General features: G+C 46.0%; 1 protein-coding gene and 3 long non-coding RNA genes across 8 annotated transcripts; 3 read left to right on the top strand and 1 right to left on the bottom strand.

Moving 5' to 3' along the window:
• Positions 1–46,250: 46,250 nt before the first annotated feature.
• Positions 46,251–166,409, bottom strand: ST3GAL1 (ST3 beta-galactoside alpha-2,3-sialyltransferase 1). 5 transcript variants are annotated; one of them, XM_081012764.1, is made up of 9 exons: positions 165,948–166,409; positions 118,002–118,076; positions 94,556–94,750; positions 69,219–70,127; positions 64,738–64,934; positions 62,543–62,722; positions 56,441–56,486; positions 53,656–53,775; positions 46,251–51,418 (listed from the first exon to the last, which is right to left on the bottom strand). In XM_081012764.1, exons 4-9 carry the CDS (start codon positions 69,531–69,533, stop codon positions 51,245–51,247), a joined length of 1,032 nt encoding a protein of 343 aa, XP_080868890.1. In that variant the 5' UTR covers positions 69,534–70,127; positions 94,556–94,750; positions 118,002–118,076; positions 165,948–166,409; the 3' UTR covers positions 46,251–51,244. The 5 variants fall into 5 exon arrangements, with proteins under 5 accessions (XP_080868890.1, XP_080868892.1, XP_080868891.1 ...); XM_081012766.1 differs by lacking the exon at positions 165,948–166,409 and adding an exon at positions 165,859–165,879; XM_081012765.1 differs by lacking the exon at positions 165,948–166,409 and adding an exon at positions 123,398–123,557.
• LOC308480982 lies at positions 84,459–89,676 on the top strand. The gene is made up of 2 exons (XR_013988384.1): positions 84,459–85,732; positions 88,853–89,676. It is a non-coding gene; the product is annotated as an uncharacterized lncRNA (long non-coding RNA).
• Positions 109,736–135,170, top strand: LOC308480974. The gene is made up of 3 exons (XR_013988375.1): positions 109,736–109,808; positions 129,264–129,355; positions 134,856–135,170. It is a non-coding gene; the product is annotated as an uncharacterized lncRNA (long non-coding RNA).
• On the top strand, positions 118,738–121,641 carry LOC308480983. Its single transcript, XR_013988385.1, has 2 exons — positions 118,738–119,041; positions 119,449–121,641. It is a non-coding gene; the product is annotated as an uncharacterized lncRNA (long non-coding RNA).
• Positions 166,410–272,463: the final 106,054 nt, after the last annotated feature.

The raw sequence follows: 272,463 nt of genomic DNA, 5'->3' as shown, positions 1-272,463 counted from the left end.
TTCCTTCTTTGGACCACTTCCCACTCTCCATTTTTGAGCAAACAAAATCCAAGCGGCTGTAGTGGCATACATAAATAAGTTCTTCTGACCCTTGGGAACCTCTGTCTCCACTATTCCTTGGAGGAATTCCCCCACAGATTTTCTTTTTGGGGGGGGAGGTGAATGTTCTTTTAAATAATTCCCCCCCCCATCTCATTAGAAATCATCTCTCAACAATCCTTTGCATGTCTACCACATACAGTAACACGTTCCTTCTTTTTTATTTCATTTTAATTTTTTTAAACAAAGAATAAATAAATAAATAAATGTGCACTCCACCCCCAAGAACAAGCATAGGCAAACTTGGCCGTCCAGATGTTTTGGGACTACAACTCCCATCATCCCTAGCTAACAGGACCAGTGGTCAGGGATGATGGGAATTGCAGTCCCAAAACATCTGGAGGGCCAAGTTTGCCTTTGCCTGCCCGAGACCATTCCATCGTAACTATCCAACCTCCCAAAATTTCAACGCCTCTTGCGATGGTTTGACCCCTTTCCGTTTTAACAGCACAAATTCTACAAATACCTCCCATATCGCCTCAAAATCATTTGTCCTGTGTATTCGCCGTCTTACCTTAATAGCACATGCTAATTGATCATTAATAGCTATATCCCACAGTCCTTCTACTTCTTTGCATTTCCAACATACAGTGGTACCTCGGGTTACATAAGCTTCAGGTTACATACGCTTCAGGTTACAGACTCCGCTAACCCAGAAATAGTGCTTCAGGTTAAGAACTTTGCTTCAGGATGAGAACAGAAATCGTGCTCTGGCGGCGTGGCAGCAGCAGGAGGCCCCATTAGCTAAAGTGGTGCTTCAGGTTAAGAACAGTTTCGGGTTAAGAACGGACCTCTGGAACGAATTAAGTACTTAACCCGAGGTACCACTGTATACCAGATTCGGATTTGCACATCTTTGCTAACTTACTCAGTCAGGTACCATCTGACAGGTGTATATTTGGGGGTGGCTGTTCCACATACGCATTATTATTTTTTTGCAGCACTCACACAACATGGTTGGCATCAAAATACCAGCCTGTATCAGTCATTCAAGAGCTTTTTATACTGCCCTTTAATAAAACCCTGTGGGCTCTACATTAAAAAATAAAATACAAATAAGACAGACCCAACCAACACTAAAAACACAACAAGCACTAAAATAACTTGAAAGCCAGAAAGACTAAAACATACACATAATACGTACTTACTTCTAGTTAGTTCTACAGAAGGTGTCCCATCAGCATATTACTGATTCATACCCTGAGAAGTTGGAGTGTTTGTGGCCATTCCATCGCACCTCATCAACTTTGCTTTCACAAGAGGAACACAATGCAGACAGAAGGCAAAGGATCTCCCTTACCATTACAGAATATAACATGAACATTTGATTCTGAATTGGCCCGGATATTGCAACTATCAATTGGACCCAATTCAAAAGGTTCCCCCCCTGCATTTAGGGTTGCCACCTGCCTTCTTCTGGCCCAGCTCCTCTGTCTTTCTTTAAGAAGCAGTCTGGCGCAAAGAAATTCATTTGAGCGGAGAGTTTCACATTTCTGCAGAGGAAACAGCTTCACCTGTTGAACTTCAGCACATTGGACCCAGCAACTGGGCTGGGAAAGAGAGGTGGCAATCATCTTTGCACAAGACGAGGAGGAAGACAGGCAGCAGCCTGCAGGCTTTGGTTAGAACTTTTGGTTAGAAGAGAACAGTCATTATTAAGCCTGTGATGCAATTGCCAAAATTAGTCAGTAAAGGCATGTGAGCTGGGTTTTTTGGGAGAGCTTTTTCCTGGCTGCCAGGAGACGTGCAGAGGGTCACACAAAGCATTTTATGCGCGCACACACTCACACACCCCAAAAGCCAGTCTTCCCAGTCACCGCAGGGCCGTGACTCATGTTTGCACTTCCTTTTAAAAGGGAAGATAGAGAAAGCAAACAGAAGGAACCGAATCTTTGTGGCGGTTGCAAAGCAGAAGGGAAGGTTGGAATGAGGGAGGGCAAAGGTGGAGCAGCTTGCCGTTTGCTCAGAGGTCGTGAAAAGGCCACATTGGTGGTCACCAATGCATCCTATAGGGCCTAGGACCCTCGTACCTACGGGACCGCCTCTCCTGGTATGCCCCACAGAGAAACTTATGGTCTTCAAATAAAAACATCTTGAAGGTCCCAGGCCACAGAGAAGTTAGGCTGGCCTCAACTAGAGCCAGGGCTTTTTCGGCCGTGGCTCCGATCTGGTGGAACACTCTGTCACAAGAGACCAGGGCCCTGCGGGACTTGACATCTTTCCGCAGGGCCTGCAAGACAGAGCTGTTCCACCAGGCCTTTGGCCAGGGCACAGCCTGACTCCCTCCCTCGGCAATCTTCGCGGAGCTCTGGCCCGTTGGTTGCCAGTGGCTTGAATTAATAATTTTATAATGAATGATTTTAGAGTGTTGTTTGTGCTGTACTTTTGTACTGTTTTATTGTTGTTAGCCGCCCTGAGCCCGGCTTCGGCTGGGGAGGGCGGGATATAAATAAAATTTATTATTATTATTATTATTCACCAGAATACAGCTGTAAAAAACAAACAAAGAGCGTCTTCCCTCATCTCATCTGGATACAAAATGTTTCCATTTTCAGGGGAGGCAATGTGGTGGCTGTGAGATGTTTGGGATCAGCCACAGCCAGCAGGGGCAAAAGTCAGGGATGATGGAAGAAGACCGCAGAGGACCTTAAGGTCCATGAATAACCATAGTTTAGAGGTCCTGGGCCCTAAGGAAGTCAGACTATCCTCCACCAGGGCCAGGGCCTTCTCAGTGATGGCTCCGACCTGGTGGAATGCTCTGTCCCATGAGACTAGGGCCCTTCAGGATTTAACTTCCTTCCGTCGAGCCTGTAAGACAGAGCTATTCTGCCTGGCCTTTAATTTGAATTCAGCCTCATCTTTTATTTCCCTTCTCTTCCCTCCCCTTCCCCTTTTATGAAGATCACCTGCTCTGGGATCCCACAGCTAATTCTCCTCTGGTCTCCTCGCTGGCCCAAGTAGGACCAATTCAGCCAGCTAGCCCTGGGGATTATCTAATGCTTATTTCCCCTAAATTGATTTTTGTTTTTTATTGTTATTCATGTTTTTATACTGTATTTTATGCTGCTTTTATAATTAAGTGTTTTAAATTTGTTGTTAGCTGCCCTGAGCCCGGTTTTTGAACCAGGAAGGGCGGGGTATAAATAAAAATTATTATTATTATTATTATTATTATTATTATTATTATTATTATTGATTCATAGAATCGTAGAATTGCAGAGTTGGAAGAGACTCTGAGAGTCATCTAGTCTAACCCCATTTTCAGGTTGCGCTCCGCGGTGACCCGGAAGTAACAGAGTGTGTTACTTCCGGGTTTTGCCACTCCTGCAGACACTCAAAATGACATCTTGCGCATGCGCGGAAGCGGCGAATCGCGGCCCGCGCATACGCAGATGCGCAGACACGGGTTGTGTTCGCTTCAGGATGCGAACGGGGCCCTGGAATGGATCCCGTTCACATCCAGAGGCCTCGGGTTAAGAACTTAATTCATTCTGGAGGTCCGTTCTTAACCTGAAACTCTTCTTAACCTTTAGCACCACTTTAGCTAATGGGGCCTCCTGCTGCCGCCGCACTGCGACTGCGCGATTTCTGTTCTCATCCTGAAGCAAAGTTCTTAACCCGAGGTAATATTTCTGGGTTAGCAGAGTCTGTAACCTGAAGCATCTGTAACCCGAGGTACCACTGTATCCAGATCAAGGGAAGTAATAGTACCACTCCCGCTATGAGAACGGGATGCTGGACAGGGTGAGCCCTTATCTTGATTCAGTAGATCTCTTCATATGCTCTCACAGAATAGTCAAATCATAGAACTGTAGAGTTGGAAGGGACCCCGAGAGTCATCTAGTCCAACCCCCTGCAATGCAGGAATCTCAACTAAAGCATCCATGACAGATGGCCATCCAGCCTTTGATTACAAACCTCCAAGGAGAGACCATCAGCTCTTGTGGGAGTCCATTCCACTGTGAAACAGCTCTTACCATTGGAAAGTTCTTCCTGATGTTAAGTCGGAATCTCCTTTCTTGCAACTTGAAGCCATGGGTTCGACTCCTAACCTGCAGAGCAGGAGAAAACAAACTTGTTCTCTCTTCCATGTGACAACCTTTGAGATATTTGAAGATGGCTATCATATCTCCCCTCAGTCTCCTCTTATCCAGGCTGAACATAGCCAGCTCCTTCAACTGTTCCTCATCAGGCTTGGTTTCCAGACTCGTGATCATCTTGGTTGCCCTCCTCTTCACAGCTTGTTCCTTCTTCCTTACAACAGCTCTTGAGATCTTTGAAGATGGCTTTCCTATCTCTTCTCATCTCCTCACCACCCCAAGAGGAAATGCAACACCATAAAAACTAAGCACGGGTATTTGCATAAATTTCACATGTGCCAATTTATATGTAATAATAATAATAATAATTTATTATTTATACCCTGCCCATCTGGCTGGGCTTCCCCAGCCACTCTGGGCGGCTTCCAAAAAATACTAAAATACAGTAATGCATCAAACATTAAAAGCTTCCCTAAACAGGGCTGCTTTCAGATGTCTTCTAAAAATCTAGTAGTTGTTTTTCTCTTTGACATCTGTTGGGAGGGTGTTCCACAGGGTGGGTGCCACCACCGAGAAGGCCCTCTGCCTGGTTCCCTGTAGCTTGGCTTTTCACAGTGAGGGAACCGCCAGAAGGCCCTCGGTGCTGGACCTCAGTGTCCGGGCAGAACGATGGGGGTGGAGACGCTCCTCCAGGCATACTGGGCCGAGGCCGTTTAGGGCTTTAAAGGTCAGCACCAGTCTAGCTGCCATATTTTGGATTAGTTGTAGTTTCTGGGTCACCTTCATTTTTTTTTTTTTTTAAAGATATTTATTAAAGTTTCACAAAAATACATGAAAATACAGAATAAAGAAAAAGTATAAAGTTTTAAGATATAACAAAAACAGTAAAAAATAAGGAGAGAAAAAAACGTACAAAATAAAACAGTTAAAAACACAATAATGTTCCATAACCTATCTTCCTTACTCTTATTTCCCCGGACCTCCTCATACCTCCCTTCTTTGTATTCCAATTCAATTTGTTGGTTCAGCAAATCCTTACCATTAATCTTTTACCCAATTGTTAACCTTTTTTTTCCGTGTCTCTTAAAGCATTACAGCTAAAAACCTCTTAGTTTCTATCCAACATCCTTCTAAAGTTCCTTAATTTTGCAATATTTCTGTAAATAGTCCTTAAATTTCTTCCAGTCTTCTTTCACCAACTCTTCTCCCTGGTCTCGGATTCTGCCAGTCATTTCCGCCAGTTCCATGTAGTCAATCACCTTCATCTGCCATTCTTCCAAAGTGGGTAGATCTTGTGTCTTCCAATACTTTGCGATAAGTATTCTTGCTGCTGTTGTAGCATACATAAAAAAGGTTCTGTCCTTCTTTGGCACCAGTTGGCCGACAATGCCCAAGAGAAAGGCCTCTAGTTTCTTCAGAAAGGTATATTTAAATACCTTTTTCAGTTCATTATATATCATTTCCCAGAAAGCCTTAATCTTTGGGCACGTCCACCAAAGGTGAAAGAATGTACCTTCAGTTTCTTTACATTTCCAACATTTATTATCGGGCAAATGATAAATTTTTGCAAGCTTGACTGGGGTCATGTACCACCTGTATATCATTTTCATAATATTCTCTCTTAAGGCATTACATGCCGTAAACTTCATACCTGTGGTCCATAACTGTTCCCAGTCAGCAAACATAATATTATGGCCAACATCTTGTGCCCATTTAATCATAGCAGATTTCACCGTTTCATCCTGAGTATTCCATTTCAACAGCAAATTATACATTCTTGACAAATTTTTAGTTTTGGGTTCTAACAATTCTGTTTCTAATTTTGACTTTTCCACTTGGAAGCCTATTTTCTTATCCAAATTATATGCCTCCATTATCTGATAGTAGTGGAGCCAATCTCTCACTTTATTTTTTAATTTTTCAAAACTCTGCAATCTCAATTTATCTCCTTCTTGCTCCAAAATTTCCCAATATGTCGGCCATTTGGCCTCCATATTGAGCCTTTTCAGAGCTTTTGCTTCCATTGGTGACAGCCACCTTGGGGTTTTATTTTCCAATAAGTCTTTGTATCTTATCCAGACATTAAACAATGCTTTCCTAACAATATGATTTTTGAATGCTTTGTGTGCTTTGACCTTATCATACCATAAATATGCATGCCATCCAAATACATTGTTAAAACCTTCTAAATCCAAAATGTCTGTGTTTTCAAGAAGTAGCCATTCTTTCAGCCAGCAAAAAGCTGCTGATTCATAATAAAGTTTAAGGTCTGGCAGGGCAAATCCACCTCTTTCCTTGGCGTCAGTTAATATCTTAAATTTTATTCTGGGCTTCTTGCCCTGCCAGACAAATCTAGAAATATCTCTCTGCCACTTCTTGAAACAGTCCATCTTATCTACAATTTGTAATGTCTGAAACAAAAACAACATTCTAGGCAATACATTCATCTTTATCACAGCAATACGGCCCAGCAACGAGAGTTTCAACTGGGTCACCTTCAAAGGTAGCCCCACATAGAGCGCATTGCAGTAGTCCAACCAAGGGGTAACCAGAAATGCAAAACATCTCACCACAATGGGAGAGACCAACCAAATGACTGCAACCAAATGACTTTTGTGGCTGCTCAATCCTGATGTTAACTGCGGAGGGTCAACTTCAAGGTTCCTCATTATCCCCCTTTCCGGAGTTTTGTTATCTCGAAACCAGACTTGGGTTGGGTTTCTGGGCTGCAAAATAGAGGGCTCTTTCAAAAAGAGGGCTGCCCTCTGTAAAATGGGGCACACACGGCCACTCTAACTCTCTGTCTCTCCAGGTTTCGAGTGCATTTTGACCCCCGTGCTACAAAACGACGACAAAAGACTGTGGGGGGAAAATGCTCACTGGATAATTCCAGGGAAATGGTTTTCAGCATTCTGCTCATAGGAGGCAAATAATGCTAATCTTGGCATTCAGCTAGCTTGGAGATATCTCTTGCCCCAAATGTGCCCACCCCCCACCTTAAAACTCACCTTTTGGGATTTGTTGATTTGCCTTCCTGAGGGGGAGGCTGGGGAAAAACCACGCAGACCGGCTATGGAAAATGGGAGCGGCTTATTTATCCATTTGCCCTTCCCTGCTGGTCTGCAGATAATGAATGAATATAAGAACACAAAATGGCTATTGATAGGGCCGCCACATTTTCTCCTGTCATAGCGCCTGTGCCTTTAACGTCACCAAAACTAAACAGGTGAAGATTTCCCTGCTACAGAGTTACAGTCACAGAAGGGGGGGAAATTGCCTGTTTAATTTTAGGGTTTTCCACCTGTTTTCCTGCACAAGTGCCTGTGCCTTTAAACAAGTCACTCCTGCCGCAGATATTGTCACAGAGAAAGCTTTGCCTGTTGAATTTGAGCCTGTCATAGAGCTCCATTGTCCGACACCGCAGGAGCTATGATTTTATTTTTTTTAATTCACTTGTATTTAAAAGAGACCCTTCTCAAGTCTCGCTGTCCAAAACAGTATGCAGAATGAAACACAGCCATCCTTTGAACTCCACACCTCTCTGAATTTTGCAGCTCAGTTCTCCAGCTATGGAAAGGTAAAGGTGAAGGGACCCCTGACCTTTAGGTCCAGTCTCGGACGACTCTGGGGTTGCGGCGCTCATCTCACTTTATTGGCCGAGGGGGCCGGCGTACAGCTTCCGGGTCATGTGGCCAGCATGACTAAGCCGCTTCTTGCGAACCAGAGCAGTGCACGGAAACACCGTTTACCTTCCTGCCGGAGTGGTACCTATTTATCTACTTGCACTTTGATGTGCTTTCAAACTGCTAGGTTGGCAGGAGCAGGGACCGAATAAAGGGAGCTCACCCCGTCGTGGGGATTCGAACCGCCGACCTTCTGATCGGCAAGCCCTAGGCTCTGTGGTTTAACCCACAGCACCACCCGCATCCCTTTTCCAGCTATGTAGCATGTATAAAAATGCACATATTAGGGTACACAGGTATATATTGATGAAAAGGCCATACACAACTGTATTATATTTGGGGATTCTAATTATTCTTTAGCAAAAAAAAATGTGTACATTTGGCAAAATTGCATGCAAACATAATGTATCTGAGGAGAAATTAGCACTAAAATACAATTAATTATCCTGAGGAATTTTTTTTGCAATTGCAAACTTTATGTGGAAATGCAAACTGAGCTTAAGACTGGAGAGAGCCAATGTGGAGAAGTGGTTAGAGTGTTGGACTATGACCTGGGAGATCAGGGTTTGAATCCCACTTGAGCCATGATACTCACAGGGTGACCTTGAGCCAGTCAATGCCTCTCAGCCTAACCTACCTCACAGGGTTGTTGTAAGGACAAAATGGAGGAGGGACGGACCATGTACCCTGCTTGGAGCACCTTAGAGGAAAGGGTGTGTGTCTAATAAATAAATGCGAGAAACTTGGAGGATCCAAAATTGTCGGCTTTCCCCCCAACCCTTTGCCCAAGAGACAGTGCGTCACCCGTAGCCTCCTGTTCATTTAATAGATGTCTGTGGCAGTTAGAAATATGTACGGTCAATGAATGAAAAGGGATTTTAAGGAAGCAGAGGCAGCAGAACTGCTATTGTGAAAGCTGCTTTCCTGCCAACATATCAGCTTTGTTTCTCGAAGTCACTTTGCAGACGGGAACTCTGTCCTGGAGAGTGTAATAAATTACAGATCTTATGATGCAGAAGGAATGTGAAATCGAGGGTCAAGGAGGACTGTGTCTCCATCAGGATGCATAGATCTTTGGACACAGCTTTAAAAAAAAAATACAAAATAATAATAATATACATGTGACTTGTAAGGTTGCCAGCTTTTTTTTAGTGGCCCTGCTCCTGTTCCGTTAACACCAGCTTGACTGGTAAAAGTTAAGTGAGATGCACTTTCCCTGTTTTGGAAATGTGGAACTGGAAAAGCCCTCCCTGCGCAATTTCAGACTGTTAAAAGCACAGCAGCGTGGCATTTTTTTGGGGGGGGGGGTTGTTTATTTAAAAAAAGCAAAGGGAGAGGATGTGATGGAGAGTCACGGGCTAAAATTAGGCAGGCTGTGCAGAAAGTGGTTAGAGAGAGGTTTCCTGCCCTCTCTACAATGGCGGAGGAAGGGGGTGCGATGCGCCCCGGGCGTCATCACTGAGGGTGGGGGGGTGACAAAATGAATTTATTTGTTTTTGGGGCAGCTAGACTGGTGACTCGGGGCAGCTGGTCCTGAAAGACCTACACTGGCTCCCAGTATGTTTCCAAGCACAATTCAGAGTGTTGGTGTTGACCTTTAAAGCCCTAAACGACCTCGGCCCTGCATACCTGAAGGAGCACCTCTACCCCCATCATTCAGCCCGGACACTGAGGTCCAGTGCCGAGGGCCTTCTGGCGGTTCCCTCATTGCTAGAAGCAAAGCTACAGGGAAGCAGGCAGAGGGCCTTCTTGGTAGTGGCGCCCACCCTGTGAACGCCCTCCCATCAGATGTCAAAGAGATTTACAACTACCTGACATTCAGAAGACATCTGAAGGCAGCCCTGTTCAGGGAAATTTTTAATGTGTGACATCTTAGTGTATTTTTGGTCTTTGTTGGAAGCCGCCCAGAGTGGCTGGGAAAGCCAGATGGGCGGGGTACAAATAATAAATTATTATTATTATTATTATTATTATTATTATTATTATTATTACTATTGCCGTCCTGTCTTCTCTGAAGGCTTCCCATATAGGCCATTGTGGGGAACAGGTTTCTGGGTTAAATAGGACTTTGGTTTGATCCAGCACAGCAATGTTTCCCTGTTCATGGCAGCCAGCGAAACCCCTTTCCTATCCATTCCCAAAAGCAGCTGAAACGGACTCGCCAGGAAGACGAAAACACAAAAGTCTGCCAGGCTGAGTCAGCCTTCAGCCTTCCACCAAACTCATAATTCTTTCCTCCAAGAAAGCTTTGGCAGGCGCCTCTGAAGATTTTGGAAGAGGAGGAGAGCCATCGTAGGCCCCTCATCTATCAAGACCACACAGGGTTCTGTTTCTGTGCTGGAGATGAGCATGTGTTTGCCTGCCTTGGTCAGAAGGAATGGGCCTCTCGCTGTGGGTTTGGCTGGCAAACTCGGGGGCCTAACAAAAGGGACGAGCCATTTTTAACGGCTCCAGCCTTTGGAATGTGACAGCCGTCAGAGATTGGGAGAGGGACAAAGTAAGCTAGAGGGATGTTTGGGATGTGCGTGTTTACAGTTTGAATTTGGACAGAGGCTTTGGCTCAAGTCTGATGCTGAATTTGCCCTGTGCCAAGACCTTTCTTCTGCTTGAAGCATAGCCCAAATGCACACCCCATTCCCTCTGCTGCACTGCAGGACCAGCCCTGCTTTTCCTGATCTCTAAATGATGGCTCAGATATTTTGAGGGTATTGCTGTGGACTCATAAGCTCCCTCTTCCCTTCTCTTCTCATCTGTGGATTTTATCTCCTTGGTTTCCTCCTTTTCTCTAACCACAGGGCCATCTTAACCATTGGCGCTGGGGTGCATGGCACCCAGGTGCCGGGCTCTTAGGGGCACCAGGTCGAGAGTCCGGGGCTGAGCACTGAAGTCCGAGGAAGAGCTGCTGGCAGCCAAGCGAAGCAGAGCCTGTCGGAGTGCCGTGGGCTCTTCTACTGTGAGAGGCTCTTCCTCGGACTCCAATGCTTGCCCCTGAACTTGTGCCAAGCTGCCCGCAGCAGAAGAACCCATGGCGCTCCAACGGACTCTGCTCCGCTCGGCTGTCGGCTCTCACCTCAACTGCATGGCGGCTAACTGTTTTGGCACTGCACCCGGAGCACTGTATAATATTGTGTGCGCTGTGCAACGCATCCTGTTGCATGCGCCGAGCTGTGGGTTCCTTTGCTGGTGTTTTCGCTGTCGGCGCATGCTCCCAGTGCTGCCCAACATGGGGTGTCAGTGCAGAACGACGGGGAATGCAAGTGGCAGTGGATGAAACATCTCTGGATGGGATCCGCCGTGTGCCGACAGTGCCGGCGGCAGCAAGAAAACCCGACGAATAGGGACTTCCGGGGTGGCGCCATCGGCAATGGTGGACTCCCTCTGAACAGGAGGGACTAGCTCCGCGGGAAGCGGGTCTTTTCCGCTACGGCAAAGCGGGGACCCTTTTAAAAATCACAGGCATATGAAGCCTGTGACCATGGGACTCGGCGGGCACCTTTAGCGCCCCCCCAACTCGCTAAGGAACCCACTAACGGGCTCCGAAGTGAAGAGGGGGAAGTGGCGCGGTGCTGTGAGTCAACTGCTATTTCCGTGGAGCGAAGCCGCACAGCCGTTGCCGGAGAGCACTGCCTTTTTCCTGGGACAATTCGGACTCTAAAATAAGCACCCGTGAGTACTTAGACTCTGAACAACTGGACATTAGATAAGGACTTGCGAGCAGAAAGGAATTGGATTTTAAAAACCTATTTAAATTTGGTACGGAACGGGAAGGTTTAAACAGGAAGTCAGCCTTCCGTTCTTCTGTAGACAGAATAAAGCAAAGACAACGTAAACTAGAGCTTAGAAAATCGCCTTTAAAGGATTGGATTTCATCATTTAAAATTGTGGACCCCCCTTCGACAGCAGGAGAAGGAGGGGGATCTTTTCCGGACTGTTTAAAGTGAGTTTAAAGTAAAGTAACTTTCCTCCGTCCTGATCCTGGAGCGGGGTGTCAGGACTGACGTTTGAAGTTCATTGACCAGAGACAAGCGTTTTTGACAGATAGCTAAAAGAAGAGAAACATAGCGATTCCACTGCTTCCCTTCGCATCTTTAAGCAACAAATATTGACAAAGTATCTCAAAAAGGGAAACTTTGTTGCAAGAACAAATAGAAGTTTTCCCCCTAGAGGGAGACTGTGCAACTGTAACCAACTCCAGGGAGCCGGCAGCTGTTACAGATAACAATCCTGGGAACAGGCATTTGACCTTGCAGGACAATGTATTCAGAAGCTTTGTTGTGTGCTTTCTATAAAACAAATGCCCTACTGGAACAATTACATGAAAAGGTGAATTGGATGGCGATTTCGACTAGAAATTTTGAACAGGCAGTGGGAAATTTTGAACAGGCAGTGGGAAATTTTGAACAGACAGTGGGAAAATATGTGGAGCCCACTCAGGAATTAAATCAGGAGTGTGTCCTGACAGAACAGGCCCAACAGGAATATGAGTTTTCGGATTTGACAAATGAACTTGGAAAAAGTCAGATTTGGAAAGAAAAAGTTTGGTTTGGCTTGGAAATGGGGGGCTGGATTGACCCCCCTATGCTGGGATGTTTGGACTTTTCAAATCTGGCAATGGGCCGTGAGATGTTTGGGATTGTGGGGGCTCTTAATTTTGGAGGGTCTTTGAAACATGCTTTTAAATACCATATGGAATTCAGTGCTGAATATGGAAAAGGGGCTCACCTGTCGAGAAGGGTTAAAAATATTGCCAAGCTGGAGTTACCACGAGCAGGAGATAAGGGAAAATACAGTTACAAATATGAAGAAGAGCTGCGGAAGGGACATGGAAGAGACTTGAGGGCCTCGGATATAAGGCTGCCAGGTTAATGGGCTAGATCGACGGGATAATAAGGACTGACAAAACCTGGAACCAGGAGGAAGGGACGTTGGATGAAGATTGGATTTGTTTGTATTTCTTTTTTCTACCATTAGAACTGTTTTATAAAATTGATGAATGTTAGAAAAATGTTGGAATGAAATTACTTGGCTTTAGTAAAGATGTTTAAAGAATTATGAAAGAAAATTATGGTTATGAGAAGTTGGTAAGGATAAGATTTAATAACTAGGATACAAAGAAAGGGAGGAGGAGGAGGTCAAAGAAAGAAGGTAATGACAGTTGAGGATTTGAGAATAATGAATTTGTTTTTAAATGTGTGTTAATTGTGTGTGATGTATTTCTGTATTTTCTTTTTTTTTTTGGTCACTTTTTCTTATCTTTGAATTTGTATTCATACGGTTGGAAGGGGTTTGTTTTTTTTTTCTTTTTCTACTTTGTTAATTATTTTTATTTTGTATTTTCTACTGCTTTTATTTTATTTGGTAACACTTTGAAAATTTCAATAAATATCTTATAAAAAAAAAGAAAACCCAACGAATAGGAGTGCACGGATCCTGTCCGGAGATCTTTCCTCCCCTGCCGCTTGCATTCCCCGTCGTTCTGAGCTGACACCTCACATTGAGCGGTGCACAGACACACATATAAGACAATGATTTCACTCCCTAATAGAAAACGCACAGAGAAACGCAAGAAAACTTGGATGCAATTATCTAAGACGCATGTCGAAATAGAAACATAAAAGAACTAAATGATACAGACTTCCAACAGATTTATAGTCGTCAAAAAACCGAGCTGAAGAAGGCGTGTACTCCGAAACAGGGCCCTGTCCTGGTTACCACCACTGAACCGTACATCTGATTCACACTCCGGATACTCCTTTTTGGCCCCATTTGATCCTTCATTCTTTATTCTTTATTCTAATTTTATATAATGTGGACTCGTTTTGACTGCTATTGAGACTTGTATAAAACAATTGTTGTGCACTGGTATTTCATGTACCTTTGTACTATATCATTGTATATTTGAAACGACATTATTTCTGCACTTAAACGTTGTATCCAAACTTACCATTACTTTAAAACTATCATACTTATACGTTGTGTTTAAATCTACTACTAGCTTCAAACTGTTATTCTTAGCAGAATACACACGTTTTTCATTTCAACTCTTGAGTAGGAATTATCCTTATATTGAAACTTTTGGCCAGAGTTCTTGATATATCCTTTTCAGTGTAGTTTCAACAAGAACTCCAATTTCTTTAACGACAGCAGAAAGCCAGCAAAGGAGCCCGCAGCTTGGCGCACGCAACAGGATGCATTGCACAGTGCCCACAACATTACACAGTGCTCTGGGAACCGCGCGTTCAGCCGAAACAGTTAGCCGGGGGGGGCAAGCAGCAGGTGGACAGCATGGCGACTGTGCTGCCTGACATTTTGTCCCACCCCAGCATGGAAACCGCACCCACCTTCATACACCCCTGAGCGAGGGGTGCTGGCACCCCCATTGGTTGGCGCTGTGAGTCCCTGCGTCCTGCAACCGTTCCAAAGGTAAACAACTATTTCCTTAGAAAAAGTTTGACAACTCCGAGCAACCTAGGGGCGCTGGGTGGATTTTTGCATCCCGGCCCTGCATATGGTTAAGACGGCCCTGTCTAACCATATGAAACCATACCCTCCAACACGTTCAGGCCAAAAACCGGGACACATGTCACATGACGCACACAAGATCGCAGCCCTGAAAAAAAGCACTTGGCGGGCAAGATTGCGGTACCCAAAATGGCTGCCGTGGTCTTGCATGAAAAGAAACGGCATGTCCTGGTTTTCCCCAGACAGTTGAGGGGTATTCTTTAAGCACAGCATGCAAAGGGACAAACTATGCTTAGCTCAAAGACGGGAAGGCCTCTAGATGTTGTGCTGAAGGGAGTTGGGGTCCAATATCGGGAGAGCTCCCCCCCATCTTTGAACCAAGCATGGGTTTGCAAACTGTGGCTCAGAGGCAAGGGACTAACCATAGCTTGGCCGTTCCTTTCTCCTCCAACATTACAAGACTAGAAAGGAACTATAGATCAAAAGCAAAAATGTGAATGGGTTCTGTATTGTGGCTTGGGAGTCAGAGATGGGACTTGGGTCTGGACCAGTTGACGACCTCTGCAGTAAAGGATCTCTGGTGTTTGCGCATGCACGGGAGTGCAGGTATGCATAAAATGGGATGAGCAGGTGAGATATTTGATTCACTTCTCATTTAAAGGCTAACCTCCCAAATTTGTACTTTCCAAAACAATACCATAAACCACAAGACAGGCATTCTCTGAATTTTGCAATGCAGCTCTCAAGCCAGGTAATGAGTTCAAAAATGTATATACCAGGGTAAACTGTGGGTCAAAATGCACCTATATGTGAAAATAATATTAAAAATGAGGTCTATTAGGAAAAAAATGCTTTGCAAAACTGTGTGTTTCAGGGAAAATGGCGTACAAACATATGCATGTTAGGAGAGATTTGCAGCTGAATTTTCAGGAGGCTGTTTTAAATAAAGAAATTTGCAGACGGATGAGGAAATGATTAAAACTGAGCTTCAGGTGGTTAAAAATGAAAAAAACAAAAATTGACAAATTTACCCATCCCTAGAGATGAGTCGAGAAGAATGTGCTTGCAGGGGAGATCTGTGAGCACAAACCCCAGCGCTTCCACTTCCAGCTGCAGTTGATGGGCAGCTAGTGGATATCCTCCCAGCTGCCTCTCTTCTTTCCAGCAGTGGGAAAACAAGCTTTTGCAGGAACAAGCTATTACATCTCATTACGCCCTGATGGCTTGGGGCGTGCATTTTTACATATAACCGACATGCAGCCTTAAGCAAAAAATAGAAGTTTACATCCCACGTTGTGGCCACCCTAAGCGAGCCCACATGGTCTTTTCTCGAAGAGAGAGGGAAGGAGGTCTTGACCCAGAACAAATAAGGGTTTCCAAGGGCTTGTTTTGAAACAGCTGTTGGACTTTCCACTCAATGGCTTTCTTAGTTAGCTTGGAAATAATTAACAACCGGAGAGGAGGATGTTTTTATCCCGTGTTCCTCGGGGGGTGGGGAGCACAACAGCCTTGTTGTTAACCACCCGGTCTCAAATCACCTCTATCAATATTCTGCAGCCATTATAGTGGGCTAATTTTAACCAAAATAGGCCCCTTTGAAGCACAGAAGAACAGGAAAAGTCGTTGTGCACAGGCCTCAATGTAAACCAGGAAACAGACTGGAGTTTTGGTGGAGAAGGTTGCTGAGTATTCCTCATCACCTGGCAGAAACAACTCATTCGAACCAATCAAAGCTGTGGGATAGCTCAGTTGGTAGAGCATGAGTCTCCTAAACCCAGGGTTCTGGGTTTGAGTTCCATGTCTGACAAGAAGATTCCTGAACTGCAGGGAGTTGGACCTTCCAACTCTACAAATCTATGATTCTATAGCTCTGTAAGCGCTTGTTTTCCACCTGCTCAACAGGTATACTTGTAAATGAGCCAAGTATTACAAAAAGCCACTAAAACGCCCCAGAGCTTTCTCTCATAGAGAATTTTGTAATTATTGCCAGGGTTGATGGCAGAGCAAGGGAATGACTGTGTATACAACTGTGATATATAAAGCTTCTTGACTCAGATTAAACAGGCTCAACCATTTTGGAAGAAAGGACGTATTTGGAAATCTAAGAAATGACTGTAAAGGTAAAGGTAAAGGGACCCCTGACCATAAGGTCCAGTCGTGACCGACTCTGGGGTTGTGGCACTCATCTCGCTTTATTGGCCAAGGGAGCCGGCATACAGCTTCCGGGTCATGTGGCCAGCATGACTAAGCCGCTTCTGGCGAACCAGAGCAGCGCACGGAAACGCCGTTTACCTTCCCGCCGGAGCGGTACCTATTTAACTACTTGCACTTTGACGTGCTTTCGAACTGCTAGGTGGGCAGGAGCAGGGACCAAACAACGGGAGCTCACCTCACCCCGTCGCGGGGATTCGAACCACCGACCTTCTGATCAGCAAGTCCTAGGCTCTGTGGTTTAACCCACAGCGCCACAAAATCCCTGTTTCACAGAAGAAAAACTGGCAGGGTTTAGAAACCCACATGTGAGCAGGGAAAACACCAACAATGCCCCCCCCCCCAAAGTAGGAAGCACCCTCCAAATGCAGGTATTCCCACCAACCAACCAACTCCCCATATCTTAATTTAAAATCATCTTGGCCATTGCCAGGGAGAGGGTCTAAGGCTTTCATAATTTTGTATTTTAGATATTCTTAAATGGCTGGTCTATGACTGTAATAATAAACTGATTGAAGGCCACCGCAGTGCCCATGGGCCCCTCTGCCTGTGAGCTGAAGATACTAACAGTTGGGCCCCTCGGATTTGAGCAATCGCCCTGTGTTTCAGGGATGGCTCAAGACATTTTGCTGCCTGAGGCAAAGGGAAAGATGGCACCCTTCCCCAAGAAAGGTACAGAAGCCAATCTGAATCTTCCTCCAATCTTGTTGAAAGGATGGAGTCTTTCACTGCAGCCATCTAGTATAGGGGTTATAGGGTAGGACACCAGGCTGTACCTCCCCGAACCTCAACATCTGCCACCTAAGGCAGCTGTCTCACCCTGCCTCATTGCAGGGCCGGTCCAGCTGTGTGTCTTCTGCTGTGCTAGATCTTGGCCAGTGTCTTGGTGGCAGCTGTCCAAGATCTCAAGGCAAGGGTTACCACCCCCCAGTGAATTCCAAGATAAGAAACCACAAGGAAAAAAAGGCATCTACCTGTGCCAGAAGATTCCTTTTATGGCATGTAATGTCTTGAATGTGTACACTGGCTTCAATCTACTGCCAGATCCAGCACGAGTTCCTCGTCCTCCATGCCCTTTCCTTCATATCTCCTTGCTTTTATGCCCTGATAACATCCCCTGTCATCTCCACCACCATCAACCATCCAAAGGTCCTCCCTTTCTCCTTCAGAGATAAGGAGACAGGAGGCTGTCTTACACGGCCTCAGACCACAGGTCCACGTGGATCAGTATTGTCTCCACAAGGAGTTCCCCAACGGCTGCTCGTGGAGAACCTGTGGTCTGTGAGCTTCACTCAGGTGGTCCATGGCATGTCTGTGAAGAACACCTACAATTTGAACTCTGTGAATAAGAATAAAACACAGTGAATTGAAGTGGCAGTAAAAATGCAATGATAAACCACACAGCATCTAGCATGGTGCATTGAAGTTACTACAAGCAAGAAAATCAGGAAGGAAGTCTATGGTGGTCAACTCTTCTTGGTTGGAGGCTTTCTAACAGAGGCTGAATGGCCAGTCATCATGGATGCTTTGGTTGAGATGCCTGCATTGCAAAGGGTTGGAAGAGATGACCCACAAGGTCTATTCTATGATGCTACGATACCCTCAGTGTTTTTCAAGTGGTCTGGGGAGAGGGTGGGAGTTTGGGAATTGCTGGTCTACACTTAGTGGCAGAAGCTCTCCAGGATTTCAGGCAAGGGAGCCCCACCTGCAGATGCCAGGTGTTAAGTTGTGGGTGAACATATCAGACAACACAGCGATTCTTCAAACAGCTCTTGTTTATTCACAGGCCAGAACAGAACTGAACTGAAGGGTTCAGCCAGCCTGCTTATATAGAGCTCCAGTACAACGCAACAGTAACCACTTTCTGTAACTATCCAATGAAGGTCACTTTCAATTCCTTATTTGCATATGTGGACCTGAGTGAAAACTATCTACAGTATCCCCCTGCTGGCCCAGGGTGAGAACTTCAATACATAACACCAGGAATCAAACCTTTGACATTCTGCATGCTAAGCGGATACTCTACCTCTGAGCTATAGCTCTTCTGAGACCTCACCTTCTCCCCCTTGCTACCCCATATATCCAGAACTATGTTTCACAACACCTGAGTGGTGCCATCCCTTGCTATCCATCTTTCTCCAGCTCCAGACATTCCTTTCCCAGTGCAGTCCTGGTTGCATGATGGAACTGTGGTTTGCTTTAACCAATATACTGAAATTCCATTCACACCAGTGGGCATTGCGTGACACAACAGCAAACATCATGGGACAACAGGCGTACTTCTGTGTGCAAGGTCAGGAAAGAACCTTATGCAGGTATGCCAGGCCAAATTGCTCACTTTCCACCTGCAATTTTCTGGGTTAATGGGATTGCAAATGGATTCCCCCTCCCCCCTAGAAGTCGTTCACATGGAAATGAGCGCTAAACTTTCCCCATATTCCGCTAGATTTCCAGAGGTGACTCTTCTAAGTAATGGAAATGTCAGGGAAATGGAACAAATGGCTGTGGGAATGCATCCGTCTGTCAATGCCATTTTGCAGAACACACCCTTAAAAAACACCAGAAGCCACCAGTCTGGAAGTGGCCTCAGAGAGGTGGGACCACAAAGCCCCGAAATCATGTGCAGATACTTCAGAAACCAAAACAGCAGATGCTGAATTCTCCATGAGCATGCAAAAGAAAAAAAATATCTGTGGATTAAAGACCTTGTTTCCCTATCTTTAAAGCTTTCGTGTCACATATTAATCTTCCTAGTAAACAAACCTCACCATCACATTCGCGGCTCTGCTCTCCGGGTCAATAAAAAGACTTAGGAATGTACACACCCGCACAGCATGTGATGCCTTCTGCAAGAGCCAACAATGGCATCCGAGAGTGGGCGTGCATTCACCATTTATGGAGTCAGGGAGGGAAAAAGGCCTTTCTAGAAAGAGCTTGCAAAACACTTAAGGAAGGTTGAACTTCCACCCTTTCTTGCTGCTTAGTGGTGCCAGGTATAGTATAACAATTGTAAGGTCCCAAATATAGAATGAATGTTGATAATTGCACAAGGTAAACACACATACGTAAGTATATAAACCACATGTCTCAAATAGTACAGGAGAGCAATGCAAAAGCCATCTTGGCTCTCCTAAAGGCTCTAAATATTTCCTCTGCCCCCTTAATCCCCCTTGCCAGAGAACACAGTTCCTGAAGGGATTCCTCTCCTATATCTATGAACCTCCTTTGTAATTATTTGTCACTGTTTGCCCAGATGCTCTGCCTTAAGGGAAATCTGACGGGGGACTATGTAAAACTTGGTAAATTCTCAGGAATATCACACCTTGGCCTGCCTGAGCCACAGTCACCCCACCTTAAGTGTGATGCAATTTCTGACTGTTTGTAGAGGGGATGTCCTTCTTCTCTATGCCAAAATGAAAACCCTTAAAAGAGATGTTTCTTCTTGGTTCTGGGTCTCTCTTGCCTCCTTGCTAGGAGGGAAGGGAACTCTCTTTCAGTGTATCTGAAGAAGTGTGCATGCACACTGTTAAGTTGTGGGTGAACATATCAGACGACACAGCAATTCTTCAAACAGCTCTTGTTTATTCACAGGCCAGGACAGAACTGAACTGAAGGGTTCAGTCAGCCTGCTTATATAGAGCTCCAGTACAATGTAACTGTAACAATTTTCTAAAACTATCCAATCACTGAACGTCACTTTCGATCCCTTATTTGCATAACTATCTACAGTATCCCCCTGCTGGCCCAGGGTGAGAACTTCAGTACATAACACACACAAAAACTCATACCTATAACAAACTCAATTGGACTCTAAGGTGCTACTGGAAGGAATTCTTTTATTTTGTTCTGACTACAATAGACCAACACAGCTACCTACCTGCAACTAGAAAAATAAAGATCTGCTTTGCTTTCACTGCATCCTGCCTCCATCCATTCATCTCTGACCAATCATCGACTTAGGGGACTCAGTCCCTTGAGGAGTCAGGCAGCAAAAGCCAAACACCCCTATTTTTCTATATCACAGGGTAGGCAACCTTTCCAGTACTGAGAATCACATGGCAGAACAACATGGGCTGGAAAAGAGTCAGTCCAGGGCTGCCCAGATGTGGTCCAAAAGAAAGCAGGGCATTACATTTGGCACCAGCTTGGACGCAGGAGTTGCCGGAAGGAGGTGTACAAGGTGCCATCCAACCGCCTTGGGGCCTCCACTCTGGATTTGTGCAGGCTTTGCTCCTTAGCCTTTTCTTTTCCCAAAGATATTCTGCAAGGCAGCAGAGGTTTAGGAACAGAGTTTTCCTTCTGCTAGATGGGCTACCTTCTCAGGTTGATGAGCCCCATCTGCCCCTCACTAGATAGATGATGATAGATGCTAGCTAGCTAGCTAGCTAGATGAGAGAGAGAGAGAGAGAGAGAGAGAGAGAGAGAGAGAGAGAGAGAGAGAGATGATGATAGATAGATAGATGATAGATAGATAGATAGATGATAGATAGATAGATAGATAGATAGATGATAGATAGATAGATGATAGATAGATAGATAGATAGATAGATAGATAGATGATAGATGATAGATAGAGATAGATGATAGATAGATAGATAGATGATAGATAGATAGATAGATAGATAGATAGATAGATAGATGATAGATAGATGATAGATAGATGAGAGAGAGAGAGAGAGAGAGAGAGAGAGAGAGAGAGAGAGATGATAGATGATAGATAGGTAGGTAGGTAGGTAGGTAGGCAGATAGATAGGAGAGAGAGATATGATAGGTAGATAGGTAGATAGGTAGATAGGTAGATAGAGAGAGTGCTTTTTTCTGGGGGTACGCAGGGGTACGCATACCCCTAAACATTTTGTGAATCTAAGTTTGGCCTCATTGAGGGGCAGTATTTCAATATGAGTAGGAAAATGAGAGTACCCCTAAACTCTTTTTTTAATAGAAAAAAAGCACTAGATAGATAGATAGATAGATAGATAGATAGATAGATAGATACTGCCAGGTTTGGGGGCAGGCATGCAGGGGTACCTCAAGTCAGGGTGGGAAAACTCCTCAAAACCTAGAGAGTTTGAAATGCCTGCTCTGGAAGAAGGACGGAAGTTTAAACATCTCAGGCTGCTTTGCACGTCCAAGAAACTTTCCGAGCGAATGTTGGCAAAGGAGGGTGTGTGTGTGTGTGTGTGTGTGTGTGTGTGTGTGTGTGTGTGGCAGCATTTGACTTCCTTATCACAGAGGCTTTACTGTACGGTACATCTGTCAGCCCATGAAAAATCCAAAGCGAGATGGTAACATACACAGAACCCAAATGTTTACTCTCCTCTCTAAATGCACGGCCTGCTCTTAAGCTTAAGTAGACACACAGGAGATTGCAACGCACTAGAAAGGCCTTTGCGTCGATCATAGGGAAGATCAAAACTTGCCCGCTTGAAGCAGTTTGCACCTTTATCGGTTCCTAAAAATAAATAAATCTCTTCCCCATTTAGAACTTAGTGAAATTATTTTTTTAAAAAAATACGTTTTGCTTTGTTTTTAAGGAGGAAGAGAGAAATAAGCATGCCCAGCACTGCCAGTCAGGAAATGGCAACAGTAGGCTTCTGTTGGCAATTGTGTGTGTGCCTAAGTGCATACCCTCCAACACTTCTCCAATGAAAATAGGGACATCCTATTCCATAATAATAATAATAATAATAATAATAATAATAATTTTATTATATATACCCCGCCCATCTGACTGGGTTTCCACTCTGCCACTTCCGACATATATAAATGTTGACATATATAAATGTTTATATATGTCGGGCAGCTTCCAACATATATAAAAACATAACAATACATTAAAAAAACTTCCCTATACAGGGCTGCCTTCAGATGTCTTCTAAAGATCTCCTTGGTTCAGGGGGTCACACAACTCCATACCCTCCAACATCTCTCTGATGAAAATAAGAATGTCCTAGGGAAAAGTGGGACATTTTGGGATCAAATAAGAAACTGGGATGGCTTTTGTGAATCAGGGCCTGTCCCTGGAAAATAGGAACCCCCTTAGAGGGCCTGTAAGTGCTTGCTTTGAAGTAGAGAGGGAGAAAAGGGAGACCTGGAACTTATCTGTTGCAATTTATCGAGAGTGGCAGTTAGGAGAAACAGAAAAGGCAAAGTAGGAATGAGAAATATGTACTGAAGTTCTCACCCTGGGCCAGCAGGGGGATTCTGTAGATAGTTTTCACTCAGGTCCACATATGCAAATAAGGAATTGAAAGTGACGTTCAGTGATTGGATAGTTACAGAAAGTTGTTACTGTTGCGTTGTAGTGGAGCTCTATATAAGCAGGCTGACTGAACCCTTCAGTCCAGTTCTGTTCTGGGCCTGTGAATAAAGAGCTGTTTGAAGAATCACTGTGTCGTCTGATATGTTCACCCACAACTTAACAAAATAGACTAATCCCAGGACACCCAATATCATAATAAGACCTTACTGGAACAGGCCAGTGGCTCACTCAGTGGCATCCTGTTTTTACAGATGTCAACCAGGTTAGGAAGTCTGCCAGCAGGACCTCACTGCCACCTCACTCCTGAGGTTTCCAGGAACAGTTATTCAGAAACATACTGCTTCGGACTGTGCAGGTATTTTCTGGTGAGCTCTATTCACATACTGTTAAATTCTGGTTGTGTAATTGAAGGGGATTTGGTGTTCTGGCACAACAAACCTGCTTCCTCCCTGAATCAGACTTTTTGCACGAAATAATTTTTATAAAAAAACACACACACCAGAAGCTTTTCTTTTGGGAATTATATGGGCAGAACTACTTAAATTGCATAGAAATTTATGTACGCCACTACAGCAGCAGGAATGCTATTTGCCCCAAAGTGGAAAGAAGCAGAAGTCCCAGCATAGGTAGAATGGATCCAAAAACTTATGGAACATGCAGAAATGGCAAAACTTACCAGAAGAATAAGAAATCAAGATAACAAACTTTTTATAAAAGAATGGAAACGGTTTATTGAATATTTACAGATAAATTGCAAACAGATAAAAACATTAGCAGGATTATTGTAATAACTTGCAGTTTCATAAGAGTATATATTTGAAGCAGATGATTAAATGAGCAAATTAAATGAATTAGGATATGCAGAAGATATTTTAAAAAATAATAATTAAGGAACTGCAGAAAGAGGGGGAAGGAAGTCAAATTTTGAAATGTTAAATTGATTGTAAAACTAATGAGATGTATAAACTTGAAAAGTATTTTTAAAAACTTTTTTAAAAAGAGTTTTGGCAACAAGGTAACAGTCAGGGGAAATGGGATAAACATTGGGAAATGAGGGATAAGCATCTGTTTGACGCAGAATTGTGTAACCTCCCCACAAACAAATGGGACGTGGTGCTCAATAAATAGTCAAAGATGTCAAACCTCCTCACAAACCGAGCCAGAAGGAATGCTTGATAAACAGGTGATCTGGAAGGTGGCACTAAAATGCTGATGAATTTTCATGGAGACTTTAAAAAATAAAATAAAATTGCAAACTGATGTGGAGAACTGAGCTCAAGCGTGGTAGAATGAGAAGCTGAAATTGGCATGTCCATCCTATTTCAGTCCTAGTCAGCTGCCCTTTGCAATCCCTCTCCTTCTGCATTGTTTTGATATTAGGATCAAGGAAGACAGCGGGGAAAGCTACAGAATCTGCCAAGGCGGAAATCCTCGATGCTGAGAGGATTGGTGGAGCATTTTCCTTACGAAGAATAAAGACGCCATTTCACTGGGAGATTAAAAAGACCCGAGATATCAGCCAGGACTTGAATACTCAAGTCTTTTCTCCTCCTTTTCTTTAAGGGTGTCAGAATATTCTTGGCTCCCGGCAGCATAGGTTTTAAGTTCAACCTTACAAGAACAGATAGAAGAGGCGATTAATTTTTATGAAAATGACAGGCCTCTTGTTACGCTTCACGCAGAGGAGTTTTTCCACTGTACCATTTAGTAAGCTCCTTGTGCCCTAGATTTTTTTAAAAAATGGAATCACAGAGTGCTTGCTCTGAAAAACATCAAAGTGAAATGAACTTTGATTTCGCATACACTGCTCTGAGCTCAAACACTATCCTTCTTTGTAGGGTACTTGTCTGAAATAACCCCAAAAATCCTACTCCTCCCCAACACTTTCCCAGCTGTCCTTTGTCAACGACAAATTGTTGCTGTTTTTTGTGTTGAATATATGCTGTATGGTGATTTATGGACCTAATAGGTATCTAAAGCCATTTGCCCATGTTGCCTTGCAACCGTCCATGCAGAATGTAGCTACCATATATATAGAAATGAGCAAACCAGTGATACTTTAGGGAGCAGGCTAGCAGGCAGGGCCCATTACTTACATCATACGAGCCTATACAACACAAAACACTGTTGCTCTATGTAGTCAAAATATATATAAAAAATATAAAAATGTCCAGTAGCACCTTAGAGACCAACTAAGTTTGTTCTTGGTGTAAGCTTTAGTGTGCATGCACACTTCTTCAAATACCTGTATGTAGGTTTTATTTTATTTGTTTTTTGACTTATATTTTGGAAATGTACATCCAGTTTTTTATCCTTTAATTTATTGGGGGGGGGGGGCAAGAGACTGGGCCCCTAGACTTTAGCTTGTTTAGCTTATATGTAAATCAAGCACCAGTCTAGGTCCACCCATAGTCTAATCTCTGTGTAAGCAAATCAAGATGAATGTTCAACTAAATAGGTGGCCCCTCTGAGCCCTCTCTCTACAATAAGTGAAAGGTTTTGATGTGATGGAACTATGTCAGCTGCTTTGCTCCTAAATCTCAAGGTGCAAAAGGCATGATAGCCAAAGCTGGCCTTCCCATTCAGCAGGCGCCAGAGGCCTGTTTCAAGCAGCAACATGATGGCGGGAGATGTCCTACATTCACCAGCCAGCGTCAGTTTTCAGTCTCAAGGGAAGCCCCATGCTGAGTGCACTGTGGTAGTCTAGGCGCAAGGTCAACCAGTGCACGAATCACATTAAAAGGAGCATGCAATCCGCAGGATGTTTCTCTGGGACATTATTGTTTGGGGCAGCCTGTTTCTATTCCTGAAACACATTGTTTTGCTCTTCTGCGGTTAGGAAAGAGCCCCTTCTTGCTCACAACTCAAGGTTAAAATAACTGGGCTGCTTCAGCCTCCAGTATTCAGAGAGAGCAAATGTGCGCCGGAACATAAACACTGCAATCGTGTACTAATAACACTAGGATAATGCTCCGTAATCCCCCGCAAGGTAATGCTTTGGTGCTGAGCCAGATGATCTTAATATAGCGAGCAAAGGAGTGATTGTTTGACTGGGAGCTGAATGAATTGCTGGCCGAGGGTTGCCAGATGTTCAGGATTGGGCTAGAGGGCACTCTGGCATCGACTGCAACGTCAAACGACCTTCATCCCTGATCTATCATCCACAGGACGAAAATAGCAGATTATCTGCAAGACACGAGTCCAAAATAGCATGCAAAGGTCCTGGATCTAAAATATACTGGACAAAAATATGAAGATGAGTGCATTCAGACACGGGAATGATTGCATTAGTTTCCCTGGTTATAGAGCAAGAACTTCTGTCCTGATTTTTTAGCATTCCTTTTGCATTACATTACCTGTTGCATTGTGGAAACGTGGCTTTTGGATTGATTTACTGCCATGTTGCATTAAATTTCATGCACATCAGTGGGTATGGTGTGGATATAATTGAACATCTTGCCAACCGGCCTTGCCCTTGACATTGGGCTTCTGTTCCTCCATGTTTTCCCCATGAAAGCAGCAGCAATTAACTGTATTATTCATCCATTCATGCATTTATAAGAGTGTCATTTATGTACATGGCTCTGTACAGAATTAAAATAGGAAATTCTACCTGGTGGAGGGGGGCGGGCGTACAATCTAAAACGATATAAACAATAGGATCAAAATTAAGGAATATAAACAATACGATCAAAATTAACAGTTTACCGTAAGTAATTCAGAAGACATTCCACCAGATATAATAAATAAGTGTGCTGGGATGCCACTTCAATTTTCATCCTGCAATTTTTCAAGTTAAAAGGGTTGCAAATGGATCAGACACCCCCCCCCCCCCGGAATTAATTAACACAGAACGGAATGCTAAACTTCTGCTAGATCCAAAGATAGCTCCCCCCCCCCCCGTAAAGCATGGAAAATATCAGGCCAGGAAACATTGGGAAAATGGCATAAAGTGTTTTCCTGTATGTAACCTACAGAAATTCAGCAACGCAGAACTCACCACGCCTCCAAAATGTAACAACAATAAATGAAAACAACAACAACAATCTGTATGTTTCCAATAAAATGTGAGGAAGGTCCAGATTACCTAAATAATATAAAGGCCTGGATGAACGTCAAAACGTTCATCTGGTGCCAAAAGAAGACAAGCTGTATATGAATTTCTAGATTCCCAGATCATCCAAGTGTCCCTATTTTCCAGGGATAGCCCCAGATTTACAGAAGCTATCCTGGTTTCTGATTTGATCTCAGAATGTCCCGCTTTTCCTTAGGATATCCCTATTTTCATCAGAGAAATGTTGGGGGGTATGGAATAGGGCGTCCCTATGTTCACCGGAGAGATGTTGGTGGTTATGCATTCCCTGCTGCCATGGAATTATGGCTAGCTTATTGCCCTGTTCATGTGTCATATTTCTGAAAACCTGGAGAGCTGGGTGACTAGGTTGGTCGCCAAACTGCTCTGCTGTGCATCACTGACACAGCTAACTTGGTGTGCTTTTCCTTTGCTCTGCTTGTGCAGAGATCCACTGCAAGTCAAAATATTGTTCCTTCTATCCTTCCAGTGTGGTGTAGTGGTTAAGAGCGGTAGTCTCGTAATCTGGGGAACCGGGTTCACGTCTCCGCTCCTCCACATGCAGCTGCTGGGTGACCTTGGGCCAGTCATACTTCTTTGAAGTCTCTCAGCCCCAACTTACCTCACAGAGTGTTTGTTGTGGGGGAGGAAGGGAAAAGGAGATTGTTAGCCGCTTTGAGACTCCTTAAAGGGAGTGAAAGGTGGGATATCAAATCCAAACTCTTCTTCTTCTTCTGAGTGTGTAAATCAAGCACAACACTTCGATTCAGGTCACATGCCTTTCTTTCTCTTCATTCTGGTCATAAGCCTGACCAAAGAGCAATCCCAGGTTCAGGTGGCAGCAAAGGGGAAGCCAATTGCTGATTATATTCTTGCAACGAATGACTAACTGAGAGAGAGAGAGAGAGAGAGAGAGAGAGAGAGAGAGAGAGAGGGTGCTCAGCATGGCAACGTTTTCTCTATCCATTTTTGTAATTGGAAGAATCTTTGAGGAAACGATATGGTTGGGCAAATGTGGCCATCTGAGATTTGATTTCCCCCTCCCTTTAGTATTAAATTCTCTTTTAGGCGCATGCTGGTTTGTTCATTAATCAAAAGAGCCTGCGGTGGAATTAGGAAAAAGGTGAACATTAAACTATAGCCAACGACTAGGGCTTGATTGCAAAGCACACTGGAGCTGTCACATATCCTCCAACTGTCCTGATTTTCCAGGGTTGGTCCCAGAATTACAGAAGCCATTCCTGTTTCGGATTTGATCCCAGAATGTCCAGGTCTTCCTTTTCCCTCCCCTCCACATCTCAGAAAACTATTAAAAGTGGTGAAGAGATCAGATCAGAAACCTCCCATGCTTTTTGGAAATAGCAGCCTTTGCTGTGTGTTTGTGTAGCTGCAAAAACCTGTTTATACTGAAAATAAAATATCTGCACCAAATGAAGGAAATGGTGATGCCGAGGTACAAAACCCTTCCTATAATTTTGAATTCACTTTAAATTCTTTAATTGCAATGCTTCAGCAGCCAACAATTTTTTAAGACACGCATGGAGGGTATATTCCTTTCTTGTAAACTGAGCCTTTCACTGCAAGCCTTTGCATGTCTACTCAGAAGTAAGTCCCATTGTATTCAATGGAGCCTACTTCCAGGTAACTGGGTAAAGAGTGTGCAGCCCTACACTGCAATTCTAAGCCTTTTTACTCAGAGGTAAGTCCCACTGAGTTCAATAGAATTTAAGGACTGATATTCTCACAGATTTCATCATCATCATCATCATTATTTTTATTATTTTCCTGTCTTTTCCACAGGGACTTAAGGCAGCTTACAGCTAAAATTGTATTTCATTCCATTTATCTGTGGAAGGTTTGTACATGATTTTTCTTTACAACAATCCTGTGAGGTAGGTTCGGTGGAGAGGTTGCAACTGGCTCAAGGTAACCGATGTTGGTGTGTTTATGACATCTATGTGTGTGGTGAGATCAAATGCGGGAGAAGCTGATGTAGAATAGAGTGTCCTTATTTTCATCTGAGAAACGTCAGAGGGTATGCTATCAGGTCCCACACGACACGCTGCTTGACCTCACATGCAAAGGGGAAATGCACCGGAAAGTGTGGAATAAAAGTTTGCTTGACGCAGCATCATCTAACCTCCCCACAAACGAGCTGGAACAAATGCTCAATAAAAAACACCGTCTAAGCTCCCTGCAAGCTTTGGGCAAACGAATCAGAAGCGATGCTCAATAAACAAGTTGGCTGGAAGCAGCCCCAGTTCCTCCACAGGGCACAAGGGTTATGTTCTGCCCAGGGCCGTCTTACCAATAGGCGCTAGGGGTGCGGGGCACCTGGGCGTTGCGCTCTCAGGGGCATCAGGCCAAGAGTCTGGGACCCGAGAGTTGAGTCTGGCGAAGAGCCTGCCCATTGGTCGGAGCGCTGTGGCAAGCTCTTCTGTGCTGTGAGTTCGGGGTTGACCGAGCCAGCGAGACGCTGAGGCAACCAGCCGGCTCTGCCCTCCTGCACACCTGGGACTGGGCAACCGGGGTGGGGGGGGCGGGGTGGATCTTTGCACCCCAGTGCCACATATGCTTAAGACAGCCCTGGTTGTGCCTCCAGTGTCAGAGACAGTATTCATCGAAAAATCAGAACTCCTATTAGAATAAACAAGTTTCGTTTCAAATACTGAAATTCTAAATAAGATGGATAACAATGTGTAATAGAAAAAGAATTATGAAATTAGGTTAAAGGTGTGTGAAAGAAAGTAATAGAAGTGGAAAGAAATTGCAATTGAGTAGATTGGAAGTCTAACACAAAGGTGGGGTGAGGGGTGGTGGATGGTGGTGGGAAAAGGAATTATCTGTGGGATTGAGTGTAGGTATGTTGTATGAAATGTATGTTTGTATGCTTGTATATTTGTAATATATGTGTATTAATGTTGAATTATTTTAACAATAAAAATAACAATAAAATAAAACAAATAAAACAATAAAATAACAATAAAAATAAAAAACTTAAAAAAAATTTTTTAAAAAAGAGACAGTCTGACTGCCAGATGTTATGAATCAGAAGTATGGAGAGTGCTCTTGAGCTCTGCCTCTGTTTGCAGAGGTATCTGGTTAGCCAGAGTGGAAACAAGATGCCGAACTACTAGACGGGTCCTTGGCCTGATCCAGCAAAGCTTTCCTTTTCCATGATTGCTTTTATTTTCGTTTTCTGAATCACAATAAGCAATAATAACAACAGTAAAGAAGAGAAGAGTTCCACGCATGGAAGAAAAAGGAATCAGGGAGGAAGGAACGGAAGTGTGCCAAAACCAGCGTTATATCTCCAGACAATTGTCCTTCGGAAGCAAATTATCCAAGAATGTTTTTCCAAAGGAAACTGTGACCATGAGGCTCTGTTTACAATTTTTCAGACAGCAGAAAACAAGCCCAGACTGCGCTTCTGCTGCTTCCAAACCTTTTGAATTCCAGACCAGTTTTCCAGTTCATTTGGGCATTGTTTGTCTTCTTCTTTTTTCCCAACATAACCTAGCAATGGTGCTCATTTTCTTCGTGAGCTCTGTAGCGGCAGACAAAAGCATTCTTGTAATTAGAAATCCCTCTGAAATGCCTTGCGGTGGGAGTTTTCTAAAGCAGGCATCCCCAAACTCGGCCCTCCAACTGTTTTGGGACTACAACTCCCATCACCCCTATCTAACAGGACCAGTGGTCAGGGATGATGGGACTTGTAGTCCCAAAACAGCTGGAGGGCCGAGTTTGGGGATGCCTGCTCTAGAGGAAGGGAGAGAGAAAGCAAGGCCAGCCTCAGCTAAAAGGAAGTTTTACTTCCCTCCATGTTATTTTTAACAGGACACAATACCTATTGTTGGGTCTGGGGAGTGTGTGTGGGCAAAACCAAGTCACAAGCTTGGCTGATTTGCCTGGTGGTTTGAATGCTTCTTTTGATAGAAGTCAAGCGAAGGCAGAGAAGCACACAAGCGATTGTTATCCTTCGGGGCGATTTGAATCTGCTTTGTTGCAGAGTTGTTGCTGGGCGTGTTGCTGTTTTTTTCTGCGGAAATGGTTGGGAAAGATCTGTATATATTCCTTTAAAGAGCCCACAGATCTGCCACATTTGAAACCACCCCTTCTTCCGTTCGGCACATCAGCCCATTTGTCTAGCTGCTGCTACCAAATGAGACTCAAAAAGAGATCTTAATGGGGAGGCAGAGCAAAAAGACACTCAGGTTGTGAAGCCTTCCTTTTAGGAATTCCAGGTGCAAAAATCCCAAAGGAGCAGAAAGGACTATGTATATCCGGCAGCACGGATGTTACTGGTCCAGAGACAGAAAGAAGATTAAGTCCCTACCAGAGAAGAATGGCAGATCAAGTTGATGGACTATGTCAGGCATCCCCAAACTTGGCCCTCCAGCTGTTTTGGGACTACAACTCCCATCATCCCTAGCTAACAGGACCAGTGGTCAGGGATGATGGGAATTGTACTCCCAAAACATCTGGAGGGCCGAGTCTGGGGATGCCTGGACTATGCTGAAATGGCTAAAATGACCGGAAGAGTAAAAAATCAGGAACACCAAAATTTAAATAAGGAATGGGAGGAAATTATAACTTATCTTAAAGACCACTGTAAACAGTGAAAATCATTAGTAGGATTGGAATATCACTTGGAGTTTAAGGTTGATTCTGGACATAATGGAAGAAGTATAGGGTTTGGATTTTCATAAAAGCTGCGAGAGGAACTGATTAATAATAGGACCCACAAGGGGAGGATGGAAGTCCAGGATTCCTTGGAATCTTGTTTTTATGATTTACTGTATTTTTCGCTCTATAAGACACACCAGACCACAAGACGCACCTAGTTTTTGGAGGAGGAAAACAAGAAAAAAAATATTCTGAATCTCAGAAGCTAGAACAGCAAGAGGGATCACTGCACAGTGAAAGCAGCAATCCCTCTTGCTGTTCTGGCTTCTGGGATAGCTGCGCAGCCTGCATTCGCACACACATTTCCCCTTACTTTTTAGGAGGGAAAAAGTGAGTCTTATAGAGCAAAAAATACGGTATGTTTGATATATCTCTGTAAAAGTTTAAGCTGAAAAATCAATTTATTTTTTTAAAAAAAACCACTTAGGCTACTACCCCCCACCTGCCCCGATTAAAAAAGTTATTGGTTTATTAGTCAAATACATTTCTTTTCCATAAAAAATTATTGATCTAAACACACACAAAATACAGTAAAAGTAATGTGTACAACCAAGACAAATGCATGCAGAAACAGCAAAATTAAAACGAAGATACTCTTGGGGAGGAAAACCAAAAAGCAACTAAAAATCCAATACAACATTCAATTATCTGCCTTGGTAGCTCAGTTGGTAGAGCATGAGGCTCTTAATCTCAGGGTTGTGGGTTCAAGTCCCATGTTCCTGAACTCCAGGGGGTTGGTCTAGATGACCCTCATGGTCCCTTCCAACTCTACAATTCTATGACTCTCTATATTTTTTTTGGGGGGGGGAGGGGGTGAGTCAATTCAGTTCTCAATAAAACGTCTTGGCATGCTTATCTGCAGAACATGGGGTTTAGTGGGTTGTTTGATCGAGTTAAAACGGGAGAAAAACTTATACCATCTCAAATAAAGAAGATTGGTTTTTAATGAATAATAATAAGAATACCTTTATTGTCAATGTACAACCTGTGTACAATGAAATTAACCGAGCCTCCCTCCCGCAAACACTCAATCTCATTGCACTCTGCGTGCTTGTCGCACAACACACCAACCCCAAAATTCAGTTGCACTATATTGTTTTCCGTTCAGCAGCCTAACAGCCCATGGATAGAAACTGTTTTTTAGCCTGTTGGTACGACTGACTATACTTCTATATCTTCTGCCCTCGGGTAGAAGATTAAAGAGGTGCTGGCCAGGGTGTGAATCGTCCCTGATAATTTTTCTCGCTCTCCTAAGGCATCTATCCCTTGCGATGTCATCTAGCGGGCTCAGGGGACAGCCCATGATATCATGCGCTGTGTTCACCAGCCTCTGTAAAGACTTTCTGTCCGTGGCTGTCAAGCCAACGTACCACACTGTGATACAATATGAGAGGACACTTTCTATTGTGGACCGGTAGAAGGAGGTCATCAATTGTTGTTTAACATTGTTCTTTCGCAAGACCCTGAGGAAACGGAGTCTCTGTTGGGCCTTCCTAACCACCTGAGTTATATTGTTTTTCCAAGTGAGCTCTTCACTATTAAGGACTCTCCGTTTATGGGTCAGATGTTCTGACAGTGCAATGAAAGCCACAGCTCCCGGGAAGGAGTAGATTTGGACTTCCAATGGGAGGCCACTGACAACCTGGCAGCAGCAAGAAGCATTTAAAAAACCCCTCTCCAGGGTTTCCCCTAAGCAATCAGAGACTGCGCCTGAGTGAAGCTAACTGCTCTCTTCATGCCTCTCCTGGTTCCGGGAGACCAGTGGAGAGGGGAACCTGTTGCAACAGGAGGGAGAGACACCCTTGCCTCTTCACCAGCTGGACTCATCTCTGCCTCTTGGCCTCTCCTGCTTCAGCTTCTGCCTCCAATTCTGGACTGCTCTCTGCCACAGACTTTCCCTGCTCACCAAACACTGTTACAACCTGCATCCAACCAGTCTGTGACACTGCCTTCTGCCCCCTGCCCCGGCCCAAAGGTCACCAGCCACCATTGCCTGAAGCCTCCTCATCGCTGCTTGAAGTCATGGCACTTTACGGGAGATTTGTAAATAGCCTCTTCTTGGTTCACCCACGGCATCAACCGAGGCCTTCCTTGGATGACCTCTGAGGATTTTGAGGTTAAAAATGCAATTGATTGGGAAACTCTGTACCTTTGCTTCTTATCAGCCTCTGGCTCAGAGGAGCAGGATGTTCTCGATAAGGCACCAGGAAGAACGGTGCATGTAGCAGAGTGGTAAATTGGAATAATCTGTCACATTTTTCTTTTTTCTTTTTAATTAAGTTTGCTTGACAACATTACATTGTTTTACAGTGGATGCTCAGGTTGCGAACGTGATCCGTGTGGGATGCACGTTTGCAACTCGCAGCCTTCGCAACCTGCGTCTGCGCATCTGCACACACGCGGGTTGCAATTCTGCGCATGCGCAAAGCGTGATTTAGCACTTCTGCGCATGTGCGACAGCCGAAACCTGGAAGTAACCAGTTCTAGTGCTTCCAGGTTTTGGCAGTCCGTAACCTGAAAAAACGCAACCTGAAGTGTCTGTAACCCAAGGTATGACTGTATATGGTATTATGAAAAAAGAAAAAGAATACAAATCAGAGACAATTCTATACAATACATTCTTTCGTATGTACATAAGACTTCCAGCCACCCCCAATGTATTTACCTTTTCTATTTTCCAGCTGTATACATGGCTGTTACTTTAAACTAATTATGTAATCTTAAAATTTATTACGAAACCTTTTGCTTTAGTTTTATCTGTCATATATACAGAAATTATTCAAACACTGTCAGAGACGCCACACCGCTATTGTATTTCATTAAATATTTCTTAAACGTATCCCACTTTTGAATTTATGATTTATATTGCCTCTCAGCCTATTCGGAGGCTAAATCTGTCACATTTTTTAAAAGCCGTGTCTCCTTGCAGGGCTGTGCTATTCATAGCTGGGATTGTAGAAAGCCACCCAGTTCTTAAATCTTGGTAGTGGTTCCTGCAATCTCCACTGGCAAGGCGCTTAGTGAACTACTTTCACCTTGCAGTCTCTAAACCCACCAAATTAAGAAACTGCACTGGAAGATGCAGCTGGGGGAAAGAAGGCAAAGGCTTGACATGAGCCAACAGTGTGACGTGGCAGCTAAAAAAGCCAATGCAATTCTGGGCTGCATCAATAGGAGTATAGCATCTAGATCAAGGGAAGTAATAGTGCCACTGTATTCTGCTCTGGTCAGACCTCACCTGGAGTACTGTGTCCAGTTCTGGGCACCACAGTTCAAGAAGGACACTGACAAACTGGAACGTGTCCAGAGGAGGGCAACCAAAATGGTCAAAGGCCTGGAAACGATGCCTTATGAGGAACGGCTAAGGAAGCTGGGCATGTTTAGCCTGGAGAAGAGGAGGTTAAGGGGTGATATGATAGCCATGTTCAAATATATAAAAGGATGTCACATAGAGGAGGGAGAAAGGTTGTTTTCTGCTGCTCCAGAGAAGCGGACACGGAGCAATGGATCCAAACTACAAGAAAGAAGATTCCACCTAAACATTAGGAAGAACTTCCTGACAGTAAGAGCTGTTCGACAGTGGAATTTGCTGCCAAGGAGTGTGGTGGAGTCTCCTTCTTTGGAGGTCTTTACGCAGAGGCTTGACAACCATATGTCAGGAGTGCTCTGATGGTGTTTCCTGCTTGGCAGGGGGTTGGACTCGATGGCCCTTGTGGTCTCTTCCAACTCTATGATTCTATGATTCTCTATGATTCTATGGAGATCAGAGCTCCCGAAATAGAATTGAGCCAAAGGTTCCCTGCAGAGCTTATTTTGCTCAAAAGTGAGACGGCGGGGGAACGTTTCCTATATCTGCCCATGGGTGGGCAGTGATCCTGCTTCTAGCTGCTGCCAGTACCCTTCACCGACTCTCAATGTGTCATTATGGTAAAGCCAAACCAGAGTGAAGGCCACAAGAAGCATTGCCCTCACTCGGATTTGGCTTAATGACGATGGCACAGAATCCCATGGTGTCTTTGTGATGCAGACGGTGTGAGGGGAATCCCTCTTCTCCTCACACTGTCTCTTTACATAAGAGAACCCTGCTGGCTCAGACCAAAGGTCCATTTGGTCTACCCCCACCCTACCCTTGGTCACTGAGCAAATTCCCCTCCAAATTCCACAATCAGGATGGACTGAGTCTTTCGAGCGAAAGAAAAATAGCACCTACACAAAGGAACTGGCTTGGTGCCCTGGTCTGTTTTCTGGAATTTAGACTGTGTTTGTAGGGTGGTATGTGTTATAAATATGATGATAATAGCAAATGGGGCACATTTCAAATTATTATTATTATTATTATTATTATTATTATTATTATTATTACCCTGCCCACTCTGGGCGGCTCCCAACAGAATATTTAAAACACCATAAAACATCAAACATTAAAAACTTTCCTAAACAGGGCTGCCTTCAGGTGTCTTCTAAAAGTCAGATAGTTGTTTATTTCCTTGGCATCTGATAGGAGGGCGTTTCACAGGGCGGGTGCCACCACCGAGAAGGCCCTCTGCCTGGTTCCCTGTAACCTCACTTCTCGCAGTGAGGCAACCGCCAGAAGGCCCTCAGAGCTGGACCTCAGTGTCCGGGCTGAACGATGGGGATGGAGACGCTCCTTCAGGTATACTGGGCCGAGGCCGTTTAGGTCTTTAAAGGTCAGCACCAACACTTTGAATTGTGCTCAGAAACGTGCTGGGACCAGTGTTATATGGTCTCGGTGGCCACTCCCAGTCACCAGCCTAGCTGCCGCATTCTGGATTAATCGTAGTTTCCCGGCCATCTTCAAATGTAGATCGCATTGCAGTAGTCCAAGTGGGAGATAATAAAGCAGGACATTGGATGGTTTAATAGGGAGATGTAATAGGTGTGATGTGAGGAAAATACCCAACACCCTTCTGGGTGTTTTTCACTTGCAACTGCTCCTCCTGCCCCGTTTCCCAACGCCTGGCTGATGCAACTCCCCATGCCAGGTTACAACCTTTCGTTCCCATGTTGCATTCTTGCACATGGAGGCATGCGCACCAGGTACGACGCCAAGGATGGGGTCGTGCTCCCGTGATCCTATGACACATGCCTTAAGATCATTCTGCAATCTGATGCAATCTGCAGAAACAGCGGCTGTCTTCCTGCTTGTACAAGTTTTAACCTTCAATGAATCCTTTAATTGCATATGATCCCCACGTAGCTGTGTACATTTCTGGGTGTGTTTCTGCAGCTCATCTCGTCTCTGGACCTTCTTGCTAATGCCCTCAGAAGCCTCCTTTTGCAAACCGTCACATGTTGGCTTGTTGAACCCGGTTGACTCAGAAATATGTCTGAGGCATTTTCAGCAAGAACTCATTCGGCCCTCGCATCCTCCAGCGGGGCATATTAGCCAACTCACAAATTTTTGTGAGTGAGTGAGGTTCCCTAAAAAGGAGGATCAGCAATAAAGATGACAGGATATGCAGAGTTAGCAGGTCTAACAAGTAAAAATAAGAGAGCAAGAAGACCAAGAATATAAAGAAGAGTGGGGGAATTGTGGAGTATCTGGAAAATAACTGTAAACAAGCGAAAAAGCTAGCAGGGTTAAGGTAAATTGAACCGTATAATATATCATAAAGGGAGAATAAGAGGAGAAAGTGATCTAAATGGACATATAAGGTATATGCAGGAATGGTGGAGAAATTAAAATAATCAGGGAAGGGCGATAAGGGAAGCCGTTGAATGTTTTTATTAAAAGAAAGATATAATAATAATAATAATAATAATAATAATAATAATAATAATAATATTTATACCCCCACTCATCTGGCTGGGTTTCCCCAGCCACTCTGGGCGGCTCCCAGCAGAATAGTAAAAGCACAATAAAGCAATTGAAAGCACAATAAAACATTAACGGTGGAAATGTATATTGAACGTGAATGTGATTTTGGAAATGTTAATAATGGAAATTACACACACACAGACGAGATTGTTGAGTTAGAAAGGATGGCGAGGGTCATCGAGCCCAGTCCAAATAGCACCATTCACAGCTTTAGGGGAATCTTAAAATTTGCAAAAGTAAACTAAGGGGGAAAGAAGGCAAAGTCCCTGCCAGAGAGGAAGGGCAAACCAAGCTGTTGGACTACACCGAAATGGCAAACCTGACCAGAAAGCCCAGGAACCAAGAAAACAAAAACTTCAAGAAAGAATGGGGGAAATTATAATTTGTTTAGGAGGCCACTGCAAGCAGATGAAAACATTAGCAGGGTTTTAATCTCACTTGTAATGTAACAAACACCATGGACAATATGGAGAGATACAAAAAAAACAGAATATGAAATAATACGCAGTTGAAAATGTTGACAAGAGGGGATTGGGGGAAGTCTGGAGATTCAGAGAAATCTCTAAATATGATTATGTATTTGGTATTGTTATAACTTTACACTTGTAAAATCAAATAATTTAAAAAAGAAAAACGATTAAAAAAATAGACGGGGGGGGGGGGAGCTTTTGGGGGGAAACTCCAAGAGTGTGTGTGGGGGGGGGAATGTTGCTCCTTGAGGAATTGTGCATGCAGGTTGACTGAGGGAGGGGCAGAAAACTGGAGGAGGGGGAACAGAATTGGAGTGTCCTAGAAGAAGCATGACTGGCACGCCAAACAGCAGCACTCCACACGCAGTGTTTTGTGCACACCTCTCACTTAAGGTAAAGGTAAAAGGACCCCTGACCGTTAGGTCCAGTCGCGGACGACCCTGGGGTTGCAGCGCTCATCTCGCTTTATTGGCCGAGGGAGCCGGCGTCCAGCTTCCGGGTCATGTGGCCAGCATGACTAAGCCGCTTCTGGCGAAGCAGAGCAGCGCACAGAAAAGCCGTTTACCTTCCCTATTTATCTACTTGCACTTTGACGTGCTTTCGAACTGCTAGGTTGGCAGGAGCAGGGACTGAGCAACGGGAGCTCATCCCGTTGCAGGGATTCGAACCGCTGACCTTCTGATCGGCAAGCCCTAGGCTCTGTGGTTTAACCCACAGCGCCACCCGCGTCCCTCGCCTTTACTTAGGACATCCCTATTTTCATCAGAGAAATGATGAAGGGTATGGAATAGGGAGTCCCTATGTTCACCGGAGAGATGTTGGAGGTTTTGTATTCCCAGCTGCCATGGTTTTATGGCTATCTTATTGCCCTGCTCATGTGTCATGTTTCTGAAAACCTGGAGAGCTGGGTGACTAGGTTGGTCACCAAACTGCTCTGCTGTGCATCACTGACACAGCTAACTTGGTGTGCTTTTCCTTTGCCCTGCTTGAGCAAAGGCCCACTGCAAGTCCAAATATTGTTCCTTCCATCCCGTCGCAGGGATTCGAACCACTGACCTTCTGATCGGCAAGCCCTAGGCTCTGTGGTTTAACCCACAGTGCCACCCGCATCCACCTCTCACTTAGTCTCGTTATAAAGGAGATGGAAAGGCAGGTGATATGGATCTCAGTGTCAGTACGTCTTCATCGCAAAAGTGATGCCAGCTGGGAGCACGTGGCGAAAGCAGACAACTGAAGACACTGACAAGCCAATGGACAGGAAACCAAGGAAAAGAACAAGCTACATAGAGAGATTCCTCTTGGATGTTATCCCCAGTTTAACAGGGTTCCTCTGGGCTCCTTACAAGGCCTTTTTTACCTCCTTTGGCCTTTTATCTGCATCCTTCAGCTCAGGTACGCGCTGAGTCTCCCAGTCTGCAGAAGGTATTTTCCTAAGGCAGGGATGGGCAAACTGCGCTCTTCCAGTTTTGCGAACTCCCATCAGCCCCTGCCAGCCTGGCCAGTGGTTGAGAATGATGGGATTTGTAGCCCTATGACATCTGGAAGGTTGTGGGTTCTCCATCCTTTTCCTAATGCACACATCTGAGACAATAAACTTGTGTCTGAGCTGTAGTGCTTCAGACTGCAAGTGGGGTTCATGGGACCGACTGTCCCCCTCTATACGGGAAAATAAAAATCACTGCATGTAGAAAGCTAGCCTGTCAAGGAGATAGGATTAGGTATAATCCTCTCCCTGACATGCTAATTTTCTTAGTTAAGGGTTCCGTTATTTATTCATTTATTTTGGGGTATTGAAGAGCATCATGCTAGTCTCTGCCTCTAGTATGAAGTGGTACACAATGCAGCCTAAAAGTCTTCAGTTTTTGTGTGTGGAATCATTTTATTGGAAATCAAAGAGTTCGCTAAGCTGGTGCATCTAGGCCTCTGACCTGGCAGAAAATGAGCTCATTCCCTGCGGAATAGATTCAGCAAATGAAAAATGAAAAATGGAGGGTTGCTTGTGCTTTGCAACAACAGGTGTATTTATTCTCTTAGGGTGGTGGTTACTTATTAAAAAAAGATAAAGAAAAAACTGCCCAGCTCCGCAAGATAGGACTAAACGGCCAAGAGAGGCTGATAAGCATCTGAGTTACCGATTAACTCGTTTGCGAGATCCTGAAACTCTAAGATGATTAATCTGAAATGGAGACCAAAACATCAGGCTGTGCCAAAAGGGTTCAAAAGTTTACAAGACAAAGTTATGTTTCATAGATTCTTCAGAGGGTGTAGCACTGCAGCTTATTGAAGTGAACAGCGCCACTGCCCTCCATGGGCAAAAATTCGCAGTGGCTAATATTTGCTACCACAGAGCTGAAGGTTGGGCAGCATATTTTGAGCAGGGATGAAAGACCTGTAGCTCTCCCAGTCCTTCCTGGGCTTCAGCTCCCATCCATTGCTGCCATTATGGCCAATGGCCAGGGATAATGGAACAGGGAGTCCAGGAACATCTGGAGAACCTGGGGTTCCCCAACCCTGATACAGTGGAGTGGTAAAAAGCAGACACGTGGGGAGAAATCTGCCCCAAGAACAGCTGCCAGTTCATCCACCCTTCTGGCATGGGATGGGCAGAGCTCACATCATAGAATTGTCGAGTTGGAATGGACCCCCTTGCAAGTCTGCGCTTTAACCTGCCTGAACTTCAGCAAGCAACTGTTGGCTCCTGTCGGGAGCGGGTGGCGCTGTGGTCTAAACCACTCAGCCTCTTGGGCTTGCCAGTCAGGTGGTTGGCAGTTCGAATCCCCACGACAGGGTGAGCTCACATTGCTCGGTCCCAGCTCCTGCCAACCTAGCAGTTTGAAAGCACACCAGCGGAAGTAGATAAATAGGTACTGCTGTGGCAGGAAGGTAAACAGTGTTTCCATGTGCTCTGGTTTCTGTCACAGTGTCCTGTTGCGCCAGAAGCAGTTTAGTCCTGCTGGCCACATGACCTGGAAAGCTGTCTGTGGACAAACACTGGCTCCCTTGGCCTGAAAGTGAGATGAGCGCTGCTACCCCATAGTTGCCTTTGACTGGACTTAACCGTCATGGGGTCCTTTACTGGTGTGTACTCCTCCTTTGTGACTCCCCCTTTCTTCCATTTCTTATACATGCCTTTCTTAACTCTCAGCTCTTCTGTAAGTTCCTTGTGCAGCCACACCAGTTTCCTTAGAGGCCTCCCACTTTTCTTCCTTGTTGGAACTGTCTGCATTTGGGCCTTCAATATTTCACCCTTAAGAAACTCTCACCCATCTGCGACTCCCTTCTCTTTGAGTATTTCCAACCTTGGGATCTCACCTTTGGATAATAGTAATTTATTTATACCCCACCCATCTGGCTGGGTTTCCCCAGCCACTCTAGGCGGCTTCCGACTGAATATTAAAAACAATACAGCATCAGACATTAAAAACTTCCCTAAACAGAGCTGCCTTCAGTTGTCTTTTTAAAAGTAAAATAGTTGTTTATTTCCTTGACATCTGCTGGGAGGGCGTTCCACAGGGCAGGCACCACTACCGAGAAGGCCCTCTGCCTGCTTCCCTGTAACCTCATTTCTCGCAGCGAGGGAACTGCCAGAAGGCCTTCAGTGTTGGACCTCAGTGTCTGGGCCGAATGATGGGGTGGAGATGCTCCTTCAGGTATACAGGACCGAGGCTGTTTAGGGCTTTAAAGCTCAGCACCAACACTCAGCTTTCCCTTGCCTCTGTATTGTGAAACGCAGGAGCACACAATCAATACTTCCCAAGTTTTCAAGAACTTCCACTTCATCGATCAGTACTTCCCTGTTGGTGAGGAGCAAGTCTGAGTTAGACGATCCCCTTCTTGTTTCTTCCACCATCTGGAAAATGAAATTGTCAAGAGAGGCAAAGGAGGAATTATTGGCAGAATTTGAGTTCCAACAAATATCAGTATAGGATCTCTTAATATGAGGAAATTCAAAGGGTGGGTACCACTCCTGAGAAAGCCCCTTGCCTGGTTCCCAGCTTTAAATGAACAATAAATGAAAAGGGTTCCTGAGAAAATGTATATGGACTACTTCAAACACTTTTTAAGTGTTCTATAAATGCTTATTATCATGATCATCGTCATGCAAGTTGGTTGATATAATTGGCGGATGAGCAGGCAAGATTGATTTGAACGCAAAGACTCGCTTATACCCTGCCTCATTTTTTCCCCCTGGATGACCTTCTCGGACTTCTGTTACAATAAGGTCCTCTGATTAATTGGCATCATTGTCGGTGACATCAAGGCAAAAACAGGAAAAAGAAGAGAGGGGAAAATATTTGCATGTCCTGGAATCCATCCTGTTGTTGCAGGTGTGTCGGAAAGAAGCGATTCAGTTCTTCTCATGAGACGGACATCTAGATGAACGGCGATGCTCGTCTTGTTGTGCAAACAGATAACAAATGTTCCTCACTCAAGAGATTAACCAAAAGATTTTCCCTAACCAAAGCAGGAAATTTGCTGTTTAAGCATTCCTGACAGGTGGCTGTTTGGCCTCTAGTCAAAGACCACTACAGAAGGAGAGGTCAACAGCTTCCCAGCCGATCCTAGCACTGAGCAGTTTGGGAGACCAGAGCTCTGCCCTGGGATGAGGAAAGGCCAAACAACAACAACTTATTTATACCCCGCCTATCTGGCTCTGTTTCCCCAGCCACTTTGGGCGGCTCCCAACTGAATATTAAAAACACAATACAGCACTAAACATTAAAAACTTCCCTAAACAGCGCTGCCTTCAGATGTCTTTTAAAAGTAAGGCAGTTGCTTATTGCCTTGACATCTGCTATGAGTGCTAAGAGGCATTAGGAGACCCCTAGAAGTTTATCGGGACACAGGTGGTGCTGTGGGTTAAACCACAGAGCCTAGGGCTTGCCGATCAGAAGGTTGGCGGTTCAAATCCCCGTGACAGGGTGAGCTCCCGTTGCTTGGTCCCTGCTCCTGCCAACCTAGCAGTTCGAAAGCACGTCAAAGTACAAGTAGATAAATAGGTACCACTCAGGCGGGAAGGTAAACGGCATTTCTGTGCACTGCTCTGGTTCACCAGAAGCGGTTTAGTCATGCTGGCCGCATGACCTGGAAGCTGTATGCCACATCCCTCGGCCATTAAAGTGAGATGAGCTCCGCAACCCCAGAGTCGTCCGCAACTGGACCTAATGGTCAGGAGTCCCTTTACCTTTTAGAGGTTTATCAGTCCATCCATCTTCACTGGGGAGACTCTAGGAACTGTAGTTCTGTAAGGGGAATAGGCCTTTCCTAACATCTCGCAGCACTCTAAACAAGCTGCAGCCCCTAGAATTCTTTGGGTGTTTGAAGTGCTATCATACCGCATGGCACCAATGTGACCTGAAGTCTTCTTTGCAAAGCTCTGGTTGAAAAGGAAAGATCCCCATTCTCGTTTCTGAACATGTTTCAGATCATAAACTTTTTTTTGAGGGTGTGTGTGTTAGACAGTGGTGGCGAGGGTGAGGAAGGGGGTGGGAATTGGGTTCCTTTCAATAACTCCGACAGAAATAGATTGCAATTGGTTAAATCGTTTGGTGTATCCTAGGTTTTGTTCTCACAAACAGTGAAGCAGGTGAAAATCCTGGGTCTCCACTTCAGAAATGTAGTGTGTGTGTGAGGCGGAAGAGGACTCCAATGGGCGAATGCCCTGCCATAACAAATCAATCAACCCATCAATCAATTTTGCAGCTTTTCTTTCAAGGCAGGAGTCAGCCGTGATCAAAGGAGCACAGCGCACTCTAGTGGACACAGCAAAATATGACAACTAGCTTTCCTTTATAGAGTGGACAGTACTGCCCCCTGTCACGGTTAACTGTTTGCTTAATTAATTGCAAGCCATTAAGGTGGTTATCAACTGATCCTAGCTGGCTCCTTGATCTGACCATATGCTGAGTGGGGGTTTCTTTGTGTGCAGGAAGGGGAAGCAGAACTCAGCCAACAGCTGTGAACCTTGGCAAAACTGAGGCCAGGAGTTTGCAGCAATAAAACTGCAGGCACCTTTGCAAAGCTAAGCAGGGTCCAGTATGGTTTCAAATTGGATGGGTGACGGCGTGTGCAGAATCCTGCATTGCAGTGGGTTGGACAAGATGACCCTCATAGTTCCTTCTCATTCTATCACTCTATGAAGTCACAGTTACTGTAACATGCTCTGCGTTTTGAACATAGGAATATAGTTCGCTGCTTTATATGGAGTCATACTGTTCATTTATTATCTGCACTGACAGCAGCTCCTTCAGGATTTGAGGTAGGGGATGTTTCCAGCCCTACCTAGAGAAGCTGGGGATTGAATTTGGGACCTTCTGCATACAAAGCAAGAAACTGATGATTCTTGGTGCCAACAGCTGTCGGGTAGGAGTCACCCCTGCCTTTTTTAAAAACAAAACTGTACAGTTCAGAAAGGCCTTTGGATAGTGTGTTTTTACAAACCAGTTTGATTTTAGTACATCATTATGTCTATTTCTATCCTTCCTTTTCCCCAGGCCGGCACTCAAGCCAGAATCAATAACGTCAATAAGGAAAAACTCGGTTTGTCCTCTCCCTCTGCCTTATCAATAATAATAATAATAATAATAATAATAATAATAATAATAATAATTTATTTGTACCCCGCCCATGTGGATGGGTTTCTCCAGCCACTCTGGGCGGCTTCAAACAAAGATTAAAAATACATTAAAATGTCACACATTAAAAACTTCCCTGAACAGGGCTGCCTTCAGATGTCTTCTAAATGTTAGGTAGTTGTTTATCTCTTTGACATCTGATGGGAGGGCGTTCCACAGGGCGGGCGCCACTACCGAGGATTTGGTTAATTCAATAAGAAACAATATTATTTTAATATTCATCTCACCCAAAACAGTAATGGGCTTCATTTTATCCTATGCTTAAAATCATACTCAGCCAATTTTTATTGTACCTACTTGGTGTGTGGTGTGTGTGTGACACACACACATGTATATATGTAAAGGTAAAGGACCCCTGGACGGTTGAGTCCAGTCAAAGGCTGGGGTTGCGGCGCTCATCTTTCTTTCAGGCCAAGGGAGCCGGTGTTTGTCCACAGCTAGCTATCCAGGTCATGTGGCCAGCAGGACTAAATCGCTTCTGGTGCAACGGGACACAGTGACGGAAACCAGAGTGCACGGAAACACTGTTTACCGTCCCGCCGCAGCAGTACCTATTTATCTACTTGCATTGGCATGCTTTCGAACTGCTAGGTTGGCAGGAGCTGGGACAGAGCAACGGGAGCGCACCCCGTCACGGGGATTTGAACCGCTGACCTTCTGATCGGCAAGCCCGAGGCTCGGTGGTTTAGACCACAGCGCCACCCGTGTCCACACACACACACGCACATGTGTGTGTGTTTACCACATGGTGCCTTCTCTTTAATTTGCTTTTATTTTTAATTTTTTAAAAACACCACCTTTATGGATATGCTATTGCCGTTTTTAACCCAGGTTTCTGTTGCATTGTGTGTCACACTGCCTTGGTGTACTGTTATTAATCGAAAGCGCAGTTTATATGTAAGTAAATCAGAAAGATGTGTTCCTAGTTTATGGAATTTTCTTCCAAGCCAGTTTAGACTCCTTTAAGCAAAGATTAGACAAACTCCAAGATTAGGCCTATCCCAACCATGATAATACAACTGTACCATTCAGAGGAGGTGTATGATACAAGTATTGTTTCTTTCCTCTCGCTCCCCTTGCATATGTGAGAGGGAGAAATCAGTTTAAAAAACAACATATGGCATGATTTTATTTCTTTCACAGGTATTGAGGCACATAGTCACTTTGTGCCATCTGTATCTGCAAATGTCTGGCACATTTAAGACTATATAGAACTGTGAGGAGCAGGTTAGCAATAAATCACACAGCGCCAGTGAAGGCAACTTTTTATTCAAGGAAACAGGGATGGCTCTGGAAGGCACAGCATTTTGTCCTGGTGGATCTTGCCCCTGTTCTCTAAGTCTCCTACTTCCCTGGGTCCTTCTCAAGCAATCTGAGACTTTGTAGTCTTGTCTGTTTCTGCTCCTTGCTCTTCAGACCGCTACTGGTCCTGGGAGACCAGCAGGGAGGGGAAATGGTTGCAGGATGGGACACCTCTTGACACCCCCTCCTCTCCAGCCTGCTTCTGATTTCTCTCTGCCACATACACCCCCAGCTCACTAACCCCTGTTCATCGCCCTACCAATCCCCAAATACAGTCGTACCGTAGATTAGTATAACAGCATCACTATATTGGCAGTTTTATTTTCAGTTCCTTTCCTAACAACCCATAGCACGGAATCTGATTCTTCACAGCTGCCACACACTCAATGAACAATTTAACCAATTAACTGACCGCAAGCTCCTGCGGCCACCGAGCACAATTTATTTAATCAGACGCCGAGTCTAATAAAGAGGCCTTCGAGAGGGACGGGTGATTACAATACAAAAATTTATTTGAAGTCATTTGCATCGTACTGAAAATGTCAACAATAAATAAGATGTCGCCAAATAAAACAAAGTGATCCTTCATTTGGAGAGAGAAAAGTGATCATATAAAGAGTAGTATAAGAAAGAAAGATAGATAGAAAGAAGACTTTGACGACAACCCTGGAGACAAGTGTCAAAGAAATTTGGCTTTGCTCAAAACACCCACACCTACAAATAAATACTTTAAAAAGATAATTTAGCAGGGACACTTCAGCGCTATTGGGCAACACCAGTAATTGAACCAGGTATTTCTGTATGCAAAGCTCTACTTTTGAGCTACAGTTCTTTCCTCAAAAGGGGAGCTTGCAGGGTCTGGCACCTGACCCTTGCCCCCACCAACATTTCTGTGATTAAGGTCACCAACTGATCAGGAAACCTATCTAGGCCTGCTCCTCCGCCTTTAACACCCGCTCCACCTTCAAAATAATTGGTGGGTAAAAGCTTCTGCGCAGAATGGAAAGTTGAAGCCAACAACTCAGGCAGACCCTGTTGAAATGGATTTAAATTAGGCAATTGAGTTCAGCGCATCTGCCCATTGCCTCCAGTTCAAGTTGTTGTTAAAGGCACAAGAGCACAAGTAGGTGTATAAAGTTGGTAACCCTCGCTGCGATCATAGCAGGAAGACAGCTATAGAGTGTTACTGGTTACTAGAGTTTTGCTGGAAAATGAGAAAACCCTTGTCATTTTGACTGTCATATTAGCTTCCATTTTTAATCAATAAATCACTGATCACCTGGTATCAGAAAAGTGAGAAATGCTGGCTTTGCCGCCTAGAGGTAAACAGAGACACAGTCTCCTTCTTCTCAGCCAAGGGGAGAACATGCACTTTCTGAATGCTTACGAAAGCTACTGGACATAGAATCTCACCCATTAAAGCAGGGCTGGTCTGTGACCACTGGACCTGCTTGCTGGGAGCCCATTTCCAAACAATGCCCAAAGCCCTGCCTGCTTTTTAAAGGCTCAAATATCGAAGCAAGGGATTTTTGGGTACGTGCGCCGGAGCTGCTTGGGAACTTGCAGCCTTGCCAAATCAGACGCCAGAAGTAGAAGCAGAATGCAGAAGAGAATTCTGCAAAAAGCAGCAACACGACCCAATAGGGAAGGGAGAAGGGCGAGAAATTACACCCACCCAACAAACACACCTTGATTTAAAAACGATAAGTCAACAAGTTTCTTAAGAGTGATTTCTTTCCTTAAAAAAAAACAATACCACAGGTTCCGGAAGAAGAAGAAAACATTATGGAGGATAGCCAAATAAGCAGCTGTTTGAGAACGTTTTCTTTATGTTCTTACGCTCCAAGCTCTGCTGAGGTGGGCTGGTGAATAGTTTGATTGGGCTAAGGGTGGCAGTTTGTCTCCGCTTTCCGGCAGGGATTCTTGTGCCAGGACAGGCAGAAATCCAACCGGGGAAGCTGCTTCTCATCACAACATTTGGGAGCTTAGGGAAAGCTTTCCCAGTTGGACGTCTCCTTGGCTTGTGGGAAACAAAGACATCAATCTGACCTCTCACTGAGACTGAGTGAGGACAGTGCAGTCTCTGCCCCTGTCTAGAGAGCAGGGGTTGCTAACACATACAAACACACAACCTGCAGCCCTCATGGCTAAGTGAGAAAACCCATAACAGTTTCTGCCTGCTCGGATATTTACAGGGACGTTCTGTGATCGGGACATCTGTCTGCTCAAAGGAGATCTCCTCCTTCCTACGAACTTCCACTTTCTATCCTTCCTTCATTACTGCCTTCCATATATTTTCATTCTCCCTACCAACCTAGAACTTTTTATCTTTCTTTTTTAAAGAAACGCAATACATATATTCACAAACTTGATTAAAAAAACCCCCTCAAAATACTGGAACAAGGAATAAGGTAAAGGTAAAGGACCCCTGACCATTAGGTCTAGTCGTGACCGACTCTAGGGTTGCGGCGCTCATCTCGCTTTATTGGCCGAGGGAGCTGGAGTACAACTTCCGGGTCATGTGGCCAGCATGACTAAGCCACTTCTGGCAAACCAGAGCAGCGGATGGAAACGCCGTTTACCTTCCTGCCGGAGCGGTACCTATTTATCTACTTGCACTTTGACGTGCTTTCGAACTGCTAGGTTGGCAGGAGAAGGGAAAGAGCAACAGGAGCTCACCCCGTTGCGGGGATTCGAACCGCCGACCTTCTGATCGGCAAGTCCTAGGCTCTGTGGTTTAACCCACAGCACCACCCGGAATAAATTAAGCCAATTTCACAATTCTGACCCAGTCCCAGATTGTGCTCAGGGTAAGTGCACCACCCAAAGCCAAGCCATGTGTCTCAGTTCTTTCTGTCCTCGCAGGGAAGGAGGTTTTTCCAGATCTCATGCAATGATGAACCAGAGTTCCTTTTAAAGGGGGGGTGGGACGGGACATCAGGAACTGAAACTAGAATCTTTCACATGAATATCAAGTGCCTCTGTGCTCAGTCCTCCTTGGGTGCTAACTACAAATTGATTTATTCAGATGTTGTTCCGACGCTATAAGCTCAGAGTACGATGTTGAAAAAACAACATTATTTCCAGTCTGTGGGTTGCCAATTAATTGGGGCAGTCTGGCCTGCTCTTGTGCATTTTGAGCAGCGACCCTGATCAGCAGGCGATGATTCCCACAATGTGGAGATAACCGCTTGCGGATCATGTTGCTGTGAAAGGCACAGGCGCAGAGGCGGGCAAAAGGAACTGGCAACCCTACCAGGGAATCAAAACGATTCTGGGGCAGACAATAATATCCTTGCTGCGGCACCCGTTTCGAACAGGATTCGAACTACACCTGCGCCGCGAAATTAACGACGGCAACCCACTGGGGCTAAGGGTCAAATGGCAAGTTTTCAAAAGGCGTCCTTAAATCTGGCCGCTCTTGTTTTGAGGAAAAAGCAACCATCCTGATCCCCACGTCGTCCCCTTCCTGCTGAAATACAGCTGGTTTATGCATTCTTATTTATTTAAAAATAATAATTGTGTTTATCCTCAGATGTCGGTTGCCCGTGAGAACTAAAAAGCCTTGCACGAGATCTTTCGGAGAGTTTTTCAGAAAGGGTTTCTCTCTGTTTTTTATAGCGACAATTAAAATAGATACGCACTATTTTTATTTCTTTAAAAAGGAAATAAGAAGGTAGCATAACCGCCTGGATTTTCAGGACAAATGGAGGTGAAGAATCACTGTGCCCCCCCCCACTAATGTCCCCTCAAAAGGTCCCACGACCAGCACCACGAGGCGACTTTAACGTGGATCTGCTCATCACCATTTTCTTGAAACCGCCACACGGCCGTCTTCCTAACAATCTCACAATTAGTTCCTGTGGCAAATGCTTCGTTAAGGACGGCTTCCCCTCTCTTCATTCTCCGGAAGAGGATGCTTTCTACAAAGTTCCAGCCCAATCTCTTCCCGTCACCTTCGCTTAAGGTCCTTGTCAACTGTGGAGATCATCCCTTCCTCTTTTCATTCTTTATAAGGTCCCTGATGGTGCGATCCTAGGCTTGCCTGCGCAGAAGTAAGCTGTATGGAGTTCGCTGGGGACTGACTCCCAAGTAATCCCATTCCCCGGCCATGGATCTCACATCTTGATTCTGCTCACTCCTCCGATGTAGCCCTTGAACAATATCCTCCTGAGGTGGAGACAATTTCCTTCCACTTCAGGACAATTTCACACAGGAGCCACCTACCACAGCAGTAAAAAATAGAAGCCAAAAAAAATCTTCTTTTTTAAATAAAAAAACCCACATTCTTTTAAAATAAGGCAAAAACGTTTCTCTCTCTCAAAAACAAAACTGAAACCTGACTGTTGCTCGTGAACCTTTCAAGTAGACTGAAGAAAGCTGTCGATTAAAAAAAACGATGACGGTAAGTAGCGTTGAACTTTGGTCAGTTATTTCCCTATATATATATATATGTAAAAAAGGTTTAATCGAGGGATTTCAGTATCGGTGAGAGCCAAACAAGACAAAACGACTCTCCCTTTTATATTCTTGATATTTCAGAAAGGCACATGTCAATGACAAAAATTTATAGAGATATAAAAATAACTTCATTTCTCTGATTGGTAGCAGAGTCGAAAGCTCAGAAGCGGCGAGAAAGACATTTTTAAAAGGTAAACAATAGTGACTAGTTTACTCCAGCTTTTTATATCTTCATTTTCAACCCCCCCCCCAATCTTTTCCCTCCTTAATTATGGCTATGAAGAAGAGCAAATACATTTCACATGGGGGGGGGGAATCCACAGTAATAACTGGAAAGTGTTTCATTCAAAATTCCCAGCTCTTGGCAAATGGAATAATGGAATCATAATATTTTAGAGTTGAAAGGTACCCACAAGGGCCATCTAGTCCAACCCCCTGCAATGCAGGAATCTCAGCTAAAGCTGGTGCCAATTTTTGCCGGCTGGTGACAAATGCACACTTGATCATAATGCAGTATGGGAGCTCGGAGGTCTTGCAAGGACGCTGCTCCTGGGAGAAGATAAAAAACAGAATTAGCTCCTTTTTGAGGTAATTTGTGAACGGAGAGGGTGTTTCACATCCACTGTTGTCAGGAATGAAATCCAGCATCTCTTTCGCTGTGTTTTCGGTCCCAGAGAAAATGAAAGCTCAAGGTATGCGTTCTCAGAAAGACGAAAGGGGGTTAGGGGTCGGGATCTAACTTTTGCTTCCTTTAACTTGCACAAGGCAAGATTTACAGAGTGGAAATGTCTCACGAAAGGGAGAGTGACGAAGCAGGAAGAGGAATCCTCCCACATCCTTCAAACGTTGGTAAAGAAATCTCGGGAACCCAGCAATGCCGCTTGCAATCTGCAACCCGGTGGTCGTTCCTGGCTTTTTCGGCTAAGGCGTGAGATACAGTCAACTCCAAGACCCCTTTTGTTTCGGCAAAAGTCTCTGTATTCCCCGTAAGTCAGAAATCACAGCGCTCCCCGTGACCGGGGTCATCTGCCCTTGAAAAAGCGTACTTTGTCGACCGAGGCAAGAGTCAACGTTACGTTGGATTCAAAATCCCCGTCGTGGACGCCCGTCTGGCGGAAAGCCCCGGCTGATGGGTTGTTTTCCCAATAGTGGTGCCAGTTCCCTTTGCTGTCGGCCCCGAAGCCGTAAAGGTCCACCTGCAAGGAAAAAGAGAAAAGAACTCTAAAGAAGTCTCGGCCTTCAATGTAGCAAGTGCTCTGCTTTAAAGCTCTAAACAGCTTCGGCCCAGTATACCTGAAGGAACGTCTCCACCCCCATCGTTCTGCCCGGACGCTGAGGTCCAGCGCCAAGGGCCTTCTGGAGGTTCCCTCGCTGCGAGAAGCCAAGTTACAGGGAACCAGGCAGAGGGTCTTCTTGGTGGTGGTGCCCGCCCTGTGGAACGCCCTCCCACCAGATGTCAAAGAGATAAACAACTACCTGACATTTAGAAGATATCTGAAGGCAGCCCTGTTCAGGGAAGTTTTTAATGTGTGACATTTTAATGTACAGTGGTACCTTGGGTTAGGTACTTAATTCATTCCAGAGGTCTGTACTTAACCTGAAACTGTTCTTAACCTGAAGCAGCACTTTAGCTAATGGGGCCTCTTGCTGCCACTGTGCCGCCAGAGCACAATTTCTGTTCTCATCCTGAAGCAAAGTTCTTAACTATTTTTGGGTTAGCGGAGTCTGTAACCTGAAGCGTATGTAACCCGAGGTACCACTGTATTTTTAATCTTTATTGGAAGCCGCTCAGAGTGGCTAGGGAAACCCAGCCAGATGGGTGGGGTACAAATAATAAATTATTATTATTATTATTATCAGGCTAGAGGCTCATCTAAGTCCAGCATCCTGTTCTCAAAGTGGTCAACCAGATGAGTCTAAGGGAAGCTCGCAAGCCGAACTGAGCACAGGAGCCCCTCACCACTTCCCAGAAACTAATTTTCTGAGGTATTGGTAGCTCTGTCCTCCACAAATTTGTCCTCTTTTAAAGCCATCCAAATTGGTGACAACGTGTATCTCATGTAGTATTCAATCTCTTTCACCATTTCCATGGACGGAAGTCCTCTGCAAGCTCATGTGATTCAACGAGATTCCTGGCCCTTCCATCTCCTTCCCATCCCCAGCTTCATCACCTTCCCCAAGCAGAGAAGGAGCCCTACTGCAGAGATTCACCTTCCCAATATATCTCCAATTTCCCTGCCACACGATAGAAATTGTGCATGTGGGAGAAGAATGAATGAATCTGGTTTAAGTCATGTACAGTGGTACCTCGGGTTACAGACACTTCAGGTTACAGACTCCGCTAACCCAGAAATAGTACCTCGGGTTAAGAACTTTGCTTCAGGATGAGAACAGAAATTGCGTGGTGGCAGCTAAAGTGGTACCTCAGGTTCAGAACAGTTTCAGGTTAAGAACGGATCTCCAGAACAAATTAAGTTCTTAACCCGAGGTACCACTGTGCCTGAACAAGTTAAAGGACCCCTGGATGGTTAAGTCCAGTCAAAGGCAATTAAGGGGTTGTGGCACTCATCTCGCTTTCAGGCCGAGGGAGCCAGCGTTTGTCCACAGACAGCTTTCCGGGTCATGTGGCCAGCATGACTAAACCGCTTCTGGTGCAACGGGACACCGTGATGGAAACCAGAGCACATGGAAATGCCATTTACCTTCCCGCCACAGCAGTACCTATTTATCTACTTGCACTGGCGTGCTTTCAAACTGATGGGTTGGCAGGAGCTGCGACAGAGCAATGGGAGCTCACCCCGTCGAAGGGATTCGATCCGCCAACCTTCTGATCGGCAAGCCCAAGAGGCTCAGTGGTTTGCACCACAGCGCCACCTGCATCCCCGTGTACCTGAATAACCCAGAACTGACATTCGGCATCTATTTTTTCCCTCACCGCAGGGGTTGTGAGGAACAGGTCTGCTCCGGTAGTTTACTATTTGGTCCCTCTTCTCTCTCATTTTCTTTTCCATGCCAAAGGAGGAGTTTGAAAGCCTCTGCTTTTGATTTAAATCTAACCACAGTTCCTGAATCCGGCAACTGTGGTTTGTTTAAATGAACTGCGTGAGCCTTGTTCACTCCCATCTGCTCTGTGAGGAGGAGGCTAGAAGCTTTCATTTTTGTTTGGTTATCTGAACTTGGTTACATCTGAACTTGGAGAATTAGCCCATATTCACATCTCACTGAGAATGTGAATTATGTGCTGAATAAAGTGGCACTATTACTTCTCATGAATTGGAAGCGGTGGTTCTATGATGTCTGCAATGCTCACAAGCACTCCAGGGATCTGGGCTTGGTTTAGAAAGTGGAAGCTTTTGTTCTCCCTCTTGAGAGGGCATAGTGGCAAACCACAGTTTCCCATGATGTCTACACCGAGCCCTAGCATTGCACGTACCTCATCGCAGATGTGAAGAGCAAATATAACTGACAGGAAGCCTGTTGAGGGGTATCTCCCATGATGATGCAGCCAGTTATCATAAACGTATTTTATGAAGAAGGGGTGATAAATCAGGATCTGCACAGAATGAATCAACAGGCCTTGTTAGTTTGGTTGCAGATACAACACGGATGCAAAAAAGGTCGCTAAGACGAGATAAGAAATTGGGCAAGGTTAGAAGTCGCTGACTTCAAGTGCAAATTTGCAGTAAAAGGTGGGGTTTCAAAATCAGAATTTATGCATTTATTCACCTGCCTTATCATGTAAAAACCAGGATGGGTCAGAACCTTTAGAACATGAGTGGCCCTTCGAATGCGATTGGACTCTGCCTCAAACTCCTATCAGCCCCAGGCAATACAGTGGCACCTCGGGTTACATATGCTTCAGGTTACATACGCTTCAGGTTACAGACTCCGCTAACCCAGAAATAGTACCTCGGGTTAAGAACTTTGCTTCAGGATGAGAACAGAAATCATGCGGAGGCGCAGCAGCAGCAGGAGGCCCCATTAGCTAAAGTGGTGCTTCAGGTTAAGAACAGTTTCAGGTTAAGAACGGACCTCCGGAACGAATAAAGTACTTAACCCGAGGTACCACTGTAAACCAGAGCTTTCCAAACTTTTCATGTTGGGGGACACACTTTTTAGACATGCATCATTTCGCGACACAGTAATTCAGTTTTACTAGCAAACCGAAGGTTCAACTGACCCCATTCCAGGAGCGTTCGTGTGACACACCTACACACTAACGTGTCGTGACACACAGTTTGGAAAGCTCCGCAATAAACGAACAGTTCAAGGAAATGCTAGGTGTGCAGTTCCCATCACCACCAGTAAGTGGAGATGCAGCCACGCCACTGAACTGCTAGCTTGGTTCCTGCTTCTTCTTACGGTTACAGGGTGGGAATTTTGAACAGCATCACTTTGCAAGCCGCCTTTGAAACTTTGGCTCATTCCCCCCCCCCCCCATGATATGGGGTTTGTAGTAAGGGTGGAGGGATCTGTAAATTTTTGTTCCGTTTTTTCCCCCTTTTACATGTGTTCATTCATAAATCAATTTCACCACATTTCTACAGTCACCTGAGAGAGTAAAAAAATAAAATCCTGTACAAAAATCTTCCTATAAAATGTGTATTGCTAAATGTTTCATTGCAAAGTAGGTACTGGGGCTGTGGCTCAGTGGTACAGCATCTGCTTTGTTCGAAGAATGCCCCGAGTTCAATTCTAAGCATCCCTACGTAGAGCTGGGAATGTCCCTTTTAAGAAAAGAAAAAACAAAACCACGGAGAGCAGCTGCCAGTCAGTGTAGACAATACTGAGCTATATGGGCCAATAGTCTCGACTCAGTATAAGGCAACTAAACATGCTACAGTGGTACTTCAGGTTACATATGCTTCAGGTTACAAACGCTTCAGGTTACAGACTCCGCTAACCCAGAAATAGTACCTTGGGTTAAGAACTCTGCTTCAGGATGAGAACAGAAATCTTGCGGTGGCAGCACGGCAGCAGTGGGAGGCCCCATTAGCTAAAGTGATGGCTCAGGTTAAGAACAGTTTCAGGTTAAGAACGAACCTCCAGAACGAATTAAGTTCTTAACTCAAGGTACCACTGTATTGCAAAATATGTATTTTATCTCAGTGTACAGACCCCTGGTAATGGACTTGACTGGCCAGCTAAACCAGGCAAGTGTACCTGATGGGTCTCAAACCCTCAGTGAGTTAGGGACTTCCCCGCATGTGAAGATAGGCTTCAGTGGATACAGAGGACGTGACCAATAGTGTGCTAACGCAGCAGTGTGAACTTCACCCCTGGAGGTGCACTCCATTGCCCCTCAAGACAGATGGATGCCAGCGACACACTTCCAGATCAACTTTATCCTAAAACACACATTTTCTGTATGCTTTTGGGTACAAGATACCTAAAAGATCGTCTGACCCCTTGTACACCCTACTGATCACTGCAGATACCATCTGTTCCCTTCTTCCTTCTGTTGTTGAAATCGGACCTTTGGTGGGATGGCATCTGTCCTGTGGAATTTCTTCCCGCTGCATATCAGATAAGCACCACTGCTGTTGAAAAGCTTCCTTTTTTAACAAGCCTTTAAACCGGAGCTTTTAATCCCACTTTGTATCCATATTGGATTTGAAATCGTTTTGATATAAGAAATTATTCTATATAAGTTTCCTACTGCTGATACTTTTATTGCTCAGTTGCTTCAAGGTGTTTCCCTGGAAGTGATGCATAAATGGAACTAACTTTGTGTGTTGTGTTGTGTTGTGTTGTGTTGTGACAATTTAGAATATTCATTTAAACATCCTTAAAATATCAATGACTTCCCTTCCTCTCCTTCCATGGTTCATTCTGCATAACATAAATCCCTCCATTTTTTATATAAACCAAACCCTTCAGCATTCCACTTTTGGATCCATCAAAACTTATTTATACTGCTGGATTTATCTTAATGCTGCCAACATTTTCAAGTGTACACAAAATGGAACTAACTTTGTAAGCGAGCACTGCAAATCTTAGAGAAGTTCCATCTATGGTTAGTCAGCTGGACAGCTCAGTTGGTAGAGCACGAGAGTCTTATCTCAGGTCGTGGGTTCGAGTCTCATGCTGGGCAAAAAATCCTGCATTGAAGGGCTGGTCCTTTCTAATTCTACAATTCTACGATTTGAAGGATCATCTGAATGTAGCCCATGCTTACGTATGGAAGACATTGTGGCCAGATCAGAGCAATAACTCACCTTGCCTTTGTTGACTTTGATTTTGCGTGGCACTGGAATATATGTGCTGTCAAAGAAAAGATATATGTGAGTCAAGGTACACCCTGTGCAGCATGCAGTAAAAAATAATAATAATAAAAAGTAAAACATCCACCCTTACTTCTAAATCCAAAGTCTTGGCATATATGTCATTTATGAAAGAAACACTAAATTAAAATGTAGGTTTGCAAAATTCAGATCGCTATTTTGTCACAGTGCATTTCTGCTTGGAAGATGGAGCAAACTCCCATCAGGGCGTGTTGAATTTGTCAACTTTCAAATTCCAAAAAAATGAGGGGATGCTAAAAAGTGTGACTTGGGAATTCGAAAGATATTTTGGTTCAATTAATGTGATTTAGTTTGGCCTGGTAAGTAAAATGTGTGTAAAATGGCACAGAAATCATTAAAAATGCTTGCCAAGTACCTGTAGTTACATTATATATCAATATTGTATTTATTTATTTATTTATTTATTATTATTATTATTTAGCACTACCTGACATTTTCAGAAGGTAAAATTAAAATTCTTTGGTTTTCCTAAAGCAGTGCTTCTTCATCAAACGTAGACTTACCAAGCTATACGTTGTCCAATCACAAAAATAATAGCAGATTTGATTTCCTCGCACCAAAAAACACACATATTTTTAAGACTCCTCACTGAATAAATTTGCAAAAGTTAAGTTTAATTCCCTAAAATGGCACACCCTACTCCCCCATGTGCTGTCCTGGGGTCCTCTTGACCCCTCGCCCCACCAGAGCTGATCTGGGGCACATGGGTGCAGGACATACGAAAAAGCCCCACTTGTGCTAGCAGGACTTCTGCTAGCTCAACTGTTTTATTTCCCTCCAGCCCATAGTCAATTTGCCAAAAGTTAAACACAGAAAGGGCATTAAACCTTAGGCGAGCAAAGACTGGCAGCTCCATGTCTCTCCACATGCCCTGTTCCTGAATGGCTAAGCTACTGTGATGTCATGGAATGTTCACTCCCTCCCTCTACGCCTCACAGCTGTCAGTCAACAGAATGCCCTCCTTTTCCCCAACCAATGTTCTGTCTGTCCTGTCTCCACGGCAGAACACTCAGGTTTGCCGTGGATCAAGGAAAAAGCTCTTTCATCCCCAGAAAAAGTCAACAGCTGCTGTGAAACCCCCTCCCCTTTTTTAAAGACACATACATTTATTTTTATTTTTTTTACAGAAAAGAATTCCCTGCCATATATGTGGCATTCTGGTTTGGATGAAGCCGTTGCTAAAATCCATTTCTTTACCAAAGGGAGACTAATCCATTCCCTTAAACTCGGCTAATAAGAACAGAGGCTTTTGTCAATTCCCAAACAAAACCCTGGAACGTGAAACCTTTGATGAACGCTTCGGTTTGTGCTTATCCTGTCCAGGAAGTTTGCTTTGATTCTGTTACACTGTAAGCTGCCTAAATTTCTTTAGCCTTTGCTCCATCGCATTACATGCAGACATTCACGTTGCCTTGCTTCCTGCTGCTTGCTTTTCACGGACAGCGAGATCAAAGGAAGGAACCCTGACCCCTTCTCCTCCACCCCCCCCAAAAATAAATAAGGTACAATAGAGAGGGGGGGGAATAGAGGAAGTGCCACGCGGCACATTGTATCTCAGTATGCAAAACCACAACTTTGCATATCCGTTTCTATTTAACGATTTTCCTCTCTCATTTCCTAGTTCTGTTTAGCAAAAGGAGGCACCATTACTATGATGAAATCTGTGTGTATTGGGAGAGAACATCTACATTGCAAGGGGGATCTGGTGCGTTATTCTTATCCTGGCTAGTAAGCTGTGGACGGCTTACTAATGGTACATGTGAACAGGATCTAGGGGTCTTGGCTGACCACATGTTTAACATGAGTCAACAACAGCAAAAAAAAAAGGTGAATGGTATTCTAGGCTGTATTAACAAAAGTCTAGTGTCCAGATCAAGGGAAAAAATAGAGCCAATTCTATTCTTCCTTGGTCACACCACACCTGCAGTACTGTGTCCAGTTCTGGGTGTCATAATTTAAGAAGGATGTTGACAAGCCGGAATCATGTGCAGAGGAGGGTGACCAAGATGATCATGGGTCTAGAAACCAAGCCTTATGAGGAACAGTTGAAGGAGCTGGGTATGTTCAACCTGGAAAAGAGGAGACTTAGAGGAGATATGATTTGTTGTTGTTGTTTTTTAGTCATTTAGTCGTGTCCGACTCTTCGTGACCCCATGGACCAGAGCACGCCAGGCACTCCTGTCTTCCACTGCCTCCTGCAGTTTGGTCAAACTCATGTTAGTGGAGTTATGATAGCCATCTTCAAATATCTCAAGGGCTGTCACGTGGAAGAGGGAGCATGCTTGTTTTATCCCGCTCTGGAGGGTAGGATGTGAACCAATGGCTTCAAGTGACAAGAAAGGAGATTCCAACTAAACACACAGAAAAGCTTTCTGACAGTTAAGGGCAGTTCGACAGTGGAATAGACCCCCACGAGAGGTGGTGGAATCTCCTTCCTTGGAGGTTTTTAAGCAGAGGTTGGGTGGCCATCTGTCATGGATGCTTTAGCTGAGATTCCAGAAGAGCATTAGCTTTTTTTGCTGCTGCATTTCTGGTCCTGCTTGCTGGTTTTCCACAGCTGTCATGGTCCGGTTCACGGGCGATCGAAGTCCCGGCAGGGGATGTCAGGACTGGGGGCAAGATGGCGGGGTGGGAGCAGGAACAGGAGTCCAGAAGCCAGGAGTCAGAAAGCCAAGGGTCCGAAGGTCAGGAAGCAAGGAGTCAAGGGTCCGTGGATCAAGAAGCAGGGAGTCAAGAAGTCAAGGGTCCAAGGATCAAGAAGCAAGGAGTCAAGAAGCCGAGGTTCAAGGACCAGGAAGCAAGAAGCCAAACGCAGCAAGGCAGGATCGTGTTTCTGTGGCAAAGAGCCGAAGGGAAATGCTGACCTTATATCGCTTCCCAGCTCTTGCCACCAGGTGCTGTGAGTTACCAATTGGCCTCACCTGTGAGGCCATGCCTTGCCTCTTCAGAACAAACTTAGGAAGGCCCCTGTCCTGCAGAGTCCTATTGGTCACAGGGCCTGGCTCCTGCACGCACACCTGACAAAAGGAATCTGGCTGGCCACTGTGAGAACAGGATGCTGGACTAGATGGGCCATTGGCCTGATCCAGCAGCCTCTCCTTATGTTCAGTGGGACAGGTCTCAAATCCCCACTCACGTATGACGCCCCCTGGGTGACCTTGGGCCAGTCACTGCCTCGCAGGGTTGTTGTGGGGATTAAATGAGATGGGGGAAGGATCACACAGTATGCCAACGTTGAGCTCTTTGGAGAAAAAGGTGAGATATAAATGCAATAAATAAAAATAATGTTCTTACTGCCAACAACAATGGCTGGATGAGGCCAAAGGCTCGTCCAATTCCGCATTCATTCTGTTCTCCCAACAGCCAGCCAGGTTCCTATGGGGTCATGCCCGCTTGCTTCCCCCATATATCGTCGGTCTCAGTTGAGGCTCAAAATTGAGCTGCGCCTACTTTGGCTCTCTATGGCCCATTGCAGGGGAAAAGTGCTCTCACTTCATAAAAAAAAGTCCCTGTCCATTAATCACAAGCCCATCTTCTTCCTGCTTGCCAGAGGCCTGCTCTCTACATTGTGTGCTCCTCGTGTTTTTAATTTCCTGGCTGGAACTCGGTGGGCTGCCGTGGCTTATAATAATAACCATCATCCAGAAACTAACTTCAGGAACCTGCCTGATCTGATCGGCGGCAACTTCCAGATGCAATAAATGGAACAGGAAGGAGGCACGTAAGAATAAATATCAGGTGTGTTGGAGGGCGAGATTGAACACCTTCTAATAGCCTGCATTTGCCAACAAAGGTCCGTATAGTAAACGCTATGGTTTTCTCAGTAGTGATGTATGGAAGTGAGAGCTGAACCATAAAGAAGGCTGATCGCCGAAGAATTGATGCTTTTGAATTATGGCGGGGGAGGAGACTCTTGAGAGTCCCATGGACTGCAAGAAGATCAAACCTCTCCATTCTGAAGGAAATCAGCCCTGAGTGTTCACTGGAGGGACAGATCGTGAAGCTGAGGCTCCAATACTTTGGCCACCTCATGAGAAGAGAAGACTCCCTGGAAAAGACCCTGATGTTGGGAAAGATGGAGGGCACAAGGAGAAGGGGACAACAGAGGACAAGATGGCTGGACAGTGTTCTCGAAGCTACTAACATGAGTTTGACCAAACTGCGGGGGGCAGAGGAAGACAGAAGTGCCTGGCGTGCTCTGGTCCAGGGGGTCACGAAGAGTCGGACACTACTAAATACTAAACAACAACAACAACAGCCTGCATCAGCCAGATATAGAATAATAGAATTGTAGAGTTGGGAAGAATTGAAGAGTTGGTTAGCCCAACCTGTTGCAATGCAGGAATCGCAATGGAAGAATCTCTGACCACAAGCTTAACATAAGTCAACGTTGTGATGCAGCAGCAAAAACAGCTAATGCTACTTTAGGCTGGATTGACAGAAGTCTAGTGTTCAGATCAAGGGAAGTAATGGTCTCACTCTTATTCTGCCTTGGTCAGACCACACCTGGAGTCCTGTGTCCAGTTCTCAGCACCACAATTTAGGATGCTGACAAGCTGGAACGTGTGCAGAGGAGGGCAAGCAAGAGGATAAAGGGTCTGGAAGCCATAGTCCATTAATTTCGTCTGCCATTCTTCTTTCGTCAGAATTTCTTCTTGTTTCCATTTCTGGGCTAACAGTACTATTGCCGCAGTTGTTGCATATAAAAACAATTTAACATCTTGCCTATTAATGTCCTGACCTATAATACCAAGTAAAAACGCTTCTGGTTTTTTTTTTTTAAAAAAAGTATAATGGACTATGTATAATGTATTAAAGAACTATGCAGAATTGGACAAAATGACAGGAAGGATTCGAAACCTGCGGGACCAGAGATTTACAGAAGATTGGAAGAAGTATATGAATTATTTGAAGAGCAGCTGTAATCAACAAATTACGCTAGTAGGACTACAAGAAGTTTTATAAGGAGAAATATACAAAGTGTTACAAAGTAGGAAAAGATAGAGATACTGGTTATGAGTTTGAAATGTACAGTGGTACCTCGGGTTACTTATTCTTCAGGTTACATACACTTCAGGTTACAGACACCGCTAACCCAGAAATAGTACCTCGGGTTAAGAACTTTGCTTCAGGATGAGAACAGAAATCGTGCTCCGGTGACAAGGCAGCAGCGGGAGGCCCCATTAGCTAAAGTGGTGCTTCAGGTTAAGAACAGTTTCAGGTTAAGAACGGATCTCTGGAACGAATTAAGTACGTAACCAGAGGTACCACTGTAATAGGGAAAATAAGAAATGCATACTAAGAGATTAGATTGGAAAATTTTCAGACAGGATTGATGGAAGTCTAAAAAATTGAATAAGATGTAAAAGTATGCTTAATTACTGTTGAAAATGATATGTTAAAAAACATATATATATATATGGGTCTGGAAACCAAACCTCAGGAGACTGAGAGGAGATACAATAGCCATCTTCAAATATGTCAAGGGCTGTCGCATGAAGGATGAAGCAAGCTTATTTTCTCATGCTCTGGAGGGTAGGACTCGAACCAATGGCTTCAAGTGACAAGAAAGGGGATTCTGACTAAACATCAGGAAGAACTTTCTGAAAGTAAGAGCTGCTCGACAGTGAAATGGACTCCCTCAGTTGATGGGCTTTCCTTGGAGGTTTGTAAGTAGAGGTTGGACGGCCATCTGTCATGGATGAGTTAGTTGAGATTCCTGCATTGCACAGGGTTAGACTAGAGTTCTTGCTTCCCTCTACAGTTCTATGATTCTACTATTCTGTGAGATCATATGAAGAGATCTGCTGGATCAAGTTGTGGGCTCACTATTATGCCCCTTGATCTAGATACTATACTTCTGTTGGTGCAGCCTAGAACAGCATTTGCTTTTTTTGCTGCTGCATCGCACTGTTGGCCCAACGTGAGTGGTCCACAAAGACTCCTAGATCTCGTCCAGCAGAACTCGCCCAACTTCTCATGGCCTCCTAGAACAGAGCAGACACGGCCACTTACTGGTTGATGGTCCCTGTGGTGAGAGCGCTGATGACCCAGCGAAGGTCCAGGGTCTTGAACGGGATGACTATCATGCTGACGTTCTCGCCCAGTTCCTTGTAGCTCTCAGGGTAGACAAAGTGGTGGGTCGTCTTGCTGCCGACATCAGACTCATAGCCGGCTGTGGGGGCTTTGTTCATTCTGTGTGGTCCAAGAGAAGAGGGGTGAGGGAAAAAGCAGGCAACGCCAGGAGGAGGTACATGGGGCAGGTAGGCATCATCTTGCCACAGGTGGCAACGGCCGCTATTGATGGGCACATTTGCAGGCTGGAGAATAAATATCTCCCCTTCCCACCTCGTAAGTCTCATGGCCAGTCCCTGCACCCTGAATGGACTTCAGAAAATTCTTCTGTTGGCTAAGGAAGGGTTCCTCTCAAGCACAGAAGTGCAATTGGTTCGACAGCTGCAACCATTCCCGGATTGGGAAAGACTGACCATGGTAGTTCATGCATTGGCTAGATTACTGCAATGTGCCCTTTGTGGGGCTTCCCTTGTGCTTGACCAGGAAGCTGAGGTTAGTGCAAAACGCTGAAACACAGTTACTGACAGGAGCGAAACCTTGTCAGTATAGAACACTTGCCCAGAGAACTGTGCTGGTTCCTGATCTGCTCCCAGGTCAAGTTCAAGGTGTTACTGTTAGTATATAAAGCCATTAACAACCTGGGACCAGTTTACCTGCAAGATGTTGTGAACTGCCCTGAATCCTGTATACAGTATACAGAAATTACAGTATACGGCATATAGGGCAGTATACAAAATTAATTAATTAATAATACCACCCCACTCGACTGCTTCAATCGGCGGAACTGGGACTGTTAAAGGCTCCATATAACACCTGTTCTATATTTATGAGAAATCAGTCTTTTAGTGTGGCAGAACCAACACTTTGGAACTCCCTGCCTATTGACACCAGGCAGAGAAACCTTTGCTGTATTCAATTTTGGCGCCTGCTAAAAACATTTCCCCTTTAGTCGAGCCTAACCAGACCTGGAGAAGGTTGAAGTATGTTTTAATCTGTTTTTAGTTTGTTGCCAATTTTATTTTTTTGAACGTTTTAAAGAGCTGGGTTTTTTGGGGTTTTTTTGGTTTTTTACTGATAATACTACAGTGGTACCTTGGGTTAAGTACTTAATTCATTCCGGAGGTCCGTTCTTAACCTGAACTGTTCTTAACCTGAAGCACCACTTTAGTTAATGGGGCCTCCTGCTGCTGCTCCGCCGCCGGAGCTCAATTTCTAGCAGTTCGAAAGCATATCTAGATGGACTAGATAGGCTGGTCTCACCTTAAAAAAGGTAAAGGGACCCCTGACCATTAGGTCCAGTCGCGGACGACTCTGGGGTTGTGGCGCTCATCTCACTTTATTGGCAGAGGGAGCCGGCATACAGCTTCCGGGTCATGTGGCCAGCATGACTAAGCCGCTTCTGGCGAACCAGAGCAGCACATGGAAACGCCGTTTACCTTCCCGCCGGAGCGGTACCTATTTATCTACTTGCACTTTGATGTGCTGGCCACATGACCCGGAAGCTGCTGTTCAGTATTTCAGACTGGTCTCTCTCTCCCCACCAGCCAGTGGTGTAGCTTTTTTGAGGGGGGCACAGGGGGCACAGCTTCTGTCGCTGGGCTCCGTTGGAAACGGCTTCTCCATGCGGACCAGGAAGCGACCTCTCTGGACAATGGAATGACTTTCCTTTTCTTATCTCGGTGGCTGCAATCTCCTGGGTGATGTGGATGCCGTGAGGCAGTTGAATGTGCACCCATATTTTGTCCGTTTCAAACGTCCCTCCATGTGGCTCTGGCAACCCATGCTACACCACTGCTCCCAGCCTTACATGGAGATGCTGGGGACTGAAGTTGTGGCGTTCTGCACAAAAACCCGGTGTTCTACTGCTGAGCTGCAGCCTTTTTCCTATGGAGTCAGTTCCCCCATTTGGTTGCAAATATCGAATTATCAGGTGAGGGGGAGGTGAATGCGAATCACGAGTCTGCAGCAGCAATGGGCTGAAAATTGGTAAATGGGATCTTTGGTGAGGCTCAGCTCCAGACGTCACCTATTTAAGCCTCACCGTGAAGACAATGGCTTTTTTCTTTTCTTTTCGTTACTTTCAGTGGCAGAGAGCGGTCAGGCTAAGATCGCTAAACCTTGCAACAGGGACTCACCTGAACACAAAGTCATGGCTGTCGATCTCCTGGCCGTACTGCGACTGCTTGAGGTTACCCGAGTTCCCCACCACGGCACACCGCCTGCATCGCGAACCGCTTCTCTCCAGGAGCTGGTCCGCGTCTCCAGGGATGAGCTCAAACAGCTCCTGGATGGTCTCATTTAAACCCTTGGGGTTCTTTTCCCCTTGCAGCTTCTGTAAAGAAGAACACACAAGTCACTGCGCGGCTTTCGAGGGGCTGTGGAAAAAGGATTCCAGGCACAATTCAAAGTGTTGGTGCTGACCCCTAAATGGCCTCGGTCCAGTATACCCAAAGGAGCATCTCCACCCCCATCATTCAGTCTGGACACTGAGGTCCAGCTCCAAGGGCCTTCTGGCGGTTCCCTCCAAAGCAAGAAGTGAGGTTACAGGGAAACAGGCAGAGGGCCTTCTTGGTAGTGGCGCCCACCCTGTGGAACACCCTCCCATAAGATGTCTAAGAAATAAACAACTACCTGACTTTTAGAAGACATCTGAAGGCAGCCCAGTTTAGGAAAGCTTTTTATGTTGATGTTTTATGTGTTTAATATTTTGTTGGTAGCTGCCCAGAGTGGCTGGGGAGGCCTGGACAGATGGTCGCAGTATAAGTAATAAATTGTTGCTGTTGTTGTTTGTTGTTGTTACAGCAGTGTCTTGGCTTAGGAATCAATAGGCTGGAGCAGGTTAGGTGACACAAGAGGCATTCAAACGTGGTAGATATCACATTCGTTTCCTTGATTAAAGCTCTTGGAGAAACCGCCTTCTTGAGCGTCAGACCCACTTCTTGAGTGTCAGAGGTCCTATGGCTGGGTTGGGATGGCATGGGGATGAGGGACCAACTCCCTTCTCTTGCGGGGGCCCAATTAGTGCCATTGCCTTCCGTTAAGAGTTTGGGTGTAATCCTTGACGCCTCCCTTTCCATGGAGGCGCAAGTTACAGCAACAGCCAAGGCGACATTTTTCCACCTTTGCCGCATCAAGCAGTTGGTCCCTTACCTTTCCCGCCCCGACCTGGCCACAGTGATCCATGCGACGGTCACCTCCAGGCTTGACTATTGTAATTCGCTCTATGCAGGACTGCCCTTGAAGCTGTCCCAGAAATTCCAGCGGGTGCAGAATGCTGCAGCGAGGCTCCTCACGGGGTCCCTGCCATGGGAGCATATGCACCCAGTGCTTTTCCAGCTGCACTGCCTCCCAGTGGAGTACAGGGTCAGATTTAAGGTGCTGGTTTTGACCTTTAAAGCCGTTCATGGCCTAGGACCCTCGTACCTACGGGACCGCCTCTCCTGGTATGCCCCACGGAGAGCCTCAAGGTCCATAAATAACAACACCCTAGTGGTCCCAGGCCCTAAGGAAGTTAGATTGGCTTCAACCAGAGCCAGGGCCTTCTCAACACTGGCTCCGGCCTGGTGGAACGCTCTGCCTCATGAGACCAGGGCCCTGCAGGATCTGATTTCTTTCCGCAGGGCCTGTAAGACAGAGTTGTTCCGCCTGGCCTTTGGCTTGGAGCCAATTTGATTCCCTCCCTCCCTCTCTTTCTTTTTTCTTTTCCTTCTCCTCCTGCGATGAGGCTACATTTTAATATTTTAATGTTCCATTATTTTAATGTTGTATTTTATTTTTGTTTTTAAGTTGTAATCATTCATCTTGTTTTTATTATTGCTTGTAAGCTGCTCTGAGCCCGGCCTTGGCTGGGGAGGGCGGGGTATAAATAAAAAATTATTATTATTATTATTATTATTATTATTATTATTATTAATGGTCTCAATCTGCTGAGCCTGTCTTCACATGCAGGGGAAATCCTTAATTCACCGAGGGTTTGAGACCCATCAGCTACCCTCAAGGGGTTTAGCCAGTCAGTCAAAGCCATTCCCAGGGTGTGGCCGCTGTTGCATGCTGACTGCTTCTAAGAGCCACATGTGAGATCGGAGTGCAGGCTGGGGACCAAAGGTGAACAAACTACCCCAGAAGGAGCATGGTGTGTCCCCCACCGGGGGGGGAAAAGATCCCTGCATTCCCATGCACCCTATTTTATCCTCCTAACAACGCTTTGAGGTAGGTTAGGCTGAGAGGCCCAAGGTCAGCCGGTGAGCTTCGTGGCAGAATGGGGATTCAACCCCTGGTCTCCCAGTTTCTAGTCCGACACTCTAACCTCTACACCACATTGGTATCCCTACCTAGACTTGCAATTTCCATAATATGGTGCTTTTATTTCCTTACGGGCAAATGTGAACATCTATTCTGCAGCTGTTTCCTACCCCCGCCCAAACCCAATTATAATGTGAAGTAAGAAATGAGCCAGCTGGCGGGACCATAGGCAACAGAAATCCGGTCATTGCCTCTAATGATATTGATTTTGGGGAGGATTGGCAGGTGTCCCCCCCCCCCTGCTGTCAGCACAGATTTAACGGGCCTCTCAGATATCGGGAAAGCCACCCACGACAGAAATTTCTGATGGACAGCTTGCCACAGAAACCAGATACCATGCAGAACAAACCGTTTCTCAGATTGGTCACTAAAGCTGCCTCCAGGCTGTCAGTAATTTGCAGGAGGGATCCAAGAGCATGCTGGAAATTTAGGTTTGTGCAACTGCAGTGTTCTTACAAAAGGCAACTTCTTTGCAGATTTGTTGAGAGCCAGTGGTGGTTTGGTGGTTAGAGTGTTGGACTAGGACTTGGGAGAGATCAGGGTTCGAATCCCCACCTGAGCCAGGAAGCTCGCTGGTTGACCTTGAGTCAGACACTCACTCTCAAGACTACCTTGCAGAGTTGCTCTGAGGATAATATGGGGGAAAGGGACAGCCATGCAAGTCACTTTTGAGTTCTTTGGAGAAACGGGTGGGATAGAAATGTAACAAGCAAACAAAATGATAGCTACGAAAATGACTGGGAAACACACTGAGGGGATGAATGAATAACACAAAGGTTCAATGCCTATTGTTGACCACATCTGTGGCCCTCCAGATGCTTGCAAGGATCTATCGGGCCCTGCCCTGATGGCCAATGCTCAGGGATGATGATAATAATAATAATAATAGTAATAATTTATTATTTATATCCTGCCCATCTGGCTGGGTTTCTCCAGCCACTCTGGGCGGCTTCCAACAAAGTATTAAAATACAGTAGTCTGTTAAACATTAAAAGCTTCCCTAAACAGGGCTGCCTTCAGATGTCTTCTAAAAATCTGGTAGTTGTTTTTCTCTTTGACATCTGGTGGGAGGGCGTTCCACAGGGCGGGTGCCACTACTGAGAAGGCCTCTGCCTGGTTCCCTGTAACTTGGCTTCTCGCAGCGAGGGAACCGCCAGAAGGCCCTCGGTGCTGGACCTCAGTGTCCAGGCAGAACGATGGAGGTGGAGATGCTTCTTCAGGTATACTGGACCGAGGCCGTTTAGGGCTTTAAAGATCAGCACCAATACTTTGAATTGTGCTCGGAAACGTACTGGGAGCCTCCAGCCAGAGAACCCTCTAGGGAAGCCTCACCAGAGGAAGACTCTGACTAAATATCAGGAAAAACTTTCTGGCAGTAAAAGCTGTTTGACAGTGGAATGGTCTCCCTCAGGAGGTGGTGGACTTTCCTTCCTTGGAGGTTTTTAAGCAGAGGTTTGTTTGGCTATATGTCAGGGACGCTTTAGCTGAGATTCCTGCATTGAAGGGTTGGACTAGATGCAGCTCTCAGATCCTTTGATTCAATTTGCCAATAGCTGGGAATTTTGAATGAAACTCTTCCTACGATTTTATGATCCTTACAAATTTGGCCACGCAAGGCTCCAACCAACCGAGGTGCACAACAATGCACGTACGAGGGTAAAGGAAAATGCACCACGTTTGTGAAAAACAACACCAAAAGATTTACATCGCATTAGGGGGAAATTGCTTGAAAAGGTGTTTCGTCTTGGTCAAAAGTGCATACAGAAATGTGCCTGTTTCTGGAGAATCCTGCACTAAAATGCTGGTGGTTCACGCATAGGTAAAGGTACCCCTGACCATTAGGTCCAGTCGCGGACGACTCTGGGGTTGTGGTGCTCATCTCGCTCTATAGGCCAAGGAAGCTGGCATTTGTCCGCAGACAGCTTCCGGGTCATGTGGCCAGCATGACTAAGCCACTTCTGGCGAACCAGAGCAGCACACGGAAACACCGTTTACCTTCCCGCCGGAGTGGTACCTATTTATCTACTTGCACTTGACATGCTTTCGAACTGCTAGGTGGGCAGGGGCAAGGACCGAGCAACGGGAGCTCACCCCATCACAGGGATTTGAACCACCGACCTTCTGATCGGCAAGCCCTAGGCTCAGTGGTTTAGACCACAGCGCCGCCCGCGTCCCTCTTGGTTCACACATACACACCAATTAAAAATGGCTAGGGAAAATTTGGATGACTGAAGGCTGGGGGAAAAAACAACACAAGAAAGTGGGGAGACCCCAAGGCAAACAGGTCTCTCTCCTCCACAGCTAAGCTACTCACCAGCCACCACTTGTAGCTGTCTTCGGGCATGAAGGCATTCTGTGTGGTCAGGAAGGGTTGCATAGTTTGGTTGAACCTGTCGTCGAACCAGAGCGAGACCCCCTCTTCAGAAATGCACGTGCGGCAGCTGCAAGGCCTCCGGGAATATTTCATCAGTCTCCGAAACTGCTCCGAAAACTGGTAGATGAGCTGTTTGGGGTCCCAGGCGACCATGACCGTGTTGTGGCTGTAGTTCAGCAAGAACGACGTGATGGTGATGACAAACAATAAGGCAAGAGTATACATCTTGAAGCCCCTCTTCCTGATGGCCAGCATCTTGACCCGCTGCAGCCGCCGCCTCCTTCTTAGCCCGGATGCTCGAGTGAAATGCCAGTGGCTGAGGCAAGCAAAAGCGGAGGTTTCCTTCCAGGGCTCTGTTTAGGCTGCAAACCGTAGCTTAATTGCCTTTATTGTCCAAAAGGAACAGCCCACATTACTATGTCCTGGAGCGACTGAAACAGGACCGAATCCCTGATCATCTTTTATCTCCTTTTATGAGAAAAATAAAAGGCTCCATCCACCTTCAGAACTCTTTTTTCCTTCAGCTCTCCTCCAGCAGCTGCTAATTCCTCCAAAGGTTTAGTGAAAGCAAACAACTGCAATTTTCTGTTTCTTTTTTTGCCACCCCGGCAGTTTGAGGGAGGAAATTATTAACAATGTCAAGGAACACTCCCCCACCCACCTCTTTGCTGTGTGGGAAGAGAGACCTTAAATGAAAAAAAGGATTTAAGTAAGGGCGAAAAAATCACTTTTCCTCTGGAAATTATTTCATTAGGGCCGCTGATTAGCTCATTCAAAGGTTGTTGTTCCAGGCAGCTGGCAGTCAAAAGCCTCGTCCACGTTACGATGCTGAAACTCCTTTTTTTCTACCTGGAAAACACAAGAGAGAAGGAGAAACTTCAACAGTGAGTTTCAGGGATCTTTCCATTTAATGGGAGGGCGCGGGTTTCATTTCCCAACCCCTCCCCCCCACAGCTTCAAATCAATGGAAATTAAACGTTTCTGCTGCTCCCAACATGGGATTCATGTGTTGAGAAATTTCCAAAGAGGCCTTTTCAACATAATAAAGCCTACGCTCTCTTGCAGGCTGAGCCACCGGTCGGCTGGGTTTTCTGCAACATATTCAGGATATAATCTGTGTTTTTGAAATTATAGTTTGCCTGCATTTCGTGAAATCTACCCGTTACATTAAGGCACAATTGGTAGCACTTACCAACAGAAGAGTATTCATAACAAGCAGAAGTGGAACTCTGGAATAAATGGAGGGGAGCAGCCACAGCAAGGCTCCCGCACAAAAACAGATGGATGTACAAGGCTGTAGTTTGTTCATCTAGCTCAGGCTATGCTGTCTACTGGGATAGCTCAGTAGGTAGAGCATGATAATGTCAGGGTTGTGTGATTGAACCCCACATTCGGCAAAAGATTCCTGCATCGCAGGGGGCTGAATTATGTGGCCGAGGCCTCATCAGATGCTTTGCAATTTGCAGCAAGGGCCATGGCAGCAGATGTAGGAGTGCGCAGGCAGCTCTGGTTTAAACAGTGGCAGTCAGAAGCCAAAGCCAAGACCAGCCTGGCCAGCGAGCACTTCAAGGGGGGGGCAAGCTATTTCAGATGCACTGGTAGAGACCAGGGACAAAAAGAAGGCACTGCAATGCGCTCTACGTGAGGCTACCTTTGAAGGTGACACGGAAACTACAACTAATCCAGAATGCGGCAGCTAGACTGGTGACGGCCGCCGAGACCACATAACACTGGTCTTGAAAGACCTACATTGGCTCCCAGTACGTTTCCGAGCACAATTCAAAGTGTTGGTGCTGACCTTTAAAGCCCTGAACGGCCTCTGTCCAGTATACCTGAAGGAGCGTCTCCACCCCCATCGTTCTGCCCGGCCACTGAGGTCCAGCGCCAAGGGCCTTCTGGCGGTTCCCTCACTGCGAGAAGCCATGCTACAGGGAACCAGGCAGAGGGCCTTCTCGGCAGTGGCACCCGCCCTGTGGAACGCCCTCCCACCAGATGTCAAAGAGAAGAACAACTACCAGACTTTTAGAAGACATCTGAAGGCAGCCCTCTTTAGGGAAGCTTTTAATGTTTAACAGACTACTGTATTTTAACACTTTGTTGGATGCCACCCAGAGTGGCTGTGGAATAAATAATAAATAATTATTATTATTATTAGAGAGAGAGTCACAAGGAAAACTATTCTTCCTTTTGTCCCTACAGGGGCTCATCCAATGCTAGAGACCCCAAGAAACACCACCTGATGCTTTAAGCAATCCAGCATCTGCTGGAGATCAGCACAATAGAGCCTGTGCCACAACCACAGCAATGCTTTGGCCGCTACTCTATTCTCTTTATGGTCCCAAAAAAATCAGGGAAATGGAGGGCCATTCTGGATCCCAAGAGAGTCCACCAATCTCTGAGCCACATCAAGGATCCCAATTCTCCCTACAGAGAAGTCACTTAACATGGTAAGAACCAACATTTGCTATTGTTAGATCCAAAAATTAAGAATCTGTCAAGAATGTATAACTTGCTGTTGATATGGAATATTCAGGATGAAATGGTGAAATCAGCTATGATTAAATGGGCACAAGATGTTGGATATAACATAATGATGGCTGACTGGGAACAGTTATGGACCACAGGTATAAAATTCATGGCATGTAATGTCCTAAGAGAAAATTTAATGAAAATGATTTGTAGGTGGTATATGACACCAGTCAAGCTTGCAAAAATTTATCATTTGCCCGACAATAAATGTTGGAAATGTAATGAGACTGAAGGTACATTCTTTCACCTTTGGTGGACATGCCCAAGGATTAAGACATTCTGGGAGATGATCTATAACAAAATGAAAAAGGTATTTAAATATACCTTTCGGAAGAAACCAGAGGCCTTTCTCCTGGGCATGGTTGGCCAATTGGTGTCAAAGAAGGATGGAACTTTTTTTATGTATGCAACAACAGCAGCAAGAATACTCATCGCGAAGTATTGGAAGACACAAGATTTACCCACTCGGGAAGAATGGCAGATGAAGTTGATGGACTATATGGAATTGGCGGAAATGACTGGCAGAATCCGAGACCAGGGAGAAGAGTTGGTGGAAGAAGACTGGGAAAAGTTTAAAGACTATTTACAGAAATATTGTAAAATTAATGAATGTTAGAAAAATGTTGGAATGAAGTTATATGGCTTTAGTAGAAATGTTATAAGGAATTAAGTATAAATAGATTAATAGAGTATTAAAAGGAAAAATAAGGCTAGAATCTGTTAAGATAATTAAAGGATAGAAAGAAGAGGAAGATGGAAAGGAATTGCTGAAACAATCAACAGAAGTGGAATACAAAAAGGGAGGTGTGAGGCGGCCACGGAAATAAGTGAATGAAAGATAAGATATTAAAATTGTTTGATTTTTTTTAAACTGTTTTTGTTTTGTTTTGTTAGTTTAATGTGTTATGTAGTGTTTTTGTACTGCATTGTATTGTTCTTTTTTCTTTTTTTTATGTGTTTAAATTGTTGGAAAAGTAATAAATATTATTTTTTTAAAAAAAGAACCAACATTTGCTCACCATACCTGGAATGAGAGATGTACACAGCAGCAGCTGCCATCAGCAACAACAGGTAAGGTGGGGGAAGTCAAAACTTTGCCCACAGTTCCCCTGTTCCTGCAACACATACAGGACTTGGATATTGCCCAGCAGCCCTCTGCCCTCTCTCAAAGTCGATTCTGCTCACGACTTTGGATGAAAGTGTGGACCAGTGGGGCGCAGCAAGTCCAATCCTGCTTCTCCCCCAATTCACAACTTCACTCATATTCCATGACCAAGGCTGGTGCTTAAAGCTATTCCCAGGCAGCACTGTTGGAAACCATGCAACTTTCCATTTCTCTAATTTCCTTAGTAACTCGCAGACATACTGGAAAGAGCTTGATTTAATCCAGGTGTGCAAAGAGCTTTCTCTCCCCGCTCCCCATCCCTTTTAAATGGCCCTCGCAAGACAAATCACCACTGGGCTTGAGCCTAAACTTGAAAAATGTGGCTGCGAAAGGAATTTCACCAGGCCAAGCCAAATAACATCTGGAAGATGTGGGAAGGCCACTCCTCTTGAGTCTGTGCGTCACTGTGTTTCGTGAGAGAGGACCAGAGGTGGCCACAGTCCATAAATCACAGGTGCACAGCCTGTTCTGCCTGCCCAATCCCACCCCACTCCGGTCCTGTGCATACCCAGCCAAGGAAGGCAAACAGCAGACAGTTAATTCTTTATTGACAAAAGCACACACTTAACAGCAGCTCCTAAGGTACACCGGATGCACACCCACAGAATCACAAAATTGTAGACAGAGATGGAAAGGACCGCGAGGCTCATCTAGTCCAACCTCCTGAAATGCAAGAATCTTTTGCCCAAAGTGGGGCTTTAACCCAAGACTCTCAAGCTCTAGCAACTGAGCTATCCAGGGTTTCTGGAATCTACATGGCTGCTTTCCAGTTTCATGCCCAGCGCAGCCATCAAGAAATCTGTGGGACCACACACTCCTAGGCTTATGTGCAGTGGTACCTCAGGTGGTGCTGTGGTCTAAACCACAGAGCCTAGGGCTTGCAGATCGGAAGGTTGGCGGTTCGAATCCCCGTGACGGGGTGAGCTCCCATTGTTCGGTCCCAGCTCCTGCCAACCTAGCCGTTCGAAAGAACGTCAAAGTGCAAGTAGATAAATAGGTACCGCTCCGGCGGGAAGGTAAACGGCATTTCTGTGCGCTGCTCTGGTTTGCCAGAAGCGGCTTAGTCATGCTGGACACATGACCCGGAAGCTGTACGCCGGCTCCCTCGGCCAATAAAGTGAGATGAGCGCCACAACCCCAGAGTCGGTCATGACTGGACCTAACTGTCAGGGGTCCCTTTACCTTTACCTCGGGTTACAGATGCTTCAGGTTACAGATTCCACTAACCCAGAAATAGTACCCCGGGTTAAGAACTTTGCTTCAGGATGAGAACAGAAATCGCGCGGTGGCGGCGGGAGGCCCCATTAGCTAAAGTGGTGCTTCAGGTTAAGAACAGACCTCCGGAACGAATTAAGTATTTAACCCAAGGTACCACTGTACACTCATCTGATGGAGTATGAATATACCACATGAGACTTCTCCTGCATGGAAGTTGCCCCTCCTGGTTCTGGGAGACAGTGAGGCTGGAGATGCCGAGGGTTTGACTGGCCTGCCCCTTGCCTGCACAGCCTCTTCCTCTGCCTCCCATCCTTTCTGTGCCCTCATGTCCATCTCTGACTGCTCAGACCCTTCCCTTGGCTTCTGGATTTGCGTGTGGCGCAAAACCCCATAAATCGCCGCCCCCCTCTCCTCTGTCACACACTCGCCAGAGCCCTGCCAGTCTTTCTCTCCCTCCCCACACTTTTCTTGTTACTCCACACAGAGCTGAAACCTGCGCAATTGGGTTTGGCTCAGAATTCCCCGGAATCCATTCAGCCGGGTAAAGAAAGGGCTTCTAAATCAAGAATGTCAGCCCTTGACATTTGCTCAGGTGAAACACAGCCGCTGCCGATTGCTCTCCCACGGAAAAGGAGGGAGACGGCTGCCTGCAGGGTTTTCTTCCTGGGAAAGCTCTGAAAAATGCAAGTTTGACTGTCATAAGCAAACATTCCGTTACACTCGAGTGTGACCAAGAAGCAAAACTCGAGGGAAGGGCTACACAGGTTAAAACTGATAGAACTGTGCAGCCAAGCCTAGGGTTGATTCTTAATAGCTGTGATAACTGAGGACCACCAGGGAAGAAGTAGCAATTTGAAACACCTCTCCAATGGCATTCCTGATTGCATCTTCTTTGCTTAACTTTCTCCCACAGAAGTGAATAAGGCCGTATCTCAAGTAACCTGCTCCTGAGCTGCAGAAGGCCTTATGTATTAGTACCGTAACCTTGAACTTGGCCCAGTCGCAGATTGGCTGCCGGCGCAAATCCCACTAACAAGGAGTTGCATGCCGGCGGTATTTTGCGCCCACAAGCCGCCTAAGAGATTACATATCATGAGACCTGTCTAAACTTAACTTCCTTACATGAAGACTATTGTTGCATGTATTGTGACTTGGTGAGTCACGAGCATGTGATTTCAACTCAAGAGAGTATTTTAAAACAGGCAAATTAATTGCTCTTGCCTTTAAGCTGCATTCTCTGCTATGTTCCTTTCTTCGCCAACAAAGGCTGGCAAACAGGCTTTGCTTCGTTATTTGGGATGACAGCCCCTCACTGCCTTGTCCCTTGAATCAAACTTTGCGTGTGTGTGTGTGCGCACACACACACACACACACACACACACACAGAGAGAGAGACCTTCTTTGCATCCTTATCCCCAAAGTTTTGTGGAACATTCTGATATCAGATGAGGCCAGCACTGAGGAAACAGCAAAACAAGGGAAAAAAGCAGCTTCCTCTTGCTTCTGCCTAAATTCCACATGCAATGCTGTCAGCTGCTGCATTGGTTGGATGGACATAAATGCTTTAGCTGAGATTCCTGCATTGCAGGGGGTTGGACTAGATGATCCTCAGGGTCCCTTCCAACTCTATAATTCTAAGGAATATGAGCATTCCCCAACCTGGCACACTGCAGGTATTTAGGACTACAACTCCCATTAACTCCAGGCAACATAGCCGTGCATTTAGAGTGCATTGGGTTGGCCTAGACCGGCATGGTGCATCTGTGACAATTTGCCATGGTCTATGATTGGACGCAGGTGGTGCTGTGGGTTAAACCACAGAGCCTAGGACTTGCCGATCAGAAGGTCAGCGGTTCGAGTCCCCGCGACTGGGTGAGCTCCCGTTGCTCAGTCCTTGCTCCTGCCAACCTAGCAGTTCGAAAGCACGTCAAAGTACAAGTAGATAAATAGGTACCACTCCGGTGGGGAGGTAAACAGCATTTCCGTGCGCTGCTCTGGTTCGCCAGAAATGGCTTAGTCATGCTGGCCACATGACCCAGAAGCTGTATGCCGGCTCCCTCGGCCAGTGAAGCGAGATGAGCGCCGCAACCCCAGAGTCGCCCACGACTGGACCTAATGGTCAGGGGTCCCTTTACCTTTACCTATGATTGACACTGGGAGATCGGTCCAGTGCAAGACAAAAGGTCAGCTCCAACTGACCCACAACTAGCATGCTCAGACCTTTGTGTGCGGCAAGATGTACAGGGTGTACATATTAAGGGATGCAACATGCCCAAACCCTGGTCTCTGAGGCATGTTCTAACACTGCCCTCCGCCCGCCCAGCATTTGAGTAAGAACCAGCCCACGGCATAAAGCAAGGCAATGCAGCGTTATTAATAGCTAAAGCAGGCATGTTGTGGGCAAATGTAACAGGGCAGTGCTGCCAACAAGCCTGGCTGTGAGCTGTCGCTCCAAAGGCTGAAAAAAATAAATAAATACAGGACACCTGATAGCCCTGCTAATGCTGAATGGCAGTCCTGCAAGAAGATCAGATGTGATATCCTCTGCTTCTTTGGGTTGTGTTTTAGACAAGCTTTGGGATTTGACCAGGAGACTCCATAGACTGAAGATCGGGACAATATTTCTTAAGAATGTATTAATGCTGGTGCCCTTGTCTGGACCAGTTGTGCAAAAGCTTTTTGCATGAAGGTCTCTACCCCCTCCAGCAAACTAAAAACATGCCATCTCACCCATCAATTCATTCTTAAGACAGCTAAATTCAAATTCTTTTGCATACTACAAAAATGTTTTTAGAGGCATCTTTCGGGAACACAGAGGAAGTTTCCACACTGGAACTTAGGGCCACCCAGTGAAGTGGAAGGTCTGAAGCAGTGTTAGAACCTCAGATATATAAGCTAGGCAGCAAATACCGGTAGCTCCTTAAACCAAGGTTACAGTTGCCAAAACAAGAATGCCTAGTTACCATTTAGGGGTTGTTGTTGTTGTTGTTTAGTTGTTTAGTCGTGTCCGACTCTTCGTGACCCCGTGGACCAGAGCACGCCAAGCACTCCTGTCTTCCACTGCCTCCCGCAGTTTGGTCAGACTCATGTTTGTAGCTTCGAGAACACTGTCCAACCATCTCGTCCTCTGTCGTCCTCTTCTCCTTGTGCCCTCCATCTTTCCCAGCATCAGGGTCTTTTCCAGGGAGTCTTCTCTTCTCATGAGGTGGCCAAAGTATTGGAGCCTCAGCTTCATGATCTGTCCTTCCAGTGAGCACTCAGGGCTGATTTCCTTAAGAATGGAGAGGTTTGATCTTCTTGCAGTCCATGGGACTCTCAAGAGTCTCCTCCAGCACCATAATTCAAAAGCATCCATTCTTCGGCAATCAGCCTTCTTTATGGTCCAGCTCTCACTTCCATACATCACTACTGGGAAAGTCATAGCTTTGACTATAGGAACATAGGAAGCCGAAGATACAGAGTTAGAACATGAGTCCATCTAGGCCAGTATTGTCGGCACTGACTGGCAACAGCTCTCTGGGGTTCTGGGCAGGTTTCTCTTCCAGCTCTAGTGAAGAGTCCAGGCAGGTTTTTGCATGCAAGGCATTCACTATGTCATTGAGCTACAGACCTTCTGCACTGTATGGATCATGCAGCAGCCAAGCAACTCCAAATAATAATAATAATAATAATAATAATAATAATAATAATAATTTGTACCCCACCCATCTGACTGGGTTGCCCCAGCCACTCTGGGCAGGTCCATGCCCAGATGGGATGCCCTACAAATGAGCACTCAGGGCTGATTTCCTTAAGAATGGATACGTTTGATCTTCTTGCAGTCCATGGGACTCTCAAGAGTCTCCTCCAGTACCAGAATTCAAAAGCATCAATTCTTCGGCGATCAGCCTTCTTTATGGTCCAGCTCTCACTTCCATACATCACTACTGGGAAAACCATAGCTTTTACTATACGGACCTTTGTTGGCAAGGTGATGTCTCTGCTTTTTAAGATGCTGTCTAGGTTTGTCACTGCTTTTCTCCCAAGAAGCAGGCGTCTTTTAATTTCGTGGCTGCTGTCACCATCTGCAGTGATCATGGAGCCCAAGAAAGTAAAATCTCTCACTGCCTCCATTTCTTTCCCTTCTATTTGCCAGGAGGTGATAGGCCCAGTGCCCATGATCTTCGTTTTTTTGGTGACATATAATGTAGGGATATTCTTCACAACTGTGAGCAGGGCAGCTGGGTGGGGTAAATGAAGACAAGTGACAACAATGAACTAGAACGTTGTTCCATTCTCCTGCTCAGGCATGCAAATATCCATGAATCTGTTCAACCCTCTTTCAGAGCCTTTTGTGTAGGTGGCAACTACGACCTCTTGTGAGAGCAAATTCCATCTTTTAACTATGCAATGTGTGACTAAGTACTTTCTTTTGTCTGTCTTGAACCTTCAAAACGGTGTTCGAAATTAGCCCTAGGCGCCAAGATAATTGCCCGAGATAGAATAAAACGGATAGAATTCTACAGGATGTGGTATTAGTGTGTACAAACAGTCAAGATGCAATGATCCCCAGGCAAGTATCTCCAGATGGTGGAGATATCAGGAGCCATCTTGGTGCCTAGGCATCTTCACTTGGTCACAGGCAGCCAATAGTCAGATGCAAACTGCGCTTGACGCCTGGCTAATTTTGAACACCGTTTTTGTTAAGTTGTGGGTGAACATATCAGATGACACAGCGATTCTTCAGACAGCTCTTGTTTGTTCACAGGCCAGAACAGAACTGAGCTGAAGGGTTCAGCCAACCTGCTTATCTAGAGCTCAACTACAACGCAACAGTAACCACTTTCTGTAACTATCCAATCACTGAACGTCACTTTCAATTCCTTATCTGGACCTGAGTGAAAACTATCTACAGTATCCCCCTGCTGGCCCAGGGTGAGAATTTCAGTACATAACAGTTTTGAAGGTCCAAGACAGACAAAAGAAAGTACTTAGTTACCGTATTTTTCGCTCTATAACACGCACCAGACCATAACACGCACCATAGTTTTTAGAGGAGGAAAACAAGAAAAACAATATTCTAAACGAAATAGTGGATATATGATTTTTGTGGTTCATGCTGTGGCCACAGACATGTGATGTGACAGTGAGTTTGGAGTAGCCCAGTGCAAAAATCCTGAGGATCCATGCGGATCCATGCTTTGTAACCACGGAGGAGGGAAGGAAGGGGAACCATGGATCCTCTGCTCATGACTGCAGCAGATCCCCCCTGCCACCCGCAGGCATTCGCTCCATAACACGCACAGACATTTCCCCTTACTTTCTAGGAGGAAAAAAGTGAGTGTTATGGTGCAAAAAATATGGTACATACTGCATAGTTAAATGAGGGAATTTGCTCCCACAAGAGGTCGTAGTTGCCACCTACATGAAAAGCTTTGAAAGAGGGTGAAACAGATTTATGGATGATAAACGCTCTCAATGGCTACCAGGCCTACGTTGGAGGCAATATGCTTCTGAATATCAGTTTCTGGAATTGCAAGCATGGAGAGTGCTGCTGCAGCACTCGGGTCCTGGTTCTTCAGGCTTCCCATAGGAATCTCATAGAAACATGGAGTTGGAAGGGACCCTGAGGATCATAGCTGTCAACTTACAGATTTGAAAATAAGGGACCAGCAGCCTTGAAAATAAGGGATCAACAGCCAAAATAAGGGACCTGCAGCCTCACCTGTTCCAGACACTCCAGTCTTCCTGTCCTCCTGGAGTCTGGTCAAACTCATGCTGGTAGCTTCGAAAACACTGTCCAACCAACTTTGTAACCAGAGGTTCAACTGAATAGAATCTGAATCACATGCACCACAAGGCCTATGCAGCCTCAACTTAAGATGGCTCCCCAGCCTGGCTTTGCACTGCAAAATTTGCAGCAGCACGTGCAACAAAATGGCATCCAGCATTCAAAAAACCCCTCAGCTTGCATTAACTAGCCACACACAAAGCATGCATGCTCCAACCCCCAGTCGTTCTTAGACTTCTTATTGGGTGAGCAACACAGCCAAGCAACACAGTTGGAGTCTCCCTCCTCCCTGGCCAGCAGGGAGGGAGGGAGAGGAGCTGCTTCCTTTGAAATTTAAGGGACATTTAAGGGACATCCATCAATAAGGGACAGCAGTGGGACATGGAGCTGGAATAAGGGACTGTCCCTTCAAATAAGGGACACTTGACAGCTATGCTGAGGATCATCTAGTCCAACCCCCTGCAATGGAGGAACATGCAGCTGTCCCTTATCAGGATTGAACCTGCAACCTTGGCATTGTGAGCACCACAGTATAACCAGCGCAGCTATCTGAGCTAGTCTGGCAGCTGTGGGAACAGGATCCTGCACTTGATGAGACTCTGGCCTGCTCTAGTAAGGATCTTAAAGTTGTGGGTTTTTTATTTTTAAGTTATATTTGCAAAAAGGAAATCTAAAATTGAACAGAAGGAGAAGGGAAAGAAACTTTGGCATCTGACACTAACAGTAACATTTTGTTCATCTTGAGGCCCTGCTTAAAAGATTTCCTAGATAATAACAAAAAGTCGCGTGCAGGTTACAAAACTTGGTGTCTTCCTCGAAGGGTTGTCAGTACGCAGTCTTAACATGACGCCTGCAGTTCATTTTCTGTGCCTTTGCGTCAACGGAAGACAATGGTCACCATGTTGCTTGGCAACGCAGTTATTTTCAAGTTGACAGCTTAATTAAAACCAATGAAGAATTTTGTTTGCAACAGCTGAGTTCCTTGGCCCCTCCCGGATACTCTGCTTCCTCCCAAGTCTTTCCTTTGACAGGAGAGAAGACAAGAGGCAGACCTGCCCCCTACGCATACAAACACCCATCGCCCCCAGTCACACAGCTGCAATTGTGTGGTCCAGCCTTTGTTTTCTCCCTGCAGAAAAGGCGCTTGGAGTAAGTCTGCTTCCTCTCCTATCTCTTCCATTCTCCCATTGTCATGCATGGTCCAGATCATCTTCCAGAGGTCTAACTTGCTACTTTCTAAAAGTCCCATAATTTTGCCAGATTTGGTGGCTGGAAGGTTTGGTGTAGGCTGGCACTTTACCTAAGTGTCGTAAGATGCGGAAGGGTCTTCTGCTGACATGAAAGGAGCCACGCACAACACTGCCGATACATATCAAGGCATGAATCCTGTCCCGTAAGTTCATTCCTATTAAAACAAAATCCGACCGGACGCTTTTGTCCTTTGCTTCAGAAACTCCTTCCTTTAATTAGGCTGCAATAAGAGACTACGGTGCCCACTGGAAGGATAGATCCTGAAGCTGAGGCTCCGATATTTTGGCCTCAGCCAAAGGGGTGATATGATAGCCATGTTCAAATATATAAAAGGATGTCACATAGAGGAGGGAGAAAGGTTGTTTTCTGCTGCTCCAGAGAAGCGGACACGGAGCAATGGATCCAAACTACAAGAAAGAAGATTCCACCTAAACATTAGGAAGAACTTCCTGACAGTAAGAGCTGTTCGACAATGGAATTTGCTGCCAAGGAGTGTGGTGGAGTCTCCTTCTTTGGAGGTCTTTAAGCAGAGGCTTGACAACCATATGTCAGGAGTGCTCTGATGGTGTTTCCTGCTTGGCAGGGGGTTGGACTCGATGGCCCTTGTGGTCTCTTCCAACTCTATGATTCTATGATTCTATGATTCTCATGAGAAGACTCCCTGGAAAATACCCTGATGTTGGGAAAGATAGAGGGCACAAGGAGAAGGAGACGACAGAGGATGAGATGGTTGGACAGTGTTCTCAAAGCTACCAGCAGGAGTTTGACCAAACTGCAGGAGGCAGTGGAAGACAGGAGTGCCTGGCGTGCTCTGGTCCATGGGGTCACGAAGAGTTGGACACGACTAAACAACTAAACAACAACAAAGAGACTAGGGATTCACTAGCTTCTGTGGCCCCAGATTATGCTCTTAAGACGCATGTGGCCACCCCCCCCCCCAATGTGGCTTAGCACATCTTGGCCTGGTCAAAGCCTGGACGCATGACACTTGGGAACTACATGTACCCTGCCCTGGGTTCCATGTCGGAAGAAAGCTGGGCTATAAAGGGCAGCAAATGATTTTTTAAATCAAGGACACCCCACAGTACCTCAAGGATCATCATCTGAGGCCCTTCTTGGTGTGCCTTCTCTATGAGAGGTCCAGAGGGTGACAGCACAAGAACGGGCCTCCATGTTTATGTGATGCTCTCCCCAGATAAGACTCTCTGGCACCTTCATTACATATCTTTATGCGCCAGCTTTTAATGTTTAACAGACTACTATATTTAAATACTTTATTGGAAGCTGCCCAGAGTGGCTGGGGAAACCCAGCCAGATGGGTGGGGTATAAATAAATAAATAAATAAATTATTATTATTATTATTATTATTATTATTATTATTATTATTAGTTCCTCTTCTCCCAAACCTTTGGCTGTTTAAACAATCTAAGGCCTTTTAAACTGTGCATAGGATGGATGAGCTCTTGTTTTGTTTGCTATTATGTTATGTATTTTTATACTGTAAACTGCCCTATGATGAAGGGTGGTATAATAACAATAATATATCCAAATATTTTTTACAGGTGTATCTAACTGATTTATCACTTATATGTTTGCTGCCTGATAGATGGAGGGGAACCCCCCCCCCCCCATGTCTCCTGGTAAACAACGTGAAAAACAGCCGTGCTAAGCGGTACCTCGGAGCCAACTCCGTTTTGCTTCTCCTGCTCCAGAATAAAAATAAATTCCCTGGCAAGTCTTTTCTGCTGTTGGTTTTGACCTGGAACAACGTATCGGGGCCAGGAACTGGCAGAGCCTCATTCATCACAATGAAGAGGATTGAAAGGCTTTTAGAATTATGCGCCGAGCATCCGAGATGTTAACCGTTTGAGTAAATCAATGGTTATCGCATCTTATCAGTGTACAGGCTCCTCGTAACAGGCTTAGACCAGCTAGCTGGATAAAAGGCTCTTTTCCCGCCGGTAATTTAAGCCGAACATGGGAGAGCTGGCATGCCCTTATTCTTCATGAGCTCAGCGGGTCTGTTGCTGTCAGATGAAATAAATGGCCACCCTCTCTTCCCTCTAACGCTCCGAGAAGGATTCTGGAGAAATTTAAATGGAAAGCAGACATTCTGCACCCTCAGGACACAGCAGCAAAACCGCCCCCTTCTCTTTCGCAGTTTTATCTGTAAACGAAACCAGTTTGCAGCAGGCAATCGAGGCTTGGGGCCCCCTATACGTACAGCAACATCTGCCACTCTGCATGAGTCTGTCTATCTTCTGGGTTGCCAATCAGGGCATCTAGGCAATACCAGGCAAAATGGACCAGTTGTCCGACTCTGTCTCAAGCAGTTTCACGTATCTATGGAATTCACTTTCCTCAGGAAGTAGTGGCGGCTGCCAACCGGGAATGTCTTTAGAGGGGAATTAGACACATTCTTGGATGATAAGGCCACCAACCAAGATGCCTAGGTTCAACTTCCACGCTGCTAGGAATTGTAGGCGGTGGGAAGGCTGTTGTACTCAGGTTCTGCTTGTGAGCTTCCTAGGAGCATCTGGTCAGGATCCTAGAATAGATGGGCCCTTGGCCTGATCCAGAAGAATATTCCTTATCTTCTTACGTTAACTGCAAGGAATGGGATTGACATATCCTTCCCCCACAGGCCCATTTCAATGTTTGGGGCTACAGTCCAGTGTTATAAACTTAGATATATAAGCTGGGCACTGAATGGCTCCTTAAACCAAGATTACAGTTGCCAAAACAGTTGCCATTTGGGGCAAGACAGCTCTAAATTCTCATTTTTCAAATGATGGGCTGACTGTGATTGATCCTCAGTTAAACAACTGGCTAGTTCAGAGGACAACCTTGAGGTAGGTGAAGAGCTTTGAAAACTTCAAGAAGAAACATCACTTGATCCAGGGTGTGTCCACATATATAATGGCCTATTCCGACCTCTTCTGCTTAATGGTGACACAGGCCATTCATAACTTAGGAATATTCTTCACGACTGTGAGCAGGGCAGCTGGGTAGGGCAAATCAAGACAAGCTAAATCAATTAACTATAATGTTGTTCATCGTTCCTGCTCAAGCTGCACAGAAAGAGCATCCTGGTTCCTGAAATTCAATTCGATTGTGCAGATAAAATATAACGGAGAGAATTCTACAGGATATGGTATCAGTGTGTGAAAATAGTCAAGATCCAATGATCCCTAGGCACGCACCTCCAGGTGGTGGCAATGTCAGGCGCCATCTTGGCACCTTCACTTGGTCGTGAGTGGCCGACAGCCAGGTGCAAAATGTGCCTGGCCCCTGGCTAATTTTGAACACTGCTACAGTCACTTGATGGAGATGGCTGGAGGTTATAGCTTCTTAGAGACATAAACACATGTGGCATTTAACACAGGGGAAATGGCTCCAAGTGGCTATGTTTGACCTCAGTGTTGGAGGCATTGTGTCCGCGTATTGTGCGGGGAATTCCAATTGGAGAGACGGTTGTTGTACTCTGGGTTTTGCCTATGGGGTTCCCAAAGGTTTCCGGCTGGCCACTGTGAGACTCCCAGACCAGATGGGCCTTTGGCCTGATCCTGGTTCTTATATCTAAATGATGCCTCTTTTTGCCAGTCCCACAGCTTCAAGCTTCTTTCACAAGAAGGCTTCTCCTTCCTAACACACAATGGGGGAAATCTCGTTGCAATCAGCCCTCGGGAAACCAGCCAATTATGTTGAGAGGGCGAAAAAGCCACACAGAAGTGACTTTGGCATCTGTTTGGTCCATGAACTGGGCGTCACCCACCTTGACTCCTTTATCCTTTCCAGCTCTTCACTTCCATTTTCATGCAGTGCCAGCCTGGGTTGGCACGAGAGAAAACTTACTAACACCTGGCAATTAACCAAAGACCTCCAGAGCAAACCTCGCCAGCTGAGTCTTTGCTCCGATTTGGGGCATTAATGTTTTTTTTTAAAAAACACCACTTTCCTGCAGGGCGTGTTGGCCCAACTTTGACGGAAGGCCATCTGCACGCCAGGCTGCCGATATCTACTAAGCCAGCCCTAATGCTGCGCGTCATCTGTTCCTCCGTCTCCCTTGCACCCATGAGATAAAAGGACAAAGCCAACGCATTAGCACAAGCCCTGGGAGAAGCACCACATTTGGCAGCCTGCTGCGTACACCCATTCGGCGGGCACAGCGCCTTGGCAGCAAAAGGACTTTGGATGCTCTCACATTCGGAACAGCAGGGGGAAAAGAGACTAATCTGGTCCAGTGTGTGCCATGTACACCTACTAAGCTGGTCTGCTTAGGCCTGGCAGCAGGAATGGCTGTTGGAGGTCAAATGTAGGATCACAGGAAACTGCCTTATATATAATCAGACCACTTGCTCATTGAACTCAGTGCTGTCGACACTGACTGGAAGAAGCTCTCCAGGGTTTCTTGCAGGGAGTCTCTCCCAATCCTGCCAGGAGGTGCTGAGGAGTGAACTCAGGAGCTTCTGCTTTCAAGGCACAGATGCGCTCCCACTGAGCTACCGTCCTTCCCAAAGGTCTGGGGCAGAGACATTTCCTTGCCACTTGAAAACTCAGCTTTCCAACTGACGAAAAGTTAAAGGTCGGGCTTGGAGGGAAATTTGGGGAAAGTTACATCCTGCAGAGGGGTAGAAACTACTCTGGACTGTGTTAGACATCTTGAATAATTGTTATTACAGATCATGTTTAGCTATTTTTCTATTCTTTTATATTACAGTGGTACCTTAGTTCTCAAACACCTTGGTACTCAAACAACTTGGAACCCCAACACTGCAAATCCGGAAGTGTTCTGGTTTGCGAACTTTTTTCAGAAGCCGAATGTGCTCTGTTTTGAGTGCCACGCTTCCGTTTGGAGTGCCACACTTCCGTTTTGAGTGTTATGCTGAGGTCTGTCTGTTTTTGCTATTTATTTTGCGGTTTTGTGGCTCTTTTTGTGTGTGACTGTGTAGAACCCAGTTCAGCTACTGACTGTTTGACTGTGTGACTGCAGTACACTGTTAATTGCTTTCATTTCATGGATGAATGGTCTCGTTAGACAGTAAAAATCATGTTAAATTGCTGTTTTAGGGGTTGCTTTTAAAAGTCTGGAACGGATTAATCCATTTTGCATTCCTTTCTATGGGAAAGTGTGCCTTGGTTTTGGAATGCTTTGGTTTTGGAATGGACTTCCGGAACGGATTGCCGTATTTTTCGCACCATAGGACGCACCGGACAATAGGACGCACTTTGTTTTAGAGGGGGGAGAACAAGAAAAAAAATTTCTCTCCCTCTCTGCCCAGCGCCCCTTCAGCGAAGTGGCAGGAGGCGCTGCGCAGAGAGGGGGAGAACTTTCCCCCTCTTGTTTTCCGCTCTAAAACAAGGTGCCGTTTAAGGTGCGTTCAGGCGGCTACCTTGGAAGCCTGGAGAGCGAGAGGGGGCGGTGTGCACTGACCCCTCTCGCTCTCCAGGCTTCAGGTTCATTTCCACCTGCTCTTTGGGGCTGGCGGGGGGAAGCCCACCACCAGCCCCAAAGAGCAGGTCAGGGAGCAGCGGAAAGGCGCAGCAGAGAGGCTCCTGCCATAGCCGCCCGTCACCTCTCCAGCCGGGAGAGCGCGCGCGGGGCTAAAGCAGCCCCCTGCGACCCTCTCCTGGCTGGAGAGGTGACGGGCGGCTATTGAGGCTCTTGCCATAGCCGCCCGTCACCTCTCCAGCCGGGAGAGCGCGCGCGGGGCTAAAGCAGCCCCCCGCGACCCTCTCCCGGCTGGAGAGGTGACGGGCGGCTATGGCAGGAGCTTCTATAGCCGCCCGTCACCTCTCCAGCAGCCCCACGCGCGCTCTCCCGGCTGGAGAGGTGACGTGCGGCTATGGCAGGAGCTTCTATAGCCGCCCGTCACCTCTCCAGCAGCCCCACGCGCGCTCTCCCGGCTGGAGAGGTGACGGGCGGCTATGGCAGGAGCTTCTATAGCCGCCCGTCACCTCTCCAGCAGCCCCACGCGCGCTCTCCCGGCTGGAGAGGTGACGGGCGGCTATGGCAGGAGCTTCTATAGCCGCCGGTCACCTCTCCAGCAGCCCCACGCGCGCTCTCCCGGCTGGAGAGGTGACGGGCGGCTATGGCAGGAGCTTCTATAGCCGCCGGTCACCTCTCCAGCAGCCCCGCGCGCGCTCTCCCGGCTGGAGAGGTGACGGGCGGCTATGGCAAGAGCCTCAATAGCCGCCCGTCACCTCTCCAGCCGGGAGAGGGTCGCGGGGTGCCCGCGCGCGCTCTCCCGGCTGGAGAGGTGACCGGCGGCTATAGAAGCTCCTGCCATAGCCGCCCGTCACCTCTCCAGCCGGGAGAGCACGCGCAGGGCTAAAGCAGCCCCCCGCGACCCTCTCCTGGCTGGAGAGGTGACGGGCGGCTATTGAGGCTCTTGCCATAGCCGCCCGTCACCTCTCCAGCCGGGAGAGCGCGCGCGGGGCTAAAGCAGCCCCCCGCGACCCTCTCCCGGCTGGAGAGGTGACGGGCGGCTATGGCAGGAGCTTCTATAGCCGCCCGTCACCTCTCCAGCAGCCCCACGCGCGCTCTCCCGGCTGGAGAGGTGACGGGCGGCTATGGCAGGAGCTTCTATAGCCGCCCGTCACCTCTCCAGCAGCCCCACGCGCGCTCTCCCGGCTGGAGAGGTGACGGGCGGCTATGGCAGGAGCTTCTATAGCCGCCGGTCACCTCTCCAGCAGCCCCGCGCGCGCTCTCCCGGCTGGAGAGGTGACGGGCGGCTATGGCAAGAGCCTCAATAGCCGCCCGTCACCTCTCCAGCCGGGAGAGGGTCGCGGGGTGCCCGCGCGCGCTCTCCCGGCTGGAGAGGTGACCGGCGGCTATAGAAGCTCCTGCCATAGCCGCCCGTCACCTCTCCAGCCGGGAGAGCACGCGCAGGGCTAAAGCAGCCCCCCGCGACCCTCTCCTGGCTGGAGAGGTGACGGGCGGCTATTGAGGCTCTTGCCATAGCCGCCCGTGACCTCTCTAGCCGGGAGAGCGCGCGCGGGGCTAAAGCAGCCCCCCACGACCCTCTCCCGGCTGGAGAGGTGACGGGCGGCTATGGCAGGAGCTTCTATAGCCGCCCATCACCTCTCCAGCAGCCCTGCGACCCTCTCCCGGCTGGAGAGGTGACGGGCGGCTATGGCAAGAGCCTCAATAGCCGCCCGTCACCTCTCCAGCCGCCCGTCACCTCTCCAGCCGGGAGAGCGCGCGCAGGGCTAAAGCAGCCCCCCGCGACCCTCTCCCGGCTGGAGAGGTGACGGGCGGCTATTGAGGCTCTTGCCATAGCCGCCCGTCACCTCTCCAGCCGGGAGAGCGTGCGCGGGGCTAAAGCAGCCCCCCACGACCATCTCCCGGCTGGAGAGGTGACGGGCGGCTATTGAGGCTCTTGCCATAGCCGCCCGTCACCTCTCCAGCCGGGAGAGGGTCGCGGGGCTATGGCGTCTTCGCTCCATAGGACGCACACACATTTTCCCTTCATTTTTGAAGGGAAAAAAGTGCGTCCTATAGAGCGAAAAATACGGTAAGTTTGAGAACCAAGATAGCACTGTATATGATGTAAATGAGATAAAGGGTTTCTTTTTCTTTTTTTTAGTTATTTCTTATCTGTTCTTTTTCTTTATATATATATACTTGTGTTTTGCAGTACAGTGGTACCCCAGGTTAAGTACTTAATTCGTTCCGGAGGTCCGTTCTTAACCTGAAACTGTTCTTAACCTGAAGCACCACTTTAGCTAATGGGGCCTCCCGCTGTCGCTGCACTGCCGGAGCACAATTTCTGTCCTCATCCTGAAGCAAAGTTCTTAACCTGAGGTACTATTTCTGGGTTAGCAGAGTCTGTAACCTGAAGCGTCTGTAACTTGAAGTGTATGTAACCCGAGGTACCACTGTATTCTATTTTATATTTTCTTTTCCTTTATTATCATTCGTCTTTTAGGATATATTGCTTTTTATAAATGTGTTTGGATTTTAGGACTTAATATGTTAAAAACCTTCAATAAAATTGCTTTTTTTAAATAATAAAAAAATTACAGTTTTAAATGGAGATGCTGGGGAAAGATGTGCATGAAAATAAGGCCGTTCCCCCTATCCTTCTTCGTAAACAGTCCCATCTACCACCGCAGTGCAGAAGATTGATGGGAAGTTCTACTAGAATGTTCAGTTCACATTGAGTTCATGAAACATCATACCCTGACCTGTTCTTAACGCATTGTTGACCACATCTACGGAATGCGATTGTTATGTTCTTTTAAGTCATGCAATATCAATCACTAGTAATAGTTTAATAAGGAGGTTTTCACACCTGTCTAACCATGTGTTCCCTTTCCCAACCTTTGATCTATTGATGATTAATGCCCTTGCATTGTATTTGTGTTAACCAATCAGCAACAAGCACATATGTGGCAATGCTGTAATATTCAATAAAAGGGACTCGCCGAGACATGCTCGGTAGATGCCTCCCATATGACACTTGTCACTCGTCTGTCGTTTATTTCAACCCAACAGAAGATGTCACGATCCGAACCCACATCTCCAACCTGCCCTTTCCAGATATGCTGTGCTTAATCTCCCGAGCCGTACTTCTGCAGACCAAATCTAGGGACACACATGCTTCTTCCAAGCGAGCTTGTTATTAACTTCCAAACTCAAGTTGCCCATCAGTTATGGGACAGATAACTGAGTGAGGCAGAGGCCAAAGATGCAAGGAAGCGCTGGATGTTATGTAAGCAGAGCATCAGAGACAGAAAGTGCTTATCTAAGCTTCCAGCTAGCTTGTTTTACTCCTCTCCATCTCCCCTTTTGTTACAAGAGACTCTTATCTGATCTCTCCTCGTATTTATTGGGTTCTCTAACCCTTTCCTTGCCCTCTTGTGCTCTAAAGTTCCACTGAAAAGCTCTCCAACAGCTCGCTACTTGGAAACCGAAATATTATGCTGCTAAACTGGGACAAGAGTTACAACCTAATCCTTAGGAGGGGGCGGGGAAGAAATAAACGAAATACCCCGGAAAACAGGAACATAGCAAGCTGCCTTATGCTGAATCACACTTATTGGTCAATCTAGCTCAGGGGTCTGCAAACTTTTTCAGCAAGGGGCCGCTCCATTATCCCACAGACCTTGTGGGGGACTGGACTATATTTTGGAAAGAAAAAAAAATGAACGAATTCCTATGCCCCACAAATAACCCAGAGATGCATTTTAAATAAAAGCACACGTTCTACTCATGTAAAAACACAGTGATTCCCAGACCATCTGCGGGCTGGATTTAGAAGGCGATTGGGCCGGATCCGGCCCACGGACCTTAGTTTGCCTACCCATGATCTAGCTCAACTATGCCTACATTGGCTGGCCAGAGATGGTGGTGGTAGCTGTCATTTGCCAACTCCCAAAGCATCACAGGTTCCCCACACCAGCCCTAAATTATTCCCACCACATATTATGATGTCCTGTTCTGGACCGACAGCCTATCAATGGTATTTAGGTAAAGGTACCCCTGACCGTTAGAGACGTGGGTGGCACTGTGGTCTAAACCACAGAGCCTAGGACTTGCCGATCAGAAGGTCAGCGGTTTGAATCCCCGCGACGGGGTGAGCTCCCGTTGCTCGGTCCCTGCTCCTGCCAACCTAGCAGTTCGAAAGCATGTCAAAGTGCAAGTAGATAAATAGGTACCGCTCCGGCGGGAAGGCAAACGGCGTTTCCGTGCGCTGCTCTGGTTTCGCCAGAAGCGGCTTAGTCATGCTGGCCACATGACCCGGAAGCTGTACGCCGGCTCCCTCAGCCAATAAAGCGAGATGAGTGCCGCAACCCCAGAGTCATCCACAACTGGACCTAATGGTCAGGGGTCCCTTTACCTTCACCCCTGACCGTTATTAGGTCCAGTCGCGGACGACTCTGGGGTTGTGGTGCTCATCTCGCTCTATAGGCCGAGGGAGCCAGCGTTTGTCCGCAGACAGCTTCTGGGTCATGTGGCCAGCATGACTAAGCTGCTTCTGGAGAACCACATTAGCGCACGGAAACGTGATATTTGAATGGCCCCAAATTTCAGCATTTTGAAAGAGGGAGAACAAAAGACTCTCTGTCCCATTTCTGCACTGCACACATAATTGAATCAATATATATATATATAAATAAAATTTTGGTATGCACACATATTTGGTGTGTGTATTTGGGGTACCATAGGAAGGAGGGGCTCTCTCATGATTTAATTCTGCAAAGATTTTATTGGGTGGGTGGGAAGATCATTTCCCTAAGGCCGCCACTCGCTGATCCCCCTGCTACTACGATTTTTGCTCACCACGTGGGAGGTATTCTAAAGAAACCAGATTAGCATACATTAGAGAAGCAGTAGGCATGGCATTATCGGAAATGGGGAAATACATTTGAGAGTCACATTCAAAGGGGATTTGCACATCACAAAGCCCCCAGTGTGGCTTCCTGGCTGCGAATCCCAAAGCATATTAAAAATGTTAATGCTGAATTAGGTAGATGGCGATAACTTTGTTGTTGGTGAGGGATCTCAGGGAAGGGAAAATGTGTGGACATTAAAATAAAAGGAATATATAAAAAAATGGGTCCTGGCTAAAGTATTGGGAAATTTTGGAACAAGATGGAGATAAATTGAAGTTACAGAGCTATGAGAAATTGAAACCCAAGGTTCGAGATTGGCTCCATTATTATCAAATAATGGAGGTACATAAACAAGACAGGAAAATTGGATTCCAGGTGGAGAAATCAAAATTAGAAATTGAACTGTTAGAATCCAATACTAAGAATTTGTCAAAAATGTATAATTTGCTGCTGAAATGGAATACACAAGATGAAATAGTTAAATCAGCTATGATTAAGTGGGCACAGGACATTGGTCATAACATTATGTTTGCTGACTGGGAATGGTTGTGGAACACTGGTATAAAATTTACGGCATGTAATGCCTTAAAGGAAAATATTATGAAAATGATCTATAGGTGGTACATGACCCCAGTCAAGCTAGCAAAAATTTATCATTTGCCTGATAATAAGTGTTGGAAGTGTAAAGAAACGGAAGGTACTTTTTATCATCTTTGGTGGACGTGCCCGAAGATTAAGGCTTTCTGGGAAATGATATATAATGAAATGAAAAAGGTACTTAAATGTACTTTTCCTAAGAAACCGGAGGCCTTTCTCTTGGGCATTGTCGGCCAATTGGTGTCAAAGAAAGATAGAAATTTCTTTATGTATGCTACGACAGCAGCAAGAATACTCATCGCAAAGTATTGGAAGACAGAAGAATTACCCACCTTGGAAGAGTGGCAGATGAAGGTAATAGACTATATGACACTGGCTGAGATGACTGGCAGAATCCGTGAGCAGGGGAAAGAGACGGCGGAAGAAGAGTGGAAGAAATTTAAAATTTATCTTAAGAACTATTATAAAATTGAAGAATGTTAAAATGTCGAGGTTTGGAGAAAGAAAAGGAGATTACAGTGACATAAGATTAAGTTGAAGAAAAGAATAAGAAAAAATATATTTGATAAAATCAATTAGAATTTGCTGAAATAAATTTTGGAAATTGGGATGTAGGAAGGGGAGGTTTGGGGGAGTCCGAGAAGAGAGGGACATGAAAAAAAGGTTATGAAATTTTACATGTTTGTATGTCTTTTTTTATTTGTTTGTATTGTTTAAAATTATTCTGTAAAACCAATAAAAATTCTTACAAAAAAAAAAAAATATAAAAAAATGGGTCCTTTTGCCTGCTGTGATAGATGCCAATTTTTGTTTTCTTTCAAAGCATGAAGGTAAAGTGTGCCATCTCTGTTTTGACAGGAAAAGTCCCTGCCCCTCCCCCCACACACCAGCCCAGTCAAAGATTTCCAAGGACCTTGTGTTCATACAGGCACAGATTAGCAGAGAAAGACTTTAATTGAAATGCCGCACACAAGGATTTTATTTTTTTAAAAAAAATGTGTTGATGAATGTTTGCAGGAGCACTGGAGAAAAGGCTGCCTGCAACTGAGTCCTACTCATCAGGAGACTCGCCGAAATTAATGACCATACGTTAGCCGTGTCCATTAACTTCAATGGTTCTGCTCTGAGTAGGGCTAGCATGGAATACCATTCCCCCAAATGGGAAGCTCAAGTCCAAGTGAGAGACGTCCACAGCAGAAAGGGAAATCTCGTTGGGTGCTAAATTTTATATGTCTCATTGTGTATTAATAATAATAATACTAATAATAAAATTTGTATTCCAACCTTTCTCAAAAGATCCCAATGTGTTGTACAACATTATAAAAACACATTACAGAACATCAATGATAAAAACATAATAAAAAACATAATGACACACAGCCTAATAGCAAAATCTTCATCCTAACAGTCCTTACACAGACCATAGATTATTTAATAGCCATAGGCCTGGGTAAAGAGGAATGCTTTTGCCTGGCACTTAAAGAAATGCAGTGACGGTGCCAGGAAAGCCTCTCTGGGGAGGGCATTCCACAATCGGGGAGCCACCACAGAAAATTCTTCCTATATGGGAGCCAGTTGACAACAGACACACTGTATAATGTTGAAGAAAAATGACTTAAGGATCCCTGGGATCAGGAACTATGCTAGTGGCTACAGGGAAAGCTAAGAAAGTAAGGAGAGCCCTGTTGGATCAAACCAAAGGCTGCATCCAACTAAGTTCTACTCACAAGTAGACCCATTCAAACCAACGGGTCCCAAGTTAATCATGGCCACTTCTTTCAATGCTAAGTGCAACTAGTATTGGATATAACCCCCCAAAGGCTCATCTGGCTCAGGCTTCCCCAACCTGGTGCCCTCCAGCTCCCACCAGCAGGCTGGTCCACCATCCTGTCTCCCCTACAGAGGCCTCCAGGGAGCCTGAAGTGGTCACAAGATACTGACTTGTGTTTGTGTGTGGACAAAAAAAATGAGATTGATGGCTCTGGGAAAGGGCAATGTGGCTAGCTAGAATCCTGAACAGGAGAATGACTTCATGCTGCAACATTTTGTTGCAGGCACCACTTGAGTAAGATAGATGGTGAATTCTCCTCGAATCAGTTTCCCCCACCCCTGCCCCCAATTTTGAAGCAATGGGTCCTAGGAAGGGGGCGGACTGAGCTCTGGAGTTAGAAGCGGCAGAAGTGGACTGGCTTTGGAGAGGTTGTTTTGCTAAAGCTAAACTCTTCTTCTTTGCTACTTTCCTTTTGGCCATTTTGCAATCTCTGCCCGGGGAAGGACTGCTCCTTTAACGTTCAACAGCTCTTTGCCCCTCCCTCCCTTTCCACATGGCAGATTCCAGAACGGAGGCTCGCTTGCCGAACCTGCATCCAACTCGGCATTGTGAGAACACAAAGGGTCCCATTTACCTTGCCAGCCTCTTTCACTTGGCTGCTTTTCCGAACACTGGGCGCACTGTTGATGGATTTTCTCCTGCCACAGCAGGTCACCGCTTCTTCCCCTTGTTTTTGCCAAAGCCGCTCTCCAATTTCGCTCTATTCTCCGGTGAATATGTGGTTCTGCAGCAGAGGTGATGTGGGCGCAGACTGGGGGTCTTCGTAGATCTGCAGGGGTGGAGAGCAGGGAATTTAGCACTGCATGCAAAGATCAAAACATGTATCAGGAGCAAGTATCTAGTCTCTGTTGACTATGAAAATAACCTTCGAAATCTATAGGCCTGGTGAAATTTCAGAAGGCACCTGTAGAAGGGAGATCTAAATAAGATTTCCTATGGAGAGAAGAAGCAAAGTAAATTCACAGGTTGTGTGCAACTACTTTTTTTACAACCTTATGTTCCTGTAGCTTAGTTAGATGAACGTTTGCCAAAAAAACAAAGAAATGAACTGCCATTTTCAAATCTCTTGAAAATAGGTCACCCCGAAATCAATAAATCTATTTTTGTATATGTAACTGTATAATGTAATTTGTAATATGTAGTGCTTTTTTTCTAGAAAAATAGGTGCTGGTACTCAACATTGTTGCAGTAAGTGCCACATTTTTTAAAAACCTCATAAAAGAGATGTCAATACTGAGTACCCCTTGGAAAAAACACTGGGCGTATGCATACCATGTACAGGAAAAATGGAGCTTGCAAATTTTCTGATACTTGTACATAGTTTTGTACATTGTACAAAATCAGTGTTTTGTACATTGTAAATCACTTCTTATTGCTTAGAATAAATCGAGGTTCTTGTGTGATATTGTATATTGCCACTGAAAAAAGTATTAAAAATTAAGAAGTTTAGTTGTGTGCCCACAAGGCTTTCTATATAGACAAATTTTCGGTTTCTACTAGAACATTCTAAACAGCTTTAGGACGCTCCAGGCACTATATGAAGTTCTTAAAAGTTCCATAAAGTTTTTTAAAGTGCTAATACTCATGAGGAGTAGCGTCACATATGCGGTGATTGCAACTTTTCATTTCGGGGTGACCTTTTACACAACTGAGAAGAATTAGTTCCTTTTTTCAGTGTTTCTAAGCGAAGGTTCATCCCTTTATGATTCAGGAAATCATTTTTTTAAAAAAAGTCAAGAAGTTAAAACCCTAGCATGCACATTTAGCAGAACTTAGATGGGTCATCTTTCATCGGAAAAGAATTTGGCACTGCTGTTTGGCACACAGACTCGTACGTGTATTTTCTGTGCTGCCACAGAATCGTGGCCTGCTCACAGTCCTGGTGCTCGAATTTCAGAGCTCAGGTTTTGGGGACTTTCCCTTGCACCTTAATAAGGAATTGGCTTAGTTCCAGCTACCTTATAACCTTGGCAGGCGATGGGACTTGTCTCAGGGGTTTTGACAGTGGTTGATGGTCACAACTGCTAGCCCGCCAGTGCAACCTGATCCTAATACTACACACTCCCCCCTCCACCTGCAGCCAAGATGGTGCAGCTGAGTTGTGTAACAATTGCTATGTCGTGAAGCCAGAGGAGGGGAAAGGCACAGCCTCCACTCTGATCTCTGGAGGCTGGCACAGCGCTGCCAACCCAAACAAGGCCCAGAGCAGACTGAAGATTTATCTCTAGCCCACCATCCTGATTCACAAAGTGGCAGAACCAAACACGTTGAGGAGACCCACAAGCGGAAGGGCACAAAAGGCAATAGCTCTCTCCTGGTTTTCATCTCCATCACCTCGTATCCTAAGGTACACTGTCCCTCTCATTTAGAATGATAGAATCCTACAGTTGGAAGGGACCCCATGGGTCACCTAGTCCAGGCATGTCCAACAGGTAGATCGCGATCTACTGGTAGATCGTGGGGTGTTCCTGGTAGATCCTGGTGTTGAGATTTCCATTCCACCTTAAGGAGCAGACGTGCGGAACTGTTGCGTGTCACATGTCTGTTTACATTCCTGCACAGTTTGCTGGGAACTTCCGTTGTGTATAGCTTTTGCTTTTCCCGTTCTCTCTGAGAAGACAAGAGAGGCGACATGTTTCTTTGTCCTGATTTATGATTAATAAATCTGTAGTTGTAGTATGCTTCCACAAGCCTCACGCCTATTCTGTGTACACAGTTCGCTCTGCTGATTGTGTGCCCTGGCTCTGAAGCCCGGGTTGCTGATTTACGTCAGAGCAGAGGCTGATGGTCTTCTCAGTGGGACGGCTGGAAGGGACTGGCCCAGCTGGGGCTTGCCAGCTGGCCTCCCGGCCCTCTGCATGTCGACACCTGGTTGATCTCTGGCCCTTCAGTAATCTCCTTACAAAATAGCAAAAAACCCCAACTTTGGCTTCCTAAAAAAAAGCTCCACAACTTTGGGTAGATCACTGCCAGTTTTTTTTATACTGTGAGTAGATCACAGTCTATTGGGAGTTGGACACCCCTGATCTAGTCCAACCCCCTACAATGCAGGAATGTGCAAGGTAAAAAAGATAAAGGTGAAGTCCAGTCAAAGGCTACTATGGGCGTGCGGTGCTCATCTCACTTTCAGGCCAAGGGAGCCAGCATTTGTCCACAGACAGCTTGCTGGGTCATGTGGCCAACAGGACTAAACCACTTCAGGCACAATGATCTTCCCGCCGCAGCGGTACCTATTTATCTACTTACACTGGCGTGCTTTCGAATTGCTAGGTTGGAGGGGCTGGGGCAGAGCAATGGGAGCTCACCCTGTCGCGGGATTCGATCCGCCGACCTTCTGATCGGCAAGTCCTAGGCTCTGTGGTTTAGACCACAGCTCCACCCGCATCCCACCTGCAGGAATTTGTACCCATATGGGGATCAAACCCGTGAAGCTTGGCGTCATCAGCACCATGCTCTAACCAACTGGGCTAACCAGCAAGGCTAAACAAGGCAGAACACAGACATTCCACTTGGTGTCATGACTCACAGTGTGTTCTCTATTATACCACTATGCATTTGGAAAAAGAGAGCAGTTTGCAATATAAAACTGTACCATAAAAAGCCATATAAAAAGTTTAAATAGCCCTGTTTTTAATTTTTTGACAATGCTGTCTAACCTGGTTATCACCTCCGGCTGCCCATCCTGTGGCAATGGGTTGAATCGAAAGCTAATTCTGCTCAGAGTAGACCCACTGAAACTAATGGACATGACTGAGTGCTGTAAGAACATAAGGTGAGCCTGATGGATGAGGTTAATGGCCCATCAAGTCCAGCAGGACATGAATTCGTAAAGTGTGGCGTAATGGCTTGGAGTGTTGGACTAAGGGCAGGGAGAGCAGAATTCGACTCCCTCTCAAGTCAGCCGGGAAGCTCTCTGGGTGACCTTGAGCCAGTCACCATCACTTAACCTAACCTACCTCACAGGGTTGTTGTGAAGATGACATGGGGAGAATGCCATGTAGACTACCTTGAGATCCTTAGAAGATAAAGCAAGTGTGATAAAGAAATAAATAAGGCAGAGGGCCTTCTTGGCAGTGGTGCTCTCCCTGTGGAACACCCTCCCAATAGAGGTCAAGTAGATAAATAGCTACACACTTTTAGAAGACATCTGCTGGCAGCCCTGTACAGGGAAGGTTTTTTATTGGTTTATGTTTTATTGTGTTTTGGATATTTTGGAAGGAGCAGCTCAGGGTGGCTGAGGCAACCCAGTCAGATGGGTGGGGTACCAATAAAATAAAATAATAATGATAATAAAGATGGTAGCCATCATTAATTGGATGCAACCCAACAAGCCTCACACAGCAGTGACATACAAAGAACTGGAGTTTAAGGAAACAGAAATTCATGTGTTCAGGGTAAAACACCCCTACAGGAAATGTATACTTTCCCCATCAGAAAGACACCATCTTCATTGTATTTTCAGCATCTGCTGAAGACATTACTCTTTAAAGAAGCCTTCTTAAGTGGAGATTTGTGTATCAGTCAGTATCCATATTGGAGAACTATCTATACACACACACACTGTATATATACATATATACATATACATATACATATACATATACATATACATATACATATATACATATACAGTGGACACTCGGGTTGTAAACATGATCCGTGCGGGATGCACATTCGCAACCCACAGTGTTTGCAACCCACGTCTGCGCATGCGCATGTTGCGATTCGGCACTTCTGCGCAAAGCGCGATTTAGCGCTTCTGCACATGTGTGGCCGCCGAAACCCAGAAATAACCCGTTCCGATACTTCTGGGTTTCGGCGGGTCCATAACCCAAAAAAATGCAACCTGACGCGTCTGTAACCCGAGGTATGACTGTACACACACACACACACGCACAATTGCTTTAGGGAATAATAGAGTGGCCCTGACCTGCTGCTCCATCTCCAGTTCCTAATCAGACACAGACACAGACACAGACACAGACACAGACACACACACACACACACACACACACACACAGCATCTGACTTGCTCTTTTGATCCCCTCCCTTTTGGTCTTGCTTAAAATCATTCCCTTCACAACCCCTCTGGGGGATTTAAAAGGCAGCAGCAGCAATTTCTTCCAAAGACGTTAACATGGCATTCTCAGATGTCTCCCATGCATAAGCCGGTTCTCTTCCCTCCTTTATTTACTGCTGGAAGGCTCTTATGTTTTGAGCCTCAGCAGCCAGAGGAACAGAATCCCCAGCATGTGCGGTTGGTGGGATGTTTGTCTGGCAACGGGGGGGAAGGCTGCCGAGTTGCCCTTTTGCCAAGTCTCTTGTGTCTCCTTTGGCACCGTCGCCAGGCATGGCATGAAAGCAGGCAGGGGAGACCTGCTAAAAAGCAAGCGCGGTGGCGAGATCTGAATAGACAATTGTCCAGACACTCGATGAACAAGATGGTTGGCAAATAGGAGAGGGGCCAGCTCGGATCAGGTTCTGTATGCATTACTTCGCTCTTCTGGCACACAGGTCAATGGGAACCTATATAATTTCATTGCACTTATTTTTAGACTCCAAAGTCATTACCGCAGCTATCTTCACAATGGGTTGCATGCAACTAAATTACCACACAGACAGAATGACTTCTGCCGGGTGCAAGGGAGCTTTGGCTTCCTTCTGCGCCCTGCTAAATCCACTCTGGGGGATCCCCTGACCCTCTGGAGAGGATTTTTAGGCGGTGGCAGGGAAAGGAGGAAGAAGAGGAAGTTCCATTGTGTTTGTGGAATACAACCCAACGGTCTTGTAAAAAAGACCAGCCTTTATCATCCCAGTGTCATCAGCATCACCAACTAGATTTGCATGCCACTTTTCCAAATTATGCTGAAAGGGGATCACAAGAACAGCAAACAAATAATCAGTGCAGAGATACAATGGAAACGACAACATTTGCCTATAACTATCACTACACAATGCAGAAGTTGCAAGCTGACGAAACACTGCAAGCAAAATATCCCTAACTCTGATGAAAGGAATGCCATAGGGTAGCTCATTGGTGAAGCATCTGCATTGCATAGAGAAAGTCCCTGTTTCAATCCCGAACATCCTTCTGAAGCCCAGCAGAGCTTCTGCCGGTCAGTGTAGACAATACTGAGTGAGATGAACCAAAGGTAGAAAACAGCTTCGTGTCCCAATCATGCACACACACAAATCCACCCTAACTTGCAAAGGTATCAGCGGCGGGAGATACATGCAGATAGAAAGATGCAGCCATTTGATCCTAACAATTCAGTCCAAAGTCTATCACAGCAACAGAATTACAGTAAGGCAGCGGAAAGAGCTGGAGGCTTATTGATCTCAATCAGCCTAAGAGCAGCAGAAAACATGCTCACATTTTCAATCCGCAGAGCCACTCATGAAGCTTGCAGACACTCACAAACAATGGCTAAGCAGGCTGCCTTTCGCGTGGACAAGCTTGCCTCTTTGCTCCCACCTGGGGCATCGCAGAAACTCCTCTTTCTCTAAAGTTTCCCTGAAAGCAAGATCCCAACACACATGCATGCACACTAAGCCGAGTGACACAGGAGCAGCTTTTGTAGGCAGTGTAAGTCAGGGCCCCGCCTCCCAGGCCACGTGGAAATGAGCTATGTAGAAGCAAGGCCCACGTCTTACAGGGCTCATGTTACAGAGACAATGGTTTGCCTGTACAGTGGTACCTCGGGTTAAGAACTTAAATCGTTGCGGAGGTCCGTTCTTAACCTGAAACTGTTCTTAACCTGAAGCACCACTTTAGCTAATGGGGCCTCCCGCTGCCGCACGATTTCTGTTCTCATCCTGAAGCAAAGTTCTTAACCCGAGGTACTATTTCTGGGTTGGCGGAGTCTGTAACCTGAAGCGTCTGTAACCCGAGGTACCACTGTAATTCTCCACACACCCCACTATAGGACTGATAGGGGCCTCAGGTGTTGGCGATCAGTGTTAGAAACTCAGATATATAACCTAAGCGCCAAATGGCTCCTTAAACCAGAGTTACAGTCGCCAAAACAGAATGCCTGGTTGCCATTTTTGAGCCAGGCGGCTTGAAAGTTGTATTTTTCAGCATGACTTTGGGGGTACCTAAAATTCATTCTGATTGTGCAGATAAAATGTAACGGGTAAGAATTCTACAGGATGTGTTGCCAGTGTGTGAACACAGTCCAGATCCAAGGATCTCCAGGCATGCACCTCCAGATGACATCAGGTGCCATCCTGGCACCCGGGTATCTTCACTTATTCACAAGTGGCCGATTGCATTTTGCACCTGGCAGATTTCGAATGCCGGTGGGCATGTATATCTGGAAAAGGCACATTGTATGGGTGCTTCTCCAGCAGCAGTCTGGAAGCACCCAAAATATATCCAGAAATTGCCCATCCGAGATAGGCTTCAGCTGTTTGGAGCATCGTGCTTATGCCAGCTAGCAGAGCAGAGCATGTCCATGCAATCCTTTAGCACACATTCAGTGTGCAACTTAAGTCGCAGAAATAGCTTACGGATAGCAGGCGCCCCCGAAACAGAAACCAACACCGGCCTTAGCAATATTATTGGGCAGCAATTGGATATTGTTAGCAATGTTACTGGGCAGCAACTGGAGATCCCTCTTTTCTCCTGTTGCAAATGCCAATCAGTCCTTAACAAACCAACCAACAAACAAGCTCCTCTCTTTTTCTCTCTCCAGTTTTTTAACAGCACTTGAATTGGCTTTGTGCTGTTGGGGAAATCACTGCAAAAACAAACAAACAAACAAACAAACCATCTCTCCGTCGCCTTTAAAGAAAATCAGTAATTGGCATTACGATGGAAGGTCCCCGGCATTAATTATAAATAAATCTTAGATTGGCTATAATAATAGTCTGGATTTACAGCCCCATCTTGTACGCCGATGCTTAAACCAGAGAGGTTGTCAACTTGATGCATGTCAGAGGCCCAGAAAGTGTGGGTACTGCAGTTTGTGGCCTATTAAAATGAATGTGTAAGTAGCAATAAAGCAAACAATTACTTAGCAGAAAAACAAACTCTCCAGCCTTTATAAACTGATGACACTGGGCTGTGTTTTTAGTTGCATACGACTGAGCCACCTGCTCTGGTTTAAGCGGAAGCACCCGTGTTTTCTCAGGCAGTGTTTTCCAAGGCTCTTTGCCAGGTTGACTTGTCAGCTCTAGAAATCGAAAATACATGGATCTGGGCAGGGCCCGGGGAGCGGAGGAAAGAAGAGGTTTGGTGATGGAGTCAGAAAGCTTTTGGTGGAACCAGAAACGGAAGAAAAATCTATCCATCTACTGTTCGTTTTAAAGCACAGTTTGTGTATGAGGTTTATTATTATTCTTATTAATGTTTATTCTTTAAATTTCCCCTAACTGGCAGCTTCTTCCTCTCCGTCTCTTTTCTGACATTGTAGTATCACGAAGTTTAGCTGGCAATATATTACGATGTTGGAAAGCAATCCCTAGTTGTTTTACTGCATTATACACATTGTAAATTGCATTAAGGCTTTCCCCCCTGTAGTATAAAACGACATACAAGTCGAATAAATCACATCAGGTAGGGTCAGGCTCAAGTCTGGAATCAGCTTTCTTTGCAATTCAGGAAAGTTCTCCTGAACTGCAAAGAATTGATTTGAAATACTCCAATACAGGAGTATTGGAACTCAGCTACATTAGTAAAGAAACAGAAATCCGAATGCGCTATAAACATGCAACAGTAGATGGCGCAAGAGAGCAGGAAATTTGAAAACATTGTTTTCCATAGAGATTTTTTCCTTTTGTTATAACCATCTAGGTAAAGGTAAAGGTACCCCTGCCCGTACGGGCCAGTCGTGTCCGACTCTAGGGTTGTGAGCCCATCTCACTTAAGAGGCCGGGGGCCAGTGCTGTCCGGAGACACTTCCGGGTCACGTGGCCAGCGTGACGAAGCTGCTCTGGCAAGCCGGCACCAGCGCAGCACATGGAAACGCTGTTTACCTTCCCGCTATAAAGCGGTACCTAATTATCTACTTGCACTTAAGGGTGCTTTCGAACTGCTAGGTGGGCAGGAGCTGGGACCGAAAGACGGGAGCTCACCCCGCCGCGGGGATTCGAACCGCCGACCATGCTATCGGCAAGCCTTAGGCGCTGAGGTTCTACCCACAGCGCCACCCGCGTCCCTATAACCATCTAATTTCTGACTAATTGATAAGCGGGTTTTTTCCTGTGTCTAGATCCACCCTTGGCATCTGCTCTGTTCACTGAGACACATCACTGCAATATACAAGCTCGTCCTCCACACACACATTTATCATAATTATTAGCATTTTGCCAGGATTACACAAGCAAGGCATGTGTTAAGTGGCCAGCAATGTAAGGGTACTTCTTCACTGCCAATAATGTAAGGGTACTTCTTCACTGCCAGTAATGTAAGGGTACTTCTTCACTGCCAGTAATGTAAGGGTACTTCTTCACTGCCAGTAATGTAAGGGTACTTCTTCACTGCTTAAACATTGCTTGGTTCAGATCTTGGAACAGGAGCCCAATTAAAGGCTGAGTCAACATTCTTAAAAGCTGGAAGCAAGTGTTTGAAAATGCCAATCAAGGGAAATGTTAGTTTCAAATGCTTCTCGACTCTCTCCCTTGCTCAATTTCATCTTCACATCAAATGGCAGCTGTGGTGAAACACAAGTCCGGGAAATTCTGCTGGTTCTTATCTCTGAGTGGAGTTTGAAAAACATGGGATGACCTCATATCCCCTTTCCTGCCTCTTTCAACCACCCAGAAAGGGAAAAATCCCAAAATACATCAACCTGTCTAAGCTGTTATTGTAAGAGCATAAAAAAGTCATGCCAAATCAGGACAAAGACCCATCTAGAGCACTGTCCTGTTCTCATAGTGGAGGTGGAATACAGCCATTGTGGCTAGCAGCTACTGCCAGCGCTCTCCTCCATGACTTCGTCTAATCCTCTTTTAAAGCCATCCAAATCGGTAGCCATCATTATCACTTTAGATTTTCCCCAGAAAAGGAGATGTGACAGCTGGGCTTTTATCCCACCATATTTCCCACTCAATCAATCAATCAATCAATCAATGAAATGTCTGAATGCCACAGAGTCCGTAATTGATTGCATTTCCAAGGAGGAAGAAAAATGCAATTTCTTCCACCCTGCCTAGAAAAGCAAGCAAACAAATGGGAGACTGCACTTCTGTTGATGCAGCCTAGGATAGCATTAGCTTTCTGTTGCTGCTGCATCACACTGTTGGCTCACGTTAAGCTTGTGTTCCACTATGACCCCTAGATCCTTTGCACATGATGGGAGTTGTGGTCCAATAACAGGACTGGCAGGCATCCTAAAAGAAGCAGTGGGGTCATTATCATCTCACCCACTGGGTGCTCCTGTCCCATATCCAACCCTCACCTCCTCCAAGTGCTACACATAACATCTGCAAAGCATCTAGCCATAGATGTCAACTTTCAGATTTGAAAATAAGCGATCAGCAGCCTCGAAAATAAGGGATCAGCAGCCTCACCTGTCCCGGGGACAGTCTACGGGATACCTAACAATCCGGGATAGCAGTGGGAAGCAGCAGGAAACGGCGCTGGAATAAGGGAATTTCCCGCAAAAAAAGGGAAGGTTGACAGCTATGCATCTAGCAGGGAGAAGGCCCATTGGCCAAGAACCACATGACCAGATTGCCTTGTGGGCTCTTGCGGCATGATTTGGACTTCTGTTTATTGGGCTTAATTTGCGCAGCACCAACATACTCTTCGTACGTCTTATACAAATGTGAAACAGGTCTTGCAACCCCAAAGTCTCCCGAGGCTCAGACCTGAGACAAAACGTTTCTGTCACCTAAGGCACAGTAATAATAATAATAATAATAATAATAATAATAATAATAATAATTTATTATTTGTACCCCGCCCATCTGGCTGGGTTTCCCAGTGCTCTTTTAATTTCTGATGGCGTATTTACACATGCTGAGGTTAAGGAAGGAATAAAGTGCATGTATAAACACACGCCAGGCTTATCACGCCAGGCATATTGCTAATATATTTATTTTAAAAAAATAAAACGCCATTGGTTTTCAAACAAACACAAATACAATAACCTTTAAACACTTATCCAGCAGTACATCTAATGGTGCTTGTTTATCCATTGTCTCTAGACAGACGCTCACACATTCAACCATATTACTTAACATAACCTCTCGACTGAGAATATTGAGCGGTTGGTATAAGAAGGTTTTGATTTTGGCCATTAACATAGTTAAATAAAGGGGTCCATGTTTCTTGGAAGGTGTCTCTATTTGTTATGTCTTTAATTGCCCTCTTGTGCCTGGTGAGATGCCTGGATATTGCTGTATCCCATATATTATTTCCCCATATATTCAGGAGTATTTCAGTCTCGGTCTTCCATTATTGAGCTATGGCTAATTGTGATGTGGTCACTAAGAAGCCTACTAGTTCGCTGGGGTGCAGGGTTGAGCCTAAGTCCATGTCAGAAGATAGCAGGGCTAAAGCAGGATTTGGAGAAAGGGGGAGAATTGCAAGTATAATGGATAATGCTCTATTCCAAAAGTTTTTAAGGCAAGCGCATTCCCACCAAACATGAATGAACCAAGCTTTCCCCTGCCATTCCAACATAAAGGGGAAAGGGAAGGATTAATTTTTGCTGGCCTGACTGGCATCTAGTGCCATCGGAGGATGACCTTGATCGAGGGCCTCCTGTAAGTGAGCAGAGATGGTTTTGAGTGGGGTCCAGATACCCTTCCATCTGTGATCTTCAATTGGGAGGCATAAATCTGATTCTGGTACAATTTGAAGGCCTCTAGCACACACATGCACACACGCACACCCCCCCCCCCCCGCTTCATGATCTAATAGATTCCTGTATATTAGAGAAGCAGTACCCTTCAGGTCATATGTTGACCTGCTGCATAAGCATTCAAACAAGGTAGGTGTGAGTAGGCCATTTCCCCCGCACTCCAAATTAAGTGCAAAAGAAAAACCTGAGCTACCTGAAATCAGGTAGTATGAATGCCTTCTAATGTACCTTGCAGTTCCTCTTTAGATGCTAAGATCTTGTTAGTGAGGTTCAGCATGTTTAAGGTCAGGGAATGTCGCCCAAAATTGGTGTTTCATTTTTACCCATAGTGACAAGGATCCACTTTAAAGGAAGGAAGTGATGGGGTGAACTGGGGTGGTGAACACCAACCATTCAGAATTAAAACTGGCTAATATATCAACCAGAAGGGATGCGGGTGGCGCTGTGGTCTAAACCACAGAGCCTAGGACTTGCCGATCAGGTCAGCGGTTCCAATCCCCGTGACGGGGTGAGCTCCCGTTGCTCGGTCCCTGCTCCTGACAACCTAGCAGTTCGAAAGCACGAAGCACAAGTAGATAAATAGGTACCGCTCCGGCAGGAAGGTAAACGGCGTTTCCGTGCGCTGCTCTGGTTCGCCAGAAGCGGCTTAGTCATGCTGGCCACATGACCCGGAAGCTGAACGCCGGCTCCCTCGGCCAATAAAGCGAGATGAGCACTGCAACCCCAGAGTTGGTCACGACTGGACCTAATGGTCAGAGGTCCCTTTACCTTTACCTAATATATCAACCATCATCAGTGAATGCATAGCTTTTTACTTATTTCTCACGGTGGCCCACCAAGTCCATCATAAATGCAGGGGAAAATAGTTGTTAAGGCAGTACGAGAAAAGCAAGTAAAAGATGGGTTTGAAAACAATGCAAAATTAATACCGAAGACAAACATGTTTTCATCCAGCTGGAAAAAGCACGTCAAAACGAAAAGGTCTTTGTTTCCGGAAAGTGCAGAGTGCCTGACACATCTCAACACAGAACAAGGGCAGTCCTACTCCCAGTTACTGTGGAGCATGTGCCTGATGTCTTAGCATCTTGTTGGTCACACTAGAGCGTGATGGAATGTTGCAATCAGATATATCTTTCCTGTGGTCCGATGCAGAGGTTGGATAGCCATCTGTTATGGATACTTTAGTTGAGGTGCCTGCATTGCAGGGGGCTGGAATAGATGACCCTTGGGGTTCCCTTCCAACTCTACAATTCTTCATCCTTTTCCTTGCTCAGTTTCTGCCTCTTCATGCACCATCCCTGAGGGATGTAGGCTCTGCCAGAGTCGCTTAAAAATGACAACACCCGGCCTCATTCATTACAAAAAGCTGGATTTCGCTAAAAAAAAAAAAAAAAAAAACCAGGCAGGAAAATTCTGCCCTCGCTAAAGAGATGCACAGTGAAATAGATTTTAATCAATTCGGCGCTACCTCAACCTTGACAAGATGATCCATCACCTCGGCTCAGGAGTGAGAGTGTGTGGAAAGAATAAGCCCAGCAGAAGATTAGAGAACAATTAATCATCAAAAATTAATCAGGGTATTAATTAAGCACTGTATCCTATTTAAGTACAGGCCGGTATGAGGTTTCCAGTCCCCACTGCCGATGACATCAAAACAGCAAGCGAAAGCATAATGCAAAAAAAAGGGGAGGGAACAGTAAGGACAGGAACCAAGTGGAACACAGCAAAAAGAGACAGCGCAAGGTTATTTTGCTTGCACAACTGGTAGAATCAGGCATTAAACAAAGGCATTTGCTTACAAAAGTCATGGTCACTTAGGTGGGCTTTAAACGGGGTTTATATAAATTCAAGGAGAGTAAGCTTAAGACATCACATGAACCTCGTGTTGCATTAGGTTCATGTTGCGTCTTTTCGGCCTGCGAACGCGGCAAACCCGGAATTGTATACTTCCAGGTTCAGACGTGTGCGCATGCGCAGAAGCGTTCTGCGCACTTCACACATGTGCAGAAGCGCTCTATCGCGTTCTGCGCAGAAAAGCCGCTCTAGCTGCGGATTTTTCGGGGTGCCGTTTGCACCCAGAACAGATCGTGTCTGCAACAAGAGGTACCACTGTATATCACCAGCTAAATGTCATGATATATCACAATGTCTGAAATAACAGTGGAGCTATGTAAAAGCACTGTTTTTCCCACATTGTGATTGTTGCATAGCGTGAGCTCACGCACACCCAATGACTTGAGATATATCGCCAGGTCAAAAATTATGAAACCAATATAACGATATGGACTTCAAACTCCCTGCATGCGGATAATTAGCGCATTAGTAGAAAGGCTATGCTGAGCCTTTCTTCCCAGCTTTGCTAGTGATATTTAGGTTTACTTTCATCTGATCAAGTATGTGCACATTTTATTTATTTTTTAGTTTCATTTTTAAGTTTACTGGGCGGTTCAGGATATAAAAACACATAACATAGTAGCAAGCAAAAACAATACCCGATGTGGGCAGTGGTGAAAATTTTGTTTCATTTTTTTCTGGCTTCTGTTAAGTAGGGATAGGATGTTCTGCGGGCAGAGTATTCTTTTTCAGGTGCTCAGTAGAATATATAATGTACTGTTATCCATCTCCAGCCTTCTAGATGGTGCAAACTAGGAATGTAAGCTGAGGTCTGTCTGTTTTTGCCATTTATTTTGCGTTTTCGTTTTTGCGACTTTATTGTTGTTTTTGTGACTGTGTGGAACTCAGTTCGGCTACTGACTGACTAACTGTGGGACTGCAGTACATTGTTTATTGCTTTCATTTAGGCTCATTAGATAGCAAAATTCACGTTACGATTGCTGTTTTAGGAGTTGTTTTTAAAAGTCTGGAACGGATTAATCCATTTTGCATTACTTTCTATGGGAAAGCGTGTCTTGGTTTTGGAACGCTTTGGTTTTGGAACGGACTTCCGGGACGGATTAAGTTCGAGAAGCAAGGTACCACTGTAGTTCCTTTTATGGTGGTGCTGAGGGGTTGCCTGCAGCCTTCAACTGGCATCTAGCGTGCCAAGCGGGGCAGGAAGAGAAGGCTGCTGGCGCCGGATCCAACTCTTGCAGAGCCTTGTCCAGACACCATTCTGTCACCCCCGGTTCTCCTGAGCTACGGCGCAGCCAAAGTCATTTGGGTTGTTGTTGGAAATTACCTTGTAAATTACTACACATCTAAAAGGGACGTACCTATTTACAAAGGGCCTTGCGCCCAGGGTGGATTTGATTTAAATCAAATCGATTTAAATCACTAAGTAAGACTTGATATAAATCACTAGTCAGTAAGACTTGATTTAAATCATTTTCTTACAGAAAGACTCATTCTTGCTGGTATAATCTTAATATTTACAACCAAATGAAGGTTTTGTTTTCGGAATAATATATTTTCAGAGCAGTTTCTACCATTTTATCAAAAATTACCGATTTGGTTATCCTATTAAAAATACATAGACAGATAATTTTGAAATTATTGTGAGGTTTGGTAAGTTAACTGTTTACATCTGGACAACTTTTCCGCTGTACTTTATTGGAAGGAGATAAATAATCACTTCCTTAATAACGATTTAAACAATTTATTTACCGTATTTTCCAGTGTGTAAGACGAGCTTTTTTAACTCAAAAATGAGGTTCCAAATTTAGGGTCGTCTTATACACGGGTAGTGCTTAGGGGGGACAGGCGAATGTTTTTTTGGCGCGAGCCTGAGACTGTAAGTGGCGATTGGCCGCTTGATCATTTGGGGGGGGGGGGGGGATGCCGAAAATCGCTCACCCGCCGGAACGCAGCACACAACCGCTCGCATCGCAACTGCCGATCGCCGCCATTAGCCCTCCCGATTCCGCTGCGGCAGCCAATAGACAGCTGCCCTTGTCGCCAATCACGTTCCCGCTTGCCGCGACAAGGGTAGCTATTGGCTGCGGCAGCAGAATCGGGAGGGCTAATGGCGGCGATCGACAGTTGCAATGCAAGCGGTTACGTGCTGCATTCTGGCAAGTGAGTGATTTTCGGCATTCCCCCCAAATAATCCTCCCCCAAAGCTAACCCCCCCCCCATTTTCTAAATTTTGAGGCCCCCCAAAATAGGGGTCGTCTTATACATGAGGGCGTCCTATAAATGGAAAAGTACGGTAACTAAAACAAAAACATTACAGCGTATGTATCCATGTTTGTTAACTGTTGTGGTTAAACAGGTTTTTTGGTTGTTGTTAGTGGTTCTTTTTTTAAAAAAAACCTGAATTTTAGCACACTTAAATCCTTATTTCCTGATAGCCTTTGGACTATAATGTAACTTAAATAGGAAACGAGCTTTAGAAAGATTTTTCCTCTAAAAGCATTTTATTTTAAAAATCCGATTTAAATTTTTAAAAATCCCGATTTAAGTAAAAAAACCCCGATTTTATGTATATGTTGTTATACTGTATTTTATGCTGCTTTTATAATTGTTTTAAAGTGTTTTAAATTTGTTGCTAGCTGCCCTGAGCACAATTTTTGAACCAGGAAGGGTGGGGTATAAATAAAAAAATATTACTATTATTATTATTATTATTATTGGTTTTTATCCACCCTGGCCCTGCCTCAGGCCACTGGAATGCCTGAGCGGCGCCTCAGATCCCTTTAGCAACAAAGTATCTGTTTCTTCGCTTGGCCTCAGACGTTAGGCCTCAGCAAGGCCTGGCCTGCGCCTCAGCCTGTAGGCCGAAAGCCTCCCGCCTACCGTTTCCCCATTCCCGTTTTTTTAAAAAAAATGTTGTTCTGAGAGGAGCCACGAAGGGCTAGTTTTCGCCATGAGCTCAGGAAGTCGCTCTTCCCCAAGCCTGCCTACCTCATGGCGCCTCATGGCTGAAACCAGGATGAAGGAAGAAGCTCCGCCATTTGAGTCGCTCTTCTCTCGGGCGGCCATTTTCTCGCTGCGACAGACCACCGATCCATTCAACTCAGTGCTGCCTACACTGACAAGGGTTGCCAAATTGTTTCAAAAAGTGGGACACAAAAGTGGTTGCGGGGGGGGGGGGGCAAAGTTGTTGAGTTTTTATTATTATTTTTGCAACACCACACAAGAAGAACGACACTGCCAACATGGATTGCCATACATCCAGATTTCCCCGGACATATTTTGCAATTTCTTTTTTTTTTTTTTAAATAATATTTATTCCAAATTTAAAATCACAGAAAAAAAGAAAAACCATACAAAATACAAAGAAAATTTTGACCATAACAGAACAAAAAATAAACAAGTAAAAAGAACAATAAGATAGAATAAAAAAGAAAACTTAACAAAAAATATAAAAATGTATTAAGTTAAAAATAAAACAAAAGCAAGTTAAACCTTTACATATCCTTTTCCCTTTACTTATTTCCATTGACCTCCTCTCACCTCCCAATTTTGTATTCTAGTTCAAATCGTATTTCCAGCAAATCCCTCAAATCTTATTTTCATTTACGTATTTTAAAATTGAAGTAATATAATTAAACCTCCTCTATTTCATCAAATTCATCAACTCATCTTTGCTTATTCCATTATATCGTATCTACCGAAATGACCTAATATTCTTTTTCCAACCTCCTTCTAACATTCTTTTATATTGCAATACTTTTGAAGATATATTTTGAATTTTTTCCAATCTTCTTCCATCGACCCTTCTTCCTGGTCTCGAATTCTGCCAGTCATCTCAGCCAGCTCCATATAGTCCATCACATATTTTGCAATTTCTGCCCTGACACAGTATTCCAGCTATGTCCGTATGGCAACGCTAACACTGACCGGCAGCACCTATTCAGGGTTTCAGACAGGAAGCAATCCTAGCCGTACTTGGGAAATCCCAGGGAATGAATCCATGTGTGTACAATGCAGATGCATTACTGCGGAGAATGGAGGGATGCTCCGCAGAATCGCTCTCATACCACTTTCCTGGTTCAAAGGCAACATGACAGCCCTGCGGTGTTGCCGGCAGGCCTTCCTCTCAGATAGCTGCCACCACTTTGCCTTTCTCAAGAGACAACGGAGTGCGCCTGCAGGGGTGAAGTCAAGCCAATGGAGAATCGCAGCGCCTGCTGTGGCTGCAGAGTCATAGAGGAGGATGAGGAAAAAGATTTGTCCATCATAATGCCATAAGCCAAAAATGGCTTATCTCCTGAGTTTATGTCAATAAAACCCAGAATTTTGAGGAGTTAGGAGTCCGTCGTTGTTTATTGCAAGGCAATAGGTTACAGTACTGCTTCTTTGGGGCCAGACACCTCTCACCTTTCTACTTGTTTTGACATTTTAAAGCCAGTGGGATGTTAATTTTGCGAGAGACAAACTGTAGATTAAAACAACAACAACACACAAGCAAAGACAACACAGAGCACCGGCGGAGCCAAATTCATCCCCTTGATTACGGTCCCAAAGAAAATCACCTTCCTGCAGCTGAGATTTGAATCGAGAGAGGAGCCTCCAGGGGCACAACCCACCCCTGCAATCCCACCGCTGCTATTGTACATTCTTAAAAATGCACCACGTATTCATTGTGTCGCATCTAATTCTTAAGGATGCGGCCCAGAATTGCAGCTTAGAACTGCCACCCACCACACACACAGAGACACACACAATATGGGAAGGGCTGTAGTTCGGCGGCGCATGCCCCGCATTCAGAGCTTGGCTCTGGGTTCAATCCTCAGCATCTCTAGGTAGGGTTGAGAAAGACCCTGCAGAGCTGCTGAATGTAATACTGAGTTGGTGTGCTGGTGGCCTGACTCAGTAGAAAACAGCTTTCTATGTTCCCTAATTGAAAAGGAGGAGGCTTTGCAGCTTTGTAAGCCTGCCTAGAAGACATCAATATCTAGTTATGACTTTTTCAGGAACAGCTGAATTAGGAAGAGTGTTTGTGTGTGTGTCCAGTGAAATGAATCCCTTACGAACAGCAGAAACAAACATTTTCATTTGGATCCTATGAAACAAGAATGCCCTCTATGTTTTTCGTGGCGCCCAGCCACCTCCATAAAAAAGGAAGGCTCTATCGTCAGCATACAGTTTTCACTGTTCACATCTCTCTCCCCTGCGCCCCCCCAAACTCCCCACAAATGAATATATGCAGGCATTATGTAAGTGCCATTCAGATTTTGGTCCAGACAAACCTAGCACATCATAAACATCAGAAGGCTTGTTAGCTACAGATGCTCCATTTGGGGCCAAGCAGAGGATTTAAACTGTCCGTCCCTCTCAGGGCATTCTCCTTTGTAATGCATCTCCCTTGAGCAGTTAAGATATCCAAACGAAACTTGGTCTGTGTGCACGGGATGCAATTCAAAGTCCTGGTCTGCTGTCTCACTAAGCAAAACCATGAACACTTGAGCATGAAGGCTTCTCAAGAGGAGATCATGGCTGCTTCCATCCTCCTGGTCGTTCCCCTCAATTGAGCTATAGCTTAGCAAAATCAGGCTTGTGGTTTAGCTTTTCTCCAGCCTAACCCAAAGCCGAAACCAAGGTTTTTCTTATGGCAGGGATGGAAAAACTTATTGGCTGGGGTGGGGGGTGGGGAGCCAGATTTTTTATCTCCCCCCTCTATTGGCAAACTTCTGCATTTAGGCCAAGTCTGTGTAAGTTGACCCTCCATTTCCCAGAATTCCTTGAGGGAAGCCAGGACTGTTTCTGACGATATGATACTGTTAAATGCATAGTGCAAACGGGGCCTCGGTTTCAGTAAGTCCTAGAAAAGAGCAATGCATCCTGGAATGCAGTAATTTTGCATTAATTTCACAGCGAAGCTTGGTTTGCGAAAGCCACCCACTCTACTGAGCCTCATGTTCCAGGCAGACAGTTACCGTGAAGTAAGCCCCACTCAAATTTTGCTGTTGTCACAACTGGTATAAAGTGTGTTTTCTTTTTTTTTCCTTGGCAGCCCATGCCATTTGCTTTTATCTCATATCCTTCAGAGACTCTGTTCCCAGCCTTGGCAATTTCACTAAATGTTGTGTGGTTTGTTGGAAAATCCACAAAGTGCATTTCACAGGAAACTAACAGTACTTGACTAGAGCAAACTGCAGATGGAGGGAATCCACCATATCCCAAAAAGACTCTCAATACGCCTATGCATGGAGGCAAGACCTAGGACTGAGTTATCAAGGGTGCAATTTAAGGGTGTCTCCAAGCAGCTGCTCTTTAGGCAGTAAGCCATCCAAGCACCCTATTTTATTTCACCTTGGGAAAGCAGGGGGCAGGGGGTCAAAGATGCCAGGCTTTCTTCGTGACTCTGCTGGTTGCATCGAAGCGGTGCTGACAGAAACGGAGACACATTTCCTTTACAGAGCCTGAGATGTTTATATTGCGGAAGGCATTGCATTAAGTGGCCTTTTTATTCCCAGCCACGCAAAATGAGCAAACGCAGCACTTCCGAGCTTATCTTTTGGCACCGCTTCAGAGCACGAGGAGACAACCTGAGCACCCGGCCAGCTTCTGCAGGGATGTTTGCCTTTGAGGTTTGAAACGCAGAGCCAAGGCCAATATTGGGATAGCATCTAGCGCACAGTGTGAACCCTAGCGCATGATGTGGACAGTTTCCCAGAATCCCTCGCGAAACAGAAGAGTTTCCACAAACAGACATGGGGGGAAGTTAGGCACAAATCTGGAAATTTGAAAACTACCTTCGCTGATACGCTTTATAAACCACCACACCTGAGAGCATTAGGCTAACTTGTGGGGGGGGGGGGTTCAACGTCTTATTCTCACTTCTAGTTTCTGCTACCTCAGGCGGATGCCCCATACTTCCTAATGGTAGGCTGGGTCTAATTAGGTCAGCCTGGGTTAAATAAATAAGAGCACCCAACCGGCCTAATTTGAGAAGCAGGTGCAGTTTTTAAACAGAAATAACACTGTCTTTGCCTTTGGTATCTGAGATAGATGGGGAGGTATCAAATCCACTCGTTTTGTTAGGGGGTGGATTTGCATTTGGCAACCTGACTTTCCTCTCGCTCCTCCCCCCATGCCCTCCCCTAAATCTGCTTTGGGTTAGTGGGAACCATGGGACATATTTAGGGGGTGCACAGGAATCTATATTATATCTAAGTTACACAACGCCACTAGTTTCTGCTGGGACGTTATTATGATATTTTGAAGGTTTCGTAAAGAATAGTATGGAATCTTCTCAGCTCCTAAATTTTGATTGCTACGTAGTTACAAGGACAGTAAAACACCAATACTGAAAATGTGTTGCTTAAAATCTGGAACACTGTAGAAATGGCAAAGGTTACAGGGCACATTCAGTCACTTTACGAAGAATAAATATGGATTAGACATTAACAGCTATCTTCCTTTCCAACTAACATAAAATGCCATTTATGAGTGAATTATTATTGCAGTCAATGATTGTATTTATGTTCCTCTATCCTATACTTTATTATACTTTATCATTTTAGTGTTCTGTATAAAGTGGTACTCTTTGGTACTTTAAATACATGCTAATCTAGAAATAAATCAGAATAAAGATATACTCGTATGGAATGATGTTGGGTAATTTATAGGTGTGGCTATTTTTTTGGAAAATTGAGTGGAAGTGATTGTGTAATTAGAATCAGTCCCTTTTGGTATATGTCATATGATGGAGATAGCCAAGGTGGTTCTCTCCAGATGTTGTAGGAGTATCACTACCACCAATCCCAGCCTGCATGGCCAATGGTCAGGGATAATGGGAATTAAATTCCAACATCTGAAAGGCACTTCGTTGGCTATTCCTGATGGATTAGATGAATGACTGACATCCTTGATTACAGATATAGTTTGAAATATCTGTATATATGAATGTGTATATATATACAGATATTTCAAACTATATCTGTAATGTATTTGGCTCAGAAAATCCCATTGGCAGCTTTGGCAAAGAATAATGAAGTTGTTAAGGAACTTGCACCTGTCTTGCAGAATAAACCTCAATGGCCATATCAACAACTGGATGTGATGCAGCTTCCTGTGTTCCTTTCTCTCTCTGCAAGGGAACTGAAACCCAGGAAGAACTGAAGTGCTTTCCCACTTTGGTAGGAGCATCTACCAATATGCCCTCACTCCCGACTGGGCTATTTCCCTTCCGTTCATTACAGATCCCTTCAATATGCTCCCCTCATTACGGAGTCTAAATCATTTATCAGTCTAAAGCATTAAGAACAGCCAGGGTACATCTGCTCATTGAAAATTGCTATCGTTCATCACAAGACTGTCCTATTTCAGTGACTCTCGGGGACATGTAAAGGACCCCTGGAAGGTTAAGTCCAGTCAAAGGCCAAGGGAGCCAGCGTTTGTCTGCAGACAGCTTTCCAGGTCATGTGGCCAGCATGACTAAACAGCTTCTGGCGCAGAAATGCCATTTACCTTCCTGCCACAGTGGTACCTATTTATCTACTTGCACTGGCATGCTTTCGAACTGCTAGGTTGGTAGGAGCTGGGACAGAGCAATGGGAGCTCACCCTGTTGCGGGGATTCAAACCGCCAACCTCCTGATCGGCAAGCCTGAGATGCTCAGTGGTTTAGACCACAGCGCCACCCGCATCCCTCTCGGGGACGTACTTGGATGATGTGCAGCCCCAGTTGATTTCAAAGTGATGCAGACCACGTAGGATCTTCCATTCATGTCAGGACGAACAAGCCGCCTACCCTTCCTTTCCCAGGAAGTATTTTTTTAAAAAGATAATGAAGAGTGCTAGAGCAGAGAGCAGCGGCTTAAATAGGCTTGGCTTGGCTAAGTGCATGACAGCTGCTTACAAGTCCAGGAGTAGAAAATGCCCCAAGGAAGATAACCAACAATTTCCCGCCCCCTCGAGTCAAAGTCCTGGGATGTTCAGTGCTCAAACCACACATTGCCTCCGAGAGCCTATGTTCCAGCAACATACACTTAACCTGCAAGGCAAGGCTGCAATTTGGCAACTCAAACCGACTCTTACTGTGCTCCAAAATCCTTTTTGCAAATCTTGACTCATGCCGGAACAAGCAGCAATTCTCTTTATTACATTTTGTTGCTGTCTTTTGTTTGCCTTTGCTGCACAATGAGGAAGAAAGGCCTGGCACTTGGGGATATATATATTCAGAATACCAAGCACAGTGTGTGCAGATTTTCCCATGCTCAGTCTGTCCAATGGGAATAGTGATAATATAACGCACAGGGCGGTTGCAAGAGGCTGTGCCAGTTTCAGCTGCTTGGATTTCTTTTTCCATTCTCTGACTTGCTCTGCACAGTAAAATGTTTTGATTCCTCGCTAAAGCCTTCAAAACCGATTAGATTCATTTGAGATCGGTTTTATTTATTTATTTTTTAATCATTTCAACTTTGTGTTATGAATGGAAGAAGAGTCTACTGGATCAGGCCAAGACTTTGTCCCGTCCTCTTTTAAAGCCATCCAAATGGTGGCTCCACCTCACTGCAGGGGGGGCTGCTCTGGAAAGGGACCCTGGGTATTCTTATTGGGTAACACAGTCCAGCCCCGTAAGACAGCATAAGCTCTTGGTCAAGTGGGTGGCGCTGTGGTCTAAACCACTGAGCCTCTTGGGCTTGCCGATCAGAGGGTTAGCGGTTCGAATCCCCGCGATGGGATGAGCTTCTGTTGCTCTGTCCTAGTTCCTGCCAACCTAGCAGTTCGAAAGCACGCCAGTGCAAGTAGATAAATAGGTACCACTGTAGTGGGAAGGTAAACGGCGTTTCCGTGCACTCTGGTTTCTGTCACGGTGTTCCCTTGTGCCAGAAGTGGCTTAGTCCTGCTGGCCACATGACCCAGAAAGCTGTCTGTGGACAAACGCCAGCTCCCTTGGCCTGAAAGCGAGATGAGCGCCACAACCCCATAGACACCTTTGACTGGACTTAACCATCCAGGGGTCCTTTACCTTACCTTGGTCAAGTCCTAACCATGACAAAGAGGAAAACATTTCAGAAATCTACATGCCAATTCAGTTCTCGTCTGTACAACTTGCAGCCCACAAACTGAATGCCATCTTTGCCAAGAAGCTCGATAAACCTCCAGTTTTTATTTCCAACAAGGAACTATTGAAAAATGGAGGGAGTACAAAACATGGCTGGTGAGCGGAGTCTGGCACGATGGGCCACAAATTGTGCAGGCCTGAACTTTAGGCTGCACCACCGAGCATGCAATGGAATGACCCTTTTGCCGTAGAGTCACCGGCATGATCTCATGTATGCCAAAACAACACGTTACTTTCCACCCAAGGCCATACCTTGCAGCATCCAGAAGAGGCAGATTTAGTCTCGTCCCTCTGCACTAGAACATCTCTGTTGAATGTTGATGTATTCTGGGGAGAGAGAGAAAAACACAAATATAACATAAGCTGGATATTTTTAGGGTTCAGATTTACTCCAATTGCTAGAAGGCACATTTAGAAAGATCCACGCACTGTGCTTTTAAGGTTAGGTTAACAGACGACCTATTTCACCCCGTTCTGCTTGCACAAAACTTGCATAGAGGTTAAAGTCAGACTATGTCAATTGATGCTTTTGAATTATGGTGCTGGAGGAGACTCTTGAGAGTCCCATGGACTGTAAGAAGATGAAACCTATCCATTCTTAAGGAAATCAGCCCTGAGTGCTCACTGGAAGGACAGATCGTGAAGCTGAGGCTCCAAGACTTTGGCCACCTCCTGAGAAGAGAAGACTCCCTGGAAAAGACCCTGATGTTGGGAAAGATGGAGGGCACAAGGAGAAGGGGACGGCAGAGGACGAGATGGTTGGACAGTGTTCTCGAAGCTACAAACATGAGTCTGACCAAACTGCGGGAGGCAGTGGAAGACAGGAATGCTTGGCGTGCTCTGGTCCATGGGGTCACGAAGAGTCGGACACGACTAAACGACTAAACAACAACATGTCAGGTCTTTATGGAGTGGTTATTCGACAATCACTCTTCATCCTGATTTGCTTGTGGGTATTTTTCCATTGATCGTTCCTTCATCCCACACTTTTCGGTTCATCACCGCAAAAAGTCTGTCTGTGTGTTTTTAAGTGGAACTTTTTTGCTAGGGCAGTGGTTTTCAAAGGGTGTGGCGTGCCACACTGATGTGGCAAAAGAGAATGACAACTGTGGTGGGGAGACACAAGTACAATCAGAAACGTTTAAACATTGTTTATATCTCTCTTTCTCTTTTTTTATTATTAGAATGTTTTACAAAGTTGATGAATGATAGAAAAATGTTGGAAGAAATTACCTGGCTTTAGTAAAGATGCATAAAGAATTATGAAAGAATATTATGATCACAAGAAGCTGGTAAGGTTAAGACTTAAGTTTTAAATTTTAAGGTTTACTTTATTATAGAAAGATAGGATTAAATTAGTCGAGGGTAATGTAATGATAGAATTTTATGAAACATGGGGAAAGGATTTGCTGGGATAATTAATAACTAGAATACAAAGGAAGGGAGGAGGAGGAGGTCTAAGAAAGAAGGTATTGACAGTTAAGGGTCTGAAAATAATGAACTTGTTTTGTTTTTTTCTTTATTCTTTTTTCTGTATTTTCTATTTTTTTGTATTTTTATTTTTTGTACTTTTACTCTTTGTTTTTGTGTAATTTTTGTATCCTTTGAAAATTTTAATAAATATCATTAAATCAGAAACGTTTAAACATTTCAATGTAGTATAGGATCAAAGTAATTTTATTTATTTATTTATTTGCAGACCTAATATAAATAACCTCCCATCACCTCCTGGCAAATAGAAGGGGAAGAAATGGAGGCAGTGAGAGATTTTACTTTCTTGGGCTCTATGATCACTGCAGATGGTGACAGCAGTCACGAAATTAAAAGACGCCTGCTCCTTGGGAGAAAGGCAATGGGAAACCTAGACAGCATCTTAAAAAGCAGAGACGTCACCTTACCAACAAAGGTCCGTATAGTTAAAGCCATGGTTTTCCCAGTAGTGATGTATGGAAGTGAGAGCTGGACCATGAAGAAGGCTGATCGCCGAAGAATTGATGCTTTTGAATTATGGTGCTGGAGGAGACTCTTGAGAGTCCCATGGACTGCAAGAAGATCAAACCTATCCATTCTTAAGGAAATCAGCCCTGAGTGCTCACTGGAAGGACAGATCCTGAAGCTGAGGCTCCAATACTTTGGCCACCTCATGAGAAGAGAAGACTCCCTGGAAAAGACCCTGATGTTGGGAAAGATTGAGGGCACAAGAAGAAGGGGACGACAGAGGATGAGATGGTTGGACAGTGTTCTCGAAGCTACGAACATGAGTCTGGCCAAACTGCGGGAGACAGTGGAAGACAGGAGTGCCTGGCGTGCTCTGGTCCATGGGGTCACGAAGAGTCGGACACGACTAAACAACAACAACAATATAAATAAGATAACCCGGCAAAAACAAGCTCACACCTCTCATTGAGTATGCATACATACTCAAGAGTTGAAAAGGACCCCAGTCTAGTCCAACTCACTGTAGTGCAGGAATATTAACTAAAGCATCCCTGACAGATGGACATCCAACCTCTGCTTAAAAACCTACAAGGAAGGAGAATCCACAACCTCCCATGGGAGTCTGTTCCACTGCCGAACAGATTTCATTGTCAGAAAGTTTAGTCAGATTTTCCTTTCTTGTAACTTTCTTGGTTCGAGTCTTATGCTCCACAGCAGGAAAAAACAAGCATGTGCCCCTCTTCCATGTGACAGCCCTTGAGATATTTGAAGACGGCTATCATATCAGTCTCTTCCACCATCTCAGAATTCTGCCATGTCATTCTGCTGCATCTGATTGGAAAGGGTCAGGTTGCACAGAATGAGGAAGTCGAAAAGGGTTTATCTTGCTCCCTCACTTTAAAAAATTAAAGGGGGGGGGGCGGAAGCTTCCTGCAGATTGCACACTTCCTGCAAGTGCCACGTAATAGTCACTCATTCCACACTTGTAAGAAGTTGGTCGTTTAGTGTCTGCCACTTTGGAACTCCCTCCTATTGAGATCAAGCAGGCGCCTTCACTGTACTCTTTCCGGGGCCTGCTAAAAGCATTCTTGCTTAGGCAAGCCTACCCAGGTGTTTCGAATTAATCTGCTTTGAATTTGCCATATTTCAAAAAGGAAAAACCAGGACACCCTCAAAAAATTGAGCTTAGGAATACCCCGAAATGATTGAGCTTCTTTTTTTTAGGAAACCACCAAAAAACCCGGGATTTTTCTGTTGACTTGTCTAAGGTCCAGGACAAATCCCCCCCAGACGTCAATTTCACCTTTGAAATCCCGGTAATGTCAGGACGTACGGAGGCCCTAGTTTAGGCAAACCTAAAGATGTTTGGAAAGCTGAAGTAATTTTAATTTGCTTTAGTATTTTAAAACTTTTGCGTGTTTTAAAATACGACTGAGTTTTTCCTCGATTTTAATACCCTTTTGTTAACTGCTTTGAAGTTTGTTTGGGTTTTGTTTTTACAATCAAGTGATGCATAATTTTTATGGAATAAATCCACAGTGCAGAGAGAAAGGGTTTGTGAAGTTTCCTCTTCCACTTGCAAGTTTAAAGCGTGCGGAGGGAGATTCTGGTGTGGGTGACATTTACAAAACGAAACAAAAGACACCTACTCTGCAATCTGATATTCTGCAGTCGAAAACACGGAGGCTCATCCTGTACAATGGGCAGGCTGTATCTTAAAGTAAAATAAAATTTCCCAACAACTTACAAATCACCAAGACTGCCCCCCCTTGCTTAAGGCTCTGCCTGCAGGGATACTTCCCCCCAACTGTGTTAAACGTGGCTGTTCTTTGGTATAAAATGTGCAGCACAGAAAATTCCCGTTTCCTTAATGTATGCATTGACTTGCTTGCACTGCAAAGCGCAAATCTGAAATCCGAGTTGAAGTTTTCTATAAAGTTACTATAGTGACAAACTCGCATGCATTTAATGACTGATAAACCACCCGTTCATCAACGCTTCTCCCACCAACCCGCCCCTGGCAATAACCACCTTCTAAATGCTTTTGAGTTTCAGCTACTCTATAATAAGCAAAACCAGATCCCGGGAGAGATTAAACGCCCCCAAGTCATTTAAAACTAAACTACTGTGGTCAGTTTACTAAGCCGTCCTCCTTCATAAAGCCACTGCAGGCCAGGATATTGCAGACAAAAACCACAACACCAACACACACACACACACACACACACACACACAGAGAGAGAGAGAGAGAGAAAGAGAGAGAGAGCAAGGAAGGAAGTACAATGATAGTAATTGCAGCTTTTGACACTTGAGGTGTGTATTTTTAGGACCCGCTTATTTTGTGACTGTTAGGTTGCGTTAAACTGCATTTAACATTGTGTTTTAATGTTGTAACCTGCCCCGAAACCTTAGGGTGAAGGGCATGTAAAGCAAATTAATAAGAATAATTTGTAAACAGTGGAGATGGCTAAATCAGCTGGTGGTTTGGGGGTTTGAGAATAACAGGAGAGCCATTGGTCACAGCACCGTAAGCTTTCACCCGTTGAAATGTTAGAGATCATGAGCCGCATCTGTGGCCAGTGATCATGTGACGAATCACAGCTCAGTGGGAGAGCACAGGCTCAATCACATGTCCATTCCCTGATACCTCCAAGTACAACAGGGAAAGTCTTCGCCCTGATTCCCCAGAGAGCTGCTGTTGTAGACCAGGAATTGCCAATAGGGCACCCCAGAGATGTTGTGGGTCAAAACTCCCACTAGCTGATGACCAGAGATGTCATAATTCAATAGGATATGGAGGGCACAGCATTGGTTTCCCCGGTGTAGACAACAGCATTTGAAATTAGCCAGGCGCATTATGCACCTCTCGACCACTTGTGACCAAGTGAAGATGCCTGGGTGCCAGGATGGTGCCTGACATCTCCACCATCTGGAGGTGCATGCCTGGGGATCCTTGGATCTGGACTGTTTGTATACACTAACACCCCGTCCTGTAGAATTCTACCCATTATATTTTATCTGCACACGCAGAACGAATTTCAGGAACCAAAATGCTTTCTCTGTGCAGCCTGAGCAGGAAGAGTGAACAACATTCTCCTTCTCGGTAGTGGCACCCACCCTGTGGAACGCCCTCCCATCAGATGTCAAAGAAATAAACAACTATCTGATGTTTAGAAGACATCTGAAGGGAGCCCTGGTTTAGGGAAGTTTTTAATGATTGATGTTTTAATGTATTTTTAATCTTTTGTAGGAAGCCGCCCAGAGCGGCTGGGGAAACCCAGCCAGATGGGCGGGGTATAATTAATAAGTTGTTGTTGTTGTTGTTGTTGCTTGTCTTCACTTACCCCACCCGGCTGCCCTGCTCACGGTTGTGAAGAATATTCCTACGCTATGAATGGCCCGTGTCACCATTAAGAAAAAGAGCCCAATATATAGGTGGGCTGTCCCTGGATCAAGTGATTTTTTCTTCTATTAAGTTCTCAAAGCTCTTCACCTAGCCAGATGTTTAACTGGTAAGTCAGTCGATCCTTTGAAAAATAAGACTTTAGAGCCATCTTACCCAAAAATGGCAACTAGAAATTCCATTTTGGCAAGTATAGCCTTGATTTAAGAAGCCGTTTGGTGCCTAGTTTATACATCTGAGTTTCTAACACTGGTAGACAAGGCTGAACTAGACGGATCAACAGTGGTTCAATCATAAGGCCACTTACTATGTTTGCAGTCCTTTGGAGAAGGGCGCAGTGTTTGTCATGTGGAAGGTTCCTAGATCAGTCCCTAACGAAACACTCCTGCGTGAAACTGTGGAAAGCTGCTGGAAGTGTAGACAGCTCTGATCTAGATGGACCAGCTGTCTAGCTCAGCCTCATACGTCTTTCACATGCAAGCAGTCTCACGCCCCACAGTGCTTGTTTGGAGTCGCCTGCTCATGGGTGCAGGAAAAATCATGGAGGTGGCCGCTTTGCCACCAGTCACAAGCAAATCTAGGTGTTTGGGGGTGGGGGCGGGACGTCGGCCAACAGGGAACATGGGGAGCCAAGCACAGAACAACCCGTCCACCTCCTCTAAATCAGCACAAACAATTCTAAAAACATCACAACTGCCTTGTCAGACCAGTGCAGAAATCGATATAGTCCAGAGTTCAATTTCCAGCATCAGTCAGCTTCCAGGAAATTCAAGAAAAGGCCATGAATGCAGTGTCGGACCTACATTTTTGTGGCCCTGAACCTTGAATTTTCATGGGGGCCCCTTCGCAAACCAACAGTGAGGTTTGGGTAACCACTTTTATCTCCTTCAGTGGGGCTGTTCTACCAGAATTTTCTTTTTTTAATGTAACTACTACATCTCAGATTTTGATTGAAACTGCTGAACTGAATTATCTCATATTACATGGAGCACATTTTACAACATATTCTTTTTCTGGTTTTTCTAGCAACCTATTCATGTACAGTTTCATTGTATGAGAGTTTCCTTGCAATGCCCTTTTCTAGAGGCAATATGCATCAAGTTAAGTGCTCTTCAGCAGAACAGCCAACTTGCCGAGACAGTTCACCTTTACGACATCTATGCTACCCACTCTCAAACTTTGGGATTGTTGAATATATCTATCTATCTGTCTGTCTGTCTATATACACACACACATACATATACATATATACACATACATACATATATATATATATACACACACACACATATACATATATATAGTAGTCAAATTGGGTTGTGCAACCATAATCTAGACTATTAGATCCAATGTTTTTTAACAAGGAGGACTGAAGTCTGATCCAGGGGACACCCCCACCCCCGGATTAGGGCACCTGGAGCTTAATATTTGTTAAATTTCATAGCAGATTTGCCTCTGCATGAATTCAGGCAGGGAACTTTCTTTCAGTTGTCTGAGGGTCAGCTTCTCGGGGACCAGATACCAGGGGTATTCAGTGCTCTTTGTTCATTTCAGCGGGTTTACTCTAAGTAAAACGTAGTTGAATACCACCCTATGCACCTTGCCATGTGCAAACATGCCCGGGAGGCAGATTCGAGTGGCTTTTCAAACGCTTCCGTCTTCTTCAGCTTCCTTCTCAGGATTTATTTCCATTTGTGTCAGAGGACTCTCAACTCTAAGAATATGCTGATTTATTCCTCCTACCAGCTCCCGGCTTCTTGTCGGGGGAGATTGCTAGCTGCCTTCAAATTAAACCTCACAAGCTTATGATGTCTATCGGGGGTCCATTTCCTTTTGAAGGCCCCCCGCAGAGCCCTCCATTCAAGCGATAGGAAATTACACGAGTCCGACTGACTGGAGAACATGCAACTTTTACACCTGTGAAGTCCGAGGTAACTTCAAAGCAAAGGAGGTCCTGGCTTTGGAATTCGATATGAGCACTACTTATTCAGTCAGGAAATTATTGAGAGTGGGCAGAGAAATCCCTACGCTGAAAGGTACATTTCCTTATGGGAGATATGGAAGAATCTAACAATGTGCTAGTGCCTCAGTTCCTCTTCTGCAGAACTGGGAAACAGGTCAAGTCACCTCCTTGACTTCAAAAATATTTTTAAGGGGCTGATGAAATGATGTCCTGGTAGAAAAATGGTCCTTTTGGGGCAGGTTAGTGAGTGGTCTTTTACAGTGGTACTCGGGTTAAGTACTTAATTCGTTCCGGAGGTCCGTACTTAACCTGAAACTGTTCTTAACCTGAAGCACCACTTTAGCTAATGGGGCCTCCTGCTACCGCTGCGCCGCCAAAGCACGATTTCTGTTCTTATCCTGAAGCAAAGTTCTTAACCTGAAGCACGATTTCAGGGTTAGCGGTGTCTGTAACCTGAAGCGTATGTAACCAGAAGCGTATATAACCCGAGGTACCACTGTATATGGAAATCAGCCAGAAAGGATATAGTGGCAATTTTCTCTCTCTCTCTCTCTCTCTCTCTCTCTCTCTCTCTCTCTCTCTCTCTCTCACACACACACACACACACACACACACAGCCCTTGACTGTTCCTCCGGTCTGCAATTTTATTGTGGGTGTTCTCTGCAACTTGTTCTTCCCACAAAAACAGTGTGCCTTTGGTGGACTTATATTCTCCACTTTAATGCTACCACATTATCACTGTCTGGAAGGGCGACAGTCCCGCAGACGTGGGACAAAAATTAATCGGAACATTTGTGATACAAAGAGTTGTGAGATTTCAGCAGGAAGTGACAGGACTGTGACCGCCCCAAAACTTTCACAAACTGCGTTGAAAGCAGGACCATGTGGGACAGCCCCAGTAATATCCTGACTGCAAGTCATCTTGACTGAGGAATAAAAAGGATGTCGGGAGCGATTCCTTCCATGTGTGAATGGGCCATTGCAGATGGGAATAACAGGGACAGTGTTCCTTTCAACTGAAGTGAAAGGCTTTGCCTGATCTATGATATACCGATATATAATGGGTAGGCAAAATAAGTCCCGGGGGCCGGATCTGGCCCAATCGCCTTCTAAATCCGGTCCGCGGATGGTCCAGGAATCAGCGTGTTTTTACATGAGTAGAATGTGTACTTTTGTTTAAAATGCATCTCTGGGTTATTTGTAAGGCCTGCCTGGTGTTTTTACATGAGTAGAATGTGTGCTTTTATTTAAAATGCATCTCTGGGTTATTTGTGGGGCATAGGAATTCATTCATTCCCCCCCCCCCAATATAGTCTGGCCTCCCACAAGGTCTGAGGGATGCCACTTTAAATGCATAGATGGGGCCCTTACCAATGGAGACAGTTAAAAACAGGATGTTGGACTCAGTGTTAGAAACTTGTATATATAAGCTAGGCAGCAAATGGCTCCTTAAACCAGGGGTTACAGTCACCAAAACAGAATGCCTAGTTGTCATTTTGAGGCCGAACAGCTCAAAAGTCGTACTTTTCCAATACAGTGGTACCTCTAGTTACAAACTTAATTCATTCCGGGGGTCCGTACTTAACCTGAAACTATTCTTAACTGCCTCTAGTGCTTCTGCTAATGGGGCCTCTTGCTGCCGCTGCGCTGCCGGCACACGATTTCCATTCTCATCCTGGGGCAAAGTTCTCAACTCAAGGTAACTCTTCTAGGTTAGCGGAGTTTGTAACCTGAAGTGTTTGTAACCTGAGGCGTTTGTAACTTGGGGTACCGCCGTACAACTTTCCGGCTCCTGAAATTCGTTCTGATTGTGCAGCTAAAATATCACGGATAGAATTCTACAGGATGCGTTGCTAGTGTGTGAAAACAGGCAAGATAAAAGGATCGCCAGACGTGCAGAGATGTCAGGCATGGGCATCTTCACTCGGTCACAAGCGGCCAATAGCCAGGTGCAAAATAAGCCTGGTGCCTGGCGAATTTCGGATGATGGTTGGACTAGATGAACCCTTGTGGTCCCCTTCCAACGCTACCATACTGTGATTCTGTGAAGTGCTTGCCTAGTGAACCAACCCCTATTACACAGGAGCTAACCAGATGTCTACCGGAAGCAAGAGATGAGTGCAACTCTTGCAACTCCTAGTGACTGGCATTCAGATCTGATCATGGAGATTGCGCAACAACCATCACGACAAGCAGCCGTCTCCAATGATTTCTGTCTCCATCTACTTTCTGCATGCCCTGCAAAAGTTTATTACACTCTGTCATTGTGTTGTTGTTTAGTCATTTAGTCGTGTCCGACTCTTCGTGACCCCATGGACCAGAGCACGCCGGGCACTTCTGTCTTCCACTGCCTCCCGCAGTTTAGTCAAACTCACGCTGGTAGCTTCGAGAACACTGTCCAACCATCTCGTCCTCTGTCATCCCCTTCTCCTTGTGCCCTCCATCTTTCCCAACATCAGGGTCTTTTCCAGAGGGTCTTCTCTTCTCATGAGGTGGCCAAAGTATTGGAGCCTCAGCTTCAGGATCTGTCCTTCCAGTGAGCACTCAGGGCTGATTTCCTTAAGAATGGATAGGTTTGATCTTCTTGCAGTCCATGGGACTCTCAAGAGTCTCCTCCAGCACCATAATTCAAAAGCATCAATTCTTCAGCGATCAGCCTTCTTTATGGTCCAGCTCTCACTTCTATACATCACTACTGGGAAAACCATAGCTTTAACTATACGGACCTTTGTTGGCAAGGTGATGTCTCTACTTTTCTGTCATTAACCCTCCTTTTTTACTTGCATTTCCTCAGCTAAAAAGCCCCCAAAGCTGCAATTTTCCCCCTTGCAGAGCAGTTGCCCCAGAGATCCCTGATCATTTTGATTGCCCTTTTCCAACTCGGCAGCGACTACATATCCAGTTGCCACTCGAGTGTTCGGTAATCAAACGCCGAGAAATCAAGTGGCGAGCCTAAAGATGGGAATCAGAGAAGAGCCAGCAAGCACACTTGGGAGAGCTGGGAGCATGTTTTCTGCAAGAAACCGCAGAGAACAGCAACGTTCAGAAAAATGGAGCTTGCAGATTGTTATATGAAAAAATGCAAGCATAACTAACGGGGGGGGGGGGGGACAAAGAATCAGAAATGTAAAGCATATATTGACAGAGTCTGAAAGGACTAAAAGGACAAATATACAGTGCAGCAACAAAGGGACAATAACGTATGAACTCCTACAAATACTCCCTTTACAGGTAATAAATATACGGAAGAGTAAACATATTCTCCACCTGCGAGTTCCATTGTTATTGAGAATAAAGGTTCTATAGTCTTAAATGAGCCAGATATTTGCACATGCAGGTGGAACCGAGAGACCATGTGCCTCAATACTTGTATAAGAAATAAAATAATAAAAACATGTGAGATCGTTCAAGCGCTGTCCTTTAGATATTTTAGCTCGTGAGAGATCTTTTGAAGAAGAGAAAACTGGAGTTCCAAAGGGGCATAATTTAAAATATTGTACTAGGCAAAACAGGTTGGCCCTGCATGCTTTCGATCAAGGATGGGGAATATTTCCAATTCCTTTTGGGACAACATTCCAAGGGCCAAATGACAGTGGTGGGCGGAGCCATAAATGTAAATTCTACCTCTGTACCACTGGCTAGTTTCGACACAGACACAAACATTTTTTTTTAGGCATCCTTCTCTGCCCTCCATCCAGACAAGCAAGAGCAGTTGAACAATCAACTTCTCCTACGGTTTAACATTCCGTCCCTCTTCCAAGGGAACTCTGGGAATTGCAGTTCTGTGAAGGAGAATAGGGGGACCCTCCTAACAACTCTCAGCATCCTTAACAAACCACAGCTCCCAGGATTCTTTGGAAGTCATGACTGTTTTAAAGCGGCCAATGCTTCTTTTCAAATTTATAGCACAGCTGGGCCCCACATGGGATTTTCAGCACCCAGTCTTTCAGCTGAAACTTCATTTCATCAAAATCAATGTTTTCCAGACAAGGTGACTTCCGGCTACGAAAATGCCTGAGATCAATAAGCTCACTGGTTTTGGATCTTTTACCTTCACAGAGATGTCTTTAAAGGATTTTACTCAAAACAACAAACAGGTGTAAACAAGCAACAAACAGCTGCTACAAACAGGAGGCAGCCTTCCTGCGTTTACAGGAAAAGTTAGCCGGGAACATAATGGGGTGGTGTTTGGGTTTTTTTCGCCTTCAGGAATTGTCAAAGCACCCAGGGAGGCTGCAGAGTGCAAAGCACCAGAGATGATTTACAGAAGGAAGGAAAGCACACTGGAAGATTCAAGAGAGGTAAAATGAAACATTTCTTTATGCAGTACATAGTTATACTATGGAGCTCCCTCCCACAGGAGGCAGTGAAGACCACCAATTTTGATGGCTTTAAAATAAGACTAATTCAAGGCGGAGAGGGCTATTGGTGGCTATCCTCTGCCTCCACAGTTTGAGGCAGCAGTGCCTCTGAATACCAGTTGCTGGAAAACACCAGGAGGAGAGAGAACTCCTGGCCTCAAATCCAACTTTCTCACAAGCATCTGGTTGGCCAAAGTGAAAACAGGATGCTGGGTTGTTGGGTCATTGGCCTGATCCAGCAGGCTCCACAGAGCCTAGGGCTTGCCGATCGGAAGGTCGGCGGTTCGAATCCCCGCGATGGGGTGAGCTCCCGTTGTTTGGTCCCAGCTCCTGCCAACCTAGCAGTTCGAAAGCACGTCAAAGTACATGTAGATAAATAGGTACCACTCCGGCGGGAAGGTAAGCGGCGTTGCCATGCGCTGCTCTGGTTCGCCAGAAGCAGCTTAGTCATGCTGGCCACATGACCTGGAAACTGTCTGTGGACAAATGCCGGGTCCCTCGGCCAATAAAGCAAGATGAGAGCCGCAACCCCAGAGTCGTCCGCGACTGGACCTAACAGTTAGGGGTACCTTTACCTTTACAGTTAAACATACTAAAAACCCCGCTCCACATCCATGAGAATTTCACTGAAATTTTGGATAAGTTTGCAGTTTCTTTTCTCATTAATTAATGGAGAACGTTTAGGGGAAGAATGCCATATTTTGGGGGACGCCATTACTTCATATAGTTGTTTAACAATACCAGTGAGGCAATGAATCTCCAAGATATGTCTCATGGGCCTGCCCTGTTTGTGAGAATCGAAGTTCCTATTCAATGCTTTGTTGCTGCCGGAGGGAAACAAAACAGTCTGGGAAGGGAACCCACACAAAGTGAAACAATGCCCAAGACTGTAAGAGGTTTCTTCTCCTGCCAAAAAGGTTTCTGCCGCAGCAATGCTAGGTAATACCACTCTCACAGACTGCCTGGAACCAGCCAGGTGGAGGAGAAATAATAATGGGGATGGGAGACGATGACAGTTTGGAAAGGGTATCAGCAAATTGATTTTGACAGCTGTATAGGAGAAGGATTTTTAGTATTCACAGATGGATATGACAGCACCATCATAAAGTGGGGGAGAGCACAGGGAGACAGAATTTCCATTTCCTTGGTTTGAAGTGCTATTGTCAAGTAGCTGTTTAGATATACAGCAGCTGGGGAGGTTACGGCGAGAGAAGATGGAGAGATCTCCCTCAGCAGAACCGTGTCCAAATGTTTGGCTGGTCACAAAGTTAGTTCTGCTGTGCTTCCTACAAAATAGGGGTGGAGAGCCTCTGAACCCCCAGACATCACTAGGCTTCTAATTCCATCATCTGCAACCAACATGGTCAACGGTCCAGTATGATTGGAGCTCGAGCAACAACATCCGGCGGGTCAGAGATTTATTGGTACCTTTGTGTCCCGCCTTTCCTCAAAGGATCTCAAGCATCTCTTCCTTCCCATTTTAGAAGAAGAAGAAGAAGAGTTTGGATTTGATATCCCGCTTTATCACTACCCTAAGGAGTCTCAAAGCGGCTAACATTCTCCTTTCCCTTCCTCCCCCACAGCAAACACTCTGTGAGGTGAGTGGGGCTGAGAGACTTCAAAGAAGTGTGACTAGCCCAAGGTCACCCAGCAGCTGCATGTGGAGGAGCGGAGGCACGAACCTGGTTCCCCAGATTACGAGTCTATCGCCCTTAACCACACCACCACACTGGCTCTCACTGACTCTCTACACCTCTCACTGGCTCTCTTTATCCTCTCACCACTTCTTGTGACCTTGAACCCTGGGTATCTTGACCCCCGGATCGCCTGACTACATTAACTGACATACTCCTGACCAGGCATAGGCAAACTTGACCCTCCAGATGTTTTGGGACTACAATTCCCATCATCCCTGACCACTGGTCCTGTTAGCTAGGGATGATGGGAGTTGTAGTCCCAAAACAGCTGGAGGGCCAAGTTTGCCTATGCCTCCTTCTGACCTTAGCACTGGACTGAACCTTGTATATGGGCTCTGCCCCTCTGTATCCTCAAGTACTCGACTGGTTAACTGGCTTCTCCCTCCACTGAGCTCTGCAATGGCTGGCAGCACCAGACTACGACATTCTCCTGCTCTGACCTTAACCAAATACTTCAGTATCCCAAGCAGGAAGCATTCTTTACGGAGCTGGGTTTTTGCAGATCACAAAAGCTCACAATGGTGAGCACTTCTCATGGCAGCTTGGAGAGCTAGGAGTTGCATATCTGCTATTTCTATCTCGTGCTGGAGGTTTTCTTTAAAGGGGGGGGAGCAATTGTACTCTCTGCAGGCACAGGGAAGTCCTGATGAATGTCATTCTTCAGGCTCATGTTGAGTTAGCAGCACATGAAGCAGAAATACAGTGGTACCTCGGGTTAAGTACTTAATTCGTTCCGGAGGTCCTTACTTAACCTGAAACTGTTCTTAACCTGAAGCAAAATTTTAGCTAATGGGGCCTCCTGCTGCTGCCACGCCGCTGGAGCACAATTTCTGTTCTCATCCTGAAGCGAAGTTCTTAACCTGAAGCACTATTTCTGGGTTAGCGGAGTCTGTAACCTGAAGCGTATGTAACCCGAGGTACCACTGTATGTCTTATTTTTCCACCCAAGAACAGAATTTTGATTCCCTCCCCCTGGCCAGTGCTTTCAGACACACTGAAGTTTCATTTTTTTAAACTGAAGTTTTTTAAAAAATATTTTTGCCAATTGGGCATGTTTTACCCCAAACAATGGGGAAGTGGGTGATGATGATGATGATGATGATGATGATGATGATTTATACTCCGCTCATCTGGCTGGGCCTCCCCGCCACTCTGGGCGGCTTCCAACAAAATATTAAATTACAGTAATGCATCAAACATTAAAAGCTTCCCTAAACAGGGCTGCCTTCAGATGTCCAGCAGGGTCCAGCAGGGTTTAATAATAAAAATAATAAATTTTTATGCTGCCCACCTGACTGGGTTTGCAAGGGATTGGACTCAATGACCCTCGTGGTCCCTTCCAACTCTCCAACTTCTTGATTCTATGATCTAGTCCAGCACATTGGCTGCCCCTGACATAAAAGACCATCCCAGATAAGCCTGCCCTCCCTGAAAGGTTGGCTGGGGAGGAAAGAATCTGTTCTCTGGGTCCTGAGAATGGCAGAGGCATGGCTGGTTGGGACAATGGGTAGGGCCCCTATCACAAGGCCCTTATCAGAAGACGGGGCCTTTGACTGTGGAACTCCTTGCCACAGGATAACTGGTTGGCTCCCTTACCTTTGCTGTCTGGCGCACGTCATTTTGCTCTGTCAGGCGTCAGAGCTTCAGGGACGAGTCTCGCTCCCCCCCCCCTCTGTTTTTACAAGGCTTCAGCTTTTAAAGCCATTTTTATCTGTTGCTGTTATTGTACTGCATAGTCACTGTTTGCTTGCTTCTTTGCACTTTGTCAACCTTAACTGTTAAGCTGCCCCAGGCTCTGCACTGCAGCAGAAGGGTGGAGTGCACATCCTTTCATTAAAAAGCGTCTCTGGCGAAAGAGAAATGCAGGGATTTGGAATTCTGTCCATTTTGCCCGAGAAAAGCAAAGGGGGCAAAAGACTCATTGTTTCTCCTTGCCACTAGCAAGTTATTTTTCCCATTTTGGGGTCTCTGCCTGTTTGCCTAAGTTGATTACGGAGCAGCACTCAATCTCCTCATCTTTGGCCAACGTGACTTGTAAACGTTCTGCAGGAGGAAAATGGGCATCTTGAGAACAGATCCTAAACAGACTCGTTCTCCTTCTACAGCAATGGTCCCCAAACTTACTGGCTCTACAAACTCATCCCCAGTGCCCCCAAAGGTAAAGATAAAGGGACCCCTATCCATTACGTCCAGTAGCGGACGACTCTGGGGTTGCGGCGCTCATCTCGCTTTATTGGCTGAGGGAGCCGGCGTCCAGCTTCCAGGTCATGTGGCCAGCATGACTAAGCCGCTTCTGGCGAACCAGAGCAGTGCACGGAAATGCCGTTTACCTTCCCGCTGGAGCGGTACCTATTTATCTACTTGCACTGGCGTGCTTTCGAACTGCTAGGTAGGCAGGAGCAGAGACTGAGCAACGGGAGCTCACCCCGTCACGGGGATTCGAACCGCCGACCTTCTGATCAGCAAGTCCTAGGCTCTGTGGTTTAACCCACAGCGCCTACCCTACCCTATAAAAGCATTATTCAAAAGAGCCCAGTAAGAAAGATAACAGCGCAGCAAAATCCAAAACAGTTAACAATTAATTGCACTTTATTCCAAATTCAATTAAAACGATTTAGTTCCATTCTTCTGCAGAGTCTCGCACTCTATCTTTGGATATGAGCCTCTCCAATTTCTCTCCAGAGTTCTGTGTTGTTTGCTTCCCGTACCCACGTATTGTAAACCACTCCTGCTAGTCTTAGTCCACCCATCGCAGAGGTGGTCAGTCTCCCTGGAGTTTCAAAAATTTAGGGTGTCCAGACTAACACTGCATTATTCCATCTGCCCAAGTCGCTTCTCATCACATTTTGATGATGTTCCTAACACTCCACGTTCCATGGCATGTTGTGTTGCCCTTCAGCTCTTCATGGTTCTCTGGTCATTAGTTTAATTAATTCAACAAAGCTGCTGAAAACTTGATCCATCGACACCAGCTTCTCAAAGGCACCCCACTTAAACTCCCTTGCCTCTTATTGCCCTACTAGGAAATCCCTGGGGCGGGGGGCGGTACTGTACCAATTTAGGAACCACAGATCTAAGCGATCTTACAGATCTATACAGGGGCAGGCAGGCTTTCTGCTGCGGATTACCCTAACGTTCTGAGCGGACCTTGTATCCGAGTGGTTTAGAAGCAGGAAAGGGAAAGGTTGCTGATCTCTGGAGTGCTTGCAACATACATTTCGTCAGGGGAGGCAGCAAAGAGGTGAGAGATACAGGTGAGCAGATGCAAAGACGTGCGCTCAAGCTCTGCTTTGCAAATTGTGCCAATACACCATAATGGCTTTATTTGTCAGTATCCAAGGCAAACCTCGCCCAAGGTCTGTAACAAAGTCCATAAGCTCACAAGACTAGAAGACCTGCTCCCTGCTGCATGACCCATTTCCACCTGGCCTAGGGGGCAGAACCCAGACTCGCCCTGAAAAACCAAGAGGCTCCTGGGAAGCCAGTGAGACATTGCTGGAACAACTCTTGGATTGGGGCAACTGGCTAAAAAATGTTTTAAAATGTTTTAATTTTGGTTCCTCTGTTTTGTTTTTTGTTGGGTTGGGGTTGGTTCAATGTTTGGGGCAGGCAGTTATTTTAATTTGGGTGTAACTAAACTGATCATTACTATTTTGTTTTTATTATTCTACTGGTTTATTTATGGTCTGTATAAGATATTCAGCTTTTTAATGTTTGATGTTTTGTTGTGTTTTTATATACAGTGGTACCTTGGTTGTCGAACACCTTGGCTCCCGAACAAATCAGCTCCCAATGCCACAAACCCATAAGTGTTCCGGTTTGCGAACCTTTTTGGGAAGCCTAACATCCCATACAGATTCCAATTGAGTGCAGGAAGCTACCCCAGCCAATTGGAAGCTGTGCCTTGGTTTTCAAATGGTTCTGTGAGTCGAATGGACTCCCGGAATGGATTAAGTTCAACAACCAAGGTACCACTGTATTTTGTAAGCCACCCAGAGTGGCTGGGGAAACCCAGCCAGATGGACGGGATATAACTAATAAAAATTTATTAATTATTATTCTTATTATTATTAATTACTACTACTACTACTACGTCCCAACCCATATTGCTTTGCTGCGCTCCAGGAAACCATGATCACCAATAAGCCAAGGACAAACTCTGGCTCCATCATAGTTTCTTGAATTTCAGATTCAACTCTACACCAGGAATTGTGGGTTGTTTCCTCCAAGCACAAGTGAGAAGACATACGGGTACACACATGATAAGCCAAACTTTATGGATTTCCATGACATGTGAGCAAAGCCTTGGTCTGCCAAAGCTTTGCCATGGATCTATTTCAAGCCCCAAGTTGGGAAGAAGAGTTTGCAGATCAGGGACGGAGAATCTTTTGAGCCTCCGGTTGTTGTTGTTGTCCGACAGTTTCTTCCCATTATTCCTGACCGTTGGCCCTGCTAAACAAACACACCCACACCACAATCTGCTAAAACTGGGCACACGGCACAAGCGATGCAGAACCTGGTGCTCCTACAGGTCACTGCCCCTGTCCCCGCCCCAGCTATTTCTGTTTGTTCATTTGTGGCCAAGAACTGCTGATACCAAATCTTAGGACTGGCAGAATGCCCAGGGACACAGAATAAGCCAGCAAAACCATCTGCCAAACTAAACATTATTTGTGCATGTGTCCGAACTCAAAAGTTTCCTGAGATAACGGAGATTGCGGGAGATTGGGGAACTTACAGGGGGAGATCTGTGTGTGTTTAACCCCTCCAGCGCATGATACACACTAACTAAAACGCCCATCCACTCAGGGGAGTATTTCTGCACCGGCTGAGTTTTGGAGGCTGCCCAGAACATGCACTAACTGCTAGGTTGGGACATTTGCAGTGGAGAGAATCAGCTTTCTGGGGGAGGGTTAAGCAAACACCCCCCTCCACATCCCAGTTCTCCCCTGCAAAAATGCCCCCAGGACCTACATCAGTGCTGCAAAGGAATCACAAGTTGGGGAGCTTATTTTTTCAGGGTTCTGACAAGTCGACTCTGTCCGTGGATGCAGAATGCAGCCATTGTGGTGGCCAGAAGCCATCGATAGAATTTTCTCCCGTGATTTTATCTAATCCTCTCTTTTTTTTAAGCCACACATGGTAACATGGCAGCCATCTCCAAGTATTTTAAAGGGCTGGTGAACAGATGGTGCAAATCTGATTTCTGCCGCTCTGGAGGGCAAAACCCGAAGCAATGGGTTGAAATTAAAACAAAGGGATTTCAGTTAATGTTGTTGTAATCATAGAATTGTAGAGTTGGAAGGGAACCTGAGGGTTCATCTGTCCAACCCCCTGCAATGCAGGAATATGCAGCTGTCCCATACGAGGACTGAACCTGCAAACTTTGCGTTATTGGCACCATGCTCTAACCAACTGAGATATCCAAGAGTTCACTGGCGAAACAGTGGAGCAGGCTGTCTTGCAAGCTGGGCTCTCCTTCACTAGAGACATTTAATCAGAAGCTAGACAATGGACTCTTTGCATGGTCAGGGTTGGGCTAGATGACCCCTGAGGTCATTTCCACCTCTGCCATTTTATGACCTAAAAGGTAAAGGTAAAGGGGCCCCTGACCATTAGGTTCAGTCGTGGCCGACTCTGAGGTTGCGGCGCTCATCTCGCTTTATTGGCCAAGGGAGCTGGCATACAGCTTCCGGGTCATGTGGCCAGCATGACTAAGCCGCTTCTGGCGAACTAGAGCAGCGCACAGAAATGCCGTTTACCTTCCTGCTGGAGTGGTACCTATTTATCTACTTGCACTTTTGACGTTCTTTCAAACTGCTAGGTTGGCAGGAGCAGGAACTGAGCAACGGGAGCTCACCCCATTACGGGGATTCGAACTGCCGACCTTTTGGTCGGCAAGTCCTAGGCTCTGTGGTTCAACCCACAGAGCCACCCGCGTCGCATATTTTATGACCTAGGATTTCCTAAAGATGACTCCCCCCCCCCCCCCGTCTTGTGCTGCTTCTGGCAATGGAAGATTACCACTATCTTGACCTTATCTTCCTTTTTTGACTTAAGTCTTCGGCGCTACCGCAAATATACCTGAGCTAACACTACAGAGACTTCCTTCCAAATTCCGCCACCATTTCAAAACCCTTCTAATGCTGCCTTGAGAAAGCTATGCATAGAGTTATGATCACAATTGCCCCCTGCCCCTATTTCTCAATATCACATCCCACTGAAAATGGAGGCAACAGATCTAATTAGACGGGGGCAAATTTTGGAAAGGAAAAAGAGACGAAACCTAGTGTTAATGAGGTTGCTTCGGCTGAAATTACACCTCGGAAATTAACATCAAGGCCAATCATACATGCATCTAGGGAATTAGGCTAAACCTTTCGTGAAATTATGTTCACATAGGAAAGAAGTACATGCATGAAAAGATCAGGCATATTTTATTGGCTTTAATTAAAATTCACTGAATTACAGAGAACGGCCATAGCTCAGTTTGATGTTTATATGCTGACATTCTCAGGTTCAATCCCTGAAAGCAGGCTGAGACCAACCTCTCCCATAATAATTTGTTGCCTGCCCATCAAAGCAAGCCCCGCCATGGGTCAACAATGCAACTGGAAGAGGAGAGTTTTGCAGAGGCCAGATACAGAATGGTGAAGTGTCCTATTTGCCATCCTCTGGACCTCCTGGAAAAACTCCCCAAACCAAACCTTCCGTACAAGGCCTGGGGATGGCTGGTGGGATCGGGGGGGGGGGCCAGTAACAGCCCCTCTAAACTCCTGGGCCCTCAGCCACTGTCTCGCCTGGCCAACCAGTGCCACCAGATCTGCCAGCTGGAACCGGGTGCAAGTCCAGTGTAGCTGACTGAGTGCAGAATGGGCAGCTGTGGGCAGTCAAAGGACGCTACATCAACCTTGGCACCTGCCCATAAAAGCACGTCTAGAGTTGAAGACTAGGGAGAGGTTGGGATTGTGAGTGTGTGATCTGAGTTTGTTTGGGCCCTGGGTGAGTGCCAGGGTGGATGGGTGGTGCCCTGGGCGAGAACCAGTTGGCTGAGAGGTCCTGGGTGCCAAGGTGTGTCAAAAAGAGGGAAAATTCGTAGCGGTATGTACCTATCGGTAACTTGTGTTGATTGTTTTCTTGTGCATTTTCATAAAATTTGTTGCTGCTTTAGTTTTCTGTACACTGGTTAGAGAAACTTTTGCATATTAAGTGTTATAGAAAAAGTCTAAATGAATTAAATGAATCAACCTGGAGAGCTATTGCCAGTTATAGTAGACAGCTTGGCTAACGTGATGTCAAACTGATCCCGATGCAAGTTTGATAAGTTGTTTTAATGTACACAGGTATTCTTCAATGAAGACATAGTTGAATTTGCTGAGAAATTTGACTCAGTTTCATTTAGGACGAAGGTAAACACTTCAGATGAATCTTATCCAAATCCATTTGGAATCAAAAGCTAACAAATTGCTACAACAATGGATTTAAACTCAGGCAATTTTAGCCTGAGGCACATTTTTATGGCCCCTTGTCCAAAGGGAAACAGATACCGTTGAGCTTAAGAACTTTACTTAACAATTTAATCAATCAAGGTCTTAGAATGTTGTGGGAAGTGCTGGTCTATGTGTTATTTTTCTTGGACTTGACTCTACAATTCCATTCAGCATTTTTAAGTCATTGCAATGTCTACCCCAAGAGACGTTCAGCTGCAAAGTTCTGTAAAATCCTGAGAAATTAGACATGAGTAATCGTGCCTCAATAAACTTTGATGGCAGTGTTGGCTTTCCAGTGAAAATGTGACATCTGAAGAATGTAGGAAATTGCCTGCAGTGTTTGTTGGGGTGAACCCATGTGTAGGATTACCAAGACTATCCAGAGGAATTGGGGAGAAGTAAGATAAGAACCTAAGAGCCCGTTGGATCAGGCCGACGGCCCAGCTAGCCCGGCATCCTGTTCTCACAGTGGCCAACCACAAACCCAAAAGCAGGACCTGAGTGCAACAGCACTTTTGGTTCCCAGCACCTGGTAATCTGGGACATGATGCCTCAGCCAGTGGTGGTAAGTTGGGTGCACATCTTGCCGATTAATTTCCTACTTCAAAGGGAAGTGTACCAAGTGTTGGTTTTGACCTATAAAGCCTTAAACGGCTCAGGGCCGCAATACCTCAAGGACCGCCTCTTTCCATATGAACCTACCCAGACCCTGAGATCATCTTCTGAGGCCCTTCTTAGTGTGTCTCCCCCTCGAGAGGTCCATCACAGCACAATCTCTTAGCTGCCAAGACATCATAGTGCCAACAAAATTCCATGGACGCTTCCATTTTCCAGTGAAATTGAGCCATTTGCATGCTCCAACCAATGACAGGTTTTGAGGGTTTGCAACGCCGGCGTGTCAAGCAGCCAGGCTGATCACCGGGGCAAGACATGTTTGAGCATATTACACCAATCCTGGTCCGACTGCACGAGCTACCATTTAGTTTCTGGGCCTAATTCAAACACAGGGTTTTGACCTATAAAGCCTTAAACGGCTCAGGCCCACAATACCTCAAGGACCACCTCTTTCCATATGAACCTACCCAGACCCTGAAATCATCTCTGAGGCCCTTCTTCCTTTGCCTCCTCCACGAGAGGTTCGGAGAGTGGCTGCACGAGAACGGTCCTTCTCTGCAGTGGCTCCCTGTCTGTGGCATGCTCTCCCCAGGGAAGTTCACCTGGCACCTTCATTATACACCTTTAGGCGCCAGGCAAAAATGTTCCTTTTGAACCAGGCCTTTGGTTTATCTGATCCTATGCCCTTTTAAAATGTGGCTCTTTGGGGGGGGCTGTTACTGGGTTATTATTTTTATTTTTATTTTATACAATGTGAACCGCCCTGAGACCTCTGGGTATAGGGTGGTATATAAATTCAATAATTTAATAAGAAGAAGAATACCAACACCCAGCAAAATCTGTCACTTAAGGGATATCCTCCAGTTCACTTTGAATATATAGCTCGATATGTAGGTATATATAGCTCGGTAAAGCATGAGGCTCTTAATCTCAGGGTTGTGGGTTTGAGTCCCACATCGGGCAAAAGATTCCTGCATTGCAGGGGTTTAGACTAGATGACCCTTGAGGTCCCTTTCCAGCCCTACAGTTCCATGATCTACCCAAGAGGTTTTCTGTATCTGCACGGAATTGAAAAACAACAATGAAACCAAGCAAAGTATACATGCAGATTGCGATCACAGAGGAAGCCAAACCAATCACTGAAATCCACGACTGTGATCTCAGCAGTAAAACAGGTATATTTCATGGCCTTATACAGCACAGGCCATAATAAATATACCATTACTTCTGCTTTCCACCCAGAGTTTCGGCCGTCACTGCTGGCAGCTGATCACATAGTTCAGTGGTTAAATAATCGTATCACCAAGGTTGATAAAACGTATTTGCTTGTTTAAACATCTTTCGAGCTCAGGTTACACCACAAAGGAAATGTTCAATGTTGTGCTTGGCTCTTTGTGGAGATGTAGCCTTTCCTTTACGAAACAGGCATGTGACTGGCATGGAATGGGGAAGGAACTGCCTGAAAATAAGTAGACCTACATCGTGGATCATGATTAATGTTATGCTTTACGGGAAAAGTGAGCTTAAGTTTCTATTTATACAAATAGTTGCTTTTAGCGGAGTGTGTGGCTGTGCTTTCTTCCCTCCCCTTAACACTGGACCGAGAAAACTGTGGCCCTCCAGATGTTGCTAGCACTTACTCTTATCAGCATCACTCAGCATGGTTTGCTGTTGTTGTTTAGTCGTTTAGTCGTGCCCGACTCTTTGTGACCCCATGGACCAGAGCACGCCAGGCACTCCTGTCTTCAACTGCCTCCCGCAGTTTGGTCAAACCCATGCTGGTAGCTTCGAGAACACTGTCCAACCATCTCGTCTTCTGTCGTCCCCTTCTCCTTGTGCCCTCCATCTTTCCCAACATCAGGGTCTTTTCCAGGGAGTCTTCTCTTCTCATGAGGTGGCCAAAGTATTGGAGCCTCAGCTTCAGGATCTGTCCTTCCAGTGAGCACTCAGGGCTGATTTCCTTAAGAATGGATACGTTTGATCTTCTTGCAGTCCATGGGACTCTCAAGAGTCTTCTCCAGCACCATCATTCAAAAGCATCAATTCTTCGGCGATCAGCCTTCTTTATGGTCCAGCTCTTGAGAGCCAGTGTGGTGTAGTGGTTAAGAGCGGTAGTCTCTTAATCTGGGGAACCGGGTTCGCGTCTCCGCTCCTCCACATGCAGCTGCTGGGTGACCTTGGGCCAGTCACACTTCTTTGAAGTCTCTCAGCCCCACTCACCTCACAGAGTGTTTGTTGTGGGGGAGGAAGGCAAAGGAGAATGTTAGCCGCTTTGAGACTCCTGAAGGGGAGTGAAAGGCGGGATATCAAGTCCAAACTCTTCTTCTTTTTCTTCTCTCACTTCCATACATCACTACTGGGAAAACCATAGCTTTTACTATACGGACCTTTGTTGGCAAGGTCTCTGCTTTTTAAAATGCTGTCTAGGTTTGTCACTGCTTTTCTCCCAAGAAGCAGGTGTCTTTTAATTTCGGGGCTGCTGTCACCATCTGCAGTGATCATGGAGCCCAAGAAAGTAAAATGGTCAGGAATTGGCAGAGTTGTAGTTCAACAGCTGGGTGGTTGTAAGAACATAGATTCCCTCCTAGATCAGGCCAATGGCCCATCTAGTCCAGCATCTCACAGACGCCAACCAGATGCCTGCGGGAAACCTACAAGCAGCATTCAAACACAAGGGCTCTCTCCTTTTTGTTGTCTCCAACAACTGGTTTCAGGGTTCGAAATTAGCCAGGAGCCAGGCGCATTTGGCACCTGGCTAGTGGCTACTTGCGACCAAGTAAAGATGCCTGGGTGTCAGGATGGTGCCCGACATCTCCATCTGGAGGGTGCATGCCTGGGAATCCGTGGATCTGGACTGTTTGTATACACTAATACCACATCCTGTAGAATTCTATCCGTTCTACAGTGGTACCTCTAGATGCGAACGGGATCCGTTCCGGAGCCCCGTTCGCATCTAGAAGCAAATGTAACCAGCGATGGCACATCTGCGCTCTCGCGTGTTGCTTTTCGCCGCTTCTGCGCACGACGTCATTTTGAGCGTCTGCGCAAGCAGCAAAACCTGGAAGTAACGTGCTTCGTTACTTCCAGGTTGCTGCGGAACGCAACTCGAACGCGCTCATCCCGAAGCACATTCAACCCGAGGTATGACTGTATTTTATCTGCACAATCAGAATGAATTTCAGGAGCCAAAATGCTTTTTCTGTGCAGCCTGAGCAGGAGCAGTGAACAATATCATAGTTAATTGTTCTTGCTTATCTTCACTTACCCCACCTGGCTGCCCTGTTCACAGTTGTGAAGAATATTCTTATGTTATGAATGGCCTGTGTCACCATTAAGAAAAAGAGGTCGGAATAGGCCAAAAATATAGGTGGACTGTCTGTGGATCAAGTGACTTTTCTTCTTTAGGGTTCTCAAAGTTCTCAACCGAGCTCAAGGTTGCCATCTGAACTAGCCAGATGTTTAACTGATAGTCAATCACAGTCAGTCCATCATTTGGAAAATATGACTTTAGAGCAGACTTGACCAAAAATGGTAAATAGACATTCTGTTCTGACAACTGTAATCTTGGTTTAAGGAGACATTTGGCACCTAGCTTATATATCTGAGTCCGTCCCCCCCCCTATAATTTTTATTAAATTTTCTGTTTTACATTTTAGAATATTCATTTAAGAAACCTTAAAATATCAGTGACTTCCCTTCTTCTCTTTCCATGGTTCATTTTGCATAAGATAATTCCCTGCATATTTTTACATAAACTAAGCCATTCAGTATTCCATTACTACATCCATCAAAACTTATTTACACTGTTGAATTTATCTTAAGATACATATCGGAGTTTCATGGCAACTTCCTGTATGGCACTGAGTTGAACTTCAACAGAAATGAGTTGCATCAGTAACTTATTATGCTACGGTTTCATTCTTCCTGCTGTGATCCTGCCCCCACCCAAAAATAAATAAATAACTCCTTCTTAAAGATGTTGACTATAAGAGTTTACCTTTGCCTTTAATGAGAGGGCAATAAGGATTTGCATATAAACATGGACTGGAAATCAAGGACAATATGAATTCGTGGTTATCTTTTCTTTTGAAACAGGGCAAATATCCAGGAATATTATTCCTAGAAACTCTGAAAGATTAGATTTGAAGCTCTGATTGAATCATAGACTCACAGAATTGTAGAACTGGATGGGACCCTGGGGGCTTACGAGGTTTCATCCAACTCTCTGCTTGCAATATGTGGTCACTGTTGTATGCTTTGGTCATGCAGATATACCAAGCACTCCAAATAAAGTTTATAATTAATTCTGGAAAACACAATTGACATAGAATGGAACAGAAAGAGATGTTTTAATTTGCTAATTAACTACATAAGGGATATTACTTCAGGAAGAAGAGTACACAGAGGTTTTAATTAGTGTCTAGAATTAAGAATCTCGGAGACGTTCATAAATTTACATGAAATGACTAAAAGAAAGCCATTATTATTATTACCTCTTGATAAATTGGCAGGCACTGAAATTATGGCTATCCAAAGTATTATGCAGAATAGATATATTTGAACTCCCAATTACAAATAGAAACCTAGAGGTCAAAGGGTATCGTCGGCCAATTGGTGAGAAGGAAGGACAGGACGTTTTTTATGTATGCGACCACAGCAGCAAGGATTCTTCTAGCAAAGTATTGGAAGACACAACAACTACCCACACTGGAAGAATGGCAGACGAAGGTGATCGACTACATGGGACTGGCGGAGTTGACTGGCAGAATCCGTGACCAGGGGAAAGAGACAGTGGAAGAAGATTGGAAGAAATTCAAAGTTTATCTTAGAACTTGTTGTAAAATTCAGGAATGTTAAAATGTCAAGGGGTTGGGAAACAGAGAATTGCAGCTGTAATTAACAATATTAGAAGAACTTAAAAGAAATTGAATTGAATATTTAGTTGTGAGGAGTTGCTGAAGAAATATAAAACAAGGATGCAGAAAAGGGGAGGTATGGGGAAGTCCGGAAAGTAAGGTTTATGAAAAAATGGCTATGAAATTATACATGTTTATATGTTTGTATGTTGGTGTATTGTGTATTGTTGGTTTTTTTTTTATTTTGTGTTTGGAAAATTAATAAAAATTTATTTAAAAAAAAAAAATGAAATTATGGCTATCCAAAGTATTATGCAGAATAGATATATTTGAACTCCCAATTACAAATAGAAACCTAGAGGTCAAAGGGTAAAAGCACAATCTTACATTTGCTTACTCAAAAGTAAGGATAAGGGTGCATGCACCGAATTGCAGCTTTAACTGAATTGTCACAAAACTTACTGAGTAGCCAATCTGTTAGAAATAACTCAATATATGCTGGGTCTTACATACTAAGCCTGCACTGAAAAGAGTTTGCATTTTAAATCACAGCCAAGGCAGAGACTGCCTTCAGGCTTTCAGGCTGAAGGTGTTTGTTGTCGCCTGATGTTGAGGATGAGAAGAAGCTCATTCCGTTTCTGAGCTTCCAAAAACTTCTAACATGTTGCGAGGCGAAGGAACTCAAGTGTTGTGTGCGCAGCCCAATCCTATACAAAGATAAGTAAGCCCATTCTACAGACACATGTAGTTGTATTATACAGTAAACCACCATATTTTTCGCTCTGTAAGACACACCAGACCACAAGACGCACCTAGTTTTTGCAGGAGGAAAACAAGAAAAAAAATATTCTGAATCCCAGAAGCCAGAACAGCAAGAGGGATCGCTTCGCAGTGAAAGCAGCAATCCCTCTTGCTGTTCTGGCTTCTGGGATAGCTGCGCAGCCTGCATTCGCTCCGTAAGATGTACACACATTTCCCCTTACTTTTTAGGAGGGAAAAAGTGTGTCTTATAGAGCAAAAAATACGGTAACCTGATCCGAGGCAGAAAGGATATTGTTATGTCCAAAAACTTGGCCACTCCAAATGGTACCTTTTTATTTCCATTATTTGTGTGCATTTAGGGACATAAGACCCATTAAGTCAACTTGAGAATTTTGTTTCTCATCCTCCCACTTCAGACAGACTTTGCCAGAAGTTAAACTTACATTAAAAAAGGCTGTTTTTTAAAAAATAAAAAATTATAAGCTAAAGATTGTTGGCAAATTTGTCAGCTTGTCAACCCCTTCTCAAAAATCTGTAATTAGAGCCTTTCCCCCATTAAGTATGAGCCCAGAAGGCAAATACATAATTACAGGCATTTTCTACCAATATATTAGACACATGAGTCACTTGGAAGCATCTGGTCTGCTAGGGTTCCTTGGCACGTCTGTTTTTGAGCATGTAAATATGTATGAATGGGTAAAAAGGCATTTTATTGGCTTAACTGACGGAACACAGAAAACAGAACATGCACCTTTTGTAGGGGAAGAAAACTGGAACGTGTGCAGTAGAGGAGAGCAAACAAGAGAATCAAGAGTCTAGAAACTGAGCCTTATGAGGAGTAGTTGAAGGAGCTGGGTATGTCTAGCCTGGAAAAGTGAGACTGAGAATAGATACAATAGCCATCTTCAAATATCTCAAGGGCTGGCACACGGAAGAGGGAAAAAGCTTGGAGGGTAGGACCCGAAACAATAATAATAATAATAAAATTTTATTTATACCCCACCGTCCCCAGCCAGAGACGGGTTCAGGGCGGCTAACACCAGTAAAATTACAGTAAAAGCATCATAGGGAGAGAAAAAACAATTTAAAATACAGGTTAAAATACAATTTAAAATGCAGCCTCATTGTAAAAGTAGCCGATAAATCAAGACCATATGGGGAGGGAAACATAAGGGTCAGACTGAGTCCAAACCAAAGGCCTGGTGGAACAGCTCTGTCTTGCAGGCCCTGCGGAAAGATGTCAAGTCCCGCAGGGCCCTAGTCTCTTGTGACAGAGCGTTCCACCAAGTCGGGGCCAGTACTGAAAAGGCCCTGCCCCTAGTTGAGACCAATCTAACCACCTTGCGACTTGGGACCTTCAAAATGTTGTCATTTGTGGGCCTTAAGGTCCTCCGTGAGGCATACCAGGAGAGGCAGTGCCGTAGGTACGTGGGTCCTAGGCCGCATAGGGCTTTAAAGGTCAAAACCAGCACCTTAAACCTGACCCTGTACTCCACCGGGAGCCAGTGCAGCTGGTAAAGCACTGGATGAATGTGATCCTGCGGCAACTACCCCGTAAGGAACCTCACCGCGGCATTCTGCACCCGCTGGAGTTTCTGGATCAGCTTCAAGGGCAGCTCCGTGTAGAGCGAGTTACAATAATCAAGCCTGGAGGTGACCATCGCATGGATCACTGTGGCCAGATCAGGGCGAGAAAGGTAAGGGACCAACTGCTTGATATGGCGGAGATGGAAAAATGCCACCTTTGCTGTGGCTGCAACCTGCGCCTCCATGGAAAGGGAGGCGTTGAAGGTTACACCCAAGCTTCAAGTTACAAGAAAGCAGAGTCCAACTAAACGCCAGGAAGAACTTTCGGCCGCTAAGAGCTGTTTGGCAGTGGAACGGACTCCCTTGAAAGGTTGTGGACTCTCCTTCTTTGGAGCTTTTTAAGCAGAGGTTGGATGGGCCTCGGTCATATGGTTGCTTCACTTGAGATTCCTGCATTCCAGGGGGTTGGACTGGATGACCCTCAGAGTCCCTTTCCAACTCTGATTCCCTAGTGCTTTAAAGATATAGAGTGGATGTGGCCTTAGACAGGCATAGGCAAACTCCAGCCCTCCAGATGTTTGGGACTACAATTCCCATCACTCCGACCACTGGTCCTGTGAGCTAGGGATGGTGGGAATTGTAGTCCCAAACATCTGGAGGGCCGGAGTTTGCCTGCGCCTGGCCTAAGACTTCCTGGATACAGTGGTACCTCTGGATGCGAGTGGGATCCGTTCCAGAGCCCCGTTCACATCCTGAGTAGAATTTAAGACACAACTGAGCATCTGCGCAGGCCACGTTTCACCGCTTCTGCGCATGACGTCATTTTGAGCATCTGCGCATGCGCAAGCAGCAAAACCCGGAAGTAACGCGCTCCGTTACTTCTGGGTCGCTGCAGAGCGTAACTTGAAAATGCTCAACCTGAAGCATATCTAACCCAAGGTATGACTGTATAGTGGTACCTTAGGTTAAGTACTTAATTTGTTCCGGAGGTCCGTTCTTAACCTGAAACTGTTCTTAACCTGAAGCACCACTTTAGCTAATGGGGCCTCCCGCTGCTGCTGTGCCGCAGGAGCATGATTTCTGTTCTCATCCTGAAACAAAGTTCTTAACCCGAGGTACTATTTCTGGGTTAGCGGAGTCTATAACCTGAAGCGTATGTAACCTGAAGCGTATGTAACCCGAGGTACCACTGTATAAGCAATCTGCCGGGGCAGTTCCTCATTCCCCCTCTACTAGACCGGCCTCTACTGATGCCATAAAAAGCCTTCAGACTGGAGACACTTGCTCCAGTTTTATTGCCACTGAATTGGATCCGAAGATTCCCCTCCCTTGGTTGGAAGGCGGAAATCTCTTGATCCCAGCCATTGATTTAAAGAAATAAGAACAAGCCTTGTGTTGTCAACATAAAGTGAAATTAAATGTCTAGTTCTTGTAGGCACAGCCAAGTAGTCTGAATACATAATCCTACTGTAACCTTCAAGGCTTGGAAACCAGACAGCTTCCCTTCCCCCCTTTAAAAAAAAAAGAAATATTATTTTAATCTCATTACTTTTAAACCAGTCTCATGGTTTTTGGGGGAGGAGTGGAAAGGGAGGGGGGAGAGCCAGGATAATTGGGCACTCCACGTTTTTCTACAGCAAGAATTTTCAAGCAGGGATCGAACCTCCTCTCCCCTCCTCCTCCCATCCTCTTCTGAATACCAGGCGCAGCGCTAGATTCTTTTGATAGGAAAACCACTTAACATGATTACAATCAACTTCAGCTCTCGTGTTTCCTCTCTTCGCAATCTACATCCAAACGTTAAAAACTTGGTTTGGCTTCACCCAGTAGTTGCATCGACCGCTGGGAGGGCTTTGCAAAATATATATTATTATTATCATCTAATTTTTCATCCTTGCGCCTGTTTAATCTGAGCACACAGGGAGTGGGCTAAGGATGGAAGGAGAGAAGGAATATCCTTCCTTCAACACACGGTTTTACCGACATCCATCATGGCCGCCCTTCTGTTCCGCCATCTTTCTTGAAAGCCAGCACCTCTGAAACTTTCAATTCATGTCACCCTTTTTTCCCTATACAGTGGTACCTCGGGTTATAGACGCTTCAGGTTACAGACTCCGCTAACCGAGAAATAGTACCCCGGGTTAAGAACTTTGCTTCAGGATGAGAACAGAAATCGTGTGGCGGCAGCGGGAGGCCCCATTAGCTAAAGTGGTACCTCAGGTTAAGAACAGTTTCAGGTTAAGAACGGACCTCCGGAACGAATTAAGTACTTAACCCGAGGTACCACTGTATTCACCCTAATGCCATGGGACCACCAGCCCATCACCCAGCATAGACAGACTATGGAACTCACTGCCACAGGAGACAGTGGTGGTAAACAACTAGGATGCCCTACAAGAAGATTGGGACAAGCTTGTGGGGGAAGAGGGCTATCAATGGCTACTCTCCACCTCCACAATTTGAGGCAGCAAGGCTTCTCTGAATACCAGCTACTAGAAATCAAAGGAGGGGATATACCGTATTTTTCGCTCCATAAGACACACCTAGTTTTTAGAGGAGGAAAACAAGAAAAAAAAATATTCTGAGCGAAACAGTGGATATATGGTTTTTGTGGTTCATGCTGTGGCCACAGACATGTGATCTGATGGTGAATTTGGCGTGACCCAATGCAAAAATCCTGAGGATCCATGGGCTTTTACCTCCCCCCTCCCAGGCAGTCTCCACTAGCCTCCCTTGTCTCTCTTCTGCTCCCACCGATCAGCTGTTTCCTTTCAACACCCCCTTCCCTCTTGTTTGCCTTAGTGTTTTTTCCTTAGCTGAAGCAGTTTTTTTGCTCCTCCTTTTCTTCTAATTTCTCTCCTTATTGCTTTAGTCTTCCTGTTTCCCCCCTTTGCAAGTTTGCTGTCTTTACCTCCCCCCTCCCAGGCAGCCTCCTTTATCTCTAGCATCCCTTATCTCTCTCCCCGATCAGCAAAAAATCAGCAGCTTTGTTTCAACACCCACTTCCCTCTTTCAAAAGAAAAAAAAGGCATGATCTGCCTTTCGCCCCTGGGCAATTCAGCTCCAGGGACCACGTATTTGCTCCATAAGACACACAGACATTTCCCCTTACTTTTTAGGAAGAAAAAAGTGTGTCTTATGCAGCGAAAAATACGGTAATTCTTGTGCTCAAATCCTGGTTGGCCACTGTGGGAACAGGATTCTGGACTAGATGGGCCACTGATGGGATCTTGCAGGCTTTTCTCATGTTCTTAATATGTTCCCTCTGGTGTGTGTGGAGATCTTCATATGAAGTGGACACAGCACAGATGTGGGAACAGATGTTTCATGGGCTGCAACTCCCATCATCCCTGACCTGAGGCCATGGAGCTGATGGGAATCTATCAAGACATTAGGGCTGGGCAGTATCTGGTTTTTAACATCACAATATATCACCAGCTAAACATCGCAATATATTGACCCCCTAAGCGGCAAAGGAACCCCGTAAGGGGCTCCGGAACGTGGAGGGGGGTTGCGGCGCTGTGAGCCGTTTCGCGATCTGCGGAGCGAAGCCGCGCTGCTGCTGCCGGTGAGCGCTGATCCCTTTTCCTGCAAATTTTGGATCCGGAAGAAAACAACAACTTATTCGTGAGTAAAGACTGAAATTCTTCAAATTTGAGACTAAAAGCTGAAATTAAAATATTGAACTTGGCTGAAAGCGGAGAGACGTGGAAACAGGAAGTCCGTCTTCCGCTGCCATTGAACTTTAAAAAGCAAAGAGCTGGAGGAGTGGAGGCTTAAAAAGAACTTTCAACCTTATTGATCAGAGCACCCACTGAATTTGCTATATAAAGTAAAGACCTTAAGTTTATGATTTGGAACTATTTATTTGCATTTGATTTACCCTTCTTCTATTGGAATTACAATTGGAAGGAGAAACCCAGGGTCCGGAGCTGCCTGTGCTCTTTGAGAGACTGAGCTGTCAGTTTTGCAGATTTGGCTATTGTGTATCAGAACTTGTAATAATCTGAGGGTATTTGGACCTGCTATTTTGAAACATCTTTTGAAGACCAGTAAGCACTGTTTGAAACAAAGTGACTGTTAACATCAACTCTGCTAAATATTTGGATTTGAAGGTTCTTGGATATTAAATTAGACTCTAATTACATTAGAATTCTTCTCTAAAGACATCTTAAGCTCCCTCTAGAGGATTGGAGATTTAAAACAGTGACTTTACATTTACTTTCTATTTCCCGGCCGCTTGTTCTCTCTGGGCCTCTCTTTTCCCATGGGAATAACTCAGCGTGACCTTGACTGTTAGATAACGTTGGAATGAGTGGCACAAGAAGAAGAGGAAGAACTAGACAAACAACTTTGACAACCCTAACCTCAGCCTCGCAGATACGTAGATCATCTGTACCTACTCTGCCTTCAGAAGTAGAAGAAGCCGTTCTGCCACAGGCAGAAGCTAAGGCCCGAAAAAGACCCAATATGGAGGCTAAATGGCCAAAATATTGGGAAATACTAGAAAAAGATGGAGATAACTGGAAATTGCAGAGTTTGGAGAAAATGAAGGATAAAGTGCGAGACTGGTTACATTACGCTCAGATTAAAGAAGTCTTTAAAAATGACAAGAAACTAGGGTTCCAGGTGGAGAAATCGAAACTAGAAACAGAACTGTTAGAACCAAAGTCTAAGGTACTTTCAAGAATGTATAACTTGCTGTTAAAATGGAATACACAAGATGAAATGGTTAAATCGGCTATGATAAGGTGGGCGCAGGACATTGGGTATAATATCATGTTTGAGGACTGGGAAAGGTTGTGGAGTACTGGCTTGAACTTTACTGCATGCAATGCTTTGAAAGAAAATGTAATGAAAATGATATATAGATGGTATATGACCCCAGTCAAACTTGCAAAAATATACCACCTGTCTGATAATAAGTGCTGGAAATGTAAAGAGAGTGAAGGAACATTCTTCCACCTCTGGTGGACCTGCCCTAAAGTGAAGGCGTTCTGGGAAATGATCTATAATGAACTGAAAAAGGTATTTAAGTATACCTTCACTAAGAAACCAGAGGCCTTTCTTTTGGGCATTGTCGGCCAAGGGGTGGTAAAGAAGGACCGGACATTTTTTATGTATGCAACAACAGCAGCAAGGATACTTCTCGCAAAGCACTGGAAAACTCAAGATCTACCCACACTGGAAGAATGGCAGATGCAACTGATAGACTATATGGAACTGGCCGAGATGACCGGCAGAATCCGTGACCTGGGAGAAGAGAAGATGGAGGAGGATTGGAAGAAATTTAAGAATTATTTACAAAAACATTGTAATTTGAGTGAATGTTAAGCAGGATGCTAGATCACAAATAATTGAGCACCACTAAATTAGATGATTTAAGATAATAAGTGAAATTGAGAAAATATAAACCTTTCTGAGAATTATAAGATTATAAATATACAGATGGGACATAAGAATGCAAATAAGATAATAAATTGCTGGCAAAATGTTACAACGATGAAAGTGGGAGCGGGAGATGTGAGAAAGTCCAAAGAAAATGTGAAATTATGTTAAGATATATGTTACACTGTTTATTATATTTATTTCTATTGTAAACCCCAATAAATATTTAAAAAAAAAAATAAACATCGCAATATATTGATATATCACGGCATCTTAAATAAGGATGGAGCTACATAGAGGCAAACACTTATGTAGGGCCACAGAAGTAGCTCTTCCCTGTTCTACTGGAAGAACCGTAGAACATCTTAGATCTGCCTAACATTTGGAAGCAGTTTTTTTTATAATTCCCCATTCTAAAATCGCATTGGAACGATGGTGTTGAGAGGACTCCCAGTCAAGGCCTGGTCGGAGGGCTGGTGGTGAATGGACAGATAAATCACTCGCCTCATGGTTTTATCACTTCCTGGAATTTCACAGTTCCCATTTGAGATGCCTTCTGCTTTCAAGATCCCACACCATCCTGTTAAAATATCTCCGTCCTATGCTATAAAGTCTCACATGCACATGTTTCTGGACACCAACTTTCTCCCAGTGGTGCAGCAGTAAAACTGCTAACACGTTTGCAAAGCTAAGCAGGGTCTGGTATGGTTTCAAATTGGATGGGGTAACAGCCTGTTGAAATTCCTGCATTGCAGGGGGTCGACCCGCGGGTGGTCCCTTCTAACTCTGCAATTCTGTGACATCAGCCTTAAGATATTTTTTCAAGAGAGATGTTTGACCGTGGAAAGGACTCCGTCGCAGGGCGATGGACTTCTCCTTCCTTGGAGGTTTTTAAGCAGAGGTTGGGTGGCTATCTGCCATGGATGCAATAGTTGAGATTGATGCATTGCAAGGGGTTGGACTAGATGACCCACGGGATCCCCTCCAACTCTACAATTCTATAATTAAGCCATTGTGGGTACTAGGAAAAGTTCTACAAATAGCTTCCCATGGACTTAATCTCCTGTGCTGGCACCAGCTCCCCACATACCAGAGCCGATTCCTGGAAGACTCGCCCCTTTGTATTGGTGGGATTTCCCTCCCACTCACACCTAACTCCCAGGGGAGACAGTAGGGAGGGGAAGGTGAAGGAAGAAGGGATAAAGAAATATAATTCACGGACGGGCAGACAAACCTAAAAACAGACATCCATGCAAAATTAAACACAGGTCTTACATGATCAATCCCACTAAAATCAACCACAGGTACTTGATAGATTTGCAAATGAGGGACAAAAGCCCAGGGAAAAGGGAAATGGTTTGCCTAAGGCCGGAGACTCTTGAGAGTCCCATGGACTGCAAGAAGATCAAACGTATCCATTCTTAAGGAAATCAGCCCTGAGTGCTCACTTGAAGGACAGATCCTGAAGCTGAGGCTCCAATACTTTGGCCACCTCATGAGAAGAGAAGACTCCCTGGAAAAGACCCTGTGATGTTGGGAAAGATTGAGGGCACAAGGAGAAGGGGATGACAGAGGATGAGATGGTTGGACAGTGTTCTCGAAGTTACAAACATGAGTCTGACCAAACTGCGGAGGCAGTGGAAGACAGGAGTGCCTGGCGTGCTCTGGTCCATGGGGTCACGAAGAGTCGGACACGACTAAACAACAACAAAGGCAGGGGTCAGCAACCTTTTTCAGCCGTAGGCCGGTCCACCGTCCCTCAGACCACGTGGTGGGCCAGACTATGGTACCTCAGTGGTACCTCAGGTTACAGACGCTTCAGGTTACAGACTCCACTAACTCAGAAATAGTACCTCGGATTAAGAACTTTGCTTCAGGATGAGAATAGAAATCAAGTAGCGGTAGTGTGGCAGCCCTATTAGCTAAAGTGGTACCTCAGCTTAAGAACAGTTTCAGGTTAAGAACGGAGCTCCAGAACGAATTAAGTTCTTAACCCAAGGTGCCACTGTATATTGGAAAAAAAATGAACAAATTCCTATGCTCCACAAATAACCCAGAGATTTATTTTAAATAAAAGGACACATTGTACTCATGTAAAAACACGCCGATTCCCGGACCGTCCGTGGGCAGGATTGAGAAGGCGATTGGGCCGCATCCGGACCCCGGGCCTTAGGTTGCCTACCCCTGGCCTAAAGGCCTAAATATAGAGAAAGATTGTGCCAAGCGAGCTCGTGGCTGTCAACCTTTCCCTTTTCTTGCGAAGAATCCTATTCAGAATAAGAGAATTTCCCTTTAAAAAAGGGAAACGTTGACAGCTATGGGCGAGCTTCCCAGGGGAAAGCTTTCCACAAAAAGGGACCTACCACTGAAAAGACTCATTCTGGCACTGCCAAATCCAGACCACCTATAGAAGGGGCACTCAAAGGAGGTCCTATTTTGTATGGTCCAGGTCTGACCCCAGTGTGTTAGATTTATTCTTCCTAAATTAGTAGGACCTATGACAATGAGTGTGGTGGTGACAGGAGACGGGGGGGGGGGGTGTTATAAATTGGCAAAACAGAGAGAGGAATTGATGCCTTGGGGTCAAAATCTATGTTGAATCACCTTTTTTCCCCCTCAAGGAAATAAAATGTGAGTGTGGCATGTGGACACTTAAAGGCGGGGGAGTTTTTGCTTCCCAGAACACTTGAATCCATTGTTTCTGGTCTAGATTGTGAAAACTGAGGAACAAGTATGTCAAGTGTTCAGAGATCCCATTAGACCAAAGTACTTGGGTTTCTTCAGCATTAAGGGCAATGAAGTCAAGCAGAGCTTTTGCTTGATCTGCTACTCTCCTGTATGCTGTTGAAGTTAATGAGATTGAAATCAGATTAAATGCGGATCAGGACACAGGAAGCCTAACTCATCGGGGCGCTTTTTGAAAGCGATCCCTTCTATCACAAGGACGGCACAAAAGATAACGTGCCGGTTGTCCCACCTGAAAGTTGCCACACCTCCAAAAACACCTTCCACGGGAACTGCAGTTTGCTCTGGGCTCTGGGTGATTAGCACCCTGAACAAACTACAGTTCCCATTACTTTCCATGAGCATTAAAGTGGTTTAAATGTGTGGTGTGGGTGTGACCTTAGTCAAGCTGTTCTTTAGCGCCCACTTCAAAACCTGACAGTTTGACCCTTATTATTTTTATCTAGCAGGGGAATGGGGAACCTGTAGCCAAATGTTGCTGAACTACAACTCCCAGCATCCCTGACCATTAGCCATGCTGCCTGGAGTCCATCGTCTGGAAGGCTGCAGGTTCCCCATCACTGAGTTAGCACCCCGCGTAAAATTTCTCTCCACCTCTTTCAGTGCAAGGACTGCCTAGATGAGGGGTAGCCAACATGCCCACTCTGGATATTGCTGGCTCACAACTCCCATCAACCAACAACTCCCAGCCAACGCACACAATGGCCAGAGATGATGGAGTTTGCAGGCAAACAACTCATTAGCTACCCCGATGTAGTTTCTCTCATTTTCCTTCTTTCGAGAATCTGGGGAGTTCCTTTTAATGATGGAGACGGACTTGGATAGCCGCTGCTTTTTGTAGTTCTAGGGAAGAGGAAATAACCATGGTTGGGTTTCTCCTTCCCAGCAGCGTTAGGTTCCAAATGGCTCCTTAAACCATGATGGAAATGGAATGCCTAGTTGCCATGGGGGGGGGGGGGGCAGGTGGCTCAGAAGCCATGTTTTAGATACTTTTTGGTTCCTGAAATTCGTTCTGATTGTGCAGATAAAATATCATGGGTAGAATTCTACAGGATGTGTTGCTAGTGTGTGAAAACAGCCCAGATCCAAGGGTCCCCAGTCATGCACCTCCACATGACAGAGACATCAGGCACCATCCTGGCAACTTCATTTGGTCACATCTGGCTGATAGTCAGGTGCAAAATGCACCTGCCAAATTTCAAATGCTGCTTCCCAGTAGGCTAGGAGCTTGTCCTCCAACTTCTCAAGTTTGCTTCCCCAGCAAAAGGGGGTTCCGATTCACTGCCTCGTTCATAGAACACTTAAGAGTTTCTTTAGAATTTCTCTGAGTTCGGGGTTTGGAGGCTACCTTGCAGGTGGTGTGGTGTTCCTGCTCCACACACAAACTATTCTCTCCAGCACTCTAGCCTTCTGGATCTGAGAAAGTCTCATGACAAGAGTTGTCGCCTGACCATGTTCCCCCTGGGCCTCAGCTGAATCAAGGGCACCCAGGAAGGCTGCAAAGTGCAGACCACTGCAGAGATGATATGCAAAACTCCAAAAGGGACACTCGCAAAAATTACGTAAGCACAATGAAAGCCACGAGGTGGTCACCAAATTTTCCGATGCACGTTGTTTACTCCTGAACTGATGACGAATGGAGAGGAATTTTCAGCACAGCACTGCACTAGGCCTTGGTGCAATCTCATTCTTGCGAAGAATAAAAAAGAGCCTCATTTGAAAGTCTTGTTATCTCCTCCCACCTTCTGCTTGAAAACACAGAATCATGGTCTGCAACCAGCCAATTTTCCCCTAACACCCCCTTGGTTTTTTCCCCCCTCCTTTTTCTTTTACCATCTAGCCTGATGCAAAATGGTCAAAGGCCTGGAAACGATGCCTTATGAGGAATGGCTAAGGGAGCTGGGCATGTTTAGCCTGGAGAAGAGGAGGTTAAGGGGTGATATGATAGCCATGTTCAAATATATAAAAGGATGTCACATAGAGGAGGGAGAAAGGTTGTTTTCTGCTGCTCCAGAGAAGCAGACACGGAGCAATGGATCCAAACTACAAGAAAGAAGATTCCACCTAAACATTAGGAAGAACTTCCTGACAGTAAGAGCTGTTCGACAGTGGAATTTGCTGCCAAGGAGTGTGGTGGAGTCTCCTTCTTTGGAGGTCTTTAAGCAGAGGCTTGACAACCATATGTCAGGAGTGCTCTGATGGTGTTTCCTGCTTGGCAGGGGGTTGGACTCGATGGCCCTTGTGGTCTCTTCCAACTCTATGATTCTAAGAGATCGGTAGCACTCAAAAGCACTTAAATTCCTTCCGGGGGTCTGTACTTAACTCAAAAAGTCTGTAACTGGAGGCACCACTTCTGCACATGCACGCGGGGCGAAACCCGGAAGTATACACTTCTGGGTTTGCCGTGTTTGCAACCCGAAAGTTACGTATCCAGAGTGGTACGTAACTCGAGGGTCCACTGTACACTGGTGTGTAATAGTTTGGTTGGCTTAGTAAAGGTATTTTCCTCACGTGGAATTTTACCATATGCTAGTGGCCATCTGTGAACCAGGAAGAAGAACCCCTACTCAAATGTCATCTTTGCCATGTTTTCTCCCTTTCCACCTCAGTTCTCACATCTAGAATATGGGGATAACAGTACTGATCAAATTCTGTAGCTGTAAATTCTGTGCTCCAAAGGGAAGGACAAGAACCAATAGGTAGAAATGTGGGGCATGAGATTCTTCATCTTGAGCCCCACGTTGAGCACGATTCCTGCTTTGCAGGGGGTTGGACTAGATGTCCCTCCTGGTCCCTTCCAACTCAACCATGAACATGAGCATGAAATTTATTATGGTCAAAGACCAGCTTGAGAAACACAAATGGAACTACAATCCCAATAGGAAAACGAACATTTAAAACAATATACAACAATAGATTTTAAGTTTAAAAGTGTGATAGGCATATAAACACATAAAAACTTTTTAAGAGACTACCTTAGAGAAATGACCCAAAGTCGCCCGTGGGTCCGGGTTTAGGAATTTTCTTAACAAACTAGATTGAATCGGGGGATGGTCTGCACCTACAGATCTGTGCGCAGAATCTGGCAACAATCCGGGTCATCTTGGGGTCTTTGCCTAACAGGAGAAGATCAAAATTTTTGCTTTACCGGTCAGTAAGCCTCACCAGGGTGGCGCTGTGGGTTAAACCACAGAGCCTAGGGCTTGCCGATCAGAAGGTCAGCGGTTCAAATCCCTGCAATGGGGTGAGCTCCCGTTGCTCAGGCCCTGCTCCTGCCAACCTAGCAGTTTGAAAGCACGTCAAAGCGGGAAGGTAAACGGTGTTTCCGTGCACTGCTCTGGTTCACCAGAAGCAGCTTAGTCATGCTGGCCACCTGACCTGGAAGCTGTATGCCGGCTCCCTCGGCCAATAAAGCGAGATGAGCGCTGCAACCCCAGAATCGGTCACGACTGGACCTAATGGTCAGGGGTCCCTTTACCTTTAAGCCTCACCAGCAAGGGGTCAATGGTTTCTCTACATGCCTCATCATAAAAGGGACACCTAAAAAATATGTGTTCAGGGTTTCCTATATCCCCCAATGGAGAGGTGCAAGTTCTCTGGCCACCAACTCAACCGTTCTATGAACTTGTAAGGAAGAGGTTTCCGGCTAAACATCAGTGCAGCAGGCTCCTTTGAGGGTGGGCGGACTCTTTGCTGTAGGGAGTTCAGAGTGGCCCTCTTACCAGGAAGCCTGAAGTCTCCCGACCGAGCAGCCTATCAAAAGAAAAATGCAGCCAGCAGCCTACAAGGGGCAGTGTGCTTTGCAGCTGCTTTATAACACCCACTAATACAGCCCATAGCCGAGGATGGGGGTGCTCATGTTCGGCAGATTCCCATCGCCTCTGAAGATTTGCTCGGCATGCGTTCCTGACAGAGTAGAGGCAAACCTAATAATCAAACCGCATTCGTTATCCAGCATCCCTCTGATCAAGACGCACAAAGCCTCTAGGACAAAACAGATGCAGCTTTAGCCCGTGGTACCCAGTGATGGGCTCCTGTGGCTATAGAGCTCTCGGCCAAGTTGAGATGGGAAGAGGGATGCTGATCGGCAGCCTAAACCTGAGAAGCCCCTTGATTAATTTATCAGCGGCTACGAACGCTGGAGAGACCATCTGCTCGGTGAGAGACCAGAGCCCAATCTGCCAGCGATTTCCAATCTTAATTGCTGAATTAAAAAGAGACTTAATAAGAAGGGAAAGCCGCTTCCTAGACCATCAGCTGAAACTTGCTGTTTCGGAGGGAAAGGATGGCTGTACTTCAAAGGGAGGGGACCTCCTTCCATGGTTGGTGCCCGTTGCTTTGCCGCTTCTACAGTCTCTGCACATGGGATGAGTTCCCCCAGAGCTGCCCGTCTGCCACTGTCTTTCAGGGAGACAGTCAAGAGCTCTGTACAAACCCAGAAGAAGTGTGCCATTTACTGACTGAAGCTGCCTTACACAGAAGTATGACCATTGGTTCAGCTAACTCGGTCCTGTCTACAGTGACTGACAGGGTTTCAGGCAAGAGACTTTCTCACTCCTATCAGGAGTTGCTGGGACTTGATCCTGGGATCTTCTGCATGCAGAGAGCATGCTGCAGCAACGGGCCCCAGCTGGACAGAATGGGCAGCGGTTGAGAAAAACAGCAGGTGCCCAGAGAGTTTCAAATAATAATATAGTAATAATAATTTATTATTTGTACCCCGCCCATCTGGCTGGGCTTCCCCAGCCACTCTGGGCAGCTTCCAACAATGACTGAAAATACATCAAAATGGCACACATTAAAAACTTCCCTGAACAGGGCTGCCTTCAGATGTCTTCTAAATGTCAGGTAGTTGTTTATCTCTTTGACATCTGATGGGAGGGCGTTCCACAGGGCGGGTACCACTACCAAGTCAATGCAGGAATCTCAACTGAAACAACAATGACAGAGGACCACCCAACCTCTGCTTAAGAACCTCAAAGGAAGGTAAGTCCACCATCTCCCAAGGGAGATGAACAGCTCTTACTGTCAGAAAGCTCTTCCCGGTGCTTCGTCGGAATCTCCTTCCTTGTAACGTTGCAGTCAGCAGGGCCGTGCCTACTTCTTATCCAGACAAATTCTTAGAACTAGCAGCAAGAAGTGAAACTAGGTAAGAGCAATGCTTTTGCATTGACGGGGCTGTCTCAAAATTCATGCATGCAACAACAGAAGAAGAACATCAAGTTTTCAGCTGCTCAGAATGAATAATCTTCAGTATGAGATCTGCACTGGCCAGGAAACTGATCTTTTGTTTTACAAATATGTTGAATATCAGATGTGAACAAGAGCATAAAAGGGGAACTGAAGACTTATATGGTTTTTTTTAAAAAAATTCCTAGAAATGTGAACTGAAGAGCCCTAAGTTCAGAACGTCTCCATGAACTCACAAACAATACCAATTCCCCAGCTGCAATACATTTGTTCTATATTAGTTTTATTCCCCCCTTACAACTCTATACATTACAACAGTGCAGTGAAGTAGGTTAAAGAGAGAGAGAATGATTGACGCAGTGAGCAATGATTTGAAGCTGGGGCTTCTCCAGTCCTAGTTCAGAGCTAACCATTAGACTATAGGGACTCTCCCATAACACTGACCAACCTTATTTGTTGCAAAGCGTACCAGGGCAACTTTTTTTTTAGAATTTTCACATTGGTGTCTAGAGAATTATCATCGTAAGATCTTGATTCTCTCACCGCTGGACCTCAAATACACATATCCCAAGGTTAGGCAATATTGAACCACTAGTAGACTAGGTTTATTTTCTTTTTAAACTGGTGTATTTAGTAAGCATTCCCATCAGCTAACTGTTAAATACTCAAGCAGCAATTATGTCCAGGAGGATCCCTGTACAGCAGGTTTTTCTAGTTACACCTCTCCCCCTGCCTTAACTCAAAGTTAGGTTGGAGTTGTTTGTTTTTTTAAAAAAATGAGATGACCATTTATTTATTTAAAAGCATCCCAGAGTGGCTTACAAACAAGGAATTAAAAACAAGACAGTCCCTGCCCTCGGGTTTCTGGTTTTAAAAAGAACACAACACACAAGGCAAAAGGGACAGGAAGGGCAGAGGAGTGGGAAGCGCTCAAGTACCATTTCTTAAAGATCAGGTCTTATTAAAACTTACCAATGCCATTAGGTCCACTTCTAACATAAGGATAATATTCCTGCCTGGTCATATTGGTGTTCCATGACCATACAGACACATTCCTGATGTGCTATTCCTAGCAAATAAATCTTGAATAGTATTTCCCTGCATTGGACTAAGAAAACTAAGTCTTTGTAGCAAGGAAAAAATGGGAGTGCAAACCAATAGACCCAGCTGCAACCTCTAAATGTGAATACATATGATTTCAGGACAACACAGGATTCGCGTTAGTTTTTGTGGAATTTTTTTTAGAGTTTTGGGGCAGAACCACTCCTCACAAATGCTGCACTTCGTTTCCTAACACACTTCCAATTTTTGTACCTCTTTTCAAAACTCTGTATATTCCACTTGCAAGTTATTGCTGGCTATGAGGGCATCAAGGAAAGAAACTGGGGAGAACATCTGATAGCAAAAGCTCCAGATACCAAATATCACTTTGTTATGAAGTTTCTTAGGGAGCACTCTGAAGATCTGCATCTGCCAGAAGATTCCCAGCTTAGCTGCAGATACGCTTGCTTTTACAGTGGTACCTCTGGTTACGTACTTTATTTGTTCTGGAGGTCCATTCTTAACCTGAAACTGTTCTTAACCTGAAGCACTATTTCTGGGTTAGTGGAGTCTGTAACCTGAAGTGTCTGTAACCCAAGGTACCACTGTACCTTGTAAGTTGCTCATCCTGGCTATAAACTGAAACTGGTTGAGCCAACGCTGCTGTAAATCCCAAAAAAGGGGGGGGGGCATGGATGGGGCAGGACCAGGCAGAATGGGATTTAAACTGGATCTTACTCTGCTCAGCTCAATGTGACCAGGAAAAAGGGTACTGTAAGCCAAACACTTGTTTTAACGGCTTGCTTTCCCTCTGACAGGCTTGGGCCAGCTCAGCCAGCAGCCTTGGTCTTGAATGGGGTCTGGATGTGGCAGAGCTTTATGCAAGCTTAATTTATGGAGGTCCTGGGCTGCCCAGACAAGAGCCCCCTCTTGGCCTCGCTGATGGGGTCCAAAGGAAAGCAGAGCAAGATGTTTGGCACCAGCTTGGCTGCAGGAGTTGCCAGAAGGCAGAGTACAAGGCACCATCCTCCCGTCTTGGGGACTCCAATCCGGATTTGTGTAGGGTTTGTTCCTCAGCCTTTTCTTCTCCCGAAGATGTCCCGCAAATGCAATGGAGGCTTCGGATCAGAGTTTTCCTTCTCCTAGATGGGCTTCCTTCACAGGTGGACGAGCCCCATGTGCCCCTCACTTCCCTCTACAGCACGTGCAGAAACCCCCTTCCTGACCGCTGGACCCACTTTTGGTCTCATCCGCTCAATCTACCAGAGCCTGTCTTTTCATGCAGGGGAAGCCCCTAACTCACTGAGGGTTTGAGACCCATCAGCTGCCTTCACCTGCTTTAGCCGGCCAGATGAAGCCGTTCCCTGGGAGTGGCCTCTGTTGCATGTTGACAGCCTCTAGGAGCCACAGGTGAGAACTGAGTGCAGGGTAGAGACCAAAGGTGACTGAACTACCTCAGAAGGGGCATCATAGTACAGTGGTGCCCCGCAAGACGAATGCCTCGCAAGACAAAAAACTTGCTAGACGAAAGGGTTTTGCGTTTTTTGAGTCGTTCCGCAAGACGAATTTCCCTATGGGCTTGCTTTGCAAGACGAAACGTCTTTTTCTTAAGGCCGCTAAGCCATTAATAGCCGTTAATAGCTGCTAATAGCCGTGCTTTGCAAGACAAAAAAACCGCAAGACGAAGAGACTCGCAGAACGGATTAATTTCGTCTTGCGAGGCACCACTGTACCAAAGATACTACCCCTGCCCTAACACCCCACACACTTCAGATTTACTATTCGATAGGGGTGCCAACTTTAATAAAATATTGGTGGGCCCATACATTTTTTATTATATATATATATATATATATATATATATATATATATATGCCCCACCCAACATAATCACTCACAAGACACGGCACGCACACAAACCATTTGAATGGCAATGTCCATCAACTTTGGGGGGCCCAGCCCCCTCAAATATTTTATTGGGGGGGGCGAAGGGACCTCAGCCCCTAGGAGTTGGCTCCTATGCTACTCAGATATAATGACTTCGGCTATGAAGGACTTGCTCACAAATTTACTGACAGCTGCATGAATTATTATAGCTAGAAAGCGGAAGGGGCAAGGGGAATATAAAATGGAAGAATGGTATAAAAAGGTGTGGGGTATAGCTAATAATGATAAAGTAACATGTGCCATTAAGGTAAGACTGGGAATATGCAGGAGAAATGATTCTGAGGAGTTATGGAGGGGGTGTTTGTAGAATCAGATGTCAAGGAAATAAACTACTATCTGACTTTTAGAAGACATTGGAAGGCAGCCCTGTTTAGGGAAGTTTTTAATGTTTGATGTTTTATTGTATTTTTAATATTGTGTTGGAAGCCGCCCAGAGTGGCTGGGGAAACCCAGCCAGATGGGTGGGGTATAAATAATAAATTATAATTATTAGTACTGTTAAAACAGAAAGGGGTCAAACCATCACAAGAGGGGTTGAAATTTTGGGAGGCTGGATAGTTACAATGGAATGGTCTCGGTGGTGGGGTGCACATTTTTATTATTTATGATTCTTACTTTGTCAAAATAAAACCAAATTAATTTTTTAATAATATATAATGATTTCCCCTTTGTTAGCTTGTAAGAGGATTGATTGAGCTGAATGAATCCCTAACTGAGAACTCATCTCCGTCAGTAACTAAGACTACAAACCTAAACACATTTACTAGAGAATAAGCCCTAATGAACATAGTGGGACTTTGGGTTAGTCGGCGTGGTTCCACCCAGATGTTGTTGGACTCCAACCCTCAACAGCTCCAGTTAGGCAGTCAACGAAGAGTCTACCACATCTGGAAGTTGACACACCCCTTATCTGCAAGACAGCAATAATGCTTACCTACCCAATTAAGTTGCTGTAAAGACAACTTGAGTAATATGTGTGAATTACTTTGAAGACCAACATTTATTTCTCTAATTTGAAATGATTTATACACCACCGTTCAACACTCCGAACTTACAAGAAAAAAAATAAACAGATAAAAAATAAACAGCCAGCAAGAGCTTAAAGGAATTCTCTAAATGTCACATATATTGTGTGCAATCGCCAGTACATGGTCTTCAAGAGAGAGAAATCTCACCATCCCATACATATGCATACAGAATTTTATTTAAATACTGCATTACCACAGTTCAAACCATGCTCAAGGCAGCGAGCGACGTGGAAAAAATACGTAGCTGCAACATAGCATGACAAAAGCAGTCATACTGAAGCACTGAAGGAAAACCCCACTTTTTAAATTCCCGATTGCAAGTTTATTGGGACAAACTGGTCAAAGTCAACACGCACAAGAGCTCCGTGCCTTCACGGGTGACGCTGGGGAATGCAAACTGGTGTTGAGCTGCTGCAAATTTACACCGGATCCAAACTCTATTTGGCAGGGGAGGCTATGGCAGCCTAAGCCTGTGGCAGAGGGGGAAAAAGGCCTTAAAGTGATGTTGGAGTCTCATCACCCTTTGTTTAGCCAGGACCAAGCTCTGCCACGGATGAGAGAGTTAAGGAAGCTTGCAGCTCACCTGAGCTGGGAATCTCCCAGCTCAGCGGGAGATCTGCTGGACTCTAACCAGCTCATCCCTTCAGATCTTGCTGTAGGATGGCTTTCTTAGGGCTGCAATTCCACTTTAGTCATACTCCCAAGTAGACACATTGAAACAAACAGGCACTAGCTTTGAGCCACTATGGATGGCAACTGCAAGTATAATTCTGACGGCACCACCGAATGGTTTTACCTGCCACACATCGGGAGCAGAAGGTAAAGCCCAGGTAAAGCGTCACCTGAGGAGGTGAGGGGCTGGTTTGGAGGCAGGCTGAGACACAACTACTCATTTTTTATTATTATTTCAAGGTTGAGTACACGGTTCTCCTCCCCTCATCTCATCCTCACAACCACCCTGTGAGGCAGGTTAAGCTAACAGATGGTAGCCCAAGGCTACGCAGTGAGTTTCATGGCTGGGGGAGTGGGGTTCAAACCCACATCTCCCAGGGCTTATCTCCCCGCTCCGGACCTATTTCTGCAGCCGGGGGCGGGGAACTTAGCGCTGGAGTTGCAGAAAGTCTTCAAAGTAGAAACACGTGGCGGAGCTCGCTTCCTGCGTCAACTGAGTCGCTTCCACAAAACGGATCGCCTCGCCGCGTTTCTGCAGCGAGCTCGAAGTTAACTTCCTTTCCCCACCGCACCCTTTTCGGAAACCGGACGGGCGAAGTTTGCAACTCTGCGCCCCTCACCCCTTCTCCAAACCAACATCTCTGGAGAGAGAGATCCCCGGCCCCTCGCTCCCTATCCAAGGGCAGGATCTCTCCCTACACACGCCTTGTCCACCCCGCTGCCCTTCTAGAGAAACAGAAAGCGAGAAGAGATAATAAGGGAAGGAAGGAAGGGGTGAGAAGGCGCCGAGGCGCCGCTCGGACTCCGGGCTCGCCGGCCACCAGGCGGGGGCGGCAAACAGCCAACCCCTTCCCCAAACCCCCTGAAGGGCTAAGCCGAGAGAGAGGCGGAAGACGGAGAGGCCGGACCCAGGAGAAAACTGGAAAGCGACTTGCTCGCCAACCCACCCACGCCTCGCGCGGCTGCTGTTTTAAATCGAGAGGGAGAGAGGCGAGTGGGCAGCTCTAGGGGGACGAGACTGCCCGGCTGAGGCCACAACTCCGCCGGGAAGAGTCGGCGTCTTCCTCCGACACCGCGCCCCGCATCTGCGCGCCGGGCGCGGAGATCCTTTTTTGGGGGGGGGGGGTCGCCGCGGAGCGCGCTTGTCCCGTTGGGCCGAGTCCGGAGAACGAAATGGTCGCCACTCCCCTTCCCGTTACCCCTTTTTTGAAACATACAAACACAGGCAGGCACACCCCCCTCTCGGCGAGCTGGGCCCCCACTTCCCGTCTCTCTTAAAAATCCTGGTTCATAGGAAGCGGTCCCCACTCCACTCCGCTACATCATGTCCCTGCTACGCCCCGGCCGCCGAGCGGCTTGACCCATTCCGGTTCGGAGATCTCCACTCTCTAGAAACAGATCTCGCCTCAACCGGTGGACACAGCTGCCTTTAAGCCCGAAGATACACACACACACCCGACCCCGTCGCCAATTCTACTCCTCTACCTTGTAGAGTCCCTTTCCCCGCCTCTCCTCCTTTCTCTGCGGATCCGGGAAGGAGAGATCCCTGGCGCGCAATGCCGCCGGGCACTCACCGCGTCCGGAGAGGCTGCTGGCGCCGCCGCTGCTGCTGCTGCTTCCCGGCAGCTCTCATCGCCTTTGCACGCCGCCTTCTCCTCCTGCTCCTCCTTTGTCCTTCCAAAGTACCCGCCGCCGCCGAGCCACGACGGAGGCACCTCCCCAATCCTAGGCAAGGAGGGGGATCCTCTTGCTCTGCTCTGATCTGCTCTCCTCCCCTCGCTCTCGTTCCCGGGGCGGCAGCAGCAGCAACAATGCACTCTCCAAGCGCTGCCTCGGCTTCTTCCTTTCCTCCCTTCCTAATATAGCGCTCCCTCCCCGAGAAAGCCACGTGGATGGGAGAGGGAGGCAGACAGACGTCGAGAGAGCGAGCGCGCAAAAACGCACAGGCGAGGGGCGCAGCGCAGGCTCCTCCTCGCTCGCAGGCAGGGACCGAGAGAGAAGGACAGCGGGAGGGCGTGTGTGTGTGTGTCGGTGCTTTTAAAACATCGACCGACTAGAGCCCTCGGCTGATCTGGCAGGAGGGAGAGAGAGAATGTGGAACGAGTTAAAGGGGGCTTTGCGCCAGGCAGAAATAAATACGGCCCATGTGGGACTCAGCAGGTTTCTGGCACGTGTGAGAGGGGAGGGTTCCCGGGCCCGGTTTAATTTATTCCTCGGCCATGTGTGGAGAGCGAAGGGTGGAGTTACAAGTTGCTCTCTCCCTCTCTCTCCCCCCTCCCCGGCCTTCTAAAACTAGCAACTGGATGATAATCCAGTCCTCAAGAGAGCGAGAGTCCAGTTTGCCAAAGTTCCCGTCTGGCAGCGCCGGCGCAACAGCCGTCTTGTTTCCAAAGCAGCCCCGGAGAAGCCCTGGTCGGTTTTCGTAAAGACTGAAAACAGTGGGTTGTGCCCTGCGCGAGGGCAAGAGGCTTCTCCCCCGCTCCTTCGCCTCGGGCTATTTAGTCGGGTGCCAGATCCCCCTGGGATCCCCCTCCTTGGTGGAGTCTCAATACGGAGTTGGGGGCAAGAGGATTCCCCGGGAAAGTCGTGGCAATGCCCAGTTAAACTGATAAGAGCACCGCCGCTGCGCGTTGCAATGCCGATGTGCCGGCTTTGGGTGCTGTGCGGGAGAGAAGAGTTTTGAGAACTGAAGAAAGATGCAGAGAGAAAGAAGGGGGAGTTGAAATACTGTAGGCAGGAGACTGGGGAAGGCGAGAGCTTAGCAGTGAGATGGGCGTGAGAGGTAATGGAGACCGTGCGAGAGCGACGGCTCAGAGCAGAGGACTGGGGGGGGGGCAGCTATTCTCTCCCCCCCCCCCCAGTAAATACAAATTAATACAAATCTGAGGTTGTGACCTCCCTAACAAGAATCCTGGCTATGCCTATGACACAGGATGTGGGTATGTGGAATATAGCAAGATGGATTTTCATATATAAATATTTGCACTCATTTTATTTAATCCCATTCATGAATCACTTGCTATGAAACATCACCAAACGATCAACATTAACAATATATATCTATAAACAATAGAGAAACCACACCTGTTTCTCTAATCCTCCATCTCCCTTCCCTGTATTTGATGGTCAGGCTGCTGAATCACTTCCCTGGTTTGTCAAAAGTCTGCTGCTATGTTTTTAGTTGCTTGAGATTTTATGGTTCCAATATACAGTGGTACCTCTGGTTACGTACGTAATTCGTTCCGGAGGCCCGTTCTTAACCTGAAGCACCACTTTAGCTAATGGGGCCTCCCGCTTCCGTGCCGCCACTGCGCGATTTCTGTTCTCATCCTGAAGCAAAGTTCTTAACCCGAGGTATTATTTCTGGGTTAGCGGAGTCTGTAACCTGAAGCGTATGTAACCTGAAGCGTCTGTAACCCGAGGTACCATTGTATGGTGTGTGGTAGTATTTGCTATCTCTTTGTAAACGGCTTAAGAGACTGGGCCTGTCTTAAGCTGCATCTAAATAGGTCTGAAAACAAATATGAAACTGTCACCTATGTCACCTATAAAAAACCATTTCAAATCCAATGCACGTACACCTGGGGCATGGAAAAGGCAGAGAGGTGGCTCAGTCAAGGACACAAGGTTTGGGTAGGTGGAATATAACAAGATGGATTTACACAGGAATGTTTGTATTTATTTTGTTTTATTCCATTCATGGAGCACTTGCTATGGAGCATCTCCAAGCAATTGACTGTAGCACTGGTGCATATGTATATAGCTAATATTTAAAACTGTCGTATAAAAGCAGTTCAAATCCAATGCATGTGGAACGTGAAAATGAAAGAGGAGTTACTAGATCTTGAAGGTTTTGATAACAGATTTGGTTGGCACGCGTATCTATGGTGTGATAAGAAGAAAGTCCATAAAGGTTTTGGAAACCACATTTTCAGGAGTTCGCTAATAGAAATATGGGAAAGTTATAAAAATTTACTGGAACCAAAAGTTCCACATTGGCTATCTCCATTGGAGGTTATGAGTGTAAAAAAATTTAATATGAGAGGTAAATGGATCACATATGGAGAATTGGTAATTAAAGAAGGAGGAAAATGGAAACTAAAACCATGTGAACAAGTTAAAGATCATGTATATGATTGGTTGCATTATTTCCAGGTAAACGAAATGTTTAAAAAAGATCTAAAAGAAAGTGGTTATGTAGAAAAAGATTCTAAATTCCAAACAGATAATAAACATAACATAAACATAATAAACAATGAATGTAAAACTTTGTCAAAAATGTATAAGATATTGTTGGAATGGCATACGAAAGATGAAGAGGTTAAATCGGTAATGATACAATGGGCCAAAGATTTTGGATATAACATACAATTTGATGATTGGGAAAAACTGTGGAAAGAGAATGTAAAATTTACTGCATGTATGGCGTTGAAAGAAAATGTTATGAAAAAGTTTTATAGATGGTACATTACACCAGTAAAACTAGCAAAGATGTATAAGACGTGTAACAAATGTTGGAAATGTAAAGGAAAAGAAGGAACATTCTTCCATATGTGGTGGGAATGTAAGAAAGTGAAAAGTTTTTGGGAAATGATTTATAATGAAATGAAAAAGATGTTAAGATATACTTTTGTAAAAAAACCAGAGGCTTTTCTTTTAGGGATCACAGGAAAGGAAATAAGAAGAAAAGACTGTAAACTCTTTCAATATGCAGTTATGGCAGCTAGAATCTTGTTGGCCCAGAAATGGAAACAAGAGGAAATACCGACGATAGAAGAATGGAGAATGAAACTGACAGACTATGCGGAATTGGACAAACTGACTGGGAAAATTAGATACATCAGAGACCAAAAGTTCATCGAAGACTGGGGAAAGTTTGTAGATTATCTGAAAAATGTGTGTGATGTGAAAACAACGCTAGTGGGATTTCAGGAGGCACTGTAAAAACAAAGAAGTATTGTTAATATGAAATAAAAGGAGAAGGGAAGCTTAATGGCAATACGAATGAAGGGAATGCGTATTAAGGATATAAATATGGATCATTGTCAGAGACGCTGAAGGAAGTTCAAAAAGAGATGATTTGTTAAAATTTGGTTAAAGATGTATAATTGTATGGAAAACTAATAAAAATTTATTGGCAACAAAAAAAAAGAAAGAAAATGAAAGAGGGATGGGGTCAAAAAGAGCAAAAGGAAGTGTGAGAAAGATTGAAAGTGCATGTGAGAGAGAAAGAGGGGAGAAGGAAAAGGGAGTTTGAGAGTGTCAGGCAAAGGCAGAGCAGAGATAGAGAACTGATGGACAGCAAGACTATTGTCATCATTCAATGCTGCTACCTGTGTGGGCAAATGGGAATACCTGTTTGGAAATAAAAGGCATTCACCTACATGTGCAACTTTTCCCCCAAGGATCTGAAGATTGCCTCGCCCTGTCCTTTGCTAGCCAACATTCCTGCCGGTCATGCAACTCTTAAAGGCACAGGGTCCTGGTGGCAGAGGACAGGTGGCTGCCATGGACGTTAAAACTCACAAAAACTGGAAGCTTAAAGGGGAGAGGAAGTATGTGAGTATCTGCCTCTCTCTGTCTGTCTCCGTCCATAGACATCAAAACAAGGATAGGGGATTTGTCTGGTGAAGAGAAGCAATTCCCCCTCTCTCCTCCCTATTACATAGATCATAAAAGAGTATATTGCCATGAATAAACCAGCTCGTCTATTATTTATTGATTACCCAAAGGCTTTTCACAGTGTCGGCAGGTGTAAAAATCTCTTGTCGTGTTTTAATGGAGATGGCCTTTCTGCTCTTACTTGATTCACAGCTCTGATTGAAAAAGCCAGAGGGATATTCCTTCACCCCCCAGTACTCCACTCTGTCTATCCCTCTCCATCCTTCCTAGCTCCCCACCCAATCCTTCCTATTATTATTAGTATGTGTGTTCTATCCATTCTTAAGGAAATCAGCCCTGAGTGCTCACTGGAAGGACAGATCCTGAAGCTGAGGCTCCAATACTTTGGCCACCTCATGAGAAGAGAAGACTCCCTGGAAAAGACCCTGATGTTGGGAAAGATGGAGGGCACAAGGAGAAGGGGACAACAGAGGACGAGATGGTTGGACAGTGTTCTCGAAGCTACCAGCTTCGATGTGTGTTCTACCCTACCTGTGTGGAATTCAGCTTTATCTGGTTGTAAGGAGCTTTGAGTTGTCCCAGACAAGATAAAGCAAACAACAAATTAAGTAATAATAATGCCCCCACTTGCACAATAACCTTGTGAGGTAGGTCAGGTTGGGAGACAGGGACTGATCTAAGGTCAACCCAACGAACTTCCTTCTCTAGTTCCCTCCATGCTGTTTGGTTAAGTCTCTGCAAACCATTCTAATAGAGCCTCTTCTCTGAGTAGACCTTGATTTGGCAAGAACCTGGGTGAAAAATCTGTCTTTGACAAGGAGCTAAACTACAGCTTACCAGATGTTGTACTACAACTCCCTTGAATCCAGCTGGGGCGATGAAGAGCAGGATATAATTTTTAGATGGAAATAAAAATAAATAGTTGCCTATTTCATCCTCTTGCTCCCATAAGCTCATCCACTTTTAAAGAAAATATTTCAAAAGTGACTTCCAAAAGACCAGAGATTCCTTCCATGTAACAAATGACCCTCCTCATTTCCCCCACTTTGTCTTACCTCTGTCCCTAGTGGAATGAGGGGTCAGCCTGGATGATGACAGTGGATGGCTTCCAAACCTGTGATCCTGTGACTGTGAGGTTAGAATCTGCAAGTGGAAACACTGGTCAGTCTAGCTCCTTTGTTAAGAGGAGTTAAGTACCACCATTTACATGCCCAAAGAGATGGGCCTTTTCCCACCTCAGCTGGCTGGATGCCATGTCATCCTACACGATGGAAAACAGTGTCAAGGAGCTGTCAGGCAAGCACAGGTCATCCACAGGCTATCCTGGAAGGGCCTCCTTCTTCTGACCCCCCTTGATCACTCAAACCTCCTGCTCCAACCACCTCCCAGCTCATCCCATCCCCAGATAGCTCCCCAGTGTCCCACCACCATGATCCGGGGTCTAACTCATCTTCTGTGTCATCCCTAGGGGACTCTAGGGCAGGCAGCACCCCCGCTCTTCCTCATTCAGCCAGTCCTCGACAACAGTAGGCCAATGATGGCTTTGCTTGCGATTATATGGGTGAATTTGGGCTGATGCTGGAAGAGACACAACATATGGTCTTGCTCTCTTCTGGAACCAAAACTATGACTCAGGGGCTTCTCTGGGAACCTAATTGGAAAGCAAGCTCTGTTGGGGTGTTAATGCTGTGAACCCCTCTATCCTATGCTCAAACTGTATATATGTGTGCAAATAAAAAACACATACCCTAAAGACCTTTATTCCAAAGAAACCAAACCCTGTGTGCTGGGCCTGAGGGTAACCCAAGTAACGCAGTCCTGTCCCAAATCCAAGGGTTCCATGAGGAGTCAGTCCAACAGGGCCAAGGCAGGACACGAGGCAGAAACCCAGACAAGGTCAGGCACAGGATTTCAGGCAGGATCTGGCATACAGCAATGTTGCTCCCGCAACCTGGGGCAGGGTCCGACAGCCTTTTATCTTTGTCGGGGTAACGGTCAGTCCTGATCCCCCAGTGACTCACCTCCCTGTCTCGCCCAAAGGCGAGCACTCCTCCTGCGAGTACTCAGGTCTCTCCTTCTCTCAGACCTGAGTCTCTGCAGCTCGGTGGGTTACTAGACCTAGGGGCTGCCTCAGCCTCCCCTGACCCAACTGGTAGTGGAGCAGCTGTAAGTGATGGCCCAGCTGAAGGCAACCAGGTAATCCCTGCATCTGGAGCCAGGGCAGGCTCAGGCCCCTGACTCGGCCCAGCTGGTGCTTGTTGCTGGGGAACCTTCAGGACCAGGCCCCAGACTCAGTTCAGATGCTGCCTGAGGCAAAGGATCCGGTGCGGACTGAGACTCCTCCAGTTCCGAGTCCGAGCCCGAGTCCCAGGCCATCACACCCTGGGTAAGCACTAGCACCCCTGGATTTGCTCGGAGATTTGGGGTGCATGCAGCAAATAAAGCAAAAAAGAAGGCACATGATTTCACTCAGATAAGCAATGCAGGGAAGAGAGAAAAGAACATGTTGTCATGTGTACTTTTTGTGTGATACATACGCGTTGGCTGCCTTCTTTCTCTACAGGAGCAAGCGTCAGACCGCCCTCCCCTGTTCTCTTTGGTGAGCTGTTCCAAGATAAGACGCTCTGTGTAGATAATGACCTGGATTTTTCCGCTCCTGTGACACGTCTTCCGAGGAACCTGGATTGGCAGGAGGCAAGCTGATCACCCTGGGAAAGGTCAGACCCCTCTGTGAATGGGACCAGCGAACGTCCAGTCTGAATTGTCACCACACTCTTGCAGAAATACGGACTTGGGTGCCTCACAGGAAAAAGCACCAGGCAATTAAAAACACAGAAATGCACGCATTCACCGTAATTTTATTTTACAGTTAAAATGCAAATTCATATCCGTTGCAGCCTAATTGAAAGTATGCACCAAATTAAAATATAACAGGATGAAATAGTCTATATCACATGAGCACAGGGAACTATAGAATTATTGGCAAACATGCCTAGTTGTTCCCTCTGCATGTGCTTTGAGGTGCAATTCCATAGCTGTTTGCGCAGAAATAAGCCCGATTTTGCCGCCTAGGACAAACTCCCAGTTGATTTAACATGTATTGGGCCTCAGCTTTAGCATCACTGCCTTAGATCGTAAGGTCAGTTAATGTACAGCAAGTCTACCCAGAAGTAAGTCCCGTTCCTAATTGGCCAAAATATGGTCTGAAGGTACCTGTGGCCACCATCTTGTTGAAGCTAAGCAGGTCTGGATCTCCTGGGCACCTTGGGGTGTGTGGTGGAAGAAAGCAGAGGGTGGGGTATAAATGTATGGAAATGAATGAATAAAAATAAAATGTGTTAAATGAGGTTTACAGAGAACCGTATAGGGTCACACCCACACCATCCATTTAAAGCCCACTTCTACCACCTGAGCAGTTGGGGCCTTCCAAACAAAATTTTGGGAACTGTTGTTGTTGTTGTCATTTGTTAGTTCAGTGGCCCCTTTGGGGCTTCATGGGTTTATTCTTTCGTTCTCCTTTTGATAACACAATGCAAAGGAGAGATGGGCAGTGTGAATCCATCCATGCAGCCAGCAGCTCAGAATGGGTTAAAAACCAAATGTAACAAATATCATTACAAAAACAAACCATCTGCCGCCATGAACCTCTGAGCTTAGCGCTTCATTTTGGTTTTCTTTTGTTGTTGTTTTTTGTTTTAAATTACATTAGTGGACCCGGGCTGCTCTGCAACAGCGAGCCATTTTGCATTTTGTTTAATATTTAAAATGTGAAGGTGCGTCACAGGCCTCATTCCCTCATTTTTTTATTTTCTATTTTGCTTAATAATCTCATTTTATAGCCGTTCCCGAAACTAAGCCATCCTTGCTAAGAATCCAACGTTTCCAAAAAGCTCCACAAGACTGGAATTAGAAATGAATAATTTACATCTGTTCGTTCATGTAGAATTTCTTAAAACATGTTTTGCCACTCATACGACAACCTCCATATTGCCCGCCCCCCCCCCCCCACCGACTGGGGTCTTGTCATATGATACCTGTGAGAAAGGCTGAACATTGGAAACATATTTCTGTTTCTGGAGCCTGCGAGGTCTCTGGAGCTCGGAGGGGGGTTTATGAGACACGAGCCCCCCCTCTCCAATTCTCATGTGCGAGCAGCCAGCTCAGGGAACTTTGTGGACATTTGGAGACAAAGCTTTCAAGGTCTATTGTTCCACGTTCAGTTCCTGGCTTCTCTGGCAAGACAGGCAGCACCAGGGCAATGTACTTGACAGTCCTGCCTATGCAAAGGCAGTGCATCCTGTTTCACCGCCTGAGGCAAAAGGGAAAGGTGCTGCCCCATGGCCTCCTTTGCCCAGGTTGCACGCAAAGAGATATGTTAAGATACCTTAAGGTCCATGAATAATCATAGTTTATGAAATATACTCAGAGTCGCAAAGTGATTTCATGCTCTTTATTCAGCTCATAGTGGTGAGGAGGAATGAATAATTGTCCCCTCACAGTATCTGCTTTATATACATTATTTACACAATGGGCTGCACATGATTGGCTAATTCTGGAATTCTACTGTAAGCCAATCAGGTTGTGGATTCACTTCTATCTGGAGCAGGATTGGGTGGTTCCTGCCAACCAATCATACTGCTGCATTGTTCTAGGACCAATCAGACTGCTGCATTCTGAATCCTATTGTTCTAGGACCAATCAGACTGCTGCCTTTTGGATCCTATTGTTCTAGGACCAATCAGACTGCTACAGTTTGGATCCTATTCAACTCAGTACATAACACCCCTCCCCTCTAAGTTCCAGTCCTGCCCGGGAGGTCGCATTCATAGTCCTCAAGGTATGCCGGCGGCCTACGTGTGCGTTGTGGCCTGGGTGTTCCCTGGTCCGGGCTCCGGGTTCTGGCTCGTGTTCCAAGGATGCTGGCTGTGATGCGGCTGTTTGGTCTGGTGCAACCGGCTCGCTCAGTCGTGGTTCTGGTTCCGGTGTCCTTTCGGCCTCACGGGTCCTCTCTGTATTTACTGATTCTGCCTCTCCTGCTGGCCCCTCCTGCTCTATGGGCCTCACTGCCCCGCTGTTCCCTTGGGACTCCTCTGACCTGTCCTCCTCCTGGTTTTCTCCCGGGAATCGTCGCCGTATCTGGTCGCAGTGGCGGCGCCAGCATTGCCCCCCATCCGTTAGCACCTCGTATGACACGGGGCCAGTGACCCTGGTGATTGTGGCGGGTACCCATGCTGGGCCTGCCCCAAAATTCTTTGCGTACACTGGGTCCTGGGCCTCGAAGGTCCGGGGGTTCCTGCCTTCCCCCACCACTACCTCATCCTGAGCTCTATCGGGGTGAAGGCGGTCCAATCTGATTGCAAGGCGCCGACCCATTAGTAGTTCAGCGGGGCTCCGGCCAGTCGTTGAGCTGGGGGTGCTGTGCTGTGCTAGAAGGAATGTGGCAAGGCGGTACTCCCAGTCCCCTTGCGTCATGCGGCGAAGGGTGTCCTTGGTGGTCCGCACCATGCGTTCTGCTTGGCCATTGGTGGCAGGGTGGAACGGCGCCGAACGGATGTGGCGGATGGCGTTCTGCGCTGTGAAGGTTTGGAATTCTCCTGACGTAAATGCAGTCCCGTTGTCTGAGACGAGAGTGTCAGGGAGCCCGTGGGTTGCAAACAGCCTGCGTAGTACCCGGATGGCTGCGGACGTGGAAGTGGACGGTACCAGTGCGACTTCCAGCCATTTGGTGTAGGAGTCCACCACTATGAAGAATGTTTTCCCCTGAAAGGGGCCAGCGAAATCCACATGCAGGCGTGACCATGGTGCTCGGGCGGACTCCCAGGACTGGACTGGGGCCCTTGGGGGATCTGGGCGGGATTCTTGGCAGGCCTGGCAGTGTTTGACCCAGGCCTCTATCTCTCCATCGATCCCCGGCCACCACACATAACTCCTGGCAAGGGCCTTCATTCTTACTACCCCTGGATGTGTCTCGTGTAGGGCTGTGAGGACCCTTTTGCAGAGGGGCTGGGGAACAACGACTCTGCTTCCCCATAACAGGCACCCCTTGTGGGCCGACAGTTCATGTTTGCGGGTTGTGTAGCCGGCGAATTCTGGCCCGGGGCTGCTGCTGGGCCATCCCCTCCACACCCAGTCCAGGACCCGGGAGATGACCCTATCTTTCTTGGAATGGTGTGCAACTTCTTGTGCCTGAATGGGGCGGTCGGGAAGCAGCTCCAGGCTCATAACCTCTTGTGCAGGTGCTGGGTCAGGGCCTGTTTCCGGTAGTGGTAGCCTGCTGAGGGCGTCCGCATGGCCCATCGCCTTCCCAGGTCGGTGAATCAGTGCATACTGGTAGCTGGCAAGGAAAATTGACCACCTGAGGACGCGAGGAGACAGCACTTGGGGGGTCTGCTTTTCAGGGGCAAACAAGCCAAGCAACGGCTTGTGGTCAGTCACCACGGTGAAGGGCCGCCCGTACAAGAAATCATGGAATTTTTTTACTCCCTTTACGATTGCCAGACCCTCCTTGTCGATTTGCGAGTAGTTCCGCTCGGTTGTGTTGAGTGTCTGGGAAAAGTACGCCACCGGTACCTCTCTTCCATCCGGGAGTTGGTGCCCCAGGACAGCTCCAATGCCATAGGGTGAGGCGTCGCATGCTAGCACCACCGGCAGCCTCTCGTCGAAGTGTGCCAAGACCGAGTTTGAGACAAGCAAGTCCTTGACTGCCTGGAATGCGGCCTCCTGGCGCTGGCCCCACACCCAAGGGGCCCGCTTGTCCAGGAGTCTGTGTAGGGGCTCCGCTACCGCCGCCTTGTGGGGAAGGAAGGAATGGTAAAAGTTCAATAGTCCCAAGAAGGCCTGAAGTTCAGTCTTGCTCTTGGGCGCTGGGGCATCACAAATGGCCCGTACCTTGTCCCCAGTCGGGTGGACCCCTTCTGCGTCCACCATAAATCCCAGAAAGTCCACCTGAGGCACTCCTAGTAGACATTTTTCCCGCTTCACCTTGAGACCCGCCGTCTGGAAACGGTGCAGAACGGTGCGGAGGCGGTCCTCAAACTCCTCTGGTGTGGGGCCGGCAATCAACACATCATCGAAGAAGGGGGTGACGCCAGGAATCCCTTTAAGGAGAGAGTCCATTATATTCTGGAATATGCCTGGTGCCACGCTGACACCGAATTGCAGCCGCTTTACCCTGAACGCTCCTCTGTGCGTCACAATCGTCTGTGCCTCTGCTGTGGCCTCATCTACTGGCAGCTGTTGATATGCTTGGGCCAAGTCCAGCTTGCCAAAAATTTTCGACCCAGCCAGGGTGGCAAGGACATGGCTGACCACTGGCACTGGGTATGCGTGGGCCGTGAGGGCCTTGTTTATGGTACATTTGTAGTCTGCGCAGATGCGGACCGAACCATTAGGCTTGACGGGTGTGACGATTGGGGTTTCCCAGGGAGCATTAGGCACCGGCTCCAGCACTCCTTGCTCTACGAGTCGGTCCAATTCCTCGTCTATACGGGGTTTCAAGGCGAACGGGACCCGGCGGGCCTTGAGCCTGACCGGTCGTACTGCGGGGTCAAGCTGTAGCGCAATGGGGGGGCCCGTATACTGTCCCAATTTCCCATCGAAAACCCCTGGAAATTCCTTGCATATGGCGTCCACGTCCACTTGTAAGCTAGTGTGGTTCACCCCGGTGACAGCTAGCCCCAGTGGTCCAAACCATGCCAATCCCAGTAAGCTAATGTAGGGGCCCTTGACCACAAGCAAGTCCAGTTGCCGCGTCCGCCCTCGGTATTGCACCCTGAAGGTCCCCACCCCCATTGTGGGGACCTTACGTTTCTGGAAGTCCCGGAGGGTGAATGGGGCCGGCCTGAGTTTGGGACCCCCAGTGGGACACAGTTTCCTTAAGGTCCTTGCCGAGATTATGGATAGAGTTGAACCCGTGTCAAGCTCCATGCAGCATGGGGCCCCCTCTATCTGTACCTCTACATAAATTTTCTCTACGTTGGGGTGGGGCAACTGGTATACCTGGAAGTCCGTGAGCTCCGTCGAGTTGCCTTGGTGCGTTGGGCCCCGGGACCTGGGGCTCTTGGATTGGTCATCTGATGCCTGGTGTCGGGTGGGCCGAGCCCGACACACCCGGGCGATGTGTCCCGATTTTCTGCACTGCCTGCACTCTGCGTTGCGGAAACGGCAGGTCCTCCTCTCGTGACTCTCCCCGCAGCTTGCGCAGTTCCCTCCTTCTCGTCGAGGCAGCTGTGGTCTGTGCGCTGCTTGAGTGCGCTGCTGTACTCGGTGCACCTCCTCCCTGTCGGACCCTGAGTCGTCGGTGAGGTCTTCATGGTGGACCCTCGGTTGGGATGGCAGGCTCGGCCGTGCCTCTTGGGTCGACCTCTCGGCAGCTTCTGTTGCCAGGGCCTCCTCCAGAGCGACCTGGAACGTTAGGTCCTTCTTAGCGTAGAGGCGCCGTTGCAGCTTCTCATCCTTCAGGCCACCGACGAGGCGGTCACGAAGCATGTTCTCCAGCTCTGAGAAGTTGCAGAACCGGGCGGCTTGGCGGAGAGAGGTCACAAACCCAGTTATGGTTTCCCCAGGGGCTTGCCGCTTTGCGTAGAAGGCATTTCGACGAGCCACCACTGAGGGCTGCGGCGAAAAGTGCCCCTTCAGCTGTTCCATTATTGTTTTGTATGGAACAGTAGCGACGTCTTCAGGCGCAAGGAGAGCCCGGGCGATTTCAAACGTCTCCTCTCCGCAGACGCTGAAGAATATCGCCCTCTTCTTGGCGTCTTCTTCGTCGGTGACCCCTTTGGCTTCTAGGAGGAAGGTGAAACGGGAGGCGTACGCTTCCCAGTCTCCAGATGCTGGGTTGAATGGCGAGAAGCTGCTGTTGGCTGCCATTCTGAGTTCCTTGTGCCCCGGAGCTGAAGCCTGGATACACGGTGCGAGGCAGCGGTGCGGCAGTTGGCGGTGCTGCGGTGCTGTGTGTGGCAGTCAGCTCAGCGGGATCCCACCTTCGTCGCCAGTGAAATATACTCAGAGTCGCAAAGTGATTTCATGCTCTTTATTCAGCTCATAGTGGTGAGGAGGAATGAATAATTGTCCCCTCACAGTATCTGCTTTATATACATTATTTACACAATGGGCTGCACATGATTGGCTAATTCTGGAATTCTACTGTAAGCCAATCAGGTTGTGGATTCACTTCTATCTGGAGCAGGATTGGGTGGTTCCTGCCAACCAATCATACTGCTGCATTGTTCTAGGACCAATCAGACTGCTGCATTCTGAATCCTATTGTTCTAGGACCAATCAGACTGCTGCCTTTTGGATCCTATTGTTCTAGGACCAATCAGACTGCTACAGTTTGGATCCTATTCAACTCAGTACATAACAGTTTAGAAGTCCCGGGCCCTAAGGAAGTCAGATCATCCTCCACCAGGGCCAGGGCCTTCTCAGTGATGGCTCCAACCTGGTGGAATGCTCTGTCCCATGAGACCAGGGCCCTGCAGGATTTAACTTCCTTCCGCAGGGCCTGTAAGACAGAGCTATTCCGCCTGGCTTTCAATTTGAACCTGGCCTGATCTTTTGTTCCCCTTCCTTCCCTCCCCCTCCCCTTTTTGTGAAGATTACCCACTCTGGGATCCCACAGCTAATTCTCCCCTGATCTCCTTGCTGGCCCAAGTGGGACTAATTTAGCCAGCTAGCCCTGGTGATCATCTACAGTGGTACCTCGGGTTACATACGCTTCAGCTTACACACTCCACTAACCCAGAAATAGTACCTCGGGTTAAGAACTTTGCTTCAGGATGAGAACAGAAATCATGCTCCAGCAGCGCAGCAGGCCCCATTAGCTAAAGTGGTGCTTCTGGTTAAGAACAGTTTCAGGTCAAGAATGGACCTCTGGAACAAATTAAGTACTTAACCCGAGGTACCACTGTAATGTTTATTGGATGGATTTCCCCCCTAAATTGATTTTTATTCTTGATTTTATTTTATTTACGCTTTATGCCGTATTTTATGCTGGCTTTTTTTGTAACATCAATTAAATTTGTTTTAAATTTGTTGTTAGCTGCCCTAAGCCCGGTTTCCTGAACCAGGAAGGGCGGGGTATATATATATAAAAATTATTATTGTTATATTGGGAGATCTCATGGACCTATAGAGTTGGAAGGGACCACGAGGAATGTCTAATCCAGGGGTCAGCAACCTTTTCCAGCTGTGGGCCGGTCCACCGTCCCTCAGACCATGTGGTGGGCCGGACTATATTTTGGAAAAATAATATGAATGAATTCCTGTGCTCCACAAATAACCCAGAGATGCATTTTAAATAAAAGCACACATTCTACTCATGTAAAAACACACTGATTCCTGGACCACCCGCGGGCCGGATTTAGAAGGCAATTGGGCTGCATCTGTCCCCCAGGCCTTAGGCTGTCTATCCCTGGTCTAGTCCAACCTCCCACAACCTCCAGCTGCCTCATCTTGTTTCATGAACAGACGGGCCCTGTACCTATGGCCACACACTCGACGTCCATTTAAAGCTCTGTGATGCCACAATAAGCAGTCATGGCTTCCCCCAAGGAATTCTAGGAGCTGTAGTTTGTTCAGGGCACTGAGAGTTGTCAGATGGTCCCTTTTCCCCTAAAAAGGTAAAGGGACCCCTGACCATTAGGTCCAGCCGTGGCCGACTCTGGGGTTGCGGCGCTCATCTCGCTTTATTGGCCAAGGGAGCCGGCATACAGCTTCTGGGTCATGTGGCCAGCATGACTAAGCTGCTTCTGGAGAACCAGAGCAGTGCACGGAAACGCCGTTTACCTTCCCGCCGGAGCGGTACCTATTTATCTACTTGCACTTCGTGCTTTCGAACTGCTAGGTTGGCAGGAGCAGGGACCGAGCAATGGGCGCTCACCCCATCGCGGGGATTCAAACTGCCGACCTTCTGATTGGCAAGTCCTAGGCTCTGTGGTTTAACCCACAGTGCTGCAATTCCCAGAGTAGTTTAAGAATCAATTTATCTTTAAGCCAGCTGCTTAAAGTTGGGTGTGCTAGTCCCATGACTAACCTAGCCATGTTTGCTCAGAAAAGGAGTAAATTTGACTGAATTCAATGGGGCTTGCTCCCAGATAAGTGAGGTTAGGATTGTAGAGGACACATACATCTAAAGTGCATATAGTGAGCATTCAAAGCACATGGTTTTCCTCACAGAATCCTGGTAGCAGTCCTTTACTCCTCACAGAGCTGCTACAGTTCCCAGCACACATGACAAACCATGGTTCTTGGCTAGAAGACATGCTTAAATGTATCACATGGATGTGACCTAAGATCCCCTCCTGTAGACTGCAGGGAGTAGCCAGCCTGGTCCCTTAAAGACATTGTTGACTACAATTCCCATCAGCCCCAGCCAGCATGGCCAACCGTCAGGGACGATGGGAGTTGTAGCTCAAGAAATATCTGGAGGGAGCCACATTGAGTAGCCCAGCAATGTCTGCCTGTGTCTTGGAGATGGCAGCCGTGATTGCTCTCAAATATTAAAGAAGAGGCCCAGTGATGGTTGGAGGAGTGGCAATGTTCAGGGGACAGGTCATTAACAAGAAGACAGCACTTCCTCAAGAGGAGGTGGGGGTCAAGGACGCAGATGGAGCTGAGCAAACAGAATGAGGTGAAGATCAAAGGAGGCAACCGTTGAGCGAAAGACTGAGGGATCAGAAGGAAACATCAAGGTGAAGATTGAAGTCCCCAAGGATAAAGGCAGAAGACGGAAAGGAATGGAGACAGAGCAGAGAGACAACAGACTGCATTGGAGAGCTTCATTAACTACGAACCCCAGTTTTTGAATTACTCAGATTAGGGAGGAACTACAAAATATGGGGGACGCGGGTGGCGCTGTGGGTTAAACCACAGAGCCTAGGACTTGCCGATCAGAAGGTCAGCGGTTTGAATCCCCGCGACGGGGTGCGCTCCCATTGCTCAGTTCCTGCCCACCTAGCAGTTCAAAAGCATGTCAAAGTGCAAGTAGATAAATAGGTATCGCTCCGGCAGGAAGGTAAACAGCGTTTCCGTGCGCTGCTCTGGTTCGCCAGAAGTGGCTTAGTCATGTTGGCCACATGACCCGGAAGCTGTACGCCGCCTCCCTTGTCCAATAAAGTGAGATGAGCGCTGCAACCCCAGAGTCGGCCACAACTGGACCTAAGGTCAGGGGTCCCTTTACCTTTACAAAATGTGGGGTTCACGCTACAAAAGGACTACAAAACATTGGCACCATTTTGGAGTGAATCGGACAATGTTGGATTACTGGGTGTCAACTACGAACCCCAGTTTGATGTATTGATTACTCAGTTTGGGGGACCCTACAAAATGTGAGGTTCGTGCTACAAAATGAACACAGAACTCTGGCACCAGTGTGGAGGTTATTCCTGGGTTGGTATTGGAGGATGGGGAGTGGGTTGCAAGCTGAGATTAGATAGCACTTGTGTGGAGGGGAAGAGGAAACAAAGATGGATGGTGTACACTTCAGAGGGAAAGTGGGCAGGGCAAGGCTTTGGTCTCCATTGGTGTAGTTTGGAGCCCTCACCTGTAAAAAGACCTAATGTTGGAGAAAGTTAAAAGGGGATCCTAGACTGGAGGTCTTCCTTCCAGAAACCCAAAAGGAGAGGGTGCAGGCGCCAAGTGAAAAGCTAGGCCTTTATTGAAACTCAAATCACATAGGGACAGCGTCAAACTAAGGAGGAGGCTGCAAAGAACCATATCCAAAGCAATGTTTCTGATACACTTCCAGACTGCACATGGGATTTCTATTCACCAATCAAAGGGTCACAGCAATCTTAACAATTGCAACCCAATTCCATCATCCCGAACCAATCACAACTATCTAGCTCTTCAGATCTGCCCTCACTATAATATCCTGTGATTACATATAATCATTTTTCAGTGTCTTTATTAGGACTTTGACTAATTTTCCTATTCATTAAATGCCTCCCAATGTCCTCTTTCGTCTGTCTACGAAACAATTCAAGATTAATCGCAATTGCCGCGCTTAGCCGATTCTCTTTTCAGGCATACAATGGCCACTGTAGATTCTAGCAGGTTATTCTTTTCAGTGTTCCGGAACGAACACTTGTTGCATACAGAACCTAAAAGCAGCTGGTTCTGTACCATAAAAGGTGGGCACAGGCCTCTTTGGTTTAGTTAGGCCATATGTTCAAAAGAAAACAGAAACATCAAAATGATACCGTTTATGAAATTATTATTTTCTCCATCTTTAGCGAGTGATTCGTGAGTCCCTCAAATGCTGCAGCGCAGCATGGAGAATGTAGTCCTCCAGGTCTCTCTGAGTCTCGCCCCCCACAGGTGCACCCCTAGTTTTCGGGCTCCACCCCTTTACGAAGGCCCATCATCAGTCCAGCTTCGCAAACTCCTTGAGTGTGGTTTTCTTCGCTGGAACACCTCCTTGAACTCTGAGAGCCAGTGTGGTGTAGTGGTTAAGAGCGGTGGACTCGTAATCTGGTGAACTGGGTTCGCTTCCCTCTCCTCCACATGCAGCTACTGGGTGACCTTGGGCTCTCAGCCTCACTCACCTCACAGAGTGTTTGTTGTGGGGGAGGAAGGGAAAGGAGATTGTTAGCCGCTTTGAGACTCCTTAAGGGGAGTGAAAGGCGGGATATCAAGTCCAAACTCCTCTTCTTCTGATCACGTTCTGGATCAGGGGTCAGCAAGGTTTACCTCACCTGGGCCGGTTCACTCCAGCGGATATCCCTCCGTGGGCCGGATTGCACATGTGATTTCTGGCATCTGCATCAGCGCAGGTGCAATTTCCGGCATCTGTGCATGCGCAGACGCGATTTCTGGCGCCGCGGAAGCGAATCCCCGTGCCGTGCCGTGCCAGTTTAGCGCTGCGAGCAGGTTCTCGCCGAGCGGGTGGCTCGGTTCGGGAGCGGCTCATGGGCCGGTTAAATGACCCCTGTGGACCGCTTGTGGCCCATGGGCCTTAGGTTGCCTACCCCTGCTCTGGATGGAGAACTGGGAGGAATATGCAAGCATGCATAGAAACATGGCTACTCCTCAGTGCTCAAATATGCACCCGTTGCTCTCCTCGCTTTTGCCTTGGCCTCACCCACCTAGTGCTTTTTTTCCTGGGGGTACTCTAGGGTACACAGTACCAGCAAGGGCCTCTTCCCCGTTAAAAGTGTGGCACTTTTTGTAACAACTTCATGGTGCATGCCGGCATCTTTTTATTCTTTTTTTTAAAAAAAGTACTGACCTCACCCACCACTGGCATATGACCTCTGCAAGGTTTCTCAGAAGGGAATGCGCCCCTTGATCTGAAAGTCACATGGACATCTGGTGTCAAAATGAAAACCAGGCATAGGCAAACTCGGCCCTCCAGGTGTTTTGGGACTACAACTCCCATCACCCTTAGCTAACAGGACTAGTGGTAAGGGATGATGAGAGTTGTAGTCCCCAAGCATCTGGAGGGCCGTGTTTGCCAATGCCTGAGGAAAACCATCATCTGGCAGGACAACAGATTAGGGTGGCATTACTTTAACTATATTATTATTATTATTATTATTATTATTATTATTATTAACTTGCCCTATACCCGCAGGTCTCAGGGCTGTTCACAGGATAAAATCACGATATAAACACACAAAATACGTAATCAAAATAAAATTGCAAACAAGCCAACACCCCCCCCCCCCATTTTATAAGGGCATTGGATGTCATTAACCAAAGGCCTGGTTAAAGAGGAATGTTTTTTGCCTGGCGCCTAAAGGTGTATAATGAAGGCGCCAGGCGAACTTCCTTGCGGAGAGCATTCCACAGACAGGGAGCCACTGCAGAGAAGGTCCTGTTCTCCTGTGGCTGCTCTCTGAACCTCTCGTGGCGGAGGCAAACTAAGGAGGGCCTCAGAAGATGATTTCAGGGTCTGGGTAGGTTCATATGGAAAGAGGCGGTCCTTGAGGTATTGTGTGCCTGAGCCGTTTAAGGCTCAGAACCCCCAGTTTGAATTGGGCCCAGAAACTAAGTGGTAGCCAGTGTAGTCGGACCAGGATCAGTGTAATATGCTCAAACCGTCCTGCCCCGGTGATCAGCCTGGCTGCTTGACACGCCCATGTTGCAAACCCTCAAAACCTGTCATTGGTCGGAGCATGCAAACTGCTCAATTTCACTGGAAAATGGAAGCGTCCATGGAATTGTGTTGGCACTATGATGTCTTGGTAGCTAAGAGATTGTTTTGCGCTGCGGGCAATGTTTAAAACCTCTCCAAAGCCAACCCACTAAGCTGTTGTCTCTCAGCTTCCAGATACCACTCTATCTGCGGTAGGTGATCAATAATAAAACTGACCTCAGGGATGTCCTTATCATGAGACAGCTGCCTCGGGCAAAAAGAAATGGGGCATTGTTAAAAAGTGGCAGTTGTCAGCTTTTTAATGTGCTTTATATATCTGTGATAATCATTTGGAATTTTTATTTTTGGCCTCAGGTACCAAAATGTGCTGAGCTGGACTTAGCTAGGCCACAGCACAGGGCCATTTTAAGGACAGCGCTTTCATCCAGACATAAGACAAGCCTGCTGGGTCAGGCCAGTGTTCCATCTTGCGCAGTATCCTGCCCTCACTGCAGCCAACCAGATGCCAGCAACTGGAATTCAGAGTTGACTCGCCTGTGACAGCAGAGGTAGAGACTAGCTGTTGCAGTTAGTAGCTTTTGGCAAGGGCGGCGGCAAAGAGATTTCTGTGCACATGGAAGGGGAGAATTGCATGGCTCAAAGGAGGTTTAAAGACGGGGAGTTGCAAAGATCTGGAGGGCCCCAGGCTAAGGAACGCTGCTCTAACCACTACTCCACATTGCCAGTTGTGATAAAATCCCACCAAAAAAATGGCAGTGTTTGAGATCGGTCTGGGAAGACTATTTAAGAGGCAATTTAAGTTAAGAGGCTGCGACTGATTTCAAGGTGGGCTTTGTAGCTGAGTGGGAATTTCAGCCCTGGTCTCCCAGGTCTTAGTCCCTCACTCTAACCACTATGCCACGCTGCCTCCCTAGAGTTCCTCTGCTATGGAGTAGCTATATAAATTAAGTAGACAAATAAATATGAGGAAGTCAAAACGCCACTTAGAGAAGGTTTTGGAATATTTTCCTTGAAACCTGAATTTGTTTTATTACAGATTGTTTCATTTGATGCTTTGATGTGTTGCAAACCTCTTTGAGATTCCCCCCCCCCCCCTATTTCTTTAAAATCTAAAGCAGTGGAATAAAATGAATGATAATAATAATAATAATAATAAAACAGCAATAGTAGGCAGTTGTTTTCAAAGCCTAGCTATGTTCTCATACTCCGTTTTGCACCACTATGAATAATTTGTGCATTTGATTTTTTTAATTTGACAAATTTCGTATGCCGCTTAACTGTAAGTGAAGCCTCTAAGCAGTTTACAAAAAATGTAAAAGATGCAGTAAACTGTCAGTAAAAGTTCAAGTTTTTTTTAAAAAGTCCAAAATATAATTAAAAGTATCCATTAAACTAAAATTACAGATTAAAAGACACATGAACTTTAAAAAAAACAAACAAACAAAAAAACCTCAATGAAACATTATCTGAGATAGACAGGCAAGGACTTTTTGCTTCTCAATATCGCAGCACCATTGGATCTGCAATATTGGATCTTTTCGCCAGTAGGGAATATTTGGAATCAGATATTCCCCCCCCCCAAATAAATAAATTAAGCACTCCACGTCATCCATCAGGATTTAACAACACCCTTAGCTCAAAAAGGCTGTGGTCCCGAAGCCCCTTCCAAGCACTCAGATCCCCTTGGCGTGACTTTAACAGGCTTTCCGTTTGCCTTCAGACCCGCAGCTTCTATTATGCTCTCAGCGAAGCTGCAGGCGGTTCTCACCAGGAAGTTCACTGGAGTGATGCTGAGTTGCATTTAATGGTTGGATCCTGGAGCGGAGGGCTGCTGGGCGGATGATTTAAGAGCCGCCTGGCTAGAAGCCATGACTCATAGAGGTTATGTCCAGCAAATTAACAAGGCGCTGCCCCCTCCGCACCGAATTCACCCTTTTCCTCGGGAGATGTTCATTAAGCGAGGGGGGGGGGGAGCACGCAGCAGTGACCCCCTCCATCATTAATTCTCAACCAGCTCTCATTAAAGTTGGAGCTGTAAGGTCTGTACTCTAAATTCAAAGTTCCATCTCTGATTTTGAAAGGTGGAATCTGCGTGTGCATGTAGACATATATATGTACAGTGGTACCTTGGGTTACAGACGCTTCAGGTTACAGACTCCGCTAACCCAGAAATAGTACCTCGGGTTAAGAACTTTGCTTCAGGATGAGAACAGAAATTGTGTGGCGGTGGCAGCAGGAAGCCCCATTAGCTAAAGTGGTACCTCAGGTTAAGAACAGTTTCAGGTTAAGAACAGACCTCCAGAACAAATTAAGTTCTTAACCCGAGGTACCACTGTATGTGTATTTGTGTCTGTACTAATTTACACACCCCGTGTTGTTGTTTAGTCATTTAGTCGTGTCCGACTCTTTGTGACCCCATGGACCAGGCACTCCTGTCTTCCACTGCCTCCCGCAGTTTGGTCAAACTCATATTAGTAGCTTCGAGAACACTGTCCAACCATCTCGTCCTCTGTCGTCCCCTTCTCCTTGTGCCCTCCATCTTTCCCAACATCAGGGTCTTTTCCAGGGAGTCTTCAGCTTCAGGGATCACTGCCTTGTCGTGGCGAAGGGGCTTGAATAACTCAGAGAAGCTATGAGCTATGCCATGCAGGGCCACCCAAGATGGACAGGTCATAGTGGAGAGTTTTGACCAAATATGATCCACCTGGAGCAGGAACCGGCAAGCCACTCCAGTATCCCTGCCAAGAAAACTCCATGGACAAAAACAATGCACCCCGTACACAGCTCTAATATTAGGGATGTTAAGAGTTTCTTTATAGCAGTTCTGCTTCCAGTGATGGTCAGAGTCACACTCTACATTTAAAGCCCCCAAACATTCATGGGAACTGTAGTTTCCCAAACACAGAGTTGCAGTTCACAGTACCCTTAACAAACTATGGGTCCCAAGATTCCTTATAGCAGCCTTTTTCAATCTGTGGGTCCCCAGATGCTGTTGAACTACCACTCCCATCACCCCTAGCTAGCAAGGCCAGACCTCAGGGATGATGGGAGTTGTAGTCCAACAACATCTGGGGACCCACAGGTTGAGAACCGCTGACTTAAAGTCCTGTGATTTAAATATGCATTGGATGTGGATCTTTAAAGCCCAATGTCATGGTATGCAGTTAGCACAAGCATATTGAAATCTTGTTCATCATGTGCTCAGCATGGGGAGTGGGGGAAACTTTCCACATTCCGTCTGCTTACAAGGCACAGGCGAAAAGATGGTCATTGCAAGGCCTCGGATAACAACTATGCTGGGATCTCTGTATCTCCACATCAAGAAATCTGTTCTCAGAATGACTTTGTTTCAGCACATCAGGGGGCAAAGCCCACTCCATTCTCGGGAACTCAAACAGGAACCAGGGCTGAGTGGTCGAGTGAGAAAATGCTTCATGGAAACACCCAAGCCTGCAGGTTATAGGCCAAGCACTTCTGCCAAAACAGAGCGTGGAAAAGGCTAGCATCTGACAATGATCAATAGCTGAGACCATTAGGAGCGAAGCGTCAACTTCCACAAATGCAGATGATGATGGAGAGAGAGAGAAATGTAAAAACAAAACTATATTGAGTCAGGACCATTACACAGCTCCATTTCCTGTCTTGGACAGTGTCCAGATCTGGTTGTTTTCAAATGCCTTGCCACAAGCTTCGCCAACTTGGTGCCCTCCAGGTTGGCAAAGGGCACATGAACTGCACAGGGGACTCGTAAAGGGGCTGTTTGGTGCTGTGGAGTGACAGTCTCTGGATATTTAAGGCACAGTCGGTAGAGCGGATATGTAAGTTCATTGCCCTTGTCTCTGCCTGACACCGCCCCACTTTAGTAGTGGTTCAGTTTACATCAGTGTGTATCTTGCCAGAGAAAGGCAGGACATTCCCCCCTTTTTTGTTCAGTGCTCCAATAAATGTATCTCACCACGGAGTCATTTTTGAGTCATTTTTCTTGCATTGAACTGGTAAGGTACCCCCTCTTTCCATGTACACAGCAGTGTGTGTGTGTGTGTGTGTGTGTGTGTGTGTGTGATAGCTGTCAACTTACAGATTTGAAAATAAGGGACCAGCAGCCTCAAAAATAAGGGATCAGCAGCCAAAATAAGGGATTTTCCAAGCACAGGTATGTTCGACTTTTGAGCCCCTCCAAGCCAAAGGCAGAAAGCCCAGCCACCAGCCAAACGAAGCCTCAAGCGGTGGTTCCCACAGTGCAGCAACCTGGCAAAGGGGATGCAGCAAGGAAAACCACTGTCACCTCTCCGCTGGGAAGCGCTGAGCAAAGGCGAGTCCCCAGGCAACGCGGCCGATTTGATCGCACAAGGCATGCAAGCTCCACCCCCCAGTCGTACTTAGACTGCTTATTGGGTGATCAACGCAGCCAAGCAACACAGTTGGAGCCTCCCTCCTCCCTGGCCGGAAAGGAGGGAGGGAGAGGAGCTGCTTCCTTTGAAACCCGGGAAATTTAAGGGACATCATCAATAAGGGACAGCAGCGAGACACAGCGCTGGGATAAGGGACTTTCCCACCAAATAAGGGACGGTTGACAGCTATGCTGTGTGTGTGTGATTGCATTCCTGAGGGGGGCTGGATAGTGGAAGCTTTCATTGCCCAAATTACATCCGGGCATTTGCTTTAAGCCAAGCTTTAGCAACCAGAAGTTTTGGACTACAACTCCCATCAGCAATTCCGGCTGTGGCTTATGGGAATTGTAGTCCAGAACATCTTCTGGAAGGTGCTGGTTGCTGAAGGCTGTTCTAGAGCAGGGGTAAGGAGCTTTTGAGCCACCATGGGTTGCAGATCTACAACTCCCATCATCCCTGGCCGTCGGCCATGCTTGCTGGGGTTGATGGGAGTTGTAGTTCAGCAACAACAGGAAGAGCAGAGGTTCTACCACACTTGACATCAAGCAAGCTTGAGACCTTCCCTCGTGCAACACACACAAGGCAACATGGCTGGGTAAGGCTGGAGTAACTGAGTGAGGAAGCCCAACCGATATCAACCCTCCTTCCACAAGTGTAATTGCGTGAAGGCGAGCACCAAAGGAGTGTTGTAGCTTAATCACTAGGTGACACTGAGCTTAGTTTCCTGCTGCTGTTCCATTTTTGCTGGACAGGTCTAGTCAAGTTCGTGCAGAACTTTCTGGCTGGGGTGTCTGCTAGCTAACCCCTCTGTGAAACACAGAGAGCCCACGGGAGAAGTCATCCTGTCTCTGCAGCAGGCTTGAAAGTAAATGTCATGTACTGAGTTGAATAGGATTCAGAATGCAGCAGTCTGATTGGCCCTAGAACAATAGGATTCAGAATGCAGCAGTCTGACTGGTCTGCAGGAGCCACCCAATCCAACTCCAGGTGGAAGGGAATCCGCAACCTGATTGGCCTACAGGTGAATCCCGGAACTAGCCAATCACATGGGGCCCATTGTGTAAATAATGTATATAAAGCAGACATTTCGGGGGAACTGGCATTTCTCACTACTATGAGCTGAATAAAGAGCATGAAATCCACACTCGATGCTGAGTATATTTCAGTAAACATGTATAGAACACAATGAAAGGTCTTCCCACAAACTACCTGAACCTGGAGACCTCCAGATTTTTCAGGCTCTAACTCCCAGAGGCCTTCGATTTTGCAGCTAGCCACCTGGCTGGTGAGCAGAGAATTCAGTCCTGCTAGCTGCAGGGTCGCCGCTTTCCCAGTAGATCTCTCTCGCTCTCTCTGGATCAAGGAAAGTTTTTCTTTCTCTCTCATACCACCAGACATCCGATGGAGCTAAATGTTTCAGGACGGGCAAAAAAAAAGTACAGTGGTACCTCGGGTTACAGACGCTTCAGGTTACAGACTTCGCTAACCCAGAAATAGTGCTTCAGATTAAGAACTTTGCTTCAGGATGAGAATAGAAATCGTGCTCCGGCGGCGCAGCGGCAGCGGGAGGCCCCATTAGCTAAAGTGGTGCTTCAGGTTAAGAACAGTTTCAGGTTAAGAACGGACCTCCGGAACGAATTAAGTACTTAACCCGAGGTATCACTGTACTTCTTCAGGCAACACATGGTTAAACTGAGGAACTCACCTGCCGTGATGGCCACTAACTTGGATGACTTTAAGAGGACTGGACAAATTCATGAAGGGGTGGACTATCAAAGCCTACTAGCCCAAATGGCTATGTTCTGTTATATACCATATAACACCGGTCCTGAAAGACCTGAATTGGCTCCCAGTATGTTTCCGAGCACAATTCAAAGTGTTGGTGCTGAACTTTAAAGCCCTAAACAGCCTCAGCCCAGTATACCTGAAGGAGCGTCTCCACCCCCATCACACTGAGGTCCTCCTCTGAGGGTTGTCTGCTGATTCCCTCATTGCGAGAAGTGAAATTACAGAGGGAACCAGGCAGAGGGCCTTCTCGGTAGTGGTGCCCTCTCTGTGGAACCCCCTCCCACCAGATGTCAAGGAAATAAACAACTATCTGGCTTTTAGAAGACATCTGAAGGCAGCCCTGCTTAGGGAAGTTTTTAATGTTTGACTTTTTATCGTGTTTTTAATATTCTATTGGGAGTTGCCCAGAGTGGCTGGGGAAACCCAGCCAGATGATGAAGATGATGATGATGATATTCTACCTCCACAGCCAGTGCCAGCAATTCTTCTAAGTACCAGTTGCTGGAAACCTCAGGAGGGGAGAGTGCACTCAGTGGCGTAGCGTGGGTTCTCAGCACCCGGGGCAAGGCAAGTAATTTGCGCCCCCTAACCCGTGGATATTAGCACTCGAGTCTCTTCCGCGCCCCCCCCAGATGTTGCGCCAGGTGCAGCAGGCCCCCCCTGCACCCCCCACGCTACGCCACTGCTCCCACCACAAGTCTTCAGGACAGCCATCCGAAGGCTGGCGCGGGGAGAAGGTCTCTCCGCCCCACCGCCAGGCTTCGGAGCAGCCTTCCGAAGGCTGGTGCAGGGAGAAGGTCTCTCCGCCCCACCGCCAGGCTTCGGAGCATCCTTCCAAAGGCTGGCGCGGGGAGAAGGTCTCTCCGCCCCACCGCCAGGCTTCGGAGCAGCCTTCCGAAGGCTGGTGCGGGGAGAAGGACTCTCCGCCCCACCGCCAGGCTTCGGAGCATCCTTCCGAAGGCTGGCGCGGGGAGAAGGTCTCTCCGCCCCACCGCCAGGCTTCGGAGCAGCCTTCCGAAGGCTGGCGCGGGGAGAAGGTCTCTCCGCCCCACCGCCAGGCTTCGGAGCAGCCTTCCGAAGGCTGGCGCGGGGAGAAGGTCTCTCCGCCCCACCGCCAGGCTTCGGAGCAGCCTTCCGAAGGCTGGCGCGGGGAGAAGGTCTCTCCGCCCCACCGCCAGGCTTCGGAGCAGCCTTCCGAAGGCTGGCGGCGGGAGGAGGTCTCTCCGCCCCACCGCCAGGCTTCGGAGCATCCTTCCGAAGGCTGGCGCGGGGAGAAGGTCTCTCCGCCCCACCGCCAGGCTTCGGAGGAGCCTTCCGAAGGCTGGCGGTGGGGCGGAGAGACCTCCTCCCGCCGCCAGCCTTCGGAGGAGGTCCGAGGACAGTGGGGTTCCTGCTTCCTCGAGGAGGGCCGGCCAAACGCGCCCCCCCAAATGTTGTGCCCGGTGCGGCCGGCACCCCTGGCACCCCCCACGCTACGCCACTGAGTGCACTTGTGAAATCATAGAATTCCAGGGTTGGAAGGGCCCCCAAGAATAATCTAGTCTAACCTCTTGCAATGCAGGAATTCTGCCCACACCTGTGGCTGGGTGGACTTGAACCGCCAACTTGCCAGCTAAATAATAATAATAATAATAATAATAATAATAATAAATTTTATTTATGCCCCCCCTGGCCAGAGCCGGGCTCAGGGCAGCGAACTTCAATAAAATCACAGTAAAAACATAATGGGGGGGAATAAGTAAAATACAGGTTAAAATGCAATTTAAAATGCAGCCTCATTTTAATTGTAGCCCATAGATCAAAACCATAAGGGGAGGGAAACATAAGGGTCAGACTGAGTCCAAACCAAAGACCAGGTGGAACAGCTCTGCCTTGCAGGCCCTGTGGAAAGATGTCAAGTCCCGCAAGCCCCTAGTCTCTTGTGACAGAGCGTTCCACCAAGTCGAGGCCGGTGCTGAAAAGGCCCTGGCCCTAGTTGAGACCAGTATAACCACCTGCGACCTGGGACCTCCAAAATGTTGTCATTTGTGGACCTTAAGGTCCTCTGTGGGGCATACCAGGAAAGGCAGTGCCATAGGTACGTGGGTCCTAGGCCGCATAGTGCTTTAAAGGACAAAACCAGCACCTTAAACCTGACCCTGTACTCCACTGGGAGCCAGTGCAGTTGGTAAAGCACTGGATGAATGTGATCCCGTGGCAAGGACGCCATAACTTAGGGTTACCAGATGTCCCCAGTTCCTGGGGACAGTCCCCGGATTTGCAAATCTGTCCCCGGACAAATTCTGTCCCTGGAATGTCCCCAGATTTACAAATCTGTCTCCGGGAAACGTGGCAGTGGCAGCCTCAGCAGCCCAGAGCCAGCCGGTTAGCGCAGTTGGCTCTGGCTGGCTTCAGGAGCTGCTTGCTGCTTGCTGCCGTGGCGCCTGCCATTTTTCCTGCGCCACGTCAGCGAGTATTCTCCTGAAGCCAGCCAGAGCCAACTGCACTACCAGGCAGACCCCTCCTGGGCAACGGCCGCCCACCCATGGCTCCCGAGCCTCCCCTGACCTGTCAAAACAAAGGGGGAAGCGGGAAGGAGATCGGGGAAGGCTCAGGAGTCATGGGTGGGCGGCACGCCATTGCCCAGTTTTTTTTAAAAAAAAACTCTGCGCATTTATGTTTCGCAGGCTGCAAAAGAAGGGCTTTGCACCTTTATACAGTATGCATGACTGGAACGCGGGTGGCGCCGTGGGTTAAACCACAGAGCCTCTTGAGCTTGCCGATCAGAAGGTCGGCGGTTCGAATACCTGCGACGGGGTGAGCTGCCGTTGCTCGGTCCCTGCTCCTGCCAACCTAGCAGTTCGAAAGCACACCAGTGCAAGTAGATAAATAGGTACCTTCTCCTGCAGGAAGGTAAACAGCGTTTCCGTGCGCTGCTCTGGTTCGCCAAAAGCGGCTTAGTCATGTTGGCCACATGACCCGGAAGCTGTATGCCAGCTCCCTCGGCCAATAAAGCGAGATGAGTGCCATAACCCCAGAGTCGGCCACGACTGGACCTAATGGTCAGGGGTCCCTCTACCTTTACAATATGCATGTGTGCTTGGGCCCAGGGTCTTTTGCCTCACCATCCCCACTACTCACTCCCTGTTGCTACTCAGCTTCAGAAAAAGTGTCCCCCGATTCACTGAAAAAAATCTGGTAACCATAGGCTAACTGCCTGATGCACTGACCCATTGCTCTGCAGGAGTGCTGAGGTCCTGTTTGCCGGTTTCTCAGGGGCATCTGTGTGGCTACTGTGAGAACAGGATGCTGGACTAGATGGGCCATTGGCTTGACCCAGGAAGCTCCTCGTATTTTCTAATACCAACATGTTCCCCGTCAGGAACTCACTGTTGAAACAGCAGGATTGGCCCTCCTGCTCTTTGCAGTTCAGATGGAAGGTGGAGGAGATACAATGTCTCCTTCCTCCAACCCTGCTGATTGTCAAGTTTAATTAGGGCTTTAAAAACCCTAACTAAACATTAGCTGTGCACCTAGACTTTATCCGAGGACGGATCTAGGTCAGGTCAAGTGTTTCTGGTGCTGCTATATACTCATAGCCACCTCATTCTCAGGGCCAGCCCAAGATATTTTGTTCTCTGAGTCAGGAGAGCCCATAATCTCCTGTCCCCCACCCTGGCAGCAAAAATGTGGTAATAATAAATCAAATGACTCATAATTTGCTGCCCTTTCCGAGTCCCAAAGACAGAACCCGGAGGCAGCTTCCAGCTGGTTCTGCCCAATCTCCAAGCACCAATATTCATGTGGCCAAAACGGTCTGATCCGCACACAAGAGGGAAGTGTCAGCAGATGTGGGGAAACCCCAAGTTTTGAAAAAAACGGGAAAATATGCCGGGTGGAGGTGGGGGATGACAAAATTAGGGAGGGACTATTGAAGAGCGACCTCATGAGAAAAGAAGACTCCCTGGAAAAGACCCTGATGTTGGGAAGATGGAGGGCACAAGGAGAAGGGGACGGCAGAGGACGAGATGGTTGGACAGTGTTCTCAAAGCTACTAACATGAATTTGACCAAACTGCGGGAGGCTGTGGAAGATAGGAGTGCCTGGCGTGCTCTGGTCCAGGGGGTCACGAAGAGTCGACTAAACGACTAAACAACAACAACTGACGACTGAGACTGGAGACTACTGATCAACCATATGAAGAAGAAGAAGAATTTGGATTTGATATCCCACTTTATCACTACCCTAAGGAGTCTCAAAGCGGCTAACATTCTCCTTTCCCTTCCTCCCCCACAACAAACACTCTGTGAGGTGAGTGGGGCTGAGAGACTTCAGAGAAGTGTGACTAGCCCAAGGTCACCCAGCAGCTGCATGAGGAGGAGCGGGGAAGCGAACTCGGTTCTCCAGATTACGAGTCCACCGCTCTTAACCACTACACCACACTGGCTCTCTCTCTCTCTTTTTTATGAGCGTTCTTGGTCACCACAAAACACTGTTTCAGGGTTGTGTGGAAATGGAAGACCACAGAGAAGCGGTGGATCGAATGGAGCTCTGTTAAGACGGTGTTCATGGAAGACAATCTTACTCAGCTACGAGTGATCACCAAAGAAGAAGATAGGGACGTTTGATGTCAGTTGGGCAGCATTTTGTCGTTATCATCATCATCATCATCTCAAGGGCTGTCACAGGGAAGATGGAACAAGATTGTTTTCTCCTACTCTGTGGTGGGTAGGACTCGTACTAATGGCTTCAAGTTACAAGAAAGGAGATTCCAACTAAACATCAGAATTAACTTTCTAAGCGCTGTTCAACCGCCGAACAGTCTCCCTTGGGAGTTTGTGAACTCTCCTTCCTTGGAGGTCTTGAAGCAGAGGTTGGTTGGGCATCTGTCCTGGATGCTTTAGTTCAGATTCCTGCATTGTAGGGCGTTAGACTAGATGTCTCTTGGGGTCCCTTCCAACTTTACGATTCTAGTTTTCAATTTTGTGGTTGTTTGATTCCATATCCAGGCAAACCAGAGGGATCATCAAAGGTCAAGGATGCATGCAGCTGAGGGTCAACAAATAATAATAATTTTTTTAATTATTTATATCCCGCCCTCTCCAACTGAAGCCGGGCTCAGAGCTCAAAGTAACACAGCATTCTAAAATCAATTCATTTAAAATCAATTCAAAATCAAATTAAATTAATGGCAACCATTGGGCTAGAGTTCAATGAGGATTACCAAAGGAGGGGGTCAGACTGTGCCTTGGCCAAAGGCCTGGTGGAACAGCTCTGTCTTGCAGGCCCTGTGGAAAGATATCAAGTCCCACAGGGCCCTAGTCTCTTGTGACAGAGCGTTCCACCAGATCAGGGCCACAGCCGAAAAAGCCTTGGCTCTGGTCGAGGCCAGCTTAACCTCCCTGTGGCCCAGGATCTCCAAGATGTCTTTGTTTGAGGACCGTAAGGTCCTCCGTGGGACATACCAGGAGAGGAGGTCCCGTAGGTATGAGGGTCCTAGGCCGTATAGGGTTTTAAAGGTTAAAACCAGCACCTTAAACCTGATCCTGTACTCCACCGGGAGCCAGTGCAGCTAGTAAAGGACCGGATGAATGTGATCCTGCGGCGAGGACCCCATAAGGAGTCTCTCCACAGCATTCTGCACCCGCTGGAGTTTCTGGGTCAGTCTCAAGGGCAGCCCCATGTAGAGTGAGTTACGATAATCAAGTCTGGAGGTGACCATCGCGTGGATCACAGTGGCTAGGTCAGGGCAAGGAGCCAACTGCTTAGCTTGGCGGAGATGAAAAAAGAGGGTGCAGAGGGAGGGGCATGGCATAGGGAAGGGAGAGTGGCCTGATAAGAGTCCTCAAGGTTCCCCCAGGCTCTCTTCCCCCCCCCCAAGATCTGAATTTCCTCTCCCCTTGAGCTAAGGTACTGCCATTTGCAGGTTCCGTTCCTGTTGTCCAAGCTCTCTGGGAGAAGCACGGTATCTGCTGAGCTCCTCATTCTTTGCATCACAAAGGAAATGTTGCTTAGCTCAAGTAGCTATTAGGTTTGCTCAGAGGAGGCCCCTGAATAAAAGCCACACAGGGCTCCGGATTCGAGGCCCCTTGAAAAGCCATTTCGCGAAGAAGGCACTCTCCTTGGGTCATATGAAAATCAGCGGAGAAACATAAAAGACGCTTTTCAGGCAATGGCTGAAGTGCTCATTGCCTCAACCCCGGCTTTATGCTCCTTTCTTCTGGGAAAGCAAACAAGGACACAGGCAATGCCAAATAGCAGCGATTTTATAGAGAAACGCACTTCCTCCTTTCTTTTGAAAACAGACCACGCCGCCCCAAGGGGCATTGCGATCCAGAATGGCCGTACGTTCAAGGCAGGCATGGAGCAAGAGGCTCCATCAGGCTGCTATAAATTGCAAATAAGTGTACACAAACATTGATGTTTTTAAGACCATTGGCGAGTTCAGCTGCTCCCTGCTGAGCTGGTAGCTGTGGTATTTATTATTACAGTTCTTTATTACATTTTTCTATCTGACCTTTCTTCCGTCATGGAACTCAAGGCAGCATTCATAGGGCATCCCATCTGGGCATGGACCCACTCAGAGTGGCTGGGGCAACCCAGTCAGATGGGTGGGGTACAAATTATTATTATTATTATTATTATTATTATTATTATTATTATTTGGAGTTGCTTGGCTGCTGCATGATCCATACAGTGCAGAAGGTCTGTAGCTCAATGACAGAGCGGATACCTTGCATGCAAAAACCTGCCTGGCCTCTTCACTAGAGCTGGGAGAGAAACCTGCCCAGAACCCCAGAGAGCTTCTGCCAGTCAGTGCTGACAATACTGGCCTAGATGGACTAATGTTCCGACTCTGTATATTCGGCTTCCTATGTTCCTATAGTCAAAGCTATGGTTTTCCCAGTAGTGATGTATGGAAGTGAGAGATGGACCATCAAGAAGGCTGATTGCCAAAGAATTGATGCTTTTGAATTATGGTGCTGGAGGAGACTCTTGAGAGTCCCGTGGACTGCAAGAAGATCAAACCTATCCATTCTTAAGGAAATCAGCCCTGAGTGCTCACTGGAAGGACAGATCCTGAAGCTAAGACTCCAGTACTTTGGCCACCTCATGAGAAGAGAAGACTCCCTGGAAAAGACCCTGATGCTGGGAAAGATGGAGGGCACAAGGAGAAGGGGACGACAGAAGACGAGATGGTTGGACAGTGTTCTCGAAGCTACCAGCATGAGTTTGACCAAAGTGCGGGAGGCAGTGGAAGACAGGAGTGCCTGGCGTGCTCTGGTCCAGGGGGTCACGAAGAGTCGGACACGACTAAACGGCTAAACAACAACAAATGTTCCTATGCATCTTCAGACCGTCTTCTGACAGTGGTCTCCATGGCAGTGGTGCTGAAGTGACTTGAAAGCGATCCATTACAATCTATTGCAGCTTAACAGGGTGGCCCCTCTGGAATTTGTTTCATACAAATACATACATGCGCACATACATGTGAATTTGTAAATCTGTCTGTGCTTGGCTACCCAGAGCTTAAATACATGACCCTTTCACACACCTTTTCAAGCCCATGCATTTGGAGAGGGCCCCTAACTTGGCAGAGAGAGAGAGATGATCTGAAATACAGGACAAAACTGTATCAGTACAGGAAGTAGCATTTTGCATTGAAATATGGGACAATCCTTATTATACAGGGCAGGTGGCAACCCTAGGTTTACCTGAACTGCTTGGCTTTCTCAATTATGCCGTAAACCTAAAATTAACAGGAAACCCAGTCCCTTGAGTCTGGGACTCAAGTAAGGTGGTAATGCATGGGGTTTTTATTCAACAAAGTGCTTTGCAAAAGAAGATGAGAGAACAAAAAACACCACAATAATTGCTGGGAGAACTGATTAAAAATGAAAAAGAATTGACTAAAAAAACCTGGAAAAGATTCACTAAAACAAACCATAAAAATGTTACAAACACAATATTCGATGTTGATAAATCAAGAAATTGAATGGAAGGTTAAAATGCTATGGGCAGAAAAATTCCGAATTTGCCAACCGGCCAAGCAAACTGCTGGCATGGCAGCTAAAGAACAAACAGAATATGAACTTAATAAACTAAATATAAAAAGAAAAATTATAGATAATCCAAAAGATATAAGAAAGCAATTTGTAAGGTGTTATTCAGAACTGTATTGAGCCAGCAGAGAGAACATAAATAATACCGAAGAATATTTAAAGCAGAATAACCTACCCAAAATTCCATAAAATTAACAGGAAACTCTCCAGGTGCCTCTGAAAAATTATTATAAAAATAGAAGGGAACTTGCAGCCGGCCATCTCATCTGGTCCCCTGCCACAAGGCCGGACCATTGATCCATCAGCCCCTCCACCGTTCAGCCCATGCAGTTCCGACGATGGTGTAAAATGAGCAGAGAACAGATGCAGAAAGGACATTCAGGTGAGACTCACAGGGCCAATTAGACCTCTGGGGGGAATTGCTTGCTCACTGAACACAGGTCAGGCATCCCTGAACTTAAGCAAAGGCAATTGATTGGGCCGCCTAAGGGCATTTGCATCACTCAAGATATCGCAGCCGCAAAGATGAGTCATTCTGTAGTCTGGACAGGTTGCTTCCTGGTTCCACGGAGAAGCCGTTTTCAGTGGATCCCAGTGACAGGAGCACACAGCTGTATTGAGGCAGAATCAGCTGTTGAAATTTTGTGCCCCTAACAATATTATTATTATTATTATTATTATTATTACAGTAGAACCTTGACTTACCACTGCCCCTACTCGTGAACAATCCGATTCACAACTGAGGCAAACCCGGAAGTAAATACTGGGTTTGCCGTGATTCGCGCATGCGCAGAAGCGTCTTCTGCTGGCTGCACATGCGCAGAAGTGGCTGCCGCCATCTGCACATGTGCAGAATGGCGCTGCCACCGAATGTGCATGCGCAGAACGGCGCTTCTCCCAGTGACCGGGATCGACTCACGAACGGACCTACAGAACGGATTCCGTATGTGAGTAGAGGTTCCACTGTATTATTATTATTATTATTATTATTATTATTATTAGAGTTTATATACTGCCCTATACCCAGAGGTCTCAGAGTGGTTCACAGAAAAGATCACAACATATATAATCAGAATTAAAACAACAACCCAATAACACCCCCACAGAAAAGAGCCACAATTTAAAATTTAAAAGGGTATAGGATGTCAAACAGATCAACCAAAGGCCTGGTTTAAAAGGAACGTTTTTGCCTGGTGCGTAAAGGCGTATAATGAAGGCGCCAGGTGAACTTCCCTGGGGAGAGAGCATTCCACAGACAGGGAGCCACTGCAGAAAAGGCCCCGTTCTCATGTTGCCACACTCCACACCTCTCAAAGATGAAGCACATGAAGAAGGGCCTCAGAAGATGATCTCAGGGTCATATGGAAAGAGGCAGTCCTTGGGGTATTGCGGTCCTGAGCCATTTAAGGCTTTATAGGTCAAAACCAGCACGGAAACTAATTGGTAGCCAGTGCAGTCGGACCAGGATCAGTGTAATATTCTCAAACCATCTTGCTCCAGTGAGCAACCCGGCCGCTGAATTCTGCACTAGCTGAAGTTTCCGAACCGTCTTCAGAGGCAGCCCCATGTATAATGCATTGCAGTAATCTAACCTTGAAGTTACCAGAGTACAGTGGACGCTCGGGTTGCGAACTTGAGCCATGCAGGAGGCACATTCGCAACCTGCAGCGTTCGCAACGCACAGCAGCGCATCTGCGCATGCACGGGTTGTGATTTGGCGCTTCTGCACATGCACAAAGTGTGATTTAGCGGTTCTGCGCATGTGCGACTGCCAAAATCTGGAAGTAACCCGTTCCGGTACTTCCAGGTTTCAGTGGTCCGTAACCCCCCAAAAAGCAACCTGAAGCGTCTGTAACCCGAGGTATGACTGTGTAGATGACAGTAGTTAGGCTATGTTCATAGAATCATAGAATCATAGAATCATAGAGTTGGAAGAGACCACAAGGGCCATCGAGTCCAACCCCCTGCCAAGCAGGAAACGCCATCAGAGCACTCCTGACATATGGTTGTCAAGCCTCTGCTTAAAGACCTCCAAAGAAGGAGACTCCACCACACTCCTTGGCAGCAAATTCCACTGTCAGGAAGTTCTTCCTAATGTTTAGGTGGAATCTTCTTTCTTGTAGTTTGGATCCATTGCTCCGTGTCCACTTCTCTGGAGCAGCAGAAAACAACCTTTCTCCCTCCTCTATGTGACATCCTTTTATATATTTGAACATGGCTATCATATCACCCCTTAACCTCCTCTTCTCCAGGCTAAACATGCCCAGCTCCCTTAGCCGTTGTACCTGGGTCATTCACCCCTGTGCCATTTGTCATGGATGCCTTAGTTAAGAATGCTGCATTGCAGCGGGTCAGAGTCGACGACCCTTGGGATCCCTTCTGACTCTATAATTCTATGATTTTATGATTCTAATCCTGCACATAGCGGGTCTGGAAGAAATATCGCTGAGTTCAATAGGACTTGCTTCCTGGTGTGTGCGAACAGGACCGCAGCTTAAAACGGACCATTGATCTGATCCTGTAGAACTTTTCTTTACATTTTTCTTCTGTTAATGTTCGAAGTGATTGCAAAAAGGGTGGCCGAACCAGAAATATATTACAGAGGGTGGCACAGAAGGGGCAGCATGCATTGTTTTTGGAGGGGGGGGGGCTGAGCTTTGCCACACATGTTAGAAGCAATGGTAGATTTCGTCTCAACACTCCTCCTAAGAATGTTTTCTTTGCGGTTGTCCTACTGATTTTGAAAGCAGCCAAGCTTTTGAGTAAGCCTGCTTAGAGTTGCAGCCATAGTGTGACTTCCTGTTTGTGATTCAGTTATAATTTCCAGGTGCTGGCAGGAACAAGCTTTTTTACTAAGTGAATAATAAGGAAAAATCTGTTTCATTTCTGCCCCGAGGAAGTGAGTAAGGCTGGCTGCAATTTTCTCCCCTTTGCTTTTAGCAGTTTTCACCACCAGCTATCTGGGCTTGGAAACAGTGGCAATGATGTCAGGACTCTGGAGCAGACACCCAACGGCCCACTCAGCAAAATGGGCTGGAGGGCTCCCAAACGCAGCTGGGATTTCTGCTGCTCAATACACAAACCGAAACGGATAATGGAATGGGCTCCCTTGGGAGGGGATGGACTCTCCTCCATTGGAGCTTTTAAAGCAGAGGATCTGTCATAGATACTTCAGTTGGGCTTCCTGCATTAAAGGGTTCCTTCCAACTCTATGATTCTATGAAAGACAGCTGTCTGTCATGGACTGTCTGGATGCAGAGGAGAGGTTCCCAGCTGGGGAACCCCCAAGGGAAGAACACTCAGAGCCAAGGGATTGGTGGTGGGACAACGATGTGTGGTCAGAGAGAGAATATAAATAAAAACAAATATAAATAATTTTTTATTTATACCCCGCCCTTCCTGGTTCAGGAAACCGGGCTCAGGGCGGCTAACAACAAATTTAAAACACTTAATTCATGCTGCAAAAAAACAGCATAAAATACAGTATAAAGCGTAAATAACAAAAAAATCAAGAATTTAGGGGGGGGGGGATCCATCCAATAAACATTAGATGATAACCAGGGCTAGCTGGCTAAATTAGTCCCACTTGGGCCAGCGAGGAGACCAGGGGAGAACCAGTTGTGGGATCCCAGAGCAGGCAATCTTCACAAAAAGGGGAGGGGGAGGGAAGGAAACGGAACAAAAGATCAGGCCAGGTTCAAATTGAAAGCCAGGCGGAATTGTTTTGTCTGACAGCCCCTGTGGAAGGACGTTAAATCCTGCAGGGCCCTGGTCTCATGGGACAGAGCATTCCACCAGGTCGGAGCCATCACTGAGAAGGCCCTGGCCCTGGTGGAGGATAATCTGACTTCCTTAGGGCCCGGGACCTCTAAACTATTATTATTCATGGACCTTAAGGTCCTCTGTGGGGCATACCAGGAGAGGCGGTCCCTTAAGTACGAGGGCCCTGAGCCACAAAGGGTTTTAAAGGTCAAAACCAGCACCTTAGGGAGCAGGCTGGAGGGAGGAGGTGTCAGAATCTGAAGAGGCAACAGGGTTTAGTGAGCAGGAGGAGGCTGTGCCATAGAGCAGTCCAGAATCAGAAGCTGAAGCAGAGGTTGGAGAGGAGGGGGGCCAAGAGACAGAGATAAGACAGGCTGCTGAAGAAGCCAGGGGGTCTCCCCCTCCTGCTATGACCAGCTGCCCTCCCCTCTACTCTCCCAGAACAAGAAGAGGTATGAAGAGGGAAGAGCAAAGACAGATAAGAAGTCTCAAATTGCTTGGGAAGGACCCAGGAGACTTAAGGAACTGTGGGAAGGCGGGGACCTTCAGTTCCCACAACTGTGTCAGTGGGGCAAGGTCCACCAGGAAGAGTTGCTGTGCTCACTAGGCATGGCTACCTGAGCTGGTTGTTTCTTTGAATAAAGAGTTAACTTCGCTGGCACCATGTGAGTTGTCGCTGACCTGCTCCCAGCACCTGCTCCTGACACCTGTCCTTCTAAATCTGCAGTTCTCCAACCAGCCAAAGTGCAGAATGGTACATGTGTTAGAGGGAACTGTGCACAAAAGTTTATTAGAGAAAGATTAGTAAAGATGAGTTCAGAAATGCATTACGTTGGAGAAAGTCGCATGGAAGGAATTGCATACAAAAAATCGGTCGATTTGGGGGAAATTGCCCTAAAATGCTGATGAATATGCATGAGGACTTTAAAATAAAATTCAAACATGGATAAAACATTGTTTTTCCTTGAAAATGCTGAAAAACGATTTGTAATGTAGCAAGTACTATGGAGATAATGGAGTTATCTAAAATATGGACCATTGAAAAAGATGCAGTAGAAAAGGTTTAATAATAGGACCCACGAAAGGGAGGGTGGGAAGTCCAGAGATTCAGAGGAATCTTTAAATGTGGGTGTGTATGGGTGTATTGTTATAATTTTATGTTAGTGAACTCAAATGAAAATTATTTAAGAAAAGCTGAACATCTTTGAGTTTCCTAAAAAAACCTCAACCACTTTGAGTTCATTTGCCAAAAAAAGTCAACAACTTTTGTGCCCTGAATTTCACTTCTAGAAATATGGCAACCACCTCTGTTCAAAAGCTTCCAGTGAAAGGGTCTGTCACCTTCTGAGACAGCCCATTCCATTGTCAAACAACTCTAACCATTGAAAAATGATTCCTAAAGTTTAATTTTCTGATTGTTGGGGCTGGACTGAGATGGGGAAATTCCAAGAAAGCAAAGGGGTGGTTAAGATCAAAAAGTCTGAAGAGCACTGGATTTTGAAACCTTTTGAAACCTTTTCCCTTCTTCGAGGCAACTGGTTTGATTGTCCTGCTGTACTTGATGTTAACACCGTTTTCTTAACACTCGAGCCCAAAGTGGTGGTTTTTGAGCATCTATTCACAGCCATTTGTCCTTCACAACTGTCTTCTCTGCCGCACCCTCTCCAGTTCCTCTAAACCAGGGGTCAGCAACCTTTTTCAGCTGTGTGCCAGTCCACCGTTCCTCAGACCATGTGGTGAACCAGACTATATTTTGAAGAAAAAAATAATAATGAATGAATTCCTATGCCCCACAAATAACCCAGAGATGCTTTTTAAATAAAAGCACAAATTCTGTTCATGTAAAAACTCCAGGCAGGCCCCACAAATAACCCAGAGATGCATTTTAAATAAAAGGATACATTCTACTCATGTAAAAACACACTGATTCCCGGACCGTCCACGGGCCGGATTGAGAGGGTGATTGGGCCGCATCCGGCCCCCGGGCCTTAGTTTGCCTACCCCTGCTCTAAACTATCCTGACCCCATTTAATGTACTCTTCTCTCAGCCAAAACAACCTTCATGTGCCTTGCATGCTAAGTCCTTTATTTAGGAACGCCTCAACAATTTGGGGGGAAACGGCTGGCGAACTCTCCCATTTCCTTTCAGCCAAAGACTTGCGCACCTGTAGGGGTCAGATCCGTTGGAAGCAAAACTCGCAGGAAGCAGAGAGGGAGTTGTGCCAGCGCTTGTAGGGGAGCACAGAACATAGCAGTTCAAAGGACGGCACGTCTACTTTCATTAGCGGGGCTATTTATAGCGCCTACGTAACGGTGGACAAATTGCATTGATAGGCTCATGCCTCCCTATTTGCGGCCTGGTGGAAATGCCCAGGATTATTGAAATGTTAATCTTTGTTCTGTATTATTTTTAACCACCTGCTTCAATCCTGTGCTTAACTTCCTGCCAGAAAAACCCTCTTAGGAGTAGCCATCTTCGGGGCCCAGTTTTCCCACGGGTTAAGAGTTCAGCCGCTTCTAATCGCATCAGGCTGAAATACTAAACCTCCACTGAGCTGCCCAGATGTTTTATTTTTAATAAAACTCTTTGCATCTCTTGAGCTGCATGGAGGATGAAAAACAACATAATTGCCTTCTTGGGGATGACTGCCCTGGTATCTTTGGGAGAGAAAAATATGAGTATTTCCATCAAACAGGCTGCATTATGTTATGTAAAAAATTCTCTCTCTCTTTCTCTCTCTCTCTTTCTCTCTCTCTCTCTCTCTCTCTCTCTCTCTGTGTGTGTGTGTGTGTGTAAAATCTTTTACTCAGAATTGCATGTCTGCAGCCAAAGGATTTAGGTGGAGCTGCACAGGTTGTTCACAGGCCATATTGTCACCCCACTCCAGACTTGCACCTCTGTTGAGAAATGCCTGCCTCCTCTTCTAACACTAAGAACTCACTAACTCACTAAGAGCAGCAAAGAAGAAATTTTACAAGAGCAGGCAGTTCTACAGCAGTTGGTTATGCAAAGGAATGCTTGAGAATTTTAAAATGCTTACCCAATGGAAATTTATTTTTCTCTTTGCGTTGCAATTAGATTTAATGCATTTTAAGATTTGGAAAAAAAATTGGAAGTTGGCAGCTTGCAAACAATGCATATCCCCGTTGAAGTGTTATCAATTTATATATTACGTGGTCTTGTTGAATGTCATGTGGCTTGCTTTGCCCTGTATTGATTGATCTCTTCCATAACACATTTCTGGCTGTGGAATAACATTATTTCCAAGCCAACTGGGGTCCTTTTTTTTCCAGGGGATCTGTGTGTCTAGCTTGTATGTCTGCAGGTGGCCCAATGTGCAGCTGTTGTTCTGTTCAGTCACCTTTTTTTCTAAATGTGGTAAATGGCAATAACTGCCTGGAAAACTTGTGAATGTGAATAGGAGAACTTTTTTAAAAAAATAAAAATAAAAAAGTGAGAAAAAGGTTTGTCTAGTTATGTGAAATTCAGCCCTCGCCTTCTCCCTCTCTCAACTCAATTTTTTGCTTCTCTTCTCCCCAAGCTCTTTCCATCTCCTTTCTCCATTACCCTCCAATTCCCATCTGTTGCCTCACTCTGGGCTCTTTGCCCTTTAGCTTCTTGGCTAGCCAGGCTATCAACCTGCCTGACAAAGCCAATCTTTCCCCTTGGACACCCCAACCGAGCACTCGGAACATACGCCGTCTATCTTCCGAGAGGGAAGGCAAAGCTGTCTGTTTGGCTGGGGTGAAATTTCTCAGAAAACAACTTTCCGATCGCATTTCTGAGAATTTCCTTTTTCAGGCTGCTCTGAGATACTTCCAGCCCCTGTCTGAGAGTATTTGGTGAAAAGTCTACGTGCTCTAATACCTTCACAGTCTGAATTAGGGACTTTACAGTTGTATGACAAATGCATTCAATGAGGCACTGCATACATAAGCCCAAGTGAGGTCATGGCTAAGTGTTTAAAATGGAGACAAATGAGATTTGAAGGAGTGCATTTCTGGGAACTCCAGTGTGGGGTCATGGTGCTAGGAAAAGAAAAGCAGCAGCAGAGGAAGGATGATGCATTCATCACTAAGTTTTACTCAAAGTAGACCCACCCATTTCCCTTATGTCCTATGGGTCTAATTTGAAATTTGAGTACAATTGCGTTGCTCCACCTGCAATAAAACATGTATCAGTCCCTACAGCTACAGCAGGCGCTGTAACTCTCCAACTGTTTGACTTTACCTCCAAAGGCACACTTTCCCACTGTCTCCCGAGGCAAACGGAGGCCAACAATAATTCCCTGACATCTACTGTATCTCCCAGAGAGCTACAATTCCCCGAGTAGTTTAACAGTCAATAATCCATCTTCCCAGGGAACTCTTGGACTTGTAGCTCTCAGAGGGTGAAATATACTTGGAGTCGAGAGTGGATTTCATGCTCTTTATTCAGTTCATAGTAGTGAGGAATGGAAGTTCCCCCAGAATGTCTGCTTTATATACATTATTTACACAATGGGCCGCACATGATTGGCTAATTCCAGGATTCTCCTGTAGGCCAATCAGGTTGTGGATTCACTTCCACCTGGAGCTGGATTGGGTGGCTCCTGTGGACCAATCAGACTGCTGCATTCTGGATCTTATTGTTCTAGGACCAATCAGACTGCTGCACTGTGAAACCTAGGACCAATCAGACTGCTGCATTTTGGATCCTATTCAACTCAGTACATAACAGAGGGTAACCAGGGTTTCCTAACACCTCTCAGCACCCTAACAAACTACAGTTCCCAGAGTTCTTTGGGGGAAGCCATCAGTGTTTACAGTCATATGATGCTTTAAAATGTATTGCAGAGAGGGGTCCCAAGAGAACAGAGAGCAGCCTTGAGCCATCACGTTCCATGCTGTTTTGGCACCGGTGGTCAAATAGGTCTGGCAGGTTTCTAAGAGAATACAGAGCCCTTGAAAAGCCTGCTTAGCAGAAATGAAAATGGAAGACGCATGCAACAAACCATGAGCAGCAATCTCTTCTTCAGGCTCCCACCAATCACCTGTAAAAACTATAATCTCTCTCCGTGGAGGCACCTACTGGCACACTTCCCCAAAGCACATTCGAGCGAATACACGCCTTGTCTTTGGAGGATCAAAGGGGATTTGACTTAAGGCAAATCGATGCCAGCGAAGAGCAAATACCGATATAAGCAGTGCCACTTATTTGAATGAAATCAACTTTAAACAGCAGGCTTTTGTTTTCCAGGCGACGGCGTCTTCTGGCAACATTATTAAGCAGCCTCATGCAAAAAATGCCAAGTGTGTCGGCACAGAATAATTCAATCAGAGCTCAGACAATCATATTCTAATATAGTGGTGCTAATCTTTCCTTGGGAAAAATAAATAACAATGATCATCGCCTTCCTGTAAATATTTCAAAAAAAACCCAGGCTTTCATTTCCTCCTCCAATCCATCTCCTCCTTTGTTTTGTCTTCAGAAAGCAAGACTCTTTTTAATATTATTATTACTGTCGTTATGCTTATCGGTTCGGCAATCTCATGCACATATCGTATCTCCATGACAATTGGGAACGTAGAGAAAATATATGCCAAAGATTAAGGTCCCTCCCGGAAAATGCTGTTGCTTTTCACATTGGGAACAATCAAGCCCACACTTCAAGCATCCTAATTCCTTAATCTTAGCTTTGCCTATTCCACTGCGTTTTGATTTGTTCTCACAGACACACATATCCCCGAAAAACAAGCAGCAGATCTGAAATGAAAACGAGGACATATGGAAATGTTAAGAGCAAGAGACAATTTCACGAGCCTGCTTTATTTTATTTATGGTCCTCTCGTCTCCCTTAGGCCGCCCTATGAAGCACAGCTGTTGGAAAGAAAGTGCTCTTGAATCCAATATTCCCCAGTCAATGTGCATAGCAGCAGAATAGCCACGCGGTGGCTTATGTTGTGGCTTATGGGCCTTGGGATACATAATGCGCCGAAGAGGCCTCTTCCTCTTGGAAAGTGAAAGGAATTTGGAAAGCTGGCAGCAGTTAGGAGTTGTGGGTTTCTGCAGCCACAGCAGGCGCTGTGATTCTCCAGCAGTTTGACTTTAGGAAACATGCTCCCACAGGAGCCAGCAGGACGGTTGGAAAAGAGGATCAGGCAAATTCATGGAAGATAAGGCTATCAATGACTGCTAGTTATGAGAGCTATACTACCAAACTTACTGTATGCTTGAGATTCCATTAATGGTGTCTCCAAAATTTTTTACACATCACTTGGGAAGACAGGCAGTCAAATGCCAGTGTACTGGAAGAAGCAAAGATCACCAGTGTCAAAGCAATGATTCTTCAACATCAACTTCGTTATCATCTTCCAAAGCAACTATTCTATTCCGAACTTAAAAATGGAAAGTGTAATGCTGGTGGTCAACAATAGAGGTTTAAAGACTCTCTCAAGGCAAATCTAAAAAAATGTAGTATAAACACCAACAACTGGGAATTGCGAGCACTCTAATTGGAGAACAGCCTTTACCAAAGGTGTCACGGGCTTTGAAGATGCTCAAACTCAGGACGAAAGGGAGAAATGCGCGAAGAAGAAGAAGAAGAAGAGGAGGAGGAGGAGGAGGAGGAGGAGGAGGAGGAGGAGGAGGAGGAGTTTGGATTTGATATCCCGCTTTATCACTACCTGAAGGAGCCTCAAAGCGGCTAACAGTCTCCTTTCCCTTCCTCCCCCACAACAAACACTCTGTGAGCTGAGTGAAGCTGAGAGACTTCAAAGAAGTGACTAGCCCAAGGTCACCCAGCAGCTGCATGTGGAGGAGCGGAGACGTGAACCCAGTTCACCAGATTTCGAGTCCACCACTCTTAACCACTACACCACACTGGCTAACAGGAAGGCATGTTTGGCAAACCCTCACCGTGATCAACTCCTGCCTGGAAACCTATGTCCCCACTGTGGCAGGATGTGTGGATCCAGAATTGGCCTCCACAGTCACTTACGGACTCACTGTTAAAACCATGTTCATGGAAGACAATCTTACTTGGCTATGAGTGATCGCCAAAGAAGAAGAAAGACTCTCTCTCCATGGTTGGAGACAGTAATGCTTCTGATGTCATGCCTCCATATGTTTTGGTACTACAATTCCCATCATCCCTGACGGCTGGTCCTGTTCGCTAGGGATCATGGGAGTTGTAGTCCCAAAACATCTGGAGGGCCGAGTTTGCCTATGCCTGTTCTTATTGCTCATCTGCTCCAGGGGCGGTGCTGCTTGAGGCGAAACGGGAAGTGCTCTCTTCCCTGCCACCTACCCCACTGCCTCTCCTGCTGGCATCACCACCATGTCACCCCCCCTCGACTGGCAGCACTGCCGCTTCACCCATTTCCGCCACCGGAGAAGCGGCGTGGCATCGGTGCTGATTTACGTCAAGATCTGGTGAGAGCTCGCTGAAATCTCTTGCACTTCATGGAATCTCACAAGATTTTGGTGCCAATGTTAGCGCTGCTTCTCTGCCAGTGATGCAGGCCGGGTGAGGTGCTTGTGAGCGTGCCACCCTGGGGCCTTCCAACGTCTGACATCTGCTTTATCCCACTTTGTTGTGGGGCCCAGGCCTGATCAGCTCTAGAAACATCACCTGACCTTCATTGCTCTTGATCAAATGCAATCACTTTCCCTCTAACAATATCGCAGAAAAGATTATCTGCAGAGTACCACTTGAAGTCTGTGATGCAGATAAGACTTACGCACAAGCACGTCTGAAACACTTCTGCCTCGCAGAGGTTGCTAATTTTAGATTATATTGTTAATCCTGTCTTTCTGGCAAGCCACTAAGAACCAAGGCATGACTCTTCCCCTTTGCATCCTTCTAATAACCCCATACCCTCCAAGTGTCCTGATTTTCCAGATACAGTCCCAGAATTACAGAAGCCATCCCAGTTTCTTTTTTGATCCCAGAATATCCCGGTTTTCCTTTTCCTCCTCTCCTCAACTTCTCGGAGGACAATTAAAAGTAGTGTGTGTGGGTGCAAAAACAGAGCAATATTTTGTTACAGGAGTCCCCACTAGACTGTATATAATAAGCCCAGGAATTTGAAGAAACTAAAAAAAATGGTGGTTTTTAAATGGAAAGTGCAATTTCCGAGTTTTAGGACTGTGTGCACATGTGCACCAATCCAGAGTTCTGACCCAAGGAACATCCATTGGTGTGTGTGTGGGGGGGGGGGGAGACTAATGCTTAATTAGAGTTAATTTGGTGCACTATCTTGGTCCAAAATGGTGTTACACCCTTGTGCAAATGAATTAAACAAACAATGGAGTTTATTGTGCCAAACTCACATATACATGTACAAAACTCACATATACATACATTAGTAATGGATATGACCTCTGCTATTTTTAAGCAGCATTTGAACACGGTTTGGCATGAAGTCTACTACAGTGGTACCTCGTGTTAAGTACTTAATTCGTTCCGGAGGTCCGTTCTTAACCTGAAACTGTTCTTAACCTGAAGCAAAGTTCTTAACCTGAAGCACTATTTCTGGGTTAGTGGAGTCTGTAACCTGAAGCGTATGTAACCTGAAGCGTATGTAACCTGAAGCGTATGTAACCTGAGGTACCACTGTAGTTTCAAACAGTCACTGTTGATTTTCGGATCCCTGTACCACACTTGAATCAATGCCTGAATGAGCTTCTCCATAGTCGTACAATCTGCAGCACGGAGGTCACTTTTGCATATAGACCACAAATTCTCAAGGGGATTTATGTCCGGGGAATTCCCTGGCCAATCAAGTACCTGTATTTGCTGCTCTGTCATGAATTTCTTCACCACTTTCGATGTGTGACAGGGGGCTAGGTCCTGCTGCAATATCCCAGTACCGTCAGGCTACCTCTTTTCCAGCTCTGGAATAACTCTCTTTTGTAGAACCTCAGTATATTGTGGCGAGCGCATCATTCCTTCTATTGGCTGCAGGCTTCTGACACCATAATGATCAACTGACCTTTTGTGTTTGTTTTGAGTACAGGATTACGAGTAAGATAGAAAACATGCTTTGTTTCAATTAATTTGCATCCACTGCCCCCACCTCAGGAAACCTCATGCCGGGTTTGGTGATGATATCTTGAGAGGCAGCTGAACGTAAAGAGAACAGATAGACAGAGAGAGATGGATGGGCAGACAGACATACCACCTTTCCAAATACACAGTAGAGGTCAGTCATTTTTTGTCCAGATAGATCTATGGTCTCTTTCATCAACATTTACAGAAATTGTAGCCACCTGTGTTAGAATCTATACTACCTCTCTGTACAAATAGGAACTCTGGCCAGTGATTGGATTAACTGAATTTATTTTGTTCCATGTTTCCGTCATACAAGAATATGGTATGTAAACTTCTTGTTTAATTTGTATGTTATGTTACTTAGTTTGTATAAGGATTATGTTATATCATGTTTGTTTAATTTAGAGTATGCATGGCTGACAAAGCCCAGTTGGGCGAAACAAGGTATTATCCTGGAATCATTGTCGTGCCATACCTTCAAGTTTTCCATCTGATCTGATATCTACATGTATCATACCTTCAAGCTTTCCATCTGATCCGATATCTACATATAAGGAACGTTAGAATCCTCAAAGCAGCGATACGTAGAACATCATAAGATAAGCACACCATATTGTGGTTATTGCCAATATGCCAATTTAGGAACCAAATGGGCTTTATCTCCTGACCATTCATTGGACTTTAATTTCTCTTGATAAGTTCTGTTTGCATGATGTGTTGGTCTATGGAATTACGCTTTGTGAGATATTATATGTTGAATTGTGTTTGAAATAGAAGTTACATAGTCAAAAACAGCCTGTTATGTTGTGTGTGTTGTTACCAGGATTGTATTTACGTAACCCAAGGTTTAGTAGTGTTTTCCAATCACATGAGAAACAATTGAGGCAGTGAAAGGGTCTCATCAAACCGACTAGCTTTCATGGATTCAAGTCCACTTTGTCGGATCGAAAATTAAATCCCCGATGAATTCATTCTAAAATGGTTAGCTAAATAAATATGCAAACAGGAAGCTGTCCTACCTCCCTTTCTGTGTGACAAAATGCCTTTCCCTGCTTTGATTTACATTTTTTCCAAGCTTTTGTTGTTGACAGCATCATTTTGTCCACGGGATCTTTCGTTCACTCGAGATAACCAGCCTTCTGATCTGAGCAGGCGTTCGCGACTCCTTAACAAGCATTAATCAAAGGCAGCGAGATGCAGTTTTGTACCCTAATTAAACATAGTATTATACTAATAGCAGTTTTATAGCTTCTATCGAGCTGACTCATCAGCTGATTCATCAGTTAACTTGCTCCTCGCTGCTGCTTCGCGACTGGTGGCCAACTGAATTGGAAATGCAGAAAGTTTCTTCCGTCAGTGTTTTGATGCGCGCCTCTTTTGCGGCAGATGGAGAGGGGTTACCAGAGATAGCTTGAAACAGAATACACAAGAAGCTGCCCACCCCCTATACCAAGAATAATAATAGTAATACAGTGGTACCTCGGGTTACATACGCTTCAGGTTACATACGCTTCAGGTTACAGACTCCGCTAACCCAGAAATAGTGCTTCAGGTTAGAAGGACTTTGCTTCAGGATGAGAACAGAAATCGTGCTCCTGCGGCACAGCGGCAGCAGGAGGCCCCATTAGCTAAAGTGGTGCTTCAGGTTAAGAACAATTTCAGGTTAAGTGCGGACCTCCGGAACGAATTAAGTACTTAACCTGAGGTACCACTGTAATTTTATTATTTATACCCTGCTCATCTGGTAGAGTGGTTTCCCCAGCCACTCTACCAACACATTAGAACAGCCAAAGAGCTCCTCAGACGTTCTTCCCGGTGCTGTTTTTCTAGAAAAAGAAACTCACCATGAACACCTCCCTCGTTCTCTTAGAATAGCAATGGTGCCCACCTGAGGGGTGCTGGAACTGAGTTCCAGTGAGTTCCAGCTGAAAAAAAAAAGTTCTGGTTCTTCCAAATGTGGTGTTTGCCTGTTCCTGAAAATGGAAGTCCCAAATGTGACATAGAATTACAGTTCCCAGTTGTGCTGGGCCCGGGGGTAACCTGTGAAACACGGTCCAGGACTGGTCCAGAATCTGAAGGAGTCAGTCCAACAGGGCCAAGGCAGGACACAAGGCAGAATACCAGGCAAGGACAGGTACAGAATCTCAGGCAGGATCTAATATACAGCAATGTTGCTCCTGCAACCTGGGGTGGGGTCCGACAGCCTTTTATCTTTGTTGGGGTAGCGGCTGGTCCTGATCCCCGGCGACTCACCTCCCTGTTTCACCTGAAGGCGAGCATTCCTCCTGCGAGTACTCAGTTCGCTCCTTCTCTCAGACCTCAGTCTCTGCAGCTCGGGAGACGTTGGTGGGTTGCTAGACCCAGGGGCTGCCTCAGCCTCCCCTGACCCAACTGGTAGTGGAGCAGCTGTAAGTGATAGCCTAGCTGAACCAATGGCTTTAAGTTACAAGAAAGGAGATTCCGACTAAACACCAGGGAGACCTTTCAGAGCTGTTCGACAGTGGAACAGACTCCCACAAGAGGTGGTGGACTCTCCTTCTTTGGAGGTCTTTAAGCAGAGGTTGGATGGCCATCTGTAGTGGATACTTTGGCTGAACTATCTGGGACCTCCATTTGAAACTCCTACAATCAACTGATAGTTTGGACTTCATGGTGATCTTGTAGTAAGGTTAAGGCTTACTGGGAAATGATATACAGTGAAAGGAAAAGGATGTTTTAAATAATGTTCGTAACCCCCCCAGAAGCTTTTCTCTTGGGAATATAGGGAGAGAACTACCTAAACTGTATAGAAACTTATTTATGTATGCTGCTACAGGGGCAAGAATGTTACTTGCCCAGAAGTGGAAAGAAGCAGAAGTCCCAGCAAAGGAAGAATGGATAAAAAAAAACACTTATGGAATATGCAGAAAGGGCGAAACCTACCGGAAGAATAAGAAATCAAGGGAACAAACTCTTTATAAAAGAATGGAAATGGTTTTTTGAATATTTACAGATAAATTGTAAACAGACAAAAACATTGGCGGGATTATTGCAATAACCTGCAGTTTCATAAGAATATATTTAAAGAAGATGAATAAATGATCAAGTTAAGTTAATTAGGATATGCAGAAGATATTAAAAAATTTTAAGGAACCACAGAAAGAGAGGGAAAGAAGTCAAGTTTTGAAATGTCAAAATGATTGTGAAATCAGTGAAATGTTAGGACTTCAAAGCACTGCAGACCACTTCCTTCCCTAGGAGACAGTGATGGCCACCAAGTTGGATGGTTTTGCAAGAGGATTAGACAAAATCATGGAGGATAAAGCTGTCAGCAGCTACTAGGCAAAATGCCTATGTTCAATGTTCTGTCCGGGATGCTGTAGCAGCCTGCTTCACTGTGACTCCTGTATTTAGAAGCAGTTTGGACTAAGTGATATCTAGGTCCCTTCCAGCTCTTTGATTCCAGAAACATATGGAAGGGAGGAAAGACTCAAAGGAACCTTCGGAGCAGAAAACCACGAGAAACAAGCAGAACCGTGCCCAGCACTTTGTAGACAATTCGGAATGAATACTGGAACAATGGAGAATTGCTCATTGCAGGAGCAGGTCTGTAATTGTTGTCGTTTAGTCGTGTCTGACTCTTCATGACCCCATGGACCAGAGCACGCCAGACACTTCTGTCTTCCACTGCCTCCCGCAGTTTGGTCAAACTCATGCTGGGAGCTTCGAGAATACTGTCCAACCATCTCGTCCTCTGTCGTCCCCTTCTCCTTGGGCCCTCAATCTTTCCCAACATCAGGGTCTTTTCCAGGGAGTCTTTTCTTCTCATGAGGTGGCCAAAGTCTTGGAGCCTCAGCTTTAGGATCTGTCCTTCCAGTGAGCACTCAGGGCTGATTTCCTTCAGAATGGATAGGTTTGATCTTCATGCAGTCCATGGGACTCAAGAGTCTCCTCCAGCACCATAATTCAAAAGCATCCATTCTTTGGTGATCAGCCTTCTTTATGGTCCAGCTTTCACTTCCATACATCACTACTGGGACAACCATAGCTTTAACTATACGGACCTTTGTTGGCAAGGTGATGCCTCTGCTTTTTAAGATGCTGTCTAGGTTTGTCATTGCTTTTCTCCCAAGAAGCAGGCGTCTTCTAATTTCGCGGCTGCTGTCCAAAATCCAAGGAGAAGTTTAGATGAGGGAGAATGTCAGGAGCATCTCTGCTTGATCAGGTGTGAATTGGTACCCGGATCTCGGCTGCAAGGAAAATGTGAAGTCCAGCACCTGCTGTTTCCGTGACCCTGTGATATTTAGGTATGCAGAGCAAGTGACTCAGCCGTAACCAACTGCATCCGTTCGTTCCTTGTTCTCCCTGGCAGCCAGAGAAGGTGACAAGAATGTAGCCTCTGGGACTGTGTCAAAACTCAGTGAAATTGAGATTGAGGACGGCTTCACCTTTGGGGCGCTTTTGACATGACATGATATATAAGTGTAGCTTTTGCCTCTTGCATGTGTTTGTGGGAGTCATTTAAACAGGGAGCTATTCACTGCTATTTCTGTTTATTGCCGCTCAGGAGAACTTCTCGGCAGAAAGAAAACACATTTCTCAAGGTCACCCAGGGCTTCTTCAGGAGCGAAGGGTGGGTTGCAAATTCCAAAAATGAAATAAATAATGAATACACAAGGTACACGAATTTGGATGGTGCTGATAGCCATGGATCTGCAATTTTTGGTTCCCTCCATTTCTTTCCCAATTTTAAATTCGGGTCTCCACATTTTCATATCAACTTGCAGGTTTCCTTTTTTTAAAAAAAAAACACCATGAAAATTTGACAGCATGTTAGTGAAAATTTCTTTTAATAAGCACATTTTTGCATGCATTTTTTTGGGGGGGGGGGAATAATTTATTAGCTTAGATATTAGGGTTGTGTGCAGGCCCTTGGATTTGCTCCATGGCCCAGATCTGGTAGATTTGTAGAATTGTAGGGTTGGAAGGGACCCTGAGGGTCATCTAGTCCAACCCCATGCAAGGCAGGAATATGCAGCTGTCCCATACAGGGATCGAACCTGCAACCTTGGTGTTATCAGCACCTCACTCTAACCAACTGAGCTATCCAGGAGGGCCCCCAAACAGGCCAACCCACCCTGGGTCATCCTGGGGACCATCTGCCCTACCCCAGATCCATCCCTGATAACCAGGAGGATTTGATCCTGCGTGATGCTGGCAGGTTCCCTACGAGCAGGGAAGCTGCTACAGAAGGATCAGCAACTGGAACCACTAACCAGCTTGTACTGGAAAGCTGAACTTAAGATGGGGGGAGGACAAACATGAAAGGAACAACTGAAACTGACTAATTCACCCAGTCTCCACACCTCCATTGCCCGCAAGATCAGCATCATTTTCCGGGAAGCTAAGCCATGAGGAGCATTTAAGAGGACCATAAAGCCTGATGCCTGCATTTGTTCAGGCCAAACAACAAATCCAACTTGAGCACGAAGCATCGTTCTCATGCCATAAATAAGCAAATAAACTATACGTGCGCACATCATGCATCAGAGAAGCTCTCTCCCTCCCGCACTTTCGAGCTAGCTGTTTGTAATTACTGCGGCATGGTGCTGAATGCATGGGGAGCACATTTATTTCCTCCCATATTTCTCGTGAATGTTGCCGATGAAAATGAATGGAGCAAACCATTCATATGAAAACAAATGGAATGGAAAACCCCGCAGTCGGAGAACTCAAGCAGTGACGGGGCTTCTGTTGTGTGTGGTTTTTTTAAAAAAAACTTGCAAAGGACTCTCATTTCGCATCCTCTGGCTAATTTTGGAAAAGAAGTTCACAGCCCCATCAGATGCCGAGGCAAGTGGACCTGGAGATGGCTGACACATCAGTTGACTGCCATCCATCACATTGCGTTTAATGTTTCATCTTCTCCTGCATACAGATGGATGGCAATCCATCATGTATTTTCTAGTTCTGGCTAAGATTCCTGCATTGCAGGGGGTTGGACTAGATGACCCTCGGGTCCCTTCCAGTTCTACAAGTCTATGATTCTATGAGTTCATCATCATCATCATCATCATCATTTTATTTGTATGCCGCCTTTCCATAGTTGAAACTATGCTTGAGGCGGCTTACATGACAAGATTTACATAATTACAAACATAGAAGTCATAAGCAACAAATAAAGGTAAAGGTAAAGGGGACCACTGACCATTAGGTCCAGTCGTGACCAACTCTGGAGTTGTGGTGCTCATCTTGCTTTATTGGCCGAGGGAGCCGGCGTAGAGCTTCCGGGTCATGTGGCCAGCATGACTAAGCTGCTTCTGGCGAACCAGAGCAGTGCACGGAAACGCCGTTTACCTTCCCGCCAGAGCGGTACCTATTTATCTACTTGCACTTTGACGTGCTTTTGAACTGCTAGGTTGGCAGGAGAAGGGACCGAGCAACGGGAGCTCGCCCCGTCGCGGGGATTTGAACCACCGACCTTCTGATCAGCAAGTCCTAGGCTCTGTGGTTTAATCCACAGCACCACCCACATCCCATAAGCAATAAATAAAACCCATCAAAAAGTACGCAACCTAACGGAAACAATTTCCACATAAATCATAAGATCTAAAACTAAAGATAGTAAAGGTAAAGGTACCTCTGACTGTTAGGTCCAGTCGTGGATGACTCTGGGGTTGCGCGCTCGTCTCTCTGTATAGGCCGAGGGAGCCTGTGTTTGCCTGCAGACTGCTTCCGGGTCATGTGGCCAGCATGACTAAGCAGCTTCTGGCGAACCAGAACAGCGCACGGAAATGCTGTTTACCTTCCCGCTGAAGTGGTACCTATTTATCTACTTGCACTTTGACGTGCTTTCAAACTGCTAGGTTGGCAGGAGCAGGGACCGAGCAACGGGAGCTCACCCCGTCACAGGGATTCGAAGCACCGACCTTCTGATCGGCAAGCCCTAGGCTCTGTGGTTTAGACCACAGCGCCACTCGCGTCCCTAAAACTAAAGATACAACAATAATAATATCAATAACAGCAACAGCTCTCTCAACCTCCCGTGAACAAAACTCCAGCCCAAGAATCTGTTCAGCAGCCTCAGCTTTTGTAGCTGGAGTTAGTCAGCACTCCGCACTCCCAGGCCAGATGCTTAGACCCTGAAAATGGCTTGCAAGTGGGAGAGAGGAATGCCAGCAAACAGCAAACCATGAAGACCCCCTTACCCCCAAAGTCTTCAGTAGTAGGCTATTGTTTGCCCTTCACCTGAAAGTGATTTGGAGCGGGTGCAAAGGGTAAGCCAGGAATTCTTCTCCAGCTCAGATTTCAATCTGAGCTGCAGGAGAATTTGTGAACTTCAGATGTTCCCCTCTGCTTTGAGACAAACATTAATGGGTCTCTAATGTTCATTTCACCAGTGACTCTGCCCAGGACAGACCTGGATGTTATGGGCATTACACAGAACTGTGGTGAGAGAAATTTGCTTTACTGCTATGGCTAATGCAACATTCCAAAGAAGGCACCTGGATCTCAGCTAAGGTGATTGCAGTGTGCTCAATATGATTTTGGGCATACAGTGAAGAATCATTTTCCTAGTTCCATAAGCTAAATGTCAGATGTGAGTGGTTCATGTGCCTGTAATCCCCAGTTTTACATATAATCTAAACCATCTCTTTATAATGCCCCCCAGCAGTTAGCACCAGCACAGCAGAGTGAGCAGGCCTACAAACCACCTGGTCACATTCTTCCCCATGATGGTGTTTCTGTTTGAATTATAGTAATTACAGTGGTACCTTGGGTTAAGAACTTAATTCGTTCTGGAGGTCCGTTCTTAACCTGAAACTGTTCTTAACCAGAGGTACCACTTTAGCTAATGGGGCCTCCTGCTGCCGCCGCACAATTTGTGTTCTCATCCTGAAGCAAAGTTCTTAACCCAAGGTACTATTTCTGGGTTAGCAGAGTCTGTAACACTGTATTTCTACACATACGTATAAATCAGCGCATGCAAATTATGCAAATCTCTCCTTTGGGGAGTGTTTGTGTGTGTGATGCAGCTCCTCTTTTCTGGGCTCAGCTACAAATTACACACACACACACGAATAGCAACTTGTCCCTGGATTGGGATGCATTGGCAGTGGATCTCGTGAGGAAAACTGTTTTGAAAGCTGCATCATTCCCGGCTAGCTTCCCTAACTCTTGTTGGGTTGGAAGTTATGAAAGAGAGAGGTCAGGGGAAAGCATGCATTCCTTGCTTTGAAACCATGTGCAGGCTTTAAAACATTCAAGCCCATCCTCTTGACAGTAATCTGCAGTGACTATCAATTTGTCGCGATTCTTAGAAATAGTGCTATTTCCCTGGCCAGACATGTGGGATACCAGAATAAGTTAGTGGGGAAAGGCCTTTTCTAGGAGTTGTGTCTGCTCCTCTTTACTATCCCTGGAGTCTCCCTTGTCTGCTGAGATGAACCAGCAACTTCCACCCAACTCTATGATTCAGAATCTCTTCTCCCCATATGCTCTCCAGCTGTCCTGCAAATGTCCATTTCCACAGAGCTCCAGCTCCTCTCCTCTCTTCTTATATGTTCACAAATCTCTCGTGCCCGTCGTAATGAAAACAGCTCATCTTTTTGCCAGCCAAACATATGAGTTAAGCAGTCTGCGGTTAGGAAAGAAATAAACACACCTATTAATATCTTCTCCTGGGGAAGAAAATATAAAAATAAAATTACAAGCCTCCTTGCCGGCCTGCCACAGCAGTCTGGGGGCAGCGTTGACAATCTACTCTGAATAACCAAGGTAAGTAATTTGTTTGTGTGCATTGGCAGGCTTCAGACCAATGTCGCCTTCTTGCTTATTGAACGGCAAAGTAAACAGAGGTGAAAAGGCAACTTTCTTTGCCAATGAGTGAGCAAAGTGTTTATTCTTTTCTGGTGTTTATTCTGTGTGCACTGATCAATCTGGAAGCACTGGAGGTGGAATAAATTATGTTGGGAGCTGGAGCTGGAAGACAACATGTATCTAGGTCAGTAAAAAGGTAAAGGGATCCCTGACCGTTAAGTCCAGTCGCGGACGACTCTGGGGTTGTGCACTCATCTCACTCTAGAGGCTGAGGGAGCCGGCGTTTGTCTGCAGACAGCTTAGTCATGTGGCCAGCATGACTAAGCCGCTTCTGGTGAACCAGAGCAGCGCACAGAAACGCCATTTACCTTCCCGTCAGAGCGGTACCTATTTATCTACTTGCACTTTGACGTGCTTTCGAACTGCTAGGTTGGCAGGAGCAGGGACCGAGCAATGGGAGCTCACCCCGTTGCGGGGATCGAACCGCCGACCTTCTGATTGGCAAGCCCTAGGCTCTGTGGTTTAACCCACAGCGCCACGTCAGTAGGAGGCAGCAATTACACTTCAGGTCATTGTTCTTCAACCTTGGGTTCCCCAAGAGGTAAGTGTACTACAGCTCCCATCATCCTTGGCCATTGAGTAAGCTGGCTGGGGTTGATGTAGTACCAAAACATCTGGGTACTCATAGTTGAACAACACTGCTTTAGGTTATCACTTAGGTTGCTTCTCTGCGATCAGCTATATGATCTGGGCCAGACAGAATCAGTAGAGCAGGAGTGAGGAGACTGGTCCTCCAGATGTTGTGGCACTCTAATGGCACCATTCATAGTGTTGATGGGTGTTGGAGTCCAACAACATCTGGAAGGCTGCAGGTTCCCCACTCCTGCAGCAGAACTTGAGTATCAGACCTGAAATGGATGTGCCCATTCACCTTAGTGATATCAGGCTGAGACTAGGGCTGCAACCAATCAAAGAAATTTAAATTGATTAATAGTTCAGATTTCTGTTAATTCATCTGTCAATTGCCTTTGTGTAAAGCATAAATAATTCTGAAGCTGGAATCATACGTTCTTCATTTTTAGATGACATACAGGTATGGAGTGGTACTTAACTAACTCTTATTCAAAACACACCATTTGAAATTAATGAATATGACTAAGTGAGGGCCATTAACTTCCGTAGGTTGAATACCACCCATAACGTAGCAAGCAGCATCTTAGGAGAGGCATTCATTTCTGTGCGAGAGAAAATGGGGGTTCTACCTCTGTTAGCCACCCACAGGTTTTTGTTTTGTTTTTATAAATGTGTATATATAATTGTAGATACATGTTTTCTGTTCTGGAACAACTTTTAGTAATAGATCCATATTATTAGTGATACATCCATCTATCATCCAAAACAGGTTTGAAGTTTATATCATGATACAGTGGTACCTCGGGTTAAGAACTTAATTCATTCTGGAGGTCCGTTCTTAACCTGAAACTTTTCTTAACCTGAGGTACCACTTTAGCTAATGGGGCCTCCCGCTGCCACCACGCCGCCAGCGTACAATTTCTGTTCTCACCCTGAAGCAAAGTTCTTAACTCGAGGTACTATTTCTGGCTTAGAGGAGTCTGTAACCTGAAGCATCAGTAACCTGAAGCGTCTGTAACCTGAGGTACCACTGTATTGGTTCCATACTTTCTGACCTGGCAAATATTGTGAATTATGATGTGTGTGTTTATGTGTGTTATGCAAAAATCACAATGTGGGGAAAACCGTGAAGCCAGCCAATGCCTCTCCATAGCTCCATCCATATTTCAGACATTGTGATATGTCAGTATATTGCCATGTTTACCTGGTGATATATCACAAAGTCGAAAACCAGATATTGCCCAACCCTATCCATCTCACACACACTGTATAGGCCTAAGGACTAAAGAGCCCTTATATTCACATTATATAGAACACAGGAAACCAATTTATTCTGAGTCAGACTGGCAGTGGCTGTCCAAGGTTTTAGGCCAAAGTCTCTCCTAGCCGTGGCTGGAGATGATGAGAATTGAACCTGGAACCCTCTGCGTGCAAAGCAGGGGCCCTACCAATCAGCTTCTGCCCTTCCCCATATCCAGATACTTGAGAGAAGAAAGAAAAGAAGAAAGAATTCCACAGCTGTCACATGGAATAAATCCCTGTCTTGCTTCAGAACGATGTGAATAATGGGAATATTGCTTAATCAGAAACCCAGTTTGAAATTAGTTGCTCAAGCCAAGCTGTGTTGTGCGTCCAAATGCTGTAAGCTAAGAGTTCTTTCCACTCTACCGGGCAACAGTAATAAGATGTGAGGTGTGAAGGAGCCTTATCTTTCTGCCTGAGGTCTCCTTTTTGCTTCCCTTGTCCTTGCAGAGCACGTTTAAGGCGACCGAATGGATTGAGTGAAAATGCTTCATTTATTTGATCGGGGCCTGATTGTACCTCCAAGGCTAAAGAGCCTAGCGAGGCAAAAGAAGGGAGAAATCATCCACTCTCAGGCAGGAAAGGAGCAAGGCGCAAATCTAAGTCCTTTATGCAAAATTTTCCCATACTTCGGCCAAATCCAGATAGGCATATGAATATACAAGGACGCATGAGAAAGCACTGCATTTTTATCTTTCTTTTAAAAGGAATTAATGATATAGGCATGCTTGAAAACTGAGGAACCAACATCACACGCGATAATGGAGCTGTGTGTGATTTGGAAAAAGAGCTGAGCACTCACTTTTCTGAAAAACTATTCACTGAATCTGCCCAAAGATGGTTGTTGGCTACCGTCTGCCTGGAGAGACAATGGAGCGAGCCTCTGGGGATGAAGTCAAACTGCTGGAGAATCACAGCACCTGCTGTGGCTGCCGAGACCAGTAACTCATCGCTGCTGCCTCCCACATTGTGTTTTCTTTCTGTGTTAGCAGCACCAAAGTGACCTCTTCAAGCCTGGGCAGTGTGTCTGGAGGTCCTGGGCTGTGTCAGGAGTGCATGCAGGAACCAGGCCCTGTGACCAGAAGGGCTTCGCAGGAGTGGGGCCTTCCTAAGTTTGTTCTGGAGAGCCAAGGTGTGGCCGCACAGGTGAGGCTGCTTGGTAACTCACTGCACCTGGTGGCAAGAGCCGGGAAGGGATATAAGGTCAGCATTTCCCTTCGGCTCTTAGCCACAGCAACACGCTTCCTACCTTGCTGCGTTTGGCTTCCTGATCCTCAGACGCTTTACCTTGTGACTCCTTGCTTCTCGACCCTCAGACGCTTTACCTTGTGACTCCTTGCTTCTCGACCCTCAGACCCTTGACCTTGTGACTCCTTGCTTCTCGACCCTCGGACCCTTGACTTTGTGACTCCTTGCTTCTCGACCCTCGGACCCTTGACCTTGTGACTCCTTGCTTCTCGCCCCTCGGACCCTTGACTTTGTGACTCCCTGCTTCCTGACCCTTGGACCCCTGGCTTCTGGACTCTCGTTCCTGCTCCCACCCCACCATCTTGCCCCCAGTCCCGATGTCCTCAGCCGGGACTTCAATTGCCTGTAGACCAGACCATGACAGGCTGCCCAGACAACAAGACCCCTCTCTCGGCTTCACTGATGTGATCCAAAGGAAAGCAGAGCAATACATTTGGCATCAGCTGGGCTGCAGGAGTTGCCAGAAGGAGGCGTACAAGGCGTCAGCTGGGGGGAGTGAGAAATGCCCCTATTTTCATCTCGGGAATGTTGGAGGGTATGTATATTCTGAGAGGCCAGGCAAAGATGGAGCGTGGGCTAACCTACCTCCTTTCTTGTGTAGGGTCACCAAAAGGAGAGGCTTCCCTTTGGGAGATGGTGAAAAAGGCCTATCACCCCTCAAACTAGGCCTAAACAAAAGTTACAACTCACTGTTGGAAAAAAGCCTTCCATGACATTTTATTTTCTACGCCCTACTGCCACAACACACTGGGCTCGAAATAATCCGTTAAAATGATGAAGTGTGCATTTAAGGAACTAAGCACACCAATTCAAATTTGTAAAACAAGTAACCATACCAATTAAAACTGGCTCGCATTGATTGATCAGCCAAACCCAATTAAAGCTTGCGGCCCTAATTTTCTCAGCTTGCCTCTGATGGTTAAAGTTGCCGCTTCTCCATCCCTGCGGCCTTCCTACTTCGGCAGGCGATTCTCTGAGCAAAATGAAATAACTCGGTTTGCAGTTGCTGGATTTTTTAAAAAGGCACTTGCCTGTTCACCTATGGTGAATGAGCTTCCAGACCCTCCAAGTGTTTTCTAGGGACACTCCCAGATCTAAAGAGGCTGTCCCAGTTTCTGATTTGATCCCAGAAAGACCCGCTTTTCCTTAGGACATGCCCTATTGGAGAAGAGGGCATGGAGTTATGTGACTCTGAGCCAAGGAGATAAGTAACTCTTCAAACTTTAGAAGGCCCCTGAAGGAAGCCCTGTATAGGGAACATTTTTTTTAATGTTCAAGGTTTTATTATGTTTTTATATATGTTAGAAGCTGTCCAGGGTGGCTCGGGCAACCAGGTCAGATGCATGGGATATAAATATAATAATGATAATTGATGATTGATGATAATTAATAATGGAATAGCACATCCCTATTTTTATTGGAGAAAGGTTGGAAGGTATGAGGTTTTCCCCACAGAGACTAACCTGAAAAATGTCAGTCCCTTTTCCTTCCCTTCTCCTTTTCAGTTTATTGATGTGGTCCAACTGACTAGCACAGCAATGGAACTGAATGAAGTATCGGTGTTAAGAAAAATGGTCAATCAGTGGACAATTGGATGACCACGAGGTTTACGATTATGAGAGGGAAATCTGTTTCTCAGCTTTCTCCACAGCATGCTAAATTTTTACAAAACTCTGTCCATGTGTCCCCTTAGTTGCTTTTTTGACATCAGCCACACCTGACGTTTTGCTATCATGTGCAAATTCACGTACTGAGCAGCCTCACACCAAAGACTGATATCCGAGAGAGACCATCATTGACCATGACAATTGGGGAGAACTGCGTCATTCAATGAGGGCATAATCCAGTTTCTGAGTGGATAATGTTCCAAGCGAAAGGGATTATACCTCCAATAAGGAAATTGGATTATTGTTGGTGAGAAAAGAAATGGGGGCACCCTCTAATTATACCTGATTTAACGGCGACTTGGATATGCATGCACGCACGCAAATTCTTAGCTCATGGGACACAGAAGAATTTTCCTGTTCAAAGAGGCCAAAGATCAGAGGCCAACAATTAGCCGCAATTATTATGGAGAGAAAAAGGGACGGATTAGGCATCTGGAAGACTGCAAATGAAGTGGAAAGGCAGATGGTACCAGTGGATTTCTGGTCTTGATTTGGCAATGTTCATCCTTCATCAGGCTTTGCACTTCCCAGCCAAAGCCTGAAATTTCGAGTGCCTGAAAATCCCCCTGGTTTGGATGTTGCATACTTTCCAGACATGTCTGTTTAATATTTATTTCCTAGTTCATTCCTAATTGATTGAGAGCAGTGGCTCCTGGTGGCCCCTTGGTTCCATAAACCCATCCCCAGTGCCCCCCCATAAAAAGCATTATTCAGAATAGCTGATTGCATGACCCACTCAGAGACCACGATGCAATAAAATTCCAAACAATAACAATTAATTGTACACTTATTCAAAACCCAATTAAACAAATGCATTCAACAGAACGGATGAACTTGGTCTAGCGATACTAGCTTCTCAAAGCCTGATATTTACGACGACAGTTCTGTGAGTTGTCGCAAGATCTCTCCAGAAGCTGCCGCCACTTTTCCTCACTTCTCTGGCAACAGGGGTAATTGGGGGGCCTGTGAGGGTGCAGGGTTCCACCATCTGAGGTGGTTGCCACAGTCCCCCTCACTGGTGGGACAGCCCTGCTGAGCTATGTGTACCAATAGTCTGACTCCGTACAACCTGTGGCGTACCACGGTTTGCTGGTACCCGGGGCGGGTGTGGAGTGTACTTGTCCAGCTTTTGCCACCACTGCCAGATGAGTGATTATGCAGGTGGAGACGGGGTACTTCACCCTCTGCTGCTCAGCCCCTGCTGCCGGCGGGGTGCAGAGGGCACACGATGGGGATCTCTGCAGAGGGCACCTGGTTCGTGCCAGTGTGGTGTAGTGGTTTGGAGCGGTAGACTCGTAATCTGGTGAACCGGGTTCGATTCCCCGCTCCTCCACATGCAGCTGCTGGGTGACCTTGGGCCAGTCACACTTCTCTGAAGTCTCTCAGCCCAACTCTCCTCACAGAGTGTTTGTTGTGGGGGAGGAAGGGAAAGGAGAATGTTAGCCGCTTTGAGACTCCTTCGGGTAGTGATAAATCGGGATATCAAATCCAAACTCTTCTTCTTCTTTGTGCCCCCAAGATAGTGTTCCTGGGACAACGACCCCCCTGACCCACCCTATGTCACTGGGTATAAGCCACCTTCCAATGTTCTGAGGAAAGTGCTTGTCAAATTCCACCGGGTGTTGCAGGGGGGACAAATGATTGTTCCAGATCGTTCCTTGTGTGGAGAGGCTGTATGCATGTATATCAGTGCAGCCACAGGCAGAGGCGCCACAAGGTGGGTGTGGCGCACCCTGGGTGTGTGTGTGTGACAAAATGCTGTGCGGCAGTCAACGGCTGTGAGAGACGCTGTTGCTTTGGCGTGCGCAGGCTTCCAGCTGCCGAAATGATCCACCCTCTGGCTCTCCCTCAGCTTCATGGCAGCTGGCAGGCTCCTCGTCGCAAGGCATGCAATCTCCCCCCCAAAAGCTCAATAACTTTGCCTCCCCCCATAAAGTCAAACCATTGTTGCAGACAAAAAAATAAAAATAAAAATTGATGTGTGGGTGGGGTGGGGTGGGGTGACAAGAATTTTTTTTTAAAAAAAATAATATTTATTAGAGTTTCAAAGGAAAAAAGAATCACATTAATTAAAAATAAAAAAAAATAACAATAACAAGGAAAAATAAAAAAATCCTTCCAGTAGCACCTTTAAGACCAACAAGTTAGTTCTTGGTATGAGCTTTCGTGTGCAAGCACACTTCTTCAGATACACAGTGTGCTTGCACACGAAAGCTCATACCAAGAACTAACTTGTTGGTCTTAAAGGTGCTACTGGAAGGATTTTTTTATTTTGACTATGGCAGACCAACACGGCTACCTATCTGTTAAAGGAAAAATACCAAGTAAAAAAAGAAAGAAAAGAAAAAGCAGTTAAAAACAATTCCATCTTTTCCTCACTTCTTTTACATTTACTTGTTTCCTGGACCTCCTCATACCTCCCTCTTTTGTATTCCAATTCAATTTGTTAATCCAACAATTCCTTTCCCTCCTTTTTAATCCTAATCCTTAATCTTAATATATTGTAACATTAGATTTTTACACATTAAAAACCAATTTTTCCATATTCTTTTGTACCTATATAGTTAGAAGCCACTTAACTTCAATCCAACATCATTCTAACATTCATTAATTTTACAATATTTCTGTAAATAGTCTTTAAATTTCTTCCAATCTTCTTCCACCGATTCTTCTCCCTGGTCACGGATTCTGCCAGTCATTTCTGCACCGGCTACCACCTGACCTTCTTCCGCCACAGATCATCTCATGAGATGCTGTCTACCAGTCCTCCGCATGCAAAATAAATTAAGTGTTAGAGAGATATTGGGTTCAAACCCAGTATCCTAGGCTGCTTGGAAAGGACAATAGAATCCAGAAGCCCATTGTCCATCAAACAGGATGTTTATTTAGGTATTGCAGGGCTGGTGTGACACAAGCTCAACCAGCAAGTAGCTGAGAGGTGCCACACCAAGAATGAAAACAGCACAAGCATCAGGCGCGATAACTCCAAGGGGCAGATGTGTCTTTGGTCCCCTCAAAATCTAAAAGCAGGGGACATAGCACCCTCAATATTGAGGAGGCTGAGCGTGGAACAGTTCAGTGGCTGGCTCCCCCTGAGAATGAGAGACGAAGCCATGTTTTGCTGGGCTCCATGCTGGGGCCCCTCCCAACAATGCAATAATAATAATATGATGATAATTTATTATTTATACCTCGCCCATCTGGCTGGGTTTCCCCAGCCACTCTGGGTGGCTTCCAACAGAATATTAAAATACAATATTAAACATTAAAAGCTTCCCTAAACAGGGCTGCCTTAAGATGCCTTCTAAAAGTCTGGTAGTTGTTCTTCTCTTTGACATCTGGTGGGAGGGCGTTCCACAGGGCAGGTGCCACTACTGAGAAGGCCCTCTGCCTGGTTCCCTGTAACTTGGCTTCTCGCAGTGAGGGAAACCACCAGAAGGCCCTCAGCGCTGGACCTCAGTGTCTGGGCAGAACTATGGGGGTGGAGACGCTCCTTCAGGTATACTGGACAGAGGCCGTTCAGGGCTTTAAAGGTCAGCACCAACACTTTGAATTGTGCTCGGAAACGTACTGGGAGCCAATGTAGGTCTTTCAAGACCGGTGTTATATGGTCTCGGCGGCTGCTCCCAGTCACCAGTCTAGCTGCCACATTCTGGATTAGTTGTGGTTTCTGGGTCACCTTCAAGGGTAGCCCCACATAGAGCGCATTGCACTAGTGCAAGCAGGAGATAACTAGAGCATGCACCACTCTGGTGAGACAGTCCGCGGGCAGGTAGGGTCTCAGTCTGCGTACCAGATGGAGCTGATAAACAGCTGCCCTGGACACAGAACAATACAATGTTGTGCGTGCATCGCATGTCACTGCGTGATGTCACTGGGCACATGACATCACACACACACAACAGATGCCCCCATCTTAGGCGCAAGACAGCACCTCTGACAAGCATTTATACACTTACAAGCAAAGGAAAACAAAGGGTCATATATGTCATATATCTCTTCTACCAATCTTTAATCAAGAGGCATAGCAACTTTATTCTCTTTCCCTGCCTCCTGCTTCAATAGTAATAGCAATAGCTCCTGCCTACGTGTCGTTCTGTCTGTCCCCCGCAGCTCTCTTGCAAACGCAGCCTTCACATTCCAACCTTTGCTTGCTCAGTCCTTTCTCAGCGAGAAAAAACCCACCAAATAAGCTATGCAGAGGAAGAGCTAGGTTGCATTAGCATGCAGGGCTAATGCTTGAACTGCCGCTTCTTGAAATCCCAAAGTCTCTTTATTATGATCATCCGAAGTGTCACAAAATAGTCAGCAAGCTTCTGAGTCAACCTGAACTCTCCATCAAGCTCCATCAAAGTGAGAGACAACGAGTGAGAAAAGATAGTGTTGAAGCCACAATGTCTACGCTGGTCAAATAGTCATGTTTTGTTGTATAATCTTAGAAGTGGCGTGGCTCTAGGGGCGTGGCTGGAGAGGAAATTAGGAATAGCACTTGGACTTTAGAATTTACCGTATCAATCAAAATAGCTAAATTCTGCTCAATGAGCCAAATGGGGATATTTGGGCTCAGCCTGAATTTTGATTGACTTGGTGCCATTTTCCGCATCATCCCAAATTTATTTATTTGATCTAGTTATATAGTGGTGACAGCAGCCACGAAATTAAAAGACGCCTGCTTCTTGGGAGAAAAGCAATGACAAACCTAGACAGCATCTTAAAAAGCAGAGACATCACCTTGCCAAAAAAGGTCCGTATAGTTAAAGCTATGGTTTTCCCAGTAGTGATGTATGGAAGTGAGAGATGGACCATAAAGAAAGCTGATTGCCAAAGAATTGATGCTTTTGAATTATGGTGCTGGAGGAGACTCTTGAGAGTCCCATGGACTGCAAGAAGATCAAACCTCTCCATTCTTAAGGAAATCAGCCCTGAGTGCTCACTGGAAGGACAGATCGTGAAGCTGAGGCTCCAATACTTTGGCCACCTCATGAGAAGAGAAGACTCCCTGGAGAAGACCCTGATGTTGGGAAAGATTGAGGGCCCAAGGAGAAGGGGACGACAGAGGACGAGATGGTGGGACAGTGTTCTCGAAGCTACCAGCATGAGTTTGACCAAACTGTGGGAGGCAGTGGAAGACAGGAGTGCCTGGCGTGCTCTGGTCCATGGAGTCACGAAGAGTCAGACACGACTAAACGACTAAACAACAACAACAACAACAACAACAGTTGTTGTTTTTACTGCTCAGAGTGGCTTACAGCAAAACAACAACACCCGTTTATAAAACACAATAGCATTGCACAACATGGACAATTTGATAAAACTGAGACATGCTCAGCTGATAAAGCAAAAACATCGGGTAGAACATTAAAACAAAGATCTGATGCAATATGTGTTACTGTGACATGGGGGCGGGACAGGATGAAACCAACTGAGATTTATGGAGGGGAAAAGATTTATTACTGCCTTCCCAAATCTTGCTTTATTTACTTAGGTTGCATATACATCCTACATTTGAAGCAAAAATAATCTTGGGAAATTTTGTTTTTCATTTTGTACACACCACCTGTGACTACTACTGATTGGATACAGCCACCAAGCTACAGTTCCCAGCACCCTTAGCAAACAAGAGTTCCCAGCATTCTCCGAGGGAGGGGTAATCATGTGATTTAAATGTATGGCACATATCAGGCACAGGCAAACTCGGTCCCTCCAGATGTTTGGGACTACAACTCCCATCATCCCTGACCACTGGTCCTGTTAGCTAGGGGTGATGGGAATTGTAGTCCCAAACATCTGGAGGGCCAGAGTTTGCTTATGCCTGGCATATATGCAGCCTTAGTGGATCCAACTCACTGTTCCCAAGCTATTTGGACTGTGTGTGCTTTAGATGTGCTTTAAATACGCATGTGGTTTGTTTGCAACCTTAGACAATGGTTTAATGCTTTGCCACAAACTATCATCATAGTTCCTTTCTTCCTAGCAGGCACTGATGTAAATGTTGCTATTTGCTTCATGTTATGTAAACTGCACCACAATTTCATCTGAACGTCAGACTGCTGCACAGCATTTTTTGTGGTTTCGTGGAAGAACTTAACTCCCAAAAGGGAGTGTAAGATTTACTTTTGATGCACAGGGATATTTCACACCATTGTCAAAGCAGGGAGAGCTTGGTGACATTTGCAATTAATATGGGCATGGGAAGTTTAACCGAACGAGAAGCCACAATCTGATTCCATGTGTGGGAGAGGCAAAATGGCCTATTGGCTGTTGTCTTTTTCTGTTTCCACCTCTGGCTTTCTTCACAGAAGAAGCCACTGCATTTTAGCTGAACAGCTGTAAACCAGGGGTAGGCAACCTAAGGCCCTGGGGCCGGATGTGGCACAATCGCCTTTTCAATCCAGCCCACATAACATGACACAGATGGTCCGGGAATCAACGTGTTTTTACATGAGTAGAATGTGTCCTTTTATTTAAAATACATCTCTGGGTTATTTGTGGGGCCTGCCTGGTGTTTTTACATGAGTAGAATGTGTGCTTTTATTTAAAATGCATCTCTGGGTTATTTGTGGGGGCATAGGAATTTGTTCATATTTTTCAGACTAAAAAATTTGTTCATATTTTTCAGACTAAAAAATTTGTTCATATTTTTCAGACTAAAAAATTTGTTCATATTTTTCAGACTATAAAATTCGTTCATATTTTTCAGACTATAAAATTTAATCTGGCCCACCACATGGTCTGAGGGATGGTGGACTGGCCCACATCTGGAAAAGGTTTGCTGGCCCCTGGTTGTAAACCAACAGGTGAAGCCATCAAAGGTGAAAAGCCATACTCACTGCTTCTGCTTAACAGTTCCTTTGACAGAGACTGTTCAACTTTAAGCACTGTGGGAAAGTGGAAGCACCAAAATGGATCTCCAGGGGCCCCGCTCTGAGAACCCTCTGGCAAGAAGTGAAGTTACAGGGAACCAGGCAGAGGGCCTTCTCGGTAGTGGCGCCTGCCCTGTGGAACGCCCTCCCATCAGATGTCAAGGAGATAAACAACTACACAACTTTCTGAAGGCATCTGAACCAGGAAGTTTTTAATGTTTGATGCCTCCCTGTGTTTTAATATTATGTTGGAAGCTACCTAGAGTGGCTGGGGCAACCAAGTCGAATGTGTGGGGTATAAGTTATAATAATAATAATAGCCACCTCACCTATAATGCCTTACTCTGAGGAAGCACCTCATACTTCGAGTGAGTTGTGGTGGTCCTGGAGAACCTTATGGGAGCATCACTGTGTAGACGTGGGACTTCATGGTGGATAGATACCCTCACAACCACAGCAGTAGATGCAGGGACAGTTAACCACAGCAGCCATCGTCAGGCTGAGCAGTGTGGCTGGCCATAGCTAGACCAGGGCAAGAGGCAGGCCTGTGGGCAGATCACCCACCAAAATTCTGATCCATCAACTGTCTCCAGCATACCCTCCAACATTTCTTTAATGAAAATAGTAAAGGTAAAGGGGTATCCATTCTTAAGGAAATCAGCCCTGAGTGCTGACTGGAAGGACAGATCCTGAAGCTGAGGCTCCAATACTTTGGCCACCTCATGAGAAGAGAAGACTCCCTGGAAAAGACCCTGATGTTGGGAAAGATTGAGGGCACAAGGAGAAGGGGACGACAGAGGATGAGATGGTTGGACAGTGTTGTCGAAGCTACAAACATGAGTCTGACCAAACTGCAGGAGGCAGTGGAAGACAGGAGTGCCTGGCGTGCTCTGGTCCATGGGGTCACGAGGAGTCAGACACGACTAAACGACTAAACAACAACAAAAAGGGGTAAAGGGACCCTTGACCATTAGGTCCAGTCGTGGCCGACTCTGGGGTTGCAGCGCTCATCTCGCTTTATTGGCTGAGGGAGCTGGCATACAGCTTCCGGGTCATGTGGCCAGCATGAGTAAGCCGCTTCTGGCGAACCAGAGCAGCGCATGGAAACACCGTTTACCTTCCCGCCGGAGCGGTACCTATTTATCTACTTGCACTTTGAGGTGCTTTCGAACTGCTAGGTTGGCAGGAGCAGGGACTGAGCAACGGGAGCTCACCCCGTCGCGGGGATTCAAACTGCCGACCTTCTGACTGGCAAGTCCTAGGCTCTGTGGTTTAACCCACAGCGCCACCCGCGTCCCATTAATGAAAATAGGGGTGTCTTATTTATTTAATTGGGATCAGCTGGCAGATCTTTGGATGGTTTGCAGTAGGTTGCTGTTCCTGCAGTGCAGGAGGAGGCAAAGCTGCTCAGGAGCAAGGTCCCTGGCCCCAGACATGCTGAGGAGGGACGTGATCCAATGAGGGATGGGCTGCCCCAGGGCATCAGGTCTGGACTTAGGGGGTTATAGGCCCCTCTTTCTGTTCTTCCAGGGGCTGTGGAAAGAGCCTGGGAGGGAGGGCACCTGCAGACACGGCTTGATGCATGTCACCCCAGAGGCAATCATCAAGCTATCCCAGTATGTTACAGGTGTATCGATGTGTAACAGTCATTCAGTGTAAAGGTTATGAAGTGGTTAAGGTGCGACTTCACTTAAGATTCGCAGAGGAGGAAATAAACGCCATTAACAGCAATTCCAAGTGGATTCCCGCTTGTGTCAACTAAAGGATGTGGTTAAAGACTGATAAAGCCAATAGGCTGACGTCAGGGAAATCTGTTACCTGGGTGTTTGAGAAACGTTTTGGGGCATTCCCAAGAAATGAGTCAAATTTGCCTTGTTGGGTTTGGCTCACACCGTGGGCTTCACATTCCAAATTGCCATTGTGCACTGTAACAGTTGCAACTGGCGTCACATTCAGAGATTTGCTTTACGTACTTTCACAGAGGACCATCGTAAGAGACAGACTACAATTTTCTTCAGCAACCCAGAATGTGCGAGCTGGATAGTTTTAGCTGAACATGGCAAAATACTTCTCACTGTATTCAGTTTCAGCTGAAATCTCTTCTTCTTAATTATCTTTCAATTGAGAATCTCATGTTATCAACCCAAGCTCTTAAACTGCTAGCTGTTAGCATCACCTCTGAAGTTTCATCTTAATCGGAATGACTACTGGGATGCTCCCAGACTGTGACTGCTTTGTGGGTCACACATCAGGTTGTGCAATTGAAGTGGATTTGGCACTCTGGGGCAATAAACCAGTTCCACTGCAAAACCTGGACTTTTTGTAGTCAGGAAAGTGGCAATAAACCACTGGAAAGTGTCAGATAACGGTAGCTTGACATGACATTGCATAACTTCCCTGAAAACAATCAATGTGCCAAATGAAGGATGGAATATAAAATAAATAAAAACTTAGAACCATTTCCACTTTTCAGCTGGTCACACTTGTAGAGGTAGAAAGCTGATCCTCCAGATAGGGATATCGAAGAATCCCGATGAAAACAGAAAATGCTGATATTGGCTTATTTGTCCACAGTGCGACATGCTTGCAAAAAGGCTTGTGGAAGTTTAGACTGCATTAATGGAACCAGAGTTTCCAGATCATGAGAAGTAATCGTTTCACTTCGTTCTGCACTAGTCGGACCTCCTTCAAATAACTGTGTCCAGTTCTGAGTGATGTGCTTTAAGGATATTGACAAACTGGAGCAGGTTCAGAAGAGACCGAGAAAAATGGTCAACGGTAGGTCAGGCAAGTCCTACAAGGAAAGTTTGGATGTGTTTTGTCTGGAGAAGACAAGACTGAAGTGGGCAATGCACACAACAGCATTCTTCAAACCCCGAAGGGTTGCCACATAGAATAAGGCAAAGCTTTGCTCTCTGGTTCTTCAGAGGGCAAGACAGGACCTAATGGGCTGGAATTAGAGGAGAGCAGTTTCCAACACAACTCCAGAATAAGCTTCTCAACAGCAAGAGCTGCTCAACAGTGGAGGGCTGTAGGCTCTCCATCACTGGAGACCTTCATGCAAAAGCTGGATGGCCATGTGTTGGGGATGCACTAGCTCTGGGTTTCCTGAATGCAGCAGAAAGTTGGCCTAGGTAGGCCTACAGAGTCCCCACCAACTCTATGGTTACTCTTCCCATTTTCCTTATGAAAATTACCCCTCCTTTGAGGTAATGCATGGACACATGCACATTTCTGTAACAGGGCAAATAGCAGCTTGGGGGGGGCAGTCATCAGGCTTACTTAGACGATGGTGAATTTCTCCCACCCATCCCCTAGCGCTGCAGTCACAATCCAAATTAACACTTCTTTTAACTTAGAAAGGGAGAGAAATGGGTCATCTTATCACAGTGGCAACCAGTGGACTAGGGAAGCTAGTCTTTTAAGTGTTCCTGGTAAATTTGAGTATTAAAGACCCAGGAAGTTTCTGCCCAGCTTAGGGAGAAGAAGAAGAAGAAGAAGAAGAAGAGGAGGAGGAGGAGGAGGAGGAGGAGGAGGAGGAGTTTGGATTTGATACTCCGCTTTATCACTACCCTAAGAGTCTCAAAGCAGCTAACATTCTCCTTTCTCTTCCTTCCCCACAACAAACACTCTGTGAGGTGAGTGAGGCTGAGGACCTTCAAAGAAGTGTGACTAGCCCAAGGTCACCCAGCAGCTGCATGTGGAGGAGCGGGGAAGCGAACCCGGTTCACCAGATTACAAGACTACCACTCTTAACCACTACACCACAGGGAGGGAGGTGCGATGCTCTGGCAGGCTCCAAGAGCCCTCCACCACCTCCCTAAAGCCTACTAGGAGGGCTCCAGCTTCCTGTCAGAGCCCTGGCTTCTCCTTCCCAAAGCCCAGGAATCTTCTGCCCAGTTTAGGGAGGGAGGTGTGATGGTCACACGTGCAACGTCAGAATATTGCACCATCAGCCTCCCCAATCACTTTTGCAAGCTGGCGCCTCCGGCCCTAACTGTTCCCCTACGAAAAAATTCACGGCACGCGACTGGTGGCAACCATTTCCTCAAGCACATCAGGTAGAGGATATGTGCAATTTCAGTTTATGTTTGATCGTTCCTCCCAGAGAGCCATGCCCCAACCAGAACTTGGCCATTGTCCCAAAAATTAACACATCACTGAGTGAAACACGGAGAGTTGAGCCTGTCTCCCTTTGCATTCAATCATCTGCAAAGCGTGTCTTATTGCCTTTTAATGGGAACACGGCGCAGAGCGACATATCAAATGAAGCCGCCTTTGAAGGCAAATGGCTTACTTAGACGGCAAAGCATGCTGAGTTAACGTATGAGGGGATCTCCCTAAAGAATGGTGTTTAGCATGTTGTTATTCACGTCGGATAAAGGGCAAGCTAATGCCGAACATCACTAACAGCTTGGTGCTTGGGAAACTGAAAATGTTTGGTGGCGTTTCTAGGAAAGCCACTTCCGAGCTAGGGAGGAGGTGGGGTTGCGGGCTTCATGTCCCTCCCCACACTTGTGGGGGCTGGTTTCAGCCCCCGCGATACCAGGGAATCCTCAGCCACGTCATTCCCCTGGCCAGCCAATAGGCTGGCCCGGGGGGCATGGCCTCGCCTTGCTTAGGTCTGGCGCGGCCGAGGGTCTCCCTCTTTCCCACGCCGCAGCTGACCAGGTTTTCCCTCCCCTCCCACCCGTTAGGCTAGGCTCTCTGACGTTGCTATGGACTTCGGTTGGTTGCCGTCGAGGGGCCTGGTAGGAATTTTCCCAACTGGCAGATTGGCACCAGCCACTTGGTTTTTGCCTACCTCGTAGAAAACCGTCACAACTCCCCAGTATTGGCGGTTAGGCATTGGTAGGGGTATTGTTATTGTTATGCAAATGAAGTGGGGGGAAGGAAGCGCCATCACCTTCCCCCAAAACAAAGGGTAGTCCAGTAAAGGGTAGTCCGGGGGGCATGGCCTTGTCCTAAGCCTATGGAGGTGTGGGCCCATAGCACGTCCCTGAACGGTGACCCCGGGGGAGCTCCTAGTTGATGTGCCTCAGCAGGACTCCCCCTACTGGTGGTTAAGCCTTACCGGTCTTCAAGCAAGCAGGCTGAAGCCGGTTAGTTGTTAGGACCAATGCCTAAGCCAATACCGCTCAATTCCTGTAATCAATAAAGTTGTGGCCTAATTTGACCCATTAACTCGAATTCTTGTGTCTCTTGTCTTTATTTCTGAGGGTGGAGCTGTGAACTCACCACACAAGCCGTGCTGGCCTAGGAAAACGACAAGAACTGAGGACCAGTCTCCACTTTTGGAATGTTTCTGTGACCGCAAAGCTTGCATATGCTGCTGATCCAGGATTCCTACAGAGCAAAAACACTTTGTAGGGGAAAGAACAATGAACCTCTTTAGCAGTGCATGATTCCCACTGCTTATTTAGCTGTGATTAGAGTCTGCTCTGCAACGTGCCCTCAAATCTACGAAATGTAAGACAAGGAATGCTCTCCAAGTTTTTGGTTCATCTCAATTTAGGTCACTAGGGCAGATGGTCGCTAAGGATTTGCAGAGACAGTGTGCTGCTTTCCCCCTCCCTTCTTTGAGCAAGCAAAGGGGCTTCCTGCTGATATGGATGCTTGGTTTGAATTAGATCCACATTCCCATACAAAGACGACCTGACCTACAGCTCTTGAACTCTAATGTGGCACAGAACATACCCACTGCCTGCCGGATTTCACACTTCTCTGACCATGGCAGCAAAGTCCTCAGCAGCTCAAACAAGATATATACCGAATTAGCCCGAATATAAGCCGTACCTGCAAATAAACCACACCTTTAAATTTCAAGAGGGGGTGGGGAGACAATACCCGAATATAAGCCGTTCCCTTAAAATTCTGCATTCACACCCATTCCGTTTTACCATATGTCTGTTTCAGCAGCGATATCATAAAAGCCAAATTTTGTAAGGTTGCAAATTTAAGCCGCACTTTAAATTTTCATGGTCAGAATTTGGGAAAAAATTGTGGCTTATATTTGGACCAATACGGTATATATGTAAATGCATTTTTTTGAAATAAAGGAACTTTTAACTGCATTTAAAGATTTCTTTTTAAGTTGCAGAATAAGGAGAAAATGGAGCAAAGCAGAATTAGGAGGAGGGACATGTAAAACCAAGACAGAACAGAAATGGAGATATTTACCCTTTTCAATGTGAATGGTTGAGGAAGGCATTGGATTTTGCAGAGATGAAAAAAATGAGCAACTTTTGCATGGTCTAGTGCAATGGTTAGGGTGACTTCAGTCAAGGAGACCTAGATTCCAATTCCTAATTGGCCATGAAGCTCACTGACCGGCCAATCATTGCCTCAGCCTGACCTCCATCACTTGCTTATGGAGGAAATATTCATGATTCAGCCACGATTGCTGTTGCTTCCAGACAGAGGGTCACATAGAGCAGAGAGCCCCTTCTGATAGACCTCTTGATGTCTTCCCCCAAAGCAATGTGAGAAGGAGTCAACTTATTTCGTGATTGGGAGCTAGGGCTGTCAGTCACAGAACTACCCAAATGTCCATGCTCCTCCTACTCATCTCTGTCCTGTGTTTTTCATTTGTAGGTAGTTGGGGAGAGGTTTAAAAATATATCAAATTGGCCAGAAAAAGTAAAAGCATCCATTGAAACTTTGGGGCCACCATTCTTTGTTCTGGACCTCTTTGGACCCAAATTTCTTTAAATCCCAAAGCTGTCCAAATATTGGGTCACTATATAAACTGGAAAATACTGGTGGGGATTTTTCCCCCTGTCGATCGCCCAACTTTTTGGATGATTGCCCCCCCCCAAAAAAAACCTGAGCAACTGTGTTCAGATTTTTACTTCTTGAAATATGGCAACCTTATCCAAATATCTCCGAAGAAGGGCACTTCAGTTCAGATTCATGCTTCATCCAAAAGACGTACACGTACCTACCAAGTGCCTGTAAATGTAATAAATCTGAAGAAAAGGATAGCTTGATAGTGTCAGTGTTAATGATAAATAGCTTATATTTATTAGTGTTTCTTTTTTAAAAAAAACACAACAAACACGTTACAGAGGCAATAGTTATCAATCATCTTCTTTTTAATACTGCCTGTTCGTTCTCTAAGGTTACTTTAATAAAGTATCTGTGGTATATTTTCTAAATCATGAGCATTTTGAGTCTGTGATACCATCTTGTATAGAGTCAGACAATCGTTCCCTCTAGCCCAATACTGTCTCAGTGCAGTCTTTACCATATAAACACTGGGAGCCACATTCCCCACCCCTTATAGTTTTTATTATATATATATATATATATATATATATATATATATATATATATACCGCCCTCCCCAGCCGAAGCCAGGCTCAGAGCGGCTAACAACTGTAAAAGTAAACACAGCATTCTAAAATCAATTCAATTCAGAATCAAATTAATGGCAGCCATTGGACTAGAGTTCTATGAGGATTACCAAAGGAGGGGGTCAGATTGTGCCTTGGCCAAAGGCCTGGTGGAACAGCTCTGTCTTGCAGGCCCTGCAGAAAGATGTCAAGTCCCGCAGGGTCCTTGTCTCTTGTGACAGAGCGTTCCACCAGATTGGAGCCACAACTGAAAAAGCCCTGGCTCTGGTTGAGGCCAGCCTAACCTCCCTGTGGCCCAGGATCTCCAAGATGTTTTTGTTTGAAGACCGTAAGGTCCTCTGTGGGACATACCAGGAGAGGCGGTCCTGTAGGTATGAGGGTCCCGTAAGGAGTCTTGCTGCGGCATTCTGCACCTGCTGGAGTTTTACCTGGGAGTGATGGGATGTCATAAAAGTCTGTAGCACTTGGGACTGGGCTGGTGGTGGCTTGCTCTAGGGTCTGTCTGAGCACTTTTACCTCAGCTCAGTCATTTGCAAGCATCTGCAAGTGTTTCTTTGGTTGCCTCTCAAGTTGGGTCATCTCATCAGATGTCAACATGAACTTGAGTCTTCAGTGTCGCTGGTCAGCCTTGTGGGATGCTCTTCTGACAGAAATTCAGCAGCGACTTTTAGATTGAAAATATTTCTATGCCACCAGGCTAACACAAACAGCTAACAAAAAAAACCCTGCTGTTTTACAGAGAGCCAGTGATTTTTTCTTTTATAACTCACACTCAGTATGTGAAGTATTAGGGCTATGCACAGCCTCCCTGACCCAAACTGGGATCTGATCTGGCATTTGGGTTGGCTGCAACCTGTCCTATCTGGGACCAACTCGTCAGGACCCAGATCAAGGCCCTAAATCGATTTTTTTGGAGGGCAGCCCTGTTATTTCATTGGGGTTTTAAATCCTAATTAAACCTGCACTTGGAAGGGAGGCAATAAAGGACTCTTCCTGATAAACAGGCCGCTGGATTCACACAGATTCAACTAAATCATGGGTAGGCAAACTAAGGCCCGGGGGCCGGATCCGGCCCAATCACCTTCTCAATCCGGCCCGCGGACGGTCCAGGAATCAGTGTGTTTTTACATGAGTAGAATGTGTGCTTTTATTAAAAATGCATCTCTGGGTTATTTCCAGGACTTGTCTGGTGGTTTTACATACCGTATTTTTCGCCCTATAGGACGCACTTTTCCCCCTCCAAAAATGAAGGGGAAATCTGTGTGCGTCCTATGGGGAGAATACAGGCTTTCGCTGAAGCTTGGAGAGCGAGAGGGGTCGGTGTGCACAGACCCCTCTCACTCTCCAGGCTTCAGGAAGCTATCAGCAAGCCTGGGGAGCCAGCGGGAGTTCCCGCAGGGCTCCCCAGGCTGCGGAGAGCAGCCTGCTGCACAGAGCGTGGGGCGCGCTGAAGCAGAGCGCCCCGCGCTTCGGGCAGACATCGGCCAGCCCCACAAGCTCGGGAGACAGCGGGGAGGCACAGCGCCGCCATCCCGCTGTTCCTCGACCTGGTTTTGGGGGGGGGGGGAAATAAAGGGAATTCCCCCCCCCCTTTATTTCCCCCCAAAAAACTAGGTGCGTCCTATGGGACGGAGCGTCCTATGGGACGAAAAATATGGTAAGTAGAATGTGTGCTTTTATTTAAAATGCATCTCTGGGTTATTTGTGGGGCATAGGAATTCGTTCATTCCCCCTCCCCCAATATAGTCCACTCCCCCCACAAGGTCTGAGGGACAGTTGACTGGCCCCCTGCTGAAAAAGTTTGCTGACCCTTGAACTAAGTAGTCACACTAGTGGGGGGAAGTACCATGAATCTCATTAGCAGAACAGGACTTTGTCCCCTCTCCTTCCCCCATGCCCACAAATTGGCTAGCAGGGGTTGGAAGAAACCCCTGAATTGTGTGTGGTTTTTTTTAAAATAAAAAATAATAATACTTGCACTCACTGAACAATCATAATACAGTGGTACCTTGGGTTACAGACGCTTCAGGTTACAGATGCTTCATGTTACAGACTCCACTAACCCAGAAATAGTACCTTGGGTTAAGAACTTTGCTTCAGGATGAGAACAGAAATCGTGCTCTGGCAGCGGGAGGCCCCATTAGCTAAAGTGGTGCTTCAGGTTAAGGACAGTTTCAGGTTAAGAACAGACCTCCGGAACGAATTAAGTTCTTAACCTGGGGTACCACTATAGTGTTATGGTGTCAGGGACTGGGCAGATGGGGAGGAGTGGTGGAGACCTCCACCTCAAGAGATGTCCTGGCAGGAGGAAGATGATGATAGTATGGACCCGGATTCATGACACACCTCAGAAGAAGAAGCAAAGAGTTGGGAAATAATGGAAGAGGAGGAACAGGAGCAAGCTAGCAGATGCTCTAGTCCTGAACAGAGACAGGACTCTGTGGGAGAAACAGGACAGCAGACAGTGGACACTATGTCACCTGAAAGCCTCCTTCTCCAAGAACCAGACGATCCCTTTGTATCTTAGAGTAGAAGGTCAAACAGAGACATAAAGATTCCATTGTTGGCCACCGTAGGCAGTAAAGAGGGGTTTGGAAGATAAGAAGTGCCGCAAGTGGGGTGGAGCGGGTACTCTGAGCAATGTCTCAAGACTGAGGGGAGCATAATCCATGGTCTCTCTGTGTATTCAGTTGATTAAATAAATTAGAGAGTGGAAGCTCTCTGCATCTCTGATTGCACTAGGCAGCTAGCCTGGGAGTCGTGACATATGGTGAATTATTCTGAATAGCTTTGATCCTATGTAATGATCTGGGAGTTGTTAGCAGACCTTGCAGCTTGGGTGAATTAGATTGAAGCAATCACTTAAAGTTTATGGAGTTCAAAGGCTTTATTCATACAGGAACTATTTACAGAATGAGTGGAGATGAGAGAGAGAAAGTAGCAGGCATCTTGTCTCAACAATCTGGGAGAGTACAGCAAGCAAAATGGCTCACTTTTAGGGGCGGCATTTAGACAAAGAGGCTTACAAGCAAGTGCTGGCTAGATGGCTACACAAACAGTCCCCTTGTGTGGTTTAAAGGAAGACATGCATTAACTCCAACAAACATAAGAGAATGAAATGTGTTTGCTTTTCTCTGACAGAAGTAAACCCCACTGAACTCAATGGAATGTACGTTTGAATAGGCAAGTGATGGACTGGGCTGTTTTGCCTGTATTGTAATATCAACAACCTCAGATATGCAGATGACACAACCTTGATGGCAGAAAGTGAGGAGGAATTAAAGAATCTCTTAATGAGGGTGAAAGAGGAGAGCGCAAAATATGGTCTGAAGCTCAACATCAAAAAAACGAAGATCATGGCCACTTGGTCCATCACCTCCTGGCAAATAGAAGGGGAATAAATGGAGGCAGTGAGAGATTTTACTTTCTTGGGTTCCTTGATCACTGCAGATGGTGACAGCAGTCACGAAATTAAAAGACCCCTGCTTCTTGGGAGAAAAGTGATGGCAAACCTAGACAGCATCTTAAAAAGCAGAGACATCACCTTGCCAACAAAGATCCGTATCGTTAAAGCCATGGTTTTCCCAGTAGTGATGTATGGAAGTGAGAGCTGGACCATAAAGAAGGCTGATCGCCAAAGAATTGATGCTTTTGAATTATGGTGCTGGAGGAGACTCTTGAGAGTCCCATGGACTGCAAGAAGATCAAACCTATCCATTCTGAAGGAAATCAGCCCTGAGTGCTCACTGGAAGGACAGATCCTGAAGCTGAGGCTCCAATACTTTGGCCACCTCACGAGAAGAGAAGACTCCCTTGGGGTCACGAAGAGTCGGACATGACTAAATGTCTAAACAACAACAAAGACTTACTTTACCGCACTCACCATTTCCCTTCACTTCTGTACAACTCCCAGAGTGCCAACCAGTCCCTTTTCACAGGGAACTCTGAGAATTGTAGCTTTCTGAGGAGAATAGGGGCCTCCTCACAACTCTCAGCACTCTTAGCAAACCACATCGCCTATAATTCTTTGGGGGAAGCCATGACTGTTTAAAGTGCTAGTGCGGTGCTCAAAATGTTTGGTGCAAATGTGGCCCTAGAGTAGCTTTTCCAAGCATACATTGGGAAATTGCAGGTGGCCTTCCTAAAGCTAGCTGGTCCAAGGCAATGGCCAGAGAACCAATCTTGGGATTGCAGTTTGGGTGGCCACCAACTCGTTGCTCACATTAATAACATGTTTGGTGACCTCTAGGAAGTCTGAGTGGTTGCTTCCTGTGGGGTGTGGAGACCACACTGTGCTTAGACAGCCTAGTTCATGGCTTTATTCTTCAACTTTCCTGCTGAAGCTACATGCTGAATTCATGAGTTTTCCACTCACTGTTGGACTTTTCCAGTCACCTCTGGGAGGGCGGAGGCAGCTGGTTAGTAGGAAGAGAGAGAGAGAAAGTAAGTAAAAAATTGGCAGCCCCCGAAAAAATGTATCGAGAGTAATAGAGAAAGGGCTGCATTATTCATGAGGTGTCATTTTTGATTTGCGTCAGATGACATATTTTCCTTCATTCGTCCTAATTACCAATACTGCTTTGTGAAATAGAATTTTTTTTTTGGCGGGGGGGGGGGGGAGTATATTTATGCCTGTCAAATGGCATATTTATGTCATCCCGCATAATTATCAATTTGTGGAACTACATCATCGCTTCTTCTGGAGATGTCACTTTGAATTATTTGGAAGGTATAAATCTGCAAAATGCAAGGGATTTCAGTAGTAGTATTTCATTAAAAATGTACTGCATAGGTTCACTGGGTAGCTCTATTTTTTATTTTTGTTAAAGAAACCTACCAGACACTTTTTACAATTATTTTGTCCCCAAAGATGCCATATTGCATTATGAATTAGTTGCCTGCTTAAAGGAGCTTACTGTTTTCCTGGTTTTCCTGTTTTGCGTCAAGGAATTTACTGACGCTTTTTTTGCATTGGGGGGGGGGGACTAATTAAACTGGTGAGAGCCCCCAATGGGTGTAAACTGAAACTGCAGCCCACATATGCAAATCCAATGCTCCTTGTCTTTAGTATCGATCTGAAGAACCCCCTCCTCTTGTATGAACCTCCCTCACTCCCCAATATCATCAAATGAGCCTTTTCTCCAGATCCTCTGGTGACAAGGAACAGGGCCTTTCAAGTGGTGGCCCCTATGCTATGAGATTATTTCCCCTGTGAGATTCTTTCTCCTTTATGTTATTTGGGAAGCTTACGGAGATCTTTATTTTTAGGAAGACTTTAAGGATTCCTTTTTATTTCTTTCATTAGGTCTTCCTAGCTGGCATGTTGCAGTGGTTAGAGTGTCAGACCAGGAGAGGGGAGAGCCGGGTTTAAATCCCCATTCAGACATGAAGCTAAACAAGCAGCTTTCAACCAGTTGCTCTCTTAGTTACTTACTTAACTATAAGGATAAAATTGGGACGGAAAAGCCATACACGCTAAAGCTTAACAACAATGGAGCCTAAAGATTCTCTGGAATGCTTATTGATTTCTTTTATTTAATTAAAGCATTTTTTTAGCCTGCTCTTTATCTGAAAAAAGTCTACTAGGGTGGCTTACATTAATCAGTAGTATGACAGCCGCTGCTTTCATGATGCACAAGGGAAAAAGAGATGTAGGGAAAAAGCAGGAGGAAACGCTCTTAAGATTACAATTTGTATAGCAACTCCACACCCGTTACACTCTAAACAAAATTGACACAGAAGACTTAAAAGAGCCCAGCAACCTTACGTGTCCAGATCTGACCAATACAGTGGACGCTTGTGTTGCGAATGTGATCCGTGTGGGATTCATGTTCGCAACCCGTGTCTGCACACGCGCGGGTTGCGATTCGGAGCTTCTGCCCATGCGCAAAGCGAGATTTAGCACTTCTGCGCATGTGTGACCGTTGAAACCTGGAAGTAACCCATTCCGGTACTTCCGGGTTTTGGTGGTCCGCAACCCAAAAAAATGCAACCTGAAGCGTCTGTAACCAGAGGTATGACTGTACTGATGCTAAGAAACGTCCTGGTCATATTGGTTTCCCTCTTCTGGTCAGAGTTTGGTGGTAGAGCATCGAAGGAATCTGTCCCCAGTCATCCTGACACCTGGTTTTCTAAAGGCACAGGATTATAAGGAACTACTTTATGCAGTCAGACCATTGGTCCATACCTGTCACCTGCCCCTGGGAAAAAAGGGACATTCCATTTTTTCTCACGAGAGGACAGTGGCCCAGATGGCCACCATGATCTCGCGTGGTTTTGGGCTGCACTTTCTCGAACACGGTGCCCGAAAAAAACACTTGGGATGTGTGTGTGTGATGAGCTTGTGTGGGTCATGTGACTCATACAGGAGTGAGGACCAGGCAGATGGAGGGGAAGGCTATCGATGGTGAGTAGTAGCCAGTGTGGTGTAGTGGTTAAGAGCGGTAGACTCATAATCTGGTGAACCAAGTTTGCTTCCCCGCTCCTCCACATGCAGCTGCTGGGTGACCTTGGGCCAGTCACACTTCTTTGAAGTCTCTCAGCCCCACTCACCTCACAGAGTGTTTGTTGTGGGGGAGGAAGGGAAAGGAGATTGAATCCAAACTCTTCTTCTAGCCAAGATGGTTACAACTGGTTGGTTAGAGTGTGGTGTTGAGAATGCCAAGGTTGCAGGTTCGATCCCCGTATGGAACGGCTGCATATTCCTGCATTGCAGGGGGTTGGACCAGATGACCTTCAGAGTCTCCTCCAACTCTACAATTCTGTGGCACCCTGGATTTGGGCTATGTCATGTTGGAAGGTGTGTTGGTCCCATCTAGGCCACCCTTGTCTATGTAAGGACTGGGTCAACCTCTTTCAGGCCAAGGGCCACTTTCCCTTCTGGACAACCTTGCAAGGGCCACATTGCATTGGTGGACGAGGCAGAGGGCAAAAGTGCACAGAACAACAAATTGAATTTTTAGCTTTGCACAGTAGCCTACACACACACTCGGACAACCGTCTCTGTCCTCCACCCCCAGACAGGCAAAATAAAAATAAAAATAAAAATATTATTATTTATACCCCGCTCATCTGGCGGGCTTCCCCAGCCACTCTGGGCAGCTTCCAACAGAATATTAAAACACCGTAATGCATCAAACATTAAAAGCTTCCCTAAACAGGGCTGCCTTCAGATGTCTTCTAAAAGTCTGGTAGTTGTTCTCTTTGACATCTGATGGGAGGGCATTCCACAGGGCGGGTGCCACTACCAAGAAGGCCCTCTGCCTGGTTCCCTGTAACTTGGCTTCTCGCAGTGAGGGAACCGCCAGAAGATCCTTGGCACTGGACCTCAGTGTCCGGGCTGAACGATGGGGTTGGAGATGCTCCTTCAGATATACTGGACCGAGGCCGTTTAGGGCTTTAAAGGTCAGCACCAACACTTTGAATTGTGCTTGGAAACGTACTGGGAGCCAGTGTAGGTCTTTCAAGACCGGTGTTATGTGGTCTCAGCGGCCGCATTCTGGATTAGTTGCAGTTTCCGGGTCACCTTTTAATGTTTAATAGGTTATTGTATTTTAGTGTTCTGTTGGAAGCTGCCCAGAGTGGCTGGGGAAACCCAGCCGGGGTATAAACAATAAATCATCATCATCATCATCATCATCATCATCATCATCATCTGGATTGGGGCCTCTTGCCAGTTTCTTGCTGATAATCCCCCTCTCCACGGCCTCTAGTGTGTTCCATATATCACATCTGGGCTGCTGCCAAACAGAAGCACCATAGCAAGAGAGGCTATTGATGGGCCAGGCTGCATTGTGTATTTGAGTGGCATTCCGGGCTGAGAACTCCTAAACGGAGGGGAGCAGGGTGCCATTTAGGACAAGCAAGCAGACAAAGGAGCCTAGGCAGCGGCACCGAAGCCCATCTAGAGCAAATCCCTGCAACCCATCTCTGCATTATGATATTGTGTGCCAAAATAATGAGTCCCTTTCAAGAAATGCTCCCTATTGTACCGCAGCTCGCGGTTGCACAATGGCAGATAAAGAGCTGGTAATTTGTACGATATCAAAGTGCCGGTGATCTTTCCCCAGGTTTCCCTCCCTCCCTGGGTCTAAAAGAAGAAGGAGGAGGAAAAGAAAGAAGAGCATGTTTCAAGAGCACCATATTTTCTGTCCATGCTCCCTTAGCAGAAGCTAATGATGTGGCTTGATCCTTGAAGCACGTGAGAGCAAAGGTTTGATCTTCCAGTATGCCGACTTCCAATCCCAACTGATACTTTGCAGAGCACACCTAGCTCAATAATGTCCACACTGACTGGCAGCCTTTCTCCATGGTTTCCGGCAGCCTACCTGGAGATGACGTGGTGGCACAGAGCCCAGGGCTGGCCAATCAGAAGGTTGGCAGTTCGAATCCCTGCGATGGGGTGAGCTCCCATTGCTCGGTCCCTGCTCCTGCCCACCTAGCAGTTCAAAAGCACATCAAAAGTGCAAGTAGATAAATAGGTACCACTCCGGTGGGAAGGTAAACGGTGTTTCTGTGTGCTGCTCTGGTTCGCCAGAAGTGGCTTAGTCATGCTGGCCACATGACCTGGAAGCTGTACGCCAGCTCCCTCGGCCAATAAAGCGAGATGAGAGCCACAACCCCAGAGTCGACCACGACTGGACCTAATGGTCAGGGGTCCCTTTAACTTTACCTTTTACCTAGGGATGAAACTGGAGACTTTTGCATGGAAGGTAGACGCTGTGCTGCTGAGTTACAGCCCTTCCCCTCAGCCATGGCCCTCCCCTAGCAGGAAAATGAATAGGCATATAAGACAGTTATTGAAGTCCCAGGTTCAGTGTCTCCTTTAAAGCTCTCTGTGAGCTGGAACCAAGGCTGTTGTTTTTTTGATCTTCTCTCTCAGAAAGGTCATGCTTTTGGCCTTCACCAGCTCCAGGACCTCCAAACACAATAAGAACTTAAATTGCATTGCTTAAATGCGTTTGTTTACTTGATGGATTAATAACCTGTTTTTCCGGAAAAGAGCTTTTATACAAAGCAGACACATAAGCAGTAAAACGTTGTTTGAAACCGGGGATGGCTCCATCTGTCAATCCCACTTTCATTCATTTTTTCAGTCTGCCATGTTTCCGCATCCCTTTCCAGGCTGGGGCTACTGACAGCTGCGTTACCCCTGCTTACCAGGAAGGAGAGGGGGAGGTCTGCAGTGGCAGGGCGGTTGTTGTGGTACGAACACACTGGCAGGAGTTCCACCTTGGCTCCGCCGATGCTTTTGCACCATGCTGACCTCCCAGTTGCCTTGACCATCCCCTCGTCTTCTCAGTAAGCAGCAGCAACTCAGCTGTCAGGAGGTCAGGTGTCCCACCAAGCCGTTTTCTACTGGCACACACTTACACATGTCTCTCCAACTACCATGCAAGGGAGCAAGAGACATTATCACGCTCCAAGGACATACTCTGGCCAGGAAAGAACATAGGAACACAAGGTGAACCTACTCGATCAGGCCAAAGCCCCTTCTAGTTCAGCATCCTGTTCTCACACTGGTCACCCAGATGCCTGTGGGAAGCCAACCTGCAGGATTTGAGCCCCTGTGGTTTCCTGCAACTGGTATTCAGAAGCATCACTGCTTCCAGCCGTGGAGGCCAGTCCAGCTATTGTAGCTTGTAGCCATTGATAGCCCTCTCCTCTGTGACTTTGTCTTATCGTCTTCTAAATCCTCTTTGAGGAGGATGCAGAGCAAGGGCAGAGGTGAGTTTGGCCTGGGGCAAGGTGGCATAGCTTGGAGAGGGTGGTGGTGGCAATCTGAAAAGAGAAATGGAATACCACATTTATTCATTCCCTGGTTGTGCTGGGCCCAGGGGTAACCTGTGAAACACAGTCCAGGACCAGTCCAAAATCCAAAGGTTCTGCTAGAAGTCAGTCCAACAAGGCTAAGGCAGGACACGAGGCAGGAAACCAAGCAAGGACAGGTACAGGATCTCAGGCAGGATCTAGCATACAGCAATGTTGCTCCCGCAACCTGGGGCGGGGTCCGACAGCCTTTTATCTTTGTCAGGGTAGTGGCCAGTCCTGATCCCCTGGTGACTCACCTCCCTGTCTCTCCCAAAGGCGAGCACTCCTCCTGCGAGTACTCAGGTCTCTCCTTCTCTCAGACCTGAGTCTCTGCAGCTCGGTGGGTTACTAGACCCAGGGGCTGCCTCAGCCTCCCCTGACCCAACTGGTAGTGGAGTGGCTGTAAGTGATGGCCCAGCTGAAGCCAACGAGCTAATCCCTGCATCTGGAGCCAGGGCAGGCTCAGGCCCCTGACTTGGCCCAGTTGGGGCTTGTTGCAGGGGAACCTGTGCAGACTGGGGCGCTTCAGAATCAGGCCCCAGACTTGGTTCAGATGATGCCTGAGGCAAAGGATCCGGTGCAGACTGAGTCTCCTCTGGTTCCGAGTCTGAGCCCTAGTCCTAGGCCATCACACTGGTTTTCCACCCCTGGTTTTCCATGATATACCTGGAAGTAGTTTTTCCTTTAGGACAGGGGTGGCCAACTCCCAAGAGATTGAGATCTACTCACAGAGTTAAAAACTGGCAGTGATCTACCCCCTTTTTGGGGGTTCAGGTCAAAGTTGTTGAGTTTTTTCAGGGAGGAGGTAAAATGTTGAGCTTTTTTTAGGGGGGGCCACAGTTGTTCAGCTTCTTTGGGGGGAGTAAGTGATCTACCAGTGATCTACTGCAGATGTCCAGTGATCTACCGGTAGATCACGATCTACCTGTTGGACATGTCTGCTTTAGGAGAAGCATGGTTCCTGTTTTCTTATCCTGCTGCCTATATTCAAGGGGATGACAACTGGAAAATAATCTTTACTGCCTGATGTCTTTTCACCACCTGAAGTGACAAATTCTCCCTGTGGATCTCTTAATTTAAACATATCTGTATCTATTTCAGCTGAGCAAACAGCCTCCTGTTGCTTTCAGCATGGAACGAAGGGCAATTGCCCAATAAAATCCTGTTTTGCCCTTTCCAAACGGAACCCACATCCTGTTGCCTGTCTGCTCTCCACAGGCTGACAAGTTAAATACAAAGGGTTTTGTCTTCAGGCGTGGGTGGGAGAATGCCCTCTGCGGGAGAAAAACCCGCCCTGGCCATAAATATTTCCCCCTTTCCCAAAAAGCAAACAAGTCCAAGCTATTTTGATGTTGTTTGCCACAGCTGGAAAGTCAATGTCATAGCAAGGATTACTATTCTAGTAGTTCAACCTCCTAGCTGTGTATAGAAGGGGCTTGTCTGTTTACAGTGGGCAAAGGTGTCTGCAGTGTGGAAATGCTACTTCCTGTAGCCCAAGACCTCTCAGGGAGAGCAAGTGAGGTGTAGTGGTTAGGGCAATGGTTCTCAATGGGTGTGGCACCCCACCCTGGTGTGGCAGGAGACAATGGCACGTGTGGCGGGAATAGGGACAGAGTGGTCTTGAGACCTGAGGTTCTCCACCATGCACAAGAATGCGGGATCTCAGCATATACAAAAGAATGAAACAAGCAAAAATCTTTAGAGGGTGGGAAATGCTTAGGTCATACCCAGCTGCTGTAACAGCCTAATGAGCCTCTTCGGCTTGCTGATCAGAAGGTCGGCGGTTCGAATCCCCGCCACGGAGTGAGCTCCCGTTGCTCTGTCCCAGCTCCTGCCAACCTAGCAGTACGAAAGCATGCCAGTGCAAGTAGATAAATAGCTACTGCTGTGGCAGGAAGGTAAATGGTGTTTCCATGTGCTCTGGCTTCCGTCACGGTGTTCTGCTGCGCCAGAAGCAGTTTAGTCCTGCTGGCCACATGAGCCGGAAAGCTGTCTGTGGACAAACGCCAGCTCCCTCGGCCTGAAAAGCGAGACCCCATAGTCGCCTATGACTGGACTTAACCATCCAGGGGTCCTTTAACTTTACCTGTAAACATAAATGACAAAACGAATGCATAGCCCTATACTTGCTTACTCAAATAGATGTCCCAGGGCATTCAGCGGAGTTAACTCCCAAGAAAATGTGCAGAAGACTACAGCCATCAAAACCAAACAAGACCAGAACCTGTAGGAAGAACCTAAATTCACATAAAAATCCCCATATCAGTGTTTATTACACACAGTTTTTAATAATCGTGTGCTAATAATATTTATATCAATTTGTTTCTGAGTATATAATTATGTTATAACTGTGTTAATTATAGTTATATATAATTATTATAATTATAAGCTGATTTATATTGTAAATCAATGCTAATTTACCAATTAAATGTAATTATTGCAATAACTGTTATACAATTTTTATTTTATTTGAGGAAGATAATCTAATCACGCATCTGCTGGAAAGGTGGGTGAGATCAATGCAGAAATGTTGGGTGCAACTCGGTGCCTCTGCATCCCACAAAGCTGAATGTTGGAAGATGCAGAAGACGGCAAAAGGCAACATAGCACATAGTTTAGCTCTGCAGTCTGCTAACGCAAGAGGTAGTAACGGCCACCAACCCGGCCGGCTTTAAAAGAAGGCTAAATCAACAACAACAAATTACTTATAGCCTGCCCATCTGGCTGGGCCTCCCCAGCCACTCTGGGTGGTCCCAACAGGATATTAAAAACACAATAAAACGTCAAACATTAAAAACTTCCCTAAACAGGACTGCCTTCAGATGTCTTCTAAAAGTCAGGTGGTTGTTTATTTCCTTGACATCTGATGGGAGGGCATTCCACAGGGTGGGTGCCACTACTGAGAAGGCCCTCTCCTGGTTCCCTGCAACCTCACTTCTTGCAGTGAGGGAACTACCAGAAGGTCCTCGGAGCTGGACCTCAGTGTCTGGGCTGAATGATGAGGGTGGAGACGCTCCTTCAGGTATACTGGGCCAAGGCCGTTTAGGGCTTTAACAGTCAGCACCAACACTTTGATTTGTGCTTGGAAACATACTGGGAGCCAGTGTAGGTCTTTCAGGACCGGTGTTATATGGCCTCGGTGGCCACTTCCAGTCACCAGTCTAGCTGCCACATTCTGGATTAGTTGTAGTTTCCGGGTCACCTCCAAAGGTAGCCCCATGAAGGAATGGGCTACCAATGCCTACTAATTGTGATGGCTCTGGGTTGTAGAGGCTGGAGTCAGATGCAGGTCAGAAAGAAGAGGAAGAGTTAGTGAAGTTAACTTTTTATTAAAGGAAACAAACATACAACTCAGCAACCCTTCCCAGTAGGTCTTGCCGTCCACCCCTCTTAAGGCTCCTCCTCTCCCAGATGTTTCCCAGGCAGTTTCAGACTGCATCTGCACACCTCTGTCCTCTGTTCTGCTCTCCTCATTATTCTCTGTGTTCTTGGAGACCAGAGAGCGTGAAGGTTGTCGCAGCACGAGAGAGAGACTCCCGAGTTTCTTCAGCAGCCTCTTGACTCCACACCTCTGCTTCAGCCTCAGAGTCTGAACTGCTCCCTGTCCAAGGTTCCTCCTGTTCACCAAAGCCTGCCGCCCCTTCAGTATCCAGCACCTCCTCCCAATCTCTCCCCTCTGACCTCTTCTCAGTGTCCCACCACCAATTCCTGGGCTCTGAGCCTTCCTCCTCTGGGGTCTCCCTTGGGGGTTCCCTGACTGGTGTTCCCCACCACTCCTCATCGTCCAGCCAGTTCCTGAAGTGTACTCTGAATACTTGCAGTGGAGAATGAGGAATAGATGAGGACTAATGCACTCATGACCTGCTTGTGGGCTTCCCATAGTTGGCTGGTCTACTAGGTGAGTCTTCAGCCTGATCCCGCAAGGCTCTTCTTATGTTCTTGAGGAGAACATCTCTGCTTATGCATTCTTTTTGCTTTCAGGTCCTTCTAACTCTACAGTTTGGTGACACCTGCCCATCTCCTTCTGGGGCAGAGCTGCATTTAAACCCTAGAAGCTGTTTCCTTTGGCTTTCAGGGCAGGTCACACACAGTGTGTGACAAAGGGGAGACTGTTCTTCAGTTGCCCATATCTCCCTTTCAAAAGACTCTTTGTCTTTGAGATAATGACTTCCCTGTCTGAGGAGAGGCAACCTGATATTGATTATCTACATTCCTCTTCCTTGTGCCCATAATTCCGCTGTGTTGTTTTGATAAGTTCAGTATGTGGCTCTTTCAAAAAAAGAAAGAAAGACACAGCTTTTCTGCTGGGAGGTTTAGAAACATTTTTAAATAAATGAATCCTGTTTCATGAATTATGCTTTTTGATATAATGCATCCTGAAATGGGTGGGGTGGGGGTGGGGGAATGGAAAGCTATCTCAAGGCTGCAATCCTACAAGCCCTAAGCTTGAAGAAAACACCATTGGATACAGTGCGTCTCACTTCTGATTAAACATGCATAGGATCAGGCTGAGCATGCTGTAGGATTCTGTAAGAATATCTGAGTGAGGAGGGAATGGGATATACAACATTCATGAAGCTTTAACCCTTTCAGCAATAGAACTAGGAGCCAATCAGCTAGCTTGGGATTCTGCCTAGTCCAGGGGTAGCCAATGTGGAGCTGTTTTGGACCCTAAGTTCCCATCAACTCCAACTAGTATGTCCAGTCATCATGGATGCTAAGAGTTGTAGTTCATAACATTCTTGGCAGCGCCATATTGGCTTTCCCTGGCCCAGTCCATATCATGGGAGGTGTAAACACACCTTCACACCTGGAGAGAGCAGCTGATTGGGACACAGCTGTGGGTAGCTTGACGAAGTCCCATCTACCTTGGACCTGCCCGTAAAAAGCAAGTCTAGAGTGAGAGACTAGAGTCCCTAGAGTGATAGCTGCTATTTCCAGGAACTCTTCTCCTTGTGAGACTTTTTGGGTAAGGTGAGAGTTTGCTTGGACTGTGTATTTTTGTAATGTTTTGTTTAAGTTGTCTGTTGTTGCTTCAGTTATTTGTACACTGCTTAGATATATATTTACTATATTAGGCAGTATAGAAATTTAATAATAATAATAATAATAATAATAATAATAATAATAATAATGGGTCTTGGACACTGGCAACTGGTCCCATCTAAAATGTGACTTGGTGCAAGCAGTAACACAGGTGAGATCTAGTTCTCACTGAGGTTGCAATCCTGCTCTCCATTGTATCACTCTGAACAGTAGGTGAGGGCCTCATATGTTTGAATGTCCCTCTGGCTTTGTAGAGATCTCTTCCTTCCAAATTTTATCCTGGCAAAGAGATTTCCCCCCCTTCCTGAGTTGAGTAAACTGGATGAGGATGCATGAACGATGTTTCAGCATTTCCCAAGCTCCAGGAATTCCTGGTCCATTTGCTATAGGTTTTTCCTCTCTCCAGAGATTGTAAGATGATTAAAGCAATGCAAATTTCTAGGACATGCTCTGCGGTTGACAAATTATTTCACCACTCAGCTTTAGCATGTGCATCCAACAGCACTATTTCCCCCTCGTTTCATAACACCACCAATGACCTTGACAAGGGCGTTTCCTGAAGACTAATGACCAGCTGGGATTAATGGTTTGATGCTGCATCTGAGGCCATCAGCGCTTCCCAGCCGGTCACTAATCCCATTATTGCTTAATGGATCAGTTGCATCAAGACTCTGAAGTTAGACTCTAGTGCATGAGAGGAGACATAGAGGTTATTACTATAATAAGACGGGCTCATTTAATTAACTGATAAACCCGCTTCTGGTACTTTTAAAAGGGGGGGATTTGGAATGTGATACAGAAAGGCATGAGTATCTGTAGGGCGGGTTGTTTTCTGTAATTCCTCTTTTCCCATCCCCTGTCAAAAACCTATAGATATTCCTTTGCCATTAGCAGAACCGTTCTTCCTCTGCGCAGTCTGTTATGATTGCAATAAAGTTGCTTTTTTTTAAAAAAAAGAGATTAAGAATACTTCAGCAAGGCAGAAAAAATAGAGAGAGAGAAGAAATAGAGAGGGAAAAGACTGCAATGTTATTAAAAGACCAGAAAGGGCAGAGGATCAAGGGCAGAAGATCAGAGGGAATAATGGTATGGTACCAGTACAGGTTGGCACCTTTGTTGGCAATGATGCTGCATCTGAGGCCAACAAAGGTCCGTATAGTTAAAGCTATGGTTTTCCCAGTAGTGATGTATGGAAGTGAGAGCTGGGCCATAAAGAAGGCTGATCGCCGAAGAATTGATGCTTTTGAATTATGGTGCTGGGGGAGACTCTTGAGAGTCCCATGGACTGCAAGAAGATCAAACCTATCCATTCTGAAGGAAATCAGCCCTGAGTGCTCCCTGGAAGGACAGATCCTGAAGCTGAGACTCCAGGACTTTGGCCACCTCATGAGAAGAGAAGACTCCCTGGAAAAGACCCTGATGTTGGGAAAGATGGAGGGCAAAAGGAGAAGGGGTGACAGAAGACGAGATGGTTGGATAGTGTTCTCAAAGCTATCAGCATGAGTTTGACTAAACTGTGGGAGGCAGTGGAAGACAGGAGTGCCTGGCGTGCTCTGGTCCATGGGGTCATGAAGAGTCGGACACGACTAAACGACTAAACAACAACAAACCAGTACAGGTAACTTGTGGCCTCCAAGATGGTTTTGGTCAACAGCTGCCATCATCCCAGGCTATTGGCCATGTTGGCTATTGGCCTGATGGGATCTGTATACCAGCAACATCTGGTGGTAGGGGCACAAGATGTTCATCCCTAGTGTAGGACTCACCTTATCCCTTCTTACTAGTATTTCTGCCCCTTGGTTTTCCAAAGCTTAAGCAGTTATTTTCTTCTCCACCAAAAGGGCTAGACACTTAATTGAGAGCAGATGATGTCAAGACACTGGCCTTTGCTATATTCTGTTCTCCATTATCTACTGGTAAAGCAACTTGTCTCTCAGATTTGGAATCTGAGGACTTTGTCAACAATGAAAACAATGGCTTTTCTTATCTCAGTAGACATAAAAACCACCCAGTGAAACATGAACTGCAGTTGGGCTGATACATACATTGGATGCAAGTGATCTATCTCAGAAATTGGCTTAGCTACATAACACTTTCTTTATTTTCCTGCATGTTTCATGGGTGGGTTTTTTGGCACCCCGGCATTTCACGCTTTTTATTGTCCAATTTCATCCCTCCTATGAGTATCGTATAAATAACAGACGTAGCACATTCGGGACTTCAGATTGATTGTTTTTAATACATGGACTGGGATAGGGTGTTGCAGATGTAAAAAAGAAAGAAAAGTCTTCTTTTAAGAGCAATGCAATCACACAACTTGTCACCTTCACATTCTCCTTCTACTGATCATCTCAGAATGAAAGTCACCCCATAGATTAAAGTGGACTGGGAAATCTTTCTGGAAATCTTTCTTTAATTGATTTAGATGATCTGTTATCTATCCGTTGGAATCTGCATATATAAGAAATGAAAAGAAAACTTAAGTGAAGTTGAGGTTCAACATGTAGTACAACTACAGCTACTTTTTACCTATCACCATTTTTTGGATGGAGATGACTTGACCACAGTACTCCATGGTCTGGTAACTTCCAGATGGGATTATTGCAATGGACTCTACATGGAGCTGCCTTTGAAGATGAGTTAGAAACTTCAAATGGTCCAAAATGTGGTGGCCCAGATTACTGACTGGGGTTGTCTAAAGAACTCATATAACCCCAGTTCTCATAAAGCTATATTGGCTGCCAGTTCATGGTGCTCACACAAGTTTTTCAATCCCTCAACAATTTAGTCCCCAAATATCTCAAAGACCACCTCATTCCCTTGAGCATTAAGATCAGCAGATTAAGGACCCTCAAGAGTTCAAGGGAAGTGGCCAGAAGAGGACATTGTCTGTGACAACCCCAAAATTGTGGCATTCTCTCCCCTCAGAGGTCTGGAACCTTCATTATGCAGGTTTCAACAAATGCTGAAGACATGTCTCTTTGCCCTGGCCTTTTGACACCTGAGACCTGCGTTTTCAGGACCCAGTCTATTCCTGTGACTATGATTTGTTTCTATTGTTTTCATACTGAATTTCAAATTGTTGTAAACCACCCAGGAATGCTAGTGAAGGGTGGGTTCTAAATTCAATAATAAGAGTACAAATAAAATATTGGATACGGTGAAGAAACACTAGGTTGGGAAGGTGGGGGATACTTCTGCTCCACGAGAATATTTTAAACTCCATGGGATTAATCATCAGGAGTAATATCTGCGGCTGGTTCTTTGGTTCAACCCTTCTTGTAATCCAGGGATCGGGAAACTGTGGGCCTCTAGATGATGTTGGACTCCAACTCCCATCAGACCCAGCCAGCATGGCCATTGGACAGTGCTGATGGGACTTGGAGTCCAGCTGTATCTGGAGGGAATCATTTCCCCTTTACCTGTTGTTTAAAAAGGTAAAAAAAGGTAAAGGACCCCTACAGTTAAGTCCAGTCTCAGATGACTCTGGGGTTCTGGCGCTCATCTAGCTTTACAGGCCGAGGGAGCTGGCGTTTGTCTGCAGACAGTTTTTCTGAGTCATGTGGCCAGCATGACTAAGCCGCTTCTGGCGAACCAGAGCAGTGCACGGAAACGCCGTTTACCTTCCCAACGGAGCGGTACCTATTTATCTACTTGCACTTTGACGTGCTTTGAAATTGCTAGGCTGGCAGGAGCTGGGACACAGCTATGGGAGCTCACCCCATCGCGGGTATTTGAACCGCCGACCTTCTGATCGGCAAGCCCAAGAGGCTCAGTGGTTTGGACCCACAGCCCGCCACCCGTGTCCCCTACCTGTTGTTTAGAAACAGGTAAATAGGTCTGCCTACTGTGCATGCATCCTGAAATCTTGAAACATTTAAAAAAAGTAGAGATGACCTTTCTGTAGTTATCACAAGATTTAGAATCCTTTTCTTCTCACGGTAATCTTGAATATATTCAAAAGGCAGCCTTTGAAACTTTGTAAGAGGTGCCTGGTGTCTGTTACAGCGAATGAGGTAGGCACCATTTTGTCTTTTTGCCTCACTTAGCAAAGCTTCTTTTTGCCAGCCCTGCTGCTGTGACTGGCCACTGTGTTTATCTTATAACAGACTGTACTTTTTCATATTCTGATCTTTTGATCTTGCCCTTCTGCACTCTGTGCATGTTGATATATCTGCCGGTTGAGGATACCCTTCAGGCGTCTGATGAAGAATGATAGAGTCCATGAACAAACATCTGTTGCTTTTGCTTCCTATAGGGAATGGTGCCCACGTCAGATATTTTCTCTTGTGCAGTCTTATAAATCATAAGACATGAAACTCATGCCATTCCATTCCTTTCTTGCTTCCTTGCTTTCATTCTTCCACTTTCTGGCAATCACATTTTCATGTCCATCTGTGCAACAACAAGAGCTAAATACTTACATTTTAAAGGGAAACTGAAATTCCTAAGATTCCCATTCTGTATCAAAGAAAAGAAAACCCATTGCAGGGTTATAATAATAGCAATAAATCACAAATATGCAATGCAATGCCACAATAGCTCCCTGTTCTTTCAGAGGATAAATGTAATCCAAATTCTAGGCTTTTCTGTTTCATCAAAAAGACAGGCCCTGAACTCTGACATGACTTCTCATCTGAAACATAGATTAAACATGAATTAGGGGTGTACATGGCCTCCAAGACTTGCCTTTCATCTTTTTTCTTTTTTTTAAAAAAAATCTGATCTGCTTTTGAGTCGCTTTGTGCATTCTCTGCTTTGATCTGTAATTTGGCTGCTGGGCCACGGTGTATAAAGCAAAGTTCAGTGTTTCCCCATTGACTATAATGGGGAAATCTATAAAGTGCCAAAGTGAATGGAATTTATAGGCATAGAGGCCCTCTAGAGGGGATTGAGTCTGTCAAATTTCAGACAAATAGGTCCAGGGGCATTTAGTTGGTGTAAAGTAAAAGAGATTCACTTTCCTCCATAATCTTTAGTTGTAGGGTGGTGGGGGCGTGTCTCTTTCTTATCTTAAAAGAATTAAGATATGACCTAGAGGTGTGCATTTTTGTGCCTACATTTTTGGAAACTGTTATGTATGCCGGCATGGTTGCTTGAGAGCGAACAGGCAAGACTCCCACTGGTCTTTTCAAAGCTTTATTATCTGTACAAAGCATTTACACTGCAGAGCGTCTCAAGTCCATGTCTGCTCAATCGCTAGCAGAATCTGGGAGTGGGCGGTCCTTAAACTTTCTCCAGCATAGCAGTCTTTTGACCCCCATCCTACGCCTCCCCTCTCTGCATGTAAACCGACTGCACAGAGAGGGTGTGGGCAAAGGAGGACCTGCCTCCCCCCTGCTTTGCTCAGACCCAGTGTTGCGGCTCTCTCTAGCATCTTCCGAGCCCTGCATCCCTTCCCCACTGGAGGTGGGGCTTCCCTCCCCACCGGAGGATGAGATGCTTCGCGTGATCTTGGGAGGCTCCCTGTAGCCCAACTGCCCTTCCACCTCTTGCCTCTGAGCTGATGGCAGTTCCCTGACAGAAACTTTGCAGCTTTTCACCAGCATTTCTGTTAAGTTGTGGGTGAACATATCAGACGACGCAGCGATTCTTCAAACAGCTCTTGTTTATTCACAGGCCAGGACAGAACTGAACTGAAGGGTTCAGTTAGCCTGCTTATATAGAGCTCCAGTACAACGTAACTGTAACAATTTTCTAAAACTATCCAATCACTGAACGTCACTTTCGATCCCTTATTTGCATAACTATCTACAGTATCCCCCTGCTGGCCCAGGTTGAGAACTTCAGTACATAACAATTTCTTTCTGGTGGTTGTTTGTGTCATGATAGACTGTTGCAGGTAAACTGACAGGCCTTTGACGGTCTCAGAGAGGCCTTACAGTCTGAGACTGTCTAGAACATTGCCTGCGGAGTTCTGGAAAACTCTTGGGTGCGGTTGATTGGTTAAAACAAAGCAACACAGTCTGCTTCGTTTTTTAAACTTAAATGAAGGTTTTAATCCACCACCACCACAAAAAATCTCCTGCTGCCGTGCTTTAACAAACATAAAAAAAAAAAAAATTAAAAATCCAGAGATCTTCAGGGTTCTGCTGAGAACATTTCTGACAGCCTCGCTTCATGGAAAACCTATGGCTCTAGAGAAACATGGAGATATTGTACAGGAAAACAGAATTGTGCAAATCCTGGGAAAGCTCTGGAACAGAGTGAAAGAGAGATATAAGGCTTTGTGGGGGCTGTGGGGGTGTTATTGAAATCATACTTTGACTCTCTGGAGAGGAGACTTCTCCCTGCCCCCCATCAGCCCAATTTGATTCACACTCCCCATATGAAATGTGTCTATACAGATAATTCTCTCTGCATCAGTAGGGGTGATTGAGAATTTCATTCTTTGAAAAGACTGAAATGATCTGATTTGATCTGTACCTCCCAGACTCATATGTGGGTTGGAATGCAGTTATCCTCCAGATTTTCCACTTCTACAGATTTAAAATACATTTAGAATTTCAACCTTTGGGGGAAAGACAGAAGTTTAATAATGTGCACTTGGGGGGGGGATGCAAAGAGAACAAAATTCATATTTAAATAGCATCCATAGAATCATAGAGTTGGAAGAGACCACAAGGGCCATCAAGTCCAACCCCCTGCCAAGCAGGAAACACCATCAGAGCACTCCTGACATATGGTTGTCAAGCCTCTGCTTAAAGACCTCCAAAGAAGGAGACTCCACCACACTCCTTGGCAGCAAATTCCACTGTCGAACAGCTCTTACTGTCAGGAAGTTCTTCCTAATGTTTAGGTGGAATATTCTTTCTTGTAGTTTGGATCCATTGCTCCGTGTCCGCTTCTCTGGAGCAGCAGAAAACAACCTTTCTCCCTCCTCTATGTGACATCCTTTTATATATTTGAACATGGCTATCATATCACCCCTCGGTTTAAGAACAGTTTCAGTTTAAGAACGGACTTCCAGAACGGAGTTAAGTTCATAAACCGTGTTAGCACTGTGCAGGGATGCCTTCAGATGTCTTCTAAGGGTTGTATAGTTACTTATCTCCTTGGCTCAAGGGGTCGCATAACTCCCTACCCTACAACATTTCTCTGACGAAAATAGGGATGTCCTAAGGAAAAGCAAAAAACCGGGATGGCTTCTGTAATTCTTGGAACTGTCCCTGGAAAATAGGGACACTTGGAGGGTCTGCGGAAGTCTGGCACTTTGCACCAAAGTGATTTGATCCTCTCCAGAATTCTTAATGCAAGAGGGACCAGCAGGAAAGCAGCCTGTTTATGACAAATTGCTCAGGCCGAAAGAGCAGAACTTTGCTGCTCCCGTTGTGATTAACCACTCGTTGCCTTGTAAAGCTCTTGGAAGATACAAAGTGCTAGATAAGCACCACTAAGCATTATTAGGAGCTGTAGCTCGGCCAAAAGAATTGGTCATCCGTCTATGTCGGGGGACAAGGCCTCTGGAACAGCAATTCTCACAGCCTCCATGTGCCAAGGAAAAGTGCCTCCCTTGCAGAACGTAGGAGACCGAAGGGGATTGTGAGTGAAGCCGAGGGATATTCCTGTGCGGAAGAGAGAACACCTTCCAGGATTACTCCACAAAATGGCTTTGAAGAGAGGGTGAGTGGTTTTGGGTGCAGATCGGAAGTGGTACGGTTCAGAAACAGCTCTAGAACCCCATCTGCATGAACTAGGTCTGAGTCTCTACTGTAGCACAGAGCCGGCACAGCCATTAGGCAGGTTGAGGTTGCTGCCTCAGGTGGCATAAGTCCCCGGGCAGCACTCCTATGGGCCACATCACTCTCGCCCAAATTTGGTGCCACCTGGTAAGGTGCACAACGGTGGCAGAGAGGGTGGCAGCAGCTGCAGCAGCAGGTGTGGTGGCGGCAGAAGCGTGGCACATCATGTTTTGCCTCAAGCAATGAAACAGGATGTGCCGCTCCTGTTTTAGGAACACAAGGATACTGAGTTGGTCCATCTCACTCAGTCATGTTTACATTGACACTTCAGGATTTCAGGCATGGCTCTTTCCCAGTCCTACGTGGTGATGTCAGAGAACAGATCTTGAAACTTTTGCATGCAAAGCAGATCTCCGCCCTTGAACTTGGACTTCTGTTTCTACCCTTGAGAGTCATTGATAGCGGCCAAATCAGTGGCAGTGAGAATAGGGAGGCAGGGTAAATGTAAAGGGACCCCTGACCATTAGGTCCAGTCATGACCGACTCTGGGGTTGCGGTGCTCATCTCGCTTTATTGGCTGAGGGAGCCGGCGTACAGCTTCCAGGTCATGTGGCCAGCATGACTAGGCCACTTCCGGCGAACCAGAGCAGTGCACGGAAACGCCATTTACCTTCCCGCCGGAGCAGTACCAATTTATCTACATGCACTTTGAGGTGCTTTCAAACTGCTAGGTAGGGACTGCCAATTTTGGTCTCTCTCAGTTCTATACTTGTCCATTCTGAAGGTCAGTTCTCCATGTTTCCATGTCAGTTCACCATTTTATTTTATTCTTTTAAAAAAACCACACATACAAATCTGCAAGAAAATTCACCAGCCCTTTAGTGCAAATTTGTCCTAACATACCAATGCTTGGATGCAACTTTTGCCAAATATACGCATTCTTGCAAAGCAATTTCCCCATTAGTACTGCGTTTTGGTACGCTGTTTTCACAAGTACATGTATTGCTATGGATACTTCACTGCAGTATACAGATTTTTGTGCCCATGAATTAGCTGGAGAACTGCATTGCAAAATTCAGAGAAGTGCAAATTTCAAAGGATCCTCATGTTTCAGTTCAGAAGGTGTAAATTAGGTAGGTTCACCTTTAAGCATCATTGCTGCTTTTATTGTTACAATTTCTGGTGCCCGCCCCGATAATACATTCAACACAGAAAAAAGAAGAAGAGGGAGAAGAAATGTGTGACAGAAAGGGGGAAAAATGGCTCTGTATGCAGAGGATTTTGAAATTTTTAGTAGTAGACAAAAAATAAAGTTAGTTAATGTTTTTGCAAAAATTTGGGGGCATACAATTCGAAGGCTGATCGCTGAAGAATGGATGCTTTTGAATTCTGGTGCTGGAGGAGACTCTTGAGAGCTCCACGGACTGCAAGAAGATCAAACCTATCCATTCTGAAGGAAATCAGCCCTGAGTGCTCACTGGAAGGACAGATCCTGAACTGAGGCTCCAATACTTTGGCCACCTCATGAGAAGAGAAGACTCCCTGGAAAAGACCCTGATGTTGGGAAAGATGGAGGGCACAAGGAGAAGGGGACGACAGAGGACGAGATGGTTGGACAGTGTTCTCGAAGTTATCAGCATGAGTTTGACCAAACTGCTGGAGGCAGTGGAGGACAGGAGTGCCTGGCATGCTCTGGTCCATGGGGTCACGATGAGTCAGACACGACTAATCAACTAAACAACAACAACAAAAATTCAATGGTTAAAATCTGTACCAATGCCAGTGGGCAAGAGCTACAGAGCTCTGGAAGACCTTGCATGACCAGCTTGTCTGCAAAGTTGCTTGTTCCTCTATGCATGGCTACTTGATCATCAGCATGACGACAGACAAGTACAAATATAGTATAGGGAGATAAGGGATTTCTGTGCATGCATTTTACTCTACACCAGTGTCACTCAAAGCAGTGGTTCACAGGCTAGTGCCGGTCCACGAAGCATTGGCCGCTAGTCTGCAGCAGCTCCACCAGGTTGGGTGGGATGTTTCAGGGACCAAATACAGTACTGGACCCTAGCAGTACTGGGGGAATTGCTGGTCCACCACATCAGACAGTTTGAAAAGCCCCCCTGTAAACTACTCAAGAGTCCTAGGGCTATGGATGAGTAAATATACACAGAGTTGTACCAAATGTTAATTCTACTCAGAGCAGACCCATCGGAATGAACAATATGATGAATGTAGGTCCATTCATTTCAGTGAGTCTACCTAAGTTAGCTTTGGTTGGATGCAACCCTTGATTATTAAATACACCTGTGAAAAAAAGATTTGATGCTATGATCTGCTCCTGGAGTCATCAATAACAACTATAATAAATGGACTCCACTGAACATTTTATCATATGTGGTGGGAATGTAATGAGATGAAAAAGATGTTGAAATATACATTTTTAAAATAACCAGAAGCATTTTTACTTGGTATTATAGGCGAGGATATTAATAGGCAAGATGTTAAATTGTTTTTATATGCAACAACTGCTGCAAGACTATTGATAGCCCAGAAACAATAAGAAATTCCGACGAAAGAAGAATGGCAGACAAAATTAATGGATTATTCAGAATTAGACAAAATGACAGAAAGGATTTGAAACCTGCAGGACCTTACAGAAGATTGGAAGAAATATACTGTCAGGGAACTGACATCGGAGCTAGAGGCGGAGGGAAGGCTCCCACATGATGGTGGAGAAGGACCCAGCAGGGAGAGAGGCAGCTCACCAGCTGGGGAAGGAAATCAACGCAACACCAGGGATAAAGGGGGGCAGATGGGGGAATCGGCAAGAGGGCTCCAGGACTCTTCGCTGGACACCAGTGGGGAGAGCACGGGTCCTCCGCTACCCACACCCTCCCTGCGCAGAAGACTTCCGCGCAGGGAGAGTAGGAGGAGACTTGGCGTCAAACAGCTTTTATGCTGGAAAAGGTTTAAGAAACGCCCACTGACGGATTCTGCTAGCGACTGAGGCAGTCACGAAGTGAAGGGCTGTCCAGACAGAAAAGCTTAACAAGGCAACATAGCCAGGAGTGGCGGCAACTTACGCACGAGCAACCCCATACTCATTACATATACGAACTATTTGAAGAGCAACTGTAATCAACAAATTACGCCAGTAGGACTACAAGATGTTTTGTAAGGAGAAATGTATGAAGCATTGCAAAGTAGAGAAAGAATAGAGATACTAGTTATGAATTAAATGTAATTGTGGAAGTAAGAAATGTATATTTAGTGAATAGATTGGAAAATTTTCAGATGTGATTGATGGAAGTAAAAAAAATGGTATAAGATATGAAAGTATGTTTAATTACTGTTGAAAATGATATGTTGAAAAATTAATAAAAAAATTATATATAAAAAAATAAATGGACTCCACCTTGCTAGAACCCTCAGGCTCATTCTAGAATCCACCCTCCAGAACAAGGTTGTAGATTTTATATATATATATATATATATATATATATATATATATATATAGCTCCAGAGGCTGGGAATCAAAGTGCTAAATTCTGAGAAGGGCACAGAGGGCAGGGGGAGAGAAAGAAGATACAGCCTTCATAAATCAATGCATCTCTCTTTTTAAACCTTTCCGCCTCCCAGTCCCACAACTGCATCGGGGAGATATGCAAAATCCGTTTGAGAAGGAGAAAAGGTGCACCGCCAGGTGAACCTTAATTGTAATTGCCTCTAATTAACACTTCCATAAGCTGCTAATCCCTTCTCTTGCAGCTTGAGTGCCACTCCAAAAGCTGCACAATCATTTTTCGAAAGCATTAAAAGCAGTGGGTGGGTGGGGGGTGGGAGTCAGATGGATTGTTCTGACCTGTTGCTCCATAAACATACTCCGGGGGGATCGTGTGAAGAAATAAGGGAGAAATTTTAGGGGGAGAAGTATGGCAGATAAGGGCAGAGGACGTGATTGGCAATATTGCTGGCATTCAGGGGAAGGGTCATAATTCTGTGGCACTGCTGCTGCTTTGGATATAGAAGTCCCATGTTCAGTCCCTAGCATCTCAAAGCATGGCTGGAAGAGAGCCCTGCCTGAAACCCCATATTAATAATAATATAATATAATTATTTATTATTTATATGCCACACACCTGACCTCCTCCAACTTAACTTAATTTATTTTAAAAAATACATTTTTGCCTGCTATGAAGTAGAGATTTGCATTTTAAAGCCCTAAACGGCTTCAGCCAAACCTCGGTTCCTAAACGCCTCCCTTTCGGAATGTTTTGGCAAAAACTCAGAAGTAACTGCTCCAGTTTTTGAACTATTTTTGGAAGCCGAACGTGCTATGCGGGTTCCATTTTGAGTTTCCCTATTGCATTGAAGCTTCTGCTTTCTGTTTTCGGTTGCTGTACATTTCGGAAGTTGAACGGTCTTCTGGAATTGATTAGGTTCAGCACCTCCGAAGCACCTTCACCCCAATCTTCAGCCTGGACATGGAGGTCCAGCTCCGAGGGCCTTCTGGCAGTTCCCTCACTGCGAGAGGTGAAGTTACAGGTAACCAGGCAAAGAGCCTTCTCGGTAGTGGCGCCTGAGCTGTGAAAGGCACTCCCATCAGATGTCAAAGAGATAAATAACTATACAACTTTTAGAAGACATCTGAAGGGAAGACATCTGTTTAGGGAAGTTATTGATGTTTGATGTTTTATTGTGTTTGTAATATTCTGTTGGGAGCTGCCCAGAGTGTCTGGGGAAAGCCAGCCAGATGGGTGGGGTATAAATAATAAATGATGATGATGATGATGATGAGGTCCTGGGTTGCTCAGGTGACAAGACCCCCTTCACAGCATTGTTGATATGGTCCAAAGGAAAGCAGAGCAAGACATTTGGCAGCAGCTTGGCTGCAAGACTTACCAGAAGGAGGTGTACAAGGCATCACCCAACCACCTTAGGGACTCATGAGCCTACTAGCCAAAATAGCTATGTTCTGTTATATACCATATACCATATAACACCGGTCCTGAAAGACCTACATTGGCTCCCAGTACGTTTCTGAGCACAATTCAAAGTGTTGGTGCTGACCTTTAAAGCCCTAAATGGCCTTGGCCCAGTATACCTGAAGGAGCGTCTCCATCCCCATCGTTCTGCCCGGACACTAAGGTCCAGCTCCGAGGGCCTTCTGGCAGTTGCCTCACTGCGAGAAGTTCCCTCGCTGCGAGATGCAAAGCCACAGGGAACCAGGCAGAGGGCCTTCTCGGTAGTGGCACCCGCCCTGTGGAACACCCTCTCTTCAGATGTCAAGGAAATAAATAACTCTCTGACTTTTAGAAGACATCTGAAAGCAGCCCGGCTTAGGGAAGTTTTTAATATTTGATGTTTCATTTTGTTTTTATATGTGTTGGGAGCCGCCCAGAGTGTGCAGGGTGCACTACTACTACCACTACTACTACTAATGTCTTGAAAAGGGGATTTATCTCAGTGGCAATGGCAGTCCTGATCCACACCTGGGGGGGGATCATTTATTTGTCAGAATGAGTTGCAGACCAGTTTTGTGACAATGCTACCTGGTGATCTGTTGTCATCATGGAGCCAATAAGAATGAGGGCAATTCTTTCAGCTCCCCTCACTCTAGAGCACACCATCCTCTGAATCTGCCTTACGGAAGCACATTGCATTTAGAGACATGACATATTGGTCATTTTCTCACTTTATCTTTCCAGATCAGAGTGGAGCAACAGTTTGACACACCTGGAGGGCGAAACCAAGTACAGCTGAGCCTGCAGCCAGCTGGTGAATCACGTTGCGAGGTGAATAAAATAACTTATTTTGTTGCAGTTTGTTAGACCAAGCAGACCAAGCCCAGAGAGAAAAGTCCCGATAGTCCTTTACTGAGCAAACTGAACACAGTGTATACTTTAAGAAGGAAGGAACAGAGAGGTTTTGTCTTTCAATGCAGGCTTTGTACAGAGCAGGTAGACAGTCAACAAAACATACAGAGGAAAAACCCCTCAGAATAACATTTCCAATCAGAGCATGTGGTACCTCACTAAAGATCATGCCACTCAGCATGATTGCTAAGCAACAGCTCCTCCACCATCACCACTCGTGGTTGGCTGATTTACTGATGACAGAATTGAACAAGTTGCAAACTGAATGATCTCTGCTGTTGTACTTCCAGCACAGTTTTGACGCTGATCTGCCCTCAAAATCTCAGGATGCTTCTCTTAAGTAAAGGTAACAGACCCCTGACAGTTAAGTCCAGTTGCAGACGACTCTGGGGTTGCGGCACTCCCCTTGCTTTACAGGCCAAGGGAGCCGGCGTTTGTCCGCAGACAGTTTTTCCAGGTCATGTGGCCAGCATGACTAAGCCGCTCCTGGTGCAACGGAATACCGAAACCAGAGCAGCACACGGAAATGCTGTTTACCTTCCCACCAGAGCAGTACCTATTTATCTACCTGCACTTTTTTGGGCGTGCTTTCAAATTGCTAGGTTGGCAGGAGCTGGGACCGAGCAACACAGGGAATCAAACCACTGACCTTCTGATCGGCAAGCCCAAGAGGCTCAGTGGTTTAGACCACAGTGCCACCCGCGTCCATATTTCTCTCTTTAGTAGGAACATGCAAGTTTGCCTCAAAGGTTCGCTTCAGGCGAGATTGGTCAGCAACTCTGGTGCCAGGTCTTTTCAGCTCTGAAAGTTCACCTCCTCAGCACCTGATCATTCCATGTCTTTCAGGCGCTTTGTCTGCAATTACTAATCTTTTCACTAAGGCACCTTGACAAGTTTCTCAACTACCCAAGAGTTCTACGGTACCCTGTTTGGAAAACAACCAAGCTCTTTGTTTGCTCCTTAGATTTCAAGTAAGTTCATTTGATAGATAATGACTTCCATTGTAGATGCTTAATTCAACTCTAATTAACTGGAATACCAGCCTGGCTTATTATTCTGTCACTGGTAAGTCCAACTCCTTTTTCATTGCTTGAACAGAGTCATATCTTCTATGACAAACCATTGGTATCTATCTATCTTAGAGGTTAGATGGCATTCTGACAGGGATCCTTTAGCTGTGATTATGGCATTGCAAGGGGTTGGACCAGATCAGTGTTTCCCAAATGTGAATCTGCAGCTGCTGTTGGACTACAACTCCCATGATCCCTCATTAGCAGGACCAGTGGTCAGGGATGATGGGAACTGTAGTCCAAAAACAGCTGGAGGTCCAAGTTTGAGTTTCTTCCTGCTCTACAATTCTATGATTCCATTATTCAGTCTCTGTGAGATGAGCTATGGGAATAATTCATACTTCAGCTCTCAAATTCCTACCCAGTTTTATGGGAGCTCGACCACTTAGAAGGCCTTAGGCCTTAATCTACCAGTGACTGGACAATGGAAGTCAGATCTCCCACAATGGTCTCTTTATTATGATTTTTACTATGCATTAATTGACTATCATGACATCACACATTCCCCTTGATTTTGGCTTGTGGCCTGGCCCAATTATCCCCGAAGAGAGGCCTTAACAGTAACTGCCATTGTTTTGTTATGTAATGTGAATATTTGTCTACAGTGGGGAAGACTAAACCAGTCTGGTATCGCTTCAGGTCAAGCAGGAAAGCAGTCGCATTCTGGTAAGGCTTTGTCAGTGCTGTCTGGGACCACAATTTGGACACGGCAGAAACCAGGAGGAACAATCAAACTGAGCAATTGGCTGTGTGGGTTAATTGGTGACTTTGGCAATCTGGATGTTGATGCCTCGCAGATTAATAAGGAATTGCGATTGCATCAATCAACACTGCAGCTGGAAGAATATCGATCTGCAATTGGTCTTAAGACCAGCCCTTGCCTTGGCGCTCATGGACAGATATGCAACCTGATCCTGAGCAGTTTTACTCAGAAGTAAGGACCACCAAGTACAACAGGATGTATTCGGGAATGGAATTGTAGTCTAAAACAGTGCTACTCAAAGTGTGCGTCCACTGAGTGCTGCCAGAGCTATTGGCTACTAGTCCCCAGAGAATCCATTGCAGCCCAGTGGCTTGCCGGTTCCTGCTCCAGGTGGATCACATTTGGTCAAAACTCTCCACTATGACCTGTTCAACTTGGGTGGCCCTGCACGGCATAGCTCATAGCTTCTCTGAGTTATTCAAGCCCCTTCACCACAAGGCAGTGATCCATGAAGGGGATGCATATACTTTGTAACTAAGTCTGCCTTAAGGGATCCAACTGTGAACTGATGATGTGAGTAAACTTCTTTTATTGACTTTAAATAAGATTGTATTGGGGTTTTTTCTTTTAAGAGGGATATAAGGTAACTTACCTGGAAACTAATAGTGAGAGGCTTACACAAGCCTGCAACCAGCTACCTGCTGTGCATTTAAAAGGGGAATGTAAAACTCTGCTAAGTAAAGGAACTTGCTAGCGCAAATTAGGAAGGATATTAATAGACAATATATCCTCTGCCTCCCTGAACATTCCTACAGAAGCATCGGACCTTTATCAGTTACTTTTTACTGATGTATAGCCAGCCTTTCAGAGAGCACTTTACTAAGTTCTGGGTATTGGAACTCAAGGTCCAATGGGAGAGGAAGTGGGCTGGGGTCCCCTAACAGGAAACCTGAATCAAGTTTATGATTCCAGGGGTAGTTGGCCACCATATAACTATGGTTGTCCCCACCAGAAGATTAAAGTCATGCCAGAGAAGATGTTATGGATCTGTCAGTGCTTATTTGGTGGTGAGGATAACATGTGGCGATGAGTTCCAATGGCTATAATTCCTTTTTAAGGACTCCAGTTGTTCCTCCAGTTTCCCTGCAGCCCCCCCAAGGGTTGATGACTTCTGCTCCAGCTTGCCCAAGTTGAGGTAGATCTGCAGAGGGGGAGGAATAGGGCTTAGGCAGCCACATAAAGAGCTTACTGCTATCTGAGATAATATGATGGGATGCAAGTAGGGAGTGGGATAGCTCATGAGACCCTTAATTTCAGGGTCGTGGGTCTGAGCCTCACATTGGGCAAAAGATTCCTGCTTTGCAGGCGGTTGCAATAGGTGACCCTCGTGGTCCTTTCCAATTCTACAAATCTATGATCATAAATGGTATTCAGGGTCCAAATCTCTTCTTGTGTAACCTCATTTAGCACCATTCTAACCCATAGACCAGCCACCACATTCTCTCCCTCCTCCTCAGCCATCTTTGCAAGATCGCTTAATTATACGTATAGCATATAGTGCAATAGGGCATTTCATAAGTGGCCCTGTTAGGAGAAATGATGGGTTCAAGGACCTTGCACCCAACTGCTTCTTGATTAACTTGGTATTAGCTGATTGCCTTGTGCTTCGGTGAATTTTGATGACTTCATTTTGTGGAGTGGTATTTTGCTTGCCCTTTAAATATCCCTGCCCTTTTGTGCTCTTCTGTAGCCGTGGTACCATTCAATCCCCTTTGCCGTTTCTTTTGTTCTGCATTAATTATATTAAACCCTTATCCAATTGCATCTGGCTGCAGTATAAATGTTTATTCACCGCCCCCCAATTACCCAAAGGTCTGTTACTTTGGTCCTCTTTGCAGGCTTCTTATAGGCATTTGGATGGACAAGATGAGCCTTTGATGTCCTTCAGCAAGACTCTTCTGGTGTTCTTCCCTAAGACCAATACGTACCAGGAAGAGCTTTCTCTTATTGGGGCTGTCTGGGGCACAACATTGGATTTTAGTTGAGTGGGACGAGATGCAAGATTCTCAGCAAATGTAAAGGTCTACACTTTGATACATCGCTAGAGGCCGAATTTCAAAACATGGTGTACTTTGAATGGTGGCGGTTGTTGTTGTTGTTATTAAAAACTGGTTCTGTATAGTAGTCATAGCAAAGTTATATCAGCACAGTTTAAACAGCTTTGGGGAAAAAAGTGGAAGAAAACGGTTTTAGAATTTTTTAATGAAAATTGGTGTATGTCAAATTCTCTGGCCAC

Source organism: Podarcis pityusensis, assembly GCF_964106645.2.
Source record: "Podarcis pityusensis genome assembly, chromosome: 7".
Lineage (NCBI taxonomy): Eukaryota > Metazoa > Chordata > Lepidosauria > Squamata > Lacertidae > Podarcis > Podarcis pityusensis.
The sequence above is the reverse complement of the archived record's forward strand: the minus strand, read 5'-3'. Positions and strand labels throughout refer to the sequence as shown.

Bases quoted from the DNA above. Each gene is read 5' to 3' on its own strand.
- ST3GAL1 (XM_081012764.1), bottom strand. From the start codon at position 69,533: ATGCTGGCCATCAGGAAGAGGGGCTTCAAGATGTATACTCTTGCCTTA. The intron at 64,935-69,218 runs GTGAGTAGCTTA...TCTTCTTTACAG, and splicing joins ACAGCTACAAGTGGTGGCTG to AAGCTGCAAGGGGAAAAGAA. The intron at 53,776-56,440 runs GTGAGTTATTGC...CATTCTGTGCAG, and splicing joins TCAAAGTCAACAAAGGCAAG to ATCCTGATTTATCACCCCTT.